The following is a 270000-nucleotide window of genomic DNA, read 5'->3' on the forward strand; positions in this document are numbered from 1 at the left end:
CTCACACAGAGAGGAGATTAGAGGCAAGCTCCACACTGCATTAGCTGAGAGCCAGCTAATGGTCATTGTTCAGGAATACAAACGCTGTTTAGCTTCCTGCATGTTCAGCTGACAGCTGTGTTTCTGACAGTCCATAAGGGGCTGAGGCCCCGCTCTATTAATGTTGCAGATAACGCGCCCGCTTCAGGCAAAACCACAGTCAAGCCTGCCACCGTGAGGCCGGTGGTGACATCGCCCCTTCAGACCGCTTCATGCAGGGAAGACTCCGTTTATCTGCTTATGAAACACTGTTTTCACAATAACTACTGAGAACTTCACATATCTTTATATAAATACCATGTGAATTTAGCTGATGTCACATTCATCACGTCAGAAGACATCGTGATGAGAGCGAGAGGTGAAAGATGACAGCGAGCTAATTGGAACAGGACTCCTTCAGGTATGATCTTCAATGTTTGCAGTGAGATGAGATTCAGACGCTGCTGCTTCATGAACACTGACGTGCACACAGATCTCATGCTGCGCTTCAAGGATGCGCTTCCAGGTCCATGTCATGCAGCTGCACAGTGCTGTTGTGGCGTTGTCGCGCGTTTGTTTTCCAGACACTGAAAAGCAGAGGCAGAGCAGCAGGAAGCAGCCGGGTCACATGGGAGGAGGAGCTTCCTCCTAAGAGCCTCTTAGTCACATTTCCTCCTAAAAGCCTCTCAGCCTCAGAAAGATCCTGATGCTCTCCATCTTCTCTCCGGGACCTGTTCTCCAGAGCTGCTGACCGTGCACGTCAAATAATGAAATATTACATTTAATTCTATCACGGGATTTTCTTCTTTTTTTCTAGTAATTATTCCCATTATTTTATAAAACATTAATGTCTTTTTCAAACATATAAACATGTTAACGTTGAACAAGTACAATGCATCTTATATTTATGTGATATATATATTATATATATTGATATTGAGTAAATATGACATCTTTGGCCTTCAGAACTGATGGCTTTAATAAATGATAATCATACTTCAGTTTTACATGTGTTGTCATGACATATATATATATATATATATATATATATATATATACATATATATATATATATATATATATATATATATATATATATATATATATGTGTGTGTGTGTGTGTGTGTGTCTTTGCTCTGCTTTCACACAAGTGACTGCAGTGACTTTGTGCTCTGTACATTATTGTCCTGTTTGAGCACTTTAAAGTGTGTGAGTTCATAAATAGTGTGTTGGTTGGTTCGTAATAATCAGATCAATTTATAATTCTTACAGCTCTCTTGTGTAGCGCGGAAATTGGATGAGTATTAATTTAGTGTGAGTCTCTCTCCGCGCAGGAGCTAATGTATGAGAGAACAATATTCAAGATATCTTTAGTTTGATATAATTATTCAACAGGTTTTGACATTTTAGTTTTCACATTCTCGGTTATAAAGCTCCTGAATATTTTTTCAAATCCTTTGTTCTATTTTTCACATTATTCACCATAACTTTACTTGATTATTCAATAGCCAAAGACTTTAGTTGTCAGTGTGAGAGCCTCGTGGCCTGTGGAGGATCAGCACACACACACCTTTAGGATCCTCAACCCTTTTATCTTAAAGTTCTTCTGACTGATACAAAATGTCCCTGGACCGTCTTCCTTCAAAAATGAGGCAAAAAAACAGAGAGAAAAAAGATAAAGTGTGCTGTCAATATGTGAAAGGTAATGACCAAAGTAAACATGTTGCTCGCTCCTTTGCACAGCACACTCTGGAGGTCTGCACCCGAGGGAGCGCCAGCTAACTGTTGTAACACATGTTCAACCACATGTCTGGTTTCAAACGTAACTTTATAAATAACAAAAAAACACAAAATTGCATCTAATTGAATAATCAAGCAGTACCTGTGTGGCCCACTAGGTGTCGCTCTGAGGCCACAGCCCACTGGTTCAGTGCAGCTGACCAGTGGGCCCACTCTTTAAAACATCATGACCCACTTCACTACTAGCCTTATATTACAATGAATCTGTAAACCAGACATTTTGAGGAGATATATGCTTTGTGGTATACTTTTATGTTTGAAAACATACACATATGTAAATGCATTTCGGTAAAGATAACCAGCGTTCTCATTCTTTCATCTTCTCTCAACAGTTAAACAAAATACATTTCATCAGTCAAACCAACAGAATGAATTCTAGCCTTTTATATTAATGCTATAAGTAAATTATACACTACAACTACCAGAACGATCACAGCACTCAGGCTCCCTCGTGTGGCTTAAAGTTGTACTGCAGATAGAAATGAAATGAAATTCTACAAATATATTTGACCCCAATAAAATCTCCTGCGACCTGTCTGTGGGTCCCGACCCTGTGTTTAGAAACATACAAGCTTTTATGGTTCCATCTCCTCTGCCTACAACTCATGTTTGGGTTTAATCAGGTGTCCGTTGAAGGTGATGTAAGTGTCAAAATCGTCGCTGAAGATGGCGTTCTCCCTCTCGCCTTTAAAGAGCCTCACCCAGACCCGGTCGTCCCGGTCCAGCTGCAGCATCAGGCTCTGGCTCTGCATGACGGAGCGGTCGCTGGGCTGCGCGTACAGGATCACCACCTCCCGCTCGTTGTGCATCACGTGCAGGTACGTCTCCTTCTGGTTCCACGTGTGCACGTTCAGGCTGAAGTAGTAGACGCCCGGCACGTAGCAGTAGAACTCCCCGGTGAACATGCTGAAGTGTCCGTAGAGGTTGACGAGCTCCGTGTCGAACAGCACCGTCTGGTAGTAGTCGTTGGACTGGAGGCCCTTCTTGCGGGCCACTGAAAAGGCTGCAAAGTAAGACTTGCAGGCCTCACCGGGGAGGCCCAAGCTGCCCCTGCTGCCCTTCAGGCCGCTGGGACCCGGACCTCCCGTCTGACCGGCTCGGCCTGGTTTACCATGAAGGCCTCGTTCACCCGTATCGCCCTTCTCTCCTAGGAGCAGCAGAAACAACGCTTTACTTTTCTGCTCAGTCTCCTCTGAACTGTGATGAATTTATGGCAGTTCATACAACTGTAACATCCAGTTAACAGTCAATATCTAACATAACGGCAAATAACTGTAATTTAACAGCATAAAACAGTGTTCTCTGACTCTGTTGCCAGTATGTTCTCCTATCCAGGATCACGTAATCCATCTTATTTTTATGCTGGTTTTTCAAAGCAATGTGGGATTGGATTACTCTGATCTGCATTCAAACTGTTCAGGATTACCATATTTGGACTACCTGTGGTCTAAATGGGACCATCACAATGTAGCTATGTAAAGAACAGGTAGAATAGTGTTGGGTCACTTCATGATGCTTTATTTGAACAGAAAATAGAACTGAACGGAACGGCAGACAAACAATAGAAACATCCCCCTCCATTGTCCATTTCCTGGAAACAAGCATCATCTGAGACCAACAACAAATAAATAAATACTTTACTCACAAATACATTCTAAGTGTTTTGAACAGGTTTCAAACAAAGATGTAATGAATTGAACTGGCAGGAATAAGCTGTTCCTCGGCTAGATGTATTTGTACTTCTGCCCCATCGGTCTCTTTCTGCAGAAGTACCTTATAGGGGTCATCTTTCTTTGGGTGCTTTGAGTCTCTCTCTGGGGGTCCTAGGGAACTAGGCCTTCTGGCTCCACCTGTGATTGACCTTCTCCCTGGATTATAGGGCTGAGATTAAGAATAAATTAAAGTAAAATGGATGAATAAATATAAATAATAGAAACTGCATGATATAAATGTATTATTTAACTAACCAATTTTAGTTACCTAGTTTTATTACTGACCACCATGAATCCATCCTCATGCTGGGATCAGTTTAATCCTGGTTTTTAGGATCCAAATGATCCCAATCCTACCAAAACGTTTTGAAAAACCCAAACTCAAGGTTTGACCAAAATAATAAACAAGATTGGATTACGTGATCCAATCCAATTTCTGAATCCTTTTTTTCTTTTGAAAAACCCTTTTTCAAGATTTGATCCAATCCGATGGCCGTAATCCGATCAGATTACTTTTGAATAACCGGCCCCACGTGATCAAATGATGTATCTTTCAATTTGTTTCCGTGTGGTGTCGTGAGAGATTAAACCTCTGATTGGTTGTAAGCTATATTCATGGTCATTGATACCTATTGTGCAACGTTTCTGTCACCTGAGGATAATAATAATAATATTTGAAAAAAATATTTTTGAAGAAAAGATTGGTAATGTTTTGTATGGTATCTGGTGATTTATTGGTGTCATGACAAATCAATAAACTGTATGTAAAAAAAACAAAAAAAACAGAAAAGCTCCAGACGCTCCTGATGAAGGCAAGAGAGTCAGAAGAGTTGAAACCTCCAACCAGAAAGGACGGAAACTTCTGAGCAAAGTCTTTAGACATTAACATTGGTAAGACATGAACATTGGTAAGACATTTACATTGGTAAGACATGAACATTGGTCAGACATTAACATTGGTCAGACATGAACATTGGTCAGACATGAACATTGGTAAGACATGAACATTGGTAAGACATGAACATTGGTAAAACATTAACACCACTATAACGCACATGCATGAGTCCGTTTCTGCTTCTAAGGACCACAGCGTTTCATTGGTTGACAGAAGGTTTGTCAGCAGACATCTTGGAGTCTCTCCTCGTCCAGTCATCGTCTGCTTGGACGCAACAGCAGAATCCTTAAAACAGTATTTCTGTCAAAAGCCCCTGTACTCCATGCTCCCTGCTCTCCTGCATGTCTCTCTACCTGTCTGTCTCTGTGTGGGCGGGGCTTCTCCATACACTCTCCCGGCTTTACCCCGTGTTACCTCCTCATCTCCACCTTGAATACACCTGTCGTACCCTCGTCCCACCACTTGTCTGTGCTCTGCCAACTGAAATGTTTATTTTGTCTTTAATCAGTGGAATGCTTGTGATGAGAAGTCAAAAAGTTAACATTCAAATAAGAAATAATTCATTTAGGTAAGTTAAGCAGCATCTCTACCTCATCGACCGACCATGCATGAGTCAAAATTAGACACCAAATATCATGAATAAGTGAAATAATCATCAATGCTTTACTGAGCATGCTCGTGATCTTCCTCTGTAGTATTTAATGTACCGTTGCAGCAGCTTCTTCACCACCTGCAGGCAGCAAGTCGTTATAGAGATATTTTGTCAAAAGGAGGTTGTTTGGACAGAATTACATTTTTCAAAACTATAAATTAAAAACAATATCTTTGTACGTGTAGACAGAGCCTTAGTTTGTTTTGGGGGGAGTTCTTCATTTTAAATTGTCCTATTTTCATTTATTTACAGAGTTTATTGAAGCACTGACTTAAACATAAGTTCATTGGAGAGATGAGAAAAGATGTAGCTGTGCCAAGTTATTTACCACACACATACCCTAAAGTTATTATTATTATTCAGCTATTTGAAGCATATGCTGTCCCTGTGTACCAGCCTGCAGCACATGTGTGGTGAAGCGCTGCCCTGCAAATGACCACATGACGATGAAGTCAAAGGTATTAGTATATGTATTGTTTGAGAGCAGCTTTCTATAAACATGTGTGGTGTGGTAATATGAAGTTATTGAGCACTGACAGAAGGCTTTGTTGTTCTCACAAATAAGCCTTTTCAAATGTAGCCAGAACTTTACCAATTACAAAAATACTGTCTGTCCCCAACAGCAGCTTTAAATCAGAATGCGGTATATCAGTGTAAGCTTAACACCAGTCCAATACTGTATCAATGTGGCTTACCTTTGAGCAGAGTGACGTTAATCTGTGGGACTATCTGGTACTGTGGGTAGTGCTGGTTCTGACGGCGACTCTCCTCTTCGGGGTCGCAGCATCTTCGACACCCCTTCACCTCCCCACTCCTTCACAACCAAACAACATGCAAGTCAGAGGGAAGCTTCTGTCGTTCTGATGCAACATACAACTTGTTGTATTACACTTACCTGCAAAAGTCTTTTTAGTTTAATAATCTTTAAGTCTAACTTTTTCACAATGTGTGCCAACCAGCTAGTCAATGATGTCACACACATTTTCATCATATCCTGTCACAGGGGCGTGTTTCCTTCTTCTTCCTTCTTCGAGTCTAAGTCTAAAAGCCTGGTGGCATTTTATTCTCATGAAGTTCTTTGTGAAACTGGTTCTCCAGCACATCAGAAACCACATCCCATCATCACAAACAACCTGACATGGTTCTCACATCTCCATCCTGGTGAAGATGGCTCCTAAACGGCTGTATGTATAACTTTTATAACTTAAGGGGCAGTATTCCTCTGTCATCTTCTTGTTAACTTCTACAGAGGAGCAATAGAAAGCTTCCTGACTTGATGATTTCAAACTGTCGTGGGATGTGTCCGCCATCCACAGCTACAACCTGTTCACCTGCTGCTGCCTGACAAGCTCCACAGAAGTATTTGAGCGCTGTTGTTCCAGCAGACTCCAGAGTTATGAAAGGATCCTTCAACAAGGATAAACAATAGCTTTTGGCTGCCCTGCAGTCCCTGAGTAGTCCTGTATCCAAACATTGCATTTGCAGCTCTGTGGGACATGTTTACATGCAATGAAATAGCATGTATTTGGAATGCAGCTTGTAATTTGCTTCAGATTAAAGGGAAAAATTGCAGAAATTCCAGTGTAACAAACGTCTGTAGTTGTTCCTGATGTTGTGCGTGTCTCAGGGCGCAGCTGTAGAGGCTGTTGTTCCTCCTCATCCCACTGACCTACTTGGGCTGAGGAGGAACCCCAGAGGGCTACTCCCATTCGCTGTGGGGCGCAATGCCTCTAAAATAATGACTTGTGAAAATGGGATCCAAGAATATGAGTGCAGGGGATGCTATGATGGAGGATTTCTTTACACTGTGATGGTTACACAGTGTAGATGCAGACTGTAGTATTCATGCTGCTGCAGTGCCAGGGCTGACGGCTGAATGGAGCGTTTTATGAACCCTGTCTTCATTTGCTGCAAGAGAGAAACCTGACTTCAGGAAGTACATCGTTGTATTGTTCTGTTTAGGTGTAATGATATCAGACAAATTGCAGCTTGCGCGCAATGCATCCTGGTCTATGTAGGCACAGCAGAGACCAGTTATCTCAGTCAATATGGCTCTCACAGGTGAATGTGGACTACATGTACCCTCAGCACTGACAGGAAAAGTGCTTATAGTAATGTAATGACGGCATGAATCAAGTCCATTTTATATTATCTTAACATTACGTAAAGGAACTTCTCCTTTTATTTTATTGCAGCAGCGTCTAACAATCTGCCCCGTGCAGTCCTGGTTCTCCTTTGCCTCCCTTATCTCCAGCTGGCTTGGGCCTCCAGCAGCTCTCCTCCTACAGGAGGAGACACTCCTGCTCCTCCTGAGCAGCAGTGTCTCCTCCTGCAGAAGGAGATGTGCTGCTCCTCAAGTATGAATGAATCATCAACATACAACATGGATACACTGTAACAGTCGTCTTGCTGGTTTGTGTTTTTCACAGAGGATGTGACGTCCTATACATGCTGCTGTTTGGTGGATGAGCAAAGTCAGAGCCTTACTCCCCGCAACCCGGAGGTGCAGGGAGGCGACCCTCTCTTTCTCTTGGAAAAACTCCAACATAGCGGCGCTCAGCCAGGGGCTTGTGAGTATCCCCACATCCACGCCTGTCACCCTGGGCAACTCACGAGCCCCCGGCTGAGCGCCACTATGTATACTTTGCTTATGCACCGAACAGCAGCTCAGAGTGTCCGGCCTTCTTGCAGTCGGTGGGAGGGGTTCTGGAGAGGGCGCCTCCTGCCGACTCCATAGTTCTCCTGAGAGACTTCAACGGTCACGTGTGCAATGACAGTGAAACCTGGCGGGGGGTGATTGGGAGGAACGGATTGCCCGATCTGAACCCGAACGGTGTTCTGTTGTTGGACTTCTGTACTGGCCACGGTTTGGCCATAACAAACACCATGTTTGAGCATAAGGTGGTTCATAAGTGTACTTGGTACCAGAAAACCTTAGGCCGGGGATCAATGATCGACTTTGTAATCATATCATCTGACCTGCGGCCGTATGTCTTGGATACTCGGGTGAAGAGAGGAGCAGAGCTGTCAACTGATCACCACCTGGTGGTGAGTTGGATATGATGGACACCGCTGGTGAGGGAAGCCGTCAAGCTGAAGACGGGGGCCTTTGGGGCCTGGTTGGCCCAAGGGTCTCCTGAAGCAGCTGGTGGGTACCGGCAGGCCAAGAGGGCTGCAGCTGTGGCGGTCGCGGATGCTAAAACTCGGGCATGGGAAGAGTTCGGGGAGGCCATGGAGAAGGACTTTCGGTTGGTCTCAAAGAGGTTCTGGCAAACCATCTGGCGGATCAGAAAGGGAAAGCAGGCCCTACCCCAGGCTGTTCTTAGCGGGGGAGGGGAACTGCTGACTCGGACTGGGGACATCGTCGGGTGGTGGAAAGAGCACTTTGAGGAACTCCTAAACCCGGCCAACATGTCCCCTGGGGAGGGGGCAGCACCTGAAGACCTTGGGGTGGGTGCATCCATATCCCTGGCAGAGGTCACTGAGGTAGTTAAAGAGCTCCTTGGTGGCAAGGCGCCGGGGGTGGATGAGATGCGCCCTGAGATGCTGGAAGTGCTGGACATTGTTGGGCTGTATTGGTTGACACGCCTTTTCAGTGTCGCATGGGGGTCGGGAACAGTGCCTATGGACTGGCAGACCGGGGTGGTGGTTCCCATCTTCAAGAAGGGGGACCGGAGAGTGTGCTCGAACTATCGTGGCATCACACTGCTCAGCCTCCCGGGAAAAGCTTATGCCAGGGTGCTGGAAAGGAGGCTCCGACCGCTTGTCGAACCTCCCAACCAGTCTACATGTGCTTTGTGGACTTGGAGAAGGCTTTTGACCGGGTCCCTCGAGGGGTTTTGTGGGGGGTGCTGCAGGAGTATGGGGTTCCGGATCCGTTGGCACGGGCTATCCGGTCTCTGTACGCCTGCAGTAAGAGTTGTGTCCGTATCCTCAGTATTAAGTCAGACACGTTCCCGGTTGGCGTTGGCCTCCGTCAGGGCTGCCCTTTATCACCGGTCCTGTTCCTGACTTTCATGGACAGGATTTCTAGGCACAGCCAGGGGGCAGAGAAAATCCGGTTCGGGGGCCTCGGGATGGCCTCTCTGCTGTTTGCAGATGATGTGGTCCTGTTTGCTTCCTCGGACTGTGACCTCCAGCATTCGCTGGGGCGTTTTGCAGCCGAGTGTGAAGCGGCAGGGATGAGAGTTAGCGCCTGCAAATCCGAGGCCGTGGTTCTCTGCCGGAAACCGGTGGATTGCTCCCTTCAGGTGGGGACATCATGCCTCCCCCAAGCGAAGGAGTTCAAGTACTTCGGGTCTTGTTCACGAGTGAGGGTAAGGTGGAGCGGGAGATTGACAGGCGGATCGGTGCGGCTGCAGCAGTAAAACCGGCGCTGTACCGGTCCGTCTTGGTGAAGAGGGAGCTGAGTCGGAAGGAGGAGCTCTCAATTTACTGGTCGGTCTACGTTCCAACCCTCACCTATGGTCACAAACTCTGGGTCAGGACCGAAAGAACAAGGTCGCGGGTACAAGCGGCCGAAATGAGCTTCCTCCGTAGGGTGGCCGGGCTCAGCCTTAGAGATAGGGAAAGGAGCTCGGACATCAGGAGGGAGCTTGGAGTCGAGCCGCTGCTCCTTCGTATCGAAAGGAGTCAGCTGAGGTGGTTCAGCATCTCATCAGGATGCCTCCTGGACGCCTCCCATTAGAGGTTTTCCAGGCACGTCCAACTGGGAAGAGGCACCGGGGAAGACCCAGGACACGCTGGAGGGATTATATCTCCCGGCTGGCCTGGGAACGTCTCGGGGTCCCCCAGAACGAGCTGGAAAATGTTGCGGGTGAGAGGGAAGCCTGGGTCGGTCTGCTGGGTGCTGCCACCGCGACCCGACCCCGGATATGCGGCTGAAAATGGATGGATGGATACAACAGGTGGGATGCTCTAGAGTATACAGGGTGGAAGAGTATTTTTTTTATGGAACATAAAGGGACTAAAAATGAAATACTTCTGCACTTCATTACGTAACCCTGTGTTATACAATGAACTATTCCAGTCAATTTCAAGACCAATTGATTTCATATTTCAGTTTGAATATATTTCTAGATTGAAAGGTACCTGGCATCTCGATGGTGGTTCTGTAGGTTCGTTTGGTCCCGACTGGGATCTGGATCTGTTGTCTCATCATAGGGGGTCCGGTGGGGGTCCACTGGACCGGCCCAGAGGAGCAGCATGGCCACCACACAGGCTGTAGTCATCTACAGTACACAAGAACTGTGTTACACACACACATCAGTGGATGCTGATATTGTTCAGTTTAAGTCAGACATAGAAGTAAAGTTTAGGTATTTTAGTTTCAACTTCTTTTTCAGATGTTTTATGCTGAAATTGATACAGAATGGAAAAAGCATATGTCAATACAGTACAGTGGTTTAGATGATCTGTATGCACCAATAAGCTCATTCCTAAAAATGTATATTTGAATTTCAACTCAAGAGCCCACTCAATGCACTTATGACATTACATAGGAGCAATGCCATGACTGTGTTTGTCAGGTTCTACCACATAGTAGAGGAGTAAAACCTGTAAACCTTAATCTCAGACTCATTATAGGAGCTACTTCATCAATTCCTCATGAGGATGACGACTCAGAAGTGCAGAAATGAACACAGACAAGACAAAGACCATGCACACACAAACGGCCACAAGTGTCTCAGTGTTTCCTTTAAGTGTTATGTGAGGACACAACCCCCCCCCCCCCCCCCCCCCCGCGGCCAGGTCGAGGGTTGTAAGCATGTACATTATGATTTCATGGAGGTACAGATTTTCTTTTCCAGAAGTTAGAGAATAGCGAAGCCTTGCTACTTCTTCCTTTGTTCTTGTGAAAAATAAATGACTTAAAAGTTCAAAGAGCTCTTGGTCATGTGGTCCGCCCACGTATGAATGTGGACGGTCTGTAGGTCCGTGTGTATAAAGCAGAGATTAGAATCAGAGGTCACTCCAGTGAAAACATGAGATTCATTGAGGATTAAAGTTTCCACCATGAACCCACAAGTCTTTGAACTTAACCTCTTTGGACATTCCTGACACACACACACACACACACACACACACACACACACACACACACACCATCTGTAATGCGTGGGGAAGGTAACAGAAGAAACCATGGGGTCAAACATTGTGGGCTTTGAAGACAGCATGCCTGCTCAATGTTCAACTAACCCGAACCCAGCAGTCTGCTTCCACTCAGTGGACCCCTTAAACATGAGACGGCCATCCCAGCCCTCACTGCCAACCTGTCTGGAGACCAGCGTAACAAACCAATGACAGAAACAGTCATTCAGTAACACATTTTCTACCAGCCATGCGTTTGCACTCCTTCCTATACTTTACCACATGGTTTCTAGTTGCTGCAACTGTGGTGGCCAAAGTACCGATGGCTGATGATAAAGAGTAGGCTGGGCCTTGGCACTTCCTGTGGCACCTTTCACCTACGAGCTGCCGCAGCAGCTGCCACTAGTTTTTGCGGCAGTTTCTACTGTTTGAGGCAGCTGCCACTTCTCTCCATTGCAGCTGCCTCGGTTACCGGCCTCACACCGTCGGGCAAGCGGTCTTCAGTCCGGCTGCGTGACCGGCTTCACACCGCCCCTCTTCTCTCGCCGCTACTGAGGGAATCCAGTTAGTTTCTTTTCCTCTGCAGAGCTTATTAATTTAAATATGCTTATATTCAGCGGGAAAGCATGAAAACAAGAACATAAACGTACGTTGGTTATAAACATATGTTTAATACGCCAAACACAAACCAATAAAAACACATTTTTAGGAGATAGGGTCGGGTTGCACAACTCGGCAGTCATACCTTCCAGTACCTTAATGTATCGTCACATATTGTCAAATAACAACAAACAAAAGGTAAACTGTTGTGGAAGCTGTCCACAACAGCAGCAGCTCTCAAACAGAGGCAGCTGCCTCAGCAAGTCCTGGTAAATCTCTCTCAAACTGAGGCAGCTGCTGCGGCAGCTCGCAGGTGCCACAGCACCTGAGCAGTGCCACAGGAAGTGCTTCTACGAGGTTCCGGTGCCACGAGTTGAGCTTGCCCTCTTTCCCAATCATTGTCGTTCTTTCGTGACACTTTACAAAGTGGTTGCAAAGAAACAAAGTGGAAAACATGCAAAGATTGGGGCAATGACTAACGTAGCACTGACTAATGTAGTTACAATCTGTTTCAGTAGCAGCCATGATTTCTATGTTTTCCCAGCTCTTCAATTTCTTTCTGTGATTTCAGTCTCCTTTAAGGATTTCTTCCTCTATATCGTCCATTTCTTCCAACGATGTATCCACACTTCACTTCACTCACCCAGTAAATAAAAACTCACAACCAAGATTCAGACATTTTGTAACAATACGTTGGCGCAGTGACACTGTTGTAAAGCGGTCACAGCTGTGTGTTTGTAGAGCTTACACAATGGGTTCCAACATGGAGCCAATCGTCTGTGGAGCAGCTCCAGACTTTACTCTTGATGAGAGCGAGAGTAGCCCGTGTTCACAAATATTGATTGAACTTCCGTGAGCCAGTCCTTCTGGGAATCTGGGTCTAAATGTCTCAACAGAAAGAATTAGTAAAGGCATGGCCAACAGACAACCTTTTTTGTTTCTGCACGTTCGGGCCAGTCCGTGTTAGCCAAGCCGAGCCAAGCCGAGCCAAGCCGAGCCAAGCCGAGCCAAGCTGAGCCAAGCCGAGCCAAGCCGAGCCAAGCCGAGCCAAGCCGAGCCAAGCTGAGCCAAGCCGAGCCAAGCCGAGCCAAGCTGAGCCAAGCCGAGCCAAGCCGAGCCAAGCCGAGCCAAGCTGAGCCAAGCCGAGCCAAGCCGAGCCAAGCCGAGCCAAGCCGCGATGAGAACCGGTTCCATTGCAGCCTCACAGCAGGTGATGGCTACGCCGAGCTGCTGCGGACCTCAGGGTTCTCTGATCTCAAGGTTTTATGCAGAGCAGAGCAAAGAACCCTGACCTCAGGGTTCTCTAACCTCAGGGTTCTCTGATATCATGGTTCTACACATTGACCTCTAGGTTCTCTGCTCTGACCTCAAGGTTCTTTCGATCTTTCCTGTTTTTGTAACTTTTTCCTGTAATGCCATTGGCTGTTGGGTGGGAACTAGAGGAGCTAAAAGAAGGTGTGTGTGTGTGTGTGTGTGTGTGTGTGTGTGTGTGTGTGTGTGTGTGTGTGTGTGTGTGTGTGTGTGTGTGTGTGTGTACTGCGCCTGTCTGCCTGGCAAACTCAATATCTTCCTTTAAATCTCTTCTTAACACTGACTTTCATCTCATGGCTTTTTTCTTCACTGATGCTCTGTTGTTGTTTCTCTCTCTTTATGATTTCATCATTGTAAAGCACTTTGTGACATTGTTTTTTAAAGGTGCTATATGCATACAGTTAATAATCATTATGTCTTTGTGGTGTTAATTATTTAGTTCAGAGTCTACAAAATAAAATCCTGAGAGTTTGAGTCTTTTTCTTTCCCCAAACAAACAAAGAGTCGTTGTTTTCCCGTGGCCTTCAGCGGTTTCCATCTTTGTAATTCAGTTTGTCATGAGTGTCTTGCAGTGATTTGGGTGTTGATTAAAACCCCAAGTGTTTGTTTTGAGCCACAGGCTTCTTGCTCCTAGAGCTCATCTGTCTTGCAGATGCATTGTGTTGCATAAGGCGGATTCACCCTCAGTGGATTTCATCACCCGAGATCCGGCTGAAATTATGGAAAATGTTGAGAAGGTGGGGAAGAGACTGAGGGCCGTCACAGAAGCATTCATCCCACACAGAGATAAAAGGTTCTTGACTGACTGATTGTCCGACGGGTTAAGGGACAGAAAACAAAGGAGAGAGAGGAAGCCGGCAATTGTTTAGATGATTGCTGTCAACAACATTTCATCAGCGTTTGAACAAACAACTTGAATCACTGCAGTGAAATGACAAAACCCACGAGGCGGCGTAGTGGACAGTAAAAATGCCATTCAAGGCCATCAATTGCCTTCTCTGCATCGAGAGAGACGGTTTTGAAGAGCAAGCGTTAATAGAGAAGTCAGTGATATGGAGACGCCGCTCACTACGTTGTCAGATGTGAGCCGTTTTTAATGAAACTTGCGTGATCTTAATTACTTCTTTCTTCATTCCAACAGCATTTCAGTCAAGAGACCAGAACTTTGACAAATAACTAAAAATCTGCAATCCAGTAAAAGTTGTGAGCGCTGCAGTAGAGAGATGGAGGATTGGGTGTGGAGGAGGAGGATGCACCGAAGATATCTTTATTTCTCTTGGGTCAGTGCTTCATCAGTGATGGATCACACATAATAAATGAAGGATACATGTGCTCGTCTTTCACTGGGTTCTATTTGAGTGAACAGCTCGTTTGCACACTGTTAAGACAATAAGTCTGCTTCATGTTGTTTGTCATTTGTTGAGATACAATAATTGAATATATTGCAATCTGAATTTATTTAGGTTGGCGGTAAACCCAATTGTTAAATCCCTAATTAAACACTGATGGTCTGTTGTTATGAATTATTTTTAAATGTTTTTTCCATTTATTTTATGAAAGATTAATGCTGAAAATGTGTGGATTTGAAATGCCTACCTGCTGTTATTGTACTTGTTGGATGAGTTAAAATGACAGAACCCAACGTCAAATACATCTGAAGAAATGCTGTCGTGCCGTTGGCTTTGTTCTCCACTCAGTATCTCCCTCAGTATCTCTTTCCCTTCTGGCCTTTTAGGATGCAAAAAAGATGCAATGACATAGTAAATATGTTTCATAATCTGCACCTGCAGGCTTTTCTAAAAAATACATTTCCAAAACAAGGGGAGATATAAAGGATATTTAGGCCATCAAGTCAACGATGGATTATCATAAGGATGAATTCTCCATAAGGCATGTCGCAATGCATGGCATATTAAATTCATTAACAATATTTAGAAGTGTTTATTTACTAATGCATAATGTATTAAATAACTATGAAATTGACCCTTTGCTTTGCCCCACTGCTTGCTGCTACTCCATCAAGCTGTCGTTAGCACGTTAGCATGGAGCCCACAGTCACTCACTGCACGTGAATACATATTATAAGTTATGAAGCAGACAGGTTTTCATCTACAGAGGATAAAAACAGGTTAGAAAGATAAAAATAGAAGCTAAAGAGTAAAAGTGAAAAGCACCAGTGTAATGTGAAGAAGGCACAGCTGGAATCCCAAACACGGTGGAGCGATCCACTGCTCCATGTGCATCACAGCTCCATCTCCAGACTCCATCACATGAAGTCGCTGCAGGTAATCTGTGATGCTGACTGCCACGCTCTGTGGCCCGCTGGCCAGGAGATGTCCACAAGCAAATGTTGGACCTCAACGTGACTTGCAGCTTGATATTTATTTATTTTTGCATCAAATAATATCCAGCCCTTTCTTTTTAACCAGCGCCAGCGTTTTTAAATATAAAAGCAATGTGGAGAGCATCTGGATGAGCCAAATCTGCTTTGATAGATACCCAATATGACTTTACAGGGCAAACATTGCCAGAAAAAATACAATATTTTTCCACTTCAATCACGGAAAGCCTGTCCAGCCTGTTGCAGGGGTCAAGCAATGCCCACAGTCGCACAAGACCCGTAAGAAGGCAGGGATCGTATGCAGGGATCGCATGGCGGGGATCGCATGGCAGGGATCGCATGGCAGGGATCGCATGGCAGGGATCGCATGGCAGGGATCGCATGGCGTGGATCGCATGGCGGGGTTCGTATGGCGGGGTTCGCATGGCGGGGATCGCATGGCGGCTACAGAGCCACGATGCCCCGCCTGCTCTGCTGCATAGAATTTCACTGTTTTCTTCTCTGATTCTTTCCTGTCAATACGGCATTCGGTATCTTTTGTTAAGATTGTGATTTTTTATTGGTCAATGTTGGAAGAAAAACAATATTCACACCTAATCAGTTACTGTTTCACTGTTATATTCAGACTCCTCATCTCACTGTCTCTGTTTAATCTGACACACAAACTCAACATGTCTCCTGACAGCAAAGAGACGGGGAATCAGTAGGTTTCTGTCTGAAAGAACGAGCAGTTCCTTTGCTATCACATGACCATTTCTTACAAACCGCTCTATGGGACGAGGAAAGGTTCAGGATTAGGCCGAAGACGTCGTGAGGGTTTCTGTTAGTGGCCATGATGAGTATTTAAGATGTGGTTCTTTGAGAGCTCTGTGAGCAGTCATGGATATGCAATTTGTCTCTCACGTTGTACCTCTGACTCTGCTCCTTCCTTGCAACGAATAAATGTTCCTGTTTTAATGATTTTACTCCGACAGGTCGAGTGAATTTTTCTAACAGTCAACATGAGGTGAAACTGATGTCCTGTATGTGGAATATACATAAGAACAACTTATGAGGATCCCCACTCTGGGACCAGATGTTGCAGCTACTGGGTCGTTAGAATGGAGTTGTATCTCACAGGAGAAGTGACAATATGGACTGCAGAGGAGCCGTGGTAGCAATAGCCGCCCTACAGCATCCCCTCCTTTGAGATCTATATGAGTGAAATGGAGCATCATTTATGAACGCTGTATTGAAGAAGACTTGAAACTAGAGATTAAGACCATAAATTGAGGAGATTATTCCAATGAGAAGTAGTCATTTCCTTAGAGAATTCCATACAATCAGACTTCTTTTCCCGCCTGAGGAGTCGCCCCCTGATGGCCATTTGAAAGAATGCAAGTTTGAGACTCTGCTGCTTCCCTCTGCCACAGAATCGGAGGTTGCCACCTGGCAGCAACCTGCACACATCGCTTCCTCAGTCTTTAAGTCTTTCCATCAGCATCACTGATGTGTCCTGAAGCCATTAACTTCAGTGGAGCTGCTCAGTGGGCAGCAGACCCCACTATGGTTGTAAGGTGTGTGTACAACCTGAAAAGAGAAGCTTTCTCTCAGTGAAACTTCATGAACACTTAAATATGTTTAAAATGCCGCACACTTCAAATCCCACCTCTGATCCAGGAACAGTAGCAGAGCTCACATCAGGACGGAGACCGCTACAGATGACCGGTGTTAGGACGAGCACATGTTCTAAGAAGACCCCTTTGAGACAGTGAGTCATCATGAGCAACCACGACATCAGGCAGAGTTTCAGTGAAAAGTGATTGTAAGCTATCAGCAGAAGAACTTCTTCAAAGAGATATAAAATGTGTGTTTAAAAGGTTACCCATAATGCAATGTAGGAGCGTTGCTCTGCATCCCAGTATGTCGATGCATGGCTCGTTACACCCTGTGTCGGCTTCTTTGTCCTTTTTTTACTCATAAACATTGAGGTCATTATTAAAATTTGAATAGAGGAAATGTAATGACGCCAAAATCATCAACTCCTGGAGGGATTGTTAGAAGAAGACATGAGTGAGAACCCTCTGGCACAGGGCGAAGCAGATTCATTAGTCCTTGCGATCAACAACAGCCTTAGCCCCTAACACGTGCTGTCATGTCCGTTTGAATGAATTAAGCTACACATGTCACTTTAAAGGCATCGCTGGCGGACCAGCAGCAGCTGACGGCTGGAGTTCAGGGTCCAGTTGGACTTAGTCCTCTTTACAAACTGCTCAGTGCCTCCACTAAAGCTGATTGTGAAGAACACAGACAGGCTGATGTTCATGTTGTCCTGTTGTCCCTGAACCTCTCAGTAGAAGAACACAGAGAGGCTGATGTTCATGTTGTCCTGTTGTCCCTGAACCTCTCAGTAGAAGAACACAGAGAGGCTGATGTTCATGTTGTCCTGTTGTCCCTGAACCTCCCAGTAGAAGAACACAGACAGGCTGATGTTCATGTTGTCCTGTTGTCCCTGAACCTCTCAGTAGAAGAACACAGACAGGCTGATGTTCATGTTGTCCTGTTGTCCCTGAACCTCTCAGTAGAAGAACACAGACAGGCTGATGTTCATGTTGTCCTGTTGTCCCTGAACCTCTCAGTAGAAGAACGGGGCATTCAGGGTCCGACATCTGGGAATGATTTGCCTTCAGTTTGTATCTGGACATTTATGATAGTGAGAGCGGAATGTGTTTCCTTTGAGCGTGTGTGTGTGTGTGTGTGTGTGTGTGTGTGTGTGTGTGTGTGTGTGTTTGTGTGTGTGTGTGTGTGTGTGTGTGTGTTTGTGTGTGTACGTGTTTGTGTGTGTGTGTGTGTGTGTTTGTGTGTGTGTGTGTGTTTGTGTTTGTATGTGTGTGTGTGCATGCGTGTGTGTTTGTGCGCGCGCGTGTGTGTGCGTGTGTGCGTGCGTCCGTGTGTGTGTGTGTGTGTGTGCAGGCCAGCTGTATGTCAGAGCACAACAACAACAACAACAACAACAAGAATCTGATACCATCTTGTTTCATGAGACATATTTCATAGATTCACACTAAAAAAATATATACTATATATAAAAAACACTAGTGTTTGAAAGTAGATTCATCTTACTTTAGATTGTTCTAGTCCAGTATCTCTCTTCTGGAAGGTGTAGAGCTCCTCTTGGTTTCCGTCCTCAGCTCATTCTGGATCTCCTCTGTGTGTCGGCCACAAGGTCTTGCTCCTCCAAACAAGTGGCGGAGCATAAAAAAGGGGGAGGAAATAGGGAGAAAAAGTGTCAAAACGTTAAGCAAAGCTTAAAGGTTCTGAGGAGAAGGAGGAGCTCTGAGCACAACACAGAAAAGAAGAAACACATGAGAGGTGCGTGGGAAAACAGAAGAGAACCAAAGGAAGGAGACAGAACGAGACACACCCTGTGTCCTCTTCCAGCAGACGACTCGTCTCTATCTCGTTCTCTGAAAACAACAAACAGCTGCTTTGAAACTAGGTTTGTCCTCCGTTTGTGTGGTCAAACCCTGGCTGAGCGGCCAGAGCCGTCCACCGAGTTCCTCAAGAACATTAACAATGACAATAACGGGGCAGAGTGACATTTTACTGTTCGGGTGTGGATACCAGCCGACAGGACGGTGACAGAACAACAACCCGATCCACTGGCCATGTCCATGTTGCCTGTTGCCACAGCACTGGGAGTGTTGGCTAAATGTTGTGTTGTTGTGGTGCCTCCACTGCTCCACTGGTACCCAGGCAGAGACGCACACTGATGACAGATGACACAAACAAATGAGCTATTAATCCTGCGAGTGAGCCGCTCTCAGGCGTGCGTTTGTAGGAGCAGAGATAGACGGTAGCGTGAGAGAGGACGAGAGCGTTTGAACATTTCTGGACAAGAGGAATTGACCTTTGGCCCCGCCCCCAGAGCCACATTACCATGGAGCCCACACTGTCACTAACTGCACTCCCGTCACTAATCTAATCTAATCTCATTTATGAAGAAAAGAAAATCCCTGAACAATTTTTTGTTGCTGCTGTTTTAGTTCAGTTTGTCATGTTTTACTTGTCAGCTGCTGAAATCCTGTTGCAAAATGATAATACATCATTTCATTCTATCCTAAACCTAAACATACCAGTGGGCTGTGTTACTATTAATCCCATCTATTCATATGTATGTATATACATATAAATAGATGGGATTAATATATATATATATATATATATATATATATATATATATATATATATATATATATATATATATATATATATATTTATATTTACTGCTTAAATATTGTAAATAAATATTCATTTAGTAAAAAGTAAAAAAGATTTGGAGGTAAGTTCAGTCCCAAACATCCTTGGGAACTGAAGAGCAGCATCCTCTTCTGAAACGTTTTGAGCTGTGTGTTCATCTATCGTTCTCCGCTGACTCGATGAAGAGATCCTGAGCTGATTTCATGTGTCTGCACTACTTCCAAACATCCACTAGATGTCAGCCTTAGTTTGCCCACAAACAGCTGAAGACGCCGCTGCGCCGTAATGCTTTTCTGGTCAGACATGCATAATCATCATCACAGCTCTTTCTCATCAGGGGACGCTTGTTTTAGGTTTTAAATTCCTGAATAATGAGTTTCACCTTTTGAATCTTCATCTTTAACTTTGGTTATTACCCTGCACCCTGTGGCTTTCTGCAGACACGCTCATGTCAACATGTTCTTACACTCTGGTCTCTATTAAATGTGTATGTGTATTTGAACAACTTTGTACTTTTGTCATGCTGCATCATGGCTATTTGTTTTATGTAATAAGGATTTCATTGGCCGGATGAAGCTCTAATTGAGGAACGTAAGACTAGTTAGCAAAATATATAGTCTGAATTGGCCAAGAATGATTAATATAAAAATATATATCACTGATATTTTTTCATTCATCACCTTGGTGTTCATGATTTTGTCCCGAGCTAACCCCCCACGAATCACCACCTTATCGTGGTGGTGGGGTTTGTGGGGCCCCTCATTCCTGGGGGCCCTGTTGTCTGGAGCAAGAGCTCTTGGGTCTCACCGAGGCAAATGAATCCCAGGAGAAAGATCCACAGACCCGATGAATCGTCCAGAAAGGAGCTGCAGCACCTAGAAGACTGGATATAGTTTGGCTTGCGACGCATGGCCCTGGATCTGAAAGCAGGATCCGGGACGGAGGCCCCGTCCCGCTCTGAGGAGCTGCAGGGTAAGAGGGGCCCAGCTGGTGGAGATACATCCACTCTCCCCGGCTGAGTGCGGCCGGGTTGGAGTTCTCCAGAGAACTACGAGTTGCTGAGGACGGACCGCCTGACACAATCTTCCACACTTTTGCATGAATTTTCTTTCACAATTTTTGGGGTTTTGAGCGTGAAATGCATATCATAAACATGTTTGCACTGACAAACTGTGGTGTGATTCATTCTATGGTGGGACACTATCTCATTGGGTTGGACAAGAAAAAGGCTTTGTCCATGATGAAGCACAACAGGCTTTGTCAGAATGAATTTAAAATATATTGTAAGACTGAGGACAGATACATCTAAATACCAAAAAAATATTTAATAGACCATCGATATTCTGGGAAATGTAAAAGTCCATACAACACAACTGAGTAACTTCCATGCCTAACATTTGAAGTTTAAAAACCCAAAAGTCTAGGAGTGTATGCCAACCACCCACATGTGATGAGCGCAGCATGCAGTGCGTCGTGAAGGGCGTGACTGCATATTGTTTTGATGCAGCGATGGAGAACAGTAACCCTCTAACGATCGGATTAAACCTCTCAACTCCAGCAGCTCCCCAATAGCTGACAGATCAAAGTTACTGGAGAGTTGATCTCCTGGATCAGTCTTTGCTCGGAGCCCAACAACTCACCAAGAGCCTGCTTCTGTTCAGGAGTGAAGAGTGATAGTAAGTAACATGATCTCCATTACTGCAGCTGACGGGAGGTAAACACTGCAGCTGGAACCCATGACAGGAAGCAGGACTTGCCATCAACAAGTGCACTATGTTAGCGACACAAACACACACACGCCCACTATATGACGAGTGTGTTTGGGACTGAGGGAGCGAACTGGAGCACATCTGCTGCCAGCTGTAGGGAGGAATAAACTATGTTGTTAACTATACAGGCAAACATCCACAGTTATTCCTCTTAGCTACAATCAAGTAAGTTAAGTGTAAAGAGCCGTGCTGCCTGGTTTCTAAGTGGTGAGCAGTGAGGTGGTCTGAGCTGAACTCTTCCTGCAGGATGTGACTCCGTGCAGAGCGCTGGTCTACACGTGCAGGCGGTTACTCAATCCGCAAAACAACAGGTCTGCCATGTGAGCGGCCTCCGCGCTGCAGTGACTGGCACGCAGGCAACCAATCAGAAAAATCCTGCGAGGCCGGCTCCAGCTGCAGCCAATCAGAAAAACCTCGACTCAAACCAGTGGGCGTGGCCAGGGAGCTTGAGCTGACCTAGCTTGTGATGAGTACGACCTGCTGTCTGTCCATCTGTGTATGTGTGCGTTTATATGTGTGTGTGTGTGTGTGTGTGTGTGTGTGTGTGTGTGTGTGTGTGTGTGTGTGTGTGTGTGCGCCAAAATCTGACCTCTCTCATTGTAAGACTACTTTTTGTAATTCCTGAAAATATCTTTTAAATTAGATGTAGAGATGGTGTCTGACAATCAGGGCATGAGTCCAACTGCATTTGACTGTATTTCCATGTGATGTTTCCACCTTAGACAACGTGTCCTGTCATTTGATGAGAGCACGGCCGATACAACAGACTGAGTTGTGTGACAAACGTAACAACTGATACAGAATTGTACCTCTGTTTTTCACCTTGTTTACTTTTGCAGTCTAATTTGTGTGTGACCGCTGTAATGACCCACAAGATGTACATTTCTCTTCTCAAATCAAACCCTGTCTGTAGGACAGTGGAAACTGGTCTGGCCACTAACAGATCAAATTACGTTCAGAGGCAAGAAGTCAGATGTTTGTGGTAACCACATCTCATACGCAAAGCACAGAACAGAACAGTGACAAATTAGAACACAACATGTGCTCACTTACTCTGGTGTTCAATACAATATGACAAGATATTATACAATTGTATGTTAATAACATTGCCAGATGTTCACAAAACCGTATTGTTAGCGTGTATCAATATTGGAAGCCTGGTGTCGCCTCCAGAAGAATTCAGTTCGACAACTTCTCTTTTTCTCGTAATTTATTTCCTGGTAAAGTAACTAGCTCTGCAGTTGCAAAAGCAGGGAGTCGTCCAGTCAACGCAGGTCAAGCGTCTAAAACAACACCCCGAACAGCCGGAAGTTCAGCTCCTTAACACACGGTTTCCCTCATCAACATGTCATAAGCAAAGTAACATTTAATTGTCTCTAAACCATCAACAGGAGGAGAATCCTGTGTTCTCATCTCTTCTCACAGAAAAAGACGAGCAGCATCCAGTCTGCTTCTCTTGTGTCAACACACTGATAAACAGGTGTGTGTGTGTGTGTGTGTGTGTGTGTGTGTGTGTGTGTGTGTGTGTGTGTGTGTGTGTGTGTGTGTGTGTGTGTGTGTGTGTGTGTGTGTGTGTGACTAAAGTTCCCTTGAGAACCAAACATTTCTAGACACAACTACAGCTGCATAGCTGTGTTGTACTGACCTTGCTAACCTAATCTGAACTTCACTAGACATGAATATGAAAAGCATCTACAGGAATGTTTGATTTATATTATCAATATTTCTGCCTTAACGTGCTGCCAAATACTACACCGGTGCTGTTCTGCCCGTGGTTGCTAGGGGAAGTGACGTCAGCAGCGAACGGCAGCGTTCACGGCGGAGGAAACAAATTGGACAGAAGAGTGACGCTGTGAACGATTAGGTGTTAAGTCTCTGAACGAAATCCACCTCCATCCTTTTAATTCGCGGCAATAATGACCCCCGGAATACGGAGGACATAAACTACGCGTTTCGCACTATCGGATGATATCGATATTTTAGCTCTTCGGTCCACGGAAAGATACAAAAAGGATGGTGACATTTTACATTGTTACAATAGGAGCTTGGATTCAGAGGGGCGGGGGGATGTGAGTTAAGGGGGTTGTAAAGCAGTCAAGGAAGGTGGACTAGCCGAGGCAACGTAAACAAGAGGTGAGCAGCTTAACGCCAACGAGACGCAGCGTTGACCCACCGAGACACACACACACACACACACACACACACACACACTCCAAGCGACGGACGAGTCAACTGGAGCTGCCGCGAAATGGAGCTGAGAGTGGGGAACCGATACAGACTGGGCAGAAAAATCGGAAGTGGCTCTTTCGGGGACATCTATTTAGGTAAGGAGTCCAAATGTGTCATCTCACAACTTGTGTGTGCGTTCACAACCCAAACGGTAATCCGTGCATTAGCTGCCTGAGCTCTCAAAACACGTCACGGCTCGAATCCCGTTAACGTCCGTGTGTCCTGGTTTGTTTTAATCTCGGTTTGAGCCCTCAAGCTAAACCTGAACTGTTACTTCTCCTTGTCTCGCCAAGTAAAACCAACGTCACTGGACGTCAAGCTGTCCGCAGAAAAGATGCTCGTTGGCGAGCCTGTGACCGCTTTGTGGCACTGCAGGCATCGGGAAGCTGCAGGTGACCCCGCTACTGGTTTCACTGGTTATGTCGGAGCCTTCAACCCGCTGCTGGCTGTCAGGGGGCGGTCGAGACGCACCGGGCCCGGGCACCAGCTCCACACACAGCCCACCCTCACATCCCCAGAACTAAACACCGTGCGGTCCTCATCCGGCTTTTTCACATAGTCTCCGACCAAATGTAAACCTAGATGAACAGAAAGACAAGTAGCCGGAGCTTGACCCTGAAGCAGAGGCTCTGCACCATCCTCACACCTGAGGCCCGATACACCGGAGCAGGAACCAGGCAGCCCAAACCACCCTCTCTGTTCTCACGGTGCCGTTTCTCTGACCCATTTCATGTCTGACATTGATTTCCTGTGTGTGTGTGTGTGTGTGTGTGTGTGTGTGTGTGTGTGTGTGTGTGTGTGTGTGTGTGTGTGTGTGTCTGGGCACACTGTCTTTTCCGGCATCAGTTATCTCTCAGGCAGACTCGCCTTTGCTATGCAGCCTTAGGAGGCTTCTCAGTTTGATCTGGCCGTTTTATAACCAGCTGTTGGAGCTGACTTGCCTGTTCACAAAACCGGTTACGACTACATGTTGACATGGTTCTGTATTTGCACAGGATTTGCTCGCCTCCAGTCCTGAAACTGCACTAAGAACTTGGGCTCGGCCCCACAAGCCTCCGGTGTTTGGCTCATGCACCCAGTGGTTACCAAACACAAAAGCTGTTTTGTGGCTACAACTAATAATTCAGCTTTTCTCTGCCAGTATTCTAAGTAGGCCTCTTGCTAAACCTGCAACATGTTAGACAATCTGGAAAAGCGCTCGTTTAGTATTTTGGCTTGATAAACTGCTGATTTTCTGTCTGTTAATGAATCCATTCGACACGCAATCCCTTTTTTTCATTATGTGACAAATTCGTGAAATGTTTTTTTGTTTTTGTGATAATCGCAGTCCCAGTAAATCGTATTTTACACAAAAAACATGGGACTCCCCGTTTCTAATGTCACAAACTCATGAAAGATATGAGTACATAGTGTTAGTCACCATGTATGCTTTCATCATATACCCCATCAGACTGCAGAAGACATCAACTTGTTTCATCCATTACATTGTTTATATAAATCCTCTTTTTTTGGCGAGTTGGGCGTCTCGCTTCCTTCTCATCTCTGAGTCTGTGTTGCACATGCTCAGTACAGATCAGGGACGCTCAGTGATGTCATTACACATGCAAGCATCAGCAATGTGATGCATCCATCCTTATGCACAGCATTAACACATGAAGAAATGAAGCAGCAGGCTGTCAGAAGCAGCGTGAGGTTATTCAAGGTGATCGCTTGGTAACCGTTTCATTAGCAACAGTTGAAGTCTCAGCAGTGGATGTTTCAAGTTTGCCAGACATAAATATCTAAAAACGCACCAGATGACTAAGTGTGGACGTGGTGTTTCATCCTGTACTGCGGGGGAAAACAGGTGGATTAACGTAACCATATGTATTAATATTTTTCCTTTTCCAGGCACCGATATTTCAGTGGGTGAGGAGGTTGCGATTAAGTTGGAATGTGTGAAGACCAAACACCCCCAGCTCCACATCGAGAGCAAGATCTACAAGATGATGCAAGGAGGAGGTGATGTATTAGCTCACAGTACTGCGTTTCAATATTGGGATCCTCATCTCTCATTGGAGTGCTGCGTTTCCATCGCCTCACCCTTGTATCTGATTTCTTGACCCATCCTTCCTACTCATGTGACTCATGGGTTCAACAGCTAGTGATCTCCACGAGTGACCAAACAAAGCTGAGGGAGAGGAGCATTATCGGCTCGCATCCCTATGCTGAGTTCACACCGAGAGGTCATGGAACGTGTCCGGGTGGGAGATTCTCTTCCTGTCATCACTGATGCCCTGACCATAAATCAGACATGGAGGAAAACTATATTTTAGCCTCGATGGGCACCCAAAGCTCCATGATACCTCAGTATTTGTCCAGAGAGAGGATGGATCTGTGTAAAAACTTATGTATGTTTATAAAACGTCCAATGTAGAGAAAACGCATTTAAAAAGTAGTTTGCTTGTTGTATTGGGTAAAAACCCGACAAAGCACAAATTCATTTACTTACTAATCCACATCATTATGTGGTTATTTCAGCATCCTTTTCATCCATTTAATGCTGTTAAATCTCAGCGTATTCTAGTGTATTTTAGGTAACATAGTCTACCTGGAGGGAAACCCTTCCCACTCCTCTCGAGCACAAGCAACGCGATTTTAACACAAATAATCCCGGAGCACAAAAATTCACTCTGCGTCTGGTGTGAACGCAGCATTGGAGCTACTCTCATCCTGAAGCCACACGTGTAGTTAAAGGCACACGACTTGAAATAATGTAATCCTGAAACGTGTATTAATCCTGGAAGCATGGACTCCTAAACTGTACTCAAATCATACGAGTATCAGCAGCTGAGGGTGAAACAGTCAAGAAACTTGAGGTAGTTGGGGAAAGTAACTTGAATTATAGCCCGTTTTCTACAGAAGATATTGTCAGTGCAGACTGTTGCTACTGATGCACATCTGTACATGCTCAGCATCCTTCCTCGTGATGAAGGGGTTCACCTCACGCTTGAGTCGGGGGATTTCTCAGGCCTTCAGCAAGTCAAATGCATCATCAGCAGGTGTTCCATTTTGGGGTTCTTACCCGTGGCGTTGCGTTTCCTCCCGTGTGTTTGCAGTGGGCATTCCAACCATAAAGTGGTGCGGCGCAGAAGGCGACTACAACGTGATGGTGATGGAGCTGCTGGGGCCCAGCCTGGAGGATCTCTTCAACTTTTGCTCCCGCAAGTTCAGCCTAAAGACGGTCCTGCTGCTCGCTGACCAGATGGTGAGACTGCACACATGCACACACGTGCACGTTTTTCTGTCCACCGCCTGCACACGTCCCACATCGTCCTCTCAGATTGTATCACACTTTCTAGCAGTAATCCAGAGCCGTTGAAGAAGAGAGCAGAAAGGCTCCAATGTGTCTGTGGGCACGTCATGGAGACATATGTGCACTTCAGTGTCACTACCCGTTTAATCTTTTTCTGTTCCAATTTGGTAGAGTCAGTGTGCCGTGTGTCCTTTAACTGGGTCCGCTCTGCACAGTATGAATCCGAGGTAGAATTCTTCCCACAAAGTGATTCCTAGACTTCATTTCAGGACGCAGACTGCTCGGACATGTGAATCATGTCTGAGCTCTGATTTAAGCGGTTAGGTTGACTCAAGTACTGTACATCAGGACGCATTTGATGTTGTCTTCTGTTCCGCGACATTATAGAGGTAAATGTAGTACTTTTTAGTTAATTTGCTACTACATTTATTTCTGAGTAAATGCAATGTTTTTCAGTAAATGAAACCAAACGGCTACATTTTAAAATGCATCTTCCATGGTGACAGCTAAACGCATCGTTTCGAGTTTTACACACACACACACACACACATACACACACACACACACACACACACACACACACACACACACACTCCCTGTGAAAGGGGTTTACTATCTTTATTTGGGGAGTTTTTTTAACAGGATGTTATGTGTACAGACTGTAAAGCTCTCTGAGGCAAATCTTGTATTTGTGATTTTGGCTGTACAAAATAAACTGAATTGAATTGCTACGTACACACACACGCTGCACGGCTACATTTACACGCGCACACACACACACACTGCACTGCTACGTTCTCACACACACACACGCTGCACGGCTACATTCACACGCGCACACACACACACTGCACTGCTACGTTCTCATACACACACGCTGCACGGCTACGTTCACACACACACACACACGCTGCACGGCTACATTCACACGCGCACACACACACACACTGCACTGCTACGTTCTCATACACAAACACACTGCACTGCTACGTTCTCACACACACACGCTGCACGGCTACGTTCACACACACACACACACACGCTGCACGGCTACGTTCACACACACACACACGCTGCACGGCTACGTTCACACACACACACACGCTGCACGGCTACGTTCTCACACACACACGCTGCACGGCTACGTTCTCACACACACACGCTGCACGGCTACGTTCACACACACACACACGCTGCACGGCTACGTTCACACACACACACACGCTGCACGGCTACGTTCTCACACACACACGCTGCACGGCTACGTTCTCACACACACACGCTGCACGGCTACGTTCTCACACACACACGCTGCACTGCTACGTCCTCACACACACACACACACACACGCTGCACGGCTACGTTCTCACACACACACGCTGCACTGCTATGTTCTCACACACACACACACACACACACACACACACACACACACACACACACGCTGCACTGCTACGTTCTCACACACACACACACTGCACTGCTACGTTCTCATACACAAACACGCTGCACGGCTACGTTCACACACACACACACACACGCTGCACGGCTACGTTCACACACACACACACGCTGCACGGCTACGTTCACACACACACACACGCTGCACTGCTACGTTCTCACACACACACACGCTGCACGGCTACGTTCTCACACACACACGCTGCACGGCTACGTTCACACACACACACACACACGCTGCACGGCTACGTTCTCACACACACACGCTGCACTGCTACGTCCTCACACACACACACACACACACGCTGCACGGCTACGTTCTCACACACACACGCTGCACTGCTATGTTCTCACACACACACACACACACACACACACACACACACGCTGCACTGCTACGTTCTCACACACACACACACTGCACTGCTACGTTCTCATACACAAACACGCTGCACGGCTACGTTCACACACACACACACACACGCTGCACGGCTACGTTCACACACACACACACGCTGCACGGCTACGTTCACACACACACACACGCTGCACTGCTACGTTCTCACACACACACACGCTGCACGGCTACGTTCTCACACACACACGCTGCACGGCTACGTTCACACACACACACACACACACGCTGCACGGCTACGTTCACACACACACACACACGCTGCACGGCTACGTTCACACACACACACACGCTGCACTGCTACGTCCTCACACACACACACACGCTGCACGGCTACGTTCTCACACACACACGCTGCACTGCTATGTTCTCACACACACACACACACACACACACGCTGCACTGCTATGTTCTCACACACACACACACACACACACACGCTGCACTGCTACGTTCTCACACACACACACGCTGCACGGCTACGTTGCCAGCGTTCTATCAAAGTTGGCCATATATGAGAGATTGCGCGCTGGCGCACCCCGGGTCGCCCACGGGTCAACATAAGCAGCGTGGCATTATTAATCTGCCCTGGTTATCAAAGTGTGACTTGACTTGGTGAAGGCTCTGTCAGACGGAGGCGAGTGCACAGCTGTTACGCTGGCACCTGAACACCCTCGTATGAACGCGGTGCACTGACCTAATTTTGCTCTTTTCACTCCAGATCAGTCGCATCGAGTACATTCACTCCAAGAACTTCATCCACAGAGACGTGAAGCCTGATAACTTCCTGATGGGGCTGGGCAAGAAGGGCAACCTGGTCTACATCATTGACTTTGGCCTGGCTAAGAAGTACCGTGACGCTCGCACACACCAGCACATCCCCTACCGCGAGAACAAGAACCTGACTGGCACGGCCCGCTACGCCTCAATCAACACGCATCTGGGGATCGGTAACAACAAACACACACTGAACTGGCCTGTTTGACTTGCACTCATGACTTCAATGACTTGTGAGCGTAGTCACGACCTCAACGTTTCCTTTCTTCTCCTCTCCCGCTACAGAGCAGTCGAGGCGCGATGACCTGGAGTCCTTGGGTTATGTTCTCATGTATTTTAATCTGGGCTCGTTGCCCTGGCAAGGCCTCAAGGCTGCCACCAAGAGGCAGAAGTATGAACGAATCAGTGAGAAGAAAATGTCCACCCCCATCGAGGTGCTTTGCAAGGGATACCCCTGTGAGTCTCAACGTATTCATAATCTAAATATCTCTAATTAGTAATCAAGAGCAGTCAGCTGAGAATTGTCTTCTCTCTGTCGCAGCCGAGTTCGCAACCTACCTGAATTTCTGCCGTTCGCTGCGCTTCGATGACAAGCCCGACTACTCGTACCTCCGGCAGCTCTTCAGGAACCTGTTCCACAGACAGGGCTTCTCGTATGACTATGTCTTTGACTGGAACATGCTCAAGTTTGTGAGTATGAATCATAATGTCGGTGGGTTTTAAACATCAGTTCCATTTTCTACTTCAGATGTTTCTAAGTATTTGTAGATGGCTGCTGTGACTCGAGTGGAGGGACTTGTGTTTTTGTTTTTAAATCAGCAAAAGGCATATCTGCTGTTGTGACGTTAGCATTTAGCTCAAAGCACAGCCTCACAGAGCTAGCGTAGCGGTCCTGTTTTACTCTTGACCCCGCTGTTGCTGCACACAGGGAGCCAACCGCGCAGCAGAGGAGGCGGAGAGAGAGCGCCGGGACCGCGAGGACAGGCTGAGGCACGGCAGGAACCCGGTGGCCAGAGGAATACCCGCTGCATCAGGACGACCGCGAGGAGCCCAGGACGGAGCCCCGCCCACCCCTCTGACGCCCACCTCACACACAGGTCAGTTCACTCCAGCCGCCTATAACTGTGACATGATCCTGATGCAAATGCTGTAGAAAAAAATATCCGTATTGCAGGTTTTAAGGTTTCAAAGCTAGAATCCAGCATTTACAAGATGACTGTTGGCACTGAAATGTATTTTAAATAATGTCATTGCATTTAAAGCCCAAACTAAAGTCAGTCCCTTTTTTATGGAACATGATGCACAATGATGTCGGATTTCTAAATAAATTGTGTCAACATATCCATTCCCTCCTGATGGTGGTTGTTTCTGCTCTCCAGCGAACACGTCCCCGCGACAAGTGTCTGGGATGGAGCGTGAACGAAAGGTCAGCATGCGACTGCACCGCGGCGCTCCCGTCAATGTGTCGTCGTCAGATCTAACGGGACGGCAGGACACGTCCCGCATGTCCACCTCACAGGTACAAGACCCCCCTGACGACGCGCTCGCGCTCTTTTAGTGTCTCTTCGCCCACTAGCATGAGCAGAACGAGCAAACCAGAAGCAGAAGCTTCGTTCTGAGTATTTTACATTCATTAAACTTCCGGGACTGAAGTCTGATTCTCGCTACTTCATAGATCATCAGACATTCGTCTCCGATTAGTGGAGCGTTTTGGTCAGTCGCTCCGAGCAGCAGAAGAAGAAAGTCTCCATACTCGTTTGTTTCCGTCTCCTGTTATTCAGACGCATGGATGTGGGTTCTGACTTGACATATTGGGCCTTCTCTCTCCCTTCCCCCAACCTCAGAATAGTATTCCCTACGAGCATCACGCCAAGTAGACGCTCGCCACGTCCTTGTGTGACGGCGGAAACACTGGGTGAGTCCTGTCCCTAAAGCACTAGGGATGCATGGGTCCAGATTCCAGTTCTCCACCGGGCCGCCTCCGGTATGCGTTCAGCCCCGGTTCCAGCATGTTTCTCTCCCGGACCAGGGAAGAAAACCACGTGGTGGACGTTGTTCTGCTGGAATCGGGGGTGGACCCCAGTCGTTCAGCAGTGAGCGGTTCGTAAGACTTGGCCTGAGCGGACAGTTGTTGATGTCATATTGCACGATGCCGTCACATCCACTGGGCTGTTGATGACATCACAGCCGCCCACGTCTCATTGAACTGCCAGAGCGGGAGGGTCCTCTGAGAACTGGACTGGACCATGCATCACGGTGCAGTCTGAGAATGTAACTCCCTCTTTGCCCACTCAGGGTTTGACTTGATGCCCTTTAAACAGTGCCTGTGGCTTGTTGCTTGCACGGTTGCTGTGACGCTCAGACGGCCGGCCGACAGCTCGAGCGTCCATAAGGAATGTGCCTCCCTCCACCCGGCCCTCCAGCCTTGCTTGGTGCAGTCTGCTGTTCTTTTGCCTCCCTGGTCTTTTACACTAAACCCCTGCATGATGTGAAGCTACTCTTTTGGAAGTCACAGCTGCGGCTCAAAGCATGTCGGGGGAGGGGAGGAGGTCTGCCTCAAAGGAGCAGACGGGGTTCCCACAGGATGTACTGTGGGTTTGTTGTCTGCATTTACCCTCCACACGATCACCAGGACAAAGACAGCCAGAGTCGAACAGCTGGATCCCTGAAAAGAACTTGACAACCTCTAACTTGAGGTGTAGCCAGAGTCACAGGTTCTGCTTTTATTTTTCCTGTCCAGGCTTTGGGGTTCAGGAACCTGAATTTCTTTTGTTCATTTGAATACGGCCCTGGCAGGGAAACAAAAGCCTCCTCCCTGTCGAGGGCAAAGACAACTGATTTTAAATACATTTTCTCCAAACTACGACCATGTTGAGTTTGACTACTGTTGGCTCACTGGGTTAGCTCACAGTCTCATGTTAGCTTGCTAGCGTGTCATTTTTCCACTGCACACCTGCTTTCCAAAGCGTGCATTCAAACCTTCCTGGTTTGTAAAACCGTGGGGAAACGAAGCAGAACCTAGACGTGATGGGTTCCTCGCGGTCAGGGTATGAGCTCCAGGCTGCCAGGGGATCCTGTGGTGGAGAAGAGCTAATATTAGCATTTCACAGCGAATGAGACTAATTACTGAAGGGACTCATAGCCAGTGATGGAGAGGGGAACAATAACCTGAGACATGGCGTCATTGCTTTCACATGATACACATCCCAACCTCCCCTTGGTGTGCCGATGAGAACTCCACCGTGTTTGTTTGTGACGGGCTTCATGAATAGTGCGGTCCACCTCTCAGGTGCAGCTTGAGCGGTTCCCCATCACGAGCTAACGCACCACATCATGGGTATCATGTGACGCGGCTGCCACACGGCTCTGCCACTCATCAAAGTCGGCTCAAATGTCAACTCTTCCACATGTGAAAGCATACAGAAGATTTGAGAATACGTTCCTCTCCTGTCAACATACAGTGAATACAGGTAATGATAAAGAAGAAGAAAGAACATACAGATAACGTATATAATAAAAACACATCAGTCAGGCATGCGGTCTAAGAGAGGAAGGAGTGGGAGGGTGGGGGCAGGGTGCTTCCTGGTGGAGGAAACAGTTTGACAGTCTGGTGGTGCGGAGGCTCCGGTCATCGACACACCCGTTGACCCTTCAACTCCGTATTTGTGTAAGCTGGTTTCTTTTATCAGTACCACAGCATACGTTTCTTTCTGATGGTCTGACTTCGTCCCCTCACTGTCCAATTCAGAACATTGAAAAGAAGTTGAATGGTTTTGTTCAATGCTAGGACGTATTGTGTCCCTACTCGCCTCCCTGCAGCAGTGTCGTAGGTGTGACGAGTGTTGTGTTTGATAGCGTAGTGTTAGCTTTTGGCTTGCGGATGCATCTCACTGCAGACGGAGCAGATGCAGCCTGTTGTCGGTTCTGAACCCCCTGCTTCCTGTCCTGTGTTTCCTCTAGATGGTGTCCGCCGTACCGACTGCTGGCCTCCATCTCCTCGCTCCTCGATGAGCCCCCACAATGCACCCTGGCGGACCGAGCCCCGTTCACTCGGAAGCGATCCGACATACTAATACTAGCATTCATTACCACAGCGAGCTTCTGGCTCGCCCCACTGCTCTTTCCGACTGTACTCTCTCTCTCTCTCTCTCTCTCTCGCCCTCCCTCCCCCCTCTCTCTTCCTGTTTCTGTGTGCTGGTCTGACCTACCAAAACATTAAACGGCACCAGCCTTCAGGACCCCTGACCCTCCACAGCCCCCCCTCCCCTTCGCCACCACCACCAGATTGTGAACGCACAGTGCTTTGTCCAGAGCAAACATGGCCGCCAGTCTTTTCTAGGACACTGACTGACTGCTGAAACAACAGCTCCGGCTCCTTCCTGTGCCCAAACGCGCCATCGACGGCCCGACATTTCACTGTCTGCTACTTCATACCTGATCAATAAAACCGCTTTTCTCTCTTTTGTGCAGTAAAGTGTATGAAGCTGAAGCAGCAGCTCTTTTTCTATATATACATGTATAGGTACTTTTTTGGGGTGTGACGCTTTTCACTGGTATTTGCAGGTTTCATTCCCGGTCTCATTCTTCCTGTTTTTAGTTCTCATCCTCACTGATGGCTTTCTTCGGTAACTATATAGCCAAGTGTATTAAATAAAAAGAAAGTACTTCTTTGCATGTTTTTAGAGGCGAGTCTTCAGCGTCAGGTGTGCGAGGCTGGAGTTCTTGTTGAGCCCATGGACATACCAAAAGAGTGCTTTGGTATTTTAGGAGGAGGTCTGTGTATTCACCTGTTCGTTGGCAGGATGTTGTCTGTTTACCGCCCTGGTGTACTGTCCCATGAGCCCGGTTCTCCCGCTAGTGTTCTGTACAAAGGAAGTGCACTTTGTGGGGGGCATCGTCTGACATGTGGGACCAGGCCTTCGTTCACCGTGTACAGAACCGCATTGTCATTCTTATTTCTGTCATTTGGAAGCTGTGAATAACATGTAATATTGATGTGTAAATGTTCGGGGCGGGTCTGAACGGGACCTCCGGGCTCGGTCCAGGAACCGAGGCGCTGCCGTCGGTGTAGTCGTCTCCGTCGGTCCCCTCCAGGTCCACGGGGTCCTTACAGAAGGGAGCAGAGACGTTGCACTGAATGTGAAAGACGTTTTGTGGACTTGCTTCACCTCCGTTTTGGATCCTGCACCAGGGTGGGAGCGCGTCCTTTGTGAATCCTGTTAAACTCCTCTGGAAATGATCTTTGTTGAGAGGGAAGCTGAACATCTTTTCACAGCAGCAGAGTTTTAGTTCTGTTTTCTTTTCTAACACAAGCGGTCAGACTTTCCTGGCTTTGATAACTTTGCCATGTGTATCAGACTGAAGTGGCCTGTTGTAGTTTGTTCTCCTGCTCATTCTCTTGTTTTGGACTTTTGACCCTTGACCTCTTTGGTCAGCCGCTCAACACCTAGTGAACTCTGTAAGTGACCAGATCGGCAAGATTCACTTTCTCACATTTATATTTGCCACTGTATTTGTGTACTTAAACTGTAAATAAATGATTTACTTGTACCTCGTTTGTGTCGCTTAGTGAGGAGGGGAGGGGGAGCTTCAGGGGTTAATCCAGGTCTCATCCTGCATGTCCTAATCACTCCGATCATTGAGATCTCTGCCTGTAATCCTGTTGCTGAATGGAACAAATGTCATAAATCTCTCGATATAGATATACATGCATAGAGAGATGTGAGGATTGTGCCTGTGAGCCCATACAGTGGAGACTGGGATCGGGCCTGTGAGTCCCTGCCTGGTGCCCTATTCTCTCTCCAGTGTTTGGTCCTTTCTACAGACAGTGTATGCAGCGGTTCTGTCCATAGGTCCCTCTCTCCTACACACTGGTCCTTGAAATAGTTTTTTCTTTCCAACACCTTTTCCAATGGCCGTCGTCCTCCAGAAACACCCCGACTGGTGAGGAAGGCTGTGAGCTGTGGCTGGAAGCTGGAGAAAAGGCCAGGAGTGGTAGCCAGTGGAGCGTAAGTCTTCATCACTGTGACGGATGTCAATCATTCAGGTGGTCGGGGCGTGGCTCCGGTCCTGAATGGAGTCAAACAGGATCCATCTGTGGACAACGGTGCTGAGGACAGGAACACACTGCTGTAGTGAAGTGTGTGTGAGTACATGTAGCAGATGAGGAGATGGAGGTGTTTGTATGTACTGATGTGTTGCCAGCAAAGTGAAGAGTATGTCCAAGAATCCCAGGCGGTCGTGAGGAAAAAAGCTCTGGATTCAATAAGTTATAATTAAAGATTTAATAAAATATTAGTGATATTCAGCAGATACAATACTTGATCGAGGTCCAAACCCCAGACTGGAAGCAGCTAGAAGTGTAACAGCTGCCTGACCGAAGAGAGGCCCTGACTGGCTCGTCAGTACTGCACATTCACTAGGTTTAAGGCTGGAGGCTGGTTAGTTTTTTTCTAATTTCACACCTAAAACATTTCTTCACTTGCCTTCCTATGCTACATTTACATATATTTTATATTAATATCCCTTATTGATGATCATAACCTTCATACATTTTAATGTATGCATTAAACCTTTTTTTATTATACATGTGCAAGTCCAGTTTTTACAACCCAAACTATTACAATTCTACAAAACCCAACAAAAGTGAGACCGGCAACAGTGGTTCCTCTTCATGAAGGTCTTCATCACTGCTTTGTGTGCAGCAGGTCTGAAGTCAAAGAAACGCCTTGATAACAGAATACATCTGTAGAAAAATAAAAGCTCTAGATGCAGTATCACAGACTAAATATCAAATGTTGAAATATATATAAATATATATTTCAGATATGGAATTAGAAAGTGATAAATCCCAAAATACTATTATATAAATAAACACTTTTTTGTATTTATTAATTCATTTATTTCTGTCTATTTTATCTTTTTATATATTTGTACTATTTTCACATTTGTATTTCTCTTGTCTATATTTCTCTCTATACTCGCTTATTACTCTTTTATTCATTCCTCCTTACATGTCCACATGTATTTCCTCATTCTTCTCCAGAGTTTTCTTGTTCCCTGCGTTGTCTCGTCTTACTCTCCTTCTCCTGTTCTCCCACATCTACTCCATCATCACCTCCTCCACACAGTTGAACCCCTCCTTCTCTGCAGCAGTGACCGCCATCTCCATCTTGGCCTCGGGGTCCTTCTTCCTCCCGCGGAGGCAGAGGAAGTTGCCAAGGGCGAGGACAATGGCCGACAGCGTGACCTCGCAGCCCGCCAGCAGGAAGACGTGCATGTACTGATGGGTGGTATCCAAGAGGCGACCTGGTGGAGAGAACGAGGACACCAGTGAGTTCTCATGACGTGAACCTCGTCCAAGGAAAATATTAAAATATAATAATCTGTGAAGCAACAACTTCTTCTGGCTCAACGCTTCGGTCTGAGTCTTTGTCTCGGGCTGCAGTTTAGTTGCTGACTCAGCAGAGATTCAGCCCACTCATTGTGGGACATTTGTTCATTTAGATTTGTTCACATCAGGTGAAACTATTTAATAAATAAATGTGATTTCTACGACAAACACATTGAATGTATATTTTGTTGGCGTGCTTAAAGGCACCAAGTTACTGAGGTTAAGACTGTGACTGATCACAGATGAAAAAGTGAAGTGTGAAAGGGATGAGGCTGAAGATACCAGAGTTTATCTGACGCTGGATCAGCAAACTGAACTGAATGAGGTCTCTGACCTGCTCCAGGAGGTCCCAGCAGCACAGCAATGGCTTCCATCAGCAGAACCAGGCCGAGGGCGCTGGAGAACTTCTCCGTCCCTACGATGGTCATGAGGACCTCGAACTGCAGCGCCCCCACCATGCCATAGGACATACCAAAGAACATACAGAAGACCACTAGACTCGCATAGTCCTTTGCCTGCACGGAGAGGAACAGAAGATTGCAGAGCATTGGTCTACAGACAGGCACCTGGTCTAAGTACACCATCAGTCTGCACTGGTACCTGAGATCCCACGAGGTCGGTGATCCCGTTGAAGATCATAGCGAAGCTGAACAGGTAGATGCTTCGGGGCCGCACCCATTTCAAGCCCGCGATGAACCCCGACGCGGGCCGGGCAAACATGTCCACGAATCCCAAGATGGTGAGCAGCAGCGCGGACGTGGTGTCCTCGTAGCCCAGGCCTTTAGCATAGCTTACCACGAACACAGGGGGCACGAACAGGCCCAGCACCATGATGGACGCCGCGATGGTGTAGACGAGGAAGCCCCTGTCCTTGAACACGCTGAAGTCCAACAGTTTCTTCTTGGGCTGGGGCTTCTTCTCCTCTGCAGCCGTGGGAGGGCCTTCCTCCAGTTTCTTAGGGGGCAACAGGGGCCTCATGAGGGCCCCGCAGGCACAGCAGTTGAGGAGTATGCCTCCCAGGATGAGGAAGCCGCCCCTCCAGCCATACTTGTACTGGAGCATCTGTCCCAGTGGGGAGAGACAGCACAGCGCCACAGGGCTGCCCGCCGCTGCCAAGCCGTTGGCGAGAGGGCGTTTCTCACTGAAGTAGCGATTCAGCATGATCAGGGACGGCTGGAAGTTCAACGCCAGACCCAGACCTGAGGAGAGGCAGACCTTCAGCGTCATTCGTCATTAACACCGTGACCACGACGCGTTCCCATCAGTCTCCACGTGAGCGTCCATGCTGTGAATAAATCAGAGGGGGATGAACACTGACACGTCTTTGTTGTTTTGTGGTGAAGCAGACTCATTTTGCATTCCTTGTATCGTCTCAGAATTATTTTTGGCCTGTTATGTACAAACAATGTATTGCAGGAATATAGTTTTTAATACTCCACTTCATTTCATCCCCAAAAAAGTATGGTTGAATAAAGTGTTTGCTTCAGTGGAAGAAAGTAAAGTGTGATGGTCTCGCTGCAGGTTCTGGGTCGCAGGACTCATGATGCTGCTATTCCTCCTGGACAATACAACTTGTCATAAATATCCAACACATATTCCACCAGACAGCATGAATGTGCCCTGCAAAGTCCATTAGACTGGTGGCTATCAGACCGCCACCTGGTGGGCTATAGAGGTACTGTCAGATGGTGAGCTGCCTTACCAGAATGGACACATTTCTCTTTTTACATGACTAGAATAGAGTATGTATTTATAATCAATCCAGCTCAATTGGAAATCTGTAATATTAAATATCGGCGAGAGGACCCAAATGCAGATGCGTGTTGAAAAAAAGTAACTATAAAAAGTAACTAAAAGTAACTAAAAAAGCCCTGGATCACCAAGGACCTGAAGGCTCTTCTTAACAAGAAGAAAGCTGCTTTCAGGTCTGGAGACAGGGATGAGCTCAGGAGAGTCCAGCGCGACCTGCAGGTGAAGCTCAGGGAGGGCAAGGACTCCTACAGGAGGAAGCTGGAGGCCAAACTCCAGAATAACAACACGAGGGAGGTGTGGACTGGGATGAAGCAAATCACCGGCTTCAAAGTTGGAGGGAGACAGCCAGGAGGCTCCCTGGAGAGGGCCAACGAGCTGAACTGTTTCTTCAATAGGTTTAGTTCACAGCCCCCCTCCGTCTCCGTCTCCCCCATCCAACCCCCCCCCCCCCAAACACCTCCCTCTATGCCCCCCCTGCTGAGCTGCACAATCACTGAGCCCTCAACATCAATGGGCTCTTCCACCCTTCCACCTCCCCTCCCCCCTCTCTCTGTGACGACTGACCAGGTCAGAAGACAGCTGAGGAAACTCAAACAGCGCAAGGCGGAAGGTCCTGATGGCATCAAATCACCTGCTTCTGCTTCTGAACGTGAGCAAGACCAGAGAGATGGTGGTGGACTTCAGGAGGAAGACAACAGCTCCGAGACCTCTGAGCGTCCTGGGAGAGGACGTGGACATGGTGGAGGAGTACAAGTACCTGGGTGTCTCCATCGACAGCCGACTGAACTGGAAGGCCAACATCAACGCTGTCTACAAGAAGGGGATGAGTCGACTCTTGTTCCTCAGGAAGCTTCGATCCTTCAACGTGTGCAGCAAGATGCTGGAGTTGTTTTATCAGTCGGTTGTGGCCAGTGTCTTGTACTTCTCCATTGTCTGTTGGGGGAGCAGCATTGGAGCCGGTGACACCAACAGACTTAACAAGCTGGTTAAGAAAGCCGGCTCCATCATCGGCTGTAAGCAGGAGCATTTGGAACAGGTGGTGGAGAGGACACTAAAGAAACTATTGTCCATATTAGACAACCCGGACCACCCTCTCCAGCAGCTCCTGCAGGGTCAGCGGAGCACTTTTTCAAAAAGACTCATCACGCTGCCACAAGGACCGCTACAGGAAGGCATTCCTACGCTCGGCCATAAGGCTATACAATAAATCCCTCGAGTCCAGATCCGTGGACTAAGTCTCACTGTACACTGTACATGTATATAGATAATACTGATGTATATATGTTATGTATGTTGCATACATATATTTTGCATTTTGCACATTTTGCACATTGCACTCAGTTTACATTTAATTTAAATCAAACCCCTGAATACACTGCATTTAATTCAATTTCAGTTTGCATTTAATTTATCCTCCGAATACACTGCTGTGTTTGCTTGTTGTGTATGTTTTGCACATGTGTATGTGTATATGTATGCATGTATGTGTACATGTGTGTATGTATGTGTACATGTGTGTATGTATGTATGTATGCATGGATGTATGTATGTATATGTGTATGCGTGTGTATGTATGTGTGTACGTGTGTATATGTGTATGTATATATATATATATATATATATATATATATATATATATATATATATATATATGTGTATATGTGTGTATGTATATATATATATATATATATATATATATATATATATATATATATATATATATGTGTATATGTGTGTATGTATATATATATATATGTGTACATGTATGTGCGTGGGCCACGGGTAGGTGTGTATGTGTAGGTATGTGTATATGTATGTATATATGTATATGTATATGTTTGTATATATGTATATGTATGTGTGTGTGTATGTGTATATGTATGTATATGTATGTATGTGTGTATATATGTATATGTAGATATGTATGTATGTGTGTATGTATATGTGTGCTGATATGTGTATATATATATATGTATGTATCCATTTCGCTTGCTTGCATGTATGTATATATATATTTATACTTATTTCTTACTTATGTATATATCTGTTACCCCTGTTCCTGTTATTATTTATTTTATTATATTTTTTTATTTTTTTATTTTTATTCTATCATCTGTGTGTTTAGCTTAGCTTATGGCATTGGGTTGCTGCTAGTACGACAAAAAAATTTCTCCTTGGAGATTAATAAAGTACTTTTCATTCATTTCATTCATTCATTCATTATTCTTTAAAAAAAAAAAAAAAAGACAGCAGTAGCATCAAAAGCCTGATTCTCAAAAACAAACAGAATTCTGGTGGAACAGAGCAAAAGTAGCGACAGGAACCAGACCACACAGGTGCACACAGTAGACAAGAGGACAGGGAAACAGGAAACACAAGGGAGCCGCTGGACCGGCAACATGAAAACATGACAGTACAATGAAAAACTTCCAGGCGATTTACTGGGTTTGTCGGGGTGTGCCTTATGATAATCCCAGACCAGGTCGGCGTCCAGGATGCGGGAACGAGGTTCCCAGGCCTCGCAACAGACTCATCAGGGCAAACCACCCCATCCTCCTCACGTACCGTCAAATTAAGCAGCAACTGTCTTCCTGCAGTCCGTGCCATCAGCGCAGGTTTGACGGCCTGATGTTGCCCACTTTCTCCCAATGCAGAAGGCTCTGACCAATGAGTGTAATAGGATTTTAAGAGATTTACATGGCACATTTTAGTTTTCTTCATCCGCTCTGCAATCGACAACAAATAGTTCTGCTCAGAAACTTGACGCAAAACTGAACCTCTTTGGTTCAAGTGGCAACAAAGCAAGAACCTGATGGCCAGGACTGTACTGGTGGATCTCAGCTCTTCAGTCGTAAAGGCTCTTCAGTTTTTCCACAGCAGAGGCTAAGCTGTCTTTAGCCTTCTCCCCAGCAAAGTACAACTGATGACGGAAACCATTAATATAATCAATCAAATTTCGAGGGGTTTCCGGTTGGGCAACTGGATCATGAGTAAGTGGCCCACGAACCGTAGGCCACTTACTTGTGTTTGGACACAAGCTTGTTTGGGCTGAACCCAGTGCTCTCCTGTACAACCTCTCTGGCAGCTAACAGCAACCAGGGAAGCCCCCCACCCACACTCCCAGTCTTGATTAAACTCAACGCAGTAGCTCACAGGGACTTAAGAGTTTGGTGAAATCTCTCCAATGCCCCTTTGCTCTGAAGGTGGCTCCACCCGGAGCTGCTTCAAAACTTCAGCAAACAAATGAGGAACATTTGGAACCCTGATCACTTTGAATAACCTTTGGGAGACAGCCAAACTCTCATCTGTGATAATCTGCTCAACCTCAGGTTCTGTGTCTCCACGGCACAAACCTTGGGTAACTGAGCAAGCGGTACAAACACCAGGCAACGACTGCGCATTCTCATCAGGTATCTTCGGAACCGAGGGAAAAGGTGTTACTATAGGGGGTGGCGGACCGTGAGCCCATACACTGTTTCCAGCCAGATCGTTTCCCAGAATGATATCCACCCCTCCAATTGGCAACGCTACCAGTACACTCATGGCCACCTCGCCCTGGACCAAACCACAGTCAAGGTCCAGCTTATGCAATGGGACAGGCAGTATATTTAAACCCATTACAAAACCTGAGAAACCTTCCAAGCTGCAATCCTCTCCTGGTTCTACCTGCTCACAGGAAGGAAACGCACATGGAGGAACTGCATGACTGACCGCTGGGACCAGAACAGCCAATGCGGAAGGTTCAACATTCCCACCATTGAACTCACTGTTGGAATTTGGCATTCAGCCTTCCAATGTCCCCTGCCCTTACAGGAACGACATTGGTCTCAACAAGCAACTGACCATGTGCGGTCCTTTCCAGTCTACCCTGCTGGGGACCGGCTCCTTCCTCCCACCGTTTCCCTATGGGTTGAAAATTACTTTGTTTCCTCTGTACAGAGCATCGTCCCGAGGCCTGCCTCAAGGTCCACACAGGAACAGTGTCTTCAAACTGCTCCAGAACTATCAAATCATACAAAGCATCAAACGAATGAACCCCAGTAACCAGAGACTAGATACCCCCCCCCCCCCCCCCCTCCTAGTCTTCAGGTGTTACTTATGGTGGGTATTCATTAACTTAAGCCCGAAGACTCGGTAAAGCCACCATGTACTGGCAACCCCCCTGCAGTCTGGGATTTGCTCCTCATAAAAATAAAAACATGTGGGTGATGTACAAAGTATTACACGTTGCAAAATCAGCAGCATGTTGTATGTCATGAGTGTCAGCTGATCAGCTGCTCTGCCTTCCAGTACCTGTGATGACTCCGGTGCAGAGGTAGATGTGAATGATGCTGGTGGCGAAGGAGGCCAGAATCATCCCCAGAGAGGCAAAGAGCCCTCCGACCATCATCACCGGCCGGCAGCCAAACCTGTTCACCAGCACGCTGCACACGGGGCCTGAGGAAGCACGGTCAGTCCGTTAGCACGCACGTACAGGACGGTACCTGCACAGGACGGTACCTGCACGCGTACAGGACGGTACCTGCACGCGTACAGGACGGTACGTGCACGCGTACAGGACGGTACGTGCACGCGTACAGGACGGTACGTGCACGCGTACAGGACGGTACGTGCACTCGTACAGGACGGTACCTGCATGGCGCAGCGTGTCCCGCCCCTACCTGTCCCGTACAGCATGGCGAGCAGGATGGATGAGATCCAGGCCGTGTCGCTGTAGCCGACGTCGAACTCTCGGATCAGCTCCTTGAAGAAGACGCTGACGGCCTTGGGGAAGGCGTAAGAGAAGCCCGTGACGACGAAGCCGCCGGCCAACACCGCCCAGCCCCAGCCGCCGTCCGGGGCCTTCACCCCGGGAGGTCCGTCGTCCACCACTGCTCCTCCCATGATGCTCTCTGGCTGTCGATGGCTTTAAACACTGTGGTAAAAAAAGATACCTCATTCATGTGACTTTCATGTGACCTCAGGTTTGAGCGTAGTCATAGTTGTGTAGTCGTGTTTCAGGGCAGGGCATTAGTTACTGCTCATCCAACTGCTGATGGGACAACTAGAACTGTTCACAACACACAAATCAAATTCTTCATTTAAAACACCAGCTGAGCAAAGTTCTTTAATACAGGCAGAATAAACAACAGAGACATGCATGACCGCGGGCCGAGAGGATCGATGAGTCTAACACATCGACTAACACACAACCGTTCCCAGTTGCATTAAGCACACTCGAGAGAGCCCAGTGGTTTGTTCAGAGCGTTGTCTTATTTACACTGAGAGCACTTCCTTTAAAGGCTGCGGCAGTGCAGTGAAGTAAGTATGAGAGCGTGACATGCTAACAGCAGGACGGATGAAGACACACACACACACACACACACACACACACACACACACACACACACACGTGCACACTCCTGCCAATCCTGACTTTAGCCATGACCATCTAGAAACCTCAGCAACACCAAGTGGACTGAAAAAACAACAATGTGTATTTGCATTATAAATAGCTCATGTAATAAAAGACCCACACTCCTAATGCCCGGTGACCTGAGCCAATATAGTTTATATAATTAAAGGAGCAAGAGCTACTTGGTGAATGGACACGTTTGAACCCTCCTGCCTGTGGAGGCTTTAGTTAGACTCGTTTGACCTCTGTGCGTCCCCAGGCCCTCGTCTGTACCTGCCACAGCAGGGTCACGCTAATCCCACTGGTTCCACTGGTCCCACTGGTCCCACTGGTGTATCCCCCTCCCACAGGCTCACTCACTTTCCATGCCATTGTGACCCATGCAACAATCTCTCTCTCTCTCTCTCTCTCTCTCTCTCTCTCTCTCTCTCTCTCTCTATATATATATATATATATATAGGCAGTCTGTGTGGTTAATTAGGATGGTGGCAGCATGCAGAGGTTTAACAACAGCATGCAAGGGTTTAACAAAGGATTTAACAACGACGTTTATCACGTGACTATAAGGTAAAATCGGTCTCGGGCTACAGTGAGGCAGAGACTCAGTCATGTTGAGAGCTCGTGACGTCACGTCAGCATCCGCTATGCAGCGGAGCGCACGTAGACAGTGCGCCTCCTCCCGTGTCAATACTGTTACAGCCGCGTTTCACCGTCACGCTCTTGGTAATAACGCAACTTTTCTTGGTCTTGATGTGTCGCCTTGTTGGCTGACATAACTATAACGCTTCATAAATAGCCCTTTTGTCCAGCTGAGGACGCGTCCTCATGTGCCTTCTCTCACGTATTGGGGCGGGTTTATTAGTGTATACATGTATGTGTCATCCCGCTGATCTTTAGTTTATTAGTGTATACATGTATGTGTCATCCCGCTGATCTTTAGTTTATTAGTGAATAGATGTATGTGCCATCCCGCTGATCTTTAGTTTATTAGTGTTTACATTTATGTTATAATACAGTGCGCGTTATTAAAGCATGTTATTGCTGCTGGTGTCGCCTGATGGTCAGTCACACTGGACCCTCTCGGACCAGACATGTGGTCTTCTGAGAGACACTTTGAGACCTACGTCTCGGTCCTCACGTAGGCCATCTGGGTCGCGCGCCGCGGTCCACATCTGTCCACATCTGTCAGATGTGGACCGCGGCGCGCGACCCAGGTGGCCTACGTGAGGACCGAGACGCACACCGTAAAACCCGATTAGTTAACTTTACTTAAAAAAAAAAAAAAAAAAAAAAAAAGCTTGCAAACCGATTGCCTTTTACTTAAAACTTCACTCATGATGTACTTTTGACTAGGATAGCTTACTTCAAATGACTATTCTAAACACATCAGGGCTGTACAGGATTCCGGTTCAACCGGTCCATACGGCATGCATTTCTCATGCAGGTGGTTCATGACCTTAACCACTGTTGTCACTCTCTGGTAGACATCAAATTGTAACCCTAACAGGTGAGTTGACAGCGGTCTGAGATATACTTAACTATCAGGGTTATAACTTTAGTCATGGTTTAACTTTAGTCTTGGTTAAAACTTTATAAAAAAAACAACAAACGATGACCCACAACCATGACACAACGTTGTGTAACACTGATAATTGTACATCAAACTGACTCGCTCAGAGGGATGATTTGTCGTCCCATAACCACAAGGCAGCCTGTTCAAGTATCCCCTAGTTTACATATTGAAGTGTCTTTCAACATTAGCAGCAGTAAGAGATTTTACACACAGTTATTGTTTGCTTCATAACTTACTAATAGTTCTCAAAATAGAAAATCCAAGCCGTCTTTCTTGACTCAGCTTCTGACTCAGCTCGACCCACCGTGTGGACTGAATGTTGGCTTCTGCTCACACACCAGCCGCATTTCTTACTTGAGTGTATCACGTTAGCTTAACTCAAAATAATTAGTAAATTGGTTATTTTTGACCTGCAAGTAACTGGTAAAAAAAAAAAAAAAGGAGTAAGAAATGACTTTTTTTTGATAGCTGAGTAAAGTTAACTCATTTCATGTAGGTCTGGACCGCTATCACACTTTACAGTGATATGTCTCAAAGTGTCTCTAGAAGACCACATGTCTGGTCCGAGAGGGTCCAGTGTGACTGACCATCAGGCGACACCAGCAGCAATAACAGGCTTTAATAACGCGCACTGTATTATAACATAAATGTATTCACTAATAAATTAAAGATCAGCGGGATGACACATACATGTATTCACTAATAAACTAAAGATCAGCGGGATGACACATACATGTATTCACTAATAAACTAAAGATCAGCGGGATGACACATACATGTATACACTAATAAAGTAAAGATCAGCGGGATGACACATACATGTATACACTAATAAAGTAAAGATCAGCGGGATGACACATACATGTATACACTAATAAACTAAAGATCAGCGGGATGACCTGTTACTCTGTGACTAAAGGCAAACACGGGACATGGAGACACGAACAACAACCACGGATTCAAAAGAGACAAGAATCACACGGGACTGACGGTACCTGCCGAGATGCTGCGTCCCTCCTTCACACGCGCTTCTTCAGGACCGCGTGAGCGCGCCTCTACCGCTGGCTTTTTAACAGTTTCACGAAGCAACGCAGTTATGACGCGACGGCAGGCGATGTTAGTGACGTCAGTCTGTCTGCAGCATATATTACTTTAACAGAGGTGTCAAGTAACGAAGTACAAATACTTCGTTACTCTACTTAAGTAGGAATTTGGAGTATCTATACTTTACTGGAGTATTTATTTTTCAGACTACTTTTTAATTCTACTCCTTACATTTTCACGCACATATCTGTACTTTCTACTCCCTACTTTTTAAAAATAGCCTCGTTACTATTTCATTTTGGTTTGTTTTTCACTCCGGTTAGCCAGATAAATCGCGCCATCCGGATAGAGTGAATTTGATTGTGGATGGATGAGAAGTATATACCATCCGACACCCTATTGGTTTTTTACGCGATGCACCTGAACATGACACAAATCAACCGTTACAATCACGTCACTCTCCAGCAAGGACAGCAGAGAAGCCGATTGCAAATATGTCGTCTCGGAGAACTCGCGACGAGAAATACGCGGCGCCGAATAGCTGTTGTGCCGGGAGGGACAGTCACGTTCAATGCGTGAGACGTGAGAGCCCGATACCTCCGTCTCTCTGCTCCTCTCTGCCGGCGGTTCCCCGGTCGCGTGAGTTTCTCCCGCGACTGTCTGTTTGAGGTAAATAGGATGTCTATGCAGCGGATAGGTTTACAGGTGCGCTCCTTAGCGGGAGTCTAAAGAGGAACCAACGCGCCTAGGACTGTTTTTGGCGTGAGATATGGCTTGTATGGACTTTTTTCAACATACATATTACAATACTTAAAGGCAACTAGTTATTATCATGTCTTCCGCTCCATGAAATGCATGTTAATGCTCAGTAGTACACATATGGTACTTTAATGTATTGCATTGTAATAAAATGGGATCATTTTCAATGGGCATATATGCAGCTGAAACAGGTAGCCTAGTGCATCCCACATTTTTAAATATACCATTTTAATACAACATTATAGTCATTGTGGCCTTTAGAAAAATGATTGTCTTGGGGGAGGTGGGGTAGTGCACTATAGGCCCCTGAGACCGGCTGAAGAATTTGTCCTGAATGGAAAAAAAATCCCCTTACATTACTTTTACTTTTTTACTTATAAGTAGTTTTGAAACCCAGTACTTTTATACTTTTACTAAGTAAAAAGCTTGAGTTGATACTTCTACTTTTACAAAAGTATTTCTAAATCCTAGTATCTATACTTAAGTAATGAATGTGAATACTTTTGACACCTGTGTACTTTAATAACGAGGTTTGAATGAAGGAATATGAAAGTAAAACCAAGAGAATTTACACAGAGTACAAAGCTACTAAACTGATTTTCAGTTTCAAACCTGCTGAATTAAATAGTTCTCCCACTAACGATGTGTCATATGTGTGTCTCATATCCATTGTTGTTGTTATGGTTTATATGCAGATTATAATCTGATCATACACATATGCAGATAACAGTTTATGAAACAACACAACTTGATAGTGTTTTATTGCAATGTAACAAAATAGTTGATTAAAAAGATGATAATCATAAACATGATTCAGCCTGAAGAGCTCGACCAGTTTAACTCTTTTATTAATGCTTCTGTAACTAAAGTAACATAAAAGAAGCTGCAGTTCAACACCAGAGAGAATATTAATACAGCTGTTTCATCACTTTACAGCTGTTGATCACTTTACAGCAGTTTGATCACTTTACAGCAGTTTGATCACTTTACAGCTGTTTCATCACTTTACAGCTGTTTCATCACTTTACAGCGTGTTAAGCAACAGCAACGTAACGTTTGTAGAGTTAAACAGATTAATGAAAAACATTTCCAAGTTACGCTACTTATTATTTTCATGATCTGCGTTTGTCTTCATGATCGTTTGTTCTCGTGAACGAACGAATGAAACGTCACTTTAAATGTTGCCGCCGCAAAGGATTGTGGGTCGGCATTATCTCCTTTCCTTTCGTTAAGGAGGTTCCAGTGGTTCCTAAGCTGAAGGAGCTCAGTTAGGAGGCATGAAGCTCCTTTCCTTTGCGTTTAGAGAATCTGGCTGGCGCTCATCATGGCGGCTGCTTCGGTACTTCGGCTCATTCCCCTCAGTCAGGAAGGTTCCTCACCAAAAAGGACTATTCCACTGCAGCCTCTGCAAGGTGTTTGTTGTTTGGCCGTTACAGGTGTGTAAACTCCTCTGGAGTGATCTTTGTTGAGAGGGAAGCTGAGGGAACCTTTCACATGAGCAGAGTTTTAGTTCTGTTTTCTTTTCTAACACAAGCGGTCAGACTTTCCTGGCTTTGATAACTTTGCCATGTGTATCAGACTGAAGTGGCCTGTTGTAGTTTGTTCTCCTGCTCATTCTCTTGTTTTGGACTTTTGACCCTTGACCTCTTTGGTCAGCCGCTCAACACCTAGTGAACTCTGTAAGTGACCAGATCGGCAAGATTCACTTTCTCACATTTATATTTGCCACTGTATTTGTGTACTTAAACTGTAAATAAATGATTTACTTGTACCTCGTTTGTGTCGCTTAGTGAGGAGGGGAGGGGGAGCTTCAGGGGTTAATCCAGGTCTCATCCTGCATGTCCTAATCACTCTGATCATTGAGATCTCTGCCTGTAATCCTGTCGCTGAATGGAACAAATGTCATTGAGTCACATCTCCACACAAAATATATGTATTTATTTAAACAGGCATCACATGGCTGTGTTGGACATCACTGAAAAATAGCGGCGGCAGTGCAGCAGGCTGTGCCAGAGGGCATCGAACACACGGGTTACAACATCACACATAACACACAACACAGCAGACCGCCGTAAAGCAGACCAGAGGGGTCAAGCCAACATGGGACGTGCGTTCATGAGCTGAGTACACCACACAGACCAACACGCTCGGTCAAGTACAGACCAGAGGACCAGGCAGCAACGGGACCGCGTCTCCAAGCAGTCGGGGAACAAACGATAAAACAGAAAGACCCAAAGTCTCCCTAAGGCCTCAAACCCAGAGCCCTCAGGGACACACTGACGTCGCCTGCTAAATGAGTGTGAGAGCTGGAAGGGCCTGACATGGTGTAAATATGAATGGGACAGCTCTTTGCCGCAACATGTCATGTGACCATGACTTCATAAAAAATATATTGTGTACAGTTGTGGATATTAAATACTTTTTACTCCCTGACTTTACATCTCCCAGGATCTTCCCTCCAGAGATGAAATGTCATTTCAAATAATTTATTTACTCGTTTTTGTCAAAATAGCTTCAATCACAAAATTCTCTCTCTCTCTCTCTCTCGCTCTCTCTCTCTCTCTCTCTCTCTCTCTCTCTCTCTCTCTCTCTCTCTCTCTCTCTCTCTCTCTCTCTCTCTCTCATACAGTGGAGACTGGGATCGGGCCTGTGAGTCCCTGCCTGGTGCCCTATTCTCTCTCCAGTGTTTGGTCCTTTCTACAGACAGTGTATGCAGCGGTTCTGTCCATAGGTCCCTCTCTCCTACACACTGGTCCTTGAAATAGTTTTTTCTTTCCAACACCTTTTCCAATGGCCGTCGTCCTCCAGAAACACCCCGACTGGTGAGGAAGGCTGTGAGCTGTGGCTGGAAGCTGGAGAAAAGGCCAGGAGTGGTAGCCAGTGGAGCGTAAGTCTTCATCACTGTGACGGATGTCAATCATTCAGGTGGTCGGGGCGTGGCTCCGGTCCTGAATGGAGTCAAACAGGATCCATCTGTGGACAACGGTGCTGAGGACAGGAACACACTGCTGTAGTGAAGTGTGTGTGAGTACATGTAGCAGATGAGGAGATGGAGGTGTTTGTATGTACTCATGTGTTGCCAGCAAAGTGAAGAGTATGTCCAAGAATCCCAGGCGGTCGTGAGACGCTGGTTCCTCATCATGAAGGTCTTCATCACTGCTTCGTGTGTGCTATGAAGTTAAAGGAACGCCTTGATAACAGAATACATCTGTAGAAAAATTAAAGCTCTAGACGCAGTATCACAGACGGCTTCAATATATAAAAGACTTGACGATATGTGGAAATGTATAGATTAATAAATAAAAGAATACATTGTTAAATAAATGGGGAAATATAAAGAGAAATAAATAGAAGAAATATCAAATGTTGAAATATAAAGGAAAATATAGAAGAATACATTTTAAATATGGAAATATGAAGACTGATAAAAGAATAAATCCTGAAATACTACTATACAAATAAACCATTTTTTTGCACTTATTAATTTATTTATTTCTGTCTATTTTATCCTTTTATATATTTGTACTATTTTCGCATTTGAAAATATTTTTTTTTATTTCCCCTTGGGGATTAATAAAGTACATATCTATCTATTTGTATTTCTCTTGTCTATATTTCTCTTTATACTCGCTTATTACTCTTTTATTCATTCCTCCTTACATGTCCACATGTATTTCCTCATTCTTCTCCAGAGTTTTCTTATTCCCTGAGTTGTCTCGTCTTACTCTCCTTAGCGAGCTGTTCTCTCTCCCCCGTTGTCCCCCATCTCCTTCTCCATCGTCACCTCCTCCCCAGCCATCAGAGCACTGTATTTTCCCTTCTCCCTTTCCACCGGCTCTTCATCTTCAAGATCTTCCTCGCCCTCCTCCCCACAGTTGAACCCCTCCTTCTCTGCAGCAGTGACCGCCATCTCCATCTTGGCCTCGGGGTCCTTCTTTCTCCCGCGGAGGCAGAGGAAGTTGCCAAGGGCGAGGACAATGGCCGACAGCGTGACCTCGCAGCCCGCCAGCAGGAAGACGTGCATGTACTGATGGGTGGTATCCAAGAGGCGACCTGGTGGAGAGAACGAGGACACCAGTGAGTTCTCATGACGTGAACCTCGTCCAAGGAAAATATCAGAATGTAATAATCTGTGAAGCAACAACTTCTTCTGGCTCAACGCTTCGGTCTGAGTCTTTGTCTCGGCTGCAGTTTAGTTGCTGACTCAGCAGAGATTCAGCCCACTCATTGTGGGACATTTGTTCATTTAGATTTGTTCACATCAGGTGAAACTATTTAATAAATAAGTGTGATTTCTACGACAAACACATTGAATGTATATTTTGTTGGCGTACTTAAAGGCACCAAGTTACTGAGGTTAAGACTGTGACTGATCACAGATGAAAAAGTGAAGTGTGAAAGGGATGAGGCTGAAGATACCAGAGTTTATCTGACGCTGGATCAGCAAACTGAACTGAATGAGGTCTCTGACCTGCTCCAGGAGGTCCCAGCAGCACAGCAATGGCTTCCATCAGCAGAACCAGGCCGAGGGCGCTGGAGAACTTCTCCGTCCCTACGATGGTCATGAGGACCTCGAACTGCAGCGCCCCCACCATGCCATAGGACATACCAAAGAACATACAGAAGACCACTAGACTCGCATAGTCCTTTGCCTGCACGGAGAGGAACAGAAGATTGCAGAGCATTGGTCTACAGACAGGCACCTGGTCTAAGTACACCATCAGTCTGCACTGGTACCTGAGATCCCACGAGGTCGGTGATCCCGTTGAAGATCATAGCGAAGCTGAACAGGTAGATGCTTCGGGGCCGCACCCACTTCAAGCCCGCGATGAACCCCGACGCGGGCCGGGCAAACATGTCCACGAATCCCAAGATGGTGAGCAGCAGCGCGGACGTGGTGTCCTCGTAGCCCAGGCCTTTAGCATAGCTTACCACGAACACAGGGGGCACGAACAGGCCCAGCACCATGATGGACGCCGCGATGGTGTAGACGAGGAAGCCCCTGTCCTTGAACACGCTGAAGTCCAACAGTTTCTTCTTGGGCTGGGGCTTCTTCTCCTCTGCAGCCGTGGGAGGGCCTTCCTCCAGTTTCTTAGGGGGCAACAGGGGCCTCATGAGGGCCCCGCAGGCACAGCAGTTGAGGAGTATGCCTCCCAGGATGAGGAAGCCGCCCCTCCAGCCATACTTGTACTGGAGCATCTGTCCCAGTGGGGAGAGACAGCACAGCGCCACAGGGCTGCCCGCCGCTGCCAAGCCGTTGGCGAGAGGGCGTTTCTCACTGAAGTAGCGATTCAGCATGATCAGGGACGGCTGGAAGTTCAACGCCAGACCCAGACCTGAGGAGAGGCAGACCTTCACCGTCATTTGTCATTAACACCGTGACCACGACGCGTTCCCATCAGTCTCCACGTGAGCGTCCATGCTGTGAATAAATCAGAGGGGGATGAACACTGACACGTCTTTGTTGTTTTGTGGTGAAGCAGACTCATTCTGCATTCCTTGTATCGTCTCAGAATTATTTTTGGCCTGTTATGTACAAACAATGTATTGCAGGAATATAGTTTTTAACACTCCACTTCATTTCATCCCCCAAAAAGTATGGTTGAATAAAGTGTTTGCTTCAGTAGAAGAAAGTAAAGTGTGATGGTCTCGCTGCAGGTTCTGGGTCGCAGGACTCATGATGCTGCTATTCCTCCTGGACAATACAACTTGTCATAAATATCCAACAGGTATTCCACCAGACAGCATGAATGTGCCCCGCAAAGTCCATTAGACTGGTGGCTATCAGACCGCCACCTGGTGGGCTATAGAGGTACTGTCAGATGGTGAGCTGCCTTACCAGAATGGACACATTTCTCAATCCAGCTCAATTGGAAATCTGTAATATTAAATATCGGCGAGAGGACCCAAATGCAGATGCGTGTTGAAAAAAAGTAACTATTATTTAAAAAAGAAAAAAGACGGCAGGAGCATCAAAAGCCTGATTCTCAAAAACAAACAGAAATCTGGTGGAACAGAGCAAAAGTAGCGACAGGAACCAGACCACACAGGTGCACACAGTAGACAAGAGGACAGGGAAACAGGAAACACAAGGGAGCCGCTGGACCGGCAACATGAAAACATGACAGTACAATGAAAAACTTCCAGGCGATTTACTGGGTTTGTCGGGGTGTGCCTTATGATAATCCCAGACCAGGTCGGCGTCCAGGATGCGGGAACGAGGTTCCCAGGCCTCGCAACAGACTCATCAGGGCAAACCACCCCATCCTCCTCACGTACCGTCAAATTAAGCAGCAACTGTCTTCCTGCAGTCCGTGCCATCAGCGCAGGTCTGACGGCCTGATGTTGCCCACTTTCTCCCAATGCAGAAGGCTCTGACCAATGAGTGTAATAGGATTTTAAGAGATTTACATGGCACATTTTAGTTTTCCTCATCCGCTCTGCAATCGACAACAAATAGTTCTGCTCAGAAACTTGACGCAAAACTGAACCTCTTTGGTTCAAGTGGCAACAAAGCAAGAACCTGATGGCCAGGACTGAACTGGTGGATCTCAGCTCTTCAGTCGTAAAGGCTCTTCAGTTTTTCCACAGCAGAGGCAAAGCTGTCTTTAGCCTTCTCCCCAGCAAAGTACAACTGATGACGGAAACCATTAATATAATCAATCAAATTTCGAGGGGTTTCCGGTTGGGCAACCGGATCATGAGTAAGTGGCCCACGAACCGTAGGCCACTTACTTGTGTTTGGACACAAGCTTGTTTGGGCTGAACCCAGTGCTCTCCTGTACAACCTCTCTGGCAGCTAACAGCAACCAGGGAAGCCCTCCCCCCCACCCCCAGTCTTGATTAAACTCAACGCAGTAGCTCACAGGGACTTAAGAGTTTGGTGAAATCTCTCCAATGCCCCTTTGCTCTGAAGGTGGCTCCACCCGGAGCTGCTTCAAAACTTAAGCAAACAAATGAGGAACATTTGGAACCCTGATCACTTTGAATAACCTTTGGGAGACAGCCAAACTCTCATCTGTGATAATCTGCTCAACCTCAGGTTCTGTGTCTCCACGGCACAAACCTTGGGTAACTGAGCAAGCGGTACAAACACCAGGCAACGACTGCGCATTCTCATCAGGTATCTTCGGAACCGAGGGAAAAGGTGTTACTATAGGGGGTGGCGGACCGTGAGCCCATACACTGTTTCCAGCCAGATCGTTTCCCAGAATGATATCCACCCCTCCAATTGGCAACGCTACCAGTACACTCATGGCCACCTCGCCCTGAACCAAACCACAGTCAAGGTCCAGCTTATGCAATGGGACAGGCAGTATATTTAAACCCATTACAAAACCTGAGAAACCAGAGTCTTCCAAGCTGCAATCCTCTCCTGGTTCTACCTGCTCACAGGAAGGAAACGCACATGGAGGAACTGCATGACTGACCGCTGGGACCAGAACAGCCAATGCGGAAGGTTCAACATTCCCACCATTGAACTCACTGTTGGTATTTGGCATTCAGCCTTCCAATGTCCCCTGCCCTTACAGGAACGACATTGGTCTCAACAAGCAACTGACCATGTGCGGTCCTTTCCAGTCTACCCTGCTGGGGACCGGCTCCTTCCTCCCACCGTTTCCCTATGGGTTGAAAATTACTTTGTTTCCTCTGTACAGAGCATCGTCCCGAGGCCTGCCTCAAGGTCCACACAGGAACAGTGTCTTCAAACTGCTCCAGAACTATCAAATCATACAAAGCATCAAACGAATGAACCCCAGTAACCAGAGACTAGATACCCCCCCCCCCCCTCCTAGTCTTCAGGTGTTACTTATGGTGGGTATTCATTAACTTAAGCCCGAAGACTCGGTAAAGCCACCATGTACTGGCAACCCCCCTGCAGTCTGGGATTTGCTCCTCATAAAAATAAAAACATGTGGGTGATGTACAAAGTATTACACGTTGCAAAATCAGCAGCATGTTGTATGTCATGAGTGTCAGCTGATCAGCTGCTCTGCCTTCCCGTACCTGTGATGACTCCGGTGCAGAGGTAGATGTGAATGATGCTGGTGGCGAAGGAGGCCAGAATCATCCCCAGAGAGGCAAAGAGCCCTCCGACCATCATCACCGGCCGGCAGCCAAACCTGTTCACCAGCACGCTGCACACGGGGCCTGAGGAAGCACGGTCAGTCCGTTAGCACGCACGTACAGGACGGTACCTGCACAGGACGGTACCTGCACGCGTACAGGACGGTACCTGCACGCGTACAGGACGGTACCTGCATGTGTACAGGACGGTACCTGCACAGGACGGTACCTGCACACGTACAGGACGGTACCTGCACGCGTACAGGACGGTACCTGCACGCGTACAGGACGGTACCTGCACAGGACGGTACCTGCATGCGTACAGGACGGTACGTGCACGCGTACAGGACGGTACCTGCATGCGTACAGGACGGTACCTGCACAGGACCGTACCTGCACGCGGTATGGACGGTACCTGCATGCGTACAAGACGGTACGTGCACGCGTACAGGACGGTACGTGCACGCATACAGGACGGTACCTGCATGCGTACAGGACAGTACGTGCACAGGACGATACCTGCACGCGTACAGGACGGTACCTGCATGGCGCGGCGTGTCCCGCCCCTACCTGTCCCGTACAGCATGGCGAGCAGGATGGATGAGATCCAGGCCGTGTCGCTGTAGCCGACGTCGAACTCTCGGATCAGCTCCTTGAAGAAGACAGGACGGTACGTGCACGCGTACAGGACGGTACCTGCACAGGACGGTACCTGCACAGGACGGTACCTGCATGCGTACAGGACGGTACGTGCACGCGTACAGGACGGTACCTGCATGCGTACAGGACGGTACCTGCACAGGACGGTACCTGTACAGGACGGTACCTGCATGCGTACAGGACGGTACGTGCACGCGTACAGGACGGTACCTGCATGCGTACAGGACGGTACCTGCACAGGACGGTACCTGTACAGGACGGTACCTGCATGCGTACAGGACGGTACGTGCACGCGTACAGGACGGTACCTGCATGCATACAGGACGGTACCTGCACAGGACGGTACCTGTACAGGACGGTACCTGCATGCGTACAGGACGGTACGTGCACGCGTACAGGACGGTACCTGCACGTGTACAGGACGGTACCTGTACAGGACGGTACCTGCATGCGTACAGGACGGTACCTGCACAGGACGGTACCTGTACAGGACGGTACCTGCATGCGTACAGGACGGTACCTGCATGCGTACAGGACGGTACCTGCACAGGACGGTACTTGCACAGGACGGTACCTGCACGCGGTATGGACGGTACCTGCATGCGTACAAGACGGTACCTGCATGCGTACAGGACGGTACGTGCACGCATACAGGACGGTACCTGCATGCGTACAGGACGGTACGTGCACGCATACAGGACGGTACCTGCACGCGTACAGGACGGTACCTGCACGCGTACAGGACGGTACCAGCACAGGACGGTACGTGCACGTGTACAGGATGGTACCTGTACGCGTACAGGACGGTACCAGCACAGGACGGTACGTGCACGCGTACAGGACGGTACGTGCACGCGTACAGGACGGTACGTGCACTCGTACAGGACGGTACCTGCATGGCGCGGCGTGTCCCGCCCCTACCTGTCCCGTACAGCATGGCGAGCAGGATGGATGAGATCCAGGCCGTGTCGCTGTAGCCGACGTCGAACTCTCGGATCAGCTCCTTGAAGAAGACGCTGACGGCCTTGGGGAAGGCGTAAGAGAAGCCCGTGACGACGAAGCCGCCGGCCAACACCGCCCAGCCCCAGCCGCCGTCCGGGGCCTTCACCCCGGGAGGTCCGTCGTCCACCACTGCTCCTCCCATGATGCTCTCTGGCTGTCGATGGCTTTAAACACTGTGGTAAAAAAAGATACCTCATTCATGTGACTTTCATGTGACCTCAGGTTTGAGCGTAGTCATAGTTGTGTAGTCGTGTTTCAGGGCAGGGCATTAGTTACTGCTCATCCAACTGCTGATGGGACAACTAGAACTGTTCACAACACACAAATCAAATTCTTCATTTAAAACACCAGCTGAGCAAAGTTCTTTAATACAGGCAGAATAAACAACAGAGACATGCATGACCGCGGGCCGAGATGATCGATGAGTCTAACACATCGACTAACACACAACCGTTCCCAGTTGCATTAAGCACACTCGAGAGAGCCCAGTGGTTTGTTCAGAGCGTTGTCTTATTTACACTGAGAGCACTTCCTTTAAAGGCTGCGGCAGTGCAGTGAAGTAAGTATGAGAGCGTGACATGCTAACAGCAGGACGGATGAAGACACACACACACACACACACACACACACACACACACATGCACACTCCTGCCAATCCTGACTTTAGCCATGACCATCTAGAAACCTCAGCAACACCAAGTGGACTGAAAAACCAACAATGTGTATTTGCATTATAAATAGCTCGTGTAATAAAAGACCCACACTCCTAATGCCCGGTGACCTGAGCCAATATAGTTTATATAATTAAAGGAGCAAGAGCTACTTGGTGAATGGACACGTTTGAACCCTCCTGCCTGTGGAGGCTTTAGTTAGACTCGTTTGACCTCTGTGCGTCCCCAGGCCCTCGTCTGTACCTGCCACAGCAGGGTCACGCTAATCCCACTGGTTCCACTGGTCCCACTGGCGTATCCCCCTCCCACAGGCCCACTCACTTTCCATGCCATTGTGACCCATGCAACAATCTGTCACGAGACCCACTCAGCACTCACACTAAAATAAGACCCTGACATTCCACACTGATAGTAGATGAAAGACACGGTGGACGCGGTCTTGCATTGTGTGATTGATTCTGCACTCATACTGAATAATTTTGTGGGTTATTACATTCTGATCTCTGTGAAATTATCGAGTGGGGCTTTCACAGCTGTCACAACACTACATAACCTTTTTGATCTGACAAGTGTCTAAGTCTGCAAGATTATGCAATTGCCACATCATGTTTTCGCCATTTAAGGGCTGCCATTAGTGCACAGCATGTTGTATCCACCGAAGGAGCATCCAAGAAGACACTTCATCATGTTTTCGTGTTTTTCTTTCAGTGGAAGGGTACACTAGGGCCTTATCATGTTTCTCTGGCGTTCAGGTCCCAGGGGGTTCTTATAGCTAGAATTTAAGTCTGACTTTTATATTTTCATGATTCATGTTTGTATAGGCCTACCGACTTGTTTAGGTTTCGGTCTCAGCCCGTAGTTGCAGACCTTGTTAGTTACATGAAACTGCTCACAACACGGTTTGTGGATTATCTTATCCCCAGTAACTTGTCATGATTTCTGGAAAGAGACATTGCTGTGAATGTCTATCTATCTATCTATCTATCTATCTATCTATCTATCTATCTATGTGTATATATATGTATATATATATATATACATCTATATATATATATATATATATCTATATATATATGTATATATATATATATATATATATATATATATATATATATATGTATATATATATATATATATATATATATATATGTATATATATATATATATATATATATATGTATATATATATATGTATATATATATATATATATATATATATATATATATATATATATATATATATATATATATATATATATAGACCAACGAAAGGGTGGTGGCAGCATGCAAGGGTTTGACAACGACGTTTATCACGTGACTTTATTAATTGGTCTCGGGCTACAGTGAGGCAGAGACTCAGTCATGTTGAGAGCTCGTGACGTCACGTCAGCATCCGCTATGCAGCCGAGCGCACGTAGGCAGTGCGACTCCTTCCGTGTCAATACTGTTACAGCCGCGTTTCATCATCACGCTGTTGGTAATAACGCAACTTTTCTTGGTCTTGATGTGTCGCCTTGTTGGCTGACATAACTATAACGCTTTTATAAAGAACCATTTTCTCCATCTGAGGACGCTTCCTACTTGTCTCATGTCCGCTTTAAACACCTCTGCCTTCTCTCACATGTTGAGGCGGGTTCGCGTCTCATCCGCGCTGACAGATGTGGACTGCGGCGCGCGGACAGACCCAGATGGCCTACGTGAGGACCGAGACGTAGGTCTCAAAGTGTCTCTAGAAGACCACATGTCTGGTCCGAGAGGGTCCAGTGTGACTGACCATCAGGCGACACCAGCAGCAATAACATGCTTTAATAACGCGCACTGTATTATAACATAAATGTAAACACTAATAAACTAAAGATCAGCGGGATGACACATACATGTATACACTAATAAAGTAAAGATCAGCGGGATGACACATACATGTATACACTAATAAACTAAAGATCAGCGGGATGACCTGTTACTCTGTGACTAAAGGCAAACACGGGACATGGAGACACGAACAACAACCACGGATTCAAAAGAGACAAGAATCACACGGGACTGACGGTACCTGCCGAGATGCTGCGTCCCTCCTTCACACGCGCTTCTTCAGGACCGCGTGAGCGCGCCTCTACCGCTGGCTTTTTAACAGTTAGTGGCGCGCGTGGAACCATCCGTCGTATCGCTGTAGCCGGGGAAGGATTTGACAGAGACACGGTTGCCATGGCAAACCCTCGCGTCCCGCAGGAACAAGCCAATTTTCGGTAGAAACAAAGTTTGCTCGTTTTTTGACGTTGTTGTCGATGAACGTGAGGCGGGAAACAGCTCTTCGTTTGACCGTTACTATGTCGGCTGTGACGCGTGAGGGCTCGTGAGCCCGGACCGGAGTCTACAGGTACCGGAGCGGAGGCTCCTGTGTTATGGTAAGCTAGCTAGCTAGCTAGCTGTCTGTGTGTGTGTGTGTGTGTGTGTGTGTGTGTGTGTGTGTGTGTGTGTCTGTGTGTGTGTGTGTCTGTGTGTGTGTGTGTGTGTGTGTGTGTGTGTGTGTGTCTATATATATATATATATATATATATATATATATATATATATATATATATATATATATATATATAAATATATGGTGTGTTTTGTGTTCAGTCTTTCAGTCTTTTATCATCATCTCAGAGATGGAGGTGGATCATGGATGTCAACGTCACAATGTTGTGACAGAAACAATGTTGCTCCAGGAAACAACGTTACTATTAACATGAACACTACGAGCTGCGACGCATGCCGACCTATACTGTGGCCCTCTAGGTTCATCCCGGTATCACCATGCAGTCAGACGGGGCCAGCGGACTGGGAGAGCTGGAGGCCCAGCTGGCTAGTAAAGAGAGGGAATGGAAGCAGCTGCTGGCTGCAAGGGATCACCAGCTGGAGACCTCACTTATTAAGGCCCAGCAGGAGAGCTCTTCCCTCAGGTACCTGCTCTGTGCCCTCACACCAGAACCACAGTAAATGTGACATCAGCCAGTAAATATTCTCCATCACAATTTTCTAGCGCCTAAGAGGAAGTCTTAAATAGTCGTCTTTCATGTTGGGTGCTGATAGTTTCATGGTCCCCTGTCCTTCCTGCAAAGCGTTGAACTGATAACGCCCGCAACTCTATATATAACCATGACCAGCTCTAGTATGAACTTCTGTCTCCACTGCTCAGTGAATACAAATCAGCCACATAATTGGACTAGAAATACATTTTCCTCAACACATGACAACAGTTAGAACATTAGGACTGTTACAGGAAATAACAAAATAAGTGTATTTCCTCACCTTCCTGTATCTATGCATGCAGATAGCTTATTTTCACAAATTTTGAAATGTGTGTCGGCGATATCGGCTTCCGGTCCAATACCATGGAGGTCTGTGGACGCAAACTAAAAGCTGGGCTACATGCAGGAGTCACTCTTACGAACAGAATTGTTATAAACGAGCAAGAAGTTGCGTCACTGATTAATTGTCTTTTACTATAAGTACGAACAAAAGTCGAGTGGCTCGGGCCGCTTATATATTCAGATACACATCTGTTTTTTTAGCTACTTGTATGCACATAATCTTTCAATAGTTGTTTATGTTTGTGTTGTTGTCCTTGATTCTGTCTGTCTAAATAAACAACTGGACTTCACGCGAGAGTATAGTTAATTTATCATTTACAAATAGCTCTGTTTCCGGTAGCCTTACGTCTGGTGTGGTTAAACCTTTACTGAGGAAACCACACACGATCATTTGACTCTAAATAAATATGCAGCAGTGTCTAACCCATAGAGCCTAGAGTCTTCCTGATGAACCTCTTCAGTCTGCTGGAGGCCCTGCTATCTAACATCAGGGCTTCTATTCCTGGATCTCAGTGCAGCTTCTGATACTATTGATCATTGTACACTCACAAACTGACAGGGAAATCTATTCTCTGTCTCTAGCCTCAGCTCCAGTGTGGTTAAAGTCTCTTTGAAAGAACTCAGTGGAACGTTCCGTGACTTGACTTTACACACATTAGCCGATGTCTTTCTTTATGAGTCCAGTGACTTATTATTTTGTCACGCTTCATTTGTCAGAGAGCGTTACCAGCAACTGAGAGAAGATTTCCAGTTCAACCTGGCCATCGTGGATGAACGGGACCAAGAGCTGAAGAGATACGATGTCCTGACTGCCAGAGCGCTAACTGCGGGGCTCGACAGGTACTCTGCATCTTGCCCTTGTCAGTCCTGGTCCAGGGAAACACAAAACACTGAGATTACTGGGAAGTAGAGTAAAATAGGAACATGACTGCATGTAAAATATCAGTAAATGGATCTGTACTTGTATAGCGCTTTTCTAGTCTTCCGACCACCCAAAGCGCTTTAACACTACATGACATCATTCACCCATTCACACTAATTACAAACTGGTGGGAGGAGCCACCATACAAGGTGCCACATCAGTAACATCAACCATTCACACACATTCATACTCCATAGGCGCAGCTACGGGAGCAATTTAGGGTTAAGTGTCTTGCTCAAGGACACGACATGGAAAAATCCACTCGAAACTAAAATGTAGAAAAAATGTGCAGTGAGCTAGTAAAATGCAATATCTGATAAATGAAAAGAAAGTGTGAGAAACCACATCACAAGAGCTGACAACTTGACACAAATTCCTAATAGAACAGAACTATGTAATGAAGTGACGACTTGTTGGACAAACATGGACTGAAACTCCTTTGACACTTTTTGCTCTTGTCTGTATGTATGAAAGTGTTCTCGTCATGTGAAACACACTTCAAATCAATTATTGTGTATTATTATCATTATTGCTGTAATGAACAGACTATGACATTGTCATGGATTGATTGTGTGTTGATGAATTCCAGCAGAAACAATCATTCCGTGCATTGAACATTATATATAATCCAGGGTCTCCAGTAATGTCCTCGGCCTCGATAGACCGTACTGACATCCTGCTCTCCTTTGCAGGCAGCGGGAGCTGGACCGGCTCCGGCTGCAGGTCTCTGAGCTGCAGCAGCAGAGAGCCAGAGGGGTGGAGGAGAGGCAGGAGCAGCTCACTGCAAGTCACCTGCTGCTGGACCAGCTGAAGAGGTGAGTCAGACCATGACTTCACCATCGTAACACGGCCACTAAAGTGTCTCTGTGGTGGTGAAAGAAGTGTTAATCCCAGCGCACACTGTAAATGAAATGCAGCGATTGTGAGGTATTAAACACAAAAACAGACAGTGTGACGTGGTTGTATTTTATAGGTTGGCCTGCAATAGTAATGTGCATGATAAATCACCAGTTGCAAAACTGTAACGTCAGTTCTATATTATAAAGAATCGTGGTACATTTAAATGTGCACAATAGGACGAGGAGAACTTAGCATATCTCCTCCACCTTCTTATTTTGTGTGTGTGTGTGTGTGTGTGTGTGTGTGTGTGTGTGTGTGTGTGTGTGTGTGTGTGTGTGTGTGTGTGTGTGTGTGTGTGTGTGTGTGTGTGTGTGTGTAGCTCTATGGCTAAGGAAATTCAAAAACTAACAGAGGAGTATGAAAGGATGAAAGGGGATTTGCAGTGCAGGATACAAGAGCTGGAACGAGAGCTGAACCTACAGAGACAGGTGAACACACACACACACACACACACACACACACACACACACACATATCCTTTCATCCCTCTGAATGTCCCATATCTATACACACTCACACACTCACATACATATAAAAAGAAGAGGTTGCTAGGACCGAGCGATGCTGAGGGATGTGTTCATTTCTCGCCTGTGTCTCACGATGAATGGAATGTGCTCACTCTCCTCCGTTCATCAGGAGATGACGGCAGCTTCTGACCGTGAACGCCGAGAGCGGCAACACGAGTTCAACCTGAAAATGGATGAGATGCGTGCTGTGGTGCTGTCTTGTGAGCTGAAGGTGAGGAGAGGGAAAGAACGCTGTTCCTTTGGAAACAAGACATATTTTACTCCAGTGACAAGTAAAAAATGTACTTGTGAACATAGATGCAAAGTCCTTCTGTTATTTAAAACTCCCAACTTGTATAAGTATCTAGGATATAAATATTCTAAATCTAAGTAGACAATATTAATAGATAGCAGCATGATTTTCTTGTTGACCTCCAATCTTCTTTCCTCGTCCTCGTCCAGGTGAAGCTGTTGTCTAAAGAGAATGAAGTTCACCTCCAGGCTCGGCATCAGACCACCGACGCTCGCACAGCTTCTCAGGAGTTCTGTCAGCAGATACAGACCCAGCTGCTACGCCAAGAGCAGGACTTCCAAGACCTCACTGCTGTCAAGGACCACAAGTAGGCTGTGTGTGTGTGTGAGTGTGTGAGTGTGTGTGTGTGTGTGTGTTTTTGTGTGTATGTGATTTTGTGACTATCTTGTGTCTCAGGATAAAGGAGCTTGAGGACGAGCTGAAATGGATGGAGACCACATTGAAGAAGGAGGAGGAGGACCACATCAAGAAGTGAGTTGCTGAAAACACATCAGAGCCAGCTGCTCGGCTGGGCACAAGGCCAAAATATCAAAAGGAAGGAACCATGCCAGTGTCTGGTTCTTATCAGTAGTGTCCTCTCCACCTGACTCTATAGGAGCAGAAACAAAAAGCAGTCCAGACCCCATCATTCTTTGTTAGGATGATCTCAGGGCGAGGATCAGATCCTAGCAGGACCTGGGAGACCGTGGCAGCCTCTGTGTAACTGTGACAGGGCTCAGCCGCCATCAGTCTCTGTTTCCTGTGCAGGCGCAGCAGGAAGAATCCGTCTGCTGATGAACAACAATCCGTGTGATCTCAGAGACACTAAGCCTCTTTGAGCTGACCTTACGTCCATTGTGCCTTGCTCAGGGGTTCCTGTGCTGTGTGCGGTGATGGAGCTGCATGATGTTCTGTGACGGTTCTGGTCTGAGCATTTTGGCAAGGAGAACCTTAAAACAAGTTCTGCAGGATGTCAACACATGACCTTTCCTAGAGGGTAGGATCCCAACATGCAGCAAGTCTCATTATGCCGCCATCTTTAGTCCGGAATGTGGACAAAGGATGCTTCAGGAGCTGTGAACTGTCTGAGCTGAAGCTACGCTGCTGGGTGATCCAGACATGTTGCACGTTGGTGTGTTTAACTAATAAATCAATATATAGTCAACAGAGGCTTGGTAAGAGAATTCCAAATATTCAGTAAATAATGCTCTTTATTCAAAGAAAGCTGGCTCAGTAAACCTCTTAACTGTCACGTAGTTAGACAGCAGGTGATTGGTCATGGCTGGACATTTGTTTCAGTTTATAGGCTTTACACACACACACACACACACACACACACACACACAGAAGAAGGTCAGCCAGTGCATGTGCATGCTCTTAACTACTGGGTTAAAGCGGTGTGACCTTTTCACTTGTATGCATAACATAACAGGGACATAACATAACATAGCCAGTAGCCAGTAGGGGCGTTGTGCAGGGGGCTAACATAGCCCGTAGATAGTGAAGAGTGTGTAAACAGTGAGTGAGTTGGGGACTGTGTATATTTGAGGGGGAGGAGACTATGTTGGCACCTTAGCCACGCCCATCAGTGTGTGAATGGGTGAATGATGAGTAGTGTTAAAAAAATTTGAGTTGTGGGAAGACTAGAAAATAGATACACAAATACAGGTCTGTTACCATTGTCTGTATTTTGGGTGAAAGCAGATATGTATCAGATAAAGAAAACCAGAAAAACAGAATAGATGCGATTTGATGTGTGATCATCAGCTGATCTCATTGGTAATTATTTGTATTATTTTGAATTGGTGACGTGGAGGAAACCGCTGTGAGTTATCCTGCACACAAGCTTTTAGCTACATTCAGAAGAGTACATAAACCGTATAACCTCTGATGCACCTTTCCTCCTCCCTTACAAACTCACAGTCTGTGCATGTTTGTGTTACCTGACCCCTTGGAAGGATGCAACTGAGCCCAAAACCGCAGACTTGTTCTTCCTTGCAAAAATAAATTCTCAGAACCTTACAGGTTGTTTGTGGAATCTTATTATTTTAAAAATCTCATCTGAAGCTTTTAATTAGGAGCACTCTGAAGCTCCTCAGCGGCCTCACACAGCTGAGGCTGTTTCTTTCATCGTGGTAATAACCCTCCATGTCACCTTGTGCATAAAAGACCTGACTGTGACCAGCGGCCCTCTGAATGTGTGACTGCGGGTCTGTTTGTGGACAGATACGAGGAGGCGGTCCGGGCCCTGAAGGAGCGCGATACTCAGCTGGAGGCTCGGAGCCGGGCCCACGCGCAGCGGCTGGAGTCGGCTGAGAAACACAGTGTCAAAATGCAAGAAGAGGCCGAGGTTCTGGCTGCACAGCTACACGCCACGCTGAGGGAGCAACAGGACACCATGACACAGAGAGACGAGACCATCCAGAGGTGAGAAAGAAACACAAACCTGCTGCAGGCGGCTGCTAATGCAGTGTGTGAGTCCACGTGTGTGTGTGTGTGTGTGTGTGTGTGTGTGTGTGTGTGTGTGTGTGTGCGCGCTTTACAAAGGCTTTGCTCAGAGGTGGAAGCAACCCAGTCTGGCTGGGACAAGTACACCAGTCAAGTCACCAGGGAGATGGTTGTTAAGGATACCGAGATCATCGCCCTGCACGAGAGAGAAACCAAACTCCACACTGAGCGGGAGAGGAGCAGGGAGGAGACGGAGAGGTGAGGAGACCAGCAGGGGAGGGAGGGAGGGAGTAAGCAACGAAGAGGAGGAGACCTCAGAGGTTACAGGGAAGACATTTGAGATATTCATTAATCAACTATCTTGAGTTGTTGTTATGATTGATATCATCTTTCAGTGTGTGTGTGTGTGTGTGTGTGTGTGTGTGTGTGTGTGTGTGTGTGTGTGTGTGTGTGTGTGTGTGTGTGCATTATCAGGTACAAGCAGCAGCTGAGTGCTGGTTTGAAGAGAGAGAGGGCCTTAGAGCAGATGCAAGTCCAGGTGGAGGTGGACTGGCAGAGACGCTGTGAGGACATGAAGGCACAGCACTACCTCGCCAATGAGCAGCTCATACAAGACCTGACCCAAGCTCGAGACCAGGTCAGCCTCTCATGCACGACACCCCCTCTGCACGGTGCACACAGCTTTACTGGTACACGTTCACAGTTCATGTCCTGTGAGTTTTCGGATGTGGCCGCTGATTTCCTGTGTTCTGAAGCAGATGCTGCTTCTGTGAAATCAGTATACTGAAACTTTTGCAACAGTTTTTTTCATTTATTATTTAGACGGAAGGCAAATGACACCAATGTGACATATTATGCAGTATAAGTATACTACCAGGCGTACACAGGAAGAGGTGATGCTGGCGCTCAGAAGTGGAGCGGGTCGCTGTCCTTCAGCAACACACTAAGCCGGGCCTTCACATCAGCCCACCGCTCCTAATGCTTATCATGGGTTAAATGCAAAGGTCACTTGTTTATGTACGGTACTGTTCTCCCTGTTAAAGCTTTTTGGGAGAAGTTGTTCCTGAACCAATAGGATGTCCCGGGACAGAGGATGTGTACAGATTGTACAGCCCTCAGAGACAAAATAGTGATTTGTGATTTGGGGTTTTACAAAATAAATGTAATTGAATGCATAACAGCTTTGCAGGTTGATTTACTGAGGTCATTAGAATTTGCAACAGTTTTGCCAGACCTGCTTCTCCATCTCCATCTCCATCTTAAACATGTCATTTAGTCTCTCTGGTTGATCACGTTTCAATCAGGACGTTCAGTTTGTTGACCAAGTAGCTCATACATAAATGAAGTGTGACAGATTTAGTTGGCTACCGGTGTTATTATATGTGTCCGATACATATTCAATCAACATTTAATGGAACGGCGTAGCATTTAGGGCCATCTATTGGCAGAAAGGAAGGAACCTGAAACGGAGACTTGTTGTGTTTTAATTATCTTGGAATGAGCCGTCACAGGCAGTCACACTTGGTTGCACAATCTTCCTCCAATACATTATGCACGAAGGAGATGTTCACACCGTCGTGCTGACACACAGCAGACACTGTGCCTCCTGGCAACGCTCCTCTGGGACCTCGGATGCAGAACGCACCACAAACAAGAAGTCCAATCTGCCTGATGGTGAGCTAACAGCAGCCTTGCAGTGTGATTCATTCAGAATCTGCAACGAGTTTGGGCAGTGAGGGCCTTGATCTTTGTCAGACCCCCCCCCCCTGCCCCCAGCCCCGTGCCCTCAGGCAGACATGGAACCACAGGTGTCGCTACGCTGGTTTGACAATGCGTTGGATAATGATATAAACACTAAAGTGTAACGTTGGTCTCTTTCAGGCTAAAGCTGAGCTGAAGGAGAAAGAACAAGACCTGCAGGACTTGACTGTCCTACTACGTTCTGTAAAGACAGAGAGAGACCAGGCGGTCCAGGTGAGAACACGTCCGCCTCACATTGGGCATTAACATGTTGACGACAGGTTCTGTCCTGATGGAGGTGGACTTAGCCTGCTGTTCATTAGAGATTTTAGATTGTGTGCTGAACTGCTCTTTCTTGTTCTCTCACGTGCACTCCAACACCAACACCAAATCTCTCAGCATGTACTGCACTGATTCCAGTCACACAAAATGAGCAGGAATCGTGTGCTGTGTGGTCTTCACATCATTCCTCAAGCAGCATTCTCTCCTGATGTGACCACATCTGGTTACAAACATACCAATAGAAAAAGGTCTCAGGAGGAAATGGACTGTTAGCAAACCAATGCTGTGAGGGTACAAAGATCAGTAGTTTATTCTGTACCCCGGAATACTAGAAAAGGTACCAGGAGTTCAACAATAACATCAGCAGTTCCTACAGTATTCCCCCATGATTCCTACTACCTGTTACAGACATCTATGTCTGCATGACAACAAGCTATTTGTTTAATTCATGAATATGATGAATATGATGTTACGTACTCCATGTCATATGAAGAAAGGTCATATTCTGTTTGAAAGATTTTCACGACAAACTCATTCCATTTTGTTAAATTTCATGACCGTCCCTCTTCCGCTATGCTCTGGCCAAAATGTCACCTCTGCACACTGCGTATCCGTTGACTAGGTAAGAGGAGACATACACCAGCTGATGGGACGTCTCAGTGAAAAGCCGACGCAACAGTTCAGTGTTCCCGACAATGATCCCTTTCACTGAAATACCAACAGCTGTTCCCTGGACACATTTCCCATAAAACTAAACAGCTCATTGACTGAAAAGCCACCTTCCCATTCCTCTACTCTCTAGGTTTACTTCTCGTGTCACACCATCACAAATCTGTTCCTTCAGCCACCACAGAATGTCTTCCTTCAGGGAGCAACACCAGCTTTGGTTTAAACGCGCTGTCACAAGAAAACTGTTCGGTCATGCTGATCTCAAGACAGGGGAGCTCGTGTTGTAGATCTTTGGTTAATGGCAGTGACCTCAAACAATATCTCACATTGCATCAGAAGATAGTACTTTTGGGTAGACGTGCCTTATAACCTGACCCCTTACAGGCTAACGTCTTACCAACCATTTATAACATCGGGGTATTCGCTTTGGCCGTTTCCTAAAGCATCCTGAGTGGCGTAATGGCCGTTAAGTCTTTCACGGTGCCAACATGCCAACCTTTGTGTGAGGAAGCGCGTATCAATTTCCTGTCCATGCAAACCCTCTCGAATGACTTCCAAAAACACTTCAGCTGATTACCTGGAATGACGCTCTCCACCAGAGAACTCCACCAGGTCCATCAGCTGATCACAGCTTTCTGTGAAGGTCAACAACTTCTGAACATGGGAGAGAGAAGCGTGTGAGCACAGAGCTCAGGGGAGAGGAATGTCTATTTTGATAAATCCAGCAAAATAAATAACTGGCAAATACAGATGTATGTATATATAATTTAAAAACTCTTAAATGCATTGTGAACACTTTGAATTGGTACAAAGGATGAAGTGGAGGGATTAAACCACTTATAAACCACTCAGAAATAATCAGTATCCTGAATTTATCATGTTAGGTTCACCTCGGGGTCCCACCCGTCCAAAGTGAAAATGATAGCCAATAAATGAATTCAGTCTCAATCCTGGATGTTGCTGCTAATTTTTTGACTTGTAAACAGTGACTGTAATATAATGAGCAGGGCAATTGAGCAAGGCTGTAGCTGCCCACTGCTCCTGATACCTGAGGCTGAAGTACACTGCGTGCTGTGCACAATGTGTGACTAAAAAAGTTAACTTACATACACAAACCTCATAATCAAATGATTTACATGTAAAAAGGTTGTTAAGCTGTGACCTAAATACACAACTAATAACTACTAAACATACGAAAGAGAGTGAGTGAATGTGATGATGAAAGAATGCAGTGACTTGTACACATTTACTGCATACAGTACACCGCTCTCATTGTGTTCATCCACCCACAGGGTCTCACACCAAAGGTAGATTCTCTGGCATCAGAGGAGATTTATTGTCTACAGCAGAAGAATGGCGTCCTGCGGACCGTGGTTACTCAGATGAGGAAGGACATGGAGGGTCTCATCCCCCTCCTACGCCCTCCTCAGGTCCAGCCACAGGCCTCCTCTCCTCCGCCAGGAGCCCCCACCGCTCCCCCCATCCCTCATACAGTTACCACTCAGAAGGCCACCGGACCACCGGACCAATCCACTAACATCTCCTTCAAAGGCAGCCCTGCAGGTGTGGACAGCACTCTTCTATACATATATAGAGCTTAATAAATGTCAGGCTTTAAACACTCTTCAAGTCAAAATGAAGACTGGTCTGACATTGCCGGCCGGTCTTTGTGAAACTGTCCACAGACTACACTCTGGAGCAGGTGTCCCTCCTAAAGGCTCGGTGCAGGCATCTCGAGGAGCAGCTAGAGGGCGCCACAGGGAGGCCCTGCACGGCCACCGCCACAGACAAATCTGCAGAACATCTGACACCCTTACTTCCAGAGGACACACATCTGCAGAAGCAGGGACATAAAGAAGGTATCCTGCCTCTGTTCCTCCAGGGTTGCAGTTTTGGAGACGCTCTAGAAACGCTGTGAAAGCTTTACCACCTTTTCATTCAACAAAAATTGTAATTCAATAATGAAAAGAGGTGGAATTTGGAGACTCAATTATTCAGGAAAAGTATTACTCAAAACATACAATCATAAAACATCTATATCGGCTTTTGAAATGTGTATTCTGCTTGTGCTCTATATTTGTTCATGTAAATTCTCAAATAAAGACTGGGGCCCTTATCTCCCTTTGCCCTTTATTTAGAGCAGGCTTATATTAGAGTCAGACCTCACTGTTTGAGTTGTATTGCTCATATTTCAGTAGTAGCTGCTGCAACATTATGTTGTTATACAAACGTCTTACTTCCTGTATCTGTAGAAGTCCTGTAGCATTTCAGTGGACCTTAAGAAGGCTTTTATTTTTAAATATTTGCATCGATTCCAATACTACTTAACATGTAGCTCTTGTTGTGATGCTTGTGATGCTTTAACATGAATAAAATATACACTTTAGCTGGGATAGCCACACACACACACACACACACACACACACACACGCACACACACTTTCAATAATGACATGATTCATCTTCCATTTCACAAAATACCGTCTATATATATATATATTCCTTTTTAGAGCTTAGATTTTTAGGTAATTTGGTGTTTGCTTTAATTACTTAAATTGTAACTTAAAGAACGTTGTTTTATTTCATAAAAAGGCCTTTTTCAGTAACTTTGCTTCCGTCTCCCTTCTGTATGTGGCATGTTACCCTCAGGTGGTCCGTGTTGGGAGAAAAGGGACGACATCTTGGCTTTGGCGGAGCGGGACGACAGACGTAGGGAACAGGTGCTGAAGAAAGTCAGAACGCTACTTGAGGTTGTTCTGTCCAGGTGGCTGCTGGGACCAGTGGTGTGGAGTTAAACCGACTGTCCTCTTCAGTGCTGACTGGGACGAGACAGTTCCTCTCTTTTGTATCTCAGGAGTATACAACTTTTTCCCGGTTCACAAAAGGGTCACTTCACCAGTCAGCTATGAGATGATGGGGAGAGATTGTGTGTCAGCTGCTGCAGCAAACCGGTTGCTTCATGTTCCATCTCCTCTTCCTTCCAGAGTGCACTGCTGCGACGGCTCCGAGAGGAGAACCTGTATTTGCGACAGCGGCAGGCCTCCGGTCCGATGGCTGCTGGTTTGTTAGAGGAGGGGGCTAGAGGCGACCCTCCTCTGCTGCGCAGCAGGCTGAAGCGGGCAGCGTCCTGTATCGCCCGTCTGAGCAGAGAGAAGCAGCAGCTGATCGAGATGGGGAACCGCCTCCGAGCCCAGACCACCGCAGCTGGACCACAGGGTACAGTACCACACACACACACACACATACACACACTGTTGGGTTGGTTTGTTTGCACAGTACCCCAGCTGACATCTACACTAACAAACACATTCACTCTTATTTGAAAGACATTTCTACATCTTTTTAAATATCAAAAACACACCCTTCTAGCAAGTATCCATTTATATCTCCACCATCCAAAGCCATCCACTTTATTGAAACGTAAGAGTGGATTGTAAACATATTAAACAGGATTTCCTCCATACGGTGTCAGTTGTTTTACTCACACTATCCATGAATGGTGCTGAGCTTCAATCACAGATGAATGGATTATCACACTAATCCAACAGAGAAGACTTTTTCTCTTTACTCTCAGTACAAACTGCAGCAAAGTACACACTGTTTCATGCAGTATGCATTTAACTGGAACATACTACTTCCAACAGTGCACCTTGAACTGCGCAAAGGATTGTGGGTCAGAAAAGCACACCGGGTTTCATACTGCTGAATGCAGTATGAAACCCAGATGCAGTACATCTTGGTATTTGTGCCAGTTTCTGGCATCGGATGTGAATGTCCTCTCTGATCCTGTCCTGGACTTGAGTCCATGTATTTATCCTTCACTTCATTCACTTGTCCGCTCCTCTTCCTCACGTCGTGCCTCCTCTCAGTGGGAATGTGAGAGAGAGATGAGAGGATGCATGAACTGAATTTTGCACGAGACAGGCCTGTTCACTCCACTGTTATTTTCCGGCAAATGTTGACGCATGACATGCTGCCAAATGTGTAGAAAGAATTAAGGAATGCAACCTAGTGTGGATCTAATTTGCTAATTGTAATTATACAGTATATCATGAATAAACATAAATACCGGTAACTATAGAGGCATTGTGGGTTCTGTTATTCCTGTTTCCACTTGAGGCTTAACTTAATCTAGTAGTAGGAAGCATAGCAGAATGTAAAACAACTCAGTGTGTCTAACAGAACCAGTGGAGCCAGAGAGGGAATCCTCCACTGAGGAGCTAGGAGAGCAGCAGGATCGGCTGCTTGCTTTGGAACAGCTGCAGTACCAGCTCACCTCACAGGTATCTGCTCCAACTCAGTTCACACAAATGAACCTGCTCTCACAAGTTTGGTGACTCTGACGCTCCCTTTCTATGGATGGAATGCATGAAAACAGACATGATTCAAACTACCATCCAAAACATGCCTTCAGAGGATTGATAAAGTCACAACTCAGGCAAAAGGGTACACTAGACGAATCCTGAGGGTGACTAAGGTCGCCTGGATATTCCAAATCAGGGGGGATACAGAAAAGGATCCTTCTGGTGTACCCATTCACAAAACCTCAACATTCTAATAAGATAAATACATTCAAAATTACATTAGAAACCTACAGCGACCGGCCAAATGTGCTGACTCGACAGGATTCCGTGCAGTCTCCACCTACCGAAGGAACACACGTCTCAAAGTCACATTGGTACAACAATCAGAAAACATGTCAAAGAATGAAATCGCTTCAAAACAGACTTCACAGGCCAAGTCCACTAACCTGCTGTATGTGACGCACTGCATCCACTTTGGCAAACTCTGTGTAGGAGGGACAGCGAATGCACCTGGAACCAGAATCACATAACACCAGTATATGATGGGAACAGGTCGGGGGACCACGGTCCTCTACACACATGTCCAAAACACCAGAACACAGTCTGAAGGACCTCAGAGGGACAAGGCTCCTGGCGGTGTGGACTTCTCTGTGCGACCTCTAGGGAGCGCTGTGGGTCCACTAATGGTATTGTCCCTTCAGGAGCTACAGTTCGCTCTGAGGCAGACAGCCGGCCCTCCGGCTGAATGTCTCCGACCTGTGACCAGCAACCCAGGTCCTGCCACAGGAGGGGCTGGCGACCCTTGGTCCCAGGGACAAGACGCCCAGGACAGGCCTGAGGTAACAGCACAGTCAATATTGCATTCACCGATAAGCAATAACCGGCTCTTTCAGTGCACTGAGTTCATTCTAAAATATTCATACATTCATGAAGGGGTGACTGTGGTTAGCATGTCTTTCAGTCAGAGGATCGGTGGTTTGATCCTCAGCTCCGCTAGTCCATGTCGTTGTGTCCTTGAGCAAGACACTTAACCCTGAATTGCTCCCCGTTGCTGTGTCTACGGTGTATAGAGCAAAAATGTAAGTCGCTTTGGATAAAAGCGTCAGCTAAATGTAATAATAATAATAACGTACTGGGAGGTATACAAAGTACAGAAAATATATTTCTTGTTTTTCCATTTCCGTCCAGCCATCTCTTAGATTTCAGGGTTTTCTAAAACGTCTCTCTGTCGTCCCAGAAAAAGGAGAACACGCCCAGCCAGTCACAGAGCTCGGTGGACGTGGGTCTGTCCAGGTCTCGGCTGTCATCAGAGACGTCACTGCGCTCCTTAAAAGAGCTGTGGGAGATACTGGACCGTGGACTCAGTCCATCTATGTTCTCAGAAGGTAACCACACCAGAACAACTTGTTTAGCATTTCTGCAACACCTGCATATCAGATGTCAAATCTGACTAATGACACGCAGCATATGGAGATGGCAAATTGAGAGAATGTAATCCTAACTTTCTGTTTTAATAACGTTGCCTCTTGCTGAAAGGCTCAGTCATGCTAATGATACATCCTGCAGGTTCAGACACCATGGATATATGACGACTGAAATATGTACATGAGGGACTTTATTACAGTATATGTAATAAAGTTGATACATTTTAAACAATTGCCACCAAAAATAATATGATAACCAGTACAACATTTGACTCTCAATGTAGTACTGCCACACGTCACAAGATGGGTCAAAGGTTAGGAACTAGTCATATCCATCCAAACCACTGAGGCCCTGTCTCACACTAGAGGGCATTTTATCACCTTGCGGCCATTGCAACCACACAGACTGGATGTGACGATGACAGCACATCTTGGTGAGTAACACCAGAACCTGCCAGGTCTCAGTCTAGTCTGCTGGGTGGACATGTGGGTTCATCTGTTGTCTTTTCTGTGCATGTGTGAGGACCCCGACAGATGACGAAGCTCAAAGCAGCTGCTTATTTCTCACTATGCTGTCTATGCTGGCTGCACTGAAGCATAAAGACCCTTCACACAGTCTGGTGGACACAAAGCCCTGTGGTCAGGGAAGTCCTGTGTGAACAGGGATTCAATAGCTGTCACAAATAAGTCACAACTTAGTCGTGACAGCTATTGGTGGAACGAGCTCCCCATTGACATCAGGACAGCAGGACACATCTTTTTCGATTACACCTTGAATAAGGAAGATAGTGCAGTAGTAGCACTTTAGTAGTACTTAAATGGCTCTTACTGATAGCACTTTGTATTTTGACTTTATTGAAGAAGTTGTACTTTCCTGATTCTTGTTGTTCTGAGTTGAACGGTTGGATGCACTTATTGTAAAACTCTTTGGATAAAAGCGTGAGCTAAATGAAATGTAAAAAATGAAATGCAAGCTGCGTCTGCGTTCTGTGTCGGGCAGAACGTCCTCACAATATCACTTTGTGACTAACTCCATCCCCTCGGCCCAGTGTGAACACGGTTGCAGCGGTTGGTCAGTGATGGACAAATAGACAAAGGGTCGTTGCCCAATTTGAGCCCAATCTGTCAACTGTCAAGGGAATAGTTTGTCAAGCAGATCAGCTTCATGCCACCAAATAATTGTGAAACCAGACAAACCTTGCACAAGGTTTCAGTACTCTGTCCTCACTGGGCCAAGGAGGTCATTGCTGATATTTAACAGCTGTATGTGTAAAGGTGAACTCAAGTTCCTCCTTTCATGGCGTTGTGAGCAAGGAGATACTGTACAGTTTCAACGAGAAAGATGCTTAGAAATGTTCCATCTGGATCTACATCTGGATCAAAATATGTATCTAGGTATGTTTCCGATCTAGATACAAATTTAGATATTCAAAGACTATGTATCAAAATCTGTTTCTGGATTTAGATCCAGAGCTGTGGTTCAAGCTTCACTTCCTGCTCTCCACAAGACACTAAAGCCGAATAGTTCTCGATGGTCAGGCAAGCAGCCTGTGTGTGCGTGTGTGTGTGTGTGTGTGTGTGTGTGTGTGTGTGTGTGTGTGTGTGTGTGTGTTTGCGCGTGCGCGTGCACATGTGCATGAGTTTGAATGAGCTGCATTAGGATTATTTTGGATAAAGATATGAATATAGCTATTTTCCAGTCACATGTCTTCCTTTGCATCAAAGTACACACAGGGACAGTCGACATGTTCAGGTTCCACATTTTCTTTTATTCCAGTGCGTGCAGCAGGCATTGAGACAGTATCTGTGATGTTAAGGTACTGTGAAACAGAACTGAGTCCACATCTGCATGGAAATCAAACTTTGTCCATGTGTCTCAATGCTGACAAGGAAATTGATGGTAGCTTGGATGCACCCTGAAACATCTTCCCCTTTCTGTTCATCTTTGTGTTTCCATTATGACAGCAAATGAACCTGGTTAAAGACCATGTGTTATCTGTAACGGACATTACACATTGCCTCTCTCTTGTCTGCCCCTAATGGCGAGGGTGAGCTGAGCCGGAAGGAGGTGGCTGAGTCTGGGAATGCTGGAGTCCAGATGATGGCGTACGGTAGTCGCGCTCCCATCCATGGCCAGTCCCCAGCGACGGTCCAGCAGAGGGGCCGTCCTTCTAAAACCTCATCAAACACTACCAAGACCAGCAGACTTGGATCCACCGGCAGGACCTGCAAGATCAGAAACTACAACGTGAAAGACTGACACACACACACACACACACACACACACACACACACACACACACACACACAGAACAATGTGGAGTCTCTGCTTGTGAGAACACTTTGTCTGAGAAAATAACCCTGATTATGTCATCAGGAGGATAAAAAGGAGGGTTTAATAAGAAGGATTTTATCATTTGTTTTTAATTGTAACTCCTTTATAATATTCCTTGTGGGATGAGTAAAAGCACAATATATTCTCCATTATATTTCAGAATAAGTTATATGGTGAGAGCATGCTTTAATATTCTGCTGCTCCATCAAACATCAGAACGTGCATATGTGAGCAGGGTTTGTGTGTGTGATGCTCAACCTGTTAATGTGTTTATTGTTAACTTTCCTTCTGTATGTTTTCTTACATTGTACTACAATGATGGTAGCGTACATTGTACTACAATGTAATAACAAAATTTAAAAAATTGTTTACTACAATGATTGTAGTAAACTATTTTTTCTATCATTTCGTCATCATGGCTGCAGTTGATATCAACAGAAACTCAACATCGTTAAAGCTGTGTGACGTCTCATAAATCTGAAATGATGCTGCAGAGCTCAGTCTGCTGATCTGCACAGGCCATGAATGTCACTTCTATTTAACCTGCGCCCTGCCACAACATGGCTGTAAAATCAGTTTCTATGTGCTCACAAATTCTAAACCATTTCTATGCAACTTGAGTTTTTTTAATTGGTATGCATTAACACAAATAAAAAAGGGCTTCTTCATTTCAAAGAATTACCTATTCATCACTGGGTCACTTCTCACTGGTGAAAAAAACCCTGAGAACGTTGTACTATCTGAAATGATGAACTCCAGTAACCCCCAAGGAGTCAGACAAGCGCTGCAGCCACGTCACAGTTTAGGTCCCGCCTTTTAATCACCCTATCTCCGAACAGCACCCTCCCCTCTGCTGTGATTGGACGATGCCTCACACCCACGCTTTGTGATTGGTTCATGTTACATGTCATCCAGAAGACTTTGGCTTGCGCACCCACGTGTGCCGACGCCGGCCCTCAAATTCACTTCCACTGTTACGTTAAGAGATTTGAATGTGAACTTGCTTAAAGGTTCACAGCCAGATGAGAGAGACAGACTCACGTGTGTGTTGTAGTCATCCTAGTGATCCCAACAGATATGCTGATGGGTCAAGGAAGTACAGTCAGACTGTGTGTTTTACATCACCAGATAGAGTTGCATTCATGAAAGTAGGACAATATTCAGAACAGAGCAGGTCACAACACAAAGACATTAGATATAATTTAAATAAAATGGGGCGACATCCAGCATGGATGGATAGGAACTATTATGAACGTAGGGATAGAAATATAAACTAAGGAACGATACCAAAATATGTAAAGATATTCATTGTAGGCCTGCTTTAATGATAAGTAAAGATCAGCTGTCTTAATAATAACCAAGCACCAACATGAGATACACTTTAAAACGACCACCAGTCTATTACTAAAGTGTGGAATTAGGGACTGTGAATCGGGTTTTCCAGAGGAGGATCCTCTTTGAACCAACACAGTGCACTCATCGGATGTCACTTTGATTTGTGTGTTTAGTGCTGGTTAGCAGATGGTGGCCTCCTCACGCTGAACTAAGAGTGCAGGACAGCACGCGAACATGTGCAGCAAGTTCCACTAACATGTGACGCGTCCGTGAAGAGGAGCAGCGTTCAGCACCCAGCTGACACCCACCCATCCACGCGGGGCTGAGGAAAGCTGCTCGAGCAGACTCACACAGCAACACTACCTCGCTGCCAACACGAAAAGAAACAGTATAAAACAGCAATATATCGCCGATCTCGTCACTATTTCATCCCAGCAAACGAACCCTTGTCAGTGGGGTCGGCCGGTGGGACGGGGCGGGGCTACAGGAGCGAGTCCGCGTAAACTGCAGTAACCCCGGCTCGTTCGTTTCCTCTCTCTCTCTGTGACTAAGGGGCGTTCGACGAATTGCTCCATCACTGACTGGATCCGAGAGCCCAGCCTCCTCTCTCATTGGACTGCGCGGCCAAGCCAAACTGTCAGCCCATGTGGCGTGGCCAGGCCAAATGTGAGACATTTAAATTCACCCCTCGGAAAGAGACCGAGAGGAGCGCGGAGGCTAACGCTCAGCTCAAAGACAGCGACAGACACGCACAGCAGCCACAGCCAGAGGAGCACCGCCCGGGCAGCACCGGTAAGCTAACCGTCATTAGCATGCCACTTACACCTTACACCACAGTGAGCTAACGCTACATTAAACAGTAACATCTCAACCCCGTTAACTGTGTCGTTGTTGTGTTACCACGGGTGTGTGACAGTGTTATGTGAAAAGCAGAAGTCGTTTAGTTGCCGGTGTGGTGTTGAGTTGCGTACAGTGTTCTACCTGAACGTAACGCAGTATTCGTCACGACGTTAACGCGCGAGCGCGAAACTGGTTCGCTTAGTTTTTCGGCGTCCTCTGGATGGAGATAATCCATGTTGGTGGGTCATATTGAGACTATACAGCAGTTTTGGTGCTACTCATTTATCCACAATAGTATGCCTTTTGGCAATGCATAATACACACAAGGATTGGTGTTTATTGTGCCTGAACGCAGCAGTCAGTGCGCAGGTCAGCAGACGCGCTGCGTGTTGTTGTCTCCGTGCTGCAGTCACGCTGATCCCTGCTGGCACCTTGTCACAGTAGTGACATCCTGATGAGGAGTCCAGCAACACGACAGGAAGGCCTGGGTCCGGGGTGAGGACCCGCAGGTCTCTGAGGCCAGCCGGCCTGGACCTCAGCCACACAAAGTGACGTGAGAATGAATGGCAGACTGTGAACTCCACATGGCCTTCCTCTGGTTTAAAGGTGTCTTTCACTTGTTGTGCGTTCCAGTGTTTCATGGGGCGTTGTGATGAGCTTATGTGGAATAGTCTCTGACTGGTTCTGGAATCTCTGGTTGTGACATGTTTTTGTCAGAGCAGGAACTAAATGATGACAAGATTAGTTGACTATAGTTCCCATGTGGCTGAGGAATGTGGAGGGGGACAGACAGTCCACCATCATTCTTTGTCCACTTCGATATGAGGCTTGATTGTAATTCAAAGCAGTTGTTTTTCTAATAATCTGGTTCCAAAAAGTATATGGTTTGGTTACTTTATTGGTACCTGAGGGTAGACTTGGTTTGCAGTAGTAAAAACAGTAGAAAAACAGTAGGAAAACAAGGCATCCATTTTGACATACATTGACACAAACACAGACAACCAGACAGACATGATAAAAGTACTCAAAGCTCCACATCAGTGCTGTTATAATTATAATTTGTTATAATTGCGATATTGATAATCTACATAATCAAAAATATATAGAAGATTGATACTTGGTATCTGTGTATAGATGCAATATTGTTGTGAAAAATATGGCAATACTGTGCAGTGTATGTGTGTATGTATTTTTTTTAAGCATTTGTTTTCATAGTTCTGTCACTTAAAGGAAGAAGGTCACATGGTTGCCTGCAGTGCGATAACAGATAGGCACCTGTCATGGTGTTGTTTCCACCGCGGGCTGTGTGACGAGTCAGGTCTTGTTGGTGAGCGCTCAGGATGAGCTCAGCAGTCTAACAGCCAGAATGTCAGGGCTGCTATTAATGCAACAAGGCAGGGCTATTCAAATACTATGTCAATGCAGGGAATGTAGATGAGCCGGACATTTTGTAATGACACTTTTTAGGAGAAGGCAAATTAACGTTTGTCAAACTTAGCAATGATCATTGTTTCACTTTTGAAAATGAGAAAAGTGCTGACTCAAAGAGCTCTGGTGCACAGAGCCACAACAAGTGGACACACTAACACTCTGTATCTCTCCATCTGTCAGTAGCCAGAAGTGTTTTAAAGCTACTAAGTGTGGTCAGACCCATGTGACAGGAGGAACACCGTGATTGGTGAAGAATCAGATCGGTGGTGTTGCTAATTGATCTGTGCATCCTGTCTGATCGCTACTGAGAAGGAAGCCAGCTGGCTCACTGCTTCTCCCTCCATTCACATGGACTTCACATACTCTGTCATACATCAGATGCATGTGTGCTGGACTGCTCACAGGCTACTTCTGGGCTGCACGTGACCACAGACTGAACCGGCCCCTAATAACTAGAAGACGATGCAGTTGCCCAGATTGAATATATCATTTGGGCTACTATAGAATCCAGCGTGAGGCATCAGTGAGCCAACTCCTCACAGAGTGCTGAGTCAGTCTACTGTGTGCGTGTTGACAAACAGACAGTGTGCAGGGTGTTAGCGTGTGATCGGGGTCAGGTGAGGCTAGATGTTCTCCTGAAGGTGCTACATTAGTTCTAATCCCTGGCCTGTGTGTCATGGAGGCCAAATCCCTCCAGCTACTGAGCCTCACAAAGGGACAGCCCGTCGTACCGGACTCATCCTGCTGCCACGCCGACTCACTGCCTCGCTCTCATGGCTGGAATTTGTTCTGTTGACATATAGAAGAGAGTCAATTATGTAACCATCACGTCTCATTCAGCCACAGTGTCCTGCCCTGAGGGGAACAGACCTCTTTGTCTCCTGTTCCTGGTTCAGCTTCCAGTTTATCAGGTATTAAAGGTGCTCAACTGGATTTATGTGTGTGTGGGTGTCAGTAATCCCTGAATAAAACATCATGGCTATATGTTTACTAAATGGTTATCACAGTGCATCATGGGAGATGTGGGGAGTGTCCATTGTTGGCGCTTTAAATCCCTGTACACTTGGCTTGTTAGTCAAACTGTATGCTTTTTGAGTTCGGTCAGCTGGTTGGGAAAGACAAGAGAGGCTGACGATGGTCGTGATGAAGCAGCGGTTGTTGGCTGGTTAGACTGAGGGAGGGAGTACTGCACCCAGTGCATGCCATCGTCAGACCGGTAGTACAGGTGAGACAGGAGAGAGGGGGAGTCACCACAGCTATCACAAGCTAACGTTGCCTACAAACATCCGTCAGTGACCAATAGCTCTGCCAGCTTGGATCAGTTTCTATCTGTTGACAGTGATGACAGAGACATTCACCTCCCTGTCCACATGGGACAGACTCGGGGACTTATGCATCATGTGTGTCCCAGCCCATGAGTGTGTACAGTGTGGCCAGAGGCAAGGGGGGGGGGGTGTCCGAGCCCTACATACACTCAGCTGGTGACACAGTTTCATTTCCAGTGGCTCTGTACCAAGCTGCTAGCCCATTGGTCCATGGGTCTGTCCCTGGCCTAGAAACAAGAACAAAGAGACACACACACACACACACATACACACACACGGTACAGCACGGGGATGCTCACTCATGTACACAGTATTCTATCAGACCACATTGTCTGCTGTAAGTGCTCTCTCATGCATGCTCAGAGGGACTCCTCATTCCCAAACCTGCCAGTCAACGCCAACACAATCACACATGCTTCAATACCGATTATTAGAGGGACCTTTAAAAAAAAAAATCCTGTTTTGCTGTGGCAAAGAATTTCACAGCTATTCCACAGATGTATTTTCTCACGCATGCACGAAAAAATAAATATTGCAGCTCGCAGCAATATCTTTTTCCTCAGTATTTCCTAAAATCCCAAGAGTGAGCATTTTAGTTCAGATCTAACATCCAACATTTTTATCCTACAAAAAAATGCTACGTCAGAGAGACTGAGAACAACCTTCAGCGATTAGCTTTGTAACTACACCATCAGAGATTTAGTGGACAATAGTGGAGGAGTTGGGCTCCTTCTTCAATGTATTAAGCAAGCATTAAATAAAGAAAGCCAAACTAAAGCTGCTCCGACACTGCCGGGGCAGCATGTTGAGCAGCAAACATTGTTTGTGTTCTTCGTGTTAATAACCGTAACGGAGCTGTGACGAGATACTCGTGTGCCGAGGGTTCAATATGTATTGCGACATATTGTGATTTGATATGACTATTTATTGTGATATTTGTTTACTTGTTCAACACTGGACCATGGTAACACGTTGAATCAACTGTTACCTTGTAAAAGACATTATGTAAATGTTACCTGTGCATGCAGCTTTAGCCATGATGTCTAACTCTGCTGTGTCTGGCAGTGTGGGACCCTCAGTGTTTCCATCATTTACTGATGGAAGCGTCAGCAACGTTACTGACGTCACGCTACTCCGACTGCAACATTACAAACACACACACTACAGACAAAGGTGCCTGGCAGGGCATGGGTGCTCCTCTGGGTGAAGGAGAGGGACTGATGCACCATGGTACTGATTTGGTGACCGGCCCCAGGAAGCATGCTGCTCAGTGACACATCTGGGTTCATAATTTGAGCTGAATATTGTTCCAGCGATGACACTGATGGTGAACCGTGTTGCTTTTAGTTTAGAAAAGCAAGCAGGCCTCGTTTAATTAAAGTCTCGACTGGGACCAGCTCATGTCTCTGTGTGTGCACAATGTCCACTGCTCTTCTTGTTGATCTCTCTGTCTCTGTCTCTCCACAGTAATTCAGCATGGATGAGATAGTCATAGCAGGGATATCGGGCCGTCTGCCCGAGTCCAACAACCTGGAGGAATTCTGGGAAAACCTCATCGGTGGTGTGGACATGGTGACGGAGGACGACCGGCGGTGGACACCAGGTGAGACGCCTGACACACCTGGACTGGACTGATTGAGTTTCTGGAACTGGAACGGAGAGCGGCGGTTCTGATTGAACGCTGGTTTCAAAGTAGACTTGCCCCTTCACCCTGTGGTCGTTCCACTCAGTATGTGCTCCTCCAACACGGCGGCTGCAGGACCAGTAGTGAGAAGTTTTGTTTTCCACTGTAAGCCTTTTAAAGACCGTGGACGTGACCGGGGGACATTGTGGTTTATGGTGACGCCCCCCGCCCCCAACAGAAGCGTTGGTTTTCTTCTTCAAGGCCCCTGTTAGCGGCGGTGTGTAACCTGCACAGGGTTGTCTCATCGCTGTGTGTGTGGTCGTCATGTGCTCTTCTCTCGGCTGTGTGCTGCTATCAGTGTACACACAGCAGACACACACAACTCTTTATTCACTCCTCAGTCAGCTGAATGAATAAGACTCACATCATAAGTACGCATTAACCTAACAGAATACACACCTGTAACATAAGTCAGATCTATCATGCTCGAGATGAAGCAGTGATATTATACATCTGTAATTTACATATTTACAGAGTTTTCATCCAGCTGTCCTACATGCATCTCTCAGTCTAAACTGTGCTGCTTTCAGTTTGAATTTCAGTTCTTCATATTTGTAATGTATCTATGTATGTATCAAGCTTTCATGGGTTAGTAGTCGTTGCTTATATAACAGTTGATCTCAAACCCGTCACCAGACTAAAGAGTTAACAGAGTTAACCCTGACGTTATTGTGACGACTCAACCCTGCTTCCTGGTCCAGGGCCCTGATTGGACCCAGTGAAGTGTCCTCGCACACTGCCGGCTGGATGCGTGGTCTGCTGAGTGGCAGAAGATAGTATGGCTAACAAGAGCAGTGCAAAATAGGATCAGATTCTTTATTAGTCCCCAAGTTTCTGACACATGTTTTTGTCTATTGTTTAAGCATGTTGGTGGACATGTGGAGCAGTAAAATGTGTCCAGAAAATTGTACATTCTGGGGAAATGTCCATTTGGTTATTGTCAACATTGTGGCTACGACACATCTGAGTCCTGTTAAAGTTCTGCTAGCAGCGAGTAAGAAGGCTCTCACAAAGAGATGACAACAGAACCAACATCACAAGATGGATGGGTGACATCCATGAGATGGAACTGTGAACTCACAGAATGAGAGCTCAAGAGCAGCAATGTGGGAGGAATGGACGATGTTTACACGTCAACAATAACACAAGACAAGAAACACTTCAATGTTTCTCAGGATGTGTCATGTTTTTGAGAGGACAAACCAGACGCTTTGTGTTGTTGGTATTATTGTTTCATTCCTGTGTATGTTTTCTGTTTGCAAACACCAATATAATGTTTTAAAAGGTTGCAGATAATCAGCTGTGCTGATCAAAGAAATGCCGTACAACACCCTGAACCTCTGTGCAGCCTCTCCGGCTCGTAGAGGGTTCCCTCTGTCTGTCGCCGTTCAAGCTTCAGTCGCTCACCTACTGACCCACTTGCAGGACATTTTACCACCCATAAGAGGCCATCACCTCTTATCGCTGCCGTTGATAAGATGACTTTCTTTTCTTCACTTTGAAACGATAACAGAGTCTTCAACGTGTCATTGAGATGGTTATCCTTGCAGGTGGAGCTGTAAACATTTATGGCGTCTGATAGAGTCGGTGGAGTGTTGAGCTGCAGCGCTGCTGGAGAGGCTCGCACTGAGACAAATGTAACCGCCAGAGGCTCCCAATGAATTTAGAACAGAGGCCGACATGTTGTCAGCGACGCCCCGGAGAGGCTGTGGCGAGCGTGTTGTCGTTTCATGTCAGAGGGCTGACCGGTGCCGTGCTTAGAGTTACAAAGTAATGCACCAGGAATGTGTAATTCGATTGGCCGGTGCTGCGCCCTTTGTTACTGGACCGGACTCATTCATATGAATGAGGGAGCTGGCCGTTTTTCACACGGGACTAAACTAAAGTTGGTCCTGACTAAAACAAGGTACAAATGAAATGCTGAGAATCAGCTTTTAGCAGCTTCACTCTCTAAAAGTTGATGTTCTGAATCCTCCCACCCTACTCCCCCTGCTGCCCCCTCTTTACAATCCTCCCTCTCTAGCTTGCCGTTCCCCCCTCTCTCTGTGAATAAGAGCCCTGCCTCAGTGCCTGGCAACCATCTTGAGCACACATTCAAGTGCTGAAAGAGTCGGACTGTGCCGGTTTGGACCACACAGCGGCATCATGGGAGAGCAGGGCCAACAGAAAGGGAAGCAGAGAAAGCAACCCGAGATTCATGGCCCAAGGGAGTCCCTGCAAGAGATGAGGACTGATGTACTGCAGACGGGTTCTGTGTGAATAGAGCAGACGGGTTCTGTGTGAATAGAGCAGACGGGTTCTGTGTGAATAGAGCAGACGCGTTCTGTGTGAATAGAGCAGACTGGTTCTGTGTGAATAGAGCAGACGGGTTCTGTGTGAATAGAGCAGACTGGTTCTGTGTGAATAGAGCAGACTGGTTCTGTGTGACTGGAGCAGACTGGTTCTGTGTGAATAGAGCAGACTGGTTCTGTGTGAATAGAGCAGACTGGTTCTGTGTGACTGGAGCAGACTGGTTCTGTGTGAATAGAGCAGACTGGTTCTGTGTGAATAGAGCAGACTGGTTCTGTGTGAATAGAGCAGACTGGTTCTGTGTGAATAGAGCAGACTGGTTCTGTGTGACGTCGGTGGATGGGAGGTTCTGCTTTAGGAGACTGAGGGGTCAGTGAGTTTGTAAGCTGTGAGTCCTGATGAATATCTGTTAAACACTGAAATGTCCCAAGACTCCCAGCATCCAACTTCACGACCAAACTGTCTGGTTTTAACCAGAATAAGAACAATCCTAATAATATTTGATCTGTTGTCAGCGCATTCATGGCCGATTATCACCTGACAACAACACGCAGCACTGATCTGTGTACGGCTTACTTCAGCTTCTTCTTCTGTTCTCGCCTCTCAGTTATTCATGGCCCTCAAACCAAAGATAGACCTGTACGGTTTTGTCTCAAGATGACTTTCCTCCCCTCTTGCTCTTCACTAGGTCTGCACGGCCTTCCAAAGAGGAACGGTAAGCTGAAGGACATCAGCCACTTCGACGCAGCCTTCTTCGGAGTCCACGCCAAACAGGCCAACACCATGGACCCCCAGCTGCGCCTCATGCTGGAGGTCGCCCACGAGGCCATCGTGGATGGAGGTGAGGAAGCTCACGAGAATAGACGTGTTTTTAAGTCTGTGATTCACGACGCTTATCACCTGAGCGAGTCAACACTGTTGAAAAACAAAACCGCGTTGTGACGCAGGACTGAACCCGGCCGCGCTGCGCGGCAGTAAGACCGGCGTGTACATCGGGGTGAGCGGCTCGGAGGCCGGGGAGGCGTTCAGCAGAGACCCGGAGGAGCTGCTGGGATACAGCATGACGGGCTGCCAGCGCGCCATGCTGGCCAACAGACTGTCCTACTTCTTCGACTTCAGCGGTACACAGACACACACCCTTACTCTGGCTGTTAGTTTGATGCTGGTCCAGTGACTGGCTCTGAAACACACACACAGACACACACACACAGACACACACTGCATCTTCACACTTTTTTTCAGCTCAGATCAGGAATATTTGATCAGAAGTTGGCAGCAGACTCCTGCTGAGTGCAGTGTGTGTTTCTCAGCCAGCACATGATGTCGTAACAGCTGTCTCCTCCTGGTTTGATTCCAATGTTGTTCATTCATGTTTTTCCTTCTCCTCATCCCAGACGTCACACTGACACTACGTCATCCACATGAATACTCACTGTTAGTACTGCGAGGTAGTCCACTAGGACTAACTCTTGTTCACCCAGTTTTGCTTGTTTCCAACTCGCCGTTGTGTGGACAAGAACTCTGTTCCTTCGGTCCTCCTGCATCAGTGCACTTCTGGATCCATGTGGTGAACTGTGGTTGAGCTCCTGTGATGTGCTGCTGCAGAGGTGCATGTGGATTCTTCGGTTTAAGATGATCCCACAGTTTGAATGCCCTCATGTACTAACTGCAGATGTGGTTTCTAGCTCTAGTCCACCTCCTCTCTCCTCTCCTGACCACCTCCTCTCCTCTCCTCTAGGCCCCAGCACGGCCATCGACACAGCCTGCTCCTCCAGCTTGCTGGCTTTAGAAAACGCCTTCCACGCCATTCGCCAGGGCCACTGTGATGCCGCTCTGGTGGGCGGGGTCAACCTGCTGCTCAAGCCCAACACCTCGGTGCAGTTCATGAAGCTGGGCATGCTCAGTCCTGAGGGGACCTGCAAGTCCTTTGACGCATCAGGTGAAAGGAAGTGGCAGGGTGGCTTTGGTCTCTATTGGTTTCCTCTCCACGTCTCTCGACTGGCTGGCTGATTAGTTTTAACATCAATACGTGTTAAATGTTCTGTTATTGAAATATTGCACAGGTCTGTGAGCCAAATGTGGAACGAGCCTCAGAATATTTACACCAGCAGCCGTGTTTCTGTCATTTAACAACCCTCAGAGAGTCATGCTAAGTATACTATGTAGTACTCACACACGTGTGTACATTTCTACTTCCATCAGGAAATGGGTACTGCCGCTCTGAGGCTGCAGTGGCGGTGCTGCTGACCAAGCGGTCGGCGGCGAGAAGGGTCTACGCCACCGTGGTCAACGCGGGCAACAACACAGATGGATACAAAGAGCAGGGTGAGCACCATGCGACAGACACACCGTGTGTAACACACAAGCCATATGGTCAATGAGAGGTTCATTTAGCCACTAAAGCCACACATGAACGTGCACAGACAAATGCAACAGTGATTGACTGAATGAGGACAAGCAGGTGAACCAGGCAGAGACCACCAAAGTGGATGAGTGCTTGAACGTTAACCTTTTGGAAACCGTGCGCGAAAATCCTCCCGCGCCCATTTTAAGTCCCAGCATGCCCCATTCAGACAATCTTTTGGCATAATATACGCATTTTTTTCATTTTTTAACTGAACGACACAATGTTTTGACTGAAACTCCTTCCTAACAGGACAAGACTTTGTTTTATTGTCATTTTTTGTTGCAGATTCAGATTCTTTAGGTCCTAATCTTTCCATAAAGGTCTTATTGACGCTCCAGGAGGCTTTATTGGGGAATCTGGCTCATATCATGCTGGATGTTTATAGTTATCATCAAAATATCTTTTAAAAGGGATTTATTTTTAATTTTTTTCAAGACTTTGCTGAACAAATACATACAATAAACACAAGTATTGGCATTAATTTGGGTTCCTACAACGACTCAAACACAGGAGAAAAAGAGATCTGGAGACAAAATGAGAAGAAAAATATCATGAACTTTCCTCTCATGCAAAATGAACCCCAACAGGAAAAGGTCGAGGTCCCCTGCAAGAGAAGCTCTCTGGTTCCCTCTTAGAACCGACTCTTCGTCCACTCCAGAACCATTTAGAGAATCTGGAAAAACTGTCGGTCCCTCACTTTGTAGCTTCTTGCCTTTATTCTTACTGATGCCACTGCAGTAAATGTTGTAAAGAATTCTAGTTTCCCTTCAAGCCAGTAATGTCTGTGTTCTCTGTGAGACTCCAGATGTGAGAATAGGTCTGACGTGACCGCGTGCGTACAGTAGCCGTTGTGGTACGCTGCAGCACACCTGTTCTGACCCGCTGCTCTCGGCCCCTCAGGTGTAACGTTCCCTTCAGGTGAGATGCAACAGCGGCTGGTTCGCTCCCTGTACCAGGAGGCCAATATATCTCCCGAGCAGGTGGAGTATGTGGAAGCCCACGGCACGGGAACAAAGGTCAGTGATCACGGCAGGTCCAGGTTCAGCCGGTTTCCAGCGCTGCTCTCTGCATCACCAGACGGATTACTAGATAAGAAGACGACAGAGTCTGTGTCCTGGAGGGTCTCACCTCTGTGGCTGCTCTGCTCTCTGCATGCAGGTCGGCGACCCGCAGGAAGTGAACGGCATCGTCGGTGTCTTCTGTGAGTCAGAGCGAGCGCCGCTGCTCATGGGCTCCACCAAGTCCAACATGGGCCATCCCGAACCGGCCTCTGGTCTGGCTGCTCTGGCGAAGGTGAGAGCAACAGCTCTCCTGTTATCGGCTGCTCCGGAGCTGCAGAACAACAACTTCCCCTTTAGTTCTCTCGCAGCGTAAATCTTCCTGACATGTTGTGCGTGGGAAGTGAAACCTGCCGTGGCGGCCGCTTCTGGTCGGCACCCGTCTGCCTTTCTGATGTCCGCAATAAATAGTGCCGGTGTAGAACAGAGATTCCCTTTCAAATCAACGTAGCCAGCTGGTCAGAGCAGCGGACATGGCATAACTCATGGCAGCATGGAGAATTGTAGATTCGGGGACACACTTTTACTTCCTGCCTCTTCTGGTAGATATTCACCTGAAAAGTGACGTGTAGATGTATAAGGGTTGAAAAAAGAGAGGTTGAGAGTGAAGTTCAAACCCCACTAATTCACAAGGTTCCATTTAGACTATCGAACCGTTTCCTTATTTTTTTATTTTCCTTTATTCATAGTAGATGATGAAGTTATGAGATAAATATATTACGGGGATCTTAACTGCAGGAAACGTTTCCACAAAGGAAATAAGTAGTGGATAATGAGCAGCTTCAGTTATTTCTACCATACTTACATTCAGCTTGCTCTGTATTTGTATTTTATTGTTTTTTCATCCCACTTGCAGGTGGTGCTGTCCTTGGAGCGAGGACTCTGGGCTCCCAACCTGCACTTCAGCAGTCCCAACCCTGACATTCCAGCCCTCTCAGATGGGCGGGTTCAAGTCGTGGACCGACCTATTCCCGTCCGAGGCGGCATCGTCGGCATCAACTCCTTTGGATTCGGAGGTTCAAACGTTCACGTGATCCTTCGCCCGGCTGAGAAAGCAACCGCCGCTGCCGCCGCGCCGCCCAGGACGTATCCCAGGCTGCTGCAGGCCTGCGGGCGCACGGAGGCCGCCGTGGAGGCCATGCTGCAAAAGGGGAAGGAACACACATCCGACGACAGCTTCCTGTCTTTGCTGAATGAGCTCTCAGGAGCTCCTGCTGCAAGCATGCCTTTCCGAGGCTACGCTGTGATTGGCTCCCAGAGCGACGTCAAGGAGGTGCAGCCGGTGCAGGCCGCCGCCCGGCCTCTCTGGTACGTCTGTTCAGGTGAGTCATCGGACAAACCAGCAGGAGGAGGACTTCCAGGTTCCATTTGTTGTTGGGGTTTGATCACCTGTAGAGCAAGAGCCTTGCAGTCTTATTCGACTTGATTCAGGAGAAAGATTTCCAAGTGGAAGAATCTAAACATCCCAATCGTATTTTGAGGGAAGCAGAACTCCCAGACGCATGTCTTTAAAACCTGGACACATGGGTCTGTTGATGAGTTCAGATCTCTGCGGACGGATAGGTGTGTGGCTGGATGAAGGTGTGTGACTGTGTGTTGCATTGACAGGCATGGGAACGCAGTGGGGTGGTATGGGCCGCAGTCTCATGCAGCTGCCAGACTTCAGGGAGTCCATCCTGCGCTCGGACGCAGCCCTGAAGGACACCGGCCTGGTTGTGTCTCGCCTACTCATGGACGCAGACGAAGCCACGTTTGAGGACACCGTTCACGCCTTCGTCGGCCTCGCCGCCATACAGGTAGAGCACAGCCGCCGTGTTTGGTGTGGAAAGAAACGGTAGACTACAGGGCTGCAAGACTCTTCACACAAAGTGCTGACATGACTGTTGGACTTAAAGTCACACATTTGGAATCTAGAAAGATCCTCACATACCTATGATCACATACCTTCATCCTGGTGTAATACAATCATATACAGCCACAAAGGGAAAGGGTTTCTTTTTCTTATTTATTCATTTGAATTTTTCTTTGCTCCCTCTTCTTCATCTAAAACACAATTGCCTTACTAGGACCTTAAACAGGACTGTGTGTAACAGCATATCAGCTGTTCTCTGCAGCCTTTCCTTAAGCAGGAAACAGAAAGCAACTCCTGATTAAATAGAAGTGCCCGCTGATGAAATTTGTAATTTTGGCCTGTACAAAACACATTGAATTGAAGTGTGAGGATGAAATCATAGAGCATATGTGTGTCTTGTGGCTCCGTCCAGATAGCTGAGATCGACCTGCTCAGTAAGCTGGGTCTGCAGCCCGACGGCATCGTGGGCCACTCGGTGGGAGAGCTGGCCTGTGGATACGCAGACGGCTCCCTCAGCCACGCCGAGGCCGTCCTGGCCGCCTACTGGAGAGGCCGCTGCATCAAGGAGGCCAACCTTCCTCCAGGAGGCATGGCTGCCGTCGGTACGAGGCCCTTTACCGTGTTTTAACCTTTTGAGTCAAAGTATGTTAACTGTTTTATTAGAAAGATCCTATGTTTAGGATAAACTGGTTGTATCTACAGATGCTCCAATACCATTTCTCCCTCCAGATAGCTGAACTTTATACTGAGCACTGATTTATTCGTTTCTCCCCACGACTACATTTGAACTCATCATGATAACGTGATATTTCACCGTCACCTGATACTTGTTTTACTGACTGGAGCTCAGATGGAGCATAGAATAAAGTGTCTGTGATACCAGATGCTGTGTTGTAGGCTGTATCAGAGGAATGTCTGGTACTGGATCTGCATCACAACAACTCCACTTATATCGGCCTTGCTGACGTTATCAGTCCAGATTTCACTTTTCTTCTGTCAGGTCTCATTATTTGGGTTTTTTATCAAATACATGCAGCTCATTTCTATGTCTTCATGCTCCACAAAACACAATTCCTGGATTGAAACCAACCACTTGGTGCTGGCTGTGTCTTTTCCAGGGTTGACCTGGGTGGAGTGCATGGCTCAGTGTCCTATGGGTGTCGTCCCAGCCTGCCACAACTCTGAGGACACTGTCACCATCTCCGGTCCTCAGGTCAGATCTCCTATCGGACGATGTCTTTCATAGCCCTGTTTCTCTCAGTCTGACCTCTGAATGTAAAGCTTCCATCTCCATTTGCTCACACGGTGTCCATGTTGTGCTTGTTGTTCTGTGTCCAAGAAGTTGGAAAGTTATGGAAACTTTGTAAAGCACTTGATGCATTCATGAGAAGACTTTCAATGTTTACATTGCTTTAACTGAACGCTGCAGGTTTGTGTGCACATAGCAATTTGTTGAGCGATCCTAAAAGAGCTTCACTGTCAGATTGACTGAGCGGACAGGAGAAGAATCTACTTGATGTCTCACAGCTAGTTGTGAACTAGCACAGCAGTAACAACACAAAAGATGTGGAGACAATGTCCTGTTGTAGCAGAAACTCTTTCATCTCATGCAACATGCAGTTTTTCTAGTTACAGGGTTGTGTTTTGACAGGTGTGTGTGTGTGTGTGTGTGTGTGTGTGTGTGTGTGTGTGTGTGTGTCTTTCTCTTATCAGGAAGCAATCAGTACATTTGTCTCCAAGCTGAAGGAGCAGGGAGTGTTTGCTAAGGAGGTACGCAGCGCTGGCGTGGCTTTCCACTCCTACTACATGGCCTCCATCGCTCCGACCCTGCTGTCTGCCCTGAAGAAGGTATGACAGCGTACAGCAGCGCAGCTCTGACTCCTGCAGGGGAGACTTGGAAACACATTCTCACTCCCCTCTTGTGTGCTTGTATGAAATGCACTATTTTTGGTATGTTTGTTTTAGTGGCTGATCATCGGGTGCTCTCCATCTGAAACGTTTGTCTTCTGTGTCAGATCACTCTCGTCATTGTCATAACGTGCTTGTATATCCATGTCATGTTGTTTGTAGGTGATCAAGGAGCCCCGTCAGCGCTCCGCCCGCTGGGTGAGCACCAGCATCCCTGAGTCTCAGTGGGACTCTCCTCTGGCTCAGTACAGCTCGGCCGACTACCACGTCAACAACCTGGTGAGCCCCGTGCTGTTCCACGAGGGCCTCAGCCTGGTGCCGGAGAACGCCGTGGTGGTGGAGATCGCTCCTCACGCTCTGCTGCAGGTACGCACTGCAAGCTTTGGATGCACCACGAAGCACGCAGACACGACATGGCTCCTGATCTGAGCTTCAACAGCTTCCATCTGTCTCACGTGAACTACGGACGTCACATGACACAGCAGAACATTTTTATTCAGGGTCATTATATTATATTGTGGACAGAGCATGCTCTCCACTTTGGACCCACACAAAGGCCGTGAAGTTTCTCCAAATCCTTTTTAATCATATATTGGTGAACAATCTCCTGAAGTTAAGAAAGTTGATAGAATAGGTTTATTCTGCAGCCTAAAGCAGGACCTGACTGTGATTCATGTGGTTATTAAAGCTGACCGTGCATCTCATGAACGTTTCCTGCGCAGGCCATCCTGAAGCGCAGCTTGAAGCACACATGCTCCATCCTGCCCTTGATGAAGAGAGGCCACGCCAACAACCTGGAATTCTTCCTCTCAAACATTGGCAAAGTCTACATGAACGGGTCAGTGAACGCCTCACGTTTGACGTTTGTTTTTTCTGCTGCTGGGAGCACTTTAAGAGATTTTAAATTTCTATCTTGATGCACCTCTTTAGCATCAGTGTGGATGGTAACGGCCTCTGCCCAGCGGTGAAGTACCCCGTGCCGGTCGGGACCCCTCTGATCTCCCCCCTGGTGCAGTGGGACCATGCCCAGACCTGGGATGTCCCCAAGGTGGAGCACTTCTCCTGTGGCTCAGGAGGATCCGGTTCAGCCTCTGTCTATAACATCGGTGAGAAAAGCACATCGGGATTAAAAAGCAGTTCTGCTTCTGCACCGTTGTGTCACGTTAAGACACTGTAAGACGCTGCGGTCTCATTCTATGTCATCATTTGTCTCGTAGACATAAACCCAGAGTCTGCAGACAACTACCTGCTTGGGCACTGCATCGATGGGCGTGTCCTGTACCCGGCGACGGGTTACCTGGTGCTGGCTTGGAGGACCTTAGTGAGAAGTCTGGGGGTCGTCATGGATAGTACCCCTGTGATCTTTGAGGACGTCACCATCCACCGGGCCACCATCCTGCCAAAGAGCGGTGAGAGCCCGGCAGCAGGCTGCGGGGGAGGGGTGGACCCTCTGACGGCCTCTCTGACGGCCTGTCTGTCTCTTCTCAGGCTCGGTCCAGCTGAAGGTGCATCTCATGCCCGCCACCAACCGGTTTGAGGTTTCAGAGAACGAAAACCTGGCTGTCAGTGGTGGGTAGTTTTTATACAGAACCTGTTTGTTGTAATGTTTCATAACAATAATTAGAATTTCATCATTTCTTATTTTAGGTTGAGCTTAATTCAATCACAGAAAAATCATGCGATTAATCAGTTAATTTGTTTTAACTTTGCCCAGCCCTAATTATGTTTCATGACACATAAGCAGCGAAGTAAGTGTCAGCCAGCAGTTTCTATGAATGAGACGATGGTGAGCGTCAGCCTCCAGAAGGGTGTCCCACTAACTCTATCTAGTAAGACCAGGGCTCCACTTCTCGTCATGAACACCATCTGCTCTTGTGCCGCATACGATCTCCAGGTAAGGTGAGCATTCTGGAGGACGCAGCCCTCGATTCACTCCATCATCAGATCAGCCAGCAAGCTGCCAACGACGACGACGACCCGAAAATGAAGCTTACGGCACATGATATCTACAAAGAGCTGCGACTGCGTGGCTATGACTATGGAAAGACCTTCCAAGGCATCCTGGAGTCCAACAATGCAGGTGTGTGTGTGTGTGTGTGTGTGTGTTTCTACTGTTACAGTCGTAATTTAGTTGTTGTTCAATAATATATTTTATTATAGTACAAAGATGGAACCAAACACAAGAAAAGAGACAATAGGTTACCGCTGCACCACGTTCATCATCAACAGTGAGTTTGCTGATTGGCTGCTGTCCGGTGATTGGCTGTTTCCAGGAGACAGTGGCAAACTGCAGTGGACAGGAAACTGGGTGACCTTTCTGGACACCATGCTGCAGATGATCGTGGTTGGGCTGTCGGGTCGTAGTCTGCGTCTGCCCACCAGGATCCGCTCGGTGTGTGTGGATCCATCTGTCCACCTGGAGAAGGTCTGCCAGCACACGGATGGAGAGCAAGGTGTGTGTTATTGTTCTCATCCAAATGAATTGTCTGCACATTCATCTACATGGACACATTTTCCTGTTTACCATTGCATAAATGACCTGTAAACACAGCGTTACAGTAGTCTACTGAAGATAAATGACCTGTGAACACATTGTTACAGTAGTCTACTGCAGATAAATGACCTGTGAACACACCGTTACAGTAGTCTACTGCAGATAAATGACCTGTGAACACAGCGTTACAGTAGTCTACTGCAGATAAATGACCTGTGAACACACCGTTACAGTAGTCTACTGCAGATAAATGACCTGTGAACACAGCGTTACAGTAGTCCAGTCTACTGAAGATAAATGACCTGTGAACACACCGTTACAGTAGTCTACTGCAGATAAATGACCTGTGAACACACCGTTACAGTAGTCTACTGCAGATAAATGACCTGTGAACACACCGTTACAGTAGTCTACTGCAGATAAATGACCTGTGAACACACCGTTACAGCTGCATCCTCCTCCGTTCACCTTGCTCTCTTCAGATGTGCTTCTGTAACTCCTCCCTCTCATTGCCGTAGCTATGGACGTCCACGTGAACCGCTGCCTCGACAGCATCGTTGCTGGTGGAGTCCAGATCTGCGGTCTTCACGCCACTGTGGCCCCCCGTCGACAGCAGCAGCAGAGCCCCCCCACCCTGGAGCAGTTTGTGTTTGTTCCCTATGTGGACACAGAGTGCCTGACCGCCAATGGGAAACTTGCAGAGCAGCTGAGTCTCTGCAAAGGTACAACAGACTCCCTCATCATTCAAGTTGACTTAATGCACACCTTTTGACTGTTTAATCAAACCAAAGAGTGTGTGTGTATATTTAAGATTCCCTCTGCCTCCACATGTCTTTTTAAGTCTTTGTCCAACTCTCTCCATCCAGGTTTGACCCAGAGACTCCAGAAAAAGTTGGCCTCTCACGGTGTCAAACTCTCCATCCCCGGCCTCCAGGGGGGCTCAGGCGGCCCGCTGCCCAGCCCCGAGCCCTCGGAGCCCGGCCTGGTGCGGCTGCTGGCCCTGCTCTGCGGGCTGGAGCTGAACGGGAACCTTCGATCCGAGCTGGAGCAGACTGTGGAGAAGGAGAGGGCGTGTCTGCTGCAGGACGGCCTGCTGCAGGGCCTGCTGGACAGCCCGGCCCTCAGACACTGCCTGGACACCACCGTGGAGAACAGCACGCCCGGCAAGATCAAAGTCCTGGAGGTAGGACTGCAAACTAGATGAAACAGTATAACAGGAACATTGGGTGAATTTCACGCAGATGCAATATTAAGTCTCAGAATAAACGCAGCTTTCAACCTCCTTCCCCTCTCCTAACGTTACCAGGCGCTCTCCAACGATGGCCAGCTTTTCTCTCGCATGGTAGCGCTCCTCAACATCCAGCCCATGCTGCGCGTGGACTACACCGCCACAGCGGCCAACCTGGACCTTCTGACCCCCCACCAGGCCACACTGGAGGAGCTGGCCGTCTCCTCGGCTCAGTGGGACCCCGTGACGGGCCCGGCTCCAGGAGGCGCGGTGGGCGGGGCCGACCTGGTGGTGTGTAACCATGCCTGGGGCCCGCTCAGTGCGGAGCCTGGACTCATGGTGGCCAACCTGGCTTCTGGAGCCAAACAGGGGGGCTTTGTTCTCCTCCACACGCTGCTGAAGGGGGAGACTCTGGGGGAAACGGTGGCCTTCCTCTCCAGCACCGCTCAGAGCAGCCAGCGAGGACTGCTCACTCAGGTCAGTGATAACTCATGTTCACCCTTTAAACATAATCATCCTTTTCTGTGACGTGAGCTGATCACGATGAACGTGTGAGTGTGAGGAGATGATGTGCTGATAGGATCTCCCTCTTCTCCTCAGGCGGAGTGGGAGAAGGTGTTCTCTGAGGCCTCCCTCAGCCTGGTGGCTGTCAGGAAGTCCTTTTATGGCTCCGCCCTCTTCCTGTGCCGCTGCCGGTCTCCGAGCAAACCGCCCGTTTTCCTCCCTGTGGACGGCACCGACTACAAGTGGGTGGACACCCTCAAGGTGGGTTCCATGTCCTTCTGTGTTTCTCTGGCTTTGTCCAACAATATCTTGAATATCATTTCATCCGCCAAGTCAGACTGTAACGACTACATCCTCGTGGCTTCAGTCGTCCTTTACTCATGACTGTGTTCTTGTGGGGTTCTGCGCTGCAGGCCGAGATGGCAGAGTCCTCAGACTGTCCAGTGTGGTTGACTGCTTCTAAATCCCACTGCGGCATTGTGGGAATGGTGAATTGTCTACGACAGGAGCCAGGTGGCAACCGAATACAGTAGGACACATCCTCTACCATAAAACACACCACCACATCTCTGAGACTTAACTGAAATGGGACGTTGTTTATTTATTTACTGAATTTAAAGGTTCTTTAGCTTTGGTTAGTTGTCGCTTCGTAACGAGCAGTTTATTCAGCTTGTGGTTCCCATTTTGGATCCTGCAGCTTTTGAGAAGTAAAACCTGTGCTTTGGTATTACGACACATCATTCATGGTTACTGTGTGAGCCTCGTACAGCACCTACTTACCCATGTTTTGGGTCAATGTAATGGGTTTTGTTTCTATGTTTCCAGCTGTGCATTTGTTTCCAATCTAAACGAGCGATCATCAGCACCGAGCCTCCAGCCGGCCCACGAGTCCATGCGGTCGGTGCTGGACGGGGATCTGGTCATGAACGTGTTCAGAGATGGACAGTGGGGCGTCTTTAGGCACCAGCTCATCACTGCAGGTACCAACATATCCCACGGTCCCTCGTTCTGGTTCCAGTTCGTAGTTCTGTCTGCTTGTAGTGAAGAAAGTTAGAAATAATCCCACTTTGCATGTTTCACCCGTCAAACATCAAGCTGTATTTGAGGAAAGGTAATGAAGTGATGGCAGATGTGTTCTTCTGGAATTAATTCCTAGATCTTAGCATCGTTTTTAGGTTCAGGTTTTTTTCTTACAATCGTCACGTTACACAGGACATAATTATTAGCAGTACTGGTGAGCTCCGGCTGCACATGTCCCACTGTGTGGCCTACGGGAGGACAGCCACCTTGATAATGTATTAATAAGTAACATCAATTAGTGTCTGTGCCTGTGCTTGATGTGCTCATGGCTCTTGGTTTCACTGAAGTCTTTTTCAGCGTCTTTGAGTACTTAGAAAAGCGCTATATAGCATTAAAGTATGTTTATTATTTGTCAGATCTGAATGAGGAGTTGACGGAGCAGGCCTACGTCAACGTGTTGACCCGAGGTGATCTCTCCTCTCTGTGCTGGATCGCCTCCCCGCTCCGCTATTTTGTGGCCAGCAACCCCGACGTGCAACTGTGCCGCGTCTACTACAGCTCACTCAACTTCCGAGATATAATGCTGGCCACCGGCAAACTGCCACCGGATGCTATTCCAGGTAGAGTGTGTAGAGGAGACGCAGCAGGAAATGCAGCGCTTCAGTCTGCGTTCTTGTAACCAAAGCAACTTGGACATGTTGTCAGATACTGTTGTTGCACCAGACTGCACAGAACGTGAATTACAGCGGCCCATGTTCCTCTTTCCTTTGCTTCTTCTGCTCCTCATACACCGTGTAGGTGACCTAGCTCTGCAGCAGTGCATGCTGGGTATGGAGTTTTCCGGTCGTGACCCCACTGGTCAGCGTGTGATGGGGCTGCTGCCTGCCAGAGGCCTGGCAACGAGTGTGGACGCTGACAAACGCTTCCTCTGGGGCGTTCCCTCCAGCTGGTCAGTGTCACATGGTTCAATATGCGTGTGTATGTTTACTTCTATCACTGTGAGGACAGAGCATTTGACCTTTAGACCTTCAGAGTGAGGACATTTTAGCCTGTTTGAGGGCTCAGACCTGGTTTTAGGGATCAGGGCAGAATGAGGTGTGTGTGTGTGTGTGTGTGTGTGTGTGTGTGTGTGTGTGTGTGTGTGTGTGTGTGTGTGTGTGTGTGTGTGTGTGTGTGTGTGTGTGTGTGTGTGTGTGTGTGTGTGTGTGTGTGTGTGTGTGTGTGTGTGTGTGTGTGTGTGTGTGTGTGTGTGTGTGTGTGTGTGTGTGTGTGTGTGTGTGTGTGTGTGTGTGTGTGTGTGTGTGTGTGTGTGTGTGTGTGTCCTGATCCAATGTGAGGTCCTGGGATAGGGATGTCATGTGTACAGATTATAAAGCCCTCCGAGGCAAATCTTGTATTTGTGATTTTGGGCTCTACAAAATAAACTGAATTGTGTGTGTGTGTGTAGGACACTGGAGCAGGCGGCCTCGGTGCCGGTGGTCTACGCCACGGCCTACTACTCTCTGGTGGTGCGCGGCAGGCTCCGCCCCGGAGAGACCGTTCTCATCCACTCAGGGTCAGGGGGCGTCGGCCAGGCCGCCATCGCCATAGCACTCAGCAAGAAGTGTAAAGTCTTCACGACCATCGGTTAGTATGCACACTACACACTACACCGCCAGTAGACACATTGTGGGATTATCTTCTTATCTTGCCGTAATTATGATATGCATGTCAAGTGTCTAATCATTGTGTGACTTTCATATTAGCTCCTTTAGCCCTGATATTGGCTCCTTTAGCCCTGATACAAGCTCCTTTAACCCTGATACAAGCTCCTTTAACCCTGATACAAGCTCCTTTAGCCCTGATACAAGCTCCTTTAACCCTGATACAAGCTCCTTTAGCCCTGATACAAGCTCCTTTAACCCTGATATTAGATCCTTTAACCCTAATATTAGCTCCTTTAGCCCTGAAATTAGCTCCTTTAGCCCTGATATTAGCTCCTTTAGCCCTGATATTAGCTCCTTTAGCCCTGATATTAGCTCCTTTAACCCTGATACAAGCTCCTTTAACCCTGATACAAGCTCCTTTTAACCCTGATATTAGATCCTTTAACCCTGATATTAGCTCCTTTAACCCTGATATTAGATCCTTTAACCCTGATATTAGCTCCTAGCTCCTTTAACCCTGATACAAGCTCCTTTAACCCAGATATTAGCTCATTTAACCCTAATATTAGCTCATTTAACCCTGTTATTAGCTCCTTTAACCCTCACTCTTGTGCTGGCTCACCAGGCTCAGTGGAGAAGCGGGACTACCTGCAGAAGAGGTTCCCTCAGCTCTCGGCGGAGTCCTTCTCCAACTCCAGAGACTCGTCTTTTGAACAGCACATCCTGCTCCACACTCAGGGCAAAGGTCAGCCTCTCTCTCTGTAGCAACGGTCTGCAGTTGCTTTAACATATTCTCTCAGTAGGATTTCTACAAAGCTAACAGCTGTGTCTTTGTCGGTTGAACAAGCAGCCACTTCATTCCACCGTGTGTTTCAGGTGTGGACGTGGTGCTGAACTCTCTGGCTGAGGAGAAGCTACAGGCTAGCATTCGCTGCCTGGCCAGACACGGACGATTCCTGGAGATTGGCAAGTTCGACCTGTCCAACAACTCTCCACTGGGTCAGTACTCACAGATGTAGTCATGGTGTCAGTTACTCCTTTCATTTATGAATATACAGATACATAAAAGATACCGGAGTACCTGTTCCTCTGTACACCAGGTGCAGAAAGGTTTCTGGATGAAATGTCGCCAAAAATGTGAAATGTTTCCCAAAATGAGCCCCAAACCTTTGACCTGCCATTTCAATTTCTGAAGTAAAAAAAAAGAAGAATTAATACACTTTAATCTCTGTCCGACTTTCTGGTGGATGTCCAGTTGTAATAATAAAGAGCAAAAAGTTTCTCTTTATAAGAAACACTATTTTAGAGATTACATAATGAATTATGATATAGTAAGTATCACAGGGTGTAAAAAGGGTTGTTACTAATATTATTGAAAGACAAATGTTTTGCAATAAAAGCCGTGGTGTCCTTGTGTCCCTGCAGGCATGGCTCTGTTCCTGAAGAACGTGGCATTCCACGGCATCCTGCTGGACGCTCTCTTTGAAGAGGGCAACCGGGAGTGGGAGGAAGTGTCCCAGCTGCTGAAGGAGGGCATTCTGGGAGGTGTCGTCCAGCCTCTGAAGACCACAGTGTTCGAGAGGGACCAAGTGGAGCAAGCGTTCCGATACATGGCTCAGGGAAAACACATTGGCAAGGTCCTCCTGCAGGTCAGTCATCTGGGATTCAGCCTGAGAAGTCAGCGTGAGGGGACTCGAGTGTGTTCACAGAAAAACTTTGACTCAAGTCCTTGTTTATTAAAGAATAGAAGAGGCAAATGAATCGCGGGTCGTCCTCGATGTTCTCTATGTGAGCATGCTGACAGCATGCGTCTCTCTCCACCAGGTCTGCCGGGAGGAGAGCGGCTCAGCAGTCCAACCCGCTCGCCCGTTGTCTCTTCCGGCCATCTGCCGCACCTTCTGCCCCGCCTCCCACACCTACATCATCACCGGTGGACTGGGGGGCTTCGGCCTGGAGCTGGCTCAGTGGCTGACGGAGAGAGGAGCCCGCAAGCTGGTGCTGACCTCCAGGTCCGGCATCAGGAACGGTAAGGCCCGGACCTCTGACCCAGTGGAGTCACAGAACAGCTGGTGACTTCCTGTCGATGTTTGACTGGGCGACCACAGGTCTGTCTGCCCTGCAGCTCTGCTCTGGGGGTCACAACCTTTTGGCTCTTGGCGCTGCTGTAACGAGTTCGCTTCTTTACGGTTTTTTACTTTTGTAATTGTTGCTAGGTTACCAGGCGAAGCGAGTGCGTGAATGGCAGAGTCGAGACGTGGAGGTGCTGGTGTCGACCAATGACGTCAGCACGCTGGAGGGAACCGAGCGACTCCTCGCTGAGGCCGGCTCGCTGGGCCCGGTGGGCGGCGTCTTCCACCTCGCCATGGTGAGAGGACCTGAAATCATTCATTTGGATTCAAACGTAGAACATCCTGGACATAAAATGTTTCATGAAGCAGAATAGTGAGAGCATCTAACCTGCTGGACGCCCTCACGTGAGCTTGTCGCTGAGCTTTCTGGGTATGTTGTGTTTCCTGCTGACAAGATGCTACATGATGAAACATCTGTGTGTTAAAGCTGCTTACAGGTATTGTTGAGATCCAATATTCACACTTATCAAAGTACACAACGATCCAAAATAGTTGGTTTAATTGTAGCCACGCTGGCGTCGTGTCTTGATGTCACGTCGGTGGGTCGGTCCAGCACTTTGGTGACTGACAGAAAGATCTCAGTCACTATTTGATGCATTTCCATTATTTGTGCATCCATTCATGGTCTCATAGAAGCCTGATGAAACCTGCTGACTCTGCATATTTCCACACTGCTGTCCCAGTGGAGACTGACCTCTTAAACGTCACAGTGACTCCATCTGGTCAAAGCTTCATCGGCCTGTGTGCGTTGTCGTTGTCAGGTGTTGAAAGACGGCATGCTGGAGAATCTGACGCCTCAGCTGTTCCTTGACGTAAACAAACCTAAATATGACGGCACCAGGAACCTGGACAGGTGAGGCTTCTGTTTGAACCGGGAACTGAAACCGAGGACGTGGCTAGTCTCTGGATCTTGACGCGCTCGTGTCGTTCCCTCTCCAGAGCGACGAGAGCCTCGTGTCCCGACCTCAGCCACTTCGTGGCCTTCTCCTCGGTCAGCTGCGGCCGCGGCAACGCCGGCCAAAGTAACTACGGCTACGCCAACTCGGCCATGGAGCGCGTGTGCGAGCAGCGCCGCCACGACGGCCTCCCCGGACTGGCCGTGCAGTGGGGCGCCATCGGCGACGTGGGCGTGGTGCTGGAGACCATGGGCGGCAACGACGCGGTGATCGGCGGCACCCTGCCGCAGCGCATCACTTCCTGCCTGGAGGTGCTCGACCTCTTCCTGTGCCAGCGGCGGCCGGTGATGTCCAGCTTCGTGCTGGCGGAGAGGGCGGCGGTGAAGAGCGACGCGGGGAGCCGGAGAGACCTGGTGGACGCTGTCGCTCACATTCTCGGTAAGCTTGGTGAAGGAAGAGAGTTGAGTTTGAGGAAGATCACGGTGATTTTCAGGATGAGAGGGATCAGGATGAAGTACTGGACTGGAAACACAGCGGATGTCTTGTTACTAGTGACTGCAGGAACTGAAGGAACCGTCAGTCAGCGCTGCCAGAACACTTAACAAGCTGATGTGGCGGCTGTCACTAAGTGAAATGTTTGACCTTGTTTTGTTTACTAATGAGCCCTCAGGTATCAGGTGAAGGTATTCATGGTGTTCAAAGTTCTAAAACAATGTCTTTCTAAAACCAGCAGAAGAAAACGATCTAATCTGGTACGAATTAAAAGGAAAAGCTTCGTCGAGTTCAAGGTTTAAGCAGTTGTTGACTTCCAGAGCCATTAAGAACAGCTCAATTTAAACTTGTTTCAAATTTGTTTGAAATGTAGTCTTCATATTCATGAACTATTCATAGTGCAGCCGACCTGCCGTACACTGGGATTTAGTACCGACGTACAAACAGGAAATGAATAGTAAATTATAGAGGCTGGTCGTTCTACTGTATATACTGTATTTATATAGAGTAGTAAATGCTCTAAATGATGGTTCTAGATCATTCATTCAGGCTTTTATTTCTCATGTCTTGAGTTCCTCGTGTGCTTCCTCTCTCAGGCGTGCGGGACGTGAGCAGCCTGAACGCTGACTCCTCATTGGCCGACCTGGGCCTGGACTCCTTGATGGGCGTTGAGGTTCGCCAGACTCTGGAGCGGGACTACGACATCGTCATGGCCATGAGGGAAATCCGGCAGGTCACCATCAACAAGCTGCGAGAGCTGGCCAACAGCAAGCCCGGCGGCTCAAACGGTACGACTGAGGGCGCCTCTGGGCCCCGTGAGCGTTCTCTGGCTTCTCAAAAACCTGCAGGGACACTCCCAACAGAGAGCATGAGTTTTTATTGTCTCCGCTTACTTCCAACTATCCAGACTCTCAGACCGCTGCAGCCAAGAGGGACGGCGTTCGCTCTTTGCTGGAGGCTGACCTGACCCAGCTGCTGGTCGACCCCAGCGGCCCCACGGTGACGCCGCTCAACAAGGTGCAGAGCCAGGAGAGGCCCCTGTTCCTGGTCCATCCCATCGAGGGCTCCGTCTCCGCCTTTAAGACGCTCGCTCTCAAGCTGAGGATTCCTTGCTACGGCCTGCAGTGCACCCAAGGTACGGTGTTAACCACCGCACCCTGACCCTAACCCAGGAACCACAACCAGGACATCACCGCGCTGCTCAGGAGCGTCACAGCACAACTCTGTCCTGAATATCATTTAGAGTCACAGACGGTCTGATGTAATGCTGTTCTTCCACTTCCTTTATTCAGAATCATGCTTCTTTGTGCAGAATGTTGGCTGGTTATGTTTCTTTTGTTGATCACGACCACATGACCACAGAGCTTTTACACGCGCACACACAGTGTTTTCATGGGAGGGATTATACGATGACCGAGCTGCTCTCTCTCCCAGCCGCCCCTCTGGACAGCATCCAGTCCCTGGCAGCATACTACGTGGACTGTATCAGACAGGTGCAGCCAGACGGGCCCTATCGCATCGCCGGCTACTCCTTTGGTGCCTGCGTGGCGTTTGAAATGTGCTCCCAGCTTCAGACCCTCAATCTGCCTGTGGAGTACCTCTTTCTGTTTGATGGATCACACTCCTATGTGGCAGCGTACACACAGGTGGGAGCACAGAGCTGACACACACATACACACACACACACACACACACACACACACACTTAACAGGGGCACAACTAACAATTAACTACACATTTTATTGCATTTGGTAGTTGTTAAACTCTGGAACCAATTTTGTCATTAGACCTCTTTTGTCCTGTGTTTGAGTCATCGTAGTAACCCTGAAAATAATTTATATAGTTTATTGTATGTATGTGTTCAGCAAAGTCTTGGGGGGGAAAAAAAATAAATTAAAAAAATATATTTTGATCATAACTATGAACATCCAGCATGATATGAGCCAGGTTCCCCCAAAAAAAGCCTCCTGGAGCTTCAATAAGACACCTTTATGGAAAGATTAGAACCTAAAGAATCAGAATCTGCAACCACAATAAAACAAAGTCTTGTCCTGTTAAGAAGGAGTTTCAGTCACAACATTGTGTCGTTCGGTTCAAAAATGAAAAGATTACGTATCTTATGCCAAAAGATCGTCTGAATGGAGCATGCTGGGACTTAAAATAGAAGCGGGAGGATTTTCAAAAGGTTAAGCCAGAAATAAACCAAAGAGGGAACATTGGGTTCTGGTGTTTTCGCACACGGCAGAGTTACAGGAGAACATGTTCATGGTGCAGTTCAGGGCAACTCCAGAGCGTCACGTCAACTCAACTCTCTGTTTTCTCTCCAGAGCTACAGAGCCAAGCTGACCCCTGGAAACGAGTCTGAGGCTGAGACCGAAGCCCTGTGTGCCTTCATCCAGCAATTCACTAGCATGGCGTACAACAAGGTAGACAACGCACACACACACACAGACATGCACACACACACAGACATGCACACACGGCTTGAAGAATGGTAAATATCCACATTGACTACTTGGCTGTGAATATTGTGGCGGTTTAAAGTCATTTCTGTCTCTTCTGATCCTGCAGCTTCTGGAGACTCTCCTCCCGCTGCCAGACCTGGAGGCCCGCGTCAGCACCGCGGTGGACCTCATCACCTCCGGCCACAAGAACATCAGCCGGGACTCGCTGCACTTTGCAGCCAGCAGCTTCTACTACAAGCTGAAGGCGGCTGACAGCTACGTGCCGGCGTCCAAGCTGCGCAGCAAGGTGACGCTACTGCGCGCCAAAACCAGCAGCGAATACGAACAGAACCTGGGAGCCGACTACAAGCTCAGCGAGGTGACAAAGCACCAAGACTCTCACACACACACACACACACACACACACACACACACACACACACTACAGCACATGTAGTTTAACGCTGGTCGAAGATCTCCTCCAGAAGATGTCGACTCGGCACAGTCTCTGAGCATCGACACATTTTTTTATTAAATAAGTCTTCTTTAATTGTGAAAATATACACTTTTTTTATTCTTCAAATATTTCACATGCATCCATATTCATTGTTCATTTTTGTATTATTATTGCACACAGTTCAGCACGTGCTCTGGACCGTCCCATCCCTTCTCAACCCTGAGCCTGTGTCTCCTTACATGCTCACTGCGTCTCTCTCCAGGTGTGCGAGGGCGAGCTGTCGGTCCACGTCATCGAGGGAGACCACCGCAGCTTCCTGGAAGGGGAGGGGGTGGAGTCCATCAGCAGCATCATCCACAGCTCACTGGCTGAGCCTCGGGTCACAGCAAGGGACGGCTAGACATGTCCACCCAACCCCCACCCCCACCCGCCTCCCCACTAATATCACAACATTCCCAACTTTGTTTTATATCGTGAGAATAACACACAGCATGTTCACGCTCGGTGCCATTTCTCCCTGCCGCCCCAAATGCACCTTTTTTTATTTTATTTTTTTAATCTCCTTCAATTCAAGCAGTGAACTCCCTCCCTGACCTTTCAGAGCGCCTAGCCGATGTCTTCCTGTTTGCTAAATGAAATGTGTGTCTAAGTTATGTCTCATCACGTCACCGTGTTGCATTCAGCTGCGTGTGGATCATCTACAGCCCCATGAGTCATGAATTCCTTTATGAAATGCAACGTTTGTCACTTTGTTCAAAGCAGTATTCATGAGAAGGGATGGAGGCTGCATTAGGTACGCACACATACCATCCTGGTGCTCAGTGAAGTGCAGCAGTAGTCAACACACTACAGTAACAACAAGGTAGACAACGCGCACACACACACACACACACACACACACTGCTGGCAGCGGGCCGGGTCACAGTCCCTGTGAGATAGAGACACGTGATGGAAGGCTGTTGGTCAGGTGCCAAAACTTTCTCACTCATTTTATCCTCGGCAGAGACGATCACCAGGTAAACGGAACAAATTCCCAAACCAGGTCACAAAGTATCCGTCAGCGGTGGGAGGCAGTGCAGCTCAGTTTGTGGATGACATCACACAAAGAGCCGGGCTCAACACACGGCAAATGCTTTTAAACCAATTCAGTGATGAACTTTTATCATTATTAACATATCTCGACTGTAATAGAATATCGTACACAACACGCACCTGTACTCCTAACACCTAAACAACTAGCAAATAAAGTAGCTTAGCATAGCATAACGCCGAGTCCTGCTCAGCGATGTACACACAGTCAGCTGTTTGTCACGTCTGTGCTGCTCGGCCGTTAGATGCGGTCATGACGGTCCACTCACGAGCCACAACCGAGCTCTGCTCTCTCTGTATCTGCACACACACACACACACACACACACACACACACACACACTCTCTCTCTCTCTTGTCCTGACCTGGCACTACTGCATTCGTTGTGATTGGTAATATAACCATTTGGAGTTTGTTTTATTTTAATTATATATTTATTATTTGTTCATTTTGTCCAAAAGGAGTTTGTTTACCTGTTTCAGGGGACGCGATCACACCGTGTAGTTTTATTTTTTGCTGGTTTGTTTGTGCTCGTCCTCTTGGAAGCAGAAGCGGTTCTGGTCTCCTGAGCCGAACCAAAACCCAAAATAAGGAACGCTTTTAAAAACCAATCTCGTGACTCATGTGGTGCAGCTGTAAACGCAGCATGTCATGAAAACAGGTCTTTTCACAATGTGGTATGGATAAGAGTATTACTGAATGACCTCCATAGATCATGCTGATCTATAAAACAGATGCTGTTTACAGGACATGGGGAAACTTTTTTAATTTAGGGTTGTGAAGAATTATCAATACCGCAAAAATACCCTGGTACTAATCCAATGTAACTATTAATGTTTTTAACCAATGGTTATTATTATCCTGCAGTAGTTCCACTAACACTTCGAGAAAGGAAGATGTGTTATTTGCCAGACAGGTGACTCGTTCCAGGGCTTTCTCCTTGATGGGCAAACCACAGCAGTCTGAGAGGGGACTGGTCCAGGCCCAGTCCTCCCAGCTGACCAATGACCTACTCCTGTGAGACCACAGGGCGTTGTGAAGGCGAGGACTGGTGACCGCACGGGGTTCAGCTCCCCGTAGCGATGCTCGGGATAGCTTTGGTACCTGGGTGTCGGTAAATGTTGCATTTAGGTTGTGAATGACTACTGTGTTGTATGGGGACATAACTGATGTGAACTTTCCTGGGATCTTTGCTGGAAGAGCCGTCTCTGACTCCTATGACCCTCGCTGCAGCTGCAGCACGGCCCACCTGACCTCTGAGACCTCCATCTGGTCTATGACGGGTCAGCTGACCGCAGGCTGACTGCAGGCTGAGTTCAGTGACAAGGAGAAGGAAGGGACAGCACGCTCACCTCTTGTTTGGTTACAGTTCCAGTGTGTATTGTTATGACTAATAAAGGTCTCTCTCTAATCAATTCATTCTGACTATGTTGTGTTTGTCCAAAATCTACAGAAATAAATGTTAATGGATGGGTGGATACATAGTAGCGCCCAACACTTTACAGACACTAAATGAAATAAACATAAAATACTATCTATATCTATATCTATATATCTATATCTATATATCTATATATATATATATATATATATATATATATATATATATATATATATATATATATATATATATATTTCAACAATAGATAGACAATGTGACTTTTATAGCTGTGAAACAGCTCAGTCAGGACACTATGTGACTCAAAGGAGGAACCTTCTGGACTTTATAATACAAGTTATGGCAGCAGGAAGTCATATCTCAGGATAGAGTTGTTTATAATTCAAGTAATATTTGAGAATTAAAAGTTGAAGGACAGAATTGGATTTGTCATGTAAAGAGGTGAGAAATGTGTCAAACTGAAGAAATAGTTTAGTATTTAGTTCCCACAGTTATATACAGGTGTTATCAACAGATGTCTTTAATGGGATTGGATCTGACGGTGGCTACGGACATGATGGCAAACTGAAGGCTTCAAACCAGTCCACAAACCAGGTGGCGATGCCAGATGGTTTGTAATCTGTATCAGCTCCACTAGCATGAACACACCAAAACCGCCTCAAAGACTCATGTCCCTCAGCGTGTGGGAGACTATCTTGAATGCCAGGAACAAAACATGATCATGTAGAAGCTCCATAGCAACTCTCAAGTGTCACGCATTGAGCGTGACTGTCACGCACTTCGGTCTTAAGTCCCGCCCTCCCGCCACACATCGTATTTCTCACGCTGAACAAACCTCCAGGTTATTTAATGTGCCGCAGCGCGCAAACATGAGCGACGCGAGTCGACATTTTTTTGGACGCGCGTTGTAAAAAAGTGTGTTCACACCAAAAGCAGACTAACCGCAGCGCCATAAAGGGGGCGTGGCTTATCCCAGCTACTTCTTTCCTTGAAGAGAGCAATCTTTTCCGTTACAGGCTATAGATGAAATAACCACTTGATCTGCTTTATACTTGTTGTGGAAGTTACAAAAACGTGTGAACATCATCTCCATGGTGTCTGGGTTCATAGTCGTATCCGTAGTCCCACAACAGCCTGAATGAAGCCGCCATCAGCGCTCCTTCCGGGTGACCGGCAGCAGTTTGATTCGCTGATTGGCTGATGCACAGGCCCCGCCCCCTCCACCTGTCAACGGCTCCAGGGGGATATATGTCATGCTTGCCTGTCATCAAAACTTGAGAGCCCTGTCATCGTAAAGCACGAGTACTGATCGAATGACTACCTGCTCACTTCACATAAATTAAGGTCACAATATCAACAACCTATCCTGGTGAAGACAGCTCATAAACTTTATAACTTTTATTGGGCAATATTACCATCTTCTTGTTAACTTTTACAGAGGAGCAATAGAAAGCTTCGTGACTTGATGATTACAAACTGTCATGGGACAAGATGGCTCTCCAGGAGATGAAACCACCCAGAACATCATTGGTACAGCAGGGATGAGGAGCCTCTCTGAGACGAGCTGAAGGACGTTCACCTGCTGCTGTCTGGAGAGAGAGAAGAAGCGGACTCTCCTGCCACAATGAGGCCGCTCACAGATCTGAAACCACTTGACCCGACTGAAACCTGAGCGTGATTACACGGTTTGACCTGTGGGGGCGCTGCAGCGCCGCGCAGCGTCTCGGCAGCCGGAAACAGGAAAAATACGCTGCAGAAGAAGAAGAAGCGGAAGAGGAAGCGGAAAAATAACAACAACATCGACATGGCGGCCGACAGTGACGTGAGTTTCTTGAACCCAGTCCCTTCGTGTCCGTGTGTTCTCGCAGCAGCAGTGTGACGTGTCTCTCTCTTGCAGCCGGAGTCCGAGGTGTTCGAGATCACAGACTTCACCACCGCGTCCGAGTGGGAACGGTGAGGTCCGGGTCTCTGTGACGAGCTGAGACCCGCTACTCTCATAGTGTATTAACCCTATTAGGCCCCCGGGACACACGCACGCACACGCACACGCACGACCCGTCCGCTGACAGATCCGCGTGACACGTCACAGGCTGTGTGAGTCTGCGGGTTGCAGCTCAGCCTCAACACTTCATCTGGAAAAGAAGATAACCGGATGTGCGCTACAGTGGAAGACCTCTGAAGACTGTTATAGACCTCTACAGACTGTTGTAGACCTATATAGACTGTTATATATATATATATATATATATATATATATATATATATATATATATATATATATATATATTGACCACTACAGACTGTTATAGACCTCTACAGACTGTTATAGACCTCTATAGACTGTTATATATATCTATTGACCAATACAGACTGTTATAGACCTCTAAAGATCTAAAGACTGTTATAGACCTCTGCAGGCTGTTATAGACCTCTACATACTGTTATAGACCGCTACATGCTGTTATAGACCTCTATATACAGTTATATACCTCTACAGACTGTTATATACCTCTACAGACTGTTATAGACCTCTGCAGACTGTTATAGACCTCTGCAGACTGTTATAGACCTCTATAGACTGTTATATACATCTATAGACTCCCATACGCCCCTACACAACATGCAGACCTCTATTGACTGTTATAGACTGTTATAGACCTCTATAGACAGCTATAAACCTCTGCAGACTGTTATAGACTTCTATAAACTCCTATAGACCTCTACGGACCTCTATAGATTCCCATATGCCCACACAGACGCATAGAGACCTCTGGAGACTGCTATTAACATTATATCAATGACATAGAATGGTCTTAAAGTGACAGTAACATTGTTTAGTGCAGTTATTTCTGGAACAATTTAAATTGTCCAACAAAAGTACAAAACCATTGTGTTACTATAATCTGCATGAAATATTGACTCGGCAAAAATGTATAAGTCTGAACGGACTGGAAGCGTCCCTGCTGCTGACGGCTCAGTTCCTCTCCTTTCAGGTTTGTGTCCAAAGTGGAGGAAGTGTTGAATGACTGGAAGCTGATTGGGAGCGGTGCAGGAAGCTCCGCCCTCCAGAGGGTGTGTACTCCTCCATGTTCAGCTGAACACACAGTGAGCAGTTTGGTGCCGGCAGCTTGGGCCCCGTCGCTCTGCTGTGACGCTCCTCTTCGTCTTCACAGGGCGAGTTCACCAGCGGCTCCTGGGGGGAGAAGGCTCAGGAGATTCAGTTTGCTGACTTTAAGTTCCACATCACGCATCACTTCCTGAAACAAGAATGTGAGCAGGACAGTGGGAAGGACCAGCTCGAGGAAGGTACGTGTGTGGTAATCTGGAGGTTAATGATGAGTCCATGTCCCTGCACACAACTCAATATTTAAATATGTTCCACGTGTAAATATACACAATTCATCTTTCTCACAATGAGTGTGACGGACCTCTTGTTCTGGTGTCCAGATGCCTTCCCTCTGGCTATGCAGGACCTTCTGTGTATGAACAATGACTTCCCTCCTCGAGCCCACTGTCTTGTCAGATGGTGAGTTCCAGCATGCATTATGTTTTCATGATCGAGTGACACAGAAAGCCGCGCTGACGTTCAACCCTGGCTGCTGTAGGGAGTTTTACATGGACTTCAGTCAGAGCAAAGTTTTTTCCTTCCATCAGTCTGGTGACATTTTACAGTCTGACCGTCTGATCGCTGTCATTCGTTGACTGAGACTAAATATGTGTGAAGCTTTAGAAAAGCTAACTGGTGCTAGAAACAGACCCGGTGCCTCCATCCTGCCGGCTGGTTTGTTACACAGAACATCTGAGAAGCCTCGTTGGAAACAGTGTTGGAAAAGGGCAAGCACTTTAAAAAAAGATGTGCCAGGTAATTGGAGGAGCCATCTGTCAATCAAACTCTTACTGAAGCCAGTCGGTGAAAGAGAGTCGAGAAAAACTTTCAGTGTCGTTCTCTTCTCTTTAATGTAGAAATAGTGAAATGATGCTGTAGCAGCAGCTACGCTAACCTTTTCAGGAGCCTAAGCCCCGCCCTTAGCTGCCATCAGCTCCTCGCAGGACGCTGATTGGTTCGTGCTCTGGCTTACTGGTGGTTCGCCTCACTTGGAGCTTGATAAGCTAGATCTACGTGTGATCTGTGATCCTGCTGCTCATGTGGTCGCCTCCATCGCGAGGTGCCAGCTGCAGTGCGAGGTCATCGAGCGATAGCGCGCTGATTATGTTCTGCTGTGACTGTGTGCAGGTATGGTATCCGAGAGTTTGTGGTCATCTCCCCTGGAGCCAACTGCGAGGCGATCATCAGCGAGTCCAAATGCAATCTGCTCCTCAGCTCCATCTCCATTTCTCTGGCCAACAGCGGCAGGTGAGTCGTCTCAACTCCAGCTGAGATCCACAGAGATCACAACATGCTTACTCTGTGCCCCGTTTTCTGTTAAAGTACTTTGTTACAGTAACCTTTTGTTGAACGTATTGATGAGTCCTGCGTTTGTGTGTGAAACATTGCAGTCACGGTTTCAGCAAGGATTTGTGTGTCCCTCTGTTTGGGGTCACAGGACTCACAGTGTGTTCCTCTTCTGTTTGTGGTCTCTCAGCCAGGTGCCCATGTTTGTGCAGATCCAGCAGAAGTGGAGGCGGGTGTATGCCGGGGAGTGCCAGGGCCCAGGTGTGCGCACGGACTTTGAGATGGTCCACCTGCGCAAGGTGCCGAGTCAGTACAACCACCTGTCTGGCCTGCTCGACATCTTCAAGTCTAAGATCGTGAGTTTCTTCCATCAGCTCATGAAATCAGTTAATTTTTTTAAAATAAAATAAAACCAGAGACACACACACACACACACACACACACACACACACACACACACACACACACACACACACACACACACACACACACACATATATACTTTGTGGAAGTCAGCATTAGATAAAAAGAGGCACCATTCAGGTGGTTACAATCTGCAAACTTACCAGTAGATGACACAACACCTTACACACTGCTCCTTTAAGACTTTAACAACATATTTATATATTTAAATATTACACATCAGCAGAAGTATGGATTCATAAGATGACAATACAACATCTGAAATGGTTCTCTTTCTCTTGTGATCAGAAACAAAGATCTGAAGCTCTCCGCCTAACCTGAGAACGAATACGGATACAGATCATCCTGCTGGTTGAACAGATGCTCATCACTCACCCTTCCATTGTGTTTGTGTCCTCAGGGTTGTACCCTGTCCCCTCTGCCTCCAATCAACATCGCCATCCGGTTCACCTACATCCTCCAGGACTGGCAGCAGCATGCGTGGCCCCAGCAGCCTCCAGGTAGCTCATGTGGTGACACCTTCCCAAGTCATCTCAGGATCATGGCGATAGTCACCATTTAATCGTGTCATCACCTGTTTCACATTGGTGTTTTACATCCAGAACATAGAATAGATGTTCTAGATGTTGGGGTGCAAAGTGAACTTTGTAAACGTGTCTTCCTGTCACAAGATGGGCGCTTTGTTTCAACAGCATCAAGGTTGTTTCATGCTTGGTGTTTAAAATAACACCCTGCTTATTACTCGCTTTAGTTTACTCTATAATCGATGTTGACGTAGGAGCTGGTTACCTGTGTAAGGTGTTTTTAAATGTATTTATTATGTTTGTGCTTTTTTTCAAAAATTATTGCAAAATACAGTACATAATTGTGAAATAACTACAAAGATCGTACATGTTGCACAGATTTCCCTTAGACCCGTAAGTCCTTCTGTGCGTCAGGTATCACACGAGACGGAGTCCGTCTGGCTGTAGCTCCTCCCACTCTCTCATGCCGTTTGTCACTTTGTGGTGACACTGTTGTTGTGTTTTGTTTGTCTCCCGGCAGACTTTGACACCCTCCTTGGAGGTGAGGTAGGAGGGGTGGAGTTTGGGAAGCTTCCATTTGGAGCCTGCGAGGAGCCAATCAGGTGAAGGCATTGTAACTCCTTACAGTACTGAATAAACACAGCGATACATTGTTTTACAATTAATCTCTGAATCTCTGTGCAAAATCAAATCTTTCTGTCTCTGTTTTGGTTGTTGTAGTGAGCTTCATCTTGCCACCACTTGGCCTCACATGACGGAAGGCATCGTTGTGGATAATGACGTGTACAGGTAAGCATGTCCTGGGTCCTCTGTCTGGACTCTCTCTGCTTCCTCAGTCACACCGACTTTCAGAGGTACATGGATACTCTATTTGATTGTGTTCGCAGCGTTGCAGGAAGAATAATTCCTGATCCGATCTCTAGAAGTCTATGCTTCATGTGTTAAAGCTGCATTCTCTCTCCTGACCACCAGGGGGCGACTCCTCTGGTTGTATAGAAGTCTATGCTTCATGTGTTAAAGCTGCATTCTCTCTCCTGACCACCAGGGGGCGACTCCTCTGGTTGTATAGAAGTCTATGCTTCATGTGTTAAAGCTGCATTCTCTCTCCTGACCACCAGGGGGCGACTCCTCTGGTTGTATAGAAGTCTATGCTTCATGTGTTAAAGCTGCATTCTCTCTCCTGACCACCAGGGGGCGACTCCTCTGGTTGTATAGAAGTCTATGCTTCATGTGTTAAAGCTGCATTCTCTCTCCTGACCACCAGGGGGCGACTCCTCTGGTTGTATAGAAGTCTATGCTTCATGTGTTAAAGCTGCATTCTCTCTCCTGACCACCAGGGGGCGACTCCTCTGGTTGTATAGAAGTCTATATAAATGACTCTACTTCACTCTTGATGATTGGTGGTTCGATTACCGGCGCCACTAGTCCTTGTCCGTGGGAAAGACACTTGACCCCTAATTTTAGTTAGAATGCTGATCTTTTTTTAAATTTTTTATATATATATGTGTGTGTGTGTGTGTGTGTGTGTGTGTGTGTGTGTGTGTGTGTGTGTATTTACTCGTCAAAATGTCCATAATGTCAACCAGCAAAAGCTTTGTGATGTAAACACAAATGCTCCCTCTCTTCGTGTGACCTGCAGTGACCTTGACCCTCTCCAAGCTCCTCACTGGTCGGTCCGAGTCCGGTCAGCTGAAAACCCTCAGTGTCTTCTGGGTAAGATGAAGCCCTGTTCAGTAGTTTCTTTCCTACAAACAGTGAAAATAAGATAATGTTTCACATCATCCTGTTCCAAGAACATTTGGAAAGCTTTTTTCAAGACATTAAAGTATTCCAGTAACTAGTAATTATCTTATAATTATATGAAAGGTTTAAGTTGGTAAATGCTGACATCATTGAGTTAACCCTGTTTGTAGTCTGCTGAGTTGAAGTTCCACTGGTTTCTCTCCTACAGACATTTTACCTGCACTTCTTTTGGACAACTTACGAAATCATTAGAATTGATTTTGTATCACAGTTTCCAACCTGTCTAGTAGCTGGACCACAGCGGCCCTCCCACTGCTCTTTGTGCTCCGTCCTCAAAGAACGCTGGCAGGATTTGACTCATTCTTCTCCTCCCATGCAGGTGACTTGCTGACTGAGTTCTTCAAGCTCTGCTGTAGGAAGGAGTCCACAGAGGAGATTCTGGGAAGAGGACTGGCTGACGAGGAGGGCAAAGGTCAGGTTACCGGCTGCACCGTTAAACTCTGTGATGTCATCAAACACGTCACAGTCACAGACGTTTGCATCGAGCCTCTTATTAGACGTTTCCTTTGAAGCAGTGAGCAGATGCATCATTGATACAGCGTCAACATATGAGACGGTAACTGCTTTGTAGGATTATAATTAACTGCCATTTTCTCCTTAAATAGAAAATAGTGACATCAGCTCTGCTTTGTCGAAGCTGACGGAGCCGACAGCCACGGTGCCGATGTCCAAACTGTCCGTCTCCAACATGGTGCACAGCGCCCGCAAGCACATCCGGCGCCGCAGACGCCTTGACGAGTCCCCGCTCAACGCTGATATACTCAACTCTATCCTTCTGGTAAAGGGTTTAGAACTGCATTTGGGAATTAATAGTATTATGTTCCAGCGAAATGATATCCATCCAGCTATGCTCATAAGTTTGGCCGCTTGCATCCGCAGTGACATAGAGTTCATCGGGGTCATAGAGGTCTTCAGGGTCATAGAGGTCTTCAGGGTCATGAAGGTCCTCAGGGTCATTGAAGTCCTCTGGGTCATTGAGGTCATTGGGGTCATAGAGGTCTTCAAGATCATAGAGACCATCAGGGTTATCGGGGTCATCGGGTCATAGAGGTCATCAGGGTGATCGGGGTCATAGAGGTCATCAGGGTCATTGGGGTCATAGAGGTCATCAGGGTCATTGGGGTTATGGTTAATTTGCCTCCCCGAAGAGGATGTGGTGGTTGAGTTTAGAAGTTTCTCAAACGGCTCCTCCACCACACAACAATATCCCCAGTCCCACACTGATGGATTGTCCTTTTGTAAACATATTTTTGAATTGAAAGTTGACCTGTTTGTGTGTTTTCTTGTCTCAGTATCTCTTCCCAGATGCTGCTGTGGAGAAGTCATCCGAGAACAGCAAGAATAGAATGTTTTCCTGTGGGAAAGAAGAGCAAAATAAAAACTCTGACTATGTATGTGAACCATTTACCACTAACACACACTGACAATACTGCACATGTAACAGAGCTTACAACCACTAGAGTAACTGTTAAACCATCACAACCATCAAATAACAAGATGTTGTGCTGAAGCTGGAGCGTCAGGATGCCTCTGTGCCTTCTCTTCTGGGTCAGATGTGTTCTTGCAGCTGATCCCTGTTCTGAATTAAAGTTTTCCAACGTGTCTCCATCGCCCCCCTCGCTCGCTGTCCAGAACCTTTTCCTTCAGCTGAAGTCGGCCCCCAGTGACAGTCTGACCTACCGGCTGGCTCTGTGTGCGTGTCTGGTCAACTACAACCATGGCGGCCTGCGCGCCGTCGCCCACCTCTGGCAGGAGTTTGTCCTGGAGCTGCGCTACCGCTGGGAGAACAACTACTTCATCTACGGGTGGGTTCAGCACGCTAAGAGAACAACTACTTCATCTACGGGTGGGTTCAGCACGCTAAGAGAACAACCACTTCATCTACGGGTGGGTTCAGCACGCTAAGAGAACAACCACTTCATCTACGGGTGGGTTCAGCACGCTGAGAGAACAACTACTTCATCTACGGGTGGGTTCAGCACGCTGAGAGAACAACTACTTCATCTACGGGTGGGTTCAGCACGCTAAGAGAACAACCACTTCATCTACGGGTGGGTTCAGCACGCTAAGAGAACAACTACTTCATCTACGGGTGGGTTCAGCACGCTAAGAGAACAACTACTTCATCTCTGGGTGGGTTCAGCACGCTGGGTTGGAAAGAGCTCAAGGCCTCACAGTCGGGTTCACATCTGAGGATTCACTTCCAGGAGTAGTAGTATTGGTGGTGGTGGTAGTGGTAGTGATGGTATTGGTATTAGTACTACTAGTATTAGTAGTAGTAGTGTTGGTCATATGCAGCTCATCTTCTCCTCTGCTCTTGACCTGCAGACTGGCTGCTGGATCTCCAGATCTTCGCTGTTGTCTTCTTCACCAGAAGCTGCAGGTACACACTACAAAGCCTGTTTGAGCCATGAAGTCACATTATGCAAAAACACACAAGACAAGTGAAGCTGCAACAGGTTATTTGGATAATTTTTTATGGCCTCTGGGAAATAATAATAAAAACAAATGTAATATTGACTCAGGTTCCTCGGGGCCCATCCTTTCAACAGAGAACATGACAGTGTGTTGACTGATCTAGTCTTACTCGAACATTAAGTACCGTGATGTGAGTTTAAGTAGTATACTTTGATGCTTGTATAAGTAGTATACTGTGTACTGTTATGTGAGTATAAGTACTATACTGTGATGTGAGTATAAGTAGTCTACTGTGTACTGTCACGTGAGTATAAGTAGTAGTAATTCTCTTCCTCCCTCTAACGGAGCGGTGAACACATGTTCAGTGTCCTCTGACACGCTGTCACGCTGCTGTGCAGATGCTGAACTGCTGCATCGAGAGGAAGAGGGCGAGAGACGAAGCTCGCAAGGCGCTGGAGGGCAGCAGGGAGAGGGAGCGCCGGGTGTCCGGCGGCCGCCCCGCGCCAGAGTCCTCCGCGGCGACTGCGTCCGGCTCGGCGGCGAGGGAGGTGTCTCCGGGGAAGTCCTGGGACTCGTGGAGCGACAGCGAGGAGGAGTTCTTCGAGTGCCTGAGCGACCAGGGGGAGAGCGAGGAGAAGGACGGCAGCAAGAGCAAAGCGGAGGGGAGGCTGCACCCCCACAACAACATGACCCTGCTGAACTCCACGGAGCCGCTCTACGTGCCCGTCACTCAGGTCAGGACCTGGAGCGCTGCTGGACTCTCGTCCACATGTGAGGCGCGTTGAGAGAAAAAAGACACTTGAATGGTCGTGTTGATGGAAGAAGATGTGATTGTGTGTTGCTAGATAAGACTTTGATATGTTTATGTGGTATTTCACAAGCGGTAATATTCCCTTTTTAGGCCACAACCTCTGATACGTGTCTGAGGTTTGGGTTCTTTTGGTTTTATTTCACTTCCTCTAGTCTAAATGTGCGGAAGCCCATTTCTGCCACAACAAAAAAAAGTCATAATTATGAATTTCTTTTGAGGCGGAAATGGGTTTCCATATATTTGGATGTTAATTGGTCAAAAATAATTCAAGACTTCAGCGACAATTTAAGAAAAGCGCAGGGGAAGAGGGGCAAGTGACTCCAACCCCTGTGTTCATAAGACAAGCTGGAGATGGTGGCTGATCCCCGCTGCTGCGTGCCGGCCTCCACCCAGCAGAACACATCAGTTTGGGTTGATGCCCATCACCAGTGACATCAGAAACGTGTCGATGTTGAGCTCCCAAAGACAGAACCGGACCCCGGCCCCTCCTCCACTCCAGTGTTGAACATGAAGATATGTGATGAAGTAAATCTATTAGAGCCGCATGCGATGTGAGGTGCGGACACTGTGTGTGTGATTGGCAGGAACCTGCTCCCATGACAGAGGACCTGCTGGAGGAGCAGTCGGAGGTACTGGCCAAACTGGGCACGTCAGCTGAAGGAAGCCACCTCCGGGCCCGGATGCAGAGCGCCTGCCTGCTGTCGGACATGGAGTCCTTCAAGGTGAACCACATCCAGTCTACACTGGTTACACACTGTGTGCGCGTGCCTGTGCGTGTGTGTAGATATATATATATATATGTGTGTGTATACATATAGATAATTATAATGCTGTATCGCGCATCAGAAACTTTTAATACTTTCTCCAGAGACGACGTCATTTCCTGTAGTACTTCACATGAGCTCCAGAAGCCACGTCATTGGCTGTCATGGTTTACTGCCCTCCCGCAGAGACGAGCGTCACAACATAGATCCAACTGATCCAGGATCAAATTAGTTGCCAAGTATTTGTACAGTTAATTTCATTGATTAGTTGTTGCCCGGACTATGATATAATACCTGGTATATTGAAATGAGATATAGTTAATATAGACGTCTATAGTAAGACGTCATTATTTACACATAACACTTATTGAGGATTAAATGACACAACAATCCTCATGGTGGGCCAATATCCATCCAATCCCACTGAGGATTTCTTGTATTTTTTTTCTTGTGATCATGAAAGAAAGAAGAGAAATAATTAAAAGATAAACAATTCCTTGGTGGTGAAGATATGTTCCAGCTGCCTCTTAAGAGGATTGATGCGACAGACACGCATCTGATCCGTTCACGTTGATCACAGACGTATCCCGCTTCCTGTCTCTCCTCAGTCGGCCAACCCCGGATGTGCTCTGGAGGACTTTGTGCGCTGGTACTCCCCTCGAGACTACGTGGAGGAGGAGGAGGTGGTGGAGGAGACGGGCAGCAGAGTGGTGAAGGGGGAGCTCAGTGCCAGGATGAAGATCCCAGGCAACATGTGGGTGGAGGCCTGGGAGACGGCCCGGGTCACACCTGCACGCCGCCAGAGGAGACTGTTCGATGACACCAAGGAGGCCGAGAAGGTAGACTCGTGTCCAGCTCTACCACACGCATGTCTCGGTGTATGGGATGTAGCTGAGAGAAGGTATGAATGGGGGACACTAACGCTGGGCCTTCTCTGGTCTTTCCAGGTTCTGCACTATTTAGCAGTGCAGAAACCTGCAGACCTGACCCGCCACCTGCTGCCCTGCATCCTGCACGCTGCTATTCTCAAGTTGAAGGAGGAAGGTGAGTCATGGTTGCCTTGATATGACTTCAACCAGTAACAGTGAGGACAGAATATTGTAGTCGTGAAGAGGACATCCCCGTGTGCATCAACAGTGATGAGAGCCGCCTGGAGGCACACAATGCCTGGAGGGCTTTCTGGGCAGCGCAACTATGAACCGATAAGAGTTCGGAGGTCAAAGGTCACTGGGACCTCACAAAACACATTTTGTCTCTCACTCAAGAATTGATATGCTACATATGATCACTTCAGAGCGATGACATCATGGACAGACATGGATGTAAACTGAAAGTGGACTAGTTGGTTGTCATTACTGTCGGTTTGCAGCCCGACTGTGTGCAAATAACATGGCACATGTTCATAGATTGAATGTGTAGTGTTCTCAAAGCTCATTTTGATGTAGTGGGTTGTAAGGCGTCAGTTTAATAATGTCATGAAGCAGTGTTTCTCCCATGATGCAAGAGGCAGACTCATGTGAATGGGATGACTTTGCCCTCATAGAGTCAGCAGAGGACATCCCATCAGTCAAGCGGTCCATCCAGCACGCTGCGGGTCAGGCCAGCAAGCTGCTGCACCCCCTCAACCCCGACTACAAGAAGATAGAGGTCAGAGAACTCCTCAAGTCTTCAGTCCTTTCATGGCGCTCGCCTGAATGCAGACCACCGGGTGGCGCTGCATCCATCTGTACACACAGGCTTCGTACCAGCCTCATACTCAATCCTCTCTTTGATCACAAAACACAGTGACTTCCTCCGACTTTCATTTGGAAAAGTTGTGGAATTGTATGTTTCGGTTCTCTTGATGTCAACAAACAAAAGGAATCCGAGCTGGAAAACAGGAACGCTGCATTTCAAGTCATTGTTGCATCTCTCCAATTATTACCTCTGCCGTGTGTGTGTGTGTGTCTCTACCTGTAGGATTTCATCAGTCAGCTGATGGCCATGGAGACGGCCATCACCAGAGCTCGCTCTCTCAAGGCCAAGTTTGCCAGTTGTGAAGGCGGGAAGGGAGATGACGCAGAAGAGCTCGAGAGGTAAGCTCCACAGCGCTTCATGTGTTCATCACGTGGCCTTGGGGCGTGTGATGAACACATGGAGGGAGGATATGGTCCACATTGGAAGTACATTATGGCGACGCATGATCGACATTAAAGAGCGGACGTCAGCTACGTGTTGTTGCACTGACCTATTTGCTTGGAGTAGCAGCTGGACCGTGACGGCTGATGTCTTCCTCCAGGTTTGTGAGCTCCCTGCTGGAAGAACCAGAGGTGGTGGTGATGGGCGCTGGCCAGGGGCCGGCCGGCAGCATCATCCACAGGCTGTTTGTGAACGCTCAGAGGGTAAGCCGCCTTTCTCCGGCTCCCTGTGCCTCCCTTCACCTCTTCATGTCCGTCTGTCAGCAGTTTGGGGGTTAGCGATGTCGCGGCTCTCACGCAGTAGAGGTGGGGGGGAAATCGATACAGCATAGTATCGCGATATTTTGCGTGGCAATATTGTATCGATCTTTTATTAATTACATTCTAAACTTTTTGGTCCTAGAATAATATAATCATTTTATTTTTGGTTGACAAAGTTTTCCTTTGGGGACAATTTGCGGTTGAAAAAAAGGTAATAAATCGCAATATTTCGCAATACTCAATGTATCGCAGTATCATGATAGTATCGTATCGGGACTTAAGTATCGTGACAACATAGGTTTGTGGGACCTGTGGTGGTTCCCATCTCTATCCACGGTGGAGCGGGGGACACATCCAGTGTTTGCCCCGCCTGACAGCCCTGTAGGTCTGGAAGTTACAGGGCTCTCTGAGTCGAGCTGTGACATTGTGGTGCAGCTTTCCGTTGTAAACTACCTGTGCTGCTCCTTTACGTCACGATACACGTGTGTGTGTGTGTGTTTGCTTGTGAGGCGACGGGCAGCCAAGCAAAACGTGCTTCTTTTTTGTTCTACGTTTCCTCCATTCGACTGTATTTGTGTTGTTTCTTCCCCTGCTGCTTCCGTCAAGCTGGCTGACTTCACCAGTGACGAGGTAACTACCAGTACAGCTCTACCAGTACAGCCCTGACTCCCAGTACAGCTCTACCCCTCAGCTGCCCCTCACTAACATTACACACACACACACACTCTTATTCATTTCCATTTGTAATAACGTTGTGGGGTTGCCTCGTGACATACTCCTGATGACATATTTACTTGTGCTGTATCTTTAGTCGAAGGGCCGATCGCACCAGACACGACTCTAAAAAACGCGTCGCTAGCGAAACCATTGATTCCCTATGGTACGGCGCCTTTCATGCACGCTTTTTAAACGCTGTGCGGCGCGTTTTTCTAGCGTTTTTTCAGCACGTTTAACAGTTAAAATATTCTCAACTTTTAAGCGCGCTGCGCGGAGTCGCACAGCTCATCACTGTCACACTCGGCTCAGGCGGCCAATCGGATCAAGCAGGAGGCGGGATTTATTCCTTCCTGGTTTTGTGTGGTATGAACAGCGGGGAATTTAAAACCTCCGACAAGGCACTAATATTACCGGTATTTATTTACAAAGAGCTTTACAATTCTAGATGAAAACACTACTCTAATGCTCAGAAGAGGCTCCAGCTGACTCCTGCTCAGCCCACTGAGAGCTCTCGTCATCCAGACACCATTCGCGGATAGGTATTCACCGTACTCTCTTTAAAAACACATTTTAAAAAACGGCCGGCGAGTTTTTGGGGAAAACGGCCGCTGCGTTTTTGTCAAGGCGTTTTTTAAGTGGCTGCGCTTTAAAAAGCCGCGTCCAGTGTGATCGGGCCCTAAGGTCTGTTTCAGCCTTTGTGGTCGCCTCGTGGTCAAAAAGAACGAGGCACTTATTCACAAGAAGACACGTTAAAGAGCACACATGAACCCTGCCGGGTGAACATACAAACAGTACGCGTAAACGTTTAAGATGTGTACTGTACAACACGCATAACCGTTTACAGCAGGTATAAAACCCCACAACCAAGTCCTCCATCACCTGCAGTCCAACACACACACACACACACACACACACACACACACACACACTCAGGAAAGCCCAGCCCATCTCAACATAAATGTGTGTATTTGATCTGCATCTCCTCTCCTACTGCTCCCATGTCTATAAAGCAGGGCCTCTTTGGTGACATGGAGGTTTGCACAGCAAAGATCTTCTACCTGTGTAGTCTCAGTCTGCTGTTTGATTTCCTGTAGTCCAGCTCAGCTACGTCTTGTTTTCTTTCGTAAGAAGCACACAAAGCTAAAGCCACTGCACACTGGGCCTCATGCAGAAGACCAGTGTACTCCAGGTGCACCAGAGCTTCTCCTGTCGTACCCGGCGTGCTGGAAGATGAATCCCACTTCATCCTAAATTGAAAGGCGTGTGTTCGATGGTTTAATAATAGCATAGGAAACGCCCCCTAAACACCATGTAAGGGCAGGTGTTGGGCACATGGCCAAAGAAGAGAACGGCTGTAAGAAGAAGATCTTCAGCTGTGTGGAAGTGGAGCTTCATAAAGTCAACGTGTGATCTTCCAGAGCGTCAGTACTGCTGTTACAGGACAATCAAAGAGCAGCACGTAAGCCACGGAGAAGCTGAACACACAATATCACCTCGAGGCTTCATACACTGAACCAGGTCCATGGACCAATAGTATTTATTTCATAATCCAAACATTATTACTTCAATTTAAACGGATGTTTGCTTGCGTTGGAGAAACTAATATTGGACTGTGAAAACACGATTCATGGTTGTTATCTTGAGAAGAGTGCTCTCCACCACTCGTAACATGTAGAAGAGCAGCAATACTTTGCTGAACCCCAGAAATCACTGGGTACGGAAGTGACAAGAGGAAGTGAGTTCTTCTGCTTCCTGCATGAGGCCCATTGTTTCTCCTCCCCGTAAGTGGTGTATGTCTTCAGCTTCCTCGTTTCCTTCCTCCTCTGGGGAAGCCAGGACCCGAGTAGTTCTTTACTGGCAGCAGAGCGCCTTCAGCCTGAGGGAGAGCTGCATGCTGGGAACCTTGCTGTTACCAGGTTATTAGTTGTCTTTGTGTTTGTGCATGTCAAATTCACATCCTGGTCACTGCAAGTCTACGGTTTATTACGGTGGGACTCTGACCTCGGCCAGGATCGTCAGCTGGTGGCCAAAGCACCTGTAACAAACCATAGTTCATGTCTCTGACCGCTGTCTGCAGAAGTTTCCATCATATCATGCACAACGCTGTATGAATGACTCACACATTAAAGGGAAAGGTCCGATGTCTCACAACTCGTAGAGTTTGGACCGAGCATCAAACGGACAAGTTGAAAAGATGCAAACATGAATGTAGGAATAACAAGGGCCCGATCCATGTGACCCGAAGACAGAGCAGAGGAGACTGAACTGATTTGGGCTTGACTCTGGTGTTTCAAACCAGTCAGCAAGCAGCGCCGTGAAGACGTCTCCAGTCAGCAGACTGTGCGGCTTCATCACCCGGCGCTCAGCAGACAGTGATGAGAAACCTGGATGTGTAATTAAAACCAGACGTCCCGCTAGAGGAGGCGCCGTGTGCATGTGACCGTGACGTAATCCCCTGTGGAAGGTTCCCTCTGAACAGACTAGTGCTAGAGCTGTATCATGGTGGAATAATCCAGTATAATGAAGTGGCCTGTTACACCAGTCAGAACTTTGCATTAATGCAATATTGTAAAATTGTTAAAAAAAATTTAAAAAAAAAGTCAAATCAGAGAATATTCGATATTTTATTTTTGGAAACATGCTAACTTCCTCTGTTTTTATAAGTGTGGATATCAATCTCATGTGTGTCATGTATGGAGCATGTGTCAGGACGTGTTTAGCCTAGCTTAGCATCAAGACGCTGTGCTCTGAGTGTTAACCCGGTCCACCTCGTGGTCTCAGTCTCAGTGGCTCATGGAGACAGTTGAACGCTGCAGACGGCAGCTGCTGAATGAGATGAGAGGACCTGAAGGACCACGAGGTCTACTGAGAGGACTGACAGCAGCGGGGGAACCCCACAGAGAAACTCTGTCTGGTTCCTCCCGTTTGCTTCTGATTGTGAACCAAGTCCCCGTCAAGACGAGCCCCTTGTGAAAGCTGAATACGGGACAGCAACAAGAACCCCATCAGGCCCCACAAGAGAACCCCACCAGGTCCCACAGGAGAACCCCATCAGGCCCCACAAGAACCCCATCAGGCCCCAGAAGAACCCCATCAGGCCCCACAAGAGAACCCCATCAGGCCCCACAGGAGAACCCCATCAAGCCCCACAGGAGAACCCCATCAAGCCCCACAGGAGAACCCCATCAGGCCCCACAGGAGAACCCCATCAGGCCCCACAGGAGAACCCCATCAAGCCCCACAGGAGAACCCCATCAGGCCCCACAGGAGAACCCCATCAGGCCCCAGGGCCTCGCAGTCTTCACCCTCATCAGAAATACGGCCGGCCATGAAATTGAAAGAGTTCCTCCATGTTGTCAAAGTGCGCTCCGTCTTTGAAGCTCTGCATGCTTTCTGTTTGTCCTGTTGAAGAAATACCAAAAGACCCACAGAAGCCCAGAGATCCCACTCAGCTGAGGGTCCTGCAATGCACCCTGCCGTCATGGAGGTTCACTGTACAGCCTGGAGTGCACGAGGATGTGCACGTTTCCTCCAGTGTGCTGATACCGTTGAGCTTGAAGTGAAGAGAAGAGGGTTTCCTTCTTTGGCTTTTTCCATCACAAGTATGTTTTGCTTGTAACTCAGGAGCTTCATTCGTGGTCTTGGAACCTGCAGAGGAACCGCATGCACTCAGCAGCTTTCCTCCATCGTGTACTCTGTTCTTCTCTTGAAGCTTTCCTCCATCGTGTACTCTGTTCTTCTCTTGAAGCTTTCCTCCATCATATACTCTGTTCTTCTCTTGAAGCTTTCCTCCATCGTATACTCTGTTCTTCTCTTGAAGCTTTCCTCCATCGTGTACTCTGTTCTTCTCTTGAAGCTTTCCTCCATCGTATACTCTGTTCTTCTCTTGAAGCTTTCCTCCATCATATACTCTGTTCTTCTCTTGAAGCTTTCCTCCATCGTGTACTCTGTTCTTCTCTTGAAGCTTTCCTCCATCGTGTACTCTGTTCTTCTCTTGAAGCTTTCCTCCATCGTGTACTCTGTTCTTCTCTTGAAGCTTTCCTCTATCGTATACTCTGTTCTTCTCTTGAAGCTTTCCTCTATCGTATACTCTGTTCTTCTCTTGAAGCTTTCCTCCATCGTATACTCTGTTCTTCTCTTGAAGCTTTCCTCTATCGTATACTCTGTTCTTCTCTTGAAGCTTTCCTCTATCGTATACTCTGTTCTTCTCTTGAAGCTTTCCTCTATCGTATACTCTGTTCTTCTCTTGAAGCTTTCCTCTATCGTATACTCTGTTCTTCTCTTGAAGCTTTCCTCCATCGTATACTCTGTTCTTCTCTTGAAGCTTTCCTCTATCGTATACTCTGTTCTTCTCTTGAAGCTTTCCTCCATCGTGTACTCTGTTCTTCTCTTGAAGCTTTCCTCTATCGTATACTCTGTTCTTCTCTTGAAGCTTTCCTCCATCATATACTCTGTTCTTCTCTTGAAGCTTTCCTCCATCGTGTACTCTGTTCTTCTCTTGAAGCTTTCCTCCATCGTATACTCTGTTCTTCTCTTGAGACATTGTCTCTACGACTAGACTGAGTTTTCCTTTCCTCTCTCTACATTCATAACACTACTTTATCTTGCACTGTTGGAAGTTATGACCGTCCAGTCCTGATGAACCCATTGAGAGGTGCTGCTGGAGCTGGATGTTCATGCTGGATGCTGTATCTGGTGCTGCCGATGGATTTTATTGTATGCTATTGGCAACTGTTCTGTTTATTCACGTCAAAGACGGGAGACTAAGTATCAAACACAGTACTACAAGTGTTTTATTTTGACACACACACCGGCCTCCTTTAGGAACGAGTGACTGAACCAAATGTTTCGTTATCCCTCAGCGTTGTTCTTCATTAAATGAACATCTAAATGCTGGAGTTCATGGTGTGAAACAGCTCCGTGTGTGTGAGCTTCTGGCTGAGCGCCGCAGACAGGACGACTCATTGACTTTGCTCTTTTAGAAACCTTGAACTATTCTTTGTGAAAACAAATTTGCAGCATGTTTTGAGCTTTGACTGGTGTATCAGGCTGCACTAGGACATGCACACTTCTCTCTGGCTGCCTTTTCCTTGCTGGTGAGTAACATGTGCCCCTCCCCTCCCCAGGCGGCCCTCCTGGCTCCGCTGGATGAAGACTTGGTCCGCGACAGGAAGCCGGCAGGAGGAAGCAGTAAAGTGCCCGACTTCCCCCCCCCGGCGGGCCGTGAGATCCTGCTGCGTACGTGTGTCCCTCGGCCCGCACCGTACTCCAAAGCGCTGCCTCAGCGTCTCTTCTGTGTGCTGATGAGGGAGGAGTTCAGGCTGGCGGCCGCCTTCTCGTCAGACACGTCCTTCTTCTAAGGCGGCCGTCACACAGTCCTGCATCTGGAACACGGTCACCTGCAGGACTTCAACAGGACTCCCTGGGGGGTCCAGTGAATGCTTCTGTTCAGGCGCGACATGTTGTCTTTTTCACTCTAACTCTCATGAGTATTGCTACCTGAAATGAGAAAGATCCTTGGTATTACTTTGTTATTTATTTGGCACTTATTGCATTGTTGGTCCTTAATAAAAGCTTAAATAGAATATAAGAGGGTAACTATGCTCAGCAGCACACTCAGACACTACGACAATGTCCACGTCACAACTTATTGACATGATCCCATGATGCATCTGGAGAAGAGTCACTGTCTCACTGATCCGACTCTGCTCTCATATCACTGAACGCATCCTGACACTTCTCTTCCTCCAGCTGACCAAAACACTGTCCAGTGTTCTCACGTCACGTTTCAAGGCTTCGCTTTTAACAGAACTAAGTTTTGTTGATTTGAACGGTTCAGAGATATTATATCATAAATAATATGTCGATACAAGTTGTACATGTGTGTCTCGAGACAGAAGGTGTGATGTCATGTGTCCATACGTGCTGTGTGTAACACAACACAGCTGTGGTCACGGATCTGTGTTTGTGTTCATGGTCTTTTCAACAGTAAATAGGATTTCATGCACGAAGCATTTACCAGCTGTAATTATATCACTTTTTTTTTATTTTACACTTTTTTTTTGCCTTTTCACCTGTAACAGAAAATATATATATACAGAAATTAAAAGCGAATAATAATAACAACAACACAAAGCGTCTGGTTTGTCCTCTCAAAAACATGACACATCCTGAGAAACATTGAAGTGTTTCTTGTCTTGTGTTATTGTTGACGTGTAAACATCGTCCATTCCTCCCACATTGCTGCTCTTGAGCTCTCATTCTGTGAGTTCACAGTTCCATCTCATGGATGTCACCCATCCATCTTGTGATGGTGGTTCTGTTGTCATCTCTTTGTGAGAGCCTTCTTACTCGCTGCTAGCAGAACTTTAACAGGATCTGCTGTCATGGTCCATACAGGACTCAGGTGTGTCCTTATTGAATGTTGACAATAACCATATGGACATTTCCCCAGAATGTACACTTTTCTGGACACAGACTATAAACATGGGAGTGTTCTACTGTTACTGCTCGTGCTGTGAACCATCAGTGGATGTATTGCAGGTCAGTCGACCCGTAGCCTTCTCTACCTCTAGTTCAGCACTGGGTGAAGTCAAAAGGTCATGTTGATCTTTTCCAGTGGGTCCAGTGTCTCTCAGACAATAGTGATGTGCTCCTTGTCAGCAGATGGAGGTTGGCTGTAAACATTTAGATGATGCTTCCTGTATGTACTCAATCTCCTTGGGTTCATGATTAGTAACTATCTGTTGTTCTGTCTGCATGTTGTTGTTCTTTTTGCCAGTAGTTTATTTGTTTTTGGTCCCACCTCTTAGTGAGGTTGTTTAAGAAAACATGTTTTCTTTTCTATCTCTGTCGTTAGTAGTTTACTTCTACGTTTCCTCTGACAAATGTTTCTTCTGGTACCTGTCGGTCCAGATGTTGTTGGCAGTGACTAATGTTATCTAAACCCCCGTTTTCTCTGCAGAAACACCACGATGATCCCCAACCTCCACCCCCTGTGAGTGACATTCAGCACCTGGTCTTCCCGAAAATAATTTAGCAATTTCTCTTTTACCCGTTATGTCACATTGTCACAGGCTATTTAGTTCTTCTTAGTCTCAACAAACGGACCAATAACCTCCCTCATGGACTTTATTACCCTGTATCCTAATAATAATGTTGCTTACATGTTGACTGAGAGGTTGGATGGCCTAATAATGTATCCCTTGATACATAACCCTGCAGTGACGGCAGTAAATGTGCTTATTGCACCTCCGGCTGGTTTAAGTGTGAAAGCAACACGTGAGACAATGTGTACTCTCATGCTTTCGTCTTGCCGGTCCAGCAGCTCCTCTGTGTTTCCTCTTGGACACACAGGAGACAAGAGGACCAGGAAGACACACAGGAGACAAGAGGACCAGGAAGACACACAGGAGACAAGAGGACCAGGAAGACACACAGGAGACAAGAGGACCGGGAAGACACACAGGAGACAAGAGGACCGGGACGCCACACAGGAGACAAGAGGACCAGGAAGACACACAGGAGACAAGAGGACCAGGAAGACACACAGGAGACAAGAGGACCAGGAAGACACACAGGAGACAAGAGGACCAGGAAGACACACAGGAGACAAGAGGACCAGGAAGACACACAGGAGACAAGAGGACCAGGAAGACACACAGGAGACAAGAGGACCGGGAAGACACACAGGAGACAAGAGGACCGGGACGCCACACAGGAGACAAGAGGACCAGGAAGACACACAGGAGACAAGAGGACCGGGACGCCCCTGTCCTCTTGTCTCCTGTGTCTCTTCCCTGTCTGTCTGTCTGAAAAGAGCCGGGTCCTGTTCTTCCTCCTCTTCCTGGGCCGAGGCTGCAGGAGCAGCGATCCACAATCAGGCGTCTGCTGTGTATCGGCCCGGTTCTTCCTGCCAGAACGTTTAATGTTTCCTACCCGTCACCTGCCTTCACGCCCGCCGTCGGGTTCCACCTGCTCTGTTCCTTATCTTTTGTTTTTCTGTGTGAATAAATCTTTTTGTTTTTCCCTAAACCTTCCATGACTCCCGTGTGCTGCACTGTGGGGCCTGATGGGGTCAACGATCAGCTCCTGGCCCTAACACACACAGAGCCCCCAATCTAAACAGAAGCAAGCGCGTATGACTACATATAATAATAATATTGTATTAGCTCAGGCCCTATGTTCGTAGAGGGTACGCTAGGCAATATAAGCAGTTTACATGGCTTTGATACTATGACAAAATTCAATTTATTAACATGCTTTCTACATCTAGATGTGAGTCTGAGATGCGCTACGGAAACATTTTAACAAGCACAAGACGCTGAACAGTATTAGCCAACAAGTTAAAGACCGATAACTGTAGATGTTATTTGAACTTGAGTATGTAATAAGTATTTACAGGGATGCTAGCATGGCGATGATTAGATAAAGACTTCAGCCAGAAGCAGGTACTGGTCCCGTCCTTCCCTCGGTACTGCAGGTACCGCTGGGTTGTGATCAGCTCACCATCTGCACTATAGGAGGTCGTCACTGCTCTCTCTGAAAACATGCATGTCCTGTACTGTCGAGACCACCCACACGACCGCACAACGAGAATGTATGTGATGAAATTGGTGAATAAGCCACAACACAGAGACTGAAAAACAACCATTGATGATTCATGAAGGGTTTTTATTATTATCCTTAAAGCTGACACCTCGGTGGGACTTTACAAAGTTATAATCAATCAAACGGTATGGAGGGAAATGAAGATGGATAAAGAATATATGCAGGAAACAAACGAGGGAATGTAGACAGACACTGGCTGCAGATCAACTTCATTTGTACGCAGTTTGTGTTAACTTCATTACAAGCATTGTAGAGATGAGGGACAGAATACTGTGATAGGAACTGCAGGTTTTGGTACAGCAAATTGGAAAACTCTTCAACTGTTTAGCTGAATGATAACTTGAGATCAGATGGGATTGGAAGCTTTGTTAACATCTATAAAGCATGTTGATCCTCTTGATGTCCCATTGGGACAAACGCTGAGCCTGGCCAATCTGGACGTTCGGGTTGGGGATGGGCGTGATGGAGTCTGCCCCGTACCGGATGGAGAAGGCCGTTCTTCCATAGTGCATGACAGAGGAGTAGTCGTAGGGAGTGTTCAGGTTGTTGGTGTCCTGCTTGTGGAAGTTGTAGGCCATGTTCGGGTCGATGTTGTTCCAGTTGATCCGGACGTAGGAGTCGCGGTCGCTCCTGGTCTGCTCGTGCTGGAAGCCCAGAGCGTGGTTGATCTCGTGCTGGATGGTGCCGTGGTAGACGCAGCCCCGCCTGTTGAGAGAGAGCTCCTGTCTTCCACCTGTTCTGCCCAGAGCTGAGTAGCATCCACCTTTGTTCTCAATGCTGATGAAGTCGTACTCGCTCCGACGGGGGGCGAAGCGGATGCAGGTGCTTTGTTGGATGCCCTTCATGGCGTAGCCGATCTTATCCTTGTCCAAGGAGCTGAACTGACTGCTGATGGTGTAGGGGATTACCACCAGGCCGTTGGAGCCTTTCTTCCACAGGCACTCCTGGTTCCAGCACTTTATGGCGTTTCTGGTCGTGGGAGCCAACAGGTCTCCTTCCAGCAGCATCTCATTGGTGGCTTTGTTGGAGTTCAGAATCCTGGTGCTGACGTCGACGGTGTCATCATCGTCCATTTGGGGATCAGCTTCGCTTCCTTCCTCCTCCAGAGCATAGGCATGAGAGAGGCCGAGCAGCAGCAGCAGCAGCAGGCTGACTGAGGGAGTCATCTTCAGGGGGAGTCTGGTGGCTGTGGAGCTGATGTGGAGGGACGGCTGGAAGCTTGATGTTTGACTCAGTTCTGCCCAGGCTCTTTATACGCTCCTGTACAGGTGTGTCTGCAGGAGGATTATGGGTAGGGGTCCAGACTGCTGAGCCTAAGTAAACCTCTCCAGGGAGGACTCCACAGACAAACCTACTGCTCAAACATGGTCTGTTATCTCTGGTGGTGAGATGGATGAACACACAGGGCTCACTGGGTGGGTCTTGTTTAACAAGGAATCTTCAACTGTCTTTATCCAAAATGACTTCCAGAGTTAACTAAGGCTAAACAATTGATGGATATATGTCCAGACTGTGTGTAGTGTCTGCAAATCTTCTCAACTGTTGCTAAATAATATTATTAGGAAATAAAAAAAACATTTTTGATGATGTCTTATTGTTTAAAAAAAACAGTTTTGACACAACCCACATGCAGTTTATAATGATTGCTATAACTAGCCAACTATGTTGCTGTTGAGTACATTCCAGCCTTCAGTTGCCAACATCATATTTTAATACTGTTGACTGATGTTCAAACCACAACAGTTATGACTTAATAAATGTTGGCTGAATCGGTCAAATTCATAATTTCACTCTGGAGAGACTGTTTTAGAATGTATTACATATTCATAACATTTAAATTGTTCAAAGTCTTTTGCGATTGGAGTCAATCTTTAAAAAATAGTTTAATCAGGGGGAAGTGATGCTGAGGTCAGATGAGGCAGAATCCCCCCAGAGTCCAGACACTGGTGCTGGTGCTGGTGGTGGTGGTGGTGGTGATGATGGTGATGGTGGTGGTGGTGGTGGTGATGATGGTGGTGGTGGTGATGGTGGTGGTGGTGGTGGTGGTGATGGTGATGGTGGTGGTGGTGGTGGTGGTGATGGTGATGGTGATGATGGTGGTGGTGATGATGGTGGTGGTGGTGATGGTGGTGGTGGTGATGGTGGTGATGGTGATGGTGGTGGTGGTGGTGGTGATGGTGGTGGCGGTGATGATGATGGTGGTGATGGTGGTGATGGTGGTGGTGGTGGTGGTGATGGTGGTGGTGATGATGGTGGTGATGGTGATGGTGGTGGTGGTGATGATGATGGTGGTGGCGGTGATGATGATGGTGGTGATGGTGGTGATGGTGGTGATGGTGATGATGATGGTGGTGATGGTGGTGGTGGTGATGGTGGTGATGGTGGTGATGATGATGATGGTGGTGGTGATGATGGTGGTGGTGGTGGTGGTGGTGATGATGGTGCTGGTGGTGATGATGGTGGTGATGGTGGTGATGATGGTGATGGTGGTGATGGTGGTGGCGGTGATGATGATGGTGGTGATGGTGGTGATGGTGGTGGTGGTGGTGGTGATGATGATGATGATGGTGGTGGTGATGATGGTGGTGATGCTGGTGCTGGTGGTGGTGATGGTGGTGATGATGGTGGTGGCGGTGATGATGATGGTGGTGATGGTGGTGATGGTGGTGGTGGTGATGGTGGTGATGATGGTGGTGGTGATGATGATGATGGTGGTGGTGGTGAATCGCATATGGGAGGAGCCAACTGTTTAGCATGACAAAAACAAACTCATCTTTCACGAGTGTAAACAGTATGTAAGGCTGTCGGCCTGAGGAGGCCACTAGGTGTCACTGTTGCGCTTCCCAAATTGCCGCAAATGTCTAAGATTTACTAAATTGACTGTGAAGTTTCATTGTGGAGGTTGCCATGTTTTTACACCTTACGCTACACTACCGCATACCACATTAATGTTGGTGGGTGAAAGACACGTGCATGTGTGTATCTACTATTATTGAAGTGGTATAACCACGGTTAGCATGTAGCAGAGCAGGATGAGTCATTAGCTTTTCAGTTGCCATTTATATGTTTAACATTAATCGACACTCAAGGTACCTCAAGGCAATGGAGGCCATGGGTTACACTCAATGCAACTTAATTGATTGGTTCTTAAGATGTGTTGGTTCTTAAATATGTTTATTAACAGCAGTATCACATATGATTAGCATTATCTATAGCAAAGTTTACAAAAGCAAAGTCCCCGTATAAAGTACTGGAAACCAATGAATCTTAAATGTAAAGAAAATAAATAACATTCCTGAGTAAAGTTAATTAAATAATCTATCACTTCTTGGTCCTCCTCCCTGTGATAAACTGCCTGCAGGTCCGGCTGCTGGAGAGAAGACGCCGTTGAAGAGAAGTTTACGAAAGCAACAGACACCTTTTGTTCAAGCTCGTACAATAAAAAGTACCGTTAAAATCCTCCAGTGACCCCAGAGCCCCGGTCTGATCATTTAGATTAGTTTGTCCATCCCGGCTACTGTAGAAATACGGCGGTGCAAGATGGCGGATTCAGTGGAAGAGGACCTGCTTCCTTTATTCTAAGCTAAAGAAAGCACAACGATTCTTAGTTTCAGGTGATTATACACCAATGAAAGCATAGGTATGACGTATATATTACATTTTTGCCAATATATGCCTAAATGTTACACACTGTTCCTTTAATGGACATTGCAGTAGGAAAAATAATAATAATAATACCATGTATCTCTCAGCAAATAAACAAATCAGGACATTTCCCAAAATGTCATCCTATTCTTTCAACCAGAGTGTTTTCCTCTGAGCCTGATGTGAAGTGTGATCACCCTTCAGCCCACAACATGTCTGGATGCACACGGCTGACAACAAGGGGTCCTCTTTTTTGTGCCAAAGTTGTAATCTTTATGTCAAGATTCAGCTTCCACCTCAAACCTTTAATTAATTGGATTCCATCATCATGTGTCATGCACAGGCACAAAACAAGCCGGAGCAAGTCAGAGCAGCGATGTCCCTCATAAATCTGATCCCAGATCAAAATGTGCCGTGCCCTTCTTCTCACTGTGCAGAAGGTTGGCACCCAAAGCCAGCTCTGTGGCAGACTTCTTAGTGCAGCAACAAATCAAACTGCATAATTACCCTCTGATAGAAGGCAGCTGGATTACTGCAATTAACAGGTAAAAGCCAGTGATTATCCTGCTGCTTCATGGAAAAGTATTTTTTCACTGCACCTTATGATCCTGAATTAAGTTTGCTTTTACGCTCTGAAAGAAGCAAGTCTGTGCTTTACTGTTTAGTGCACTGAGCCCGTACCGAGGGAGAAGGTCCGGTTACATCCCCGAATTGTCTTGGTAAATGTAACCACAAATATAACTGTATCCCAAACACAAAGGGTGCAGTCTTAGTCAGTGGTGTACAGCATTTGTTGGTGATGGTGATGGATGACGGTGGTTTAGTCAGTGGATGTCCATGGGGTGACCACCCTCCTACAACAGTAGAGTGCTTGCTCTGAGTCTTAGCATCCTGCCAGAGGAAATGGTTTCCAAAGACCAAAGGTGCAACACAGCAATTCCTCTTGGATCTGAAAGGCTCTGACAGTAACAAGAGCTTCGTGAAAGGACTCAGAAAGAATGGCTTGTTTAATGTTAGGTCATTATTAGGTCATTATTAGCTCTTTGTTAGCTCTTTGTTAGGTCATTGTTAGGGCATTGTTAGAGACAATACGAGTTGGTTTGGCAGCAAGATTAGCATTCATGTAGAGTAGCATCTCTGGCCATCTGATGAAGTTCCACCACTATACATATATATATATATATATATATATATATATATATATATATATATATATATATATATATATATATATATATATATATATGTATATATATATATATACAGGGTATGATCAGAACATTTTCATAGAAAGCAGCTGCTCACAGAGCTCTGAGGGCACTTTTTAGTCTGAGGAGAAGTGCACAGTAACAGCATGAGGATTCGTCACAATGAGAGTCCTCTTACTTCACACATTCCTCCATTTGTTCATTTGATCTGATTTTAATTTAGAAAAAGTGACTAGTGCAGCTTTTAACAGAGGATTTAGAGGCCTTTAGTCAAGAGACGTCTGTCAAAGGAAATGCTCAAATGTTGATGTTCAGTCAGTGTTTTCCCCAAACTCTAATGTAACCATGACTCTAAAGTGAGATTGAGCGTTAGCTGCAGTGATGCTACACTGCTTAGTGAGACATCACACTGTATATACAGGTAAGGACTAAATTGACTTTGACATGCGGTACGTTTTTTCATAAGTATGAGCCACAAGGTCAAATTCTTGAGCTCTGCTCACATGCTGACATCCGCTCGACTCGGCGCTTTGCGAAACACAAGCCAGAAGCCGACTGTCATCTGATCCTGTCAGACAATGAGCCTGAAAAAAAAACAAGTTTCCACTGCCAGCCTAATTAAAAACTTAAATGACCTGTTCCCTCCATACCTTCAAGATGAAACAAGATAAATACCCTCTCCTGCGGTGTAAATGCATGATTTTGTGCATGAGTTCCCTCTGCAGGATGCCACAGATGTTTAGCAGAAGATGACTCATCGACACATCGGCACACGCAGACAAGCAGCGGAGGGAAACGCTGTGAGGGAAAAGTTAGAATTAAGAGCAGCTCATCATTTGATGAATCCAATCTAAGAGCTGCTACTTCCACATGAATAATTTCACAGCCTTTAACAAAATACCGCCTCAGCAGATTTTGTCTGATTGTGCAACATGTTACAAGGTTTTTAAGATGCTGTATTGAAATGCACGTAACCCAAAAAATAAAATAGTGTTTCTTTCTCTTCTTTTTCAAGAAAAGGACTTGTGCATAACATTTCAACCTGAATGCATACGTAAACAGAGAGGTGCTCTCAGGAGCAGATCCCCACCAGGTGTGTCCCTGTGTGACAGATTCAACCAGTGCTGTAGAGCGTTGTCAAACTAACTTTATTCAAACTCAAAAACGTGCCAATGTATCACCAGACAAACTTGAAGCGGTCGTGTAATACACTTCATACTCACCCAGCTGATTGGCTGCCTGGCAGCGGCGTCAACCAAACACACCTGTGAAAAGATGAAAGTGAGCTGCAGCGCAGCGGCCTGGAGGGGCTCAGCAGTGCTCTGATGGGTCCGTGAGCTGTTGGCCAAACACACCGCGCAGGACAGTGACAGTGTGAATGTTCCGGTCCCACTGTGTCTCTGGGTCCAGACCGGCTGCGGGTCCGAGATGCACTCAGTGTGTTATCACTCGTGGCCTCGACCGGCCGGGGAAATGACCATAGAGGAACACTGATCACTTCACATGTTAATGAAGCGCCATTTACAATGCTGGGAACCACAGTCACCCACAAGCAAGAGGAAGGCTTTTACTATGCTGGAAACCTTGAAAACCACCTTCCTCTCCAACCAGGTCCAATGCTGTGATATTTCTTTTGGATAACGTGTTGATAACATCTTAGTAGTTTCTCATCCGAGGCTTTGACAGCATGGTTGTAAAGAGTTGTTGGTGGTTTCATGGCGGCATCGGATGCCTGAGACCAGGAGGCCATACAGTGGGACAGAGGAGAGAAAGCATAACTTATGAAGTGCATTGAATGGTATCGTGTCTGTTTGGCCTCAAGGAGGTTTGTTCTTTTTGTGCAAAGTGTGGAAAAGCTTTTATAGCTTTTTATAGTCTTCATTTCAGTAATAGAAGCTTCATACAAGCGACAACAAAACACAAAACAACTGAATTTGGTAAATTGAAATGTGGTGCGAGGCTGTAAATTAGCCCGCTGTGCAGAGTTATTTCTCTGCTCAGGAATGCACTTCATTTGAGATGAGGTGTGTGTTGATGGGGGTTGCATGTCGTGCTGCTGGAGACTGGCAGTCTGTCTTCCAGTGTTGTACCGCTGTCAGAAGGTGGTGTGGCTCCAGGCTGGAGAAGTGTGTGGGACGGGACGGGGACGGGGGCTGTTTGAGCTCGTTTGTGTTTTCTTTTGGCTCGTCCCCTCCCTCCCTTCCGCTCCTCTCAGGGTCAGGCAGCAGGCGTAACACACTTTCACACACACACACACACCTACACACCCTGTCTCTCTCTCTCTCCCACTTACACACCTCTCTCTCTCTCTCTCCCACATACACTCCCACAGCCACAAGAGAGCACACACACACACAAGCCTCACTTCCTCCCCAGAGCCCGTTCGGGTGAAGACAACATGGGCAGCTGTGAGCTGTGAGGATGGAGAAGAGAGTGTGTGTGATCCAGACTGACTTCCACCAGTACAGACCCACCATCGCTCTGCACAGCAGACCCCTGGCACATGTAAGACGTCTGCCTCTCTTCCTCTCACGCTCCCTTTGTCTCCCTTGTTTCTCTGTGTTCTTCACTGCCGCTCTTCTTCTCCAGGTGCATCTTTATTCTTGTGTCTCGTTGTGTCTTTTCGTCCTGTCGCACTCTCCTTCAGTGTTGTGTTGTCGCTGTGTGTTGCAGCTTGCAGCTCATCCTCACTGCAGGCCTTCAGCGCTGAGCGTGAGGAGCTGCTGATGCAACAGGGGGCGTCAGAGGGTGTGGATCATTTGTCCGCATGTGGCTGCTGGATGTGATGATGAGGTTCAGTTGGCTTCACATTTCACTTTTCCATATCTTGGAGAAGGATATTTCCTCCAGTTTTAGCTTTTCATTTAATCAGGTTTCAAATCTAGTGTACATTGCTTGTATCACACGCTATCCTCTGTCTGTTTCTCACACACACACACACACACACACACACACACACACACACACACACACACACACACACACACGCACAGTGTTTGATGAAAGATGAAACATTGAGATGAACTGAAGGAGTTTTGTTTCTTTGCTCATGAGGAACAAGACACTGGGAGACATTTTGAGTCTTTGGTAGAAACTGCTTGAATTTATTCACGTCAAACTTTGAGAGTGAGTTATGTTTTTTATGACACGTCACGCATGAACGCACAACAGACACTCACAAGCGAAGAGACACATCCATAGATGGACAGACACACCATGGACACGTCACGCACACATAGACACACACACACACACACACACACACACACACACACACACACACACACACACACACACACAGATGGACAGACACCTCACACACACACACACACACACAGATGGACAGACACCTCACACACACACACACACACACAGATGGACAGACACCTCACACACACACACACACACACCTCACACACACACACACACACACAGATGGACAGACACATCATGGATGGACACTGCACGCGCAGAAACGTCACGCACAGAAAGACACACACACAAGTAACACACACACACACACACACACACACACACACACACACACACACACACACACACCTGCTTCAGCCAACAAAGGCTGAAGAAGCTGTGGTTTTCTCCTTTGATGATGCTTTGAGCGGGTCATCATTACACTTGTGTGTTTTCAGGGTTCGGAGAAAATCCTTTGAACCCTTTTGTGTGCGTTTTTCTCTCATACTATATTCAAAGGTGCGAAATTGAAAGGAATTTACTGATAATAGTATGTTAGGTCTGTTCAATTTCACATAACCTCAGTCAGTGCCTTTCATCTCCTGGCTTGTCAGGTTTTTCAATCAGCCCACTCAGGACAGAAACCACGGAGAAGAGAACAGAAACCCAGCTCGACTGTTATCTCCAGTGTTATGACCTGAACACAATCATGTCACCAATAGGATTTATAAGCCGGTGTTATTCTACCTGACCTGAGGCCAGTCAGCCACATGGGTGTAAGTGAACTGTGAGGCGCTTCAGAGATGAAAGGCCGGCTGTGCCGTCCTCTGCGACCCGGCTGCAGAGTTCAGCCAGAGGCCGGCTTCTCCTGCCGTCCCTCCACCTGCAGCACTTTGCCCCACAGTTTGAACCTGCAGTCAAACGCTGCTCTGCAGAAATGCAGAACGGTCACTGAACAGAAACAGGAACACTCTGTGATTGATACGGTGCACTAAAGACCCGGTCCAGCCCGTTTCACAGCTTAATCCTGAACATCTAGCGTGTGCCACCTCCAGGCATGAAAAGCAACAGCTGTTCAGAAACTTTTAGATACGATTCTTTTTAGGGATCTTGCCAGCAAATTACACAACACTTTGCAAGCCAGCCAGCTCAAAGCTGTTGTGACTGACTCCTCCCACCAGGCTATCGGTTTGCTTCATGTTAGCAGTTAGCTTGTCTGCTACAGTGGTTAACTAATTAGCCCTCTGACTAGCAACTATGTCACCAAACTTCTCACACCACCTCTCTTCTGCTTTTGTGTTTGTTAAATGTGAAACCACAAACACAGACGGAGTGGTCAGCAGATAGAGCGGTCCTTGTCTGCAGGTGTCTCGCAGCAACTGTTCGTCTTCTTTCTTTGTCTGTCGGCAGTAATATCACCAATGTCTCCATCTGCAAAGGTTTGAAATGCTATCCACTTCCTGCCTTACAACTGGCTATGGCCATGGTGTGTTTTTCAAAGTAACTAAAGCTGCCAGAGAAATGTAGTAAAAAGTACAATATTTATCACTGAGATGTAGTGGAGGAGTGTTTAGTTTATTGTAAAGGTGGATCACAAACCACCTTTACACCACCTGTTAGTCCCCGTGTGGGTCGCGTTCAAAGCATTGTTTTCTCCTCGCAGGCTACAATTTTGCTGGTGTGAGCGGAGATATTCTCTACGGAGTGACGTGAAAATGCTCACAAAAATATTATGTTTGAGTGACACGCTCGAGATCTCTACACGCACGTGTGCATCTCATGTGCTCGTGGATATTAACAGTGATGTGACCTCACAGTCAGGATGTTCTGAGCATGTGGAGTGAAACATGGGTCCAATATTCACTTTGTGACTATGGAGCTGGAAAAAAATGGAATAATCTGTGAAGTGCCAGTCTTTGAAGCAAATGTCACATAGAGATCAAACATTGAAATGACAATGTGTGTGTTTTGACACTTGATTAAGAAATAATGTGTTTGTCTGTGAGCATGAGGACAGTTTCTGCCTCAAAACCAAAACCATCAGAAGTGAACATTTTGCAAAGCTCTGAACAAAGATACCGCCTTGCAAGGCTGTCACAGTCACATGTTAGTGGAGACTTGACACCGAGTGAGATCATGTACAACGGTACAATGCACAGGGGCCTGTAGCCAGTAGCGGGCGGGAGGATAAGGGTTGAAATGATGAACAGCTGTTCAAATAAAAGAAAGGAAAGGAGATCATGGGATAAATATCCCGGTGAACTCTATTCAAAGTAGAAATCAGAAGAAGAGGGTGTTTCTAGGGACATGCTGCAATGTCTAGGAAAAATGTGAAAAAACATCCTATGTTCTATTCATTAGAGACAGTTTGAAGAACTGTGCTTCAGACAGACAGCCGGAAAATGTGTGTCAGTGCAGCGTGTCTGTTTGATAGGACAAACGACTCTGAGCTTCAAGTCAAAACACGAAAACTTTGAGAAAGTTGTAACTCACATTCATCATGCGAAGAGGGATTGTGCTGACACAAAGAGAGCATTGCATTTGTGAATTCTCAACAACAGCGCTGGCTTACGAGGTTGAGCCCTGTGATCATGCTAAAGGTGAACCATTGATGTGTCACATTTATCTTCTGCTGCTTTTTTGGAATCAGTGTGCATGTTGATGTTGAGTGCGACGGTAAATCCTGCACTGACAGCTCAGTATATTGTGTGTTTAAACTGGCTTCATGCAAAGGAGGTTCAGGTGTGTCAGCAGGTAAATCCTGATGGCAGTTAAAACACACATGGGCTAAATCTTTTTAGGACAACATGGCAATTACTGCTGCACACTTAAGAAAGATGACACCACATTTCCCCGCTGACAAACCCTGTCAGGGTCCAGAGAGACGTGCTCACGACATCCCACTGGCACTGACACCGGCGCTCAAGCAGCAAGTGTGCAGCAAGTGTGCAATGTTGGCGTTGAAGGCCTTTACAAGGCCTCTTAACTTTACGTTGAGGATCTTTTAACTGGTTATAAAACAGTTTCAATGTATTACTGGTGCGTCTACATGCCCTGTAAGTAAACAAGAGGAGATTGTCTCTTTCTACATAATTATATTCTTCATGCTTGTCAGTGTCACCGGGTCGATTATGTGTAAAATCAGAGGAGATCATGTCGGTTCATCAGGACACGAGACCCCCTTCAGGCTTTCCAGATATCGACTCACCTGTGTTGAAAGACCCAGTGCATGTTGTTCACAACATCTTAGTCTGTACGCTCAGATTGGCTTTATAGTTAACATTTAACCTATAAAAACTAAAGATCCAACAAGGCTATTTGTCTATTTAGGTCTGCATTAACTGACTGTTTCGGCCTCTTGGTGGAAAGAAGCTGTAAACACAACATTAAAGCTTCCCAACTACCTCACTCCTCACGCATTACAGCACGCAATCCATCAACTGCTCAAAGTGTAACTTCAACCTGGGTGTGAGCCAGAGTCCTCCCACTTTTTGAGAAAATGCATGAGAGCGGGCATGAGAGATGAGACCCTGCTCACTCCCGTATGAAGAAAGCATGAAGCGCCGTCGACAAACACACCAGCCAGAGCTGATGACAGCGAGCTGCAGTCGCGTGTGGCATGGCTGTGTAGCATGGCCGAGTGGCATGGGGCAGTGGCATGGGGCAGTGGCATGGCCGTGTGGCATGGGGCAGTGGCATGGCCGTGTGGCATGGCTGTGTAGCATGGGGCAGTGGCATGGGGCAGTGGCATGGCCGTGTGGCATGGGGGGCAGTGGCATGTGGCAGTGGCTCTGCAGCCTCACTCCCAGTCGGGGCTCTCTGCCCTGCTGGGTCGACCAGCGGCGGCAGAGTGGGGAGCGGCTGGCCACCAGCATGATAACATGGTGGGATGAGCAAGCTAATGTTAGCCAGCTAACTAGCCTGAGTGAGCTGCGATTGTGACGCTACGCTGTGGTTACTAAAACGATTCAAAACGCTGTGGGAGAGACGACAAGTGGCTTTGGTTAGTGAGCGTTAACGTTCTTTTATTTCATGACGTTGTTCGACTCAGAATTGGCCTTGAAGATTAGTGCTGATTTAAAACAGTTGTAAATTTGAAATAAATGTCTTTTTTAACACCATCATGGATGTGCTTCATTGCAGTTCAGTATGTTTCAGGATCCTTTACAATCAAGTAAACTGTGAACTGGCCAAGCTAGATTCTGTCATTGGTTTTTATGAATGTTGTAAGGGATATTAATAATGATATTTGTTCCTTGATTTTTGGTTGTCTATCCATTACCCCGTGTGCTGGTTGTGTTGTCGATAATAACATGTTCTCGTTCTTGCATATCTCCTAAAAAAGAGATCACTAAAGTTACAGTACATGACGCTGTAGATGAAACTATCAGCAGTATGCCACAAACCTCACATCAGTCAGGCTTAGTCACTCACTGAGCACTGAGCACTCAGGTTTCATACTTACTTATTTTAAACAACCTCCTATCAGCTGTTTTGGATATTATGAGGGGGAGACAGAGCAGATTTTCTCTCACTGTTTGCAATTGAATTCCACTGAAAGGGTCCACATGTGGTTCAAGTCCCAGTGTGTACAGAACATTATTGTGTTAGCATGAACGCGTCGGGGGCTGACAGACATCTGTTTAGCTTGTGAGTCTGGTTCACTGAGGAGGACCGGTGAGGTGCCGCTGACAGGGAGAAGGAAACGCATACCAACAGCATCTTTACATTACTGTCTGCCTCTGATCAGCCAAACACTGCGGGCCGACCTCTGACCTCTGCCCGCTGTACCACGGAGTGATCAGGAGGAGTCCTTCCAGTTCACAGTGTTTGTTTTAACTGGCTCGAGGTGCCGGAGTTTTAACTGCAAGGAAATGCTTCAAGTGGTTCATGTGATTCTTTCAAACTGCGAGGCTGGTTGTTTAAATGTCTCTGCATCATTGTTCTTGGCCTATTTGGAAAACCATGGTTCATCTGGCACCAGCTGTAAGGTTTGGACTAAAATGAACCATTGACTTTTACTAGAGTCTGATATCACAGCACCAGATAGATTAGGGTTTGTTAAGGGCATATTTAGCAGCCATTTGGATCAACGTAGTGAAACCATGAGTGTTGGTCCTGTTTACATATTGATGAATTCACATGGAACTGTTGCCAGAACAAACAGATCTTAAGCTCAACCCTCCAACAGAGGAGGCTGACATACAGTTAGGGTTGGATCAAGGCCAAGACGCTTTATAGTGACATTCTGTACATGCTAATTTTCTTATTCATAATAACAACATGTTAATATAATTGGGACTTTAAATCAGAACATGCAGGTTATTGAGAAATCCTCACGGTCTGTTGGTTTAAGGAGCACAAATCAGATGAAATCTGACCTTCAATTCTGAGTACTTTCACATGTGCTCGTAAATCAGATCCAGGTCATTGCAACCTCAGTCTGAGCAGTCACATGGGAATTCATGCAACTTTTACACATCCCTTTGAATCAACATTTGTCACAATTGTGTGCTGGCGGGAGCACACAGCCCAGTAGCATGACAAGTTGGGAAATAGCCACAAAATGCAAAATGCATTAGTCTATTAGAGACACGAATTGTGTTTTCGGACGAAAATACGGCCAATAAATGACAATTAGGATCCTTTTTCATGGTGAACACACACCATGACTGCACCCCCGTGACTAACAGTCAGACCAAGCGATGTAGTGTTTAATATGCAAAAAGATGACTTATGTTGATGGGTCCAACAAACACAGGACATTTTATACTGTGTTCAACACTGCTTGTGATTTCAGCATCAACTGAGAAGTGAAACCGTGAACGCTAACTTCAGCGACCTCCATTTTGAATTACGACAGCCTTGAGCCTTCACTGTGACGAGTTCGCGCAGCCAAACGCCTTCTGTTGCATTCACACAGAAACGGTGCTTGTCGTCTACCTGGGCCCAGCGGAGGTGGAGAATATACTTTCCTCTCAGCAGCTGTGCAGCAGCACAGGAAGAAAGTATCATATGTTTGAGGCCAGCAGGAGGCTGGGGGAGCATACGTAGGCAATGTGCAATACAGTGTGTATTCATACACACACACGGATGTCTGAGAGGGCAAAGTGTTGGAGTGTGTGCCTGTGAGTGTCTGTCAGATGTGGATGGAGGGGGTACAGTGCAGACTCCACACACAGGAAACACACGTGAGAGACTCGGTCAGAGCTGAAATATCTGTCTTTCTGCATGTGCGAGTGTTGTTTCAGGTCAGGTCTCTGCCGCTGCAGCACCACGTTCATACACTGCAGGCAGGGATGAGGGAGCGAGAGGAGCTGAGGAGAGCCACAGAGCAGAGTGAGCGACTCCTCTCTGAGGTCCGTGAGCTGGAGGAGCAGAGCAGCCGGCTGAACAGGGACGAGGCCGCTCAGCACCGAGCTGTGAGTCTGCTGCTCCTCGCTTCTCGTTCTCTCTTCTCCTTTGGTCCCTTTACTGAAGTCCTTACACTTCTGTTTCACTAAGTTTTGATACTTTAGAACTCACAGGATTTGTGATTCAGTCTAAAATTCTGCTTGCTAAGGGATTTTGTACCTGGTCATTACAGCCACCCTTGATGGGTGAAGTGAAGTGGATAATGATACCCCGTGAGCGGCTGACGAGAGGCTGCAGCCACCACGGCAGGCGCTGTGCTCAAGCTTGTTTTAATGCTGCGTGTATTTCTGTGGGTTTTTACTGCTGTGTTGACCGTTTTCCAGCTGATCCGTTTATTGAGCGAGCAGAGTGTGTTTTTACTCTTTTTACTGCTGTCATAGTTCTGTGAAGCACCATGCTGTTTCCTAGCCCGAGGGGCGCTGTGTGAGTGATGGGTTCACTGGCGATGAGGACTGTTGGAGTGGCACATCCCATTTGGGTTGGAGGAGGTGTTACCACACGTCTTAGTGTGTGAAACACAAACGCACATTGTTCTCACATTGCTCCACAAGGTCCTGATGCATCCACTCTACACAAGCTGATCTCCACCAAACGGCAGACACGTTGAGAGACGAGCTTGTGAGCCGTGTAGCATCGAGCCGCTCAGGAGCCAGACGTTCCCCTCGGCCAGGGAGGGAGCGCACTGGACCTGGATCTTCCACAAACACGAGTCTGAATGAATGCTAATGTGTTCCAAGTTTACGTGTGAATGTGAATCTGTTTACACATTTCCCCCAACTTTATGATAATGTTTTGACTTATTGACATATTATGATATGCCAATATTGAGTATGTCAACACTTTTTTTCCCACTGCCAAAAAGTGACGAAATTAATCCAATAAAAAAACTCTCAATCTGGTGTTTAGCGCCTTAAACATAAAAAAAAAACATATTTATATGACCATTTAACATTCATAGAAAACTAACTTCAAGGGAAGTGAAATTTAGGTAATTTACATGGTGACGTTAGGGTTACTTTGTTTTTTTTCTTCCTAAAAGTGAGTGAATCTCCCATGTCCGAGTGCATGTCTCCAGAAGGCAGAGGGTTCATGTGAGGAGCAGCGGCGCTGTGGTAGCGCTGGTGGACAGTGTTGGTGGACAGTGTTGGTGGTGGACAGTGTTGGTGGACAGTGGTGGTGGACAGTGTTGGTGATGGACAGCGCTGGTGGACAGTGTTGGTGGTGGACAGTGTTGGTGGACAGTGTTGGTGGTGGACAGTGTTGGTGGGCAGTGTTGGTGGACAGTGTTGGTGGACAGTGTTGGTGGTGGACAGTGTTGGTGGACAGTGTTGGTGGTGGACAGTGTTGGTGGGCAGTGTTGGTGGTGGACAGTGTTGGTGGACAGTGGTGGTGGACAGTGTTGGTGGTGGACAGTGTTGGTGGACAGTGTTGGTGGTGGACAGTGTTGGTGGACAGTGGTGGTGGACAGTGTTGGTGGGCAGTGTTGGTGGTGGACAGTGTTGGTGGGCAGTGTTGGTGGACAGTGTTGGTGGGCAGTGTTGGTGGGCAGTGTTGGTGGACAGTGTTGGTGGGCAGTGTTGGTGGACAGCGCTGGTGGACAGTGTTGATGGTGGACAGTGTTGGTGGACAGTGTTGGTGGACAGCGCTGGTGGACAGTGTTGATGGTGGACAGTGTTGGTGGGCAGTGTTGGTGGACAGCGCTGGTGGACAGTGTTGATGGTGGACAGTGTTGGTGGACAGTGGTGGTGGACAGTGTTGGTGGACAGTGGTGGTGGACAGTGTTGGTGGACAGTGTTGGTGGACAGTGGTGGTGGACAGCGCTGCAGCCTTGTCCCCTCGGTCTGGTCGTTACTGATGCTGAGCGTCTCAGCAGACTCTTCAGACGGCTTTGATGGAACACCTTGTAAATCGCCTCCACGAGTTGGACTGCTGCTCGTCGCGCAGCATTTCACTGCCGTCTGGTTATGACAATTCATAAATCATGGTTGATTGGTCTTGTATCATCTGCACTGTCAGTTTATTTAATTAGATTTATAGTAAATTATGTTATTCTGGACAAAGCCCTCAGGTGATGATTATAAACCAAACAACTCGCTGGAAATCACTTATTTTATGCTTTTTCCTGACGTCTAAAATGTGGATAAAATCTGTTCATCTTCTACAACCTACACTCGTCCAGAACTGTCCATACGTACAGTCTTTTATTTCAATAGAGGTCAATTGATAACTCCTCATTCCTTTTTTAGTCCTCTTTTTTTCAGACAGATCAGTCGCATACTTTATACCGTGGAGCCCTTCTGATTTCATTCGAGTGAGAAATGTGAACCCATGTCAGAGCTATTTAGTGCTGCCTGTAGGAAGCCTTCCAGCTTTCCAGGGGAAACAATTAGTCCACCTCACACATCTTTCATCAGGGGTAGGATGAATTCCTACCTCTTAATCACCCTTAATGCACTGCTGCCCGGCGAGATCAACACCGTCCTGACAGACCAGCATTCTTTTGATTTACTTTTTTTCCAATGTGCTTGAAGTTATTCATTCTATCCCCAAGAAAGAGATAAAATGTAAAAAAATTAAATGTTTTCTCGTAGCTACTCCGTCTCAGCCTTTGAGCGAGATGCCAACCCTAGTAAAGCAACATCCTTGCAGTGACAATGCTCATACCATTCCATCCATGGTTGTTGGGACACAATAGACACAAAAAGTCATCCGAGTACACAATGGCTGACTACCACTGCAATCCCAACTGTGCTGGGAAGTATCAAGGGAAATCTATCTGCAATGAAAAAACACTATTTAAAACAATTAGAGGAATTACAGGATTAGCACTGCAAGAAGGGCAAAAGAAAAGATTTTTCTCTCCTTCAACTACTTCAACTGACTTTGGTTCAAATGGATATAAAGAGAGAAAAGTCCACAATTTACCCCTCAATTACTGCTAATGGGAAATAAATGTGGAACCTTCCTGCAGAGCTATCCAGATGCCCGAGTTCTGCATGTGGAAAAACTTTCAGTCTGGACCGGCTCTGAAGTTTCTGGGGCCCAAGGCATGCTGGGACAAAAGACTGGCAGGGAGAGATGAATGAGGGTGGAGAGGGGAGAGACGAGGGGGAATGAAGAGTGATCTGATGTTCAAGGGCAAGGCGAAGGAAGCAAATAAATGTACATACAAATTGGTAACGAGAGATTCACTTTGAGGTGAGCATCTGGTAACAGTCTGTCAGAGTGACCGCATGGTGGTAAGACGCTACTGATGGCTATGTGGTTCAAATAGCCAAATGTTTTATATTCATTTCTGTGTCCTGCTCTGTGCTTTAGTGGGGTCATTCAAATAGAAACTTTCTTGCCCAGATGAAGTTTTGTTGAGTATCTTGTATTTTATGTTTTTTTTCCTATGCCACCATGAAATATGTTATTGGTTGTTTGTTGTGGCTCATCTCTGTTTGGATAATCTGAATTATGCCTCATTCCGAATAGAGCGTTTTCGGACTAAGACAAGAGGGATATGCCCATATTATTTGTAGTATTGTGTAGTATTGAGTAGAGCTGCTGGCCCAAAAGAAAAGCCCACATTTCTATTGGGATGGAGAAACCTTTAAGAATTATGACGTGGACATAAACAGATTTTGGGTGATGCGCAAATATTGCAACCCCAAGAAGGTGTACCCGTGGAGGATGTATGTGCTGCAGTCTCAGGGGCATCACCCAGCACATTCAACAGGTACTGCAGAGTGAATGTACCGCTCACCCAAATTCTTCTGCTTGAGCCACATGAGGTAGTTCCCATGGGATTCCTTGTGACTCTGTTGATATATCTATATAGTATTTATACATATATATGTATATATATGTATGTATATATATGTATATATATATATATATATATATATATATATATATATATATATATATATATATATATATATATATATATACCTACATAAACACACACAAGTATCAAAGCTGTTTAGTCATTTATCAGCAGGTTCAACATTTAATTGGAACTTCATTGAAAGAAAAATGCTAATGCAGTGCTTAAAAATAATTATAGGCTTATTAAATTGTCATGGTGTCATTTTTCCTAAAGGTAGCCTATAGAGCGTATTCACCCACGTGACCACAACAAGCTAACCCCAGACACGGAGAATAGTATGAACCCAGACACGGAGAATAGTATGAACCCAGACACGGAGAATAGTATGAACCCAGACATGGAGAATAGTATGAACCCAGACACGGAGAATAGTATGAACCCAGACACGGAGAACAATATGAACCCAGACACGGAGAATAGTATGAACCCAGACACGTAGAATAGTATGAACCCAGACACGGAGAATAGTATGAACCCAGACACGTAGAATAGTATGAACCCAGACACGGAGAATAGTATGAACCCAGACACGGGGCGCTAGATGTTCCAATGTTTGTGGTATTTGCACAATAATATGACGCAGAGATAGTTGTTAATGTCCCATGGTCGATAGCGGAAATGAAAACTGTTTTACAGGAAGTGACCGGGCTATGTGATGATGCTAACTAGGGGTAACGGGGCTCAAGCCGCGCCGGCTTTCCGCCGCAACTGGCTGCGGAAAAGCGAGTTAACCACATAAAATTTTGAGCGAGTAAAATCAGGTGAAAAAGCGTTACGCTTTTGGAGTGAATTCGGCATAAGCCAGCAGACTTTTGTACGCCTTGAAACTTTCCTGTGTGTAAAAACTTGTACGCAAAATCCATAGCAAAACCCATTGCCTCCACTAGCAGCAGGCTAACTAAGTGGACCCCGAAATGGCGCGATTGAGATGCTGACGTCACGTTAATACGCTCTATAGTTTAATAACTGACTGGAGTGGTTTGCAACAAACTAGGCTACAAATCATGTAATATATGTCTGAAAGTTTCATCCTACCTGTGTCACTTTGGACTATTTCATCTAGCCCTCATGTTTGAACGTTAGCAGACCTTTTTCTGGCGCACCTGCTCTGCCTTCCTTTCGTCATGGTAGCCTATAACTGTTGGAGCAGGGCCCGCCAAGAGGAGCCTAAACAGCGCCGGCCCTCGCTCATGTGGCGCTCTATACTAGGCGAGCCTAACTCCTGGCGCCTGGAGGACAGCGGGGCTGAGGGTGCTAACGGAGGCAGAGCGCTAGCAGAGGTACAGAGCGCTAGCAGACGTACAAAAAGCACGTGTCGAGTGTTTGTGTGGTCTGAAAAATGTGCGTGGTCTGAAAAATCTATTGCGCCGTCACTTCGACTAGCCTGTGCGGCCGCGCACGCGCAAAGCTTAGAGGGAACACGGGTGACGGGCCATGCGTTTCAGACTTAGGCCTTCTGTGAGTGCCGTATAGTCCACATCGTTAGCGGTCGAGTGGAAAAAAGTGACCTGAAAGTGACCTGGAACCGACACACTCAATGCACGACACGTTCATACAGTTCACCACCCACCCCGCACACGGCACTACCACGAGCATATGGAGTAGTCCCACCCTAAGGCATACTCTGCTTTATGGTCTATTTTACTCTAAATGGAACCACAATTTTACTCGTCAGAGCCAGAGGTTGCATCCTGGGCTGGACCGAGAGCTGGGAGGCGGGGTTAAAGGAAACACCGGCATCTTATCCAATGTGCACTGCCTGGCCAAAACATGCTAACATCAGAATGTTGACTTTACCATTGAAAGCAAGTTGCTTTACTACCATTAGCATTTAGCTTATAAGCACTGTGTCTAAGTACAGCCTTACAGACCTTCTAGCATGACAGCAGACTCTTAGTCTTGTCTTTACAAGACTCCATGGTAGTTATCATTCTACGGGCTAAAAACATCCGGCAGCCTCCTCTCCCCCTGTGTTATCACTCATCTTTCCTTTTGGATGTTAAAAGGCAGCCGGCAATTAAATGGCAGGCTTGGAAGGTGTTCTACCTCATAGGGGTACTTTGCCTCTCTGAATATGGGTTGCTTTTGGCATGGAGCAGCCAAACATCATCTAAGGCTTTCTGTGTAACCGAAGGGCTTCCCTGCAATGCCTTCATCTCCAGTAACCATGTTGTTAAGTTACCTTATCAACTGCACTTCAGATCTCTTGGTAAATTAATGAATACGACTTAAAAACAGCAGTGTAAACAGGAATCTGGCCTTAATAGCGTCTCATGGTTCCAAGCCTTAGAGTTGGCATGATCAAAATCTGATGAGTACGCAACTTTGTGCATATCTAATTCCCTGGCAGCCTCCCTGCCAGATATGAGTGTTGGTGTTGGACGTAAGTGTCTGGAGAGGCCGCTCCGTGTCTCGGGCTTCTCCAGCTCATGTGGGAGTTACATGAACAGATCTCTCTGTGCTGCCTCTCCACACAAGAACCCAGACCACATTGTCCAAAAATGAATTCTCAGAAATCTTATGTTTTCATGTTTTGTTTTGGTGGCTGGATGTCTTCCACAGATCAGTAGCACTAGTTATCCTTGTTCATATAACTATGTCCTCTTTTGGGCAGATTTAGAATCAGTGTTATTCTAGCTTTATGTATTTTGGAAAGGTCATGTGGAGTTGCTTTTCCACAGACTCTTGGTTAAGCAGATGACGTGTATTGTGTTGTCATACTTCGGTCACATCCATCATGTACAGGCATGATGAAGACCAGAAGGTGTGGTTGAAAACTCATGAAAATGATAATAAGGGAATGTTAAGTTGAGATTTTTAAAATGTATGTTGACAAGAATTACAACAACAATGGAGTTGGACATCTACATTATGACATCAGAGCAAACTATCTGGCAATGTGATATGTTCTTTTTTTTCATACAAAGTTTTCAGAAGTCAAGATGAACTTTCAGAATTAAGTTGATGGTTTTCTTCCCAATGTTTCCAATGATCCATCGCTTAATCATAATGCCATTGTGTGACCTTGCTTGATGTTAACTCTAGATATGGACATGCTTAGACTAGTCTTCGTGAGTCTTCATTCAAGAAAAACATCCACACTTGAATCTAAAGCACAATATGCCTCGTTGTTCTTGCTGGAATGAATGCTGTGGCATTGTGGGGGACTCTGTGGGCGTGGTCGCACAAGACATTTATGTCAATTATAATGTAGACTGAGAGAAGAAAAGGCATTTTTGACTCTGGAGTACTGCCCTTGTTTTCTTGACTTTCTGCGGCGTGGCTTTGATTGCACAGCCGAGGGCTGTGTTTCTGTGAAAGAACGGCACAACGTTCTAGGCTTTTCTCTGGATCTGACATGCTACACCATGCTGTACCTGTGGGACACCTTTGGATCCCCTGAGAGTGGGGAGAGCCACCTGTTTCTGAGGGGAGGAGACTACATTGAAGGAAGAATGCTGGAGAGGTTTTCCTTGTGGTAAAACTCAGTCAAGAGTGGACAGAGCAGCCTACCTGCATCGGTTGGTTGAGAGGAGAGAGAGCTCACACAGAAGATTGGGAAAAAAAGACTGACCAATTAAGTACGGTAAGCAAGGCAAGAAAACAACCGAGAATTAGCTGGAAGAGATCAGACTGGAGCACCATCAGTGAGTTGATTCACTTCCTCCTGCTGAATCCCACCTGGAACAACCAGAACAGCTGTTTGCCAGAGAAGTGAAGAAGCATCTCTGCAGCATCTCTGCAGTGTGGAATCAGTCAGAGCCGGCGGGCAAGTTGCTGCATTGCTAAACAGGTGAAGTCTGCAAAGCCACAGAGTGAAGGGACTGGAAGAATGATGTCTGCTCAGCGCCACCAGCATTGCCACTCCCGCTCTGATGACTCTGAGGAAGCCAATGGAAACCACGCAGACCCTGGACCAGAACCGGACCCTGAAGAACTTGATTGGGATAGCTATAGCACCACACTGGAGCACAGACTAGCAGCTGTGGGTAACAGTAACAGTTTTGAATCAGAGTTAATAATTCAGAATATTTTTTACTCTATTTAGTGTTCATATTTAACTCTAACCCTAAATTAACCCTAATTAATTTAGGGTTAAAGGTAACCCTAAAGGGGGGTTCACATCAAACACGGCACGAATTTGATGCATGCTATTCCGTTCCAGAATTCTAGAATTCTGGAATGGAATTTAAGAATTTGACAATGAAATCTTAGAATTCTAGGAGGGAATCTTAGAAATTTCGAATGGAATTTTATAATTCTAGAATGGAATCTTATAATTCTAGAATAGAATTTTAGAATTCTAGAATGGAATGGTTATGGCTAACCCTAAATTATTTAGGGCTAACCTTGACTCTTAGGGCTGACCTTAAATTAATTAGGGTGAACCCTAATTAGGGTTAATTAGGCTAATTAGGTGTCTTTATTCATTCACCCTAATTAGGGTTCTCCCAGTTCCAGAATGATATTATAACCCTAATATCATTCTAGAACTGGGTGAACCCTAACCCTAATTAGGGTTCACCCTAACCCTTAATATCATTCTGGGACTGAGTTTATTTCCATTCTATAATTCTAAGATTCCATTCTATAATTCTAAGATTCCATTCTAAAATTCTATTTTAGAATTTCAAGGTTCCATTCTAGAATTTTAAAATTCCATTCTAGAATTCTATGATTCTATTTTAAAATTCCCTTTTAGAATTCTAATATTCAATTCTAGAATTGCATAGTGTTTTTGGCATAATCAGCTTCAATTTCATTTTACATAATGTATACTTCTCAGAAGTAAAGATAATAAGCTCAATTGGTCTTTTTAGAGCAGACATTTTGATATAGGAAAATCAGGTACTAATTAACGATTGTTCTCTTACGCCTCTGTAAGCTGTGATAGTGTGACCCAAGATAAATGGAATACAGCCATTCTTTTAGTTATTTCCTTCACCGCAGAGTTCGAGTGTGCTTGAGTGAGTGTGCTCACTTATCACCAGGTGAAAGTGATAAAGGTGGAAATAACTTGAAAATGATGTGACGGTTTCAGAAAAGGCAGGGAAAGAGCTTAAAGTACTGTTATGGAAATATATGCTGATGGAAATGTGGTGGTCTGATCATTTCTCAGTTGCCCAGTAATGTGGGTATGCGTTTAGCTCATGCCAAATGCCTTGCCCATGATGACTGGTCCATAAGAAAGTAACCAGAGCAGGTTCTCACAATCGGGTCTTTTCACTCCAGTTCTGGACGGCTGTTGAATAAGTCATCTGGAGTTTGGTAGAAGTTGCTTATCAAGTCATATTGTACGTCACTGGGTCGCCTCTGTAGCTGTGATATCATAAGAAAACTGCAAATGAACAAAGGGAAGGTTTCTTCAGACTTAAACAAGGATAAGTTTCATCTTGTGGCGGTAAGATCCTCTTTCGATGAACAAATTGCCTCTCAGTGCTTCAGACGCTTTTATTCAGCTAATCCTTTCAGATTATTGTTTTATCCATCAGCCTTTTACTATTTTTCACTCTCTTTCTGTTAACTGTTTAAAAAGGTTTATCCATCTACTAAAACTACAGTATATTTACAGGTTGTGTTAGGATATAATTGAAGGTTTTTAAAAAGCTGAATAGCTAAATATTAATATTTTATTACTTTATCAATAATGTGTAATTCATAAATAAAAGGGTTTGAAGATGGACATGATTTTTCTCAGCTTGTGATAGACATCTAACATAAACACAGATAATCAGATATTCAAAGGGCTTCAAAGATTCACAGAAAGTTGTGCAAAATACAGCAGGACATCTAAATAAAGAATCACTAATAACAATATGTCCACCACAAATTCATTCCTGACCAACCGAAATCTAAAATATATGGTACAAGAAAAATAATTAGGAAAACAAAACAAAAGTACTGTTTGTCATGAACACTGGCATCAACAGCTGAAGCCCTCTTTGTGTTTGTACCTCCAGGAGCAGGAGAGTGCGCAGGCATCCGAGCAGCGCTGCGTCCAGCTGGATAAGGCCCGACGCGAGCTGGAGCGACAGCTGTCCGGCCTGTCAGGCCGTCTGGAGGAAGAGGAGCTCTGCTCAGCCCAGCTGGCCCTCCACAGGGACAGACTGGAGGCGGAGTGCAGCAGCCTCAGGAGACACCTGGACGAGCTGGAGAGCACCCTGACGGTGGCCGAGCACGAGAAACAGGTAGGGCATCATGGGGTCCTGGCCCCAGGATCAGCTCCTGGCTGATGGTTGCTACTTAGAAGGCACCGAGAGTGTAATGTCACTGTAAATTAAAAAAAACACAAATATATTTGGAACTAAGAGAAAACTACCGAAAAATAAGTAAAAAACCACACTGATGAACTGGGACTTATGGTTTCACGTTGGACACGTACGGTTGCCACCTCATACGGGTTTTGTGCCTGGTCACCTGACTTCATGCTTTGCCATCATAGTTATTACGGCCAGTAGAGAGTGGAGTTGTCCTCCATTCATACACTGATGGCAGAGTTTAAGGTGCCACCTGCCTATTCACAGTAACATTATTGTAACACATTCACACACTTCTTGTGCAATCGTATGTTACATGTCTTGCTCAAGGACACATCGTCATAGGCTAGCGGGGATCTAACCGCCGATCCTCTGATTGAAGGTCGACCCTCCTCACCACTGAGCCTCATCCGCTAATGTAATGAGAGTAATTTGTCAAGGAGTTGATTGCAGAAAGTGCTAGCTGGCTAGTGTGCTATCTCGTTGAGAAGATGTCTACTTCCACAACAGGTACAACCCAACGTTATTTTACTGTCACAATCTTATGAATATTTATTGGCTTGGCACGAATACATAAACTGGTACAGCCGGATAAGGTACCTGTTAAGTATCACAGAGAGTTCTCTATATCTGTCTTTGTTCATGTCAGGTCACAATGAAATGCCTTCTCGTTTGATAAATCCAGCTTGAACTCCTGAAGGAGGAGCTTCCCCTTGTCGTCTCTCCTGCCGTGAGCTCTGTCTCTTCTGTGTAGACACTAAAGGCATCTCTGTTACCCCCCTCACATGCCCCTTCATCTGTTTAATTGAGGTGCCCTAAAGGATTAAGATGCTATCTTTGTTGAGGAATGCCACAAGAATGTACTGTACTCACAACACTGCAGATTGTGACAAAGAGAAGCAGGGTGGAGTAGATTTAACCTCTAAAAATTCACACTGAATAGTTAGATCTGGGTCATGGTGGTAAAGGTTATACTTACGGGATTCAGAACATTAGTATAGCAGCAAACTATTTAAAGTGTAAATATAGCAGTGTAGAGCAGAGAATGAAGCTTCTCTGTGCTTTGTTTGAATCTGGACTTGTGCATTTTGGTACATGTGAGTCTTTTTGTTGTGTACTCATTACTGCGGATGTCGTCCTGACCCACGGCGTCCACGCAGAAGCACATGGCGCCTGGTTCCTCGCTCAGGGAAACACTCTTTGGGTTTTTAGCGCCACTCGCCGCCACCGCCTCAGCTCTCGGCATGTTGAGCGCCGCGTGGAAGCAATAGATCTGCTCTGAATTCCTGACTGAGCACCTTTGAGGACTTGATCCTCTGGCTTCATGGAGAATGTCTTGGCTAATTGGTCTCCCACGTTGTGAGGTGAGAGGACTCCTTCTCAGGGGAGGCAACAAGACCAGACCCGTGTTATGAGTTAACACAGGGCTTTAAAAAAAACAACCTGACGTGACCGTGTCTAATATTTGTAGTATGCTGTCATAACATTCATTAAAACTGAACATGATGTGTTTGATTCAAAGCAGCAGAAGTTTACCACAGAATTAACTCATCTGTCTGTTCTGAAATAATTGTGAAACAAAGTGACTCCATCATATATCTTTCCTCCAGTCTGCTGGGTCACATTTGCAGTCCATTACCAGAGTCAGGGTTTCACATGCAAATAAAACTTTGATGTCCATAAGAGAGAGGCAGAAATAATGACGTCTGTTTCTGTCATGTAAAACGATAAAGCAAAGTCAGAGCTGCAGATGGAAACCTCTGTATTCACAAGCCGTCATGGCTGCTCGCCCAAGAGGCTTTCAGCTGAGATCAGAGCAGCATCTTGATAATGAAAAGACACGTTATGCTTTGCATGCTTTGTGATCGGTTTGGTGATTCAGAATGTCGCTTGTCTAATGAGTTATGAAGTCACCGAAATTATATATATTTCTAAAATTAAATGTTAGTTCATGACTCATCCATCCATCCATTATCTCGGTGGCATCAGTCCAGCAGGCCGACCCAGGCTTCCCTCTCACCCGCAACATTTTCCAGCTCATTCTGGGGGACCCCGAGGCGTTCCCAGGCCAGCCGGGAGATATGATCCCTCCAGCGTGTCCTGGGTCTTCCTCTGGGTCTCCTACCAGGTGGACGTGCCTGGAAAACCTCTAATGGGAGGCGTCCAGGAGGCATCCTGATGAGATGCTGAACAAACTCAGCTGACTCCTTTCTACAAAAAGAAGCAGCGGCTCAACTCGAAACTCCCTCCTGATTTCAAGCTCCTTACCCTTGATCCATACAGAGGAACCTCATCTCCTGACTCTATCTCTAAGGCTGAGCCCTACAGAGGAACCTCATCTCCTTACTCTATCTCTAAGGCTGAGCCCTACAGAGGAACCTCATCTCCTTACTCTATCTCTAAGGCTGAGCCCTACAGAGGAACCTCATCTCCTTACTCTATCTCTAAGGCTGAGCCCTACAGAGGAACCTCATCTCCTTACTCTATCTCTAAGGCTGAGCCGTACAGAGGAACCTCATCTCCTTACTCTATCTCTAAGGCTGAGCCCTACAGAGGAACCTCATCTCCTTACTCTATCTCTGAGGCTGAGCCCTACAGAGGAACCTCATCTCCTGACTCTATCTCTAAGGCTGAGCCCTACAGAGGAACCTCATCTCCTTACTCTATCTCTAAGGCTGAGCCCTACAGAGGAACCTCATCTCCTTACTCTATCTCTAAGGCTGAGCCCTACAGAGGAACCTCATCTCCTTACTCTATCTCTAAGGCTGAGCCCTACAGAGGAACCTCATCTCCTTACTCTATCTCTAAGGCTGAGCCTGGCCACCATACGGAGGAAACGTATTTCGGCCGCTTGTATCTGCAACCTCGTTCTTTTGGTCACGACCCAGAGTTCGGGACCATAGGTGATGACCATGTTCTTTCTACTCAGTCCACAGACAGTGAGGTAAGCAGGCTGTTGGAGGAGCTTTTTCAGAAGGACGAGGCTGTGCAGAAGCTCCAGCAGGAGAAAGAGCACCTGGTGGAGCTCAGCCAGGTGAGAGACCACTGAGTGTACCACACACTGTATGTGTCATTGTACATGTCATTAAAGTCTCGTTTTGCAAAAATGCATTTTGTCCTTCAGAATTAAAAACAATATTTCATACATACACAATACAAAATACCTGGACCCACCTGTAAAAAAACATAGACGGTATATAAATAGTGGACCAGCGTTGTCACGTTACACATTCATGGACTTCCATTTTAAAGCCTTGACTTTGATGTTTTGGCCGTCACAGTGAACAGGAAGTTACCATATTTAGATGACTAAGCAGTGCCGTGTACGTAGGAGTCGCCCCCTGGTGGTCAGGAGAGAGAATGCAGCCTTAACACATGAAGCATAGACTTCTATACAACCAGAGGAGTCGCCCCCTGGTGGTCAGGAGAGAGAATGCAACTTTAACACATGAAGCATAGACTTCTATACAACCACAGGAGTCGCCCCCTGGTGGTCAGGAGAGAGAATGCAGCTGTAACACATGAAGCATAGACTTCTATACAACCAGAGGAGTCGCCCCCTGGTGGTCAGGAGAGAGAATGCAGCTTTAACACATGAAGCATAGACTTCTATACAACCAGAGGAGTCGCCCCCTGGTGGTCAGGAGAGAGAATGCAGCTTTAACACATGAAGCATAGACTTCTATACAACCAGAGGAGTCGCCCCCTGGTGGTCAGGAGAGAGAATGCAGCTTTAACACATGAAGCATAGACTTCTATACAACCAGAGGAGTCGCCTCCTGGTGGTCAGGAGAGAGAATGCAGCTTTAACACATGAAGCATAGACTTCTATACAACCAGAGGAGTCGCCTCCTGGTGGTCAGGAGAGAGAATGCAGCTTTAACACATGAAGCATAGACTTCTATACAACCAGAGGAGTCGCCCCCTGGTGGTCAGGAGAGAGAATACAGCTTTAACACATGAAGCATAGACTTCTATACAACCAGACTTGATGGCCGATTGTCAGCGAGGTAATGCAGGTTCAAGACTCTTCTCTCTAACTCCTCAGAACTAAAGTTTGTCACCAGGTGAAAACATGGCTTTATACTCTGGTAGCCAGAAACTCCACATACAATATATTTAACTACAATAATGAATATCTCTTGTTTTTGCACAATGTGTGACATGAAAATTGAGATATCCCAGCATGCACAAGTTCTTTTCAGTCAGGAGGTTTTGACTGGCGACATTGGATGTCTCTAGTTGTTTGTTCCCTAAACTTTGAACAGTTTCAGTCCATGCTCATCAGTCTTACACCAGTTTCATACCTGGTGGTGACCCAGCAGATCTATCTGGCACTTGAATGCCTTCAACATGTACAAGTTTGGGTCTTGCTTCTGACAGAGATTATTTTTTTGTTGCTACATAGTCGTCGACCCTCCTGAGCGTGAAACATCGGTTTAGAAGAACAGAACCATCTGGCCTGTGGACCGGCCAAAAGTGGCACTCATGATAAATGTGCTCCCCATCAGACACACTCTGCACTTAAAAAAAATAAAGCAGATGCTTCGAACCCTAAATGAATCTAAACCCTCAACAACCTCATCATACCCTATGGCAGAAGGGATTTCTCCCAGATGCTTTGACCAACAGTAGCAGTCTGCATCATTACGTATTCTGTGGGAGCAATTTCACTTCAAGCTCTCTATTTGCTATTGGTTGAACATGTTCTAGATTAAGAATTTAGTCTGGACTATAAAGGGATGCTTGTGAAAAAAAGGATGAATTGACTTGATACGATATCTGTTCCAGTATGTTCAGGCACAGAGGCACTGGTGTTTCAAGGCTTGTGTTCCCAGTTGAGGTGAAGGAGTGAACATATATGATCCAATAGATCAAACTGGGGATCACTTCTAACATTTTCTTTGCAACCAAACAGCTATTATTCTGAGTCGCAATGTGGCAGACAGATGGAGGTGAGGCAATGCGATGGTGCCTCGGTGATTAAGGGACATGTGCAGCCCAGCCTCAAACGTCTTGTTTCACCCCAACAGCAGACCATTGAGGACCTGCAGAGTGAAGAGGAGAAGGTGAACCTGCTGACCAAAGAGAAGACCAAGCTCCTGATGCAAGCTGAAGATGTGAGTTCATATGCTCTGACTGCATTTCTCAAACTATGTACAATATTTATTTATTTCTGCACTAATTAATATGTTTATGTCAACAAAGCAGCAGGTTCCTACTGTAATGTGAAAAGGGAAGCCTCTATTGACCCACTATGAGGGGTCGAGCTAGCACTATGAGACAACGTTCTGGGCCCATTACAGAGCAGTAAAAGCAGTATTGATTTAACCTTTGTATCCAACAGAAGAATGCATGCAGCTCACATTAAATACTGTAGTAATGTTAAGGTCATGAACCAACTATTTGACAATAATATTAAGGAATGGAAACTTAAGGTTATTGGAATTAATTGTAACCCAGTCCGCCAAGAGGCCTCGGCATATCTGTGGAAACATTGAGTACATGTTATTTTATACATCCCTTTCAGTTCAGTTTATTCACGAACAGTTAAAATGCTAAAGCATAATACCTTGTTAATAAAAATGAGATCGATTACTGGCACAACATCCACTATTTTACAGTTAAACTCTACTTCCAACTAAACCTTTTGCAGCTGTTACATGTTACATTGTGGTTGTATTTTGCGGGTTATCCATCATGTCACGTTGTCTGTGTTTAGTTGGAGTACCAGCTGGAGCAGGAGCGCTGTCAGCGTGGAGATTTAGAGAAGAGCCGGAGGAAGCTGGAGGGTGACACCAGATCCACGCAGGAGAGTCAGGGAGAGACGGAGAGGAACAGGAGTGGACTGGAAGACCTCATCAAAAGGTCAAAGACACACACACTCACATCATAGATTTTACAGTATGTCAAAAAATCAAGTGTTGTTATTAGACTGCGTAACAAAATGGGGCGGCAAAAGATAAGATAAGAACCTGGCATCCAGTTCAACTACGATTAGGGCCGACACAAAATTAAATTGTGGTTTCGATGTGAAATCATTTGTTAGCTAGCGATTGCAGTATCGGTTCATCATTAGATTTTGTTCAGTCATCTCCATCCTGCTAATTGATACGTGCTAATGCTTTACTGATCACCTGACTTTGCAGGTTTATTCCAACATCAATAGTTCTCATAGTGCTTTTCATAGTGTCCCACCACGAGGTCGGCATTTTTAGTTTTTTAGTGAAGTATCTCAACTTCTTGATGGATTTCCGTGAAATGTTGTTCAGACAAGTATGTTCCCCTCGGGATGAATTGCCATAATTTTGGGGATTGCTAAACTTTTCCTCATCATGTCAAAATAGCAGCAAAACTTACCATCCGTCGAAATTGTTAGCAGGTTAGCATGTTAACATGCTAACATGTTAACATGCTAAATGACCATGTGACCTGCATGTTAGATAGATCGACAAATAGTTAGTTATACTAATTTGTTTTTCACAGTAGCGAGACGCAACAATAACAGGAATAACAGGAATGAAAGATGCTTAAGATATATTAATGTCATTGTACCGTTAGCACGCTGGTTATTGTACCGTTAGCATGCTGGTTATTGTACCGTTAGCATGCTGGTTATTGTACCATTATCATGCTGGTTATTGTACCGTTAGCATGCTGGTTATTGTACCGTTATTATGCTGGTTATTGTACCATTAGCATGCTGGTTATTGTACCGTTAGCACGCTGGTTATTGTACCGTTAGCACGCTGGTTATTGTACCGTTATTATGCTGGTTATTGTACCATTAGCATGCTGGTTATTGTACCGTTATTATGCTGGTTATTGTACCATTAGCATGCTGGTTATTGTACCGTTAGTATGCTGGTTATTGTACCATTAGCATGCTGGTTATTGTACCGTTAGCACGCTGGTTATTGTACCGTTAGCACGCTGGTTATTGTACCGTTATTATGCTGGTTATTGTACCATTAGCATGCTGGTTATTGTACCGTTAGTATGCTGGTTATTGTACCATTAGCATGCTGGTTATTGTACCGTTAGCATGCTGGTTATTGTACCATTAGCATGCTGGTTATTGTACCGTTAGCATGCTGGTTATTGTACCATTAGCATGCTGGTTATTGTACCGTTAGCATGCTGGTTATTGTGACATTAGCATGTTGGTTATTGTACCATTAGCATGCTGGTTATTGTGACATTAGCATGCTGGTTATTGTGACATTAGCATGCTGGTTATTGTGACATTAGCATGCTGGTTATTGTGACATTAGCATGCTGGTGTTAGCTGAAACTGCTCTGCTGTGTCTGTGCAGCTTACAGAGCTGCTAGCACGCTCTCAGTCTTTCAGTCTCCCTTTTTACTTTGAAATTCTTTGCTATTAAATGATAGCAGATTGTAAACAAGAGCCTGCTGTGTTTACTCAGTCACATTAATCGATGTCTTTTCTTTTCTTATTTTCTGAAGTTCACGTCATCATTATTCTGTAGAATTCTCTATAACCTGTAGTCCGTCATGTCAAAGGTAGAAGAAAGACGAGCGCCCCTCACTCAGTGGTCATACGAGAAAACAAAAGCACATTTTCAGGTCGACATTTATGCCAACTATGATCTAGTCTTTAAAGTTACCCCACAAACATTTATATCAGCCTACAAAAAACACACCGTAAAATGATTTTCATGAGCTTTTCCTCGGTGATACTGGAGCTCATGCATGTGACGACAGGTCTTATCCACAGCCCCCTGACATCAGAGCTGCTGTCATCAAATGCAGAGGCAAAGGGATAGACTTCAAAATGTTCTTGACATTGTGGTTTGATGCTCTGTCTCTGGGCCAGAAGGGCTGCACAGTGAGGCTGAAATACGTCATATACCTTCTGCACGGTCCAGTTATCTCCACTTTGAATGTGCGGCCCTCCAGGCCTTCAATAACATCCTAACACGTTGCTGTCTGCCCTCAGTGAGATGAGAGCAGTAATAAATCACTGAACTTTACCTCGAAGCAACAATCAAATGAAGACAAGAACCAACACACACACACACACACACACACACACACACACACACACACACACACACACACAAGAACAATAACAATTCTTTTTCCAATATGAAGTTTTCTTTGGCAGTAATATTTGCATTTCTCAGAGAGCATTCATAATGTGAGTGACTCACCTTGTTGCTAAGGCGCTGTGCTTTCAAACAATCAGTCCAGAATATGAAGTCTGTCACTCAAAGAAGCTTTAGTGACATTATACAAAACAACACAATGAACTTTATTGTCCCACTCAGGGAAATCTGTCTCTGACTCTTATGCTTTGATTAAAAAGCATATCGACTACGATGCAATGAAAACGTAAATAACTGTAAAGTACAGTCTATAGAATGAAATAACTGGTTGCTGATAACACTTGAAACAGAATAAAGTGCACACATAAAAGCCTCCTGCATGACACCTTTTGGTTTATTGGGATTGATGGAGTCCTTAAAGTGTATTTGTTTGATGCATTAGTTAATTGGATGTAGAGTTGAATATCTGTTTGTCTCTGAAGGAAGGACATGGAGATCAGCAGTACCAGCGCCAAGCTGGAGGCAGAAGAGGCCCTCAACATTGGACTGCAGAGAAAGAGCAAGGAGCAGCAGGTCAGACCCTTATATCTATACATGCACATGTACATGTACCGCTCAGTACAGTAAACATAGGATCTAGTGTGTGTGTTACTCTGGCTGAACAAAGACCAGTTTACCTGAACCAAACATGCATTTTATTTACATTCAAGTCAGAACCAAAGAAGACCAAAGGCCCTTTCAGACACACCTTGCTGAGTCGTGCAAAGTGCCAAAGAAACGAGGAAGCCAGCCAGGCACAGAAGGCACAATGGAGGAGACACTAATCTTGTGTGTGTCTGACTTTCCTGAAACTGTACAACACAGGTTTGCCCTGCTAGCGAGACGTCGGGAGATAAGCCCCGTCTTTAAAGCATGTTTCCAGCGTGTGCTAGCAGGGAGGCTAGCTCATGCTTCTTAACAGACAGATGCATCCTCATTGCTGGCAACAACAAAAGGACGTAGTCCGGCTAGAAGACTCTGCCCTCTGTGACTTTCCGGAGCATCAATCATCCTGTTTCCAAGCATCCCATCCATCTGGAACCCCATGTCTGTTTAGTCCAACAAAGATTTTACTCTTCAAAAAGATGCAGAATGAAATGAAAAGTACTTTATTAATCTCCAAGGAGAATTGTTTTTGTCAGAGTAGCAGCATCCCACACTTACAGACATCCAATGAAATAAACTAAGCTAAACACACAAATCAAATCAAATCAAATAAATAATAACAGGAATGCGGCTCTGTGGAACAGAAGAAGAAGATATATCAGGCTTTGGATACACACACAACACTGGTATGAAGTGCTTGTTATTTGAAGCTGTTTATAAAATACACAGTCCTTTTTGTATGAGTCATCTTAGAGGTTTGTGCCTTCCATCTGCAGCCTCTAATTTCAGAGATGTGAACATTTTCAATGAGCTGTGCAGTTGCATACGTCACATCCAATACCCGTGCCTTGATGACATCTTGCTCAACCTGCAGCTGGCTTTCAGGATTAATCAGTGCAATCCATCAGGAGCACTGGTAGTTATGTCTCGAGGACATATTGGACACAGCTTCATGGAAAGAAAACTACACAAAAGTAGCACATACAATGTCATTGCAAAGGTTTTCAGGCTTTCTTTCCTCTTTGGCTTGAAGGACAGCCAAGATTGGTTTCTTAAAAGCACATACAGGGATGTCAGCTGTAGCTTACGGCAGAGAGAGACGCATTCCTGCCTTTCAACAGAGCGGCTGGGCTCTGCTCCGTGATTGGAGCAGTCCCTCCGAGCAGGAGCCGGTCAAACATACCTGCTGCACCCAGACTGATAACATCTCCTGCTCCTCCTGATGGAGGAGCTGGGAGCAGTCGGGTTAGCTGCAGTCAGCATTCCTGTTGCTCTGACAGTTCTTAACACTCTGGACATCTTCAGGACTGTGCTGTTATTTAGTTTTTACGGTGGTAGTTTCTACCTCAATGGATGACTTGGTTTATCTTGTTTAGCGTCCAACGTCTGCAGAGTTCTCCCTCAACACTGAAACCTATTTAAAACCAGATTGTCCCCATTACTCTCTCAGACTCAAAATCATTCAGGTCTGAGATGACCAACGTTACCATTTCCTTTTTCCCTCCCTGACATCATCGTTGGGAAAGCTCCTCCAGAGCCAAAGAAGACGGTACAACTGTTTTCTGGCTGTTCTCATAGGAGTGATCTGAACTTCATGCTCAGTTTCCCCAGCACCTCCTGCAGTAGTGGCCACACATTATAAAGAAGTCATTTTTGGTGTGTGCAGTGGAAAAACACAGCAACGACCGCCTGCCAACAAAGATGTTGCCAATTAAAACGCCATCTTCACGATTTGCCGTGTAGCACATAATCGTTGTATCATTTCTATTAGGAGAGCATTCAGTCCACCACTTCCTGGAGTTCAGTCTGCCTCTGGACGGAGCGCTGACGAGACTGTGAAGTTTGTACTGAGGTCTCTCTGGGTCGTCCAGATAGAGTCAAACCAGTCTGAGAGCGTGTGCAGATCATACGCTGTCTGAGCGAGACGAGAGGCTGCTGCGAGAGAGAGACAGGCTTTCAAAGTTCAGGTGGTGCTTCTTGGCTCTGCGGTTGCCTCAGGGAGCCTGATGTTTCCTCCAGAGGTTTGGAAGAGGAACGATAAAGAGCGTCTTTGTCTCTGATTGGAGGGGGGAAAGACGATCTGTGTGTTTTACGGGCATGTTGTCACGTTTACTGTAGCTTTGGCATTCTCCCTATCTCACAATGAGGCCATTATACGTGCTGCTGTGTGCATGCTGTGGACTCAGCTGCAGGTGGACAGGCAGCCAGCTGACTTCTCATTCACCCACTCACTGCTGGTTGTGACGTGAAGGTCACATGAATACGTCCACAAACTTGAGTGGAATCAAAGAGATAGCTTTGTCCATCTGTGATGATGCAGCCGCCTCTCCCTCCCCAGTGTCCTGCAGGTTGAAGACGTTGGCTTGCAGGGAGTGGATTGGGGGTCTGCGGCCTGCAGGCCTGATCTCCTGCAGGTTTTATGACATGGCTGTAAAGCAGTTACACTCAGACTCAAAGGGTCATCGCTATCTGAGCGGATGAAGCTCCGTCTTGGCCTGCGGTCTGTGTGGTTGAGGCCAGATGTTCCAGCAGAGGTGTTAGAAGACTTCTGCTTTCTCCCCACACAGATGGAGGGGAATTCTGTTGGTGTTACTCACGGCAATGAATCCAGCAGCAGATGATCCATCACCAGCTTTTGTAGGGACTATTTGTTTGATAGGAAGTTGTCAATTGCAATGTTTACATTTACTATTTACATTTTATAAGCTGTAATCTCAACACCTACATGTACACACTGAAGCACACACCTTCTCTACAAAGGAGTTCATTTGTGTACAAGACCAAACGTTATTCAGAAAACAGAACATTTGACTTCCTTTTCAGTAATGCGGACGATACAAATGTGTAGAAGTGAGTGAGTTTCTACTTGGACTGAGTTGAAGGTGCCATGTGTATCATTTAGGAGGATCTATTTGCAGAAGTCGTGTATGATATTAATAAGTATGCTAGGATTGTATAGTCACCTGAACATATGAACCGTTAACCCAGAATGTGCTGCTTTCATCTTCATCTGGAGCGGCTCGTCTTCATGGAGCTGCTCGCTGTGTTTCTACAGAAGCCCTGAACGGACAAACCAAACACTGCTCCGGAGAAAGACTTTTGCTTCTTGTGTTTCCACCTCGGCCACCGTAGTTTCAGATAGAGTCAATCTGCAACCTCGTTGCTCGAAGCCTCCAAGTCGGACCCAGCAGACCTTCAGAATAACAAATGAGCCACCGATCTCCATCTTGAGCCTCAGCAGAGGAAGTGCTATTTTGTTAGCGTGAGCGGTAGCTGCCTGCAACACGCTTTGCAGGTAAACATCAACTGGACAGAGCCAGGCTGTTTCCCCTGCTTACAGTCTGTATGCTAAGCTAAGCTAATTGCTTCTGACTGGAGTTGTTCCAGGCGCATCTTTCAGTTCACTGATACGCTTCTGTTTTAATCACTCAGCACTCAACACCAACTCCAAGAAAAAGCAAATAATCAGAGTTTTGAAAACAGCGAACCATCCACACACAGAATATGCACTTTGAAATTTATTAGGATTGATTGTTATTAACTGGCAGCCATTGATAAGTGACTTACTGTAAAAACAAACACAGTATTTAACTACAGTAGATTATTACTTACTGTCATTTTCTGTCGTGTTTTTTTGGGTGCATATTTTGTGCAGTAGATTATTGGTTACTGTGATTTTCCCGCAGCACTGCTGTGTTTTTATAATGTTTTACAGTAAAGCTGTGACTACTGTAATATTAGAATGAATACACAGTATTTTACTGGGAAATAGTTCACAGTGGGTTACTGCTCACAAACACAGTACATTTCACAGGTGTTTTTTACAGTGCAGTTCTGGACCTGGACCACCAGAAACACCCCCAGGTTTTATTCGAGCCCTCAATACTGTCCCTAAATGACCCCATTTCCTCTGGGCTCTGTGTTGCTGTTTTTAAACTCATGTGTGTGCAATGTGCTGCAGTGACCTGGGAGGAGCACTGGGATCTGTAACACATGTAGGGAGTGTATCATAATGATGTATTTCCTGCAGTTGATTTCTGAAAACTTTTGAAGACAATGTGAAACTTGATTTTCTGTAATACAGTCCCTCAGGCTGCCAAGTCATGTGTCTCTCATCTGAACGTCTTCATCTCTCTTGTGCAAGCATCAGGCATCACATCGTTTTTAATACCACTGATTTGACCCGCGTCATCATCCCCCACAGCACCGAGCTCTGCCGGGTCAACAGGACCTGTCACCACCCGGCCAATCACACCACCGGGACTTTCACTGTTCAAAGCTGCTCGCTGCCATCTGAAGGCGTTTAGGAAGAACAAAGCAGCGGGGCCCTGAAGAATGTGAGCATGTGTGGACGGTGTGGTGGCCCGGCCTCAGCGGGGGTCTCAGGCTGGCTCTGCTGCAGAAGCAGGACTTGAAATGGTTTGGAACTGGTTTTCCATCCAGATGACACGGGGGTCACAGGATGTAACTGCCCACGTTGCTGAATATCCCCTCAGACACACGGGACGAGACATCAGCCATGAGGCCACATCTGATTGCAGTTTATTGTGGATTATTAGAATTTCAGGTTGCAGACGGAAAAAATAACTTTAAGCACTTACAATTATGGAGATAAAACCCTGCAACCCTTCTCTGTCATGATGGACTCATTGCGTTACTCCTCTGTGCTCCTCAGTGGGAAGCTTGTGTGGATCATTTCATTTAGGAGAATGCACAAAGTCATTGTATAAACTCTTTCTGCCATCCGGCTGTCCACATCGTGTTGATCCGCGCGGCCTGGCTTCAACATCTTAACACTGTTAGTACACTCCGCCTCCTACAATTCTATTAGAGCCACAATATTTATTTTGAGGCTGTGGAAAGTAGGAATTTAACAAGAAACAGATATCTGAGTGGGAAACTGAGAGAAAAAAGGCTGTGCATGCACAAGGGGGTGTGGACAGTAAAATGCCGCAGGGGATCAACAGTGAAGCTGTGTGTGTGTGAGCGTGTGTGTGTGTGAGCGTGTGTGTGTGGGACAGGCAGGCAGTCAGTCAGTTGGGCTGCTGCTGCCTCACCATGGCTGTTCTCTCTGCAGAGGTCCTGCGCTGGCATGTGAGTTTTTATTCCACTTTTTATGTCTCTGGCTGTGCAGAACATTATAAAATACTGTGGGAAAGAGCATGAAGTTATTTGTAGTATCGGGCTGAGACATTTGGGACGTTTCTCAGAGATTTAAACCAACTCCCTTTGCATTAGTAATGAATCAAAGAGGGTTGAACTGCAGGATGACTCCCTGTGTGTGAGTTCCTCCGGTCCTGAACATGTGCTGGTGTCGTGGTGGGAGCGTTAGCGAGTGAGCAGCGTTCTCCCTGCGTGGAGGTGTTGTGTTTGTGGACGGCCCTGGGCCTCTCGCCGTGTCAGACACTTCCTGACATAGATAGACGCAGCAGATAGCGCAGAACATGACACAACTTGGAAGGATGCTGTCGGGGAACGAGCGATAACATTTTATGAGCAGGACTTTAGGACTTTGGCACAAGATGAGTGAAGTGGACATGTATGTGGGAGATTTATTAATGTTCCATCTTTCTCACTGTTTCTGATGGTTGGAGCAGAATTATTCAGATTAATATTAGGAGCATGTTACACATATAAGGCTGTGCTATTCCTTTACCCATCAAGTTAATGCAGCTGCACATGAGCAAATCTTTGATTTGCAAGGCTAAAAAATATCTTTTCTCATTTGGTTTATAAAAATATAGAAAACATTGCATTATAACGCAGCTATTTACCATTTAAAATCAGTGTATTTACAGTGAATGAATGCTTTCTAAGCTTTATGATTTATAATGCTATAAGTTATCTAGTGTTAAACAATGTATATATACGTAGAATACATTGTTTAACCCTTAATACTTCCTGTCATGTGATTGAACGTGTGTGAAATCCTTTGAAGAACCACCGTGTCGCTGCGTGTGGATAACTTGACCTCCTCAGGACTGTAAAACCAAGAAAAAGACAAAAACATAACACAAATTCCTCGAATGTCACGCAAATGGCCGCGATGCGTTCTGGTCTCTGCAGCGGCCCGGCTCCGGGTCACAACACTCATAACGACGCTGGCCTTGAACATTCTTGCTCTAAATTGCTACCTGAGGAAAAAGCAAGCGGCGCTCCAAACCCTGGAGCCCGGAGAGCACCAGGCCTCTCAACCAACAATCTGACCCGCTTGTTCAGAATGATGCAGCGCTGTGAAAGCAGACTCACTTGTCATATTTCATACTGTTATTCTTTTATCCGTCCCACTGAAACCACGTGGACTTTTCTCTCTCTTCAGGCTCGCATTGAGGAGCTGGAGGAGGAGCTGGAAGCCGAGCGGGCCGTCAGAGTCAAGGTAGGTCCACGACGTGAAGGCACAGCACCACATCTCCTCTCTGGGAGGACAAGATGAGCCTGCAGAGCCCGGCTCTGCTCAGCCATTAGGCCGGTGGGCTGCAGGACCGCTGGGGAGGAAGAAAGAAAGAAGGAAAGATTGCTGACCTGCTGGCAGCCGGTGGGATCTGTGTGTTGGTGCTCTGGTCACCTCAAACTATCTGCACCTGTGATAATAAAGTCAGGGGGAAGGACCTCGTGTTAGTAGTTAATAACATGCAGGGCAACCCAGAGGCCAAGAGGGACCACATCCTCCCTCCTCCTGATTCCTGATTTCACCCAATCGTTCTCTTTCCCACACACACACACACACACACACACACACACACACACACACACACACACCTTCTGTTTCTTGTAATCTCGCCTTGCTTTTAAAAGCAAATCGGATGAGAGCTTTTAGTTTTTAGTTTTTCCTTCCTCTTCCTCTTGTGCGCAGCATCGTCTCTGTAGAGTAAAAGAGTGTAAACAGCATGGCTGCTTCTCATAAAGCTAATCTGTCAAGGTGGCCGCTTTAAGTGCTGGTTGTTTTAAACCAGATGCTCTTAAAGTGTGTGTGTACAGAAGCCACAGGACCTGGTTGCCCCTCTTCAGACCGAGCAGTTACAGTACAGAGGGACATATTTCACACAGTTGAATAGTGACAGTGGGCCCGAGGGCGTGTTTTACACAGCTCTCCCCACTCTGGGTGGCATTCCTAATGGTGCTCCCCAAAGCCACGGAGCAATGAAAGAGGCAGGCGCAGACATGCAGGGCTTTATCTGCGTCTTCAGAGGAGCTCACACACAACATACCTCTGCTGCAGACAGGCCCGCTATTGTTTGACTCCTCGGGTCGCACACGGGAGATACCATCAGCAGGTACAGACATACTGTTTTCCACTGGATCTACTCCCAGCTGGAATGTCACACACACACACACACACACACACACACACACACACCTACCATCACCCGTGTCTCTTGTACAGGAGGGTTGTGCCTCGTCCGGGTGGAAACAGGTTCAATTAGGTGACTCTAACAGTCTCCCTCTAACCCATAGAGACCCACGCTTAAAGTTTAAAGTTGAACAAAACAATATTTTCATATGAACAGTGGTTGAAATGTCTATGAGTAATGTGTCAGAGAGGCAGAGAAGCATCCGCACATCAAAACATTTCAATTTAATCACATTTAACAACATGTGTTGTCAGATTTCAATTTGAAATGGATTGATTATTAACATACTCTAGTAATAAATACACAATCTTCTCTTATTTCAAGTGAAATCAGAATCTCACCTGAGTGGTGAAGAATATCAGGACACACAGGTGTGATTGGTCCAGTAGCGTCAGGCTGGACGAGTGTTGTGCGTCTACAAAAGCTCCGCCCGTTAAAACAGCACCGCCTCGCACCGATTGCAAATTTCAGAATACTCAACTATGTGTTGTGGGTCCGGACCCACAGCGTCCCGTCCAGACTGTGAGGGAAGCTCTGGACTGTCTGCTCATGCAGATAGTTTGGCTTTTTATTTGCGTACAGTGGAGATTAATGTCATTTTATTTGCTGAGAAATCTTCAACAGCAAAGTGTGTTTAGTGAAACAATGTCCTGGCTACCGTCAGCTCTGTGCATGACCTGCTCCTCACAGCTTTTAGGAGCTTCTGAACAGTTGGGACAAACTGGTTCGATGAGCTTTGCTGTACAGTATTCACAGTAGTCGTATATAAAGTATACGCAGCTCAATGGGCAATTGTCATGGACGTTCACAGTCATTTCAGGGTCGAATATGAGCATTAATAAACCCGGGTGTTGACCAGAAGAACCTCCATCCCTCTGGAGGCAGAGGACTCGGATGCTTCCTCCAGAGCGCCGATGCAAACATGCATTGGTGTGTTTGCACAGGCTGAGCAGCCTCACGCCGACACAAACCAACGGGACGCTCCTGCAGCAGCAGCAGCGCCGCGGCAGCACGGACCGGCTGGAGCATGTGAGTGGAGTGAGTGGTGTTGGTGGTGCTGACCCGGAGGAGCTGTTGACTCAACAGCCGCGATGAGTGAGCCCAGCGCGGTGTCTCTGCACAGAGCCAGGCTGTAGACGCAGAGGGAGGGGCTGGTGGCCCTCTGGTGTGTGTGTGTGTGTGTGTGTGTGTGTGTGTGTGTGTGTGTGTGTGTGTGTGTGTGTGAGTGAAAGAGGAGCCTCCAGTGAGCATCATCTGTTTCCTCTTGCTCTGCCTGAGGTGTGCTGGCGGCTGAGGCTCATTGCTGCTATCAGGGAGGCCGAGACTCCAGCGCTCAGTCTCAACATCGAGGCTTCCTCCAGACCAGCTGCAGAGGATCGCCGTGAAAACAACACGCGCTGTGTGTGTGTGTGTGTGTGTGTGTGTGTGTGTGTGTGTGTGTGTGTGTGTGTGAGGATCGCGTCTGTGCGTGAGAAGGCTCTGATGATACATTTCTTAAGCTTTACATATGTATTTCATGCATTTACATGCACCACGAGGTTGTTGTTGGTCATTCTTCTAATGTGAGGTATAAAGTTGTAATATACAGCGTATGAAAAGTTATTATACTAAGTTAACCGGTGTGGATTTTTAGTGTGATCGGATACTTATTGATGATGGGATTTTTACATTTTTGTGTCTTTAATTTCTTCTGAAGCATTCATAATATTTGAAAACATTGATTAGACTGTTACATTTGAGTGGTTAGTGTTAAAATGAAACATACATTGTTCAGATGTTTAGATCTTTTTCTCTGGTGGAGACCAAGCCAGAGCGAAGAGGACTCGCCTTCCGCCTCTGAAGCGTGTCTGCTGCACGTGTTAATAGCAACAGGAAATGTGCTGGCATGTTGGCCATCAGGACTTGATGCTGTGATTGTGACGACGTGGCGTTCACAGCGCGTTGAGCCGGAGGATGTTTATCAGTGAGTGCTGGAGCGCTTCCACAGGAAACAGGAGTTCTGAGATAATATTTGGACTGTGACAGCAGCTCACCCCTGCACCGCCCTGACAGGCTCTGTGCTGACCTCTGACCTCAGCAGAGACCCCGCCCCCTGTGGGCTGTCAGTCACCCTGATCCCCTGATGGGGGACATCCTGTCTGAGGAGCTCGGGCTGCTTCAGGGCCAGAACAGATGAAGCCTGAGGCTTGAGACCGTCGAGCTGTAGATGATACGATGACTTCTCTCTCATGGAGGAATATTCCTTATTGTGGGTCCAGATACAGGATCAGTCAACTCACACACACACACACACACACACACACACACACACACACACACACACACACACACACTGTACTGACATAAACCCATCCAGGGGTCGCCGTTATGATTAAATCATAAAGGTTGAATCATATCCTCGACATTTAATAACACGTTGTACCCCAAACGTTTCACGAAGCTCCTTAAATAATTATTAATTATTTAATAATAATCATTATAATAGTTAATAACCTGAACTGCTGTTTCTGGCAGGTGGAGAAGCAGAGAGCAGATCTAACCAGAGAGCTGGATGACCTCACTGACCGGCTGGAGGAAGCAGGAGGGGTCACGGCCTCTCAGGTAGACTAAACCAACCGCTTATATATATATATATATATACACATTCTAACAGATGTACACACACTCTTTGTTGTTTTAAGCTGCACTACATCTAGAGTCCAGTTCACACTTTATGCTTTTTTTTTTGCCAAAAGGTAGACGACAAGATCACCTTTAGCTCTCAGCTCGGCATAAAGAAATGAAACAGGAGAAACAGTTATTATATTAATTTCTGTTGATGTTAGAGATTCAAAGAAACCCGCCAATCCGAATTAGTAAATGAGAACATTTTAATATCAGGAAAATCCCTCAAAACAGAGGACACATGTATATATATATATATATATATATATATATATATATATATATATATATATATATATATATATATATATATATATATATATACTATCAACAAGGAAACAAGGGGAAGCCCTGCACATGCATCCACAGCTGGAGGAAGCTCCTGTGGGGCTCAGCCTGAACAGCCTCTGTGACTCCAGATGGAGGCGAACAAGAAGCGAGAGGCCGAGCTGCAGCGTCTGAGGCGAGACCTGGAGGAGACCTCCGTCCAGTCGGAGGCGCTGGCGGCGTCTCTGAGGAAGCGGCACGCGGACGCCATGACGGAGCTGAGCGAGCAGTGCGACGCTCTGCAGAGGACCAGAGCCAAGCTGGAGAAGGAGAAGCAGAACCTGAGGATGGAGGTGGACGAGCTGGCCGCTTCTCTGGAGAATCTGCAGAAAGCCAAGGTCGGTGAGGTCGCACGTGATGTTGACCACGAGCCGTTTCCTGTTTGTTTTTAACATGTTGAACTGCAGCGTGACAGGTGAGCTGCTGTGTCTGTGCTGCAGATGTCTTCAGAAAGCCAGGTGAAGAAGCTGGAGGAGCAGCTGACCGACGCCAACAGGAGAGGAGACGACCTGCAGAGGACCCAGACGGAGCTCAGTGTGGCCAGGAGCAGACTCACAGGTACTGATCACCTGCAGGGACTGATCACCTGTAGAGACTGATCACCTGCAGGGACTGATCACCTGCAGGGACTGATCACCTGCAGGGACTGATCACCTGTAGAGACTGTTCACCTGCAGGGACTGATCACCTGTCCCATCAGGAGCAGACTCACAGGTACTGATCACCTGTAGGGACTGATCACCTGTAGAGACTGATCACCTGTAGAGACTGATCACCTGTAGAGACTGATCACCTGCAGGGACTCATCACCTGTAGAGACTGATCACCTGTAGAGACTGATCACCTGTAGAGACTGATCACCTGGAGCTACTGTTAACCTGTAGGTTCTTACCTGTAGCTACTGTTCACCTGTCCCATCAGGGGCAGACTCACAGGTACTGTTCACCTGCAGAACTCCATGTAGGTATTTCCTGTCGGGCCCATCAGAGGCAGACTGGAGCGGCAGTGTGTCCTCTCGTTCCTCCATTAATTCATTGTGAGCATGTGCATCAAATTGTTTATCGACAAAGTAATCTGACAAAAAACACTGAAGAAGATTGCAAGCAAGCAAACAAAGATGTAAACAATATATATATATATATATATATATATATATATATATATACATATATATATATATATATATATATATATATAATATTTTTTTTTTGCAGTAATGCAATATATATTAAAACAATTGCTTTGCAAATGCTTCATGGGAAGAGAGTGTCTGCAACATCTTTGTTGAACTCAAGAGCACACGCAACGTGTTTGAAACACTGAACATTAACTGGAGCTGTGGTTGAAAACTTTAAAGAGACGTCAGACATGTTGTGTGTACTTCAGGAGACAGAGACTCCTCCTGTCATGCAGCTCACACTGTCTGAGACACTAAGACTCAAGTGGTCCTCCTTCCTGAGAGCATTACTTCCTTGACTAACATCAATGCAGAGCCCTCTCACAGAAGAACATCACTCTGCTGCAGAGCAACACTGAGTCACCGAGCTTCATATCCTGTATATTTCTTCTTCTGTGGTTAATGCATGCAGACGTAGTCTACTTGTGCTGTTGTCATAAACATTGGGGTAGGAAACAAAGCCCACTCGCTGCCTGCTCGTGTCCGTGTGTGTGGCTGCAGCGCGGCATGTGTCTGGTGCTGGACGCCCGCATGCCGCCCGCATGCCGCCCGCATGCCGCCTACATGCCGCCTGCTTGCTGCTGATCAGCCTCCTCGTGTGTCGTCAGCCGACAACGCAGACGTGAGCCGGCAGATGGAGGAGGCCGAGACCAGAGCCGGCCTGCTGAGCCGCTCCAAAGCTCTGCTGCAGGTCCAGCTGGAGGACCTGAAGAAGCACCTGGACGAGGAGGTCAAGGTGCGTGAGAGAGAGAGTGTGTGTGTGCGTGTGTGTGTGTGAGAGTGTGTACGTGTGTGTGTGTGTAGGTGTGTGAGAGTGTGTGTGTGTGTTTGTTTTGAAGTCTGAAAAATAAAATATTCAGTATGCAGATCCTTCTGAAAGCTCTCCCTGCTGTGCGTTGTGTCTGCGTTGTGTGTCTGTGTTGTGCGTTGTGTGTCTGTGTTGTGCGTTGTGTGTCTGCGTTGTGTGTCTGCGTTGTGTGTCTGCAGTGTAAGCAGGCCGTCAGCAGCAGTCTGGGCTCCGTGCGGCAGGAGTGCGAGGTGCTGAAGGAGCAGCTGGAGGAGGAGCAGGAGAGCAAGCAGGAGCTGCAGCGCCTCGTCTCCAAGCTCAACAGCGAGGCCACGCTGTGGAGGAGCAAACACGAGGCGGACGCCATCCAGCACGCCGACGAGCTGGAGGACACCAGGTCTGGGAGCGTCGCTCACATTCACCCATTGGCTCGTTTCAGTGGTTTAACGGAGCGCGTGTCACAGGAAGAAGCTGGCCTGCAGGCTGCAGGAGGCCGAGGAGGCCGCGGACGCCACGCAGGCCAAATGTTCCTCGCTGGAGAAGAGCAAGCAGAGGCTGCAGGGCGAGGTGGAGGAGCTGTGCATGGACCTGGAGAAGGTAGGAGAGGAGGCGTGTCCCGTGAGCGCCGCCCGCCGGCCATGTCTCCGTTGTCTTTGAGCAAACGTTCCCTGATCCCAGGCCAGCGGCTGCGCTCAGGCTCTGGACAAGAAGCAGCGGGTCCTGGAGAAGCAGCTCGGAGACTGGAAGCAGAAGTGCGAGGAGCTGGTGGCGGAAGTGGAAGGCTGCCAGAAGGAGAGCCGGCAGCACGCCGGAGAGCTCTTCAAACTCAAGACGACCCACGAGGAGTCCCTGGAGCAGATGGAGGCCGTACGCAGGGAGAACAAGGTCTACCAGGGTATGAGAGCACACGGACACGCCCGGAGGAGCCGCGTCGCGTTGTTGGATTCGTTTAACTGGCGGGTGACTTCTCTTTGACGACAGAGGAGGTAGCTGACCTCACAGACCAGCTCTCAGATGGAGGTAAAAGTGTCCACGAGCTCCAGAAAGCAAAGAAGAAGATTGAGATGGAGAAAGAAGAGTTGCAGGCGTCACTGGAAGAGTCTGAGGCAGCTTTGGAGGTAGAGAGCCGACCGATGCTTACTGTCAATTCATCTTATGCCCGGTGTCATTCATTCATATAGTTTGGATAAAATCTACATGTTGTTTCCTTCTTCTCTTGCTGCTCTTCCTTCTTCTCTTGCTTCCTTCCTTGCCTCCTCCCAGGTGGAGGAGACCAAGGTGCTGAGGCTGCAGCTGGAGTTGTCTCAGGCTAAAGGAGACCTGGAGCGCAGGCTTCAGGAGAAGGAGGAGGAGATGGAAGCCGCGAGGTACCTTTTCCCTCGGTCACGCTCCACAAGGCCTCGCATGCTCTGCTGCCTGAGGAGATAACTGTACATGTCAACTTCAAACCGCTAACTGAGTCAAGTAGAACTAATACGGGGATCAAGCTTATCAGGATTGGTTCAGCTGAAACTGTCTCTGCTCTGAAATCTTGTCTTAACAGTTTTAAGTTTGTTTGCTTTTTTTGTCAGGACTAGAAGAAAGATAGCTCTGTCATGAATCCACAGCCAGCAGACGATGATCAGAGCTCAGCATATTGTGTCTTCAGGACAGAGCCAGGCGAGCAGCTTCCCCCTGGTTTCCAGTCTCTATGCTAAGCTACGCTAACCAGCTGCTGGTTGTAACTTAATATTAAAGGGACACATGAAAGAGTATTGATCCTCTTATCTAACTCTCAGCGCTAAAGCAAATCAGTGTATTTCCTTAAATGTTGAACTCTTGTTTCCTACTTCTGGACATCATTTTGTGTCTTGACTAAAGAGTTAAGTCACTTGTGGCACTAATGCTCTTTAATGCCTGAATTCTCTAACTCTTATTGTGTTGGTCCTTTATCTCCTTTATTCCTTCAACAAGTCATAGTACATGACCTTCAGAGGTAAGGCGTCTCATCACTGCTCCCTCACTGTCTGTGCGGCGCTAGCAGCTCATCTCTGTAACGCTCTTCTTTCAATCCATCCTTCTCCTCCAGGAAATGCCACCAGAGGGCGATGGAGTCCCTGCAGGCCAGTGTGGATGTGGAGGTGAAAGGCAAAGCAGAGGGGCTGAAGCTGAAGAAGAAGCTGGAGGCTGACGTCAACGAGCTGGAGCTGCAGGTGGAGCTGCTCACCAAGAGCAACGCGGAGCTCAGCAAGAGCAGCAAGAAGACGCAGCAGCAGATTAAGGTCTGACGATGACGCCGAAGGGTTTTGATCCTCTCTCTGAGACGCTCACTGACCGAACGCCTGTCCCCGTCCCAGGAGCTGCAGGCCCAGCTGGAGGAGGAGGTACGGAGCAGCGAGGAGTGCAGGGAGGAGCAGGCGGCCCTGGAGCGACGCTGCTCCCTGTTGGTCGGCGACGGCGTGGAGAGCCGGGCGGCCCTGGAGAGCACCGAGAGGGCCCGCAAGGCCCTGGAGGCGGAGCTGCAGGAGGCCAGGGAGAAACACAGCGACCTCAACAACCAGGTGAGGCGCCGGGTCTCTCTCTTCTGCCGGCAAACCTGTCAAACACTTTTAACTCATTTCCAAACCCATGAGATCTCATGTCGACGTCCTGGAACCGGAGCCGGACAGTCGGGATCGATGTCCTGAACTTACAAGCTCATAACCATATCAAGCCGCACTGCTTGCAACATGTAATGGGATACATACGTCATCTACATCCACTAAACACAAGCTAACACAGCTGAGTGGTGCACAGGGCTCATTACACAAGCATGTGGTCCCTGATGTCCTCCAGCAGACGGGTTATGTCTGTTCGACTCTCCACCTTCTGGTTTAAGTATTTTTAAGGCTCATAGTGAGATGTTCCATCTCAATTTGACCAACTGGCGCCTTCACCAGAGGAACTCTGCTCGTCTACCAGATGAAGCCGATCAGCCGGTCGTAGCCTTCACAACGCTCCTCGCTCGACCTTTGACCCCTCTGAGATGAAGCATCGTTCTCCCTCTGGGTCAAAGATGTCATGTATTTCTTGACGCTTGAAAAAAATAAATATACTCTCAGTGTGTGACTCCTCACAAGAACCGCTCGACAAAGACTCGTGTGGATCCTCTATCTGTCGGCTTTCCTTTTATTTAGTCTTTTCATTTAGTTTTCTTTAGCTATTTATTATTGTTCATTCTGAAAAACATATTTACAACAAAAAAGGCCACACAATCAATGTTTCTCTTGTGTGTTCAGTTCCAGTTGGCTCTGAGCGGGAGGAGGAAGCTGGAGGTGGATCTCCAGACTCTGCAGCAGGAGCACGAGGAGCTGCAGGGAGCGCTGCGAGGGTCCACAGACAAGTCCAAGAAGGCCAGCTGTGAGGTAAACACACGCCGAGACGCGAGCCATGAGACGTGAGCTGCTTCAAGGCGAAGCCTCGTCATTTCAAATGGCCGCTGTGACTCCCTCAGTTGGCGCGAGTGGGGGAGGAGCTGCGTCTGGAGCAGGACCACGGCCTCCACCTGGAGAGGGTGAAGAAGGGCCTGGACGCTCAGATCAAGGACATGAGCAGCAGGCTGGACGAGGCCGAGCAGATGGCTCTGAAGGGAGGCAAGAAGATCATCCAGAAGTTGGAGGGAAAGGTACGAGTCCTGTGACATCACCGTGAAGCTGATATTCATATTCATAGGTGCTTCAGGGTGCAGAGTCTGACCCCCCGACCTTTATTCAGCCAGAAGGTCCACATGAACCAACATGATCAAACTGTAAGAAAAGGAATTCCTGTAATAAAGCAACAAGTGTTTTATATATATATATATATATATATATATATATATATATGCTCCTCCTCATGACGAGGAGGAGCATATATATATATATATATATATATATATGCTCCTCCTCGTCATGAGGAGGAGCACTCAGCTCCATGTCTTCTGAGACTGGAGGAGTTTTCTTGAATCTGACACAATAACCCTGATGATGTCATCGGCCATAGCTGAACTGCTGGAGGTGAAGTCAGAGTGTGTGTCTGTGTGCAGGTGAAGGAGATGGAGCTGGAGTTGGACTCGGAGCAGAAGCGGCACGCGGAGACGGTGAAGACGCTGAGGAAGAACGAGCGCCGTCTGAAGGAGCTGCTGTTTCAGTCAGAGGAGGACCAGAAGAACCAGCAGAGGATGCAGGAGCTGGTGGAGCGGCTGCAGAACAAGATGAAGGCCTACAAGAGACAAGTGGAGGAGGCTGTACGTCCCCGCTCCTCCTGCTCACGACCGACTCGGCACACAGGGCATGTCTGATGATATTCTGGTCTGTTTGTCACGGCAGGAGGAGCAAGCTAACATGAACTTGGCGAAGTACAGGAAGACCGTCAATGAGCTGGATGACGCCGAGGAGCGAGCCGACATCGCTGAGTCGGCGCTCACCAAGATCAGGACCAAGAACAGAGGCAGCTTTGGAAAGGGGTACTCCTCTGTAAGTACCTGACAAGTCATCTCATGTCTGTGATTCAGAGTTACAACGTGACGCTGACCGTCAGGGAGTTAGAGGTTAGAAAATGTTTCTTGATGTTGACTTATCAAATTATTGTTATCCTCACATTGTTGGCGATGACCCTCCATCGCGTCCCTCGTTCCCTACGAGGGAAACAATCACGCCGCTGCGTGACCAGCAGCGTGAAACCACAGCCAGCGACTGCAGTCACCCCCGCACTCATGGAGGCTTTTTTAAGGATTGAAATTGGACACACGTTCATGTCCGAGTGAAATTGAGTGACTTTGGAGATGCTTTAACTTCTCCTCTAGCGCCATCATCAGGTCAAAATGTATATATATATATGCTAACCGCTAAATGTGTATGAATGCTAGTCCTGATGCATGGTAGCTCCTGTCAGGGTGTGAATGGGTCAGTGATGACAGGTTTTGAGGGTCAGAGGATGAGGAAGGAGAAGTGAAGTACAGGCCATTACAGCAGCAGCTTTAGTGATTACAGCGGAGACGTTCTCTGGTTTGTCCTCATACATTCATACACAGAGTGTTGAACGGCCTCTGCACAAATATGAGGAACTTTTCCTGATTCCACATCAGGACATCAGGACATCGGTGACGAAAGGAGGAGAACCTCAACACTGATATGCTTTCCCGACACAAGAATTTCCTTCTGGTGTGGAAATATTTCAATGCCAGAAACGTGAATGACACTCATTTTTTGTATGTGCGCCATTCACATTGCATCATTTCACACATGTTGAGTGCTGTAGATTTTGTCTCCCATCACTCCCATTTGAAGGGCATTATGGAGAGATCTAAAAGGACAGGAAGCATTAATACACCAAGCAATTGTCTTAATACATATTTGAAAAATGGTGAAACTATCCTTTAAATAAACTGAATTCAATGTACAATTACGTTTTGCTTTATTATGAAAATCAAAGCAAAGGACTCGCAGCTTTACATCAACAATCAACTGTAATATTTGATTTTTTTTCAAAAATAACCCCTAAACTGTGGTTTAGAGTGATGACGGAGGCGTGCGTGTGCTCCATCAGGGCTACAGCACCCCGTACCCCGGCCTGGTCCGGTCCCCCAGCTCTGTGGGCTCGGAGGGCCGAGGGGAGAAGATCCTCAACGACGACAACGAGTCGGTCAGCTCCCTCATCCCAGCGTACCTCAACTCTCTCAAGAAGCTCATGGTGGATTAGACGCCAGCGTCACTCCGGCTGCGATGAAGAGGCGAAACGCGGCGCAGCATGAAGTTGAAACATCGGAGAGGCTGAAGCAACACAACACAGTCAGCTCATTAACAAACCAGTGTGTGTCACCTGTTTGGGATTTGGACTTTTCTACATCAACTCTTTCCTTCCTTTCTGTCGGGACCGCAGTCTGCAGGAGTCCTGCAACACACTCCAGCACACATTTATATCTACTGCATGTTGGAATATTTGTATGTAATAACTGATTTAACATGGAAAGTTGTCTTAAATTCCCCAATAAGGTAGCACTTTATTCCAACTAGTTATAACTCATTTATAAGCCAGTTTATTCTAAAATATACAATTTGTAATAATTTATTTGGTAATGACTCGTTCCCTGAAAGAACAACACAGAGAAGCTAACACTGTGCTAAATGCTAGCTCATCTGTAAACTAGTTAAATGTTTGCCAACCGCTACGAGCTGGAAGCTAGCAGTAATGACATCCTGAGCGTTCTGAAACTTCAAGTAGCTAACGTAACTTTATAGCATGTTCTACCAGCTCGTACACACAAACACCGAGCGAGTGAACATGGAGCATGTGAGGCAAGGCTAGCAGATTAGCCCTGAAGTCTAACGTTAGCTTAGCAAGTCAGCTTTTGCCGATTCCTGACAGTGATATTACGAAGAATACAAATTAACTATAGTCTACATGTTAAATAATTTATGTAGCCAATATTATATATATATATATATATATATATATATATATATATATATATATATATATATATATATATATATATATATATATGAAATGCTGATTAGTCATGAACAAATGGCTTATAAATGACTTATCCTCAAGTATTATAATGAGCGTTACCATGTAAGATATGCAACATAGTGCCATCCATACATGGGTTATTTCAGCTCAGTGTCAATGTGTTTGATCTGAATACAGGTGCATGTCTGTATGAAGTTACATCTTTATTATCGCTGCATAAACCTGGAACATGGTTTGATGATCAAACCATTTTGTTGTTGAATATGAAAACGTGTTTTTTTGCAAATTAAATACTTCTTTCATGTATGTATATATACATGTATTTATATATGCTTTTTCATTTCGTGGTCATACAGAATTGTCACACAGAAAGCAAAACAACCCAGAAAGGAGAGTGTTTGAACATGAGATACATATTTTCATTTTATTAATGAAAAATGCCAACCTTCAGCTGTTAATGTACAAAAGCATCTCACTCCGCTTCCTTCAAAGCTCAAGTAATACTCAGCAGTACTACTGGAGAAGACATGGCTGTAAAAGAGCTTCACTGACACCGAATCTAACTGAAGCAACCACTCAAACCACTTACTTCCAAAACTCTAGAACATTAATATGTAGGATTGTTATTTTTGTATATTCCATATATTATCAGTACCAGATTTCGGTATATCAAGTCTCTTTTTTAAGACTCTACTATTTACTGTATTTTACATCCTCCATTGAAAATCACACATCCCGTCTATTTACACCTTCCTCCCTGTGAACATCACCAACACATGCACTTCCAGGAGGAACACAATGCGGTAAAGGAACTTTAGGATACTTTTCATACGAGCAACAACGGACAGGATATTTACTAAAAATCACTTGGGTATAAAGTGCAATTGGCTGATTCTTAATTAAGAATGAAGTAAAATAATGGAGGAAATGAATTAAGAATGTAATTTATGACTTGTTTCCAAGATGTTAAGAAGTGTGTTCAGATTTGTGATATGACGACCAAGAAGATACTCACATAGCTTAGCATCCGCAGCTAGCCATTGCGCAACACGCATTAACTAATAAGAGTAATATTATGTCTTCAAATGCTTTGCAGGGTTTTCCAGAACCCAAAACGTAAAGAACGTGTGTGAATTCATTTAATCTGCTACGACCTGACGTCAGCAGTAACCTGACGTCACTCACAAGGAAACGTGTGTCAGAGTCACGTTTGTCACACGTTGTCTCTCGTTTCAACATCCTTTCCTCTTATGAAAGTTAATTATGCTGTGGATTTATTTCAACACCATTTTGGGGTTGATTGTTGGTGGAGCTAAGACGGTCCTTAGAGCAGCCACGCCCTTTAATGTGCTCCACATTAAGTCCTAAATATAATATTATTCCTGTTTGAAGACCTTTTGTTTCAAAAAGATATAATTGTTCTTTGCAAACGTAATATGTGCCACGCAGGCTGAGCGACATAGCAGGGGTGGGCGGGGCTTAGCAAACAGTCAAAGGCTGGATATTAGTATGAAAACCCTTCAGTCTCATCCTGGTACACAGTAATAACCATCTTAGGTCAGAATGCATGTTGCTCAGCAGCATCTGTTAAATCATGTTCACGTGTGTGTGACTCACAGAGCAAAAGCTCAAACGACACTGCTGCATGAAATCAAGCTAATCCACGTCTACAGGTGTTAAATGCTCATTCTAGCTTCTTAGTCATTCGCCTCAACTCCCACTCATAGTGTCCACTTGCCTGTGCCTCCTCAAGCATCAACACCTGTCTTCATCTGACATCTTCATTCATCGCGTACGGTTCTCACAACACTCCCCACACACAGAGTCCCTCTTCAGCCGTGAGCGCTGACTGATCCGCCGGCAGGAGTCACAAGGGGAGCGTTCGTCTCCGAGTCAGTCCTCAGGCATGTGGCCTCAGAGTGTCTGAGTGTGCGTGTGCAGGGCTGCCAGACAGCACTGAGGTCAGATCTCTATGTCCACTGGCCGGATCTCTCCGGTCATGTTCTCCCGCACCCAGAGCTCTCTGTCTTTAGCCGGGTCCACACACTGCAGCAGCTGGTCCACGGGCTCCATCGTCTGGACAAAGGAAGAAGAGGGCAAGCGTCACCTGGGTGCTCTCTATTGATGACGTGGTGCAGGTGAGGCAACGATGGGGTTCAGCTCCAATGTTATCAAATGTGGGGACTTCCCACTGTCACATTGACTCAGATACATGTGCAGGGACAGAGGGGAGGAGCTGTGATCCTGAGCTGAGTACTCACACTTTGGTTGAACATGTCGGTCTCATGGCGAAGGGTGGTGTACTGACACAGATGCTGTCTGATCATCTCCACCCGCTCCACCTCCAGCCGCTCCAGCTCCTGAGGAGAGGAGCAGTTAGCGATGAGAGATCTCTCGTCATCGGTCCACGCTGAGCGTCTGTCATGCGACTGTGACTTCACGAAGTGGGAAAACTCCATGTGGATGCAGGACACAGCGTTACACTTTAATGTAGCAACACACCTGAGCGTTGGAGGAGTTTCTCTAGCGGCTCTATGTGTATGTAGACAACTATAAGGGTCCATCAATGGTTCAAATGAGGAAAAAATATGGAATGATAAACCTTAGTGTGGACTAAGAGTGTATATTTTGAGATATATATACATATATGTATATGTATATATGTATATATGTATATATATATATATATATATAATTTTAGAGATATATTAGCAACATTTTGAACACCGGTTGCTCCACTGGGTTTGGACTCATCACGTTACACTGTGCACTCAACACAAAAGATCTGTATCACACTAACTCTCGTGCGTCAGGCTTCTACATTATTTGTTTTGCACATGAAAAATATGCTAAAGCAGTTGTAAAATACTATCAGATGATTTTGAGCACATGATGTCTTACCAGACTTGTAGTGACCATCTCCTCAAACCATTTGGACTGGGACTGGTTGTACAGGTCCACGCAGCGCATCAGGTCGTCTCCTGTGAGACACGAGCAGAGGAAGCAATGAGACCTGCACCTGCAGCAGCGCTCCACTAGGTGGCGATACCTCACAACCATTCAGGCCTGGCTCATGCGTAACCACGACACTCATGTACAGTATTCGTCAGCTGATGCGATTATGCCCGACAGTGCAGACAATCTGGGCTGATAATAGATTGCATTATGATAAGCAATGATAAAAGGAAAGGTCTGATGCGTTACTGCTGGAGGCTGGGACAGCAAAACAAACACTAATCATCTGAGATTGCATCAGGGAGGAAATGATGCGGCTCATTCTGCAGATGACTCTCAATCTTCTGCAATCAGCGTCTGCTGATACAGCTGCTTCTTTCTATTCACATTCATACTATTGAAGTGTGAATGCAGCTCACAGAGAGCGTTTCTCAAAGGGGACCTGGGGACCAAAGGGCCTCCATCTGAGGAGTCACTGCTCACTTCCAGGCAGTCGTGTGATTCTTCATGGGTTACGTCTCGTGGTTGTCGTTTGCAGTCCAGATGCTGGTTACGCACATCTCCCATTGGGTCAGCACTTTAAAGTTACTGTGAAGCACTTTCCACTGTCAGCCCGTCTCTGGCTGTGTGAAGCCTTTAAATCAGCTGCATGAATCTACTCCTCTGGTTAGTCTTCATGCTTGTCTACCTCTCAGAAACACGACCACGTTCGTCTACAGGCGACGACAAAATATACACAACATGGAAGTAGCTGGAAGTCGCTTTAAACAGGTCAGCTCACTGATGTCCGAGGTCATGGCCACACATGGTGACAGGCGGGAGGGATGCTCGCAGTGGGACAGGAACTAACAAACATAACTTAATCAGAATATTTCAGGAAGCGTATCAGCTTCAATGACAACAGACAATGATGCTGGATGGAAGTACAGGAGGTTATTATATTAATCCATTTAGCATGACTGATATCAACATAACTGTACGATGCCTATTTATTCAACTCCTGCACATTGAGTTCTCCACACAACAGAAGTTACTGGAGACTAGATTGTATTCATGACTTCAGTATCGTTCACTTCACCAACATGATGACCTTTAACCTTTCATCTCTGCATTTTGACACTAATATATTTTGGAGAACCGGTAGAATAACCACACAAAACAGTTTTGTGTGGTTAAACCGAGTGTGTTTGTGCAGCGTGACGTCACAGTGACAGACCTGCTGGGGGTTCAAGGTCAAAAGGAACATGAATTCATTTTCATGAGGACCGTTGCTCTGGCGCATCAACAGCTGGTCGTGCTGCTGCTGCAGTGAACAGGGTCTTCAGGTCAGCTCAGAATATGCTTCTATAAATAGAAAGGGAAGGAAAATGCAAACGAGCTGCTCTGTACCTGCAAACCTTAAAAAGACAACATCTATAAATCCCCTTCTATTGAAGTAAAACCAAAGTACTGAGTCCATAAAGGGAGATCATGGCCGCAGGTGGCTGACTTCACTGCAGGAGGAAACCCCTGCTATCAGGAGCCGTACATGAGCGCATGCTGTGTGCAGCGATAATGAGTCTTTGTTATGAGCAGACAGATGCCGGCTTTAGTTGTTTTGGCATCAGTCTCCTCTCTGCTTCCCTCAAACTGGAGTCATCATCGCCGGCAGCCAGACGCCATGAGCGCCGTCAACAACGGCTGCTGTTTTCCTCCCTGGTTGCATAAGCAGCAGCAGGACGGCTGCCTGTGTGTGTGTGTGTGTGTGTGTGTGAGGAGACACAGTTTGGATGGAGGGTTGGTACTGGTGTGTGGCAGCATGTGGTCCTGCCTGGTTGAGTCATGACATCACACTTGGGCAGAGAGTCTACATCTGTTTCCTCTTAGCCAGTCACTTTCCTCAGGTCACACTCCTATTATAAATGTTTAGAAACCGACCCGGCTGCCGTTAATTCCTCTTTCCCCCTCGCAGCGCAGCATGCGTCCTGTCAGAAGCTGCCGTGTGTGAAGCCGCCTGATGAGGCGCGATTGCCATGGCTTGTTCCTGTCAGCCTTTTCTTTGGTTTTGGCGGGGTCAAGGAGCTCTCAACCAATCAGTGCTGACTGGTGAATCGGCCCCATCGATTGGTGGAGGTCGTGGTTGCGAGTGGCGCTTGAAGTCCATGGTGTCAATCTAATGAGGGCATCGCCTCTGAGCTCTGGGATCAGCCTGAAAAAACCTCCAACCTAGAACCAGCAGATAACTAGGTAACAATGTGGGGCTGAGAGAAAACCTCTAGTCACATGTTTCCATCGCATTTGTTATTTATAGATACATTGCAATATGAATATTATTGATATTTGTGTTTTATTGCTTTCTGTGCGGAGACAACAACGTTTCTCTAAAGGAAGTGTGTGTCTCTGTTTGATAGCAAAGACGTAGCATGTGCTGCTAACTCAGACCTGGTTTTCAGAAGCATGCTGTCCGTCCTCAGAAAGATAGAAAGGAAAGGAAGTGCTTTGCTTCTGTAACGTGGCTTTATGGTTTGTTGTAAAGCAGCGTTGCTCATCCGCAGAATACTTCTTTCTTCTTTCTGAGGACACGTTCCTATCTCGCCCAGAGTCCTGAGCTAACGTTAGCGACAGCAGCCACTGTGAGCTAATAATGCTACGTGCTACAGTGTAGTGGCGGCACCGCGAGGAGATCGCCACGAAGTGACTCACAACTGTCAGTTACACAACTCAGAGAAGTTTGCAAACATGAGCCATCAAACTCAAGAAACATCCTGGATCATATTTCATGTCCCGCTGGCCCATGAAGCCCCGCTGAGGGTCAGAGAGCTCCTGAATCCTCAAGAGGAAGACTGAGCTATGTCTTCTTTCAAAGGGCTCTTCATCAGAATCAAAGATGTGGAGAGTCCTCTGGCTTCCAGCCGCATTTCACTCACTCAGTCTGCAGAATTAGTCTAATCAAAATGTCGCTGTAACAGATTAAATGACTTTGTGGGCTGGATACTTATTTGCAGGCAGATTATTAATGTGCATGTATGTGTGTGTGGAGTTGGTCCACCCCCACGCCGCTCTGTGAGTCTGCCGTGAGCACAGACCAGTGGAGAATGTTCCTGACCCCCTCCTCTCACACCCCTCTGCAAAAATACAAAATAAATCCAGTCTGGCTGGAAGTGCTGATAAAGCTCATGACTCATGAGAAAAGACAAACACGGCATCTCGGTTCACAGCCGATCTCCAGCGCCCGCCGCACCGACGGGTGGAAGGAGGAGGAGGAGGACATGGACTAAAGTCCAGAGAGTTAAGGATTCACTAGACTCTGGTCCTGCTGCTCTGGAGTCTGACGCAACGCTGCTGATCATCCTCACAGGAGCTCTGAGAAGAGACAACCTGCTGAAGAAGACATCCAGCCACGTATCTGCAAAGCACATCACACTGTCAACACTGTGCCTCCAAAAGGGCTTTGCACATGAGACATTCACACAAACGTCACACTGATGTAACACACAAACGACTCCACGCTTTGCTCAAGAGCTCTTGACCCGCCTGAAGCTCATGCTCAATGGACTGTACTTGTCAAGCATGTTTCTAGTCTTCTGACCCCCAGATGACTCCCCAGAGGATGACTCCTCAGAGGATGACTCCCCAGAGGATGACTCCCCAGAGGATGACTCCCCAGAGGATGACTCTCCAGAGGATGACTCTCCAGAGGATGACTCCCCAGAGGATGACTCTACAGAGGATAACTCCTCAGAGGATGACTCCCCACAGGATGACTCCCCAGAGGATGACTCTACAGAGGATGACTCTACAGAGGATGACTCCCCAGAGGATGACTCTACAGGGGATGACTCTCTAGAGGATGACTCCCCAGAGGATGACTCCCCAGAGGATGACTCTCTAGAGGATGACTCCCCAGAGGATGACTCCCCAGAGGATGACTCTCTAGAGGATGACTCCCCAGAGGATGACTCTACAGAGGATGACTCTACAGAGGATGACTCTACAGAGGATGACTCTCCAGAGGATGACTCCCCAGAGGATGACTCTACAGGGGATGACTCTACAGAGGATGACTCTCCAGAGGATGACTCTACAGGGGATGACTCTACAGAGGATGACTCTACAGAGGATGACTCCCCACAGGATGACTCCCCAGAGGATGACTCTACAGAGGATGACTCTCTAGAGGATGACTCCCCAGAGGATGACTCTCCAGAGGATGACTCTCCAGAGGATGACTCCCCAGAGCATGACTCCCCAGAGGATGACTCTACAGAGGATGACTCTCTAGAGGATGACTCCCCAGAGGATGACTCCCCAGAGGATGACTCCCCAGAGGATGACTCCCCAGAGCATGACTCCCCAGAGGATGACTCTACAGAGGATGACTCCCCAGGGGATGACTCCCCAGAGGATGACTCCAGTGACTTTAGTGAACAACCAGGTCAAACTTCCACCTTTTCCCTCACAGCTTTAACACTTGCTGTGAAACCTGTCACAGTGTTAAATTGGGACTTTTTCCTCAGCAGTTAAACACGTCTTGTAGTTGCTTCAAGTAGCAGAGTCTGCTGGAACAAAGCTCAGCGTGCACTTTGCTTCCTTCAATGTCAAAATGGTTTGCTCTGGATCACAAGTACGTTTGAGTTGCTCACCTGTACGGTTTCACTGGACAGAAGAGTTTTAGTGACATGTCAGTTATCTTTTAAAAACTTCTCCTTTAAAAATAGAAATCAGGAGCACTGAACATAGTGCCAAAAGAAGCTGTGGGACCCGTGTGGGCAGTGTACAGTCACACCATGTGTTTTACATCACACACACACATACATGAGCTCTCTGGGCCGAACTGCTCTGCATCCTCAGACAACAAACACCTGAGTGAGACCATGCGGTGTGACCTTTGACCCCTGGCTCTGACCTGCTTGTGTGGATTTCCTGCGGGCCTTCTTGATGTCTTCTTCAATCTTGTTGCTGAGTTTGATCTCCAGTTGCTGAGTCTTCAACTCCAGCTCTTTCTGCCTGTCGGCCAGAGCTTTACGGGCCTGCCGGAGGAGAGTCAGAGACCCGAGTCAGAGACACGCTCAGACCTCACAGCTGCACATGAAATATCTCATCCTGAAGCAGGACGCCCTCAGATTATCCTACTTTCAGTTACATTTCTGGCTCAAGATGTTCAGGCATCAACCATAAACATCATAATTAAAGTGATATAGTTTATAGCTTGTATGATGTTACAGTCTGCTTCTATTCATCACAGTCAAGAAGCCGTCTGCTATGCACCAGCTCAGTGTTCATCCAGTCAGTCTCTTATTTCCTGTCCTGCTTCAAATGCTCAATTGTTTATCATTCAAGTTTATTAGAGAGACTATTTTGTCCCAGATCATCTGTCAAAGATGATGAGAGACAGATTTGCCGTTTCCTTTAGCTTCAGCCAATTGCCTGTCATTGTATATATTTATATACAAAAAGCAGGAAACAGTCCAAGGACGGAAAAAAGCCGTCTGCTTATGGAGATGTGGACTTTTAATCACCAGCAAATGATTCCTGAAATCCTGCAGCTGCCGAGTACAAGGACAGAACTGTGTTGCATTAAAGGTGCTCGATCTCATAAATATACCTTCTCCACCGCTGCGTATCGACCAACCAGTTGCTTCCGCAGGTCGGCGATGTGGTGGTCGAACCTCTTCATGTCCTTCTTAAAGTTCTCCCTGAAGGCCAGAAAAGGTTTCTCCACTTCACTCTGGAGCTGCTCAAAAGAAAACAACACCAACAGTTCAACAGTGACCAGCAGAAGGTCATCTCAGGTCATAAGGTCGTGTAGAAATCTCCTAGAGGACCCGAGCAGGCTTTGGAGCAAAGTTTACATGGTGGCCAAACGGTGGGATTACAGCTTTCTGGTCTGCCATGTGGCAACATGGCAGACCAGAAGTACATTTTCCTATTAATTTATATTGAAGAGAGACGTCTGTAACTCAACGAGCAGTATGAAGACTTGATTGGTCCTTGTTCATGCCATTTGGTCCTTAAAGTTCAAATCCAGGTTTATTTGTACCAATGCTCATCATCTATGGAACTATGGACGCTGAAGATGACCGAAATTAGATTTGATCTTAATCCTATACTTTGAAGTTGAAGGGTTAAAGTTCAACTTTCACAGGAATGAACAGGATGCAGCCTCAAACGCTGCATCCTGTTCTCTTCATACAGCCACGCCAGGTCCCTCGCAGGTTAACCCTGTTAGCATCAGCACTGATGCCTTTCTTTGCACTGGCGCTGTTAGCATCGTTAGCTGTAAGCTACCAGCTCAGCCATCACCATGTTAGAGCCATGAGGATGCACTAGATATGACCTGAATGTCAAATGTAGTTCTCTCCTGTGTGCCAAAACACACTGAAATAAAAACAATTATACATATTTGTGGTCTTATTAAAACTTTGCTGCTCAGGACGAGAAGGTAGCATCTGTAACTTTAGATCATATTATGTAACAAGCTCAATTAGTTTTACACCAAACTGATATTTAAATGCTAATATCAGTTTCTGTAACATCAGGGTGGAATAAAATATATAACAAACAAGCTAACCTCTAACGCACATTACTGAACTGACTTCATTGACAAAAAGCTCAGCCTTAGATTCATCCTGTTAAAAGGTGAACATTAACTTCAGACATTTCTAAAGATATAAAGTATATTACTTCCTAGCCGGAGCTAAACGGAGGTACACAAAGCTAATGATGTACTCATTTAGACGTGTCCTCACTCATATCTCTTTTCTTTTCATTTACCCACAGAACTCACGGTTGAAGTTCAGTCAGCACTGACATTTTTTCTACCTAACATCGTGAAAACTGAACTCATTTTGTTAGCGAGTGCAACGCCCTCCATGCAGCACAGAGGACAGAAAGCAGTGGAATCACCGAGTGAGCGTTTCATTGGACTAAATGGAGCACAATATCCAGATCTCTAAACACTCTGGAGACGCTCCTCTCTTCCTCGGCCTGCAGTCGCTGAGAGCGAGGTCTGAAGCGTTACGTTTTCTGTGAGCTTGTTCGTCTGATTGACTCACACTGAAGCTGAAATAAAGTAGGCCAGGGCTGTGTGCGCTGCTCAGCTTATCACATTCACTTGAACAGTGTCATGGGAGGCCAGCCGCTCTGCAACAAAACTGCTTTTGTATTGAAGCACATCGGGCCGTGGAGGAGACAAAGGAACGATGAGGTGAAGCACACAGCTGGTGTCACTCAGTGTGTTCACTCTTCTTTCAGATTCTTGAAAACTAAAAAAAAAAGATCTGTCAGGCAGCTTGATGGTGCATCCGGAGAGTCCAACTCTCCTTTTGAGAAATGACACATAACCTGGCTGCAAAGTCAGGCGCGAGGGGTAAAAGGTTGCATTCAGTTTTAACAAGCACAGATGTGCTCACACGTGCTTCCTACACAAATGACAACTGCGTCTATTGCAACAAATGACAGCGGTGCTGCAGTTTGTGAGTGTTTGAGAGAGAGATAAATAGCATTAAAACATGAATCCAGGTGCAGATAAAAGTAAGTTTTCATGCAGAAAATGGGACGCTCAAGTCTAATGAACTGATTTTCCCAGCAGCAAGTCTTGAAAATAATGATACTGTTATTCAGTGATGATGATGGATCACCCCCCTCTATATATATACATATGATTTATTTCTCCCAAGAACATAATTAGTTCCATATCCTGTAGTCAACATTATGTCACCATCCTCTAACAAGGAGCTCCCTTAGAAGAGAAATGCTTTCATATTTGGAGCCAAACAACAACCAGAACATTGCATTCAGATTTCACATTTCTAGATTTCTATAAGTTAAGGCAACGTGATGACACGCAGTCTGACATCTTACTGCTTTGGGAATGTGACACGATGATATTATTTAATGAGAAACTTCTCTGGTTATCTGACGCTCATCAGCAACGTGCTGTTCTGTCGCTGATGAAGGAGATCTCCAGCTCCCTCCTGCAGTCACTCTGGAAACAACCGTTCAGAGTTCCTTTCCACTCAGATCCTTCTCTCTCCTTCAAGGACCTGGAACTGTGCCGCACATCTGTGCATCTCTGGAGGATAACATCACTGGCTCCATTTCCTCCATCGGTCCAGCTGTGAGCCGGCCGGGTCCTTCTTTTGTCCCTCTCTGAACTTCCAACACCAAACCACAACACTTCCACTCCACAACCCTGAAGCGAGGAGCAGTTCCCCTGGACGTCAGCGGCGGTGACCGAGCGTGTCTCGATGAAGAAGAAGCTGCCAACATGGTGCCATGCTTCAGCCCACAGAGCCGCCAGGAAGCTGTACTGCCTCGTCCACATGGGATCACATCCTGTACGGCCAGAGGATCCTCACTCCACGCAGCGCTGAGCATCGCTTTTGTCCTGGAAAACTTCTAAAATGTGAAGTATTGACACCTTTTGGAAACATGTGAGATTGATATTTTTTTCTGCCGTTCGTCTTGAATTTGTCTGATTCTCTCTACATCAAACAGTAAATGTTGTTATTAAGGAGGACACTGCTGCAGATGGAGTTAAAGCCCACATGTGAATCCTACAGAACATGAAGGAAACCGCAGCTGGTTGAAGTATTAAGGATGTTCTGTTTCACTGGATCTGTATCCGTTTAGAGTTGAGTTGTCCTTCTATGAACGTGGCTCCAATGAGCTCCTCACAGAGAGGTGAGGCCTGACTGGAGGACGAGCGTCTGAACTGGGGAGAATTCCCACTATGTAAAAATAAAGATGTTAAAATAGGGGGATGAGGCGACCTCGTTACATTTAAATTTATTTTTTCTTGTGTCTTCTTTGCACTTTGATGCCATATGTGTGTTTTACAAATGCTGAGATACATTGTAATATTTACATGGCCCTCGTATTTTTGCCTTGATGAATCCAAGTTAGATTGTGTCTGCAGACAGAACACACGGGAACATTTAGAGATCATAACGTCAATGCAGAGATGGGACACCAAGAGATCCTCTGAGCAGTGCAAATAAGTTGCAGCATTGGCCGCAAACAAAAACGCTTCATGTGCTTCACATTCAATTTACAGATTTGCATGAACATCCTTTTAGGTGTGATGAATGACCTTTGAGGAGAACTTTAGGTGAACCTCTGCTTCGTCTGCCAGGCTCCTCTTCAGCTGGGCCCAAGCCTCCCCCAGAGTCCTGAGAGCAGATAACAAGGAGGCTGTTTAATATCTCACACAAGAAAGGACCACACACACACACACACACACACACACACACACACACACACACACACACACACACACACACACACACACACACACACACACACACACACAGGGTTCAGCAACAGTGTCAGTGCAAAGGTTCACGGATACACAAGTAACCAGTAAATCTTGAGCGCTGCTGGAGGTGCACAGCCAGTTCAAGCGATGATGAGGACGTATGGAACATGAGATACGGCGCTCAGCTCTTCAACACAGCTGGGGGCAATAACACCGAGAGGGCTGGCATTGTTTTGTAGATAAACATTAAAATGAAGTTAGCCAACGCGTATTGTGCAAGACTAATACATAACTTGTCTTTGGCAACACGTCTGTTTGGATTTGAAGAAAGTGAGTGATGGATAATTAGCTCTGAGGCAGGTGGCCTGTAAAACAATCATCCAGCGGCACAGCCTCAGCCAGCAGGCTCCAGGTCCAGGACCGCCGGTGCTCATGGGTAAGCGGGTTACTTCAAAGCGTCGCTCTGAATGGAGGACATGTGTGGAATTCCCTCAGACTGACACCCAAAACATTCCTGACAGTAAAAAGTCGAGCACACATCATAAATGGGTCTAAAAGATTGTGAAGGATTTTCACATCTTCTGGTTGATGATTGCCTTTTGCAGACCTGAAGGGAGCAGGACATTGTACACTAGAGTCAGACCCACAGAGTCCAGGACAATTAGACATCGCTCTCACAGTGAGCGGCCACGAGCGGCTGACAGCGGCACAGTTGGCGCTAACTTCAGAGTCAGTGTTTCCTACTTTACTTACTCAGAAAGAGAGAAGACACTGTCGTCATCATTTGTGTACGATGTATCTTTTCTCATATTCTTGTTTTTGAACATACCTGCAAATTCATTTTCCTACAAATATTGTCAACACATTCACAAACTTGCCTGTTGATACATTCAGGTTCAAATGTGATATGCGAGTGCTGCTGTGAGATTCTTTTTGATAATGTTAATGTTTTAGACCCCTTTGACCTTCCATACGTTGCTTCCACAGCACAGTGAAGACAGCCAGATGAGATGCTTGCATATGCATTTGTGGTTTACAGTGACATGATTTATGTTTGACCCAGGAGACACGGTGGTTTGGTTGGAATGAAGAGTTGTACGTGTAACTAGAAACAGCCTCCACGGCTGAACAAAGAAACAAGCGCCACCGACAGAAACCTGAAGTGGACTTTTCTGTTACCCAGCAAAGCAGAATGTGTCTTCAGGCCTAACAAACATGTTGGTGTATTCAAAGTGATTCCTGTTAGTCTAGTAGGGCCAGAACCCATCAGAAAGGATCAAACTAGATAGTTTCTCTTCATAGTATTGCTCTGGCATCCAGCACCACTGACTTCAAGACTGGATTACTGTAACTCATTATTATCAGGCTGCTCTGCTAAATCTCTTAAATCTCTGATCCAGAATGCTGCAGCTCGTGTACTAAAGAGGACGAGGAAGAGATGACATTACTCCTGTACTAGATGCTCTCCACTGGATTCCTGTGAGATCAAGAATCACATTTATAATCCTTCTCACCTACAAAGCCTTAACTGGTGATGCACCTTCATATCTTCAGGAGATCATATTACCCCACTAGAGAGATCATAGTACCATATTACCCCACTAGAGAGATCATAGTACCATATTACCCCACTAGAGAGATCATATTACCATATTACCCCACTAGAGAGATCATAGTACCATATTACCCCACTAGAGAGATCATAGTACCATATTACCCCACTAGAGAGATCATAGTACCATATTACCCCACTAGAGAGATCATAGTACCATATTACCCCACTAGAGAGATCATAGTACTATACTACCCCACTAGAGAGATCATAGTACCATATTACCCCACTAGAGAGATCATAGTACCATATTACCCCACTAGAGAGATCATATTACCATATTACCCCACTAGAGAGATCATAGTACCATATTACCCCACTAGAGAGATCATAGTACCATATTACCCCACTAGAGAGATCATAGTACCATATTACCCCACTAGAGAGATCATAGTACCATATTACCCCACTAGAGAGATTATAGTACCATATTACCCCACTAGAGAGATCATAGTACCATATTACCCCACTAGAGAGATCATATTACCATATTACCCCACTAGAGAGATCATAGTACCATATTACCCCACTAGAGAGATCATAGTACCATAGTACCCCACTAGAGAGATCATAGTACCATATTACCCCACTAGAGAGATCATAGTACCATGTTACCCCACTAGAGAGATCATAGTACCATATTACCCCACTAGAGAGATCATAGTACTATACTACCCCACTAGAGAGATCATAGTACCATATTACCCCACTAGAGAGATCATAGTACCATGTTACCCCACTAGAGAGATCATAGTACCATATTACCCCACTAGAGAGATCATAGTACCATATTACCCCACTAGAGAGATCATAGTACCATATTACCCCACTAGAGAGATCATAGTACCATATTACCCCACTAGAGAGATCATAGTACCATGTTACCCCACTAGAGAGATCATAGTACCATATTACCCCACTAGAGAGATCATAGTACCATATTACCCCACTAGAGAGATCATAGTACCATGTTACCCCACTAGAGAGATCATAGTACGATATTATGGACGATGCAAAATAAATTCTTCCTTCTTCAACATTCTCAAAGTCACTTTTCCCTAAGTTTCCCCAACATTTTAAGCCTGTGATGTCATTTCATAGCATCTATCATGTGTTTATCTCGGGACATTTTTAAAAGGTACAGTACAATATGTTCTCTCCCTAAAAACACATAGTTCTCATGATCTTGCACCACTCTCAATGCTATTCACACAGTCACATGTCATGTCTCCACTGTCTGGCCCCAGTCACAGTCCTTTGCCAACAAAATACTGTTTTGAAAATACTACTCAGGGAAAATTCATATCCTGCCGTGTCCTCTCTGGATTTAACAGAAGTGATACAGTTGTACCAAACAAATGGTAACTTCAGGAATAAAAAGACGGCTGGTTCTGGGCTGCGGCCGGTCCGATGGTAGGAACTGACCAACAAAACAACGATTGTCCCGCCTGACAACAGAGCTGGCCTGAGGGAGAGGATAATGAAAGGATTGTGTTGCACTTTGCTGGGTGTGGGCAGACTGAGCCGCATGGCATAATCTGGATTCTATATAGGACGAGTCCATCCCACTGCAGTCCTCTATTACCATGCCGATATGAACAGGGGGTGTTTTATATGCATGTAAACCGTGCAGGGGAGGGTAAGCCGAGCTAAAGCTTGTTTAAACGCACGCTGTCTCATTTGCACGTTCGCCCACTTTCTTGGTTTTAGAGGAATGTTAAGTGAACAAACTCCTCTTTTTACTGACGTTAAAGTGAGCCGCAGTAACCTTAGCTGTCTTCAGAATGCAGCACCCCATGTACAAGTAGTGCTAGCTAACACTGGAGAGCAAAAACATCATTCTGAAACATATATTTCCACACATTATTGGAAATAACATTATGACTTTTCCTAATGAACCTGGTTCTAGTCTTGTTGTGATGTTGCTATGCAGCCTCACTGTGTCACGAAGGAATCTCTTAATAAAGATAAGTTTAATAACGGCGTCCGTACAAATCACAGCTGCTCCTCTTTGTGGGCGTCTTTAGCGGTCCGCGGCGCGCTCAGCTTCCTGCTAGCTTGCGTTGCATGCTCCTGCGTTCCCTCAGAGAAGCAGACAAAGACTGGCCCTCAGCGTGAGATCCCTCTGCTGTCACACTGGAGACAAGAGGAGAGGCAGCAGGCTCTTTCTCCCTGCAGGGTTTCTCTTCATTCCCTTTCCCCTGCAGCCCCCAACACACACAACTACATGTCTGCCTCCCCATCTCTCCTCCTTCATTCTGTTCCTCCTCTCCTCCCCTCCTGCGCTCCTCTTAATAGCCGAAGTATGCTGCAGGACAGAGATCAAAGCATGGAGTGATTTACAGGAAGGCCGTGCTGTTTCACAGCATCGCTGGCTGGGCCTCCACACCCACTCTCCCTCCAGGAAGTCTCGTTGACTGGCAAGCCGGCCGAGGAGCCGTCTGCCAGACCGGCGAGTTGACCGACTAATTTGACATTGGTGTTTATTTCCATGGAGAGCAGTTTTTAAAAGTTACATAATGTAACTTGTGAAAGAGGAAATGACCAATTCCTCCTCTTTTAAATGAAACGTTGTCTTCCTCAGCATTGCACATTGCTTCAGACTGACTAGTTTATGCATGAAGGCCCAAACGGACTACATTACCAAAGGCACTGGGCTACATGACGCAAGCTAGCTTTTCTGTTTCCACTCTGGCTTTGTCTGAAGGGCGACATCAAATGATGTTTGTAACAATATACCATGTGCCTGTCTCCAGCAGGGCAACACAAAGAGAACTGGTACAGAACTGGTACAGTCAGATAGTGACACAATATAGGTTCAAATTATTCTCAACCAGCGCTAAAACAGACTGGGAGCAACCTAATAAACCTCATGTGTTTATGTGTAATGTAATCAAGCACTACCCGTTACAGCAGAACATATCGATATGGCTTTTAAAGAATCCCAGGCTACAGCTACGTGTAGCTAGCAGCTAGCATGTGAACCCTGGTCCATGAACAAGCAGAGTCTTTTAGCTGTAGGAAGCTCCTCTGACTCACAGAGCTGCTGCAGCCGTTTCTAAATACATACAAAATGTGATAAACATCTCCTCGTGTCTTTCATTTTATACAGACATGTAGGACTACAACAATGTGAAAAAGTACTGTTATTTTCTATTTATTTTGAGCAATGTGTGTAACTGACATGATTAAGCCAGTTTGCTGACTCTGTGACTTGCATCTAGTTGTGCATATGATGCATCTTCTAAAGTTCCTAGTTATCCTGTAACTGTCCCGTTATTATGAATCCCACTGCTTGTGTTGGCAGCATCCGTCCTGCACAGCTTCATGAGCTGGGATTGGCCCGCTCATGCTCATGCGAGGCAACCGTGTGTGATTACAAATTCAACCAAGGCAACAAAGTCACAATGACAATTATACAACAACGATGTATTGATTACTCTGTATAACGTGATTAGAATGTATTTCAAAGTCAGCTATCAATATTAATTCAGCTGCTGCTGATCTGTGGACTCAGTCTTCAGGTTATTCTGCTGCAGCAGAGCTGTCAACATCAACGCTCTTGCATGAGCATGGACCCCGGCCGATCCTCGCGCTTGCATGCTACAAGCAGTGGGCCTCAGAAGAAAACGTAATTGTAACTCGCACAGTGCCCATTGTTCAGCAAAAAGGGCTCAAAGACCTCATTTTCCCAGGTTGTCAATCATCTGATACTGAATCTCCACTGCTTCATAGCTGTTGTTCTGCAGCCTTTGACCTTTGACCCTCCTGGATAGAAATATGCCCTCTATGGTGCAGTTAAGTATCACATTCATGTTATTACAAAATATTCTGTCGAGGTAGAAGCTCAAAAACACGTAATTTACAGCCCCTTCCTCTCCAAAGCGTCTGCACCGTGGAAATACTTCTTTTTGAGGTGATGTGTCATGTTTAAAATGTTTGGATGTCGATGTTCAAATTGTACTAAGCGGCCGTGTGTTGAGACGGGCTTCATCTCCCTCACTCACCCTTCCTCCTGGCTCGCTAGAGGGATCTGGGAGAGCTTGGAGAGATTCTTGGCGTACTCCTCTTCTATCTTTATCCTGAGAGGGAAGTAAAGAGTTTCATTAGCACACGGCCTTTACGCAATCTGACTGTCTCCAAGTGCGCTTCCTGTGTTGTGCAAAACAGTGATGCCCATGAATGAGCATTGAAAAGGGGAAATGTTTGTCGTAATGACAGCTGTATGGTTTTCATGGTCGTGTGGAAAAGGACCAGGGCAAGATGGCGGATACCTTTCTCGTATGAACTCTGCCATCTCTTTCTGCATTTGTTTCCCCTTCAGCTGTTTTTGCAGCAAAACCTCGAATCCTGTGATGCAGCCGTTCCCCTGAAGATCCTTCTTATCCGTCTACGAGATAAACACAGCGAGCAAACGAGAAACGCCCTGAACAAACAAACACTGAGCAACACGTATGAACACAACACCCTGCTGCATGCTGGGAGAGAGGCTGCATTAAAGCACAATGAGTCCATCTCTAATGGTTTGATGTGGTATTAACTCAACAAGGTATTCATGTTGCTGTAAACCTTTAAAAGTCTACATCAAATTCAGCAGCAGGCCTGTGATCCTCCCACTGAACGTGATCTGTTCATCTGTTTGTTGTCATCCGTTGCTTCTGTCCATCCTGATAGAGCATCCTCTGAGGATAATTTGTAATTTTGGGCTGAACAAAATACATTTAATTAAATTGAGTTGTGTGGACAGACCTGTGACACAAATGAATGCAAACGTTCAGTGTCTGGAAATTCTTTGCAAAGACTTACTGGATGATAATAAGTCATTGTTGTGTTTTTAGTCACTCCACCGCCTCCAGTAGTATCTACATTTGACAGTTAATCTGTGTAAAACAACTCACCCAGAATCCTAGAAACGACTTTGCGTCTTAGTCAGAGTTCAGTGAAAACATTCTGCTGCTAAGCACCAAACCACGACTGTAACCCAGTGCTGCTCATACGGGGCCAGGACAACAGCTTTTTCCTGAAATCAAGCTTTGCTAGCCACATGTCACTTACCCCAATAATGTGTTTCTTGTTTGCATGATGAAAATAAATCAGATTATTGCAGAAAGGCAACAGTAAGGTAGTATTGTAGTACAGTATTGTAAGGCCAGAAGCAGCAGTTTAGAGAGCGACTGGGCTGCCACTCCCTGCTCTGGTGTCCGCTTCCCCGACTCACTCCTCCTCTCAACATGTCACCTCAGTGTGGATGACTCCACCACACCTGCTGGAGATCACCCTGCAGGGTGGAGACGTCCAAACGGAGCAGAGGCCAGCTGCAGACACATGCATGTAATGTCTCACCCTACGGGGTCTTATCAACGCCCTGCAGACGCCCAGCGAGCAGCACAGGCAGCCTGAGGTCATATGTTTAACATGAAAAGGATGGTTTTTATTCATGTACACTCATCTCGATCCCTAAATGAGTTACACGTCTCAGTGGGGAGGGCAGCAATGCCAGCAGAGGGAAAGCCCTCCACCTCCTGAAAGGCTCGCTTCTCTTTCTTTCATAGTTATTCTAATTCAAGAGTTCCCCTAAAAAGTGACCTTCTTTCTTTCATCCTCTCTGTTTCATCATCATCGTAGTTTGAGGTAAATTAAATTGTGACTTTTTATCATTCATCATCTGCTGAAGTCCTGTAATGTTTCCATTTGAGCTGCTACTCCCTCAACTACAGGCGTCTGCACTGACACTTGGCAGGCAGTGTTTGTATTTTTAAGGCCATATATTGTTCAGTTTGAGAAAAATTATACTTGTTAAAAATGTGTGTGTGTGTGTGTGTGTGAGAGAGAGTCCACAAAGTCTGTCTTTGTGAATAACTACAATAAGAAGACCTGTTAAAGTAAACATGTCCATTCTACAGCTTAGTAAAATAAGATGATATCACTTTGTGTTTCCAGAGGTGATGACGATGTTCTCATTTCTTAGCCCGTGTGAATGTAAACTATTATTAAAGCATTATGTTTATAATTCATCCATTTGTAGCACAATCCAACATGAATATTCTTGTATTCTGTTGCAATACATGTGTCACACTTCCTCTCTGGTTCCTGCCACGCGTGAGGTAAACAGGAAGTACACATGTTGCCATGGAGTCCGTGTCTCTCATCACACATCCATGCGTCAAGTATTCAACAGTGAGCAGACTGCTTGACGACTGGTTGCGTCTATATAACTGCATTGTGAGACTGTTGTGCTGACGTGACGTTTCAAAGCAACATGTAGTGCATTTATTCAACGACTGACTGTATAAATATAAGTGGAATATAGTGCACTATGTAGTAGAAAGACATAGAGCCTGGGAGTTAGTGGTAGTGCATGTACACCTTGCTTTTAGCTTATAATTGCACTGTGACAATGGATGCACAGACAATCATCACATGCATTGTTTCTGAAAGATAAAGAAAAGTTTGAAACTGATGATGTGGAAAGTTGCACTGATTCCAGCAGCATGGGACTCGGGTTGGAAGTCTGGTCTTGTTCGAACCCCTCACAAATACTCAATCATCAGCCTCTTAAACTTTAAGAAACCGTGTGAAAATCCTCCCGCGCCAATTTTAAGTCCCAGCATGCCCCATTCAGACAATCTTTTGGTATATTGTGATTTTTGTTGATTCTTTAGGTCCTAATCTTTCCAAAAAAGGTCTTATTGATGCTCCAGGAGGCTTTTTTGGGGAATCTGGCTCATATCATGCTCAATGTTCATAGTTATGATCAAAATATCTTTAAAGTGATTTTTTGGAGATGTACAATATTTTCCCAAGACTTCGCTGAACAAATACATACAATAAACACAAGTATTGTAAATAATTTGGGGTTCCTACAATGACTCAAACACAGAGAAAAGGAAGTCTGGAGACAAAATTGGTGAAAAGTGAATTTACCCAGAAGAAGTCACAGTAGCTCCACTCGTTTGGTTTCAGCAGCTGTTGCTCCGGCATGCATGCAAAGGACGGGAACGTCACACAGTTTATCTGAGAGAGAGAGAGAGAGAGAGAGAGAGAGAGAGAGAGAGAGAGAGAGAGAGAGACAGACAGACAGACAGACAGACAGACAGAGAGAGAGAGAGAGAGAGAGAGAGAGAGAGAGAGAGAGAGAGAGAGAGAGAGAGAGAGAGACAGAGAGAGAGAGAGAGAGAGACAGAGAGAGAATCAGATGGGGCACATTACAGTGTCATGATGCCTCTACACTGTACCACAGCACCGCGTTGGCAGACGTATGGTATTCAAGGTCTGCAAACATTTCCAATGGACCCAGTATTGTCGATCTACATTTGTATCAGGTACACCTGTCTACGAAGAGCCTTTGTGTTTCTCATCCGTCGTCAGCTCTCTACCACAAGACTCTGAGCTTCTCCTGTGGCAATCAGCTGATGACTCCCAAAGATTACCTTTAATTACCTTGATGCAGTTCATTGTGGGCTCACTCCGCCGGTTGAGTGTGTAGAGTGTGTTGGCTCTGGGTTACACTCAATAAGTTTATACACAAAGCACGACACGCCCCCCTGTGCCCAAGCACTGCTTCTCTATCAAATGCTCAAATCAAAGCCAATACAAATACACACAAGGCTCTGTTTGACAAGTCATTGCTTCCAGGCTTAGCAGAGCAAAAACTGCAGAAGTTGCTGTGCAGATTCTTCAGCGGACGATTCAATTAGTCGTGACGAGGAAAGAAGAAATGAGGGAAAGAAAGGAAAGACACCACACATCTCATGAAGGAAATGAATGAGAAGCCATGTCACAATACAGACACTGACAGAGACTCCAGGGTGAACAAAAGGAGCGTTCTCTTCTCTGACAGTCATCCCAATGAACCCCAGGAGAGGAGACCTGCAGCCAAAGACTGGCCTCTCAAAGCAGATCCACCAGTATGGTTCTGCTGATGACTCTCCCAGAGCCAGTTCAGATTGAAATACAAGAAGAAGAAAAGGGCTTCGCTTTCGACTTTATCTTGGATTATGAATCTTATAATTAGTTGGCTTCCTATTTAATCCCTGCAGAGGTCCAGAGGTCGACAGCTAAAGGGCTATAAACTGACCTCTGCTTCCTTTGGTGAAGATGAATGAAAGGCTCCTTCCTTCAGTCTCCAATGAAAGCCTTCATGCACACACTGCATCCAGCTCTGAGTTTCCTGACCATCCACCAAGCCCCTGCTCAGAGTACCGGACATCCAAGTGTTGCTTAACCTTCGTAACAAGGCACAGCAGGCCTGCGCGGCTGTAGCTGGTGCTGCTAACTAGATAACCTCCACTACAGCAATGCGTCTGCATGACTGGTTGCTTGAGACATGGACGGTAACTTTAGCCTCAGTCTTTTATCCTTATAGCACATCCAAAGATGATTTGTCAGACCCTGAAATGTTCTTCTTTTTAAAACAGATGGTGCTTAACTACATGAAAGCAAAGGCACCCAAAACACATTGAGGTCAGATTGTGGTCTGATTGACTCATTGTTACCACATTGAACACGAGGACAATTGCACCTGCGTTGGCAGTCTGGATGGTTCTCATAACAGGTCAGGTGGGCGTGGGCATTAAAGCATTTCAGCTGGACAAAAGGACCTCCAAATGTAATGTAATCATCTTCCATCACTTTGAGAGACAGTGTGGGTACAGTTGCATTTGTGTAAAGGAGGTCAGAGTTAACGTGAGCTGAAGGTGATCAAAGCTGTGACAGTTGTCTTTTCAGTGAGCAACATCAACGGACTAAAAACGAGAAGCTGCTTTTGTCTACTTCTGTCTGAAATCAAGTAAATATTACCGCTTGCATCGTTATAATCTGCATATGTGCCGTAGCCAAAGGTCACATGACCTCTTGTGTCTCAAACCTTCAGCCCACAGCACCAGCAGCAGTTCAACTGGTACCAGAGCCGTTCTGCTCAGCTCTCTTTCTCTGTTTCCTCTCATATGCGTCACCCTGGTTGCTACGGAAGTCTTTACCTCAAGCTTGTAGTTATAAATGTACACTAAGAAAAGAGAGCTTGAGAAAATAAAAGCCAGGAAACGGTCTATAATCCCACAGCAGCAGCACGAGCGTAAGGCCCAACAGGATGCAGCGACCTGGCGACCGAGCAGAAAGGATTTGGATGCTGAACAGGATGACGTCACTGTGCATCTGTAAGCACTTCTCACAGGAGGAGAAAGATGGAGAGAGCAACACTGAAGAGGAACTGTTTGATGATGAAGATATAGTCTGTCCATATCAATGTGTTGATTATGTGTAGTCCTGTATTTTATGCCCAGAACTGATGCAGCAAACATGTATCTGGACAAATGAAATCCCACCTGGATAATCTACACTCGGCGCCGTGGTGAGTTCATGGTCAGCTACGAGTTCCCGTTAGTTTCCCCACTCACCGTGACCGTGGTCTCCTTGTTCTGCTTCCTGGTGGGAGACGTTGATCCCGGGCTCTGCAGAGAGATGAAGGACGCTCCGTCAAAACCTCCGTCCTCTGTGTCGGACATGACTCCTCGACACACACACACTCACTGGCACGCACACAAAACAGTTGTTTTCCTGACGAGTGCTGTTGGCGTCTGTCTGATGCTCTCTCTGCTGCTGCCGCTGCTGGTGTGTGTGTGTGTGTGTGTGTGTGTGTGTGTGTGTGTGCAGAGTAGGGAGGATAGTTCTGCAGAGCAAAGCAAAGCATGGCTGGCTTTCCCTCTCTTTGTGTGGGCGTGTGTGTGTCTGAGAATAGAGTCATTTCCAGTGTTCTAAGTTAAACACCAGCGATAACGTATGGAGGGGATGGAGACGATGAAAGAACCAATAAATATAAAGTAGGATGAAAAGTAGAAAGGGGATTCTACAAAAATTAAAAACAGAGAAAATAGTCCTTTAGTTTTAATATTAGTAATTCACTTATTTACATTTGTCAAATGAAGTCTTGTTGTCGTAAGAGGCAGCAAGGAGAAAGGAGGACGGAGTGAACAGTGGTGGGTGGATCGCTGCAGCCTGGTTAATTATGATCAACGGATACTGGAGGATTAATCTGCTCTAACGGCCATCAGCCTCTTCATTAATGATGAGAGACCTGACATGTGGAGGGACTGCCTCATACATCTTTGGTATCTAACACAGACACATTTTTATGACTCTATAAAGATCTATTAAATGAGTACATGCAACAGAAAGGGGAAGCATCAGCTCCCCTGACGTCGTCGCCTGTTGTTTTGTTTCATGGCCCCCGCTGGAAAGACTTTACTCATCTACTTTGTCTCCAGGAGAGCCGGACTGCAGCCGTGTGGTGGGATCAGCAACGCCCACTCCACTTCTCTATTTCCTCAACGCACAGCCGCTCACTCCCTCCAGCGCAGCGGAGGGAGCGCTAGCTGCTGACGTTCGTAGGCTCATCCGTGGTCTGATAAACAGTTGCTAACTGTTACATCAGAAGCACATTGATATTCATCTGAAGACAAGCAACCAGGAGGAGCTTTATTAGCCCCACAGGTTTCATCAAAGTCCCATAATAACACTTAATGACAGCTGGGCTCCAGCGCCCCGCGACCCTAATGAGGATAAGCGGTTCAGATAATGGATGGATGGAGTTAGAACTGAACAGAACCACTTTACTGACACGAACAGGAAGTGGACTTCTGGTTCTGGTTCGTTCCTGTCCTACATCAACCATTGATCCACAATCAGACCCGTCTTGAAGCAGAATGCAGCTGTTTAGAGAAAATAGGTGAACTGGACTGTTTGCGACTACAGCACTTAGATTTAGCATTAGCAGCTAACGGGACGGATTGTTTTCTCAAGAGCTGGTGGAGACCAACCCAGAGCTAAAAGAAGACTGAATATTAGACCAGCTGGCCAGAAACACGCCTGCAAGTGACTGGCTTTGTGTGTGTGTGTGTGTGTGTGAACTATTAGCTGACATGTTAGCCATCATCAACTTTAGCAGGTCCCAATGTATCAAAGGTCAGGTGTCAGTGGATAGAGCTCCACACAGCTGGAGGCCGGACCCCCTCCTGGCTGTCACTCTCACTACATCATCCTGAGTAAACTTCTGCAGTCGTGCTCTTCTCAGCTCTCTCTCTTCTGCTCTTACTTTGTTGACATCATCAGGGGTTTATATGCATTGTATCTGTGCCTGAGCAATGACGCTGGTGTAGAACAGGAAGTAGCATGACGCCAACATGGCCAGAGTTTATGCTGACGATGTGTTGGACCGCTGCAAAGCAACAGGAACACGGTCAGACGGCTGTACCTGTGGCTCTGTGCTGCTCTTCCTCAGCAGACTGCTGTGTGAATGATCCACATGATGCAAGGGACTACCACCCGAGTGAAAGCCATTCACTGGAGAGAGAGAGAGAGAGACAGAGAGAGAGAGAGAGAGAGAGAGAGAGAGAGACAGAGAGAGAGAGAGACAGAGAGAGAGAGAGAGAGACAGAGAGAGAGAGAGAGAGAGAGAGACAGAGAGACAGAGAGACAGAGAGAGAGAGAGACAGAGAGACAGAGAGAGAGAGAGAGAGAGAGAGAGAGAGAGAGAGAGAGAGAGAGAGAGAGAGAGAGAGAGAGAGAGAGAGAGAGACAGAGAGACACTGCATTAGTTCTTTGGTGGATGTAGATGAGTTGTAAGCTTGAGCTCATCCCAGCAGGAAGAACTCACCTTTATGAATGAAACCGAGCCAGTAATGAACTGCTGTTTAGTTGTTGTAGCTGAATAAATGTCTTTAATGTGGAGAGCACAACAACAGAGCTCTGGATTGGTTTAGATTAGCTTTACATAAAGTTCTTCTTAAGTTAATTGATTGCTAGTTTTAAACTTTACTAATTTAAGGCATAGTTATGGTTTACATATTATATTATGCAAACAGGAAGCAACATCACACTGTTTCATAAATGAACTGTAAACATTTATATTTTAAATGTAAATACCGTGAGCCAGAGTGAGAATTGTCTTATTATGCTAAGCTAGCTAACTTTACATTACTTACACAGCTAAAGGTTTTGTAATTTGAGGCATATTGTATTATGTTTGCAGCATATGACATGAAATTTAAAATCTTCCCATTTGACATCGATATCCAGCTGCAGTTGACCAAGCGTCAGGAGCGTCCCCTGCATCCCATGTCAGCTTCCTCTTTCACGCCCACACTGACAGGTGGGTCACATATTAGCATGCTACTGCTGTTAGTTGCTGTTACAACTTCAGCTGGCTCCACAGCAGTTATTACACATATTAGTGATAACTAATCGCTACAGAAGAACTGGTTCGATGTCCTCGCGGCCTCTCAGCGCTTCCTCTGGTGGGACGCGTCACACAACCCTGACTATCGCTCTGTTTAGCTGCCTTTAGGGCCAAAGGGAAGACAGACAGGCCTCAGGTCACCAGGGCTGTGATGCTTGAGGGAGGTGAAGAGACAGAGAGTTGGGATGAAGAGAGATAGAGTGGTAGAACCTGTGGGCAGGGAGTTCTTGTGTCGGATGGAGGTCCTGGGGGTCCCGGGTGCACTGGACGGCCTCTCCCACGTCGTCTCTGATGGAGTGTGAAGGAGAACGGCATTAGGAGACATTAGGAGACATTAGGAGACATTAGGAGAGCAGGAGCAAGTCTCATCATCGCGTTGTCGTCATGAAAACAGTGTTGGAACTGTTTGTTCCCGTCGGGCAACAATAAGAAGAAGTGATTCCATCTCACTATGAACGTGTCAGTCAGCGGTGAAACTAGAAAAACACTTGTGTGATGGAGTTTCTTTTATTTGTGTTTGAACCAATCATCTGCGAGTCCACAGCCGTTGTTTCTGTCAGAGTTCTCTCGGATCAGGAAAACATGTCAGCGTAAGAGCTGCCAAGTCTACGAGTCGACCAACAACAACCTGAGCAGCCGGGTTCATTCATCAACGCTCCCACTGCCGACGCTTCCTTAGTTAGCTAAGTAGCTTTTGAAAGAATAAGATTCATAATCCAGCCTAGAAGGAGTTTTAATCCAGGTGATTCTCATCACTGCTTCTGGTACTGTCAGGGTTATGAAGGAAGGCTATCTCTGTTTTTTAATTCCTCAACTCGATGAATTATATCTCAAGAAAACAAGTGGTAGCAAATGTCTAGACACTCATGCACTCCCATTGAATGACACTGAATAACAGCTGGTCACCATCATGATGAAAAGCTGGTTCAAATAGAAACTAAAGTTAAAATATAAGTCACAATTCTATGCACGTTTTCAGTCCTTCAAAACGACACATATCATTAGCATGTAGTATGATTAAATTAACAGACGGATCAAGGATTAGCATTTTTAAAATGTACTGCACTGTGTCCTTAATAAAAATGTATTTTGGGAAATGTGCACTTGATTGACAGGAGTCTCGGCCCATGACAGTCACCTGTGGTGGTTGTCACATGCTTTGTGTAATAATACTTTTGTCACATCATGAGCAGAATGAACAACAACCCCGTACTTCAATAGCAGCTGTGTTCACAGTCAGAGCCACTGAACCCCACAAAGATGCTTCCTTTTGTAGGCGTGTGAAGTTGAACTGAGCTCCATCGTCTGTCCCCATTTGACTTCTGCTGGTAATGAAGCTGCAGGACGAGACACAAGAAGCATGGCCGCCCAAGACCCGGACGTGCAGGGCTTTGATTCATGCTCCCCGGTGTTCATTCTCACCACCGCACCGAGCGTAATGAGGCTTTACTGCCTGCAAAGAAAGAAGATGTAAAGGGCTCCTATTTCCTCTGGGTCTTCTGGACCGGCTCTGCTCTCTCTGGCGCTGCCGAGCAGAGACCACTGGGCCGAGCCCGTCAGCTCCGATGACGCGCATGCAGCGGATAACGGGTGGAGAGCGGCCGGGCCTCCACAGCACGCTGCAGCCTTTACTCACTAACTGCCTCAATTGCTCTCCGTTAGCTTGTCATTACCGAATCAATACCGTAAGAAATATGGGATATTAATGCAAAACAAACAGCATAATCTACTTACCTCAGAGGAATGGTCTGTTATTTGACCGTCTGCATTGCCAAAAGGGATAGCAGTAAAACTCCCATTTTCCCATAACGACGCCCAGTTTGCCAGCTTGAAAGCACTCAGTTGACCTTATTGATATACTTTATAATTTAAAATGTCTTATAACCCGTTGAAAACTGTGGAACCAATGTTGTCTCCAGACCTCCTTTTCCCTGTTTGAGTCGTCGTAGGAACCCCAAATTAATTCCTATACTTGTGTTTATTGTATGTATTTGTTCAGCAAAGTCTTGTGAAAAATATGTATATCTGTCAAAGAAAATCACTTTTTTAAAAAGATATTTTGATCATGACTATGAACATCCAGCATGATATGAGCCAGATTCCCTAAAGAACGGTCAATAAAACACCTTTTTGGAAAGATTAGGACCTAAAGAATCAGAATCTGCAACTAAAATCACAATAAACAAAAATCTGTCATGTTAGGAAGGAGTTTCAGTCAAAACACTGAGTCGTTCAATTCAAAAATGGAAAAATGTTATGTATTTTATGCCAAAATATTGACTGAATGGGGCATGCTGGGACTTAAAATTGGAGCGGGAGGATTTTCGGTTTTCAAAAGGTTATTATGTTCCACTCAAGTGAAGCATCTTGTATGTTTGTTCATGTGACTGCAGTGTGAGGTGTGGAATCCCAAATGTCCAACAGGTTGTTGATGATTTCTGTCAAACAGGTGAGAGATCAGACTTGTCACCTGCCAGAGTCAGAGCTCCAGCTACAGTGATGCATATGCAGCAGCAGCAGGAGGAAGAGGAGGAAGAGGAGGGATGCTCGCCACAGACGAGCGGAAGTTGCTAATTACTGCTCAATTCAGCCTTTGTGGAACAGCTCATCCGGCCCTTTCAGGCCTCACATGGATCTTATTGATGTGCATTCATGACACCAATTCAGCTTTTTTATGGAACATAAAAACACGAGTTTGTGCTTCTCTCATTCACCAAAGTCACATTTCATTCTGCATGCATCTGTGGTCGAGTCAGCAGAGTGAAGCGGCGCTGCAGCGGCTGACGACTGGAGACAGAAGCTGCCTTGTAGCAGATGTGTGTGTGTGTGTGTGTGTGTGTGTGTGTGTGTACAAGTGGACGTATGAATAAAAACAGTCAACAGCAGGTTGAAAAACAAAAACCCTGGCATCAGCTCACTGCCCGCCAGCCACGCCACGAGTGATGCGAGACATGCCCGATTCTGAACGGGGAGATGCAGAGTGGCCTAGTTCTAGCTGTGACACAGCGATATTTTATTCATGACCATATGACACTTGGCCTTGATGCATTAGCTACCTCCTGTCTGTGATTATGATCAGTCAAAACAGCTCATTCAAACTCTGTATGCCCCAAGTAGGAAAGCTGGAGGTCTCCTCTCACAGCAGGAGGCTCAGGCGATGCTCTGGTGGCAGCTGCTGCTCTCACTCTCAACACTGGATTGAGACTTTATGACCGCGTTGGCACGCTGCACATCTATATTATTCACAACATGACAACCTTCAGAACGTGCCGTGGCTCCTGTATCCACCCTGTTCTGAATTAGGGCATATTCAGAACGGAGCATTTCCCATGTTAGACATGTGGGACATGCCGTGATTATTCAGCTTTTAGGAGCGCTCTCTGGACCTTCACTCTCCATCTTCTTTGCCTCGTGAGAGGACATGGGGCCATATTTCTAAACGGCTGCATGTAAACTGGAATACTGCAATATACATTTCCATTAGCCATGCGCACAGATTATTAGGAAACTTGTCTTTTTGGAAAAAGGGAAAAAAGAGAATATTTGTTACCAAATTAGAGTATTGAAGCAGAACTGACCCTTTGACTTCCTCTTTGACTCTCTGGCTGCAACATGACGAGCAATGTTCATCCCATACCCACCCTCATCTCTTCATCCCATACCCTCATCCATTCATCCCTTACCCTAATCTCTTCATCCCATTCCCTCATCCCTTCATCCCATACCCTCTTCCCTTCATCCCATACCCTCATCCATTCATCCCTTACCCTCATCCTTTCATCCCATTCCCTCATCCCTTCATCCCATACCCTCATCCCTTCATCCCATATCCTCATCCCTTCCCCATACCCTCATCTCTTCATCCCATACCCTCATCCCTTCATCCTTTACCCTCATCCATTCATCCCATATCCTCATCCCTTCATCCCATACCCTCATCTCTTCATCCCATACCCTCATCCCTTCATCCTTTACCCTCATCCATTCATCCCATACCCTCATCTCTTCATCCCATTCTCTCATCTCTTCATCCCATACCCTCATCCCGTCATCCTTTACCCTCATCCATTCATCCCCTTCCCTCATCCCTTCATCCCACAACCTTTGAGTCCAGACTTAGATGAGTTATAATAAAAGGGATTTAGTAGAAGGTTGATGGTGATACAGTTCTCATCCAGGATGCAGCGCTCCCGTCAGTCCTCTAACAGCCTCACTGCAGATAGTTTGTGTCCGTCTCTTCTTCTCTGAATGGACCCTGAACAAAGGTTCTGTGTCGTTTACTCGTCTTCACTGAGCCTGTGGCCTCTGATTGGTTAGTTTCAAAGGGGCGGAGTCCTCTTCTGGTCCGGTAATAACAACAGCCCCCCCCCCCCCCCCCCCCCCCTGTGCAGCTAACACGATAGTGTCTCTTAAAGTCAGAAGTTGCTTCACTCTCCCATGTGACGCCCTCATGTTGTCTCTGCTCTGCATTTTTATTGTATTCCATTCATACCTGAACTATTTATATACCTTATTGAATATCATATCCCTCTTATGAACTGTAATGTGCAAGTCAAAACTATGGAGTCTAAACTATTACAACTCTCCAGCTCTCTTCCTCCATCAGCGAGCAGAGTCCATCCTCCCACGTCGCTGTGCACTGACCTGTGACACCCACATGGGTCTTCTATTTTAGCAGCATTAATGAAAACCTTTTCCCTCAAGCTGCAGGTCCCAATGCACAGGCTGACGGCTTCCCATTGCTGAACAAATACATACAATAAACACAAGTATTGGAATTAATTTGGGGTTCGTACGGTGATTTAAACGCAGGAGAAAAGGACGTCTGGAGACAACGTTGGTTCCAGAGTTTTCAACGGGTTAAACAAGCGTCTCTTCTAAATATACAGATAATCTGTCAAGACGTTATTTACAGGACATATATGTGAATATCATGCCATTCAACCAGAAGATGAGGACAAACCAAATAAGGTTTTTTTTCATAGTTTAGTATGAGTCAGACACAAACAGCTGTGAACCGGAGGGCAGGTCTGAGCGCTGCACGGCTGCAGTACAGTGCTGGGACTGATGAGTATTTGGACTTGTGTGTTTATAAAGCAGCGCGCTGGTCCTGCTGGGATGAGAGGAGTCAGACCACAGCACCCTGCAGCGCTGCACCCAGCAACACAGGAAGGAAAAGCTCGAAACACCGCCCTGACGCAAGGACAGGCAGCTCTGTTACTATAGCGATGCAGACTCACAAACACGGCGGCAGCACCGTTTCTAATCTCGCTGAACTTTACTGCAACAAAAGGCTCCAGCAAAAATAGCCCAGATGCTATAAATACCAGTAGTTTGAGCAAAACTGTTATCAGATGGGTTTGTTTGCAGACGGTTGCTGGGGAGCTGGACGCTCACACTGTGTTAGTCATGTTGCAGCAGAAACACACAACACAGGTCCTGGAGGTCTCACTGCACCACAGACACAACCTCTGTCAGCCCAACAGACACAGACGGGTTGTTTTACTTCAAGAAAGTTATGAAAAATGAATATTTCCCTCTCAGGAAATACTCCTTTGTTCCAGCATGCTTCTCTGGTCATTTCTGACTGTCCCTCTGGATTATGATCAGTGTGGCTGCTCTAGAAAAGCCTGTACTGTCTGCTGAAGACAAACAGATGATGTCGAGGTGTGCATGAGGTGAACACCACTGATGTCAAAGTCCATGTCCAATAGTGTCTGATAAGTTCACTGATATCACTCCAACAAGTATGAGATGACGTGCATTTCAAACAGCACGATCGCTCATATCCATGAAGTAACAGATTATCTTGCAGGGACAAAATAAATCTTCAAAAGAGATTTGCACTGAGTTCCACTTTGGTTAACTTTGACACGAGGAGTTGCTCTGTTGAGCAACAACAACCCAGCTGGACCGAACCGCCCTGTGAGGGAACAGAGAGATGAAGAGTCCAATATGGAGGAAGCGCTCCTCACTCATTAGCTGTGTTTTTAAACCCTGATGACTAATTATGAACTGCTCCGTTACTGAAGGATAGCTCCCAGAAACTTTGGAGACTGCAGTCGATCGTGCGATACATCTTTTGAGTGAAGTGAACAACCATCTCCTCTCATGCCTCACGCGGCTCTTTCCTCACACCTGCTGCCGTCACGACGTCATCAAATCACCTGGCTCAGTCATCAATCAGCTTTCAATATGTTTCACATATAGTTCCTACACCGTGAGCAATATTCTGAATATTAAATTATAAACACTTCTGAAATTTTAATTTTCAATGCCAGATGGGAATAAACGGCACAATCCAGGGACAACAGGAAGCAGCATGGTGTCCTTCTGGCTGGCCTGTTGGCAGTGAGCCGGCCACCCGGCCAGAGGCCCATCGTCTGCAAGCTTCTCCCCCACATGCTCCACGGCGTCTTCAGAAAAGCAAACTGTTCTCACACGACGCCTCGTGTCACTGCGTGACTGTAAGCACTGTGTCTCAAAACGTCAGATGGGAAACCTGCAGTTAAACAGCAGCGTCTGTCGTCTTCCAGCCACTCCACACTGTCAACCTCCTCCCATTCACACGCCCAGCATCAACCGCCGATCAAGGTAAATGGACTGTACATCTCTTTTCTACTCTTCCGATCATTTAAAACACTTTTACGCTACGTGGCATCACACCTATTCACACACTGAGGGGCCAGTGCCACCGCCGGGATCGAACCGCCGATCTTCTGATTGAAGGACGACCCTGCTCACCACTGAACCACAGTCGCATACAATCAGCTGGTTAATTAAGGACCTGAAACCTGCACCTGCAACCGTTCCTACGCTCTGGAGCCGGAGGCACGGCGACATGTCAGAGTCACCAGGTTCTGCAGGGAGTTCAATCAGGACAGTGAAGCAGTCTGCAGGACAGAGGAGGGCATTAAGACGTCTCTATGCCACTGTGTGTGTGTGTGTGTGTTCAGGCACACACTGAGCAGGGATTGTGTGCACAGAAACACGGCCCTATCGGCAGTATCAGTTCTTCTGCGCCCTCTGTCTCTCACTGGTACCATCACTACAGACACACAGGACGTTTCCTGACTGATGCAACGGCTCACATATCATTCTCATGATGAGTACAAGCTCCTCCATGAAAGATGTTGCCTCATTCTTAATCCACAGTGGAGCAGAGGAGGAGAGGAGATGGTTTGACGTACAGTGACAGACTAAAACGATGTCACAAGTCAACTCACACAAACCTCTTCTCACCTGTTTGTGTCCGTCAGTCACTGAGATGAGAATGAAGCGTGTTACCAGACCTCAGCAGTGAAGATGAGTCAAAATGACATTGTGAACTAAATGTTGACGAATGTTGCCATACGATGTGAGAACTGAATGGTTGTACATATTGAAGTTAAATTACAACACAATTATAACATCATTAATTGAGTATGAATACAAGTCAATGGTACAAGGAGTTAAGTTACAGATTAGTTGGCCTGATTTGTGCAAAGCTGAAGTCCATTTCTTCAGTGTAAGACGTGGATGTTCATATGAAGTGAAAACGTGTTTAATACAACATGCATCTTGTTTCCTTACATGAGCAGAATGTAAAAACTTAAGATGGTTAAGAGGGAGACGAGTGTCTTGGCATTGGCTCTTACCGTTGCTCGTGGTGTTGACGTAGTATCGCCGCCCTTGTGGAGACATGTAGCATCTCCACTGAGCAGGCAGGGGGTCTTTGAGGTCCTCAACAGGCAGCTGACTCAAAGAGGCTGTCCTCTGTGAAAACAAAGAAACCACAGACATCAGCACGGTGCAGGTGGATCGAAACAACGTGTTCATCACAAAGATTCACTTCTCAAAGCTGCGGCATTGAAATAGTTGCTGCAGATGAACAGATACAAGAAGATCAGAGAGAAGCACGGAAGGCCGGGCCGCACAAGAGTTGTAGAAGAAATGTGCAGCGCGCAGCTCGGGTTCAATGAGGTTCTCATTTCCTCAACTATTTCACAACCGGCCACCAATGACATCATAGCGGAGCCGGCTGCGCTACCACTGCTGCCACACGAAGAACAACAGAGAGCCTCTGGGACCGGAGCTCCAGCGTCAGCGCTGTGTGCTCACAACATCCAGCTGGAGAACACAGCGGAGCGTGGAGGCAAACGCCACACATCTGCTCCTGATTAGCAGGAAAACAACAGGCCGAGGCCCCTGTAACTCAGTGTGGGGATGCTGTTTGGAGACTGCAGAGAGCCAAATGAAATTCCATACCAGCTCCAGTTTGGCTGTTGGGGTCCATGCCAAGTCAGTAAAGCATCTAGAAGAGGTTAGCGTAACTGCAAACCAGCCCAGTCACTGCAGGCTGGATATGAACTGAACCTGTTGGAGGGGGAGCTGGAGGAGGCTATGCAGCCGTCCTGGACATTAATGATTGTTTGCTAACCCCCATCTCTGAGCATCCATTGTCAGATCCTAGCTTTACAACCAGAACTCTTCTTGGAGGGTCTGCCAAAAGCCTTTCCCAAGCCGACAACACAAGTAGTTCAAGTGTAAGGAATGGATTTGACGTGTTTGTCTGTTCTCACGTTAGCGTGTTTTGCAGAAGTAACGTTACTTCCAGGAAGCATTTAATACTACATATTCTTTTTCTGGGTTACAGGTTACTCTAAACTAGCCCAGTTCCTAACTAGCACATTCACCGTGTGCAAGCTGGTCTTGGATGACATCAGAGTGCAGGTTAGTGCTCAGCAGCCCAGCACGTTGTTCCCTTTCCAGTCCTAGAAGCAGCTCCTGTGCCCTAAAAAGCATTTTCCCAGAGATCCCTGTTCGCTGCACTGCTGCTGCCACACAGCTCATTGAAAAGCTCACGCCTGTTTTCTACAGATTATGTAGAAGTTAATTGTCTTCTCATTGACTTTGTCGACTTTTTTTTTTTTACCTCATGCACATTGCACATACATCAGCACATGAAATTAATAAATTAAGAAACATGCGTCATCCTCCCTTGATTCATATGTTTTGGCGGTTCATCGGTTTCTATTTGCAGAGCACATATTGAGCTTCTGTACAGTCAACTGCAGAGTGTCTTTAGATAAGTTTGGTACCAGTGCTGCTGGCGTGACATCCTGTCAGGCCGACTGAGACCACACATGAACGGTGGATCTTTTAGGACCGAGTGACTTAATAAAGAGATATCCAAGTATTCATGCTGGGACGTTGACTCACCTAATAAAAAACAACAATCAGCTGATTTACAGACGTCTTTCTCAACGTAAGTCCATGGGAACATGCTTCTATGGGGACAAATCCATGTCTGATATCACCATCAATATCGATGCATCCTCACTACAAAAATATTTAGTTTTTTTTACAAATCAACTGGAAGCGCTAAAAAGTCAGGGACAGCGTTTTAGCCGACTCATGAATTCATGAAATGTAGCTTAATTAGCTTGCTAGCTATGTCTGATACAATTAGCCTGTAACAGTTTTCATCCCAGCTGTGACACTTGAGATGAAGAGCCAGCTTTCGTCTTCCTCCGACTGACAGTAAGGTCTCATTGTTTCAACAATGACGAGTGGAGAATCCTCTCAGTGAACTGGAGAACAGAAAGTGTGACAGACGCAGCCACCGTAGCTAAAGCTCAGCTCGGTGACGCGTCTGGACGGGAGATGAGGTACAAACCAGAGCCATCTGATGATCCAAAGTCTCACAGAGACTCGCAGAGGTCTTGGGAGGCCATACTTTAAGAGATGTGTTTGGATCGGGGGTCATGGGAAGCAGGTATGATACTTAGGGAGAGGAGCTGGAAGCAAACCGTTCTTCATGGATATTATCTCTGGCTTCATCGTTGTACAGGTGATCAAGCAGAACTGAGGACTCATTTAGACACAAACTGATCAGCTGCGTCACCTCAGAAGAAAGTTACTGTCTTCCCCTCGCTGGACGAGGCCGGCGCTCCCAGGTGCTGCAGGACTGGAGAGCATGCGTCCACTTCTGCTGCATGTCTGTAATGTATCACACGGCCTCTGACTGCACTGCAGCCGTGTTTCCCTCAGACGGTCTCGTGGTAGTCGTTATATTTGTCCTCCGCATACTTTGAGGAACTGATTTGCTTGAATAGTCAGGCATGTGAAAAGTAGTCATGGCTCTAACAATTGCTAAACTCCAACAGGCCGTTAAAGAAATATGAGCTTTTTCCAATCCTGTCATCATGTGACACAGGATCTCCTGTTACTGTGGGGAAGGAAACGCAGAGAGAAAACGTCAATATGAATGCCAGACCACGGATGCACTAAGTGCTGCACTACATGTATGTGTGCAGAGGCTAGGCGCCCTCAGCTGTTGCACACATGTTGTTAATTCAATATTTAACACACTGATGCCTCACTGTTTTAAGGTATAGCTGGGTTAAAACAGTTAGCAGCAGCCATGTTTCCATGAGCTTTATTTCATGTCCATTTGAAGCGTTAGAATAACCAAATGCAACGAGCAGAAATAGCTTCCTTAAGCAAGAAGTATGAGCACGACCTGGATCATACTAGGCCTTGTGTGAGGGTTAGGGAGCGTATCATTTGGCGTTTTCCGATACCGGCTCTACAACAATACTTTTTTCACAAAAAGGCTTTTTTTCTTCAAACTGAACAATATAGAGATAATCAAAATGCTCCTAATCTCAAATATATCACATCCTTCTGAATATTGTGAACTATGTGTATATTTCCTAAACTTTACACTCTCAGAATCAGTCTGTTCCAGATCTTACTGCCACCTACATGCTACTTTACATGCTACTTTACATGCACTGCTTCTAAGACATCTGGATACCTCGTGTTGTTTTGTTTAGAGGTCTCTAAGAGCATTCCTCATATTCAGTGAGTTCAGGGATGAAACACTCTATTATGTTATTTTATTGTGATACTGAATTATTGACAGGATAAACTGAAATGTGATGGAAGATCTAGCAAAACATCCTCATCATTTACAAAACAAGGAAATTGATTCATTTGTGACTCCTTGAATACCGACGGCTGGTCCGTGGCCCTGAGCTCTGAACTAGGACGCTCCATCTCATCAGCAGCAGGCCAAACAAGTGGGAGTGGGCCGCCTGCAGAAGGAGCACTCGGGTGATGCGACACACTCTGGGACAGGGAGACATGTCGGGTTGTCGGCGGGGCTCATTCGAGTCGGTGCTACTATGTAAAAGAACGACGGCGCTCAGAGCCAGCTCGTCTCGCCATATGCAACGTTAAATAATGCACCAGCTTCTACAGCCCAGACTGCCTCTGGCTGCACATTCACAGCACGCCAGAAAAGCTCCTGGCGGGGAAGCGAGGGGCTCGTGGATGACCGAGGAGACGCCACCACAATGTGTGCTGTGAATGAGCTGCTCCTTCATTACAGCCGTCCACTGAGACGCATGAAGATGAGTCTGTTGTGACACCTTCACAGACCAAAGATCATGAATGTGTTGTTTCTTTCATTATGGGCACTTTGCCTGAACCTTTTATTAAGTCAACGTGTGTTTGCATTTTCACCATAATCAGATGGTAGTAAAGACAAAGACAATGTGGTGTGTACTGCTGATATATTGATATGTGATAGTTATCCCTCAGATGAAACAGAGGAAACAGGAAGAACCCACCCAGCCGGTCCAGAGTGTGACTTCACTGGTCCATCACATCACTTGTAACAGTGAAAGTTGTAATCCTGGTGAAACTGTCCCTGAACTCTGTCGTTTGTTTAGCTGTTAGAGCTCCAGGTGTTTCATTTAGAACTATGCAACACGTATGAACACGCACGCCACTTCCCAAGCTAAAGTTGTGATCTATGGAAGCAAATAAAGGACCTTTAACTTCATAACACAGGTCACTCTAGAGCCACTGCATCTCTGAGCAGCAGTGTATTTGTGGTTGAGAGCATAACTCCAACACAAAAGATATGAACCAACTCAAAGCTCAAATCAAATCCAGTTCAAGAGTTCATGGAAACAGAGGAACTCCAATGAACTCGCTGTACATTAGCATGTGATGCTATGTTAGCATTGTGTTAGCATTGAGCTCCTCGCCCCCAGAGGGGAGGAGGGAGTCAGATGCTCAGTGACTGATGAACTCCTGTTGATCCAACTCTCAGGCCGTGGGTTCGTCCCGCCGCTCGCTCTCTGCCCGGCCGTGACGAGCGGCAGCTGAAGAGGAACTGAGCGATACGTCAAATGTTTATGATGTTATTATATCGCTCTCAGATTACAGACCCCAAACACGGGCAGCATCTCTTATCATGGAAAACAAAATACCTCATGGTCTCTCTATTTCAGTGACACTGGCTCGCTGCCTGGAAACCCAGAAACACGAGTTCAATTCCCTCCAGAAAGGAGAATAACAGTGGTTTTAACAGCCGAGACCTGCAGGAAGGGCTCTGCTCTTTTCCCTTCACAGGCATTAAAGGAAGTTCAAACCCAGGGCATCATCTAACTTCTGGTGGAAATTGTGGCATAATTTCAGTAATTTACTTTACAATCGGGGAGCGAGGAGAGAAGCTGGAGTGGCTGAAAGGTCAGCAGCGCGAGAACAGAAGAAAAAGCCAATTACTGGATCCTGAAACCAGTCAAATGAGTCCAAACATAAACAGAACCTGTGAGTAGCTGTGGAGTAATAGAATCAATCCCAACTTTGGCTCACTGCAACACAGAATAACCTCCTCAAGTCCTCTTCCCCCGACGTCAAATACAACCCTTCAGCCGGGTCCAGAGCCCAACACTGAGTCAGAGTTTCAGCAGGTTACAGACGTCTATTGTGTTATCCAACAGGTGAGTCATGGGATGAAGCGCCGCCGTCTGAGGTCACATGCTTTGTGAAACTCTGGTTACCTCACCGGCTGTGAGGGGGAGGAGCCTCAGAGGTCCAGAGCTTCAAGCCGCTGACGCTCTGCCCCACACACGAGGGACCTGCTGGGCTGTGACAGTCTGTGTGTGTGTGTGTGTGTGTGTGTGTGTGTGTGTGTGTGTGTGTGTGTGTGTGTGTGTGTGTGTGTGTGTGTGGTGTTGGTACTGTAGTTCTGTATCTTGCTCTCTGTGACCTCTGAACGTAACCTCTGGTGAGCCGTGAGGGAATCCTCTGGCTTTGTGGGTTTTTGGTCCTTGTGGGTCCTTGTGGGTCTTTGTGGATCCTAGTGGGTCCTTGTGGGTCTTTGGTCTGTCAGAGAGCTGAACGTGGCATGAGGACGTGTCCCCTCCACAGCACCAGGGTCCAGGCATCAACAGGCTCTTCATGGAGCGGAGACGTCTTCTCGCTGGAGGCTCCAGGTCTATCAACCACTGGCCTCCCGTCACAGACAAGAATATGTCCAAACGTGAAGGACCTTTTAATACTCTTCTTCTGCGTCACCTCCTCACGGCTCTGAAGCTCTGCTCAGAGTCAGAAGTACATATCTAGCAATTCTTGGCAAATCTTTGGCAGAACAGTGGCTGAGGTGGTTTGTTGGTATTGTGACACAGCTTCTGCCCTCCGTGTCCGTGTGATGGGATGAGGACAAGCAGACGCAGCGCCTGCTCTTCACAAGGACAGATATGTTTCAGCCATGAAGACACTGAGTATTTCAGACTCAAAAGACATATTTTTGCGAGCAATCGTTCCTGTTCGAGAGACGAGCTCGTGTCCGTTGCAGCTGTGGCGTTTCATCGTCTCTGAGCTTCATGTGACCCCGTACGACCCATAATGCACTGCACGCCCTCAGGAGGGCTGCTCTGGACTGCTGGGTGTGATGACTGCTTGTTTTCACCCGTAGGGCCGTGAAATATGAACAAATGAAATGCCATTTGTTTAAATCCATTTTTGAATTAATACAGGAGCCACCAAGCCGTGACGCGCCTCACCTTCAGCGGACACGTTCAGCCCACAAGGAGTCCACGCGGTACTTCTCTGCTGCTCATGAAGTAAGGAAGGTTTCTAATGAAGTCCTGTTTCAATACATAAAGAACCTCCAACAGACCAAAGCAGGAGGCGGTGTGAGGGTGACGTGAGACGGTTGAAGAGGTCTTCCTGTCGGGTGAGATGCTGCATCTGAATCCTCATCAGCTCTACGTGATAATGCAGGGTCCCTTAATTAAAACCAGCTTTTCAAAGGCGGCCTCAGAGAGAACTGCAAGATGTTCTAAGTGCAAACCTAATTCTGCCTTCACTTCACTGCGTGCTCCCTGAACAAATACAGCGCGCTGCTCTCCTCCACGGTGGAGACATTCCACGCTGCAGACCAGCACGTCTCGTAAACAAACTCCAGCTGTATACATACACAGCAGAGCGGCGGCAGCCACAAACAAGCACACGCTCTTTTTCAAGAGGAGACGCAGACGCAGAGCGAGCCAGTAGAGCTTCACCCAGTAGAGCTTCTCCCAGTAGAGCTTCTCCCAGTAGAGCTTCACCCAGTAGAGCTTCACCTAGTAGAGCTTCTCCCAGTAGAGCTTCTCCCAGTAGAGCTTCACCCAGTAGAGCTTCTCCCAGTAGAGCTTCACCCAGTAGAGCTTCTCCCAGTAGAGCTTCACCCAGTAGAGCTTCTCCCAGTAGAGCTTCACCCAGCAGAGCTTCTCCCAGTAGAGCTTCTCCCAGTAGAGCTTCTCCCAGTAGAGCTTTACCCAGTAGAGCTTCACCCAGTAGAGCTTCTCCCAGTGGAGCTTCTCCCAGTAGAGCTTTACCCAGTAGAGCTTCTCCCAGTAGAGCTTCTCCCAGTAGAGTTTCTCCCAGTGGAGTTTCTCCCAGTAGAGTGTCTCCCAGTAGAGCAGTAATGCTCGCCCTGTCAGTGGAGGGTGGGGTCAGAGGTGTCTCTGACCCCACCCTAGGAAAAAGTGTCTGTTTCCTATGTTCCCTGCTCAGCACCTCCACCTCCCCTTAGTGTTTCCTATGTTCCCTCCTCAGCACCTCCACCTCCCCTTAGTGTTTCCTATGTTCCCTGCTCAGCACCTCCACCTCCCCTTAGTGTTTCCTATGTTCCCTGCTCAACACCTCCACCTCCCCTTAGTGTTTCCTATGTTCCCTGCTCAGCACCTCCACCTTCTCTTAGTGTTTCCTATGTTCCCTCCTCAGCACCTCCACCTTCTCTTAGTGTTTCCTATGTTCCCTGCTCAACACCTCCACCTCCCCTTAGTGTTTCCTATGTTCCCTGCTCAGCACCTCCACCTCCCCTTAGTGTTTCCTATGTTCCCTCCTCAGCACCTCCACCTCCCCTTAGTGTTTCCTATGTTCCCTCCTCAGCACCTCCACCTCCCCTTAGTGTTTCCTATGTTCCCTGCTCAGCACCTCCACCTTCTCTTAGTGTTTCCTATGTTCCCTCCTCAGCACCTCCACCTTCTCTTAGTGTTTCCTATGTTCCCTGCTCAGCACCTCCACCTTCTCTTAGTGTTTCCTATGTTCCCTGCTCAGCACCTCCACCTCCCTGTGTGGGCAGCTCTCAGCTGGTCACACGCTGCTGTTTGTGCTGCTCAGCACTTCCACTCAGGAGCCTCCATCCTCTCTCACACTGACACATCACAGGCCTGATGAGTCCTCAGCTGTGACGCAACCTCAATGGAGGCCCCGCCCGGGTTTCACACACTACATCTGTCCAGTTACAGAAAACTAACTTAACGTGACACTATGAATATCTTCAAAGACAGACACAGACAATGGCCGGTTCTTCAGGTCAGAGCACTGAGAGCTGAGTCCATCCGGTGTTACTGACACGTTATATTCAGCTGAAGTTACTTTGACCAATGTGTTACTGGAGCTCTCTATGAACATAAGAGCTGAAACATACGTTGATTTATCAGTTGAGCAGAAACTCACAATTCTAGATATAAATTCAAGTTATTTTAAGCAACAGTTTCAAATCCGAGCTCCTGAGTAGTTGGTCCTGTCGGAGTGAACGGACGGCGTTTGTGTTAGTGAGCGTTCCACAGCGCGGCCTCGGGCTTTGTGATGGACACAGCAGTCTGTATGGACTCCACTGAAGCCCTCAAACCAGGACACTAACTAAAGTATGAACTCTGGAGAGCAGCAGAACGACATCCCCACAGTTATCAATAGGCCTCGCCGGAGACCGCTGACCTCTTCACCCGGAGGCCTGAGGCTGAGCCACGAGTTCCTGACTCTGTGGGCGTTTAGGCTCATGTGAGAAACACAGGAGGGGAGAAGTTTCACTCACTACCAGACCCAGAGAGAAGAATGTGTCAAGATATGGCAAGACTGAGTGAATCGAGGAGGAGAGGAAGAATGAAGCAGTCCCCGGAGGGAGACGGAGAGGGGAGAGAGCGATGGGGGCTGTGGACCGTATCTTTATTTGGGAGACATTGTTTTGGTTTGGGCAGATGTGGGAGCCTGAAGCAAAGCCACATTCTCAGATGTAGAGACACTGCAGACACTCAGAGAGGAGGAGGGATGCACATGCGTGTTAAAGCATGCACTCAGTCACACACACACACTGTACATATGCTCACACACGTAGTTACTGTCTGCTCATGTGTGTGAGTGTGTGGCCAGCTCAGTGAACAAAGCCTGCTCTGTTGCGCCGCCCTCCTCCATGTGAATGTCTCCATCCTGGTTGGCCTCTCGGCTTCATGACATGACTCAGACCGCTGTGACACACTGTGTGACTGTGTGCGTGCTCTCCGGTGTGCACGTCCTATCTGTACATGCAGCATGTCGGTCCTCTCCTCTGCTTTCAACTCCAGCTCTAACTCCACTGTGAGCTGTACTGATGCCGGGGGTTCAAGTACCAGCCCAGGTCACCAGACTGTGGGACCAGTGTTTCATGAGCTGTGTGCAGGAGACCGTGATCAGTCCTTCACGTGGAGGGCATGACCAGGCGGGACTTAAATAAAATGTAAGAGTATGAAGCAACAAATTGGTCAACACAGGTTGTTTAGTCGCCTCTACCAGCGATCCGGTCAGTGTGGGCCTGCTGCTCTTGAGCTCGGTGCGTCCCTCAGAGTCAGGAAGGCTGCAGGACAACAGAGTCTTCAAAGCCAGACTGCTCCTGGTCCCCCTGTTGGATCCTCGAGTCAGTTCAGTGTTGGTCCTCCGCCCAAACATGTCCCCCTCTTTTACGTGACGCTTTTATCCAAAACGACTCACATTGTTGCTCTATACGCCGTAGACACAGCAACGGGGAGCAATTCTTGCTCAAGGACACAGCAATGTGGACTGGCGGGGTTTGAACCACCGACCCTTTAATTGAAGGTCGGGCCTGCTCACCACTGAGCAAACAGACGCAGCCTGTTAGCTGTGCATCCGGTGGCCAGACTGTATGGACACTGTTGGGGAGGCTGGTAGCCTGCTGTGGGTACGATGAGCTGGGTGTCCCCTCCAGACGTCCCTCATGGACCCTTTTCTCTTGTAAGCATGAAGCTCGTTAGAAGTTATGAATCATATTCTTTAACGTTTGGATTCTTCTGATGTTTATTGGACATTAAGATCTCACAAGGGTTTCCAGATGATGGAGCTCTGCTGGTTTCCATCAACGTGTGACCTCCAACTGGAGCCGTTCACAGCTGACTGTGAAGCAGCTGCAGGGAGAGGAAGCACCCGCCTGACACCAGGTGCTCTGCAGGGAACGCTGGATGGAGTTGTCACCAAAAGTGAAGAACGATGAATCAGTCTGGTTAACTCAGTTCGGGTCAGATGCAGCGTCAGGTCAAAGGTCAGTAGTAATGTAGGAGTTATACACTCCCTCAACGAGGTCACCAGACTGAAAGAATCAAGCCGTGGAGACTGAAGAGTGGAGCAGCTCGTGGGATCTATCGGCACAAATGAAATGAACGAGTGTGTTTCCTTTAGTGTGTGACCACCATCCACGTCTCCACAGAGCGGCCTCATCATGTTTCTACATTAGCCAGCGGACCCCTCTGGCTCTACTGGGCCTCACGTCTCCACATCCTTCATAGTCACACACACACACACACACACACACACACACACACACACACACACACACACACACACACACACACACAGCAGCCAGAGTTCTCTGTGTCTTATCACTTTGAATCACAGATGACAAAAGAGACACTTTCTAAATCCAAGGGCTTGGTTCAACATCTGGTGGAAAATCTAAACTTTTGGGAAGATCCTAAACAAAACATCCTGTCCGTCTGCCTCCTGAACACCAGAAGTCAAGCGCTGGAGCAGCTGGATTTGAACAGGAAACCAATCCATTCAGAATCCAGGATTCAGATTTAGATACGCTGATGACACGGCTCTGTTCAGCTCCGGCCTGTAGAGCTCTGCAGGGGAAGGTCTGTCCTCCAGCCAGGCCACACCCCTCCAGAACTGGTGTCCAGTGCTCTTGACACAAACACCAGTAAAACCAGTGCATGCTCATGTCCAGTAGTGCTGCAATAGATGATAAAACTCAAGGTTCAGATCAAGGATCACTGATAGGATCAGCCCAAAATAAAGAAGAGAGCTAATATCGCTTCATGAGATCCATGTCATGTTTATGTGCTGCCAGTACAGATTGCTGATCATGTATGATCCATAATGGCAGACACAGATCGCTTTCTGTTCTTTTGTTACAGCAGCTGGTCCAGATTGATTTTTGCCACCGTCACAAAACTATTTTTTAAGTCACTTTGAGTCCGATGTGGCCAATACGTGGATGGACCAGTGGATCATGAAGTCGGTGCAGGTCGCATGCCAGGCTCGTTTGAAGGAGCTGCACCTGCAGCTGCTGCCCGGACTATGAACCCTGCTGGTTCCCTCCAGTGAAGTCATCACAGGAACATGTAATGACCAACATGGGACACACACTTAACACACTCACGCTCACCAGCACCACGTTGATCTAAACTCACAGCGTGATTCACACTGAGAGCAGAACTGATGGATCCATGTTGCCCGTTTCAACCGTATTCAAGTCCAGGGATCCCTTCCAGAGCTCTACAGAGCAGTACTTTAATAGACTTTGGCCCAGTACTCTACTGGTGTGAAGGAGAAAAAGGGAAAACGAGGCCCAAGTTGAAAATAACTGTAATTACTCTTAAACTGAGCTAATGTTTTTCAAGCTATAACTCAAAATAGCTACACTGGTGCAGACCAGAGCCAAAAGAGATTAGGTCTGAAATAGTTCTCTCTGCCACCATAACCTACATTTGTTAAGAAATTGACCTCATTATGTTTATCATGCAGACTTTCAATGTTCTCTTTAGAGCACTTCTCCTTTCCTTCCCTTGTCGCCATGAGGCATTCGTTCTACACATGAAGCCGCTGGATGCCAGCTCTGCAGTAGCCGTGTGAAAACCTCAGACCTCCTCCGGTGTGGCATCAGGCAGCAGGTTGCGGTTAACAGATGATATTTCACAAGGCCGCACGCTGACGCTCCATGAGGAGGGTTGAGTGTACTCTGGATGACGTCGGCGCAGGAGGAGGCGTGGCACTGCGGCGTCAGGGGAAGCACCTGGCTGAGCGCTGCGGAGGTCTGACCCCCGCATTCCACTACAGGGATTATGCCAGGTTAGATCACATCCCACCCTCTGCCTGGAGCCCCCACACAGCTCTCAGCTCCAGTGTCATAATAAACACAGCTGACGCTCTACCAGGAGAAGCAGAGCTCTACATTACAGCTCACGGTGCGGTAATGCTTGCAGGAGTTCCCTGGCTACAGACAGAACGGCCCAAGAGAAACATCACATGATGCTGGAGTGATCCTTATATTGGGAGCCCCACATTAAAACCAGGGAATTTGACTTCAGCCTGTTCAAGTGGATGAAGGAAAGCCACTTTACTGCACAGGACCTGGCAACCTGCCCCCCACATGTCATAAAGCAGCGGTCTCCCTGCAGGGGGCCCTGGCAGACCCAGCTGCAGGGCCTCTCCTGCCTGCTAACTGCAGGGGGTGTCCTCTGACCCGGTGTGCGTCTTCTTGACAACGCGCCCGTATTGCACTTACATTCATGGCCAACGAGCAACTGTTGAATGTTTAAAAAACATATTAAATGAAAAGAGGTATAGTGTCCCAGACGTATCAAACCGTGAGCCTGAAGCCGAGGAGCTTGCAGAAGTTCACAGCGTTGAAGCATCGGCCTGAAAGCGCTCAGCCTGCTGGGTGGCCGGCTTTCTGTTCAGGCCAAAAGGTTGATCGATTGAATGAGTCCATTCATTTGCTGATGAAAAGCTGGCAGACATTAAAGATGTGTGTCTGCTTTGGACATTGTGTTCTTCAGAGGGAGAAACCAGGCAGAAGGTCCACGATGGCTTTCAGCTGCTGACTCCTTTGGTTCTTGGTCCTCGTCAGGTGGACAGTGAGCGCCGCCATGACTCAGAGTCACGGCGGCCAGAAGCTTTCACACAGTCCAGTTCTCACTCACCCATGTCATATCTCATATCTGACCATCTGATAATGTCTGTTCCACTGACAAACATCACCTGCAAGGAGACCAGGAGAGCGATGACCTCATACATACTATATGTACTCTCAGACCACCTGGGTAGAGTAGCCAAAAGCTGCATTCAAGTAAAAGTACTGTTAATTTGAAAAAGTACAAGTCATGAAATAACTACTTTAGAAAGAGTACAGAAGTACTTTCTGAAAAGATTACTATATCATAGTAAGTATACTATGTAAGTACACTAAGATCATATTCTGCCTGTCTCAAGTGTGATTGGAAAATATTATATTTATATTCATATCAAAACGTGATGGTTGTTTATGCACCGCAGCAGGAATGAGGTCTATAATGAGTGAGCAGGTTCCATCACTCGAACCCTCGTTGCCTTCAGATCGGTGGCGACGTGCGGTCATGTGACCATCGTGTGCTTTTATTGTTGCCCAAAGCTGTTTCTCATTAGTTACTGACACTGTGGCGGCTCGCCAAAGTCTATCTGGACCACCACAGTTTCATGATGAACCAACACTCCTTCAGGCGCTTTGGTGCACAGCGAAGGTGAAGGTGAGTCAGCTGGACTCGGCCTGGCAACGCTGGAAGGGTTGCGGGTCAGAGGGAAGCCGGGTCGGGACCAGACCCGGATAAGCGGCTGAAAATGGATGAATGGATGGAAATGAACCAAAGGGCTGCGATGTAGTGCTGGGTGATATGGAGAAAATGTAATATCAAAATATGTTTTACCAAATACTTTAATATCAATAATGTTTGGTTGCCTATAGATGTTTTTACAAAATATTTACACAAGGGGATTTTGAATATATCATCAGTGATGTGGTGACGAAGTTTAAAACCAAGAAAAGACAAGACGTCTCATAACACGATATCAATATATTATCACTATATTATCCCGTCGTGTTCTATGTATTTCATTCATCTGATAAAGCTGACCAGCCAGGTGTTTGACGGGTTAAAGCTCAGGTGAGTAAACCTGTAGATAAACCAAGGTGAGCCATGGAAAGATGTTCATGATACCACTAAAGTGGAAATGTTGATTACAAAGAGAAGGTGTAACTTTTATGACCCTGACAAACGCTGGACGATGATAAATGCTTCAACATACTGGAACAGAAAGTTGTACATTTGGAGAACTAACTAAGAAATGACAGTTAATCTGCAATAAAGTTTGCTGACATCATAAAATACCAGTCATACAGAGTAAGTATGAATTCCCTTTGTGGTTTTGAAGAGGAACCAAGTGTTGCGCAACGTGCAGTGTGATGCACCAGGCAGGTTGTGCATGATTCATTGTGCTGAGAAGAAGGGCAGTGTTTGTAGAACAGAGCCTCGGCACTGAGATGACAACAGCTCCACATCAGAGCTGCATTGTTCCCTGTGCCAGGCGGACACGTCGCTGTCCGGTTCATGCACCAGCCTCACTCATGAGGCTTTATGATTATGAAGGTCAAGCTGTGGTGAGGATGTCGTGGCAGCGCCCTCAGACTTCAGGAAAGTACCAAGAAGAGGAAATAGAGAAGTGTTGGTTTCACAACCAGTCATGTTATTGTGCCATCCTCCGCTCATCCACCTCCAGACGCTCTCTCCAGGAGAACCCAGGGAACCCAGGGAGCCGCCAGGAAGCAGAGCTGAAGCTCTTCCTGAAGAACCGCTGCAATATTTACTGATGGCCGACCCGTCGCTGTTCTACGTTCTATGTGTACCGACCCGTCACGTGTACTGATTCCTTATTGGTGAAGCTATTGTTCTCGTGTGGAACATGTTCATCACGTTGAGAGATTGAACGTTGGCTGACTACTCTCTAAGTTTCAGTATGAGTCTCGGCCCTCCTCTCCATTCTCTATTTCCACTGCCACGTCAACGACACCCAGCTCAACGTCTCCACCCAACCCATCACACCCACCCCGTACTCCACCATCACCAAATGAAGCTGGAGTGTGAGTTCAGACAGGAAGACCACCCCTCACGCCGGCCCAGAGGCCTCTCCCCGTACTGTCCGTCACCAGCAGCACACGTTCTCTACCGGACATCAGCACCAGAAGCGGCATGGAGCTATCAGCTGTTTCACAGTCACGCCCTCCTCGTTGGCCTTTCAGCCTGCCGCCGTCTCCTTTAAATATGCTGTCTCCTCGCTTCTAGCGTCCTGCTGCTGTCTCATGCGAGCCTCCGCCTCCTCAGGTCCAGCACCCATCTGCACCTCCAGCAGAGCCTCCAGCAGCAGTCTGGACTCCTCGGGGAGCTGCAGATTGCTGCCTCTCAGGGCAACACAGCGCAATCTCAAGTCCACTCGTTGAGTGTAACTCATGAACATCTGGCATCATAAACGTTGACTACTAATCTCTCACTGTCTCTCCTGCCTCACGGATAGAAAGACCTGAAGTAACTTCCTCAAACTCAACAGCGACAAATGTGAAGTCCTCATCATCGGCCCCCAATCACTAAACAAATCCCACCACAGCACATCACAAAAAACGCCTTTTTTCATCTGAAAAACTTTGCCCGTCTTTGCTGCTTTTAACCTGCGACACTAGTGTTTGATTTGTTTCTCACTATTGTTATCTTTCTTGTTGTATTGCTCCTTCTATTGTTTGTCTTTACTATGTAAAAGAGCTATCCATAATTATTGTATCAATCTTTCAGGAATAGCAGAACCAGCTGGCGTTGGTACACTGGGCTGCACGCTGAGCTGTACCCGTATGAGGTGTAACTCCAACATCTCTATCCTGTCCCCAGCTCGTATGAGGTGTAACTCCAACATCTCTATCCTGTCCCCAGCTCGTATGAGGTGTAACTCCAACATCTCTATCCTGCCCCCAGCTCGTATGAGGTGTAACTCCAACATCTCTATCCTGCCCCCAGCTCGTATGAGGTGTAACTCCAACATCTCTATCCTGTCCCCAGCTCGTATGAGGTGTAACTCCAACATCTCTATCCTGTCCCCAGCTCGTATGAGGTGTAACTCCAACATCTCTATCCTGTCCCCAGCTCGTATGAGGTGTAACTCCAACATCTCTATCCTGTCCCTAGCTCCTCCTCCATGTCACTCAGCTGCTCTGAAGCGTGGAGAGAGCGACAGGAAAGCGGGTTAGCGGTGAGAGCCGAGGCCTGAACCCACAGCGCCACAAACATCCGACACCATCTGCAGTTTCACGTGAAAGTGAGGAGAATCTTTCTGTGATGAGTCGCCCACATCAGATAAGCATGTCGCTGTTGCTTAATTCAGCCTCGCTGCAGGGCTGAGCCGTTATCTCGCCCAGCATCAGTTTGAGAAAGAAGGGGCCGAGCCCACATGGAGATCAAAACCAGACCTCGTGCTCGTCTCCTCTGGCATCTCATGCACGTCCTCTCCATCAGCTGCAGCGCGTCTCACTGTCTCTGAATGAGCGCGGCGTTGTGGCAGCAGCAGGTTGTGAATGTTCGTCACTTATTCCAGCGCTCACGGTGATGTCATAGCCTGGCTGGGGATGATTTGGAGGCTGATATAGATGTTGAGCTTTTTTTTTAGATATAAGACGACAATACTGAGCAAGCGGAACATTCTGCAGTTAAAAGATAAACATAAAGCATGCATTCACCACTCAGAGGCAGAACACTGACTCAATACCAGCAGAGCTAATGCTGACCAGTGGGTCGACTTCTTCTGTCTGACTGAGATATGTAATGTCCTGCTCAACAAATGATAGAAAGCTGTAAATCCTCTCAATGTGACTTGATGGAGCCTGAAGGTCTCACACTTTGGTTGGAATATTATCCAAATAGTTTGATTTACTTTCTGACGGCGGTCACTGTTCATCTGTTTATCTTTCCGTGAGAGGCAGACCAGCACTGAGGTGTCATGGATGATAACAATATGAATGTTTGTAAGTAACCGGGACCAATAATGATGTTTCTATGTCTTTACGTTCAGGGTGTCACTGCAGGGAGAGGGAGGGGCTGGCCAGCAGCATCCAGGAGACCTGAGCATGTCACTGGAATGTGTGGAATGAGGAAGTGTGCGGCACTGGGACTGCTGGGAGGCTTCCAGTTAGTCTGGTGAGCAGCACGGGGAACCTCTTATGAGTGCACTGTGTCTTCAGGTGTGCGCGTGTCTGCTTACGACACTTCAAGCGCGCGTGCGTCAGAGAATACTGTCATACAAAATGTTGATTTTCATAACAAATAATGTATGAAAAAGTCAACTTCACCAGAACAATTACCACTTGAGACGCGCCCCAGAGGAGTGTCGTGTTCTTACCTCCAGGACCTGCACGTAGCTCGAGGGGAACCATCCTCTGGCTCCGTCCCGCTCTCCCTCCCACCAGCCTCCGGGCAGAGCCTGGACCACCTTGATAATGTCCCCGGCCTGGAAGCCCAGACCCTGCTGGTGCTGCTCCCCGCTGAACGGGTACAGACTTCTGCAGTACGACCCAGACATCGCCAGCGCGAGCGTCTCCGTGCCGCTCACGCGCAGGGACGATGACGCGGCTCTCAACGAACTCACGAACAAATCAAACTTTGTGACTGAGAGCAAGTTGGAGTCCGGCTCGAGGCTCGGAGTCCTGGGTCCGGGGCTCGGGGTCCAGGGTCCTGGGTCCTAGGTCCTGGGTCCGGGGCTTGGGGTCAGGAGACTCGGGGCTCGGTGTCCGGGACTCTGGGCTCGGGGCTCGGGGTCCGGGGCTCGTTGCTCGGGGCTCGGGGCTGGTCTCGGGAACTTGGTGGGACTTGGTGGGACTTGGTGAACAGGTTCTCCTCCTCCTGCCTGCACGCGCCTCCGTCTGTCCGCCGCGAGAGCAGCGTCAAGCCGCGCGGAGCGCGAGGGGGAAGCTGTCTCGTGAATCTCCCTTCAAAATAAAAGCACAACATGTTTTGACTACTACTTGCTACTACTTCTACTTGCTACTACTACTACTACTACTACTACTACTACTACTACTACTACTACTACTACTACTTCTAGTAGTAGTAGTAGTAGTAGGAGTAGTAGTATTACTACTACTCCTACTACTACTACTAATAGTAGTACTAGTAGTAGTAGTACTACTAGTACTACTGTTAGATGTTACTATTGGCTCGCAGTAGCCCACTAGGCTCCAATAAAACATCTGTCAGCGTGTTGATTGAGCTTCATAAATGTATATGTTAACTATAGATTTACATAACAAATATAATGATCATGAAGAAGAACTGTCAGTTCTGTATCCTATGTAATAATTATTACTAATGATTTAATAATCATACATTACACGGTATATATATATATATATATATATATATATATATATATATATATATATATATATATATATATATATATATATATATATATATATATATATATAGTGTGATGTGGTTTTTATGCAATGCTGCTTTTTTATATTCTATTTTTATATTTGTATATTCTGTTTTTATATTCAATTTTATTTTGTGTGTTTAGTTTATTTTATTTTGTGTCTGTAAACTGTTAGGCACTCTAACAAATGTAGCCTTGGGGATTAATAAAGTTAATAATTGTCTATCTGTCTGTAAGTTTTAGTGTGTAAGATTATACCGGAAGTTCTGTTTGTTATTATAGTGGGCTTAACTCTCACGCAATCTGCAGCTCCCAGCTCTTCTTTATTATATTATAAACGCGTTTTAGATGATGATGATGATGATGATGATGATTTAATGTCGAAACATTTTAGAATTCGCTCTCGTGGCCTCATTCATATTAATACAAATAATTATAATGTTCATTTAATTTTGGTTTATGTATTTCGTTGTTAAAAAATAAAACAGAGAAAAAAAGGTTTATTGGGCTTCTATTTGTTTGGGGAAATAAGACATGGGTGTTGTTGATAATGATGATGATGATGATGATGATGATGATGATGATATCATAGTTGGTTAAACAGAACTAATTCAGAGAGTACAGGAAGGGTTAAATAAGCACACAGTTCTCTTTGCTGTCCGGTTGTTTAACTCGTTGATGGATTTCGTGAACAGCTTTGAGCCAAAGTCCACTCACACTGGAAGAACTTTGCCCAACACACAAAAGCTCAAGAGTGTCTCATTGTCCCTGTTGCTTGGTGTGGTGACACACCACTGTGTCTTCATGACGACAGCCTCACGCCGCAGAGAAGGGTTTATTAATGTGGCTGCAACGAAGCTCAGATCCTGCTGGGATGGAACGAGAGCTGGCCAGAATGACCACCAGGTGGCGCTGTCATCTTTCATTAATCCATGATTCATGACACTGTCATTAGTTTTCTTTCTGGCCTGAGAGACATTGTTTTGAGACAACTCCCCGTGAGTTCAAAGAGCTCCACTTCCTCTCACGCTCCTTAACCCTTGACCTCCCTGATGCAACAACACGTACGCCGACCTGGACCTCCGAGTGCAGAGCTCAGTCTCCTCACGTGGGATGTAAAGATGCAAACTGTGTCAGGAAGGTATTATCAAGATGCACATGAGGCAGCTCATGCTCATGAAGCTGCAGCATAAGTTACCATGTTTTTATCTGCTAAACATGTGAAGGACTGGCTGCCGGCTGGAGGAAGCTTCCTGCAAGAGAGGACACATTAGATTAAAGCTCACTGCGAATGCACAGAGAATAGATCACATGCATGGACGACATCATCTTCTTGTCCTTTCAGGTTCCACTTCCAGGAATTATCAAAGGTGCAGCCAGAACATCTCCTCGTGGCTGATCATACACACTGAAAGAGAGGTCGGGCATTTTAAAGTACTTTAAAGCTGCCCACACATCCACTGCATCAAAATGAGACAGAAGCTCCACAGAAACACAGCGAGGCCGAGCTCCTCCTTGTGGCACTGCACCTACTGGCAAGTCATACTCACAATATGCAATACAGCTGTGCAATGCTGAATATTGTTTTGCTTCTACTACATTTCACTTCATAATATATTACATGTATATACCATAATGCACCAGCCTTTGTGTATTTATTTGATCATATCATACACTGTTGTGCCACCATTATGAGACTTTACTTTGAGGCAGCACTGTTAGTCTAAGATAAAACCCTGAACATGCACACCTCTCCTGAGTGATTCTAATTAACTGGAGAATACACTTTTTTCCTACACGTCGATTGTAAACTCTTAAATATAAACAGGACCCATTAAAAATGGACGCGAAATGTAACTCAGCAACAGCCTAAAAAACGTTGGACGTGCCTGGAAAACCTGCAGTGGGAGGCGTCCAGGAGGCTTCCTGATGAGAACCACAGGAAGGAGGAGCACCTCAACTTCCAGGTCCCTCCTGATGTCCGAGCTCCTCCCCCTGCCTCTCAGGCTGAGACTCGTCAGGGTCAGTCCTGACTGGCGCCGTGGCGCCAGGCCACAAGGACGAGCTCGGCCTCGCCGAATTAAATATGAGATGAAAGTTCAGGTGAACGTGGTACAGAGTCAGTAGTCTGTCAGTATCACAGACAGTCTGCTGTCGCCCCCTGCTGGTCACTCTGGAGGCTGCGCGCCGTGCTGGGGTTCATTTCAGGTAACATGTTCATAAAGAGCTCAGATTGCTTTATGATGTGCTCAGTTACTGAATGCACTCTACATGGAGATTCATGGCAAGAGTAACATCCAAATGTCAAAAAGGTCTGCACTCATCCACAAGACGGCCTCATTATCACAGTTAGTTGGCAATTTGAAAAAAAAATATTTCATTTTATTTTAAAGTATTTTTGTTTTGTTGGAAGTGGAGTCTGTCTTGAAGTCGTCTTCCAGGCGGGCTTCGACCGCTCACCTGGGTTCTCAGGATGAGGTTCCTGCGAGGCCTTTGAGACAGAGACGTACGTGTGAATGTCAGCAGGCGTTCTGCAGGTCGGCCCTGATCTCTGCAAACAGCTCCAAGTGAGCTCCACACAGAGGGACTCGCTCTCCTTCTACCAACTCAGCATCTGCTCGTCTGACTAGCTTGTTAGCACTGCAACGCTACTGACTTTAACACAGCAGGAGCCACGAACAGCATCATTCACAGTGTTAGTATTCAGAAACATGTCTAGATGTGTGGAATATCTAATGAAGGAAAACAATGGCAGACAAAGCTGATGCTTCACACAACTTTATTCTGCTAACATCTCACAGCAAAACGACTCTGAGGAGTCTCTACTGGCAACAAGAACGTATCATAGAGGAGGTCTTCTGTGTCGTCGCTGCCGGGTCTACTGCGATTCAACAGCCTGGAGGAGAGGACCATGAAGATGAGCTCTTGTTCCCAAGAGGAAGAGTGATGTCATGTCAAAGCAACCTTTAATTGTGACGTCAATTAAATAAAGTTTGTCCAAAGACACTTTGAATACAAAAAAGGAAAACGTGTGATAATTAATAAACATTTGTTTTTACCAATATGATGTTTTTAAAATGTATTTCTTTGATTTAGTTTCTTGTTTAATTAATGATGTTAAACATGTTCTAAATAATTGTACCGCTCTGACCCAGGAAGCCAAAAGGGTCCCCAATAAAGCGACGTCAACTCAACCGCGTTACCTTTCCAAACTCTCTGCTCCTGCTCCTCATCTTGTTGACCTGGGACTCGGCCATGTCTGCCCGCTCCTGCGCCTCCTCCAGCTCATGCTGCACCTTCCTTAGCTTAGCAAGCTGAGCGATGGCGTGCTCCTCCTGTTGCCAAACGGGAGAGGATGAGCTAAAGTCATGAAAAGAACAAATGTGGTTGATCCTAGCAAAGATCTTACGGCTTCTTCATTCTGCCGCTTGGAGGCCTTGACTTTGAGCTGCAGCTTGTCCACCAGGCCCTGCAGCCTCAGCACATTCTTCTTGTCCTCCTCCGTCTGGTAAGTGAGCTCCTTCACTCGCCTCTCATATTTACGGATCCCCTTGACCGTATCAGCGGCTATTCTCTGTTCGCGCTCCGCTTCAGCCTCCAGGTCACGCACCTAGAGAAAGCCCAACCCCACAAACAAAACCTCAGCTGGGTTTCTTTTCTGCCAGCAATGCTCCATTACTCTCTTATGGACACGTGTGATACCCGAGCCTCCATCTTCTGCAGCTGTTTCTTTCCCCCCTTCAAAGCCAGGCTCTCCGCCTCGTCCAGGCGGTGCTGCAGATCCTTCACAGAGACCTCCAGGTTCTTCTTCATCCTCTCCAGGTGGCTGCTGGTGTCCTGCTCTTTCTTCAGCTCCTCTGCCATCATGGCCGCCTGCAACAACACAGCGAGTTCAACTGGTGTTTGATTTATGAGTTGTCAAAAACAAAAGCCGGATGCTTGTATGATCAAGCCGGACCTGACAGGAAGAGAAGAGAAAGAGTCGGTCTGTGGTATTTTCTTGGATCTCTTAAAAGCAGTGGTGAATTGTGTCTGTACGACAATATGTTAACACCAACGCGATAGAATCTAAAAGTGCAATGATACAGTTGGATTAAACATGAGCGGGGAAGAAATGACTTGAGTCGCATTAATCAGATTTCTTTGGATTTTAATTTGAAAACTCACTTGGAAAATGTATATTAGTTTTGTTTGCTAAACGTTAGCTAATGTCTGATATTCTTCAAATGTTTGCCTTCATCTTGAAAGTAAAGTATACATTTTATTAACCTTAACCTTTCTTTTAATAAAAAAATGCAAATAATACAAAGAAAGCGCAACTTCCATAAAGAACAGACTACTACTCATCACCGTTTTTATAGTTATCGATCACGCTGGATGAAGCTGTAAGATGGATATAATTCAAGGTAAGAGTAAAGAAGTGTGTCATATTTACATCAGTGATGGCCTTCTTGGCTTTTTCCTCTGCGTTGCGAGCCTCCTGGACTGCATCCATCACCTCTCCCTGCAGCTGGCTCACATCTGCATCCAGCTTCTTCTTGGAGTTGAGGAGACTGGTGTTCTGCAGCCAAAGGACAGCTGAGGCTAGGTGTTGTAATGTTTAGAAACCAGCACGAGAACGCTAGATTTTAGAAATGAGTTGTTTGTCAACAACTCTTGTCCAATGAAGCGACAGCACGCGCAACAACAGTTTCTTAATCTGGCCAGAAAGTCTCCAAATCGACAACTCAGGCGGCCATTCAGGCCTCCTCCAAAGCCCCTCCCCCAACACGATCTGATGGTTGTATAGAAGTCTATGCTTCATGTGTTAAAGCTGCATTCTCTCTCCTGACCACCAGGGGGCGACTCCTCTGGTTGTATAGAAGTCTATGCTTCATGTGTTAAAGCTGCATTCTCTCTCCTGACCACCAGGGGGCGACTCCTCTGGTTGTATAGAAGTCTATATAAGTGACTCTACTTCTCTCTTGATGTATTCCCTCAGTAAATATTGTAAACATGAGTTTATGCCTCAATCTCTAGTTTCTAGTCTTCTTCTATACAGCAGGATGTTCATTTAGTACATCATGAAAGATTAGATAAAGATTAGATAAAGATGAATTCTGGTGATGATGATGACAACCAAATGACCAAACTCCAGTGGTGAAGAGCAGTCCATGGTTACATCTCAATGACCAGGCCCAGTCCTTATATACAGTCTACGTTGATAAATCATAAAAAAGTGACTCATACTTCACAAAGTCATGTCCATTAGCATTTGTTTGGAGTGTTGCTCTTGAACACGTTCTACAATTCCCTCTTCTTTCCGTCCGTTTGCGTCTCACTGCTGCTCTGTTAGATTCATTTATATGTTGTGTCACTGCTGCTCTGTTACATTCATTTATACGTTGTCTCACTGCTGCTCTGTTAGATTCATTTATACGTTGTCTCACTGCTGCTCTGTTAGATTCATGGATATGTTGTCTGACTGCTGCTCTGTTAGATTCATTTGTACGTTGTGTCACTGCTGCTCTGTTACATTCATTTATATGTTGTGTCACTGCTGCTCTGTTAGATTCATTTATACGTTGTCTCACTGCTGCTCTGTTACATTCATTTATATGTTGTGTCACTGCTGCTCTGTTAGATTCATTTATACGTTGTCTCACTGCTGCTCTGTTAGATTCATGGATACGTTGTCTCACTGCTGCTCTGTTAGATTCATTTATACGTTGTGTCACTGCTGCTCTGTTAGATTCATTTATACGTTGTCTCACTGCTGCTCTGTTAGATTCATTTATACGTTGTCTCACTGCTGCTCTGTTAGATTCATTTATACGTTGTCTCACTGCTGCTCTGTTACATTCATGGATACGTTGTCTCACTGCTGCTCTGTTAGATTCATTGTCTCACCTGAGAGTGCAGCAGCCCGACTCGCTCACAGGTGTCCGTCAGTTCTTGTTCAGCTAATTTTCGGTTTCTTTCGGACTGCTCCAGAGCAGCTCTGAGCTCCTCCATCTCCGCCTGCATGAGGTTGTTCCTGCGCTCCATGATGGCCACCTGCTCCTTCAGGTCCTCCTGGCTGCGCAGAGCTTCGTCCAGGTGAAGGGTTTGCTCCTGCAGAGACACCAGCAGGAACAAGTTCATCTACCCAGAATGCCTCTTAAGAGCCAATAACCTGTGTTGAAGCTGCACAACGTTTCACTTTGAGGTGGGCCTGGATGTTCCTCAGCTGCTTCTGGACTTCAGCTGCCTGTCGATTGGCATGGCTCAGCTGGATCTCCATCTCGTTGAGGTCGCTCTCCATCTTCTTCCTGATCCTCATGGCATCGTTCTTGCTGCGTGTCTCTGCATCTAAGGCGGACTGGATGCTTTCCACGATGCGCTGCTGGTTGTGTTTCTGCTGCTCCAGCTCCTCATCCTTCTCCGCCAGCCGGCGATCGACCTCTCCTTTGATTTGAGTGAGCTCCAGCTGGATACGCAGCATTTTGGCTTCCTCGTGTTCCAGTGAAGCCTTGGGCACAGATCAAGATAAGAATACATCAAGAAACAAGCATGAGCCAAAACACTGATGTATGAATCAGAATATTTGCTTCATATTCGGTGACGTCACCTCAGCTTCCTCCAGCGCAGTCTGGATCTCTGTCTTCTCAGCCTCCGTTTGTTTCTTGATCTTCTCCAGCTCGTGGATGGCTTTGACGTTCTCTCCGAGTTGTTCAGTCAAATCAGAGATTTCCTCTGAAAACATTTAAAAAAACAACAATTTAACAACCGAATAATTAGACAAAAGAATAATAGCTCTTATGATATTCACTCCTGGACCCCTCGTGAGAATGGGACATCAAGTGACATGAACACAACTTTCATATATCAAACATTTGTTTTAGAAAGCATTATTATTTCAGGGTAATGCCTCGCACCCTGCAGGTTTTTATTCTCTCGTTTGAGGACCTCCAGGTGCTCCAGAGCTTCCTCATAAGAGTTCTTCATTTTGAAGAGCTCAGTGCCGAGCGAGCGAGCCTCTTTCTGGGATCCGTCCAGCTCGGCCTGACTCTCTTCCCACTTCTGCTTCCACTCGGACAGAATCTAAGGAGACACAAGGTAACGCACAAGGTGACCATGAGTCTGAGTCTAACGATGTTGTAGGGAATCACACACATGGTAGCTGTCATTGCTCATGCTCATAACCTGCTGATTCAGCACTGCAAACACACTTCTGCTGCTGCAAGAAGCAGTCGCCTCACATCTTCATGACCTACACATAGCAGGTGTTTAAAGCAGCAAATACCAAAGCTTCCATGACTGAGAGTCACTGCTATGTTGGCTTGTATAATAAGCACCCCAGACTGAACAGCAGTGTTACTGACTCTTGGCGTCTGAGGCTTGTTGTGAGTCTTTACATTCGCTTGCTGCTACCTTATCAAAGCTCCTCTGCTTCTTGTCCAGGCCAGCTGCTTGAGCATTTGCCCTTTCCACATCCACCATGAGGTCCTCCACCTCTCCTTGCAGCCTTTGCTTCGTCTTCTCCAAAGATGAGCACTTGGCATTCACAGCCTCAACGGCTTCCTCAGCCTCCTGCAGACGTTGGGCAAGCTTTCTCCTGAGCAAAACAAAATAAAGTATGAGCCAATATCGTCATTTTCTTACATTGCAGATATCACATATCTTATGTTTTGATCTGTATTTCTTATCTGTGTAGAAGAGTAACTCTCACTTGGCCTCCTCCAGTTCGTCATTGCGCTGGATGGCATCGGTCTCATACTTGGTTCTCCACTGGGCCACCTCACTGTTGGCCTTTGACATGGCTCTCTGGAGCTCGGCCTTGGCCTCTTGCTCCTCCTCAAACTGCTCCCTCAGCAGATCACAGTCGTGACGGACGGACTGGAGAGCGTGAGCGAGGGCATTCCTCGCCTAAAAGAGAGGCAGATGGGACTTTTAGATGTTAAAATGTATCTGGTGGCTCATATGCTAAGCTAAACTAATCTACTGGTGAAAAGTCTGACTATTCCTTTAAACCTCCCTGGTGGCCATAAATATGAACTGAAACAGTGAAAAAGGCCAAATCCCTTCGCCTGGCTGAGCCCATGATTTCAAGTGAGCTATAAGCTTCTGGCTAGTTGGTAAGATCATGAATGTCACAAGCATTGTTTAGTTGTAAAGTACACAATGAAACAAACCTTTGTTTCTTCTTCAACATGCCTCTTCAGCTCCTCAACTTGCTGAGTGAAGGCGAGCTTAGCCCTCGACATCTGGGAGAGCATCGCTTCCTTCTCGTCGAGCAGGCGGGAGAACTCGCCTGATGGAGAGGTTTTAGAAAACCAGGTCAGGAAAGACAGAAAAGAGTTGAACTATTTCAAACCAGTTGACTCCATACCGTTTTCACTCTGAAGTCTTGCCCTTTGAGCATTCATTTCAGTGACCAGACGAGAGCTCTCCTCATGTTTCATCTTGAAGTCACTCAGTTGGTCTTCCAGAGAGTGACACAGCTTCTCATTATGAACCTGCAGTATTGATAACAGTGATGAATGGAAAGGTTCCAGGTTGTACTGATGACTCTTCTGGACTGTCTATCTTACCTTACTCTTGACCATGGCCTCTACGTTGCTGGACAGGTCGTCTATCTCCATCTTGCTCTCGCTCTTCTCCTTCTCCAGCTTCTGCTTGACTCTCTGGAGGTTGTCAATCTGCTCTCCCAGCTCCGCCACGCTGTCGGCGTGTTTCTTTCTTAAAGCTGCAGCGGTGGCCTCGTGGTGAAGGGTTGTCTCTTCCAGGTCTCGTCTCAGTTTCTGAAACTCGACCTCTCTCTTTTTGTTCATCTCTATCTGCGTGGCGGTGGATCCTCCGGCCTCCTCCAGCCTCTCACTGATCTCCTCCAGCTCCCTGGAGAGATCCGACCTTTGCTTTTCCCCCTTGGCCCGAGCGACCCGCTCCCCTTCCATCTCCTCTTCCAGCTCTTCAATGCGGGCCTTGAAGCAACAACAGACTGAGATCATTCATTGGCTTGCAGTACATTGTCAGTTCACCCTCCAGTTGTTGAAGTACCTGAAGCTCCTTGATCTTCTTCTGGGATTGCACAGCCACACTCAGCTCGTCCTCAATTTTGGACACAAGTTGGCTGAGTTCAAAGTCTTTCCTGTTCAGCAAAACAACACTATATAGTTAGAACATTTGCTATGGACTTAGCATGACACTGAGACACTGCTGCGTCAGTTCATACTTTTTAAGGCGCTCCTCCCGTTGTTGCTTGTCATTTTCCAAATCTACTATGGATTCTTGAGTTAGTTTCAGATCTCCTTCAAGCTTCCTTTTGGCTCGCTCCACTTCCAACCGGATCTTCTTCTCTTGTTCCAGAGAGCCTTCAAGCTTTCACATGGAGAGCCAAATTAGTAGAGCATATGCTCCATGTATGCTATCATTTCCAAGAGGTAAGGCCCATAGCTTACGTCATCAACTTGTTGCTCCAGCTTGACCTTGGCCTTGGCCAGACAGTTGACTTTGTCTTCCTCTGCTTGCAGGTCATCCAGTGTCTGCTGGTGGGCCTCTTGCAGCGCCAGCTTCTCCTTGGATAACTTACTGACGGTATCATCGAGAGATGACATTTCTTCTATCAGATTCTTTACCTGAATGTGTGAAAAGAAGTAACTGGGTTAGTAATGCTTGGGCTGCTGTGTTTGGTGTTCAGATAACAGCCAAGCAGAAACACACTTTGTTTTCAGTGGCGTGTTTTTCCTTCTCCACTTTAGTCAGAGTGAGCTCCAAGTCATCGATGTCTTTCTTTAACTCAGAGCACTCGTCCTCCAGCTTCCTCTTCTTGGCGGTCAGTTCGGCGTTCACCTCCTCCTCATCCTCCAGTCTCTCGCTGAGTTCTTTGCTTTTGGTTTCCAACAGAATCTTGTTCTTAATCAACCCCTCACATCTTTCTTCTGCATCTGCCAGACTCTCACTTTCCTGTGCAATAAAAGAAACAGAGTTTGCGTTTCTGTTGCCTGCAGTTCTACTTTCTTACAGCTGTTTGAGGAAGTGTTTTCTCTTCTCACCGAGTGAATCTGCAGACACAAGTCGTTCTTCTCCTGGAGCAGGGAAACCATTTTGGCTTCCAGTTCCTTCCTCTTAGCCTCAGCTTTGGCTAAATCCTCCTTACACTTGGCAAACTCCACCTTCATGTTGGCCATCTCCTTCTCAGTCTCAGCGCTCCTCAACAGTGGCTTGATCTTGAAGTAAAGCTTCATCCAGGGCCAGTGTTTTACATTCATGAAAGAGCGGATGTTGTACTGGACAATGTAGATCGATTCTCTGAAAAGATGGAGCTTGTTCTTTTTAGTTTTTCAAAGTAATGAAAACATATACATTGCAACTAAGCAGCAAACATGTAATCTAGTGAGACCGACAGTCCTTGATGTTCATGTGACTGATCTGAGATCCTAAGCATAATTATGATTACCTCCTTTCCGTCATTTTCTGTAAGTCCTTCCTTTTGAGAAAGCCTCGACACAAGGCTTGAGTAATGGTGATGAGAGAGGCCAGTTTCTCATCCCTCATCTCCTCCAGTAAACCCAAGAGCCCTGCTTTAAAGAACACCTACAGGACATACACATTTGGTCATACGCTCAGGTACTCTTTGAAGCTCCATCAATAAACCAGTTTATACATCAATTTGTAACAGCTTCAGCATGTTTGACATGATTAACCCGTCAAAAACTGTGGATCCAGTTCTGCCTCCAGACCTCCTTTTCTCCTGTGTTTGAGTCGTCATAGGAACCTCAAATTAATTACAATACTTGAATTTATTGTGTGTATTTGTTCAGCAAAGGCTTAGGAAATAAATGTATATCTACAAAAAAATAAATCACTTTTAAAAGATATTTTGATCATAACTATGAACATCCAGCATGATATGATCCAGATTCCCCAAAAAAGCCTCCTGGAGCGTCAATAAGACCTTTATGGAAATATTAGGACCTAAAGAATCAGAATAAAACAAAACTCTGTCCTGTAAGGAAGGAGTTTCAATGTGTCGTATGGGCATGCTGGGTATTAAAACGGGTGCGGGAGGATTTTCACACGGTTTCCAAAAGGTTAATGTATGTTTCAGCAGTTAGGTTGTAACACATTGAGGCCCTCTTATTGAAAATACATTACCTTGGTGTGCCCGAACTTATACTGCGTGTGATCCACATTGATGGACCCCAAGAGCTTCTCAGCAGCTTTCTTGTTGTCAATGAATTGTCCCTCAGGTATCACACTGGCATTTAGTACTTTGTATCTAGACGACAAACGAGGGAGAAGTCAGTTGTTTTTATTCGTCACAATCTCCTATACTGCTTCTTACCTTTGCTTGAAGTCCCCGTACAGGATCCTGCTCGGGTAACCCTTCCTGCAGATCCGGATCCCTTCCAGCACGCCGTTACATCGCAGCTGATGGATCACCAGATGATGCTCCATAATCCCTAAAAGTCAGCCAGAGCCACGATACAATCATGGTGCTTGAGATACTATGGAAATTCTCAGATGAAGAGCGTTTGTAACATGAACTGGATTACCTGGAGTCTTAGTTTCATTTGGGATCAGACAGCGAACAAAGTGCGGATGGGTGCTCTTGAGATTTGTCATGAGCTTTCCCAGGTTCTCCTGTTAACGAGTAGCAGTGTCAATAGTTTCTTACAGTCCAGTGTATCAAAGATGAATCATTGCTCACAACATGTTGAGCTATTTTACTCTGCAGTTACCCTGAAGAGGGCTGACACCGTCTGGAAGGATGAGCCCTTCTTCTTCGTTGCTTTCTTTACAGTTCCACCACTTCCTCCACTCTGGTGGTCTGAGGGGACACATGTTTATGAGCATCATGAAGCTGAACAGAAGGGCCTTTACTGTCCTAAACACTCAGACATTCATTAATATAGCAGCAAACAATTATTATCTCTGTAAAGATAGAGCTGAATTACATCTTCCTGACCAGAGGAGGAAGTGGCGTTCCCTTCTCTCTTGATGACATCGCTCCACCAGTCATTGTTTCAGTACATTGCCTCTCAACATGGTGACGGCTGAGCCGCTGGCTCGCAGCTAATGGTGCTAACATTATAAACATCGCTGACAGAGCTGCGACGCGGTCGCTCTGGACCGTGTTAATACAGGTAACAGTGCAGAGCAGCGCGCGAGCCAGTGGGAGATCACAACAGTTCTCACCATCGGATGCAGAATAGGTGGAATAGAGGGAAGCCAGCAGTTTGAGGCTGGCCTTCTGGTAGAGCTGGACCACCGTGTCATTCAGGGGGTCCTTGTTCTTGTCCAACCAGCCCGTGATGCTGTAGTCCACAGTGCCGGCGTAGTGCACCAGGGAGAAGTGAGCCTCGGCCTTGCTTTTGACAGGCTTGGGCTTCTGAAAGTTGTTTGATTTTCCAAGATGTTGGTCATACAGCTTGTTTTTGAAGGTGGTGTCTGATGCCTTAGGAAACATACACTCCTCTTCAAGGATGGAAAAGATGCCCATTGGCTGTTGAGGAAAGTCAAAACATAAAGAAACACATCTGTTCCTATAACGTTGTGTACATCACTGGAATGAACCAACCTTTTCAATGAGTTCGATACAAGCAGCCAAGTCCATTCCAAAGTCGATGAACTCCCACTCGATGCCCTCCTTCTTGTACTCCTCTTGCTCCAGCACGAACATGTGATGGTTGAAAAACTGCTGCAGTTTCTCATTGGTGAAGTTGATGCACAGCTGTTCCAGACTGTTGTACTGCAAAACACACCATTCACTGTCAAACTGTATTCCTCTTAAAAAGACAGTCGATACACTGCTTCATGCAAACTTACATCAAATATTTCAAACCCGGCAATGTCCAAGACTCCGATGAAGAACTGCCTGGGCTGCTTGGTGTCGAGCATCTGATTGATGCGGATGACCATCCACATGAACATCTTCTCGTAGACGGATTTGGCCAAAGCACCATTAGAGTTGTAGACCTGGACCATGACGCGGGGCAGGAGACCCAATACAGGAAATACATCATGTCTTCAGAGGATAGATGATTTATTATGTGATGTTGAACATAAACAGTATTCTACTGAAGCGGCGCTTCAGTGCTCTGCAGTTTACCCTGCAGCGTAAAAACTTCCACATTACACGTCAGAAATAGATCGATAAGATAATGAAAGGCCCGGTGAAGTGAAAATGTATTTTTCCAGTTGTATTCCCGTATTTATTTCGTAATTATTCATTTATTCATGTTAAATGCAAAACATATGTTTAAAAACATCAATATTAGAATATAAACTCTGTCTCTATAACACTGAAATATTTTGTTCAGAAAAATATTCCTCAAGGATTTTAAAAGTGTAAATAAAATCTCCAGAAGGGAAAAGGTCACATGGTGATAAACAGACAACACACGTCTTTACTTTGGCACTGAGCTAAAGACGGACTCGTGGTCGATGACATCAAGCCGCCTCATTGAGCCACTTGTGAGCAAACACCTTTTCTTAGACACATGAAAGCTTCACATTTCATGAGAGAGGTATTTAATATCCGAGAACAAAATTGGAAAGGATTTTACTTCAATCCACCGCTGTAAGATTCAGTTTACTGTGAAATCCTTTACAGTGCAGAAGCTTAAGACACTCTGACGTCTATGTCACTGGGTTGTGAGAGGAAACAGGCACTTTTCCATTTTTGTATTGAAAATAGTTTCTAAATATGTAATTCCTGGCCAGAATGGAAAAAGTGATCAATTGCAGCAGTTCAGTTTTCATGTGTGCACATAGAACTTGAACAATCATTATTTTCAGACTTTACCACTAAATGATGTGATGGTTACCTGCATGCAGTTCAGGTTCTCCAGGAAGAAAACACACCTTTGCATGTGCATAAATGATGTAAAAGTTGTTGATTCTAACATGAACGTACCTGCTGAACGGTCTGTCCTTTGGTCACATACTCATTGCCAACCTTCACTCTCGGGTAGCAGAGGGCTTTCAGCAGGTCTGCAGAGTTCAGACCCATCAGGTACGCCGCTTTGTCAGCCACTGAAGGACAAGATGAAGTTACACAGCGGTACAGCAGAGTGTGATACACCAGGAGAAAAGAACAGGGATGATGTGGAGCGGTGGATAGAGCACTGTGAGGACTGAACTCCACCAGCAGGTCCTTCTGCAGGAGGCAGACCTATCCATATCCAGATACACATAAAGTATATGAAGTTACCCTCTGTCCCGTCTGGCTCGGCCTGCTCTTCTCTCTGCTTCTGCTTGAACTTCATATTCCCATAATGCATCACAGCACCTGTCAGCTTGTAGATGCCGATCCTCTCGTCTGCAGAGAAGCCTAGCGTGTCGATAGCGCTCTGAAAGTACACGGAGGTCTGACGTCAGGCTCAGTGCATGAAAATGCAGAGAAAGAGGTTGAAAGGACGACTCACATCCGTGGCCATGAGTTCTTCACTGTCGTCAATGCTGGCCACGCTGATCTCCCCCTGGCTAACAAACGGGTAGTCGTAGGGGTTCGTGGAGATGAGCAGAGTCTCTGGATGGAAATAATGTGCACGTCAGATCCAAGCCTCACAACAAACCATACATTTGCTCGTTGAACTGTGACACTCTGCCTCCGCGCGTCACCTATGAGCTCCGGCTTCTTGTTGGACATGACCTGGTAGAAAATATGGTAACTCCTCTCTGCTGACAGCTGAAACGTGACTCTGGATTTTTCCAACAAATCTACAAAAAGAGAACAAGACTGACTTAAACTGAAGACGCTCACTAAATATTACCCGTCTCCATTATGACTCACAAGTTTCAATATCAGCGGAAGCCAGTTTTCCTGAGGTTGCAAAGTGGATTCTTATGAATTTGCCCTGAAAAAAATAAATAAATAATATCTAATATATATATATATATGTGTGTGTGTGTGTGTGTGTGTGTGTGTGTATAATTATTGACAAAGAAATGATCATTGACAAAGTGCTCTCTTTTCACACACAAAACGTGAGGAATTATCATTTCTGAGAGTTTTTGCATTTCCAAAAGCCTCCAGCAGCGGGTTAGCAGAGATGATCTGGTCCTCCAGGTTCCCCTACAGCAACAGAAAGAACACAATACAAGATGACAAATGCAGACAAATCCATGTCAGACAGACATAAGAGATAAAACATAAAGTTATTAGTAGACCCCTTGTGCTACTAGTCAAGAGACCATAAAGTCATTGTAATCATGAACGAATGTAATTACGTGTAGTTTTCCAGAGGCTGCAGCATCTTTTTTCCGGTCCCCACACCCTGCGATTGTCGCAAAGTACTGGATGACCCGTTTGGTGTTGACCGTTTTCCCTGCACCAGATTCTCCACTACACCACGAGAGACACACAGCAGAAGAGTTTCAGTTCCTCTTTGAACTAAACGCCTCAAAGATGGAGCATGTGCATCAACATGCAGCTTACGTGATGAGGATGGACTGGTTTTCTCTGTCTACAACAAATAACAGCACAGTAGTCACATTAGAGAGGCACCGCTGTACCAGTGCTGCTGTAACAATGCTGCTGTTCAGCTTACCAGTGAGCATGAACTGGTAGGCGTTGTCAGAGATGGAGAAGATGTGGGGCGGAGCCTCCTGCCGCTTCTTGCCCCTGTAGGCCACCACCACTTCTTGGTTGTACACCGGGAGCCACTTGTAAGGGTTCACCGTGACGCAGAACAGCCCAGAGTACGTCTGGAACACAGCACATCCGTTTGATTTGCAGGTTAAAAGATGTTTAGACGTCAGTTTTGAGATATTCACATTACATTTTGGATCCGGTCGGACCGGCGGGCCAGCAGGCCGAGGAGCATCAGTTATGTTCTCGTCTCCTTTCTTCAGGGTGTTCTGGTCACAGCTGTGCTTTTATTAAATGTATGTTGAGTTCACTTTGCTCTGTCACTCTCAGACAGTCAGAGTCTGTAATATGGTGAATAAATATGTTTGATTCATTGCTTACATATTTTTACTTGTGTTTTTATTTGTTCTGAAATAGCTGTGGTTATAACCAGCAGCAGGAACGGCATTAAGAACAACTGCATTATTTTATTTTTGTCATAATTATTCAATTGTATTATCATTTTATTGTATTATACCTCCTGTCTGTAGGTAGAAGGTGTGTCAGCAGCATTTCAATGACTACATTTGATTTGCTTCTCATTAAAATATATGAATAGTGAAATCTTAAAATAAACTTCAATAAGACCCTTTCCAGACTAAGTATGCGAGTTAATACTGCTACTTCAGATAGCTGCATGGAGCTGTCAGGTAGTACCTGTATAGTCTCATCATATTCTTGATCTTTGCTAATGAAAGTGCATAAAAAGCTCTAGTGCCTTCGTGCAGGCACACATACACCATGGACCCAAACGTTGGTGTCCAGGGTGTCGGTTGAGCTCCTCTGGTTCTGTGTGGGAATGATGATCATCAACTACAGTCAATCTCACACGACTCACATAGATCATCCACGCTGCGTATCGCTCTTTGAGGTTGTACAGCACCGCGGCCTCGTTCAGGTGGGTCATCATGGCCATGTCCTCGATCTTGTCAAACTTGGGCGGGTTCATGGGGAAGTACTCGTCTCCCTCCACGACTACGACCTGCGAGGAGAGATGTGCCCTTCATCAGCAGAACAATATGGAGAGCGTTTGGGTGATTTGTCTCGTCCACACATGACGCACCTGTCCTTTATTAGTTTTAATTGTGGCTTTGCTGCCGTCTCTCGCTTGCAGAGTGCCTTTAACAAACAGCTCCTTTAAATCCACCACATACACTGCGGTTTTAGCATCAAAGGGTCTATTTTGGGATTCGATCCTCTCTCGTTCGGGTCTCCTCAGGTACGGGGCAGCCGTCCCAAACACACTCATTTCAGCATCAGACGTCATCTCTGCAACACACCCCAGAGGGGACTGGCAGGGCCAGGGTTTAAGGTTAGCCCTGCGGTTCTAATGACTGCAGAATAGTCAATATCAGTCCTAATAATCAATATCAATTCTTACCTCTGTGGGTCACAAGGAGTCTGCTAATGTATCCTACACCAGACACCTGAGTCAAAAAGAAGATGCCAGCCGAACAGTGAAGTCAGTCACTATCACACCCGACAGCAGTGAACCAGGAGCAAGTCCTCACCAGCAGAAGTTTCAGCTGAGAAATGTGGACGCTTTGAACATTATGGCTTTTATAAGGTCACTCATGGCAAATTAGGAGACACAGCAAACCCCTATATTTAGGTCAAAGCCTTTAATGAATGCGGGTGGAGAGAAGTGATTACTTTGGCATGTGATATCATGGGGATGTCACCAAGCTTTTGTTAGAAATCCGTAACGGGGAGCGACAGCAGCTCAAGAAAAGAATTAATGTCAAAGGAGGGTGACCTCTGCAAGAGCGCCGACGCTCACATGGATGCTGAAACGCTCGGAGCATGCGGAGGCTGACACCCTGTTTGTTTAGCATCTCCATCGCAGTGTTTGGAGGATTAGAACCAAACAGTACGATTAGGGATGCATCCCTACGATTAGCAGCTGTCATATGTTTTTAAACTGACAATTCTTTATGTGTTCACACTGGGCTATTGCACAGCTCATCAGGCACAAAAAAAAGAGTTCTGTCGATCATACAACATACTTTTATTTATCTAATCCATTCCTTTGACCTTTATTTGATCAGCACGGTCTGTTAAAAATAATAACAGTGTTATTTATGTAGAGACCTATGATGCAAACATAAATCAACACAGAACATCCACAGAATTAAAAAAACTAAATGCCTGAAAGACATTCAAAAACAATAACACACATTGAACGACTTTGTTGTTTCAGTCCACAAAATGTCCTCGACTCTGCTTCAAGTTATCTAAATGAGAAACTTTTGGCCTATTACATTTTCTGTCTTCCTGAGTGACTCGACAACCTCATGTCTGTGTGTGAAGTACACAGTTGGCATCAGGATGTGAGAAGCATGAAGTCTGGAGGGCAAGCTATCTGCCCGTAACCACAAAAGTTTAGAAACTATCTTGTTTGTTGCCAGAAGCATTGTATCACATGCTGAAAGCCACCAAGACATTGCTCACACATAACCTCCCCTGAACGACAATATAAATGTATTAATTACTGTGTGCTGCCAATGTCAGAGCGGATTATGTACCATAACTACAAAACTGAAACCTTCTTCTGGCGCCTATAATTTCTGTGGACAAATTTTTATGAAAAGGACTCGTGTGTTCTCGAGTGTGCCTCTTTTCAGAATCCTCAGTGTGTGCAGCTAACGCAGTGAAATCATGTCTTGAACGGATAACGTCACGTTACTCTGACGTCGTTCAGACTCTCTGGGCTGAGCTTTTAGCAAATTACTAAAAGCTCAGCCCAGACAGTGCCTGCAGCCAGAGATGGGCAAACAAACTTCACAATGTATTTTGATACAAAATACCATTTAAATAAAAGTATCAAAATACAAAATACTGGTGTCAGAAAATGTACACAAAGCTCTGGTGAACCCCACAAAAAGGAAGAACAGTCACATAATCACTGTCAGACAAAACCTCAGCAAGATGTGACAGTAACCACATCCAGCCAAACAACTGAAGTAGAATGACTTACTTATGGATAAAACAACATCATACGCAGCCTCGCTTGCTATGTATGGAGCATCTGCTGGAGCAAGCCCCTCTGTTGTGGAACCAGAGGCGTTCAAGGTCCAGGAAGAAAGTTAGGTTATTTTTGCTTTCAGAGACCTAAACCTTGAAGGTACACGAAATGTGCACTTTTTCTTCATTCCTGTGTTCTGTCATCAACCAATAAAGCAGTAACACATGTACTGCTATATGAACCTCTTTACTAGTCTCACACATGTTTTCTGTGTATTTTACCTTTCGAAATACTTCAAATAGCCCTTGTGGTTTAGGAGATATTCTGTATCTAGTATAGGGACGCAAACCATTCGCAATCTTTGAGAAAAATGTCTGGGCTAAGCGGAGCAGATAAACTTTGCTTTGTATCAACAAGGAAAAATATTCATCACATATGAGTAGCATCACAGATTAGTATACGCAACACGTAGAATTAAAACGAGTTGTACACAGTTAAAGAACCTCAATACATTACTGTACATCACGTACTGCACAGAAAATGAATACAAATAAAAGGTAAATACTAAATCAATACTAAAGTGAACAGGTATCTTAACAAGTGGGTAGCCTACTTACCTGCTTACTCTATCTTACTGTACCTTGGCCATGGTAGCATACTACTTTATCTCTTTCATTAGCCAGTGACATGGTAGCATACTACTTTACCTGTTACATTAGCCAGTGACATGGTAGCATACTACTTTATCTCTTACATTAGCCAGTGACATGGTAGCATACTACTTTATCTCTTACATCAGCCAGTGACATGGTAGCATACTACTTTATCTCTTACATTAGCCAGTGACATGGTAGCATACTACTTTACCTGTTACATTAGCCAGTGACATGGTAGCATACTACTTTATCTCTTACATCAGCCAGTGACATGGTAGCATACTACTTTATCTCTTACATCAGCCAGTGACATGGTAGCATACTACTTTATCTCTTACATTAGCCAGTGACATGGTAGCATACTACTTTATCTCTTACATTAGACAGTGACATGGTAGCATACTACTTTACCTGTTACATTAGCCAGTGACATGGTAGCATACTACTTTACCTGTTACATTAGCCAGTGACATGGTAGCATACCACTTTATCTCTTACATTAGCCAGTGACATGGTAGCATACTACTTTATCTCTTACATCAGCCAGTGACATGGTAGCATACTACTTTACCTGTTACATTAGCCAGTGACATGGTAGCATACTACTTTATCTCTTACATTAGCCAGTGACATGGTAGCATACCACTTTATCTCTTACATTAGCCAGTGACATGGTAGCATACTACTTTACCTGTTACATTAGCCAGTGACATGGTAGCATACCACTTTATCTCTTACATTAGCCAGTGACATGGCAGCATACTACTTTATCTCTTACATTAGCCAGTGACATGGTAGCATACTACTTTATCTCTTACATTAGCCAGTGACATGGTAGCATACTACTGTATCTCTTACATTAGCCAGTGACATGGTAGCATACTACTTTATCTCTTACATTAGCCAGTGACATGGTAGCATACTACTTTATCTCTTACATTAGCCAGTGACATGGTAGCATACTACTTTATCTCTTACATTAGCCAGTGACATGGTAGCATACTACTTTACCTCTTACATTAGCCAGTGACATGGTAGCATACTACTTTATCTCTTACATTAGCCAGTCACATGGTAGCATACTACTTTACCTCTTCCAGTGACATGGTAGCATACTACTTTACCTCTTTTTTTTAAAAATTTATTGGCCCTATAAAATACAAATTACAAAATACTCAAAGTACTTAAAATACGTATTTCAAATACAAGTGATATAAATACTGCTGGCTTAGTGATGGTGAGCTGACTGACCTTAGCTTGCTTGCTTGCTAATGACATTGCCAGTTAAATACTTTCTGAGTGGATACATTAGTCAGCTAGTCTGTCAAATGTGTTTCACCATCTCATGTGATCCATACTAATTATTTTATGACAACCATTTTAATGTTAGCCAACAACAAATGATGATACGGTGACGAGGTGCTCAGTGTGGACACCTTGTAAATGGAGAAGTATCGTACAAAGGCTCAACGTGGTTGTGTTTGGAGGATAATTATCCTGCATCTGGCAACCCTGAGATCTGTCCACCAATGACAGCTCTCTCTACGTCAGAGCTCACGCAAGAAGATGATCGTAAGATACTGTTTCCTCAACCTGTAAGAGCGTAATAACTAGTTAGTGAAAGACTCAGAGAAACACAAATATCCAACGAGGTAAAATCCCCGATGTTTTTGAAATCCCTGCCAGACGCATTTTTAGATATCGAAAAGAGGACATGTCCGGGGAAAGACGACGTCTGGTCACCCTATGTTTAGTATTTCTTACAGAAAATACATCCACTACTCTTGTGTTTTTGTTCCGGCATCTGGGATGATACGATATTGCTGGTTGGGTTGTTATTGCCATGACAGGCTTATAGATAAAGGCATAGCTGATGAACCCCTCAATAGAAATTCCCCCAGGATCCTCCTGACGGCTTTAGAGATTACAGGGGACTAATGTTGTGATAGAGATTTAGAGTCCTCTCTTTTCCCCTTCCATCATCTCTCAAAGAGGCACAGTGGAGACAGCAAGGAAAACAGTGACCTGTTGGGGACACGAGAATGGCAGAGGGAGAGGTTGCAATGCCAGAAGCGTTGAAACAGGACAGTGAAGAATGTGAAGAATAACGCAGAAGAAAACCCAAAGAGCTGGAGCTAGGATATGATTAGCCTAGCTTAACTTAAAGAGTGGAGCAAGAGAGCAAGCCTGTGGCCAGTTCAACACATAGCAACTCCTCTAAAGTTCACTTATTAACATGTTGTTACAAAGAAAAATTAAAAAAACATGATTTTAGTGCCTATATTGGACCTTTTTCCCGAAGCATTCAGTCTTTAAACTAAACTCATAGTTAAGCTTTTCGGCTGGCCATGAATAGACCTGACACCTGACATATATATATATATATATATATATATATATATATATATATATATATATATATATATATATATATATATATATATATATATATATATATTTGTTCTTTCGATGTCTTTATTAGAGTGACTTTATTCTCTGTTTAGACATCACACCACTTAATGCAGCTAATACTCTGAATATTGTAAAGAGAACCTTTGATTTTTCACATATACTATTCGGTCTTTTTGATGTTCTCTTCAGCCATTATTCTTCCCAGTCAGGACCGTTTAATGGCTGTTAGTTCTGTCTCCTCTGTAGTGTTTCTGTAATATAGTTGTGTGCCGGTTTGTGTTGTCTGTCGTAGTGTGTCTGGTAGTGTTGATGGTCTGCCTCATACACTGCATGGAATAATTGTAGTCTGACCATTTAGTCATTGTGTGTTCTATAGTTTACTATAGTGTCACTCTTACAGTAAACTATGATTATCAGTTAGTTAGCCAATACTTTCAGTCGGCCTGCTTTAGGTTTATTGCGGTCACCATGGTCAAAATACATGAAACATGTGCCCCTCTTTTTAATTTATTTTGTATTTTAATAGTATATTGACCACTCAATTTCAGAATCTGGTCACCTTAAAAGTAACCAGAAATCAAAATGTGTCTTTAAAACGACTCTCATTTTTTAAATTCTGGTGTCATGAGAGAGAGATTATGGCTGTAAACTGACAAGAAGGGTGCTAAATCATGAACAAGCAGCCAGTGAACCCGCATGTAACCCTGCCTCCATCTTCAACGTGGGCTACTTCAGGGAATTCATCAGGAATGAGATATTCTTAGGGACTGCCCTCAAGGGGACAATGATACTCTGTGGGAGGACATGCAAGGGATTATCACTGCAGCCACAAAATGCCTTTCATTTGCCATTTTTAACTGGCACGTGTTTCTATTGATTGAATAACTGCTTCAGACATTTTGAATATTGCCTCCTCGTAGTCTCAGAAAGCCAAATTGAATGCAACGGATTACAAGCAGAGTTCTTTCTAATCTTTAATGCAACAGATGGTAAAATCTCGTGGCTTATGAGTTAATGTCAAGTCAAGTTCAAGTTGTCTAAATAAAGGGCTGCTATGTAGAGATATTATCTGCACTTTGATCATTTGATGGACAGCTGACAATTGCTCCTCCCTTAGCAAGAACTAAGTCATTATTAATAATAATTCCACCACATCTTGATATATTGGATAGTTTCTGATATGTAAATATAAATTCTTACATGCTGTTTATCCAATCAAATGATTAGTCAAGTTGTTCCTGCACATTGTGCATTTATGTTGGATACTGGATGGTTTTGAGTTTTTAGTCTTAAGGACATACAAGTTTTACTTTGTGTGAGCACAGTGTTGTAAATTTGCACATTCAAATATTAGTCTAATATTAAAGTCTAGGCCCATAGCAGCATAGGGGTCAAAGGCTGACCCCTCTGACTGGGCCTTGGACCAAAGGTAATAAGAGTTATAAAGAGGGAGATCTTCGCTTCATGTTACATGTGGTGAGTGTGTTTGAACAAAACTGCTGGTTCCACAAGAGAGGATAGCATCTCATAACGATGAGATATTGTATTCCATCAATCGTTCTGTCCATCAGGGAGAGGATCCTCCTCTGTTGCTCTCCTGAAGGTTTCTTCCCCTTTTCCCCTGTGAAAGGGTTTTACTATCTTTATTTGGGGGAGTTGTTCCTGATCCGATGTGAGGTCCTGGGACAGGATGTCTACAGATTGTAAAGCCCTCCGAGGCAAATCTTGTATTTGTGATTTTTGAACTGAATTGAATTAAATAGATATTGAGCCGTAATTATGAGATGGTCAGTCATAATGATAAGATGCTATGTCATCATTTTGAGATAGTGGTGTCTTGTCATGATGACTTTCATACAGGTTACATGTTTTATTTCAGTTTATTTTGGATAGGCCCGATTTATAAATGATCCTCAGAGGGCTTTACAGTCTGTACACATAGACATCCTGTCCCGGGACCTCTCACCGGATGTGGAACAACTCCCAATGCAGCTCTTCGCAACTTCCGGTCACGTGCGACTGACGGTTGTCACGGCAACCACAAACAAGCGCGCACATCACCGGCACAGAGTACCGGGACACCTTCAGCTCACACCGGCCACAGAGCACCGGGACACCTTCAGCTCACACCGGCCACAGAGCACCGGGACACCTTCAGCTCACACCGGCCACAGAGCACCGGGACACCTTCAGCTCACACCGGCCACGCTTCCAACCGGACCAGAGGATGTCGGATGTGGGATCTGATGAGTTCGACGACGAGCAGAATAAACTCGGGGTGAGCGGGAGCAGCACAGACCGTGTTCGGTGACGTTAAGCGGCTGAAGCTAACGGGACTCTCTCTGGTTCGGTTCACGGGCAGGAATATGAAGGGGACCGGAATGAAGCAGGAGAGAGGCACGGAGCCGGTAAAGCCGTTCTGCCAAACGGAGACGTCTATCAGGGCCTTTACGAGAACGGCGCAAGGCACGGACAGGTATGCTAACTAGGTAGCTAACTAGGTAGCTAACGAGGTAACTGGCAGGGAGCGTTACGCCTACAGACAGGTCCCAGTGCGGACCACACAGACCACAGCCCAGCGAGTCCCACGCAACACACAGAAAGCAGTATGCACGCCACACGGCAGGGGGCGCTGTTGTACTGACCACAGACACAGAGCCGCTCCGCCTTCACGCCAGTTACTTCATGCATGGCGAGAAAACCTGTGAACACACGTTTGAACACATTCCACCACATGAAAAGGAGACACTTCAGCCTCCAGATGAGAATACATTCTCACCACATGTTGCACAGTACACTGACATCTTCTGAAGCTGTTTATTCTATTCATAATAATACCTACATGATGGAAACAGTGTTCTTGTTACTGCCACCAAGGTTTACATTAAGAAAATAGTCTCTTTGACAACTATATGTATCTTATCTTATGTTTGACTGTTTTGTCTAATAGGGGACATATCGGTTCAAGAACGGGGCGAGGTATGTGGGGGACTATTACCAGAACAAGAAACATGGACAGGGCATCTTCTACTATCCCGATGGCTCTCAATATGAAGGTACAATACAGTTAAAGCATGTCAGCAGACCGTGCAGGCCGTGTAGTCCTGCGGGGGTTTTAAACTGTAACAGCTGACACGGGTCCAGCGGGAGCCCCAACAGGAACAAACTCTCCCTGTTGTCTGTCAGGGTCGTGGGCCGAGGACCTGAGACGGGGTCACGGTGTCTACACGTACCCCAACGGAGACACGTACGACGGAGAGTGGCTGGATCACTTGAGGTATGACCAGCGTTTTGAAGTCACTGCGCTGTTTTGTTGTTTTTGTTTCTGAAAGCACAGGCCTGGATTTACCACCTGCTTGGTTTCTTTTAGTGACACAGAGAATGCAGGAGAATGGGATTTATCTTGGGAAGTCTCTGCTGTAGCAAACAGAAATAGAAATAGTCTGCACCATCTTTATTGGAAGAGGTCCATCATGGTGGTGTCATGTGATCACCAGGCACGGGCAGGGCGTGTACCTCTACAAAGACACCGGCTCCCTGTACAAGGGCGAATGGACGAATGGCACGATGGAGTCGACTGGAGAGCTCATCCACTCTAACCACAGATACGAGGGGAACTTTGTTGACAGCAATGTAAGTTCTCCTTTGATTACTCGTTCACAAAATGCTTGGAAATGATGAGTCTCTTCCACTGGAGCCTGAGTAGTGGCAGAGGACAATAACAGTGTAATACAGTGCATTTACTGGACAGAACCTCTCTGGTAAAGCTGCTCGTGGTCCTGCCCATCAGATCTCCGCCCACCTTCCTTCTTATTTTGCAGCCACGCGGTCCGGGGAAGTACGTGTTCGACCTCGGGTGTGAACAACACGGTGAATACCATCAAGCAGAGCAGGTAATTCCACAGCAACACGTCACGGTAATCTGGATAAACCAGAAGTTTGTCAGGGCACACAGAATGATTACCTGTCCTGACGGGACACCCAGTGAGACACACCTCTCTTCACTGAAACCAGCCAGCGACTGATGAGGAGAACGGTAAACATGTCCATACACAGAGGACGCCCCGCCCGGGCTCCACAGATGGTTATCTGCCCTCAGGGGCCTCGGGAGGAGCACTGCAGGTGCTGCCACCGCCTTCATACACACCCTGCAGTCAGTAGCATGGGTCACTCTTGCATGAGGAGGAAGACCAGAATGTGGTGTCTTGCTGTTGATAAAGATACTAGAAGTATTCGTGTTCTCTGTGCATGTTTGACATCATACGCATGATGTGATTGGTAGTGTTGAGCATATCAGTACATCAGGATGCATGCTAAGAGCTGTAAGTGTGTTGGAGAGCAGTGTGTGCCATCTTTAGTGACCGCGCTCCACACAGTCATGCTGCTTCCTTGTAACGAATGCTGGACACAGTGAGCGCGTCACCATGAACCCACGCCTGCCTTCTGCTTGCCTTGCTCCATACTCAAGTGGATTCCCAAGTGTGTCACGGGGCTGACGCAGGGGACTCCAGTCCGGGACGCTCCAGTCCGGGACGCTCCAGTCCAGGACGCTCCAGTCCAGGACGCTCCAGTCGAGGACGCTCCAGTCGAGGACGCTCCAGTCCAGGACGCTCCAGTCGAGGACGCTCCAGTCCAGGACGCTCCAGTCGAGGACGCTCCAGTCGAGGACGCTCCAGTCGAGGACACGCCAGTCGAGGACACGCCAGTCGAGGACGCTCCAGTCGAGGACACTCCAGTCGAGGACACGCCAGTCGAGGACACGCCAGTCGAGGACACGCCAGTCGAGGACACTCCAGGTGAACTTCCTACAGGTATTTATACAAATACAACAGACCTGCAGTAAATATAGCTCAGTCTGTGTTTCTCATTGTAGTTTCTGGGGCATACTTTCAACTGTACTTTGAAGAAAGAAAGGCTGTTCTATGCCTCAAAGAAGCCAGACAGGATGAATGAGTGCTGAAGTGAGATGTGTGAAGAGATGAGGGGTCACCATCTGCTCTTGTGTGAATGATTTTGTCTGTTTTTCTTTGGTCAGGTGAGTTGAAGGAAAGCGCTTCAGCAGAGGACGGAGTAGAGAGCTGACCTGTGAGATCGATCCACAACGCTGCGAGGCAAAATAAATACGCTTATAAAGATTGAAATAAATGTGTTTTTCCATGAAGATGTGTGGTTGTTGTCGCACTGAGGAACTTTTCATTGCCGACTGTAATCAATTGTGGATGTATTGTGCACTTGTCATACACTGCCTCAGAACAACATATATTTTCTCAGGTGAGAAGGTAAACTTAATGATGTAACCAGCAATAAAACCTCAGTACAGGAGCTGCAGGGCCAGTCAAAACCTTTTCAGGGCCTGAAGCAAGTTTTAGTTTGGACCTCCAAGCAGCTTGTACATCTATATTTGTATATTGCCAAATCACAACATAAACTATCTGATGAGACCTTTGGAAAGAGCATCTCTTTAACATTTCCCCATGAGCAAGCAGCTGCCAAGAAGAAACCTGGAAACCTGGAACAGGACCAGGCTCTGAGTGGCACTGAGTTTACTTCATGAGCCTCAGACCGCTGTTATTCCAAGAACTGCAATTCCTTCCTTCTGTTCAGTATGCTTCTCTCTGGGTGACGTCCTGTAAAACATGTGTGAGTGAACGTATCAGTAGTGGGTTCCATCTCCTGAATGCTTTTAGCTTTATTATAATTAGGTTCCATCAAATGAATGGTATCACATTGTGCTGAAACTAGCATGTAAGTGTACTCAGAGAAATGGAGAGGATTCATTGTTTGGAAGAACTGATGTTGTAGCCGCTAAGACGTTCTTTTTTTATTTTAGCCTTTAGCCACCAAAGAAGAGGGGGATGTTATAATTGTGACATTAATTTCACAGCCAGACACTACACATGTAGTCTTGCATATATCAGATCCATCTCCACAGCTGTATCGGTGCTAACGACAGCTTACCAGGGGACATCTAATAATTGGATGAGCAAGTTGCGTTTGATGCATTCTGTCAGGAATCTCCTTCAGTTCAGGCAGCAAACCTAGTTACTTAGTTTTAGGAAAAATGTCATGATGTGGGTTAAAATGTCATGATCTCTAGCAAACAGGCAGACTTCTCCCATGTGCAAATACCAGAGCCACTCGACCCCAACATCCGGGCTTTCTAACAGCTTTATTTTGAAGGCTCCCGCCGGAAGTCAGAGCGTTGATCGTCCTACTCGTCGCAAGCTTCACTGGCGCCGCTGTGGGACGATACAGGACTACAACTAACAACTAGATTTCATCATGTGCGGAAGTTGAGAGAGTACCGGGCCCGGTGCTCAACGCTTACGTCATCAGCAAGCGTACAACGGCACCAGTTATTACGAAGCTCGAGAATGGACGACCGTCCTCGCGGGGCGCCGCTGTTTACCTTCGGCGTGATAGCGGACATTCAGTACGCAGACATCGACGACGGATACAACTACACCCGCACGAGGAAGCGCTACTACCGGAGCAGCCTGCAGCTGCTGAGGAACGCCCAGAAAAGTTGGTCCGAGGCGGCTGTCAAGCCAGAGTTCATCCTCCAGCTGGGAGACGTCATCGACGGCTTCAACAAGAGCCGCGGCGCCTCCGCGCGGGCGCTGGACGCCGTGCTGGCGGAGCTGTGCTGCGGCCGCGTGGACGTGCACCACGTGTGGGGGAACCACGAGTTCTACAACTTCAGCCGCAGCGCGCTGCTCAGCTCGCGGCTCAACAGCACGCTGCACACGGAGAGACGCCTGAGCGGAGTCCCGGCGGCCAGCGAGACGTATGCCTACCACTTCAGCCCGGTGCCCGGGTTCACCTTCGTGGTTCTGGACGCGTACGACGTGAGCCTGCTGGGCAGAGACGCGTCCAGCCAGCAGTACAGCGCCGCCATGCGCCTGGTGAGGCAGCACAACCACAACCAGGACCTCAACTGCCCGCCAGGTACTTTGGTGTGTGTGGGTGTGTGTGGGTGTGTGTGTGTGTGTATTTGAATTAGTTGAAACTGTATTTTGTACAATTTGTTGTATTTTTTTAACCTGGACGTCTAAACTTCAACTACATATTAATGATTCACCTTAAAATCCATTGTAGTCGTGTGTAAAAATGTATACAAACAAGTGTCAGTCTCAATACGTGTGTCCCTGACTGTCAATGCGTCACAGTCACACGTCCACTTTTCCATTGCGTCACAGTTTCTCAATTCAGAAGCTTCATACTTGGAGATTTTCCTTTTAGCTGTGAATCAGATGCCAACCTCAAGTATTTATTTCTTCAGAGATGCTCAATTACACGCATTGTCTCGACTGTAGCAGTTTAGTGGGAAGTGCCTTGCTGATGGGCCGGCTCAGGGTCGTGTGGTTGCAGAGAGCAGAGCCCGTTACCAGAAGGGCTCTGCTGCAGCACGTTGTGTTGCACCCAGCAGCGGATGCAGGTGTTCATGTTTGGTGTTGTGGTTTCAGTGTCTGGCGGCCTGCTGCAGAGGTTCACCATGTTCAACGGGGCCTTCAGCAAGGATCAGCTGGACTGGCTGGGATCTGTTCTGTCCTTGGCCGACGACAAACAGGAACGAGTCACAATAGTCAGTAAGTAAAGCGTTGTTTACTTTCTGAGTCCTTGCATCTGTCCTGTGGGCTGACCTGACTCATCCAGCTGCTGCTCTGTGAAGCAGACCTGTAGTCCGGCCTTTTCTGACACTGAGACTGACAAAGAATATAGATTTTTGCATGCTGATAGTTGGACTCGCTTCCTTCAGCAGAGGATTAGTTTAGCCCCGCCCACCATGTTTGCGAGCTGTTATTTCATGTTTCCTGTTGAGTCCTGCTCCTCTGGTGGATCCTCTGTCTGGAGAACTCAGGCATGTATTTAGTATTTCTGAAGGATTCTCTGTCCACATTAGCAGAGGGAGGGGCGTAATAGCTCCAAACAGCAGAGGCCCAATTTAAAATCTGAAAATCTTCTGGGGCCCACCCAAACCGCATCCCATTTGACAATTGTTTTTTCAAAATTAAAAAAAAATTAAAAATGTTTTATTTATTTATTGTAAATGACCTCTCGCGGCCCACCTGCAGTACCTTCGCGGACCACCAGCGGGCCGCAGCCCACACTTTGGGAATCACTGTTCTAGACTAAAGAATTGTTAAAAGGCCTGATGGTAAATGTGATACGACCTCTCATGCTCTCCTGCCCAGGTCACCTCCCCGTCCACCCCTGCTCCACTGATGCCATCTGCCTCTCCTGGAACTTCGATGAGCTCCTGGCCCTCATCCGGTCCCACAGCAGCGTGGTGTGTTTCATGGCGGGACACGACCACGATGGTGGCTACCACCAGGACCCGGACACGGGGGTGCACCACGTGACGTTAGCGGGCGTGATCGAGACGCCGCCCGACAGCGACGCCTTTGGCACCGTCTCCGTGTACGAGGACAGGATGGTGCTGCAGGGGAGCGGGAGGGTCACTGACCGAGTGTTCCTGTTCCAGCCCACGCAGAGCGACACAGAACCTACGGCCATATGACACACGCTGTATTTAAGAGTGAGGAAATATTGGTGCAATGTCCCTGCGCCTGGAGCGGGTTTTAAAATGGTCACTTTAAAGATGAAAAACAATTGACAAATGTTACTCAGTTCAGTAGTGGATGTACAATAATGTTTAATTATTTCAGTTCTAAGAAGGCTGCTGTGAATGAAGCACTGAAAACTACTGCTCCAGACACACAGGAACATTCTGAGGTTTCAGATGAACTTTCTTCAGCAGAGCAAACGCAGTACCTCCATATACATGATTGTACTTCTAAGTTTACTATGAATTATCTTGACAACGTGTGTAACAAAGTATAAATTATACACTGATTGTGTTTTAAGTTGCAGTTAAATGATAGCACTTTTATGCCTTTTTGCAGATTTGTTTTGGTGCTTTTTCACCTTGACTTCATTTCAATGTTAATTGCAGAGCAATTTGTTGTGATTTGATCGGTGCAGTGTATTGATAACTATAACTGATATGAATCCAGTTTTTAGTTTGATGTTCTGCACAGGATGAGTGCCAAGGTGTATTATTTACAATGTAAAACAATATAGCGAGTAATAAAAATATACATCAGTAGCTCTGAGCCCATCTAAACATTGATGCTGCATTCATGCTCCACAGGAAAGTGGTGGATTCACGCTTTCTGTTAGTGGAGTTTTCCCCGTTTTTATGAAGCCAGCATTGACACAGTGGTAGTCGTTAACACCATGGAGCTCCTGCTTGCAGACAGCACAGTGTGTTGCATCATCTGTCTACAATGCCAGGTGCTTTGTGGTGGACAGCAGAGACAGAAACACAGATGAGTATGTAGGAGGATATTGAACCTTCACAAATGTGAAGTAACAATCCTAACTGTAGGTCAATGGACAAGCTTTTTCTGAATCATCTGAGTCTTCACCAGCAGATGGAGTTACCTAGGCTGTAGGTGCTTACAGGTGTATATGTACAGCCATCTCCATGACAACATAGCACACTGATGAAGAGCATGAGGTAGTCCAGGGCTCTGATTCAACTTAAACTTGTAAGAGAACCTCGATTTAAGGCCATTCTTTAACTGCTATTTCAAAGTTCAATAATCTAAATGCTTCATTTGACATCTTATAGTGACAAGAATGCAACGGAGAGATCATGAGAATAAAATATAAAACAATGTGCTCAGCTGTGTTTTAACACATTGTGAATCAGGATCTGCAGCAACACGCGAACAGTAACAACTAGATAATTACTTTATTGATCCGTAAAGGGAAATCCAACTAAAGGAGCACGCACTCTTTTGTGTTGACTATTTGGTTGGAAGTGGGGATTTGAGTTGCTACAGTGCAGACCACACGGGACGTGGAGAAATTATGTGCATAACGATACAAATGTGTCAACCATTACGTTGGGAAGTCGCGATAACTTTATTTCCGACGGCTCTTGAATGCAACTGCAGCACAGACGTGGCCACAGCGCGGCTGCTGCGTTCACGGGGCGCAGTGTTGCGTCCGGAGACGGAGAGGAAGTTTCACTCTCTGCATTGCAGCCGAGACACTGCTGCTGGAATCCAACACAACAATGGCGACTCCCAGTCCTGACAGCAACTCCACAAGCTCCAGCATCAACAGCATCATTGCAGGATCCGCTTCGCACCATTTCCACCAGCAGACACACAGCAGCAGCATGCAGGGTGAGCGGCCCCGGCCTTTGTTTCACCGCCCTTCTTTTCCTGCTGAAGACTGTGGAGTTAGTAGGAAAAGGTAGCTCGTAGCTTCCCAGAAACAGAAAACAAAGCCACAGTCAGTTGCGACAGAAAGAGGGAGGGTTTCCGGTCCGCATTTCCAAAACAAGATCCATGTTGTTGTCCATAGGATAAACTATTATATATTTAGTTCATGTTTGGAAATGTGAACACGCCATTTCATTTTTTAGAATGGCCTGTTAATGTATATTTAAATGCTGACTTTAATAAAGAGTTATAAACTGGGCTGGCAATTTGAAATTGTTAATTATTATTAAATGTAGCAGGCTGCTGTGGATGAGCACAACCTAACATCTATGTATGTTCAGTCACTCATCACAACTCTTCAATTAAATTGTGGCATGTTATTAACAAATACTGGATAGTAGTAATTCTTGTTAACGCAAGTGTTTTACATTTCAGTCAGTATTGTAATACACAAAGCGAACACACATATTTGAATGTTTACACCCCACGAACACGGTGTGTTGTTAAAGCGTTTCCATTTGGTTTTATGCAGCCTTGGACACCGCAGTGTGCGTTATCACAGCTATAGCGTCAAACGTGACGCTTTTATTTTGAAGGCTGAATGGCGCAGTTTCCGCTAACGCTCCAGCTTGACTTGCTTAGCTTAAGTCTAAAAGTACTCGGCTATCGGTTTAGCAGTGGTGTTTGTCTGCGGAACCGACCGACCTGTGTGTACCAATACACGTGTCTTGACTCCTTCAGCCCCACACGGTTCTCCAAAGACACACAACCTCCGTCATGTATGTGTGGCATCGTAAAGATGCATTCAATGAACGTGTAGTTCCCCGATGTTATTAGCACCTGGCTGCTAACTTCCAAGTAACGTTCAGACCAAGGCCTCGACTTGAGCGTTTCCCTCTCCTCCTGTTTGTCCCGCCGTCTCTGGCCAAGAATGGTGCACATGATACAGTTTAAGATGGATATACTAGTTATATTCATCTCTTGTTAAATCTTGTTGATTCATTTGCTTCCGTGGTTTGACAACGTCACGCGCGTCCTTCTGGTTTAGGAAGTTGTGAACATATTTCGGTTGACGTTTTGTCAGATACCGTGAAGGCATGACATAACCCGCTGAGTCTTTAACACTGCTGCCGGAACAACATGTCTGCCCTTTGTTGAAGTGTTTTGAAGTTGACTCTGTGACGTCCCACTTGAATAACTTCCTCTGAGTCCATTATCTAGCCGAGCCCATAGCTGGCTACGAATCATTTGGACCGTTTCATCCAAAAGGGATTCAGATATGAAGCTTTCAGCCGCTCAGAGTCTTAGACTCAGAGTCCTCAAGTCAGAGTCCTAGAGTCAGAGTCATAGAGTCAGAGTCCTAGACTCAGAGTCCTCCTGTCAGAGTCCTAGAGTCAGAGTCCTCCTGTCAGAGCCATAGAGTCAGAGTCCTCCTGTCAGAGTCAGAGTCCTAGAGTCAGAGTCCTAGAGTCAGAGTCCTCCTGTCAGAGCCATAGAGTCAGAGTCCTCCTGTCAGAGCCATAGAGTCAGAGTCCTCCTGTTAGAGCCATAGAGTCAGAGTCCTCCTGTCAGAGTCCTAGAGTCAGAGTCCTAGAGTCAGAGTCCTCCTGTCAGAGCCATAGAGTCAGAGTCCTCCTGTCAGAGCCATAGAGTCAGAGTCCTCCTGTCAGAGTCAGAGTCCTAGAGTCAGAGTCCTAGAGTCAGAGTCCTCCTGTCAGAGCCATAGAGTCAGAGTCCTCCTGTCAGAGCCATAGAGTCAGAGTCATCCTGTCAGAGCTATGGAGTCAGTGTCCTCCTGTCAGAGCCATAGAGTCAGAGTCCTAGAGTCAGAGTCCTCCTGTCAGAGCCATAGAGTCAGAGTCCTCCTGTCAGAGCCATAGAGTCAGAGTCCTCCTGTCAGAGCCATAGAGTCAGAGTCCTCCTGTGAGAGTCCTCAAGTCAGAGTCATAGAGTCAGAGTCCTCCTGTCAGAGCCCTAGAGTCAGAGTCATAGACTCAGTACAGACTGCAAAGCTCCGTCGTCTGGAGGCTGATCCGGACGTGTCTGTGGTTGGATGGATGTGTCCAGTAAGTCCAGTACAGTCAGTGGGCTGTCATGAGGTTCTGTCCGGTGATGGACGTGGAGATGCTAGAAAGGCTTCAACATGTTGTATTTCTGACTCCTGTTTTATCTCAACCCTCAGAAACCAACACCTGCTGGAGATGTCAGAATGAAACAGGTATTCACACTCATCTCACTCGGTCATTACTTTTTCATGTAGAATAGTAAAGTGATAACTTCAGGGGGAAACAAAGCAATCAAATAGTCATTTTAATGCACTCTGCCATCGGGCTAGCATCCTACCACTGGGAATACAGTGGAAGCACATCACAGCTGCATTGGCACTGAACCAGCACCCGGCCTTCAGCATTGGCACTGATGAATAATGAGCCGCTCACATGGGAACAGGCTCTACAGAAATGTAGTAAAATGTGTGTTCTTTAC

General features: G+C 46.4%; 14 protein-coding genes across 21 annotated transcripts in view; 8 read left to right on the top strand and 6 right to left on the bottom strand.

Annotated features, from left to right (window-relative positions):
• Positions 1-2059: 2059 nt before the first annotated feature.
• Positions 2060-21385, bottom strand: c1qtnf1 (C1q and TNF related 1). Its single transcript, XM_068583630.1, has 5 exons — positions 21299-21385; positions 18522-18630; positions 10169-10308; positions 5773-5891; positions 2060-2965 (listed from the first exon to the last, which is right to left on the bottom strand). Exons 3-5 carry the CDS (start codon positions 10306-10308, stop codon positions 2415-2417), a joined length of 810 nt encoding a protein of 269 aa, XP_068439731.1. The 5' UTR covers positions 18522-18630; positions 21299-21385; the 3' UTR covers positions 2060-2414.
• A 1845-nt stretch (positions 21386-23230) lies between these two features.
• Positions 23231-35154, top strand: csnk1db (casein kinase 1, delta b). Of its 2 annotated transcripts, XM_068583916.1 has the most exons (10): positions 23231-23751; positions 25547-25657; positions 26755-26903; positions 29549-29777; positions 29890-30060; positions 30146-30294; positions 30533-30701; positions 30984-31123; positions 31449-31519; positions 33565-35154. In XM_068583916.1, exons 1-9 carry the CDS (start codon positions 23676-23678, stop codon positions 31479-31481), a joined length of 1227 nt encoding a protein of 408 aa, XP_068440017.1. In that variant the 5' UTR covers positions 23231-23675; the 3' UTR covers positions 31482-31519; positions 33565-35154. The 2 variants fall into 2 exon arrangements, with proteins under 2 accessions (XP_068440017.1, XP_068440016.1); XM_068583915.1 differs by lacking the exon at positions 31449-31519.
• Positions 35155-35888: 734 nt separating this feature from the next.
• Positions 35889-46795, bottom strand: LOC137789999 (monocarboxylate transporter 4-like). Its single transcript, XM_068583914.1, has 6 exons — positions 46713-46795; positions 43411-43664; positions 43043-43186; positions 37598-38196; positions 37332-37512; positions 35889-36912 (listed from the first exon to the last, which is right to left on the bottom strand). Exons 2-6 carry the CDS (start codon positions 43631-43633, stop codon positions 36707-36709), a joined length of 1353 nt encoding a protein of 450 aa, XP_068440015.1. The 5' UTR covers positions 43634-43664; positions 46713-46795; the 3' UTR covers positions 35889-36706.
• A 2239-nt stretch (positions 46796-49034) lies between these two features.
• LOC137789417 (monocarboxylate transporter 4-like) lies at positions 49035-60044 on the bottom strand. Its single transcript, XM_068583000.1, has 6 exons — positions 59974-60044; positions 57169-57422; positions 55528-55671; positions 52258-52856; positions 51992-52172; positions 49035-51573 (listed from the first exon to the last, which is right to left on the bottom strand). The coding sequence occupies exons 2-6, from the start codon at positions 57389-57391 to the stop codon at positions 51251-51253; spliced, it is 1470 nt and encodes a 489-aa protein (XP_068439101.1). The 5' UTR covers positions 57392-57422; positions 59974-60044; the 3' UTR covers positions 49035-51250.
• A 75-nt stretch (positions 60045-60119) lies between these two features.
• Positions 60120-78744, top strand: ccdc57 (coiled-coil domain containing 57). 2 transcript variants are annotated; one of them, XM_068582998.1, is made up of 21 exons: positions 60120-60325; positions 60702-60865; positions 61994-62116; positions 62891-63013; positions 63418-63526; positions 63735-63836; positions 64067-64224; positions 64314-64388; positions 66123-66323; positions 66444-66602; positions 66819-66981; positions 68226-68318; positions 70328-70598; positions 70721-70894; positions 71685-71755; positions 72020-72251; positions 73218-73318; positions 74041-74178; positions 74577-74723; positions 76805-77011; positions 78607-78744. In XM_068582998.1, the coding sequence occupies exons 1-21, from the start codon at positions 60323-60325 to the stop codon at positions 78643-78645; spliced, it is 2853 nt and encodes a 950-aa protein (XP_068439099.1). In that variant the 5' UTR covers positions 60120-60322; the 3' UTR covers positions 78646-78744. The 2 variants fall into 2 exon arrangements, with proteins under 2 accessions (XP_068439099.1, XP_068439100.1); XM_068582999.1 differs by lacking the exon at positions 78607-78744 and having other exon boundaries at positions 76805-77168.
• A 339-nt stretch (positions 78745-79083) lies between these two features.
• On the top strand, positions 79084-109045 carry fasn (fatty acid synthase). Its single transcript, XM_068582997.1, has 42 exons — positions 79084-79225; positions 83497-83632; positions 86691-86843; positions 86950-87123; positions 87741-87941; positions 88205-88327; positions 89310-89425; positions 89568-89702; positions 90324-90789; positions 91076-91263; positions 91732-91921; positions 92438-92532; positions 93033-93167; positions 93390-93593; positions 93950-94065; positions 94158-94333; positions 94445-94636; positions 94716-94796; positions 95122-95307; positions 95501-95680; positions 96240-96443; positions 96588-96904; positions 97028-97426; positions 97550-97714; positions 97867-97982; positions 98279-98433; positions 98890-99093; positions 99272-99422; positions 99921-100099; positions 100745-100864; positions 100996-101118; positions 101545-101768; positions 101944-102145; positions 102333-102484; positions 103010-103101; positions 103188-103582; positions 104233-104424; positions 104544-104771; positions 105071-105282; positions 105965-106063; positions 106209-106460; positions 106801-109045. Exons 2-42 carry the CDS (start codon positions 83506-83508, stop codon positions 106936-106938), a joined length of 7557 nt encoding a protein of 2518 aa, XP_068439098.1. The 5' UTR covers positions 79084-79225; positions 83497-83505; the 3' UTR covers positions 106939-109045.
• Positions 109046-110796: 1751 nt separating this feature from the next.
• Positions 110797-129469, top strand: rab3gap1 (RAB3 GTPase activating protein subunit 1). 3 transcript variants are annotated; one of them, XM_068582907.1, is made up of 26 exons: positions 110797-110847; positions 110923-110978; positions 112019-112097; positions 112199-112331; positions 112473-112551; positions 113260-113379; positions 113609-113774; positions 114242-114341; positions 114886-114967; positions 115086-115154; positions 116005-116078; positions 116488-116580; positions 116774-116946; positions 117461-117559; positions 117801-117973; positions 118497-118551; positions 118985-119320; positions 119982-120119; positions 120770-121000; positions 121109-121205; positions 121705-121808; positions 122121-122236; positions 122440-122542; positions 123206-123229; positions 124327-124350; positions 128443-129469. In XM_068582907.1, exons 1-26 carry the CDS (start codon positions 110830-110832, stop codon positions 128674-128676), a joined length of 2976 nt encoding a protein of 991 aa, XP_068439008.1. In that variant the 5' UTR covers positions 110797-110829; the 3' UTR covers positions 128677-129469. The 3 variants fall into 3 exon arrangements, with proteins under 3 accessions (XP_068439008.1, XP_068439009.1, XP_068439010.1); XM_068582908.1 differs by lacking the exon at positions 124327-124350; XM_068582909.1 differs by lacking the exons at positions 123206-123229; positions 124327-124350.
• A 2825-nt stretch (positions 129470-132294) lies between these two features.
• LOC137789287 (high choriolytic enzyme 1-like) lies at positions 132295-133092 on the bottom strand. The gene has a single exon (XM_068582712.1). The coding sequence runs from the start codon at positions 133090-133092 to the stop codon at positions 132295-132297; it is 798 nt and encodes a 265-aa protein (XP_068438813.1).
• A 22511-nt stretch (positions 133093-155603) lies between these two features.
• On the top strand, positions 155604-183920 carry LOC137789746 (myosin-16). The gene is made up of 23 exons (XM_068583514.1): positions 155604-155660; positions 156220-156447; positions 159446-159550; positions 161550-161636; positions 162239-162384; positions 165068-165158; positions 171550-171606; positions 175097-175183; positions 175666-175911; positions 176014-176131; positions 177359-177486; positions 177738-177934; positions 178002-178134; positions 178216-178432; positions 178519-178655; positions 178801-178904; positions 179606-179798; positions 179874-180077; positions 180795-180920; positions 181010-181180; positions 181580-181780; positions 181863-182009; positions 183082-183920. The coding sequence occupies exons 1-23, from the start codon at positions 155604-155606 to the stop codon at positions 183232-183234; spliced, it is 3333 nt and encodes a 1110-aa protein (XP_068439615.1). The 3' UTR covers positions 183235-183920.
• Positions 183921-184453: 533 nt separating this feature from the next.
• gas7b (growth arrest-specific 7b) lies at positions 184454-235129 on the bottom strand. Its single transcript, XM_068583716.1, has 14 exons — positions 234616-235129; positions 217683-217800; positions 210256-210333; positions 209062-209150; positions 207209-207262; positions 204738-204827; positions 202088-202203; positions 201821-201895; positions 196037-196115; positions 192548-192676; positions 191849-191972; positions 186910-186989; positions 186270-186368; positions 184454-186084 (listed from the first exon to the last, which is right to left on the bottom strand). The coding sequence occupies exons 1-14, from the start codon at positions 234793-234795 to the stop codon at positions 185971-185973; spliced, it is 1425 nt and encodes a 474-aa protein (XP_068439817.1). The 5' UTR covers positions 234796-235129; the 3' UTR covers positions 184454-185970.
• Positions 235130-238505: 3376 nt separating this feature from the next.
• LOC137790017 (myosin heavy chain, fast skeletal muscle-like) lies at positions 238506-252512 on the bottom strand. The gene is made up of 38 exons (XM_068583951.1): positions 252309-252512; positions 252084-252227; positions 251166-251322; positions 251054-251081; positions 250846-250960; positions 250598-250690; positions 250409-250472; positions 250237-250335; positions 250041-250144; positions 249827-249965; positions 249530-249648; positions 248440-248589; positions 248192-248362; positions 247810-248116; positions 247353-247441; positions 247167-247254; positions 246956-247073; positions 246766-246889; positions 246068-246204; positions 245664-245919; positions 245332-245574; positions 245070-245246; positions 244844-244989; positions 244669-244759; positions 244203-244592; positions 244001-244127; positions 243804-243922; positions 243341-243537; positions 243043-243226; positions 242547-242712; positions 242240-242364; positions 241832-242140; positions 241540-241743; positions 240086-240211; positions 239353-239523; positions 239060-239260; positions 238854-238985; positions 238506-238546 (listed from the first exon to the last, which is right to left on the bottom strand). The coding sequence occupies exons 1-38, from the start codon at positions 252510-252512 to the stop codon at positions 238529-238531; spliced, it is 5832 nt and encodes a 1943-aa protein (XP_068440052.1). The 3' UTR covers positions 238506-238528.
• Positions 252513-259297: 6785 nt separating this feature from the next.
• Positions 259298-262439, top strand: rsph1 (radial spoke head component 1). Of its 3 annotated transcripts, XM_068583528.1 has the most exons (9): positions 259298-259556; positions 259641-259754; positions 260229-260334; positions 260465-260555; positions 260776-260911; positions 261100-261171; positions 261747-262010; positions 262056-262089; positions 262314-262439. In XM_068583528.1, the coding sequence occupies exons 1-9, from the start codon at positions 259506-259508 to the stop codon at positions 262358-262360; spliced, it is 915 nt and encodes a 304-aa protein (XP_068439629.1). In that variant the 5' UTR covers positions 259298-259505; the 3' UTR covers positions 262361-262439. The 3 variants fall into 3 exon arrangements, with proteins under 3 accessions (XP_068439629.1, XP_068439627.1, XP_068439628.1); XM_068583526.1 differs by having other exon boundaries at positions 261747-262089; XM_068583527.1 differs by having other exon boundaries at positions 261747-262074.
• A 1115-nt stretch (positions 262440-263554) lies between these two features.
• Positions 263555-266369, top strand: adprm (ADP-ribose/CDP-alcohol diphosphatase, manganese-dependent). The gene is made up of 3 exons (XM_068583600.1): positions 263555-264226; positions 264745-264867; positions 265474-266369. Exons 1-3 carry the CDS (start codon positions 263653-263655, stop codon positions 265797-265799), a joined length of 1023 nt encoding a protein of 340 aa, XP_068439701.1. The 5' UTR covers positions 263555-263652; the 3' UTR covers positions 265800-266369.
• A 937-nt stretch (positions 266370-267306) lies between these two features.
• LOC137789375 (dual specificity mitogen-activated protein kinase kinase 4) overlaps positions 267307-270000 on the top strand; it is an 8098-nt gene continuing 5404 nt past the window's right edge. Inside the window, exons 1-2 of one of the 2 annotated variants that reach the window (XM_068582889.1) lie at positions 267307-267477; positions 269699-269734. In XM_068582889.1, the coding sequence (XP_068438990.1) occupies positions 267366-267477; positions 269699-269734 (148 nt within the window). In that variant the 5' untranslated portion in view covers positions 267307-267365. Of the gene's footprint in view, positions 267478-269484; positions 269583-269698; positions 269735-270000 lie in introns of those variants that run through there. The other variant, XM_068582890.1, reaches the window with a different exon arrangement.

This window comes from Clinocottus analis, unplaced genomic scaffold (assembly GCF_023055335.1).
Source record: "Clinocottus analis isolate CAN_PGR_092001 unplaced genomic scaffold, fCliAna1.0.p SCAF_19, whole genome shotgun sequence".
Classification (NCBI taxonomy): Eukaryota; Metazoa; Chordata; class Actinopteri; order Perciformes; family Cottidae; genus Clinocottus; species Clinocottus analis.

Excerpts from the sequence above, each read along its gene's own strand:
- LOC137789417 (XM_068583000.1), bottom strand. The coding sequence starts at position 57,391 with ATGGGAGGAGCAGTGGTGGACGACGGACCTCCCGGGGTGAAGGCCCCG. Across the intron at positions 52,173-52,257 it reads CCGACCTCGTGGGATCTCAG|GCAAAGGACTATGCGAGTCT; the intron begins GTACCAGTGCAG and ends CTCTCCGTGCAG. Across the intron at positions 51,574-51,991 it reads GCTGGGACCTCCTGGAGCAG|GTCGCCTCTTGGATACCACC; the intron begins GTCAGAGACCTC and ends TCTCTCCACCAG.
- LOC137789746 (XM_068583514.1), top strand. The coding sequence starts at position 155,604 with ATGAACAAAGGGAAGGTTTCTTCAGACTTAAACAAGGATAAGTTTCAT. Across the intron at positions 165,159-171,549 it reads GAAAGAGCAAGGAGCAGCAG|GCTCGCATTGAGGAGCTGGA; the intron begins GTCAGACCCTTA and ends CTCTCTCTTCAG. Across the intron at positions 179,799-179,873 it reads AGACGCAGCAGCAGATTAAG|GAGCTGCAGGCCCAGCTGGA; the intron begins GTCTGACGATGA and ends TCCCCGTCCCAG.
- c1qtnf1 (XM_068583630.1), bottom strand. The coding sequence starts at position 10,308 with ATGACTACAGCCTGTGTGGTGGCCATGCTGCTCCTCTGGGCCGGTCCA. Across the intron at positions 5,892-10,168 it reads AACCACCATCGAGATGCCAG|GAGTGGGGAGGTGAAGGGGT; the intron begins GTACCTTTCAAT and ends TTGGTTGTGAAG. Across the intron at positions 2,966-5,772 it reads TAACGTCACTCTGCTCAAAG|GAGAGAAGGGCGATACGGGT; the intron begins GTAAGCCACATT and ends TGCTGCTCCTAG.
- gas7b (XM_068583716.1), bottom strand. The coding sequence starts at position 234,795 with ATGTCTGGGTCGTACTGCAGAAGTCTGTACCCGTTCAGCGGGGAGCAG. Across the intron at positions 202,204-204,737 it reads GCTACTGTGACTTCTTCTGG|ACGGATAAGAAGGATCTTCA; the intron begins GTAAATTCACTT and ends TTTATCTCGTAG. Across the intron at positions 201,896-202,087 it reads GCAGAGTTCATACGAGAAAG|GATAAAGATAGAAGAGGAGT; the intron begins GTATCCGCCATC and ends CTTCCCTCTCAG.
- rsph1 (XM_068583526.1), top strand. The coding sequence starts at position 259,506 with ATGTCGGATGTGGGATCTGATGAGTTCGACGACGAGCAGAATAAACTC. Across the intron at positions 260,556-260,775 it reads GAGTGGCTGGATCACTTGAG|GCACGGGCAGGGCGTGTACC; the intron begins GTATGACCAGCG and ends TGTGATCACCAG. Across the intron at positions 261,172-261,746 it reads AATACCATCAAGCAGAGCAG|TGGATTCCCAAGTGTGTCAC; the intron begins GTAATTCCACAG and ends TCCATACTCAAG.
- adprm (XM_068583600.1), top strand. The coding sequence starts at position 263,653 with ATGGACGACCGTCCTCGCGGGGCGCCGCTGTTTACCTTCGGCGTGATA. Across the intron at positions 264,227-264,744 it reads GGACCTCAACTGCCCGCCAG|TGTCTGGCGGCCTGCTGCAG; the intron begins GTACTTTGGTGT and ends TTGTGGTTTCAG. Across the intron at positions 264,868-265,473 it reads GGAACGAGTCACAATAGTCA|GTCACCTCCCCGTCCACCCC; the intron begins GTAAGTAAAGCG and ends TCTCCTGCCCAG.
- fasn (XM_068582997.1), top strand. The coding sequence starts at position 83,506 with ATGGATGAGATAGTCATAGCAGGGATATCGGGCCGTCTGCCCGAGTCC. Across the intron at positions 94,797-95,121 it reads CGAAAACCTGGCTGTCAGTG|GTAAGGTGAGCATTCTGGAG; the intron begins GTGGGTAGTTTT and ends TACGATCTCCAG. Across the intron at positions 101,119-101,544 it reads GTCCAACAACTCTCCACTGG|GCATGGCTCTGTTCCTGAAG; the intron begins GTCAGTACTCAC and ends GTGTCCCTGCAG.
- csnk1db (XM_068583915.1), top strand. The coding sequence starts at position 23,676 with ATGGAGCTGAGAGTGGGGAACCGATACAGACTGGGCAGAAAAATCGGA. Across the intron at positions 30,702-30,983 it reads GACGCCCACCTCACACACAG|CGAACACGTCCCCGCGACAA; the intron begins GTCAGTTCACTC and ends TCTGCTCTCCAG. Across the intron at positions 31,124-33,564 it reads CCCGCATGTCCACCTCACAG|ATGGTGTCCGCCGTACCGAC; the intron begins GTACAAGACCCC and ends TGTTTCCTCTAG.
- LOC137790017 (XM_068583951.1), bottom strand. The coding sequence starts at position 252,512 with ATGACGTCTGATGCTGAAATGAGTGTGTTTGGGACGGCTGCCCCGTAC. Across the intron at positions 244,593-244,668 it reads AGAAGATCAAGGAGCTTCAG|GCCCGCATTGAAGAGCTGGA; the intron begins GTACTTCAACAA and ends TGTTGCTTCAAG. Across the intron at positions 244,128-244,202 it reads AGGCCATGGTCAAGAGTAAG|GTTCATAATGAGAAGCTGTG; the intron begins GTAAGATAGACA and ends TCAATACTGCAG.
- ccdc57 (XM_068582998.1), top strand. Across the intron at positions 63,527-63,734 it reads AGCTGAACCTACAGAGACAG|GAGATGACGGCAGCTTCTGA; the intron begins GTGAACACACAC and ends TCCGTTCATCAG. Across the intron at positions 64,225-64,313 it reads ACTGCTGTCAAGGACCACAA|GATAAAGGAGCTTGAGGACG; the intron begins GTAGGCTGTGTG and ends CTTGTGTCTCAG.
- LOC137789287 (XM_068582712.1), bottom strand. The coding sequence starts at position 133,092 with ATGACTCCCTCAGTCAGCCTGCTGCTGCTGCTGCTGCTCGGCCTCTCT.
- LOC137789999 (XM_068583914.1), bottom strand. The coding sequence starts at position 43,633 with ATGGGAGGAGCAGTGGTGGACGACGGACCTCCCGGGGTGAAGGCCCCG. Across the intron at positions 43,187-43,410 it reads CGCCATGCTGTACGGGACAG|GCCCCGTGTGCAGCGTGCTG; the intron begins GTAGGGGCGGGA and ends GTGCTTCCTCAG. Across the intron at positions 38,197-43,042 it reads CTGCACCGGAGTCATCACAG|GTCTGGGTCTGGCGTTGAAC; the intron begins GTACTGGAAGGC and ends GCCTCTCCTCAG.
- rab3gap1 (XM_068582907.1), top strand. Across the intron at positions 115,155-116,004 it reads GTGGATAATGACGTGTACAG|TGACCTTGACCCTCTCCAAG; the intron begins GTAAGCATGTCC and ends TGTGACCTGCAG. Across the intron at positions 117,560-117,800 it reads AAAATAAAAACTCTGACTAT|AACCTTTTCCTTCAGCTGAA; the intron begins GTATGTGAACCA and ends CTCGCTGTCCAG.